The sequence below is a fragment of the Scyliorhinus torazame genome, chromosome 11, assembly GCF_047496885.1.
Source record: "Scyliorhinus torazame isolate Kashiwa2021f chromosome 11, sScyTor2.1, whole genome shotgun sequence".
NCBI lineage: Eukaryota > Metazoa > Chordata > Chondrichthyes > Carcharhiniformes > Scyliorhinidae > Scyliorhinus > Scyliorhinus torazame.
Window position 1 is genome coordinate 181,058,218 of NC_092717.1, and position 280,640 is coordinate 181,338,857.

Genomic DNA, 280,640 nt, shown 5'->3' on the forward strand with positions numbered 1-280,640 from the left:
TGCATCCTGCCAAAGTGAAAAATCTTCAGAAAACATTGAGGCAGCTTAGAGAAAAATACATCAGCTTGCGATGCAGACTCAGACACGTTATCCTTTAGAACACAGGTGCAACCTGCAAGGAGAAGCTGGCGATTCACAGTGTGCCCACACCTTTGTCATTAAGATGAAGGTGAAGCCCACAAGGGCTAAAAGGGATACGCTAAACAATCCCCGTCACAAAGCAATGCATGCTGAAACAATTGAGGGAGAGAGGGAGGAAGACATTAATTGAGATAGTGTCAGAAACATTGTGCATTTAAAAGGGGGCACAACCTACTGGCTGCTCAAAGTGTACCCACAGCTTTGGCTTTAAAATGCAGATAATGGCCTCAAGGGCTAAAAGGTGAACGGTCAACATTGAACAAACACTGTGGATTTTGAGGCTTTGCCTCAATGGCTCAGTTGGTACAGCAGAAGACCGGAGGCGTAAATACACCAAAGTCAACGCTAGCTTGCTGCTTGAATAGCGAATACAATTTATGGGTGCACTTTGAGAAGTAAGTGTGTGATAAACAATGCTTTGGTAGAAACTGTATTGCCAAATGAATAGCTGAATTATAGCTTAACATGTTGTTGTCAAGGCAGAGGAAACATCTTTTCCTGGAGGAAGGCAGTCGACAACACGGTGGTGATGCTGCTGCAATTCCATCTGCGTGCCAGCAGGAGTTCCTTTGAGCAGCAATGCATCCAAAAAGTAGGCACTCACCTGCAAGCAAAGGAAGATTTCTATCACTGAGGCAGGGGTGTCGACTGCTCCCTTCCACTTGTGCTGACTGCAAATTTCCCTCCCAGTTTTTCTAATACGAACCTTCAGGCCCCTCACTGATCATTACCCGGCCACTGTGGTTTTTCATTCCACTGGTGGTACAAGCTGCAGTTGCTTGGTCACGTTGAGTCGATTCGAAAAATCGCTGTGTTGAGGTAGCAGGCATAGCCAAAGCAGAATTGCTCTGCCGTTTTTCGAGTATCTTGGAGACAGAGACTGAAGTGATCCTGGGCAGCCAGAAACATGAAAACACAGCCAAGTTGGGGGAATTGTTGCAAATGTTAGAGAGCTGGATTAGCATGGTGGAGTCAGATAGATGGCCACATTCTTCACATTGATTTTCCCTTTGGGCAAAGCAGCAGGCTCACCGGTCGTTTCATTGCAAGCAGTGGTGAGGCACTTTCAGATGTTTTTCATCTGCCACAACACAGTGATGCCGAATGATTTGCAGAGCTGCTGCAAGCAGGTTGTCTGCATTTCTCTCAGCGGCGGAGATGGGAATATGAAATAAGTGGAAAAGGCGAAGGATTTTTAAATGAAAAGCTGCCCTCTCTGAGGATTGAACTCAGGACCTTCAGACTGACGTGCTGCCTACTGCGCTAAGAAGGCTTCCGCTTGTTGGTGTTTGTTATAACATATACTTTGTTGAGGCATCAGGGAGCCCCCATGCACAATTCTACTGCTGTTACAACATCATTTTGCAGAAAGTGAGGACAATTGGCACACATTTGGTGCCGACCAGGGGGAATTAGCTCAAGTGGCAGAGCGTTAGCTTTGCATGTGAGAGGTAGTGGGATTAATGCCCACATTATCCACTAGATTTTACACAAGAGACAAAACGTCACGACCATCAGTTGTTTCATTCAAACCACAGTTCACACATTTAAATGCATTTTCCTCATGCTGCTGCACAGAGAAGACCAATCATTTGGAGGGCTGCTGCAAGCAAGTTGCCTTCCTTTCTGCCAACAGCAGAGATGGCAACGTGACATCAGAGGTTGGAAATCGTTTGAACACAATGCTGCCCTCCCTGAAGATTATCCTCAGGAACTTCAAATGATGGGATTGATGTGCTGCCTACTGCGATAAGGAGGCATGCACTGAATTGCTCTGCAGACAGCATGACATGTTTTGACATCCTTACAGTCTGCATCCTGCCAAAGTGAAAAATCTTCAGAAAACATTGAGGCAGCTTAGAGAAAAATACATCAGCTTGTGATGCAGACTCAGACACGTTATCCTTTAGAACACAGGCGGAACCTGCAAGGAGAAGCTGGCGATTCACAGTGTGCCCACACCTTTGTAATTCAGATGAAGGTGAAGCCCACAAGGGCTAAAAGGGATACGCTAAACAATCCCCGTCACAAAGCAATGCATGCTGAAACAATTGAGGGATAGAGGGAGGAAGACATTAATTGAGATAGTGTCAGAAACATTGTGCATTTAAAGGGGGGCACAACCTACTGGTTGCTCAAAGTGTACCCACAGCTTTGGCTTTAAAATGCAGATAATGGCCTCAAGGGCTAAAAGGTGAACGGTCAACATTGAACAAACACTGTGGATTTTGAGGCTTTGCCTCAATGGCTCAGTTGGTACAGCAGAAGACCCGAGGCGTTAATACACCAAAGTCAACGCTAGGTCGCTTCTTGAATGGCGAATACAATTTATGGGTGCACTTTTAGAAGTAAGTGTGTGATAAACAATGCTTTGGTAGAAACTGTATTGCCAAATGAATAGCTGAATTATAGCTTAACATGTTGTTGTCAAGGCAGAGGAAACATCTTTTCCTGGAGGAAGGCAGTCGACAACACGGTGGTGATGCTGCTGCAATTCCATCTGCGTGCCAGCAGGAGTTCCTTTGAGCAGCAATGCATCCAAAAAGTAGGCACTCACCTGCAAGCAAAGGAAGATTTCTATCACTGAGGCAGGGGTGTCGACTGCTCCCTTCCACTTGTGCTGACTGCAAATTTCCCTCCCAGTTTTTCTAATACGAACCTTCAGGCCCCTCACTGATCATTACCCGGCCACTGTGGTTTTCCATTCCACTGGTGGTACAAGCTGCAGTTGCTTGGTCACGTTGAGTCGATTCGAAAAATCGCTGTGTTGAGGTAGCAGGCATAGCCAAAGCAGAATTGCTCTGCCGTTTTTCGAGTATCTTGGAGACAGAGACTGAAGTGATCCTGGGCAGCCAGAAACATGAAAACACAGCCAAGTTGGGGGAATTGTTGCAAATGTTAGAGAGCTGGATTAGCATGGTGGAGTCAGATAGATGGCCACATTCTTCACATTGATTTTCCCTTTGGGCAAAGCAGCAGGCTCACCGGTCGTTTCATTGCAAGCAGTGGTGAGGCACTTTCAGATGTTTTTCATCTGCCACAACACAGTGATGCCGAATGATTTGCAGAGCTGCTGCAAGCAGGTTGTCTGCATTTCTCTCAGCGGCGGAGATGGGAATATGAAATAAGTGGAAAAGGCGAAGGATTTTTAAATAAAAATCTGCTCTCTCTGAGGATTGAACTCAGGACCTTCAGACTATGAGACTGACATGCTGCCTTCTGCGCTAAGAAGGCTTCCTTTTGTTGGTGTTTGTTATAATATATACTTTGTTGAGGCATCAGGGAGCCCCCATGCACAATTCTACTGCTGTTACAACATCAATTTGCAGAAAGTGAGGACAATTGGCACACATTTGGTGCCGACCAGGGGGAATTAGCTCAAGTGGCAGAGCGTTAGCTTTGCATTTGAGAGGTAGTGGGATTAATGCCCACATTCTCCACTAGATTTTACACAAGAGACAAAACGTCACGACCATCAGTTGTTTCATTCAAACCACAGTTCACACATTTAAATGCATTTTCCTCATGCTGCTGCACAGAGAAGACCAATCATTTGGAGGGCTGCTGCAAGCAAGTTGCCTTCCTTTCTGCCAACAGCAGAGATGGCAACGTGACATCAGAGGTTGGAAATCGTTTGAACACAATGCTGCCCTCCCTGAAGATTATCCTCAGGAACTTCAAATGATGGGATTGATGTGCTGCCTACTGCGATAAGGAGGCATGCACTGAATTGCTCTGCAGACAGCATGACCAGTTTTGCCATCCTTACAGTCTGCATCCTGCCAAAGTGAAAAATCTTCAGAAAACATTGAGGCAGCTTAGAGAAAAATACATCAGCTTGCGATGCAGACTCAGACACGTTATCCTTTAGAACACAGGTGCAACCTGCAAGGAGAAGCTGGCGATTCACAGTGTGCCCACACCTTTGTCATTAAGATGAAGGTGAAGCCCACAAGGGCTAAAAGGGATACGCTAAACAATCCCCGTCACAAAGCAATGCATGCTGAAACAATTGAGGGAGAGAGGGAGGAAGACATTAATTGAGATAGTGTCAGAAACATTGTGCATTTAAAAGGGGGCACAACCTACTGGCTGCTCAAAGTGTACCCACAGCTTTGGCTTTAAAATGCAGATAATGGCCTCAAGGGCTAAAAGGTGAACGGTCAACATTGAACAAACACTGTGGATTTTGAGGCTTTGCCTCAATGGCTCAGTTGGTACAGCAGAAGACCCGAGGCGTTAATACACCAAAGTCAACGCTAGCTTGCTGCTTGAATAGCGAATACAATTTATGGGTGCACTTTGAGAAGTAAGTGTGTGATAAACAATGCTTTGGTAGAAACTGTATTGCCAAATGAATAGCTGAATTATAGCTTAACATGTTGTTGTCAAGGCAGAGGAAACATCTTTTCCTGGAGGAAGGCAGTCGACAACACGGTGGTGATGCTGCTGCAATTCCATCTGCGTGCCAGCAGGAGTTCCTTTGAGCAGCAATGCATCCAAAAAGTAGGCACTCACCTGCAAGCAAAGGAAGATTTCTATCACTGAGGCAGGGGTGTCGACTGCTCCCTTCCACTTGTGCTGACTGCAAATTTCCCTCCCAGTTTTTCTAATACGAACCTTCAGGCCCCTCACTGATCATTACCCGGCCACTGTGGTTTTCCATTCCACTGGTGGTACAAGCTGCAGTTGCTTGGTCACGTTGAGTCGATTCGAAAAATCGCTGTGTTGAGGTAGCAGGCATAGCCAAAGCAGAATTGCTCTGCCGTTTTTCGAGCATCTTGGAGACAGAGACTGAAGTGATCCTGGGCAGCCAGAAACATGAAAACACAGCCAAGTTGGGAGAATTGTTGCAAATGTTAGAGAGCTGGATTAGCATGGTGGAGTCAGATAGATGGCCACATTCTTCACATTGATTTTCCCTTTGGGCAAAGCATCAGGCTCACCGGTCGTTTCATTGCAAGCAGTGGTGAGGCACTTTCAGATGTTTTTCATCTGCCACAACACAGTGATGCCGAATGATTTGTAGAGCTGCTGCAAGCAGGTTGTCTGCATTTCTATCAGTGGCGGAGATGGGAATATGAAATAAGTGGAAAACGCGAAGGATTTTTTAATAAAAATCTGCCCTTTCTGAGGATTGAACTCACGACCTTCACATTACGAGACTGACACGCTGCCTTCTGCGCTAAGAAGGCTTCCGTTTGTTGGCGTTTGTTATAACATATACTTTGTTGAGGCATCAGGGAGCCCCTCTGCACAATTCTACTGCTGTTACAACATCATTTTGCAGAAAGTGAGGACAATTGGCACACTTTTGGTGCCCACCAGGGGGAATTAGCTCAAGTGGCAGAGCGAACGCTTTGCATGTGGGAGGTAGTGGGATCAATGCCCACATTCTCCACTAGATTTTACACAAGAGACAAAACGTCACGACCATCAGTTGTTTCATTCAAACCACAGTTCACACATTTAAATGCATTTTCCTCATGCTGCTGCACAGAGAAGACCAATCATTTGGAGGACTGCTGCAAGCAACTTGCCTTCCTTTCTGCCAACAGCAGAGATGGCAACGTGACATCAGAGGTTGGAAATCGTTTGAACACAATGCTGCCCTTCCTGAAGATTATCCTCAGGAACTTCAAATGATGGGATTTATGTGCTGCCTACTGCGATAAGGAGGCATGCACTGAATTGCTCTGCAGACAGCATGACCAGTTTTGCCATCCTTACAGTCTGCATCCTGCCAAAGTGAAAAATCTTCAGAAAACATTGAGGCAGCTTAGAGAAAAATACATCAGCTTGCGATGCAGACTCAGACACGTTATCCCTTAGAACACAGGCGCAACCTGCAAGGAGAAGCTGGCGATTCACAGTGTGGCCACACCTTTGTCATTAAGATGAAGGTGAAGCCCACAAGGGCTAAAAGGGATACGCTAAACAATCCCCGTCACAAAGCAATGCATGCTGAAACAATTGAGGGAGAGAGGGAGGAAGACATTAATTGAGATAGTGTCAGAAACATTGTGCATTTAAAAGGAGGCCCAACCTACTGGCTGCTCAAAGTGTACCCACAGCTTTGGCTTTAAAATGCAGATAATGGCCTCAAGGGCTAAAAGGTGAACGGTCAACATTGAACAAACACTGTGGATTTTGAGGCTTTGCCTCAATGGCTCAGTTGGTACAGCAGAAGACCCGAGGCGTTAATACACCAAAGTCAACGCTAGGTCGCTTCTTGAATGGCGAATACAATTTATGGGTGCACTTTTAGAAGTAAGTGTGTGATAAACAATGCTTTGGTAGAAACTGTATTGCCAAATGAATAGCTGAATTATAGCTTAACATGTTGTTGTCAAGGCAGAGGAAACATCTTTTCCTGGAGGAAGGCAGTCGACAACACGGTGGTGATGCTGCTGCAATTCCATCTGCGTGCCAGCAGGAGTTCCTTTGAGCAGCAATGCATCCAAAAAGTAGGCACTCACCTGCAAGCAAAGGAAGATTTCTATCACTGAGGCAGGGGTGTCGACTGCTCCCTTCCACTTGTGCTGACTGCAAATTTCCCTCCCAGTTTTTCTAATACGCACCTTCAGGCCCCTCACTGATCTTACCCGGCCACTGTGGTTTTCCATTCTACTGGTGGTACAAGCTGCAGTTGCTTGGTCACGTTGAGTCGATTCGAAAAATCGCTGTGTTGAGGTAGCAGGCATAGCCAAAGCAGAATTGCTCTGCCGTTTTTCGAGTATCTTGGAGACAGAGACTGAAGTGATCCTGGGCAGCCAGAAACATGAAAACACAGCCAAGTTGGGGGAATTGTTGCAAATGTTAGAGAGCTGGGTTAGCATGGTGGAGTCAGATAGATGGCCACATTCTTCACATTGATTTTCCCTTTGGGCAAAGCATCAGGCTCACCGGTCGTTTCATTGCAAGCAGTGGTGAGGCACTTTCAGATGTTTTTCATCTGCCACAACACAGTGATGCCGAATGATTTGCAGAGCTGCTGCAAGCAGGTTGTCTGCATTTCTCTCAGCGGCGGAGATGGGAATATGAAATAAGTGGAAAAGGCGAGGATTTTTAAATAAAAATCTGCCCTCTCTGAGGATTGAACTCAGGACCTTCAGATTATGAGACTGACGCGCTGCCTACTGCGCTAAGAAGGCTTCTGTTTGTCAGTATTTGTTAAAACATATACTTTGTTGAGGGATCAGGGAGCCCCCATTCACAATTCTACTGCTGTCACAACATCATTTTGCAGAAAGTGAGGACAATTGGCACATATTTGGTGCCGAGCAGGGGGAATTAGCTCAAGTGGCAGAGCGCTAGCTTTGCATGTGGGAGGTAGTGGGATTGATGCCCACATTCTCCACTAGATTTTACTCAAGAGACAAAACGTCACGACCGCCAGTTGTTTCATTCAAACCACAGTTCACACATTTAAATGCATTTTCCTCATGCTGCTGCACAGAGAAGACCAATCATTTGGAGGGCTGCTGCAAGCAAGTTGCCTTCCTTTCTGCCAACAGCAGAGAAGGCAACGTGACATCAGAGGTTGGAAATCGTTTGAACACAATGCTGCCCTCCCTGAAGATTATCCTCAGGAACTTCAAATGATGGGATTGATGTGCTGCCTACTGCGATAAGGAGGCATGCACTGAATTGCTCTGCAGACAGCATGACCATGTTTTGACATCCTTACAGTCTGCATCCTGCCAAAGTGAAAAATCTTCAGAAAACATTGAGGCAGCTTAGAGAAAAATACATCAGCTTGCGATGCAGACTCAGCCACGTTATCCCTTAGAACACAGGCGCAACCTGCAAGGAGAAGCTGGCGATTCACAGTGTGCCCACACCTTTGTCATTAAGATGAAGGTGAAGCCCACAAGGGCTAAAAGGGATACGCTAAACAATCCCCGTCACAAAGCAATGCATGCTGAAACAATTGAGGGAGAGAGGGAGGAAGACATTAATTGAGATAGTGTCAGAAACATTGTGCATTTAAAAGGAGGCACAACCTACTGGCTGCTCAAAGTGTACCCACAGCTTTGGCTTTAAAATGCAGATAATGGCCTCAAGGGCTAAAAGGTGAACGGTCAACATTGAACAAACACTGTGGATTTTGAGGCTTTGCCTCAATGGCTCAGTTGGTGCAGCAGAAGACCCGAGGCGTTAATACACCAAAGTCAACGCTAGGTCGCTTCTTGAATGGCGAATACAATTTATGGGTGCACTTTTAGAAGTAAGTGTGTGATAAACAATGCTTTGGTAGAAACTGTATTGCCAAATGAATAGCTGAATTATAGCTTAACATGTTGTTGTCAAGGCAGAGGAAACATCTTTTCCTGGAGCAAGGCAGTCGACAACACGGTGGTGATGCTGCTGCAATTCCATCTGCGTGCCAGCAGGAGTTCCTTTGAGCAGCAGTGCATCCAAAAAGTAGGCACTCACCTGCAAGCAAAGGAAGATTTCTATCACTGAGGCAGGGGTGTCGACTGCTCCCTTCCACTTGTGCTGACTGCAAATTTCCCTCCCAGTTTTTCTAATACGAACCTTCAGGCCCCTCACTGATCATTACCCGGCCACTGTGGTTTTCCATTCCACTGGTGGTACAAGCTGCAGTTGCTTGGTCACGTTGAGTCGATTCGAAAAATCGCTGTGTTGAGGTAGCAGGCATAGCCAAAGCAGAATTGCTCTGCCGTTTTTCGAGTATCTTGGAGACAGAGACTGAAGTGATCCTGGGCAGCCAGAAACATGAAAACACAGCCAAGTTGGGGGAATTGTTGCAAATGTTAGAGAGCTGGATTAGCATGGTGGAGTCAGATAGATGGCCACATTCTTCACATTGATTTTCCCTTTGGGCAAAGCAGCAGGCTCACCGGTCGTTTCATTGCAAGCAGTGGTGAGGCACTTTCAGATGTTTTTCATCTGCCACAACACAGTGATGCCGAATGATTTGCAGAGCTGCTGCAAGCAGGTTGTCTGCATTTCTCTCAGCGGCGGAGATGGGAATATGAAATAAGTGGAAAAGGCGAAGGATTTTTAAATAAAAATCTGCTCTCTCTGAGGATTGAACTCAGGACCTTCAGACTATGAGACTGACATGCTGCCTTCTGCGCTAAGAAGGCTTCCTTTTGTTGGTGTTTGTTATAATATATACTTTGTTGAGGCATCAGGGAGCCCCCATGCACAATTCTACTGCTGTTACAACATCAATTTGCAGAAAGTGAGGACAATTGGCACACATTTGGTGCCGACCAGGGGGAATTAGCTCAAGTGGCAGAGCGTTAGCTTTGCATTTGAGAGGTAGTGGGATTAATGCCCACATTCTCCACTAGATTTTACACAAGAGACAAAACGTCACGACCATCAGTTGTTTCATTCAAACCACAGTTCACACATTTAAATGCATTTTCCTCATGCTGCTGCACAGAGAAGACCAATCATTTGGAGGGCTGCTGCAAGCAAGTTGCCTTCCTTTCTGCCAACAGCAGAGATGGCAACGTGACATCAGAGGTTGGAAATCGTTTGAACACAATGCTGCCCTCCCTGAAGATTATCCTCAGGAACTTCAAATGATGGGATTGATGTGCTGCCTACTGCGATAAGGAGGCATGCACTGAATTGCTCTGCAGACAGCATGACCAGTTTTGCCATCCTTACAGTCTGCATCCTGCCAAAGTGAAAAATCTTCAGAAAACATTGAGGCAGCTTAGAGAAAAATACATCAGCTTGCGATGCAGACTCAGACACGTTATCCTTTAGAACACAGGTGCAACCTGCAAGGAGAAGCTGGCGATTCACAGTGTGCCCACACCTTTGTCATTAAGATGAAGGTGAAGCCCACAAGGGCTAAAAGGGATACGCTAAACAATCCCCGTCACAAAGCAATGCATGCTGAAACAATTGAGGGAGAGAGGGAGGAAGACATTAATTGAGATAGTGTCAGAAACATTGTGCATTTAAAAGGGGGCACAACCTACTGGCTGCTCAAAGTGTACCCACAGCTTTGGCTTTAAAATGCAGATAATGGCCTCAAGGGCTAAAAGGTGAACGGTCAACATTGAACAAACACTGTGGATTTTGAGGCTTTGCCTCAATGGCTCAGTTGGTACAGCAGAAGACCCGAGGCGTTAATACACCAAAGTCAACGCTAGCTTGCTGCTTGAATAGCGAATACAATTTATGGGTGCACTTTGAGAAGTAAGTGTGTGATAAACAATGCTTTGGTAGAAACTGTATTGCCAAATGAATAGCTGAATTATAGCTTAACATGTTGTTGTCAAGGCAGAGGAAACATCTTTTCCTGGAGGAAGGCAGTCGACAACACGGTGGTGATGCTGCTGCAATTCCATCTGCGTGCCAGCAGGAGTTCCTTTGAGCAGCAATGCATCCAAAAAGTAGGCACTCACCTGCAAGCAAAGGAAGATTTCTATCACTGAGGCAGGGGTGTCGACTGCTCCCTTCCACTTGTGCTGACTGCAAATTTCCCTCCCAGTTTTTCTAATACGAACCTTCAGGCCCCTCACTGATCATTACCCGGCCACTGTGGTTTTCCATTCCACTGGTGGTACAAGCTGCAGTTGCTTGGTCACGTTGAGTCGATTCGAAAAATCGCTGTGTTGAGGTAGCAGGCATAGCCAAAGCAGAATTGCTCTGCCGTTTTTCGAGCATCTTGGAGACAGAGACTGAAGTGATCCTGGGCAGCCAGAAACATGAAAACACAGCCAAGTTGGGAGAATTGTTGCAAATGTTAGAGAGCTGGATTAGCATGGTGGAGTCAGATAGATGGCCACATTCTTCACATTGATTTTCCCTTTGGGCAAAGCATCAGGCTCACCGGTCGTTTCATTGCAAGCAGTGGTGAGGCACTTTCAGATGTTTTTCATCTGCCACAACACAGTGATGCCGAATGATTTGTAGAGCTGCTGCAAGCAGGTTGTCTGCATTTCTATCAGTGGCGGAGATGGGAATATGAAATAAGTGGAAAACGCGAAGGATTTTTTAATAAAAATCTGCCCTTTCTGAGGATTGAACTCACGACCTTCACATTACGAGACTGACACGCTGCCTTCTGCGCTAAGAAGGCTTCCGTTTGTTGGCGTTTGTTATAACATATACTTTGTTGAGGCATCAGGGAGCCCCTCTGCACAATTCTACTGCTGTTACAACATCATTTTGCAGAAAGTGAGGACAATTGGCACACTTTTGGTGCCCACCAGGGGGAATTAGCTCAAGTGGCAGAGCGAACGCTTTGCATGTGGGAGGTAGTGGGATCAATGCCCACATTCTCCACTAGATTTTACACAAGAGACAAAACGTCACGACCATCAGTTGTTTCATTCAAACCACAGTTCACACATTTAAATGCATTTTCCTCATGCTGCTGCACAGAGAAGACCAATCATTTGGAGGACTGCTGCAAGCAACTTGCCTTCCTTTCTGCCAACAGCAGAGATGGCAACGTGACATCAGAGGTTGGAAATCGTTTGAACACAATGCTGCCCTTCCTGAAGATTATCCTCAGGAACTTCAAATGATGGGATTTATGTGCTGCCTACTGCGATAAGGAGGCATGCACTGAATTGCTCTGCAGACAGCATGACCAGTTTTGCCATCCTTACAGTCTGCATCCTGCCAAAGTGAAAAATCTTCAGAAAACATTGAGGCAGCTTAGAGAAAAATACATCAGCTTGCGATGCAGACTCAGACACGTTATCCCTTAGAACACAGGCGCAACCTGCAAGGAGAAGCTGGCGATTCACAGTGTGGCCACACCTTTGTCATTAAGATGAAGGTGAAGCCCACAAGGGCTAAAAGGGATACGCTAAACAATCCCCGTCACAAAGCAATGCATGCTGAAACAATTGAGGGAGAGAGGGAGGAAGACATTAATTGAGATAGTGTCAGAAACATTGTGCATTTAAAAGGAGGCCCAACCTACTGGCTGCTCAAAGTGTACCCACAGCTTTGGCTTTAAAATGCAGATAATGGCCTCAAGGGCTAAAAGGTGAACGGTCAACATTGAACAAACACTGTGGATTTTGAGGCTTTGCCTCAATGGCTCAGTTGGTACAGCAGAAGACCCGAGGCGTTAATACACCAAAGTCAACGCTAGGTCGCTTCTTGAATGGCGAATACAATTTATGGGTGCACTTTTAGAAGTAAGTGTGTGATAAACAATGCTTTGGTAGAAACTGTATTGCCAAATGAATAGCTGAATTATAGCTTAACATGTTGTTGTCAAGGCAGAGGAAACATCTTTTCCTGGAGGAAGGCAGTCGACAACACGGTGGTGATGCTGCTGCAATTCCATCTGCGTGCCAGCAGGAGTTCCTTTGAGCAGCAATGCATCCAAAAAGTAGGCACTCACCTGCAAGCAAAGGAAGATTTCTATCACTGAGGCAGGGGTGTCGACTGCTCCCTTCCACTTGTGCTGACTGCAAATTTCCCTCCCAGTTTTTCTAATACGCACCTTCAGGCCCCTCACTGATCTTACCCGGCCACTGTGGTTTTCCATTCTACTGGTGGTACAAGCTGCAGTTGCTTGGTCACGTTGAGTCGATTCGAAAAATCGCTGTGTTGAGGTAGCAGGCATAGCCAAAGCAGAATTGCTCTGCCGTTTTTCGAGTATCTTGGAGACAGAGACTGAAGTGATCCTGGGCAGCCAGAAACATGAAAACACAGCCAAGTTGGGGGAATTGTTGCAAATGTTAGAGAGCTGGGTTAGCATGGTGGAGTCAGATAGATGGCCACATTCTTCACATTGATTTTCCCTTTGGGCAAAGCATCAGGCTCACCGGTCGTTTCATTGCAAGCAGTGGTGAGGCACTTTCAGATGTTTTTCATCTGCCACAACACAGTGATGCCGAATGATTTGCAGAGCTGCTGCAAGCAGGTTGTCTGCATTTCTCTCAGCGGCGGAGATGGGAATATGAAATAAGTGGAAAAGGCGAGGATTTTTAAATAAAAATCTGCCCTCTCTGAGGATTGAACTCAGGACCTTCAGATTATGAGACTGACGCGCTGCCTACTGCGCTAAGAAGGCTTCTGTTTGTCAGTATTTGTTAAAACATATACTTTGTTGAGGGATCAGGGAGCCCCCATTCACAATTCTACTGCTGTCACAACATCATTTTGCAGAAAGTGAGGACAATTGGCACATATTTGGTGCCGAGCAGGGGGAATTAGCTCAAGTGGCAGAGCGCTAGCTTTGCATGTGGGAGGTAGTGGGATTGATGCCCACATTCTCCACTAGATTTTACTCAAGAGACAAAACGTCACGACCGCCAGTTGTTTCATTCAAACCACAGTTCACACATTTAAATGCATTTTCCTCATGCTGCTGCACAGAGAAGACCAATCATTTGGAGGGCTGCTGCAAGCAAGTTGCCTTCCTTTCTGCCAACAGCAGAGAAGGCAACGTGACATCAGAGGTTGGAAATCGTTTGAACACAATGCTGCCCTCCCTGAAGATTATCCTCAGGAACTTCAAATGATGGGATTGATGTGCTGCCTACTGCGATAAGGAGGCATGCACTGAATTGCTCTGCAGACAGCATGACCATGTTTTGACATCCTTACAGTCTGCATCCTGCCAAAGTGAAAAATCTTCAGAAAACATTGAGGCAGCTTAGAGAAAAATACATCAGCTTGCGATGCAGACTCAGCCACGTTATCCCTTAGAACACAGGCGCAACCTGCAAGGAGAAGCTGGCGATTCACAGTGTGCCCACACCTTTGTCATTAAGATGAAGGTGAAGCCCACAAGGGCTAAAAGGGATACGCTAAACAATCCCCGTCACAAAGCAATGCATGCTGAAACAATTGAGGGAGAGAGGGAGGAAGACATTAATTGAGATAGTGTCAGAAACATTGTGCATTTAAAAGGAGGCACAACCTACTGGCTGCTCAAAGTGTACCCACAGCTTTGGCTTTAAAATGCAGATAATGGCCTCAAGGGCTAAAAGGTGAACGGTCAACATTGAACAAACACTGTGGATTTTGAGGCTTTGCCTCAATGGCTCAGTTGGTGCAGCAGAAGACCCGAGGCGTTAATACACCAAAGTCAACGCTAGGTCGCTTCTTGAATGGCGAATACAATTTATGGGTGCACTTTTAGAAGTAAGTGTGTGATAAACAATGCTTTGGTAGAAACTGTATTGCCAAATGAATAGCTGAATTATAGCTTAACATGTTGTTGTCAAGGCAGAGGAAACATCTTTTCCTGGAGCAAGGCAGTCGACAACACGGTGGTGATGCTGCTGCAATTCCATCTGCGTGCCAGCAGGAGTTCCTTTGAGCAGCAGTGCATCCAAAAAGTAGGCACTCACCTGCAAGCAAAGGAAGATTTCTATCACTGAGGCAGGGGTGTCGACTGCTCCCTTCCACTTGTGCTGACTGCAAATTTCCCTCCCAGTTTTTCTAATACGCACCTTCAGGCCCCTCACTGATCATTACCCGGCCACTGTGGTTTTCCATTCTACTGGTGGTACAAGCTGCAGTTGCTTGGTCACGTTGTGTCGATTCGAAAAATCGCTGTGTTGAGGTAGCAGGCATAGCCAAAGCATAATTGCTCTGCCGTTTTTCGAGTATCTTGGAGACAGAGACTGAAGTGATCCTTGGCAGCCAGAAACATGAAAACACAGCCAAGTTGGGGGAATTGTTGCAAATGTTAGAGAGCTGGATTAGCATGGTGGAGTCAGATAGATGGCCACATTCTTCACATTGATTTTCCCTTTGGGCAAAGCATCAGGCTCCCCGGTCGTTTCATTGCAAGCAGTGGTGAGGCACTTTCAGATGTTTTTCATCTGCCACAACACAGTGATGCCGAATGATTTGCAGAGCTGCTGCAAGCAGGTTGTCTGCATTTCTATCAGCGGCGGAGATGGGAATATGAAATAAGTGGAAAAGGCGAAGGATTTTTTAATAAAAATCTGCCCTCTCTGAGGATTGAACTCAGGACCTTCAGATTATGAGACTGACACGCTGCCTACTGCGCTAAGAAGGCTTCCGTTCGTTGGTGTTTGTTATAACATATACTTTGTTGAGGCATCAGGGAGCCCCCATGCACAATTCGACTGCTGTTACAACATCATTTTGCAGAAAGTGAGGACAATTGGCACACATTTGGTGCCGAGCAGGGGGAATTAGCTCAAGTGGCAGAGCGCTCGCTTTGCATGTGAGAGGCAGTGGGATCAACGCCCACATCCTCCGCGAGATTTTACTCAAGAGACAAAACGTCACGACCACCAGTTGTTTCATTCAAACCACAGTTCACACATTTCAATGCATTTTCCTCATGCTGCTGCACAGAGAAGACCAATCATTTGGAGGGCTGCTGCAAGCAAGTTGCCTTCCTTTCTGCCAACAGCAGAGATGGCAACGTGACATCAGAGGTTGGAAATCGTTTGAACACAATGCTGCCCTCCCTGAAGATTATCCTCAGGAACTTCAAATGATGGGATTGATGTGCTGCCTACTGCGATAAGGAGGCATGCACTGAATTGCTCTGCAGACAGCATGACCAGTTTTGCCATCCTTACAGTCTGCATCCTGCCAAAGTGAAAAATCTTCAGAAAACATTGAGGCAGCTTAGAGAAAAATACATCAGCTTGCGATGCAGACTCAGACACGTTATCCCTTAGAACACAGGCGCAACCTGCAAGGAGAAGCTGGCCATTCACAGTGTGCCCACACCTTTGTCATTAAGATGAAGGTGAAGCCCACAAGGGCTAAAAGGGATACGCTAAACAATCCCCGTCACAAAGCAATGCATGCTGAAACAATTGAGGGAGAGAGGGAGGAAGACATTAATTGAGATAGTGTCAGAAACATTGTGCATTTAAAAGGAGGCCCAACCTACTGGCTGCTCAAAGTGTACCCACAGCTTTGGCTTTAAAATGCAGATAATGGCCTCAAGGGCTAAAAGGTGAACGGTCAACATTGAACAAACACTGTGGATTTTGAGGCTTTGCCTCAATGGCTCAGTTGGTACAGCAGAAGACCGGAGGCGTTAATACACCAAAGTCAACGCTAACTTGCTGCTTGAATAGCGAATACAATTTATGGGTGCACTTTGAGAAGTAAGTGTGTGATAAACTATGCTTTGGTAGAAACTGTATTGCCAAATGAATAGCTGAATTATAGCTTAACATGTTGTTGTCAAGGCAGAGGAAACATCTTTTCCTGGAGGAAGGCAGTCGACAACACGGTGGTGATGCTGCTGCAATTCCATCTGCATGCCAGCAAGAGTTCCTTTGAGCAGCAGTGCATCCAAAAAGTAGGCACTCACCTGCAAGCAAAGAAAGATTTCTATCACTGAGGCAGGGGTGTCGACTGCTCCCTTCCACTTGTGCTGACTGCAAATTTCCCTCCCAGTTTTTCTAATACGAACCTTCAGGCCCCTCACTGATCATTACCCGGCCACTGTGGTTTTTCATTCCACTGGTGGTACAAGCTGCAGTTGCTTGGTCACGTTGAGTCGATTCGAAAAATCGCTGTGTTGAGGTAGCAGGCATAGCCAAAGCAGAATTGCTCTGCCGTTTTTCGAGTATCTTGGAGACAGAGACTGAAGTGATCCTGGGCAGCCAGAAACATGAAAACACAGCCAAGTTGGGGGAATTGTTGCAAATGTTAGAGAGCTGGATTAGCATGGTGGAGTCAGATAGATGGCCACATTCTTCACATTGATTTTCCCTTTGGGCAAAGCAGCAGGCTCACCGGTCGTTTCATTGCAAGCAGTGGTGAGGCACTTTCAGATGTTTTTCATCTGCCACAACACAGTGATGCCGAATGATTTGCAGAGCTGCTGCAAGCAGGTTGTCTGCATTTCTCTCAGCGGCGGAGATGGGAATATGAAATAAGTGGAAAAGGCGAAGGATTTTTAAATGAAAAGCTGCCCTCTCTGAGGATTGAACTCAGGACCTTCAGACTATGAGACTGACGTGCTGCCTACTGCGCTAAGAAGGCTTCCGCTTGTTGGTGTTTGTTATAACATATACTTTGTTGAGGCATCAGGGAGCCCCCATGCACAATTCTACTGCTGTTACAACATCATTTTGCAGAAAGTGAGGACAATTGGCACACATTTGGTGCCGACCAGGGGGAATTAGCTCAAGTGGCAGAGCGTTAGCTTTGCATGTGAGAGGTAGTGGGATTAATGCCCACATTATCCACTAGATTTTACACAAGAGACAAAACGTCACGACCATCAGTTGTTTCATTCAAACCACAGTTCACACATTTAAATGCATTTTCCTCATGCTGCTGCACAGAGAAGACCAATCATTTGGAGGGCTGCTGCAAGCAAGTTGCCTTCCTTTCTGCCAACAGCAGAGATGGCAACGTGACATCAGAGGTTGGAAATCGTTTGAACACAATGCTGCCCTCCCTGAAGATTATCCTCAGGAACTTCAAATGATGGGATTGATGTGCTGCCTACTGCGATAAGGAGGCATGCACTGAATTGCTCTGCAGACAGCATGACATGTTTTGACATCCTTACAGTCTGCATCCTGCCAAAGTGAAAAATCTTCAGAAAACATTGAGGCAGCTTAGAGAAAAATACATCAGCTTGTGATGCAGACTCAGACACGTTATCCTTTAGAACACAGGCGGAACCTGCAAGGAGAAGCTGGCGATTCACAGTGTGCCCACACCTTTGTCATTCAGATGAAGGTGAAGCCCACAAGGGCTAAAAGGGATACGCTAAACAATCCCCGTCACAAAGCAATGCATGCTGAAACAATTGAGGGATAGAGGGAGGAAGACATTAATTGAGATAGTGTCAGAAACATTGTGCATTTAAAGGGGGGCACAACCTACTGGTTGCTCAAAGTGTACCCACAGCTTTGGCTTTAAAATGCAGATAATGGCCTCAAGGGCTAAAAGGTGAACGGTCAACATTGAACAAACACTGTGGATTTTGAGGCTTTGCCTCAATGGCTCAGTTGGTACAGCAGAAGACCCGAGGCGTTAATACACCAAAGACACTAGGTCGCTTCTTGAATGGCGAATACAATTTATGGGTGCACTTTTAGAAGTAAGTGTGTGATAAACAATGCTTTGGTAGAAACTGTATTGCCAAATGAATAGTTGAATTATAGCTTAACATGTTGTTGTCAAGGCAGAGGAAACATCTTTTCCTGGAGGAAGGCAGTCGACAACACGGTGGTGATGCTGCTGCAATTCCATCTGCGTGCCAGCAGGAGTTCCTTTGAGCAGCAATGCATCCAAAAAGTAGGCACTCACCTGCAAGCAAAGGAAGATTTCTATCACTGAGGCAGGGGTGTCGACTGCTCCCTTCCACTTGTGCTGACTGCAAATTTCCCTCCCAGTTTTTCTAATACGAATCTTCAGGCCCCTCACTGATCATTACCCGGCCACTGTGGTTTTCCATTCCGCTGGTGGTACAAGCTGCAGTTGCTTGGTCATGTTGAGTCGATTCGAAAAATCGCTGTGTTGAGGTAGCAGGCATAGCCAAAGCAGAATTGCTCTGCCGTTTTTCGAGTATCTTGGAGACAGAGACTGAAGTGATCCTGGGCAGCCAGAAGCATGAAAACACAGCCAAGTTGGGGGAATTGTTGCAAATGTTAGAGAGCTGGATTAGCATGGTGGAGTCAGATAGATGGCCACATTCTTCACATTGATTTTCCCTTTGGGCAAAGCAGCAGGCTCCCCGGTCGTTTCATTGCAAGCAGTGGTGAGGCACTTTCAGATGTTTTTCAAGTGCCACAACACAGTGATGCCGAATGATTTGCAGAGCTGCTGCAAGCAGGTTGCCTGCATTTCTATCAGCGGCGGAGATGGGAATATGAAATAAGTGGAAAACGCGAAGGATTTTTTAATAAAAATCTGCCCTCTCTGAGGATTGAACTCACTACCTTCAGATTATGAGACTGACACGCTGCCTTCTGCGCTAAGAAGGCTTCCGTTTGTTCGTGTTTGTTATAACATATACTTTGTTGAGGCATCAGGGAGCCCCTCTGCACAATTCTACTGCTGTTACAACATCATTTTCCAGAAAGTTAGGACAATTGGCACACGTTTGGTGCCGACCAGGGGGAATTAGCTCAAGTGGCAGAGCGCTCGCTTTGCATGTGAGAGGTAGTGGGATCAATGCCCACATTCTCCGCTAGATTTTACTCAAGAGACAAAACATCACGACCACCAGTTGTTTCATTCAAACCACAGTTCACACATTTAAATGCGTTTTCCTCATGCTGCTGCACAGAGAAGACCAATCATTTGGAGGACTGTTGCAAGCAAGTTGCCTTCCTTTCTGCCAACAGCAGAGATGGCAACGTGACATCAGAGGTTGGAAATCGTTTGAACACAATGCTGCCCTCCCTGAAGATTATCCTCAGGAACTTCAAATGATGGGATTGATGTGCTGCCTACTGCGATAAGGAGGCATGCACTGAATTGCTCTGCAGACAGCATGACCAGTTTTGCCATCCTTACAGTCTGCATCCTGCCAAAGTGAAAAATCTTCAGAAAACATTGAGGCAGCTTAGAGAAAAATACATCAGCTTGCGATGCAGACTCAGACACGTTATCCCTTAGAACACAGGCGCAACCTGCAAGGAGAAGCTGGCGATTCACAGTGTGGCCACACCTTTGTCATTAAGATGAAGGTGAAGCCCACAAGGGCTAAAAGGGATACGCTAAACAATCCCCGTCACAAAGCAATGCATGCTGAAACAATTGAGGGAGAGAGGGAGGAAGACATTAATTGAGATAGTGTCAGAAACATTGTGCATTTAAAAGGAGGCCCAACCTACTGGCTGCTCAAAGTGTACCCACAGCTTGGGCTTTAAAATGCAGATAATGGCCTCAAGGGCTTAAAGGTGAACGGTCAACATTGAACAAACACTGTGGATTTTGAGGCTTTGCCTCAATGGCTCAGTTGGTACAGCAGAAGACCCGAGGCGTTAATACACCAAAGTCAACGCTAGGTCGCTTCTTGAATGGCGAATACAATTTATGGGTGCACTTTTAGAAGTAAGTGTGTGATAAACAATGCTTTGGTAGAAACTGTATTGCCAAATGAATAGCTGAATTATAGCTTAACATGTTGTTGTCAAGGCAGAGGAAACATCTTTTCCTGGAGGAAGGCAGTCGACAACACGGTGGTGATGCTGCTGCAATTCCATCTGCGTGCCAGCAGGAGTTCCTTTGAGCAGCAATGCATCCAAAAAGTAGGCACTCACCTGCAAGCAAAGGAAGATTTCTATCACTGAGGCAGGGGTGTCGACTGCTCCCTTCCACTTGTTCTGACTGCAAATTTCCCTCCCAGTTTTTCTAATACGAACCTTCAGGCCCCTCACTGATCATTACCCGGCCACTGTGGTTTTCCATTCCGCTGGTGGTACAAGCTGCAGTTGCTTGGTCACGTTGAGTCGATTCGAAAAATCGCTGTGTTGAGGTAGCAGGCATAGCCAAAGCAGAATTGCTTGCCGTTTTTCGAGTATCTTGGAGACAGAGACTGAAATGATCCTGGGCAGCCAGAAACATGAAAACACAGCCAAGTTGGGGGAATTGTTGCAAATGTTAGAGAGCTGGATTAGCATGGTGGAGCCAGATAGATGGCCACATTCTTCACATTGATTTTCCCTTTGGGCAAAGCATCAGGCTCCCCGGTCGTTTCATTGCAAGCAGTGGTGAGGCACTTTCAGATGTTTTTCATCTGCCACAACACAGTGATGCCGAATGATTTGCAGAGCTGCTGCAAGCAGGTTGTCTGCATTTCTATCAGCGGCGGAGATGGGAATATGAAATAAGTGGAAAACGCGAAGGATTTTTTAATAAAAATCTGCCCTCTCTGAGGATTGAACTCAGAACCTTCAGATTATGAGACTGACATGCTGCCTTCTGCGCTAAGAAGGCTTCCGTTTCTTGGTGTTTGTTATAACATATACTTTGTTGAGGCATCAGGGAGCCCCTATGCACAATTCTACTGCTGTTACAACATCATTTTCCAGAAAGTTAGGACAATTGGCACACGTTTGGTGCCGACCAGGGGGAATTAGCTCAAGTGGCAGAGCGCTCGCTTTGCATGTGAGAGGTAGTGGGATCAATGCCCACATTCTCCGCTAGATTTTACTCAAGAGACAAAACGTCACGACCACCAGTTGTTTCATTCAAACCACAGTTCACACATTTCAATGCATTTTCCTCATGCTGCTGCACAGAGAAGACCAATCATTTGGAGGGCTGCTGCAAGCAAGTTGCCTTCCTTTCTGCCAACAGCAGAGATGGCAACGTGACATCAGAGGTTGGAAATCGTTTGAACACAATGCTGCCCTCCCTGAAGATTATCCTCAGGAACTTCAAATGATGGGATTGATGTGCTGCCTACTGCGATAAGGAGGCATGCACTGAATTGCTCTGCAGACAGCATGACCAGTTTTGCCATCCTTACAGTCTGCATCCTGCCAAAGTGAAAAATCTTCAGAAAACATTGAGGCAGCTGAGAGAAAAATACATCAGCTTGCGATGCAGACTCAGACACGTTATCCCTTAGAACACAGGCGCAACCTGCAAGGAGAAGCTGGCGATTCACAGTGTGCCCACACCTTTGTCATTAAGATGAAGGTGAAGCCCACAAGGGCTAAAAGGGATACAGTAAACAATCCCCGTCACAAAGCAATGCATGCTGAAACAATTGAGGGAGAGAGGGAGGAAGACATTAAGTGAGATAATGTCAGAAACATTGTGCATTTAAAAGGAGGCCCAACCTACTGGCTGCTCAAAGTGTACCCACAGCTTTGGCTTTAAAATGCAGATAATGGCCTCAAGGGCTAAAAGGTGAACGGTCAACATTGAACAAACACTGTGGATTTTGAGGCTTTGCCTCAATGGCTCAGTTGGTACAGCAGAAGACCGGAGGCGTTAATACACCAAAGTCAACGCTAGCTTGCTGCTTGAATAGCGAATACAATTTATGGGTGCACTTTGAGAAGTAAGTGTGTGATAAACTATGCTTTGGTAGAAACTGTATTGCCAAATGAATAGCTGAATTATAGCTTAACATGTTGTTGTCAAGGCAGAGGAAACATCTTTTCCTGGAAGAAGGCAGTCGACAACACGGTGGTGATGCTGCTGCAATTCCATCTGCGTGCCAGCAGGAGTTTTTTTTTCAAAAAAATATACTTTATTCATAAAAATTTATCATGAGCATTACAGAAACATTTCAAATTGTCTTGACTGTACATTTCCGGCAGGGTGACATGTTGCCTTGACTTTCTTTCATTCAATTTTGATATTGTCGTACACATATCACTCTTTACATTACAATTCCTTCTTAAATATTTACAGTGGCATGTTTGTTTTATACATTGGAGTGTTGGTTGCCCAGACCGAGGGGCTTTACACTGTTACGCGCCCCTCGGTGTACATTTGCTGGAAAGACTTTACACAGTGGTCTTTCCCCATTGCGCCTTGGCGGCAGCTGCCCCAAGCTTGAGTGCGTCCCTCAGCACGTAGTCCTGGACCTTGGAATGTGCCAGTCTGCAACACTCGGTCGAGGACAATTCTTTGCACTGGAAGATCAGCAAGTTTCGGGCAGACCAAAGAGCGTCTTTTACCGAGTTGATGACCTTCCAGCAGCAGTTGATATTTGTCTCGGTGTGTGTCCCTGGAAACAGTCTGTAGAGCACAGAGTCCTGTGTCACAGAGCTGTTTGGGATAAACCTTGACAAATACCACTGCATCTCTCTCCAGACCTTCTTTGCAAAGGCACATTCCACAAGGAGGTGTGTGACCGTCTCATTTCCCCCACAGCCACTCCGAGGGCAGCGTGCATTGGTGCAGAGCCTTCGGGTTTGCATGAAGAATCTGACAGGGAGGGCCTTTCTCACCACCAGCCAAGCTAGGTCTTGGTGCTTGTTTGAAAGTTCTGGTGATGAGGCGTTCTGCCAGATGACTCTGGCAGTCTGCTCAGGGAACCATCCAACGCCCTCCACGGTCTCCTTTTCCCTGAGGGCCTCGAGGACATTACGTGCTGACCACTGCTTCATTGCCTTGTGGTCAAAGGTGTTTTTCTTCAAAAACTTTTCCACGAAGGACAGGTGGTACGGTACGGTCCAACTACTTGGAGCGTTCCGCGGCAATGAGGCCAGGCCCATCCTTCGTAACACCGGGGACAGGTAGAACCTCAGTATGTAGTGACACTTGGTGTTTGCATACTGGGGGTCCACGCACAGCTTGATGCAACTGGACACAAAGGTGGCCAACAGGATGAGGGAGGCGTTGGGTATGTTCCGCCCTCCCTTCTCCAGAGGTTTGTACATGGTGTCCCTTCGGACACGGTCCATCTTGGATCGCCAGATAAATTTGAAGATGGCCCGGGTGACTGCTGTGGCGTAGGGTCGGGTTATGGGCCAGACCTGCGCCACGTACAGTAGCACCGAGAGTACCTCACACCTGATGACCAGGGTTTTGCCCGCAATGGAGAGGGAGCGTTGCTCCCACCAGCCCAGTTTCTGTCTTACCTTTCCTATGCGCTCCTCCCAGTTTTTGGTGCACACCCCAGCAGCTCCGAACCATATCCCCAGCACCTTCAGGTAATCTGACCTGACAGTGAAGGGGATAAAGGACCGGTCGGCCCAGTTCCCAAAGAACATGGCCTCGACTCCAGAGCAGACCTGACCCGATTGGCGATGACCTTTGCTAGAATTTTGTAGTCCACATTCAACAGTGAAATGGGTCGCCAATTTCGAATTTCTTCCCTTTCCCCCTTCTGCTTGTAGATGAGGGTGATGATGCCTTTCCTCATGGACTCTGACATGCTGCCTTCCAGAAGCATACTCTCGTACACTTCCAGCAGGTCTGGGCCCATCCAGTCCCACAGAGCCGAATACAACTCAACCGGTAAGCCGTCGCTTCCGGGAGTTTTACTCGTCTCGAAGGACTTGGCGGCCTTTGTCAGCTCGTCCAGAGTTAGTGGTTTGTCCAGGTTTTCCAGCTCGCTGTCGCCTATGACCTCCGTGATAGTCGACAGGAAGGTCTGGGAAACAGTGCTATCTGTTGGCTTCAGGTCATACAGTCCGGCATAAAAGGATTGGCTGATCCTCAGGATGTCAGACTGCGATGACTTTTCAGAGCCATCTTCTTCCTTCAGGCTGCTGATCACAGAGGTCTCTCTGTGCACCTTTTGGAAGAAGAAGCGTGAGCACTTTTCGTCCTGCTCCACGGAGCGGACTCTGGAACGGAAGATAACCTTGGAGGCCTCCGAGGTGTAGAGCGAGGCTTGCTGGCTCTTCACCTCTTGGAGATCCTCCTTGACATCCACCCCCATCGACTGCAGCTGGAGCAAATTTTGCATACTTTTCTGGAGCCTGGACATGACCCCTCGTCTCTCTCTCACCTTTTGAACGCCCTTGAGGATGAAAAACCTCTTGATATTCCCCTTGATTGCTTCCCACCAGAGATGTGGGGCCTCAAAGAGGGGTTTCACGGTTCTCCAACCTTTGTAATCCCTCCTGAGTTCCTCGATGTTCTCAGGGGTCAGCAGTTTTACATTTAGCTTCCACGTCCCCCTGCATACCCCCTGGTCTTCCTGCAGGTGGCAGTCGGCCAATAGGAGGCAGTGGTCAGAGAAGAACACCGGCGTTACGTCGGTGGACCTGACCGTGAAAGCTCGGGACACAAAAAAGAAGTCTATCCTGGAGCGGACGGACCCGTCTGGCCGTGACCATGTGTATCTACGCTGCGCGTCGTCTGCAGGGTTGCTGCAGACGTCGAGCAGCTTGGCGTCTTTTACCGTTTCCATCAGGAGTCTGGACGTAGCGTCTAGTTTGCTGTCGGCTTTGCTGGATCGTCCAGCCGCATCGATGATGCAGTTGAAGTCACCACCCAGGATGACCGGCTTGGAGGTGGCCAACAGCAGTGGGAGTTGCTGAAGAACTGCCAGCCGCTCACTTTTTACGGCCGGGGCGTACACATTAATAAGTCTGAGAGGGGTGTTTTTGTATTTCACGTCTGCTACGAGGAGGCGCCCGCCCACCACCTCCTTAACGTCGGAGATGGTGAAGTTGCCTCCCCGCAGCAGAATACCCAGGCCGGAGGAGCGGCAGTCGTTTCCTCCTGACCAGATGGATGGCCCGTGGGACCACCAGCTCGACCAGCGCCTGTAGTTGCTGAGGTGCGGAATTCCGCACTCCTGCAGGAACAGTAGGTCAGCTTTTACATTTGCCAAATAGTTGAGTGTGGCTACACACCGCGAAGTATCTTTGATGCTTCGCACATTTATGGATGCAATTTTTAAACCCATTATAAAAAGATAGATTTACCAGTCTCAAGAGTCCAGAGTCTATACAGTTGGCTGTTCCAGCTGTTGAATGTTCCCCAGCATGCCGGTGGTGCTCGCAAACTTTAGCACAGTTGCAGGGCTGAGAAAACTGTTCTGGTCCGTACTGGCCCCGTGATTTTGATGCAGATGCATTGGGGGGGTGGTGTAGCCCTGGGGTTCGTCGTGGCAGTCAGTAGGTGTTGGGGTTGCAGGCCGGTCTTCACCTGGGTTGTTGCTGCTCGTTGCTATCGGGGGTTGGTCTGTGACCTTGTTTTCTTCCCGGTCGGTGGTCTGGGGGGTCTGTGCCTTCCGTTCCACGTTGGTGCTTTGCCTCTTTATCTGAGGCCGATTCTTGTCCTGTTTTCCCTCATCGGATGAGGTGTCGGCACTAAGTGCGCTGGCTGAGAGGTGTCGCTTTTTGCCACTACCCCTCAGGGGGTTCTTCAGTTTGTTTTTTTGTTTTCTCTTTCGTTTGTCCCTGTTCACGGTTTCCCAGGGCTCTTTATTCTTTGTCCCATCCTCTTCCTCTTCCATTGAGTGTTCCTCATCAGATGGGGCTGGGGTTGGGTTGTCAGGAGGTGCTGGGGCCTCCTCTTTTTGTTGGGGGCCCTTCTGTTGCTTTTCCTCATTCTGAACCGTGGTGTCTTTTTCGGTGGAGGGTGTATGCACCTCCTCTCTGGTCGCCTTTTTGACTCCGCTGCTGATGATCTGTGCATATGTCGCCCCGCGTTTCGGGCAGGCCCTGTAAAGATGGCCGGCCTCCCCACACAGGTTGCAGCACTTGTCTTCCTTGCAGTCCTTATTCATGTGTCCCTCCTGCCTGCAGTTCTTGCAGAAGGTCACACTGCAGTTTGCGGCAACTTGCCCCGTTTTGCCACAGGAGTGGCATACTCATGGCTGTCCCACGTAGTAGAGGTAGCCACGATTTACTCCAATAGCGAAATTGGAGGGGGGATGCAGGATGGCTCCGTTGCTGTCCGTTCTTAGGGTCACCTTGACCTGGTGCTCATTGTCCAGATGCCGAAGGTGTCTTTCACTTGCACGCTGTCACTTTTCAGCTCAGCGTACCTGGCGAGGAACGTGAGCACATCAGACACAGGGACGTGGGGGTTGTACGTGTGCAGTGTAACAACCCGATTTCGCTGTGCCGGTAGCGTAAACAGAGGCTCCGCAGTCAGGATCGACAGGGGACTCTGGTTACCTTTTTCCTTGAAGACATACAAGAATTTGATGCACGCTGCGGCGCTCTTGAAGGTGACATCAAAGAAGCCATTCTTGGGGAAGCTTTGCAAGCAGAAGATTTCTGTTGCTTTAAACCCACAACACTCGAGCAGCACCCGCTTCACGAAGAGTATCCGATCCAAAGGTGACTCTCCTTCCGTTTTCTTCACTGTGAATCGGACAGTGTTTCGCACTCCCCAGCCTGGTGGTCGGGATGCAGCTGCATCCACAGCTCGTTCGTTGGGTGTGAAACTGTATCGGCGTTAGGCCTAAACCAGAGGTTTAGGCCAGCATGTAGATCCACCAATAGCAGCCAAGCTCCAAACGTTTCCTCTTTTACGACTTCAATCCCTCCAAGTTCTCCAATCCACGATCGACATCGAAATCCTCAGCTTCCCTCGATCAAATGAGACTACACTTGATCTTAGCCAAAAGGGTGTCGACTGCTCCCTTCCACTTGTGCTGACTGCAAATTTCCCTCCCAGTTTTTCTAATACGCACCTTCAGGCCCCTCACTGATCATTACCCGGCCACTGTGGTTTTCCATTCTGCTGGTGGTACAAGCTGCAGTTGCTTGGTCACGTTGAGTCGATTCGAAAAATCGCTGTGTTGAGGTAGCAGGCATAGCCAAAGCAGAATTGCTCTGCCGTTTTTCGAGTATCTTGGAGACAGAGACTGAAGTGATCCTGGGCAGCCAGAAACATGAAAACACAGCCAAGTTGGGGGAATTGTTGCAAATGTTAGAGAGCTGGATTAGCATGGTGGAGTCAGATAGATGGCCACATTCTTCACATTAATTTTCCCTTTGGGCAAAGCATCAGGCTCACCGGTCGTTTCATTGCAAGCAGTGGTGAAGCACTTTCAGATGTTTTTCATCTGCCACAACACAGTGATGCCGAATGATTTGCAGAGCTGCTGCAAGCAGGTTGTCTGCATTTCTATTAGCGGCGGAGATGGGAATATGAAATAAGTGGAAAAGGCGAAGGATTTTTAAATAAAAATCTGCCCTCTCTGAGGATCGAACTCAGGACCTTCAGATTATGAGACTGACACGCTGCCTACTGCGCTAAGAAGGCTTCCGTCTGTTTGTGTTTGTTATAACATATACTTTGTTGAGGCATCAGGGAGCCCCCATGCACAATTCTACTGCTGTTACAACATCATTTTGCAGAAAGTGAGGACAATTGGCACACATTTGGTGCCGACTAGGGGGAATTAGCTCAAGTGGCAGAGTGTTAGTTTTGCATGTGAGAGGTAGTGGGATCAATGCCCACATTCTCCACTAGATTTTACACAAGAGACAAAACGTCACGACCATCAGTTGTTTCATTCAAACCACAGTTCACACATTTAAATGCATTTTCCTCATGCTGCTGCACAGAGAAGACCAATCATTTGGAGGGCTGCTGCAAGCAAGTTGCCTTCCTTTCTGCCAACAGCAGAGATGGCAACGTGACATCAGAGGTTGGAAATCGTTTGAACACAATGCTGCCCTCCCTGAAGATCATCCTCAGGAACTTCAAATGATGGGATTGATGTGCTGCCTACTGCGATAAGGAGGCATGCACTGAATTGCTCTGCAGACAGCATGACCAGTTTTGACATCCTTACAGTCTGCATCCTGCCAAAGTGAAAAATCTTCAGAAAACATTGAGGCAGCTTAGAGAAAAATACATCAGCTTGCGATGCAGACTCAGACACGTTATCCTTTAGAACACAGGCACAACCTGCAAGGAGAAGCTGGCGATTCACAGTGTGCCCACACCTTTGTCATTAAGATGAAGGTGAAGCCCACAAGGGCTAAAAGGGATACGCTAAACAATCCCCGTCACAAAGCAATGCATGCTGAAACAATTGAGGGAGAGAGGGAGGAAGACATTAATTGAGATAGTGTCAGAAACATTGTGCATTTAAAAGGAGGCACAACCTACTGGCTGCTCAAAGTGTACCCACAGCTTTGGCTTTAAAATGCAGATAATGGCCTCAAGGGCTAAAAGGTGAACGGTCAACATTGAACAAACACTGTGGATTTTGAGGCTTTGCCTCAATGGCTCAGTTGGTACAGCAGAAGACCCGAGGCGTTAATACACCAAAGTCAACGCTAGGTCGCTTCTTGAATAGCGAATACAATTTATGGGTGCACATTTAGAAGTAAGCGTGTGATAAACAATGCTTTGGTAGAAACTGCATTGCGAAATGAATAGCTGAATTATAGCTTAACATGTTGTTGTCAAGGCAGAGGAAACATCTTTTCCTGGAGGAAGGCAGTCGACAACACGGTGGTGATGCTGCTGCAATTCCATCTGCGTGCCAGCAGTAGTTCCTTTGATCAGCAATGCATCCAAAAAGTAGGCACTCACCTGCAAGCAAAGGAAGATTTCTATCACTGAGGCAGGGGTGTTGACTGCTCCCTTCCACTTGTGCTGACTGCAAATTTCCCTCCCAGTTTTTCTAATATGCACCTTCAGGCCCCTCACTGATCATTACCCGGCCACTGTGGTTTTCCATTCCGCTGGTGGTACAAGCTGCAGTTGCTTGGTCACGTTGAGTCGATTCGAAAAATCGCTGTGTTGAGGTAGCAGGCATAGCCAAAGCAGAATTGCTCTGCCGTTTTTCGAGTATCTTGGAGACAGAGACTGAAGTGATCCTGGGCAGCCAGAAACATGAAAACACAGCCAAGTTGGGGGAATTGTTGCAAATGTTAGAGAGCTGGATTAGCATGGTGGAGCCAGATAGATGGCCACATTCTTCACATTGATTTTCCCTTTGGGCAAAGCATCAGGCTCACCAGTCGTTTCATTGTAAGGCTGGTGAGGCACTTTCAGATGTTTTTCATCTGCCACAACACAGTGATGCCGAATGATTTGCAGAGCGGCTGCAAGCAGGTTGTCTGCATTTCTATCAGCGGCGGAGATGGGAATATGAAATAAGTGGAAAAGGCGAAGGATTTTTTAATAAAAATCTGCCCTCTCTGAGGATTGAACTCAGGACCTTCAGATTATGAGACTGACACGCTGCCTTCTGCGCTAAGAAGGCTTCTGTTTGTTGGTGTTTGTTATAACATATACTTTGTTGAGGCATCAGGGAGCCCCTATGCACAATTCTACTGCTGTTACAACATCATTTTGCAGAAAGTGAGGACAATTGGCACACATTTCGTGCCGACCAGGGGGAATTAGCTCAAGTGGCAGAGCGCTAGCTTTGCATGTGAGAAGTAGTGGGATCAATGCCCACATTCTCCACTAGATTTTACACAAGAGACAAAACGTCACGACCATCAGTTGTTTCATTCAAACCACAGTTCACACATTTAAATGCATTTTCCTCATGCTGCTGCACAGAGAAGACCAATCATTTGGAGGGCTGCTGCAAGCAAGTTGCCTTCCTTTCTGCCAACAGCAGAGATGGCAACGTGACATCAGAGGTTGGAAATCGTTTGAACACAATGCTGCCCTGCCTGAAGATTATACTCAGGAACTTCAAATGATGGGATTGATGTGCTGCCTACTGCGATAAGGAGGCATGCACTGAATTGCTCTGCAGACAGCATGACCAGTTTTACCATCCTTACAGTCTGCATCCTGCCAAAGTGAAAAATCTTCAGAAAACATTGAGGCAGCTTAGAGAAAAATACATCAGCTTGCGATGCAGACTCAGACACGTTATCCTTTAGAACACAGGCGCAACCTGCAAGGAGAAGCTGGCGATTCACAGTGTGCCCACACCTTTGTCATTAAGATGAAGGTGAAGCCCACAAGGGCTAAAAGGGATACGCTAAACAATCCCCGTCACAAAGCAATGCATGCTGAAACAATTGAGGTAGAGAGGGAGGAAGACGTTAATTGAGATAGTGTCAGAAACATTGTGCATTTAAAAGGAGGCCCAACCTACTGGCTGCTCAAAGTGTACCCACAGCTTTGGCTTTAAAATGCAGATAATGGCCTCAAGGGCTAAAAGGTGAACGGTCAACATTGAACAAACACTGTGGATTTTGAGGCTTTGCCTCAATGGCTCAGTTGGTGCAGCAGAAGACCGGAGGCGTTAATACACCAAAGTCAACGCTAGCTTGCTGCTTGAATAGCGAATACAATTTATGGGTGCACTTTGAGAAGTAAGTGTGTGATAAACTATGCTTTGGTAGAAACTGTATTGCCAAATGAATAGCTGAATTATAGCTAACATGTTGTTGTCAAGGCAGAGGAAACATCTTTTCCTGGAGGAAGGCAGTCGACAACACGGTGGTGATGCTGCTGCAATTCCATCTGCGTGCCAGCAGGAGTTCCTTTGAGCAGCAATGCATCCAAAAAGTAGGCACTCACCTGCAAGCAAAGGAAGATTTCTATCACTGAGGCAGGGGTGTCAACTGCTCCCTTCCACTTGTGCTGACTGCAAATTTCCCTCCCAGTTTTTCTAATACGCACCTTCAGGCCCCTCACTGATCATTACCCGGCCACTGTGGTTTTCCATTCTACTGGTGGTACAAGCTGCAGTTGCTTGGTCACGTTGAGTCGATTCGAAAAATTGCTGTGTTGAGGTAGCAGGCATAGCCAAAGCAGAATTGCTCTGCCGTTTTTCGAGTATCTTGGAGACAGAGACTGAAGTGATCCTGGGCAGCCAGAAACATGAAAACACAGCCAAGTTGGGGGAATTGTTGCAAATGTTAGAGAGCTGGATTAGCATGGTGGAGTCAGATAGATGGCCACATTCTTCACATTAATTTTCCCGTTGGGCAAAGCATCAGGCTCACCGGTCGTTTCATTGCAAGCAGTGGTGAGGCACTTTCAGATGTTTTTCATCTGCCACAACACAGTGATGCCGAATGATTTGCAGAGCTGCTGCAAGCAGGTTGTCTGCATTTCTATCAGCGGCGGAGATGGGAATATGAATTAAGTGGAAAAGGCGAAGGATTTTTAAATAAAAATCTGCCCCTCTGAGGATTGAACTCAGGACCTTCAGATTATGAGACTGACACGCTGCCTACTGCGCTAAGAAGGCTTCTGTTTGTTGGTGTTTGTTATAACATATACTTTGTTGAGGCATCAGGGAGCCCCCATGCACAATTCTACTGCTGTCACAACATCATTTTGCAGAAAGTGAGGACAATTGGCACACATTTGGTGCCGAGCAGGGGGAATTAGCTCAAGTGGCAGAGCGCTAGCTTTGCATGTGTGAGGTAGTGGGATTGATGCCCACATTCTCCACTAGATTTTACTCAAGAGACAAAACGTCACGACCACCAGGTGTTTCATTCAAACCACAGTTCACACATTTCAATGCATTTTCCTCATGCTGCTGCACAGAGAAGACCAATCATTTGGAGGGCTGCTGCAAGCAAGTTGCCTTCCTTTCTGCCAACAGCAGAGATGGCAACGTGACATCAGAGGTTGGAAATCGTTTGAACACAATGCTGCCCTCCCTGAAGATTATCCTCAGGAACTTCAAATGATGGGATTGATGTGCTGCCTACTGCGATAAGGAGGCATGCACTGTATTGCTCTGCAGACAGCATGACCATGTTTTGACATCCTTACAGTCTGCATCCTGCCAAAGTGAAAAATCTTCAGAAAACATTGAGGCAGCTTAGAGAAAAATACATCAGCTTGCGATGCAGACTCAGCCACATTATCCCTTAGAACACAGGCGCAACCTGCAAGGAGAAGCTGGCGATTCACAGTGTGCCCACACCTTTGTCATTAAGATGAAGGTGAAGCCCACAAGGGCTAAAAGGGATACGGTAAACAATCCCCGTCACAAAGCAATGCATGCTGAAAGAATTGAGGGAGAGAGGGAGGAAGACATTAATTGAGATAGTGTCAGAAACATTGTGCATTTAAAAGGAGGCACAACCTACTGGCTGCTCAAAGTGGACCCACAGCTTTGGCTTTAAAATGCAGATAATGGCCTCAAGGGCTAAAAGGTGAACGGTCAACATTGAACAAACACTGTGGATTTTGAGGCTTTGCCTCAATGGCTCAGTTGGTACAGCAGAAGACCCGAGGCGTTAATACACCAAAGTCAACGCTAGGTCGCTTCTTGAATGGCGAATACAATTTATGGGTGCACTTTTAGAAGTAAGTGTGTGATAAACAATGCTTTGGTAGAAACTGTATTGCCAAATGAATAGCTGAATTATAGCTTAACATGTTGTTGTCAAGGCAGAGGAAACATCTTTTCCTGGAGGAAGGCAGTCGACAACACGGTGGTGATGCTGCTGCAATTCCATCTGCGTGCCAGCAGGAGTTCCTTTGAGCAGCAATGCATCCAAAAAGTAGGCACTCACCTGCAAGCAAAGGAAGATTTCTATCACTGAGGCAGGGGTGTTGACTGCTCCCTTCCACTTGTGCTGACTGCAAATTTCCCTCCCAGTTTTTCTAATACGCACCTTCAGGCCCCTCACTGATCATTACCCGGCCACTGTGGTTTTCCATTCTACTGGTGGTACAAGCTGCAGTTGCTTGGTCACGTTGAGTCGATTCGAAAAATCGCTGTGTTGAGGTAGCAGGCATAGCCAAAGCAGAATTGCTCTGCCGTTTTTCGAGTATCTTGGAGACAGAGACTGAAGTGATCCTGGGCAGCCAGAAACATGAAAACACAGCCAAGTTGGGGGAATTGTTGCAAATGTTAGAGAGCTGGGTTAGCATGGTGGAGTCAGATAGATGGCCACATTCTTCACATTGATTTTCCCTTTGGGCAAAGCATCAGGCTCACCGGTCGTTTCATTGCAAGCAGTGGTGAGGCACTTTCAGATGTTTTTCATCTGCCACAACACAGTGATGCCGAATGATTTGCAGAGCTGCTGCAAGCAGCTTGTCTGCATTTCTCTCAGCGGCGGAGATGGGAATATGAAATAAGTGGAAAAGGCGAGGATTTTTAAATAAAAATCTGCCCTCTCTGAGGATTGAACTCAGGACCTTCAGATTATGAGACTGACGCGCTGCCTACTGCGCTAAGAAGGCTTCTGTTTGTCAGTATTTGTTAAAACATATACTTTGTTGAGGGATCAGGGAGCCCCCATTCACAATTCTACTGCTGTCACAACATCATTTTGCAGAAAGTGAGGACAATTGGCACATATTTGGTGCCGAGCAGGGGGAATTAGCTCAAGTGGCAGAGCGCTAGCTTTGCATGTGGGAGGTAGTGGGATTGATGCCCACATTCTCCACTAGATTTTACTCAAGAGACAAAACGTCACGACCGCCAGTTGTTTCATTCAAACCACAGTTCACACATTTAAATGCATTTTCCTCATGCTGCTGCACAGAGAAGACCAATCATTTGGAGGGCTGCTGCAAGCAAGTTGCCTTCCTTTCTGCCAACAGCAGAGAAGGCAACGTGACATCAGAGGTTGGAAATCGTTTGAACACAATGCTGCCCTCCCTGAAGATTATCCTCAGGAACTTCAAATGATGGGATTGATGTGCTGCCTACTGCGATAAGGAGGCATGCACTGAATTGCTCTGCAGACAGCATGACCATGTTTTGACATCCTTACAGTCTGCATCCTGCCAAAGTGAAAAATCTTCAGAAAACATTGAGGCAGCTTAGAGAAAAATACATCAGCTTGCGATGCAGACTCAGACACGTTATCCCTTAGAACACAGGCGCAACCTGCAAGGAGAAGCTGGCGATTCACAGTGTGCCCACACCTTTGTCATTAAGATGAAGGTGAAGCCCACAAGGGCTAAAAGGGATACGCTAAACAATCCCCGTCACAAAGCAATGCATGCTGAAACAATTGAGGGAGAGAGGGAGGAAGACATTAATTGAGATAGTGTCAGAAACATTGTGCATTTAAAAGGAGGCACAACCTACTGGCTGCTCAAAGTGTACCCACAGCTTTGGCTTTAAAATGCAGATAATGGCCTCAAGGGCTAAAAGGTGAACGGTCAACATTGAACAAACACTGTGGATTTTGAGGCTTTGCCTCAATGGCTCAGTTGGTGCAGCAGAAGACCCGAGGCGTTAATACACCAAAGTCAACGCTAGGTCGCTTCTTGAATGGCGAATACAATTTATGGGTGCACTTTTAGAAGTAAGTGTGTGATAAACAATGCTTTGGTAGAAACTGTATTGCCAAATGAATAGCTGAATTATAGCTTAACATGTTGTTGTCAAGGCAGAGGAAACATCTTTTCCTGGAGCAAGGCAGTCGACAACACGGTGGTGATGCTGCTGCAATTCCATCTGCGTGCCAGCAGGAGTTCCTTTGAGCAGCAGTGCATCCAAAAAGTAGGCACTCACCTGCAAGCAAAGGAAGATTTCTATCACTGAGGCAGGGGTGTCGACTGCTCCCTTCCACTTGTGCTGACTGCAAATTTCCCTCCCAGTTTTTCTAATACGCACCTTCAGGCCCCTCACTGATCATTACCCGGCCACTGTGGTTTTCCATTCTACTGGTGGTACAAGCTGCAGTTGCTTGGTCACGTTGTGTCGATTCGAAAAATCGCTGTGTTGAGGTAGCAGGCATAGCCAAAGCATAATTGCTCTGCCGTTTTTCGAGTATCTTGGAGACAGAGACTGAAGTGATCCTTGGCAGCCAGAAACATGAAAACACAGCCAAGTTGGGGGAATTGTTGCAAATGTTAGAGAGCTGGATTAGCATGGTGGAGTCAGATAGATGGCCACATTCTTCACATTGATTTTCCCTTTGGGCAAAGCATCAGGCTCCCCGGTCGTTTCATTGCAAGCAGTGGTGAGGCACTTTCAGATGTTTTTCATCTGCCACAACACAGTGATGCCGAATGATTTGCAGAGCTGCTGCAAGCAGGTTGTCTGCATTTCTATCAGCGGCGGAGATGGGAATATGAAATAAGTGGAAAAGGCGAAGGATTTTTTAATAAAAATCTGCCCTCTCTGAGGATTGAACTCAGGACCTTCAGATTATGAGACTGACACGCTGCCTACTGCGCTAAGAAGGCTTCCGTTCGTTGGTGTTTGTTATAACATATACTTTGTTGAGGCATCAGGGAGCCACCATGCACAATTCGACTGCTGTTACAACATCATTTTGCAGAAAGTGAGGACAATTGGCACACATTTGGTGCCGAGCAGGGGGAATTAGCTCAAGTGGCAGAGCGCTAGCTTTGCATTTGGGAGGTAGTGGGATTGATGCCCACATTCTCCACTAGATTTTACTCAAGAGACAAAACGTCACGACCATCAGTTGTTTCATTCAAACCACAGTTCACATATTTAAATGCATTTTCCTCATGCTGCTGCACAGAGAAGACCAATCATTTGGAGGGCTGCTGCAAGCAAGTTGCCTTCCTTTCTGCCAACAGCAGAGATGGCAACGTGACATCAGAGGTTGGAAATCGTTTGAACACAATGCTGCCCTCCCTGAAGATTATCCTCAGGAACTTCAAATGATGGGATTGATGTGCTGCCTACTGCGATAAGGAGGCATGCACTGAATTGCTCTGCAGACAGCATGACATGTTTTGACATCCTTACAGTCTGCATCCTGCCAAAGTGAAAAATCTTCAGAAAACATTGAGGCAGCTTAGAGAAAAATACATCAGCTTGCGATGCAGACTCAGACACGTTATCCTTTAGAACACAGGCGCAACCTGCAAGGAGAAGCTGGCGATTCACAGTGTGCCCACACCTTTGTCATTAAGATGAAGGTGAAGCCCACAAGGGCTAAAAGGGATACGCTAAACAATCCCCGTCACAAAGCAATGCATGCTGAAACAATTGAGGGAGAGAGGGAGGAAGACATTAATTGAGATAGTGTCAGAAACATTGTGCATTTAAAAGGAGGCACAACCTACTGGCTGCTCAAAGTGTACCCACAGCTTTGGCTTTAAAATGCAGATAATGGCCTCAAGGGCTAAAAGGTGAACGGTCAACATTGAACAAACACTGTGGATTTTGAGGCTTTGCCTCAATGGCTCAGTTGGTACAGCAGAAGACCCGAGGCGTTAATACACCAAAGTCAACGCTAGGTCGCTTCTTGAATGGCAAATACAATTTATGGGTGCACTTTTAGAAGTAAGTGTGTGATAAACAATGCTTTGGTAGAAACTGTATTGCCAAATGAATAGCTGAATTATAGCTTAACATGTTGTTGTCAAGGCAGAGGAAACATCTGTTCCTGGAGGAAGGCAGTCGACAACACGGTGGTGATGCTGCTGCAATTCCATCTGCGTGCCAGCAGGAGTCCTTTGAGCAGCAGTGCATCCAAAAAGTAGGCACTCACCTGCAAGCAAAGGAAGATTTCTATCACTGAGGCAGGGGTGTCGACTGCTCCCTTCCACTTGTGCTGACTGCAAATTTCCCTCCCAGTTTTTCTAATACGCACCTTCAGGCCCCTCACTGATCATTACCCGGCCACTGTGGTTTTCCATTCTACTGGTGGAACAAGCTGCAGTTGCTTGGTCACGTTGAGTCGATTCGAAAAATCGCTGTGTTGAGGTAGCAGGCATAGCCAAAGCAAAATTGCTCTGCCGTTTTTCGAGTATCTTGGAGACAGAGACTGAAGTGATCCTGGGCAGCCAGAAACATGAAAACACAGCTTAGTTGGGGGAATTGTTGCAAATGTTAGAGAGCTGGATTAGCATGGTGGAGTTAGATAGATGGCCACATTCTTCACATTAATTTTCCCTTTGGGCAAAGCATCAGGCTCACCGGTCGTTTCATTGCAAGCAGTGGTGAGGCACTTTCAGATGTTTTTCATCTGCCACAACAACGTGATGCCGAATGATTTGCAGAGCTGCTGCAAGCAGGTTGTCTGCATTTCTATCAGCGGCGGAGATGGGAATATGAAATAAGTGGAAAAGGCGAAGGATTTTTAAATAAAAATCAGCCCTCTCTGAGGATTGAACTCAGGACCTTCAGATTATGATACTGACGCGCTGCCTACTGCGCTAAGAAGGCTTCTGCTTGTCAGTATTTGTTATAACATATACTTTGTTGAGGCATCAGGGAGCCCCCATGCACAATTCTACTGCTGTCACAACATCATTTTCCAGAAAGTTAGGACAATTGGCACACGTTTGGTGCCGACCAGGGGGAATTAGCTCAAGTGGCAGAGCGCTCGCTTTGCATGTGAGAGGCAGTGGGATCAACGCCCACATCCTCCGCGAGATTTTACTCAAGAGACAAAACGTCACGACCACCAGTTGTTTCATTCAAACCACAGTTCACACATTTCAATGCATTTTCCTCATGCTGCTGCACAGAGAAGACCAATCATTTGGAGGGCTGCTGCAAGCAAGTTGCCTTCCTTTCTGCCAACAGCAGAGATGGCAACGTGACATCAGAGGTTGGAAATCGTTTGAACACAATGCTGCCCTCCCTGAAGATTATCCTCAGGAACTTCAAATGATGGGATTGATGTGCTGCCTACTGCGATAAGGAGGCATGCACTGAATTGCTCTGCAGACAGCATGACCAGTTTTGCCATCCTTACAGTCTGCATCCTGCCAAAGTGAAAAATCTTCAGAAAACATTGAGGCAGCTGAGAGAAAAATACATCAGCTTGCGATGCAGACTCAGACACGTTATCCCTTAGAACACAGGCGCAACCTGCAAGGAGAAGCTGGCCATTCACAGTGTGCCCACACCTTTGTCATTAAGATGAAGGTGAAGCCCACAAGGGCTAAAAGGGATACGCTAAACAATCCCCGTCACAAAGCAATGCATGCTGAAACAATTGAGGGAGAGAGGGAGGAAGACATTAATTGAGATAGTGTCAGAAACATTGTGCATTTAAAAGGAGGCCCAACCTACTGGCTGCTCAAAGTGTACCCACAGCTTTGGCTTTAAAATGCAGATAATGGCCTCAAGGGCTAAAAGGTGAACGGTCAACATTGAACAAACACTGTGGATTTTGAGGCTTTGCCTCAATGGCTCAGTTGGTACAGCAGAAGACCGGAGGCGTTAATACACCAAAGTCAACGCTAGCTTGCTGCTTGAATAGCGAATACAATTTATGGGTGCACTTTGAGAAGTAAGTGTGTGATAAACTATGCTTTGGTAGAAACTGTATTGCCAAATGAATAGCTGAATTATAGCTTAACATGTTGTTGTCAAGGCAGAGGAAACATCTGTTCCTGGAGGAAGGCAGTCGACAACACGGTGGTGATGCTGCTGCAATTCCATCTGCATGCCAGCAAGAGTTCCTTTGAGCAGCAGTGCATCCAAAAAGTAGGCACTCACCTGCAAGCAAAGAAAGATTTCTATCACTGAGGCAGGGGTGTCGACTGTTCCCTTCCACTTGTGCTTACTGCAAATTTCCCTCCCAGTTTTTCTAATACGCACCTTCAGGCCCCTCACTGATCATTACCCGGCCACTGTGGTTTTCCATTCTGCTGGTGGTACAAGCTGCAGTTGCTTGGTCACGTTGAGTCGATTCGAAAAATCGCTGTGTTGAGGTAGCTGGCATAGCCAAAGCAGAATTGCTCTGCCGTTTTTCGAGTATCTTGGAGACAGAGACTGAAGTGATCCTGGGCAGCCAGAAACATGAAAACACAGCCAAGCTGGGGGAATTGTTGAAAATGTTAGAGAGCTGGATTAGCATGGTGGAGTCAGATAGATGGCCACATTCTTCACATTAATTTTCCCTTTGGGCAAAGCATCAGGCTCACCGGTCGTTTCATTGCAAGCAGTGGTGAGGCACTTTCAGATGTTTTTCATCTGCCACAACACAGTGATGCCGAATGATTTGCAGAGCTGCTGCAAGCAGGTTGTCTGCATTTCTATCAGCGGCGGAGATGGGAATATGAAATAAGTGGAAAAGGCGAAGGATTTTTAAATAAAAATCTGCCCTCTCTGAGGATTGAACTCAGGATCTTCAGATTATGAGACTGACGCACTGCCTACTGCGCTAAGAAGGCTTCTGTGTGTTGATGTTTGTTATAACATACACTTTGTTGAGGCATCAGGGAGCCCCCATGCACAATTCTACTGCTGTTACAACATCATTTTGCAGAAAGTGAGGACAATTGGCACACATTTGGGGCCGACCAGCGGGAATTAGCTCAAGTGGCAGAGCGCTAGCTTTGCATGTGAGAGGTAGTGGGATCAATGCCCACATTCTCCACTAGATTTTACACAAGAGACAAAACATCACGACCATCAGTTGTTTCATTCAAACCACAGTTCACACATTTCAATGCATTTTCCTCATGCTGCTGCACAGAGAAGACCAATCATTTGGAGGGCTGCTGCAAGCAAGTTGCCTTCCTTTCTGCCAACAGCAGAGATGGCAACGTGACATCAGAGGTTGGAAATCGTTTGAACACAATGCTGCCCTCCCTGAAGATTATCCTCAGGAACTTCAAATGATGGGATTGATGTGCTGCCGACTGCGATAAGGAGGCATGCACTGAATTGCTCTGCAGACAGCATGACCAGTTTTGCCATCCTTACAGTCTGCATCCTGCCAAAGTGAAAAATCTTCAGAAAACATTGAGGCAGCTTAGAGAAAAATACATCAGCTTGCGATGCAGACTCAGACACGTTATCCTTTAGAACACAGGTGCAACCTGCAAGGAGAAGCTGGCGATTCACAGTGTGCCCACACCTTTGTCATTAAGATGAAGGTGAAGCCCACAAGGGCTAAAAGGGATACGCTAAACAATCCCCGTCACAAAGCAATGCATGCTGAAACAATTGAGGGAGAGAGGGAGGAAGACATTAATTGAGATAGTGTCAGAAACATTGTGCATTTAAAAGGGGGCACAACCTACTGGCTGCTCAAAGTGTACCCACAGCTTTGGCTTTAAAATGCAGATAATGGCCTCAAGGGCTAAAAGGTGAACGGTCAACATTGAACAAACACTGTGGATTTTGAGGCTTTGCCTCAATGGCTCAGTTGGTACAGCAGAAGACCGGAGGCGTAAATACACCAAAGTCAACGCTAGCTTGCTGCTTGAATAGCGAATACAATTTATGGGTGCACTTTGAGAAGTAAGTGTGTGATAAACAATGCTTTGGTAGAAACTGTATTGCCAAATGAATAGCTGAATTATAGCTTAACATGTTGTTGTCAAGGCAGAGGAAACATCTTTTCCTGGAGGAAGGCAGTCGACAACACGGTGGTGATGCTGCTGCAATTCCATCTGCGTGCCAGCAGGAGTTCCTTTGAGCAGCAATGCATCCAAAAAGTAGGCACTCACCTGCAAGCAAAGGAAGATTTCTATCACTGAGGCAGGGGTGTCGACTGCTCCCTTCCACTTGTGCTGACTGCAAATTTCCCTCCCAGTTTTTCTAATACGAACCTTCAGGCCCCTCACTGATCATTACCCGGCCACTGTGGTTTTTCATTCCACTGGTGGTACAAGCTGCAGTTGCTTGGTCACGTTGAGTCGATTCGAAAAATCGCTGTGTTGAGGTAGCAGGCATAGCCAAAGCAGAATTGCTCTGCCGTTTTTCGAGTATCTTGGAGACAGAGACTGAAGTGATCCTGGGCAGCCAGAAACATGAAAACACAGCCAAGTTGGGGGAATTGTTGCAAATGTTAGAGAGCTGGATTAGCATGGTGGAGTCAGATAGATGGCCACATTCTTCACATTGATTTTCCCTTTGGGCAAAGCAGCAGGCTCACCGGTCGTTTCATTGCAAGCAGTGGTGAGGCACTTTCAGATGTTTTTCATCTGCCACAACACAGTGATGCCGAATGATTTGCAGAGCTGCTGCAAGCAGGTTGTCTGCATTTCTCTCAGCGGCGGAGATGGGAATATGAAATAAGTGGAAAAGGCGAAGGATTTTTAAATGAAAAGCTGCCCTCTCTGAGGATTGAACTCAGGACCTTCAGACTGACGTGCTGCCTACTGCGCTAAGAAGGCTTCCGCTTGTTGGTGTTTGTTATAACATATACTTTGTTGAGGCATCAGGGAGCCCCCATGCACAATTCTACTGCTGTTACAACATCATTTTGCAGAAAGTGAGGACAATTGGCACACATTTGGTGCCGACCAGGGGGAATTAGCTCAAGTGGCAGAGCGTTAGCTTTGCATGTGAGAGGTAGTGGGATTAATGCCCACATTATCCACTAGATTTTACACAAGAGACAAAACGTCACGACCATCAGTTGTTTCATTCAAACCACAGTTCACACATTTAAATGCATTTTCCTCATGCTGCTGCACAGAGAAGACCAATCATTTGGAGGGCTGCTGCAAGCAAGTTGCCTTCCTTTCTGCCAACAGCAGAGATGGCAACGTGACATCAGAGGTTGGAAATCGTTTGAACACAATGCTGCCCTCCCTGAAGATTATCCTCAGGAACTTCAAATGATGGGATTGATGTGCTGCCTACTGCGATAAGGAGGCATGCACTGAATTGCTCTGCAGACAGCATGACATGTTTTGACATCCTTACAGTCTGCATCCTGCCAAAGTGAAAAATCTTCAGAAAACATTGAGGCAGCTTAGAGAAAAATACATCAGCTTGTGATGCAGACTCAGACACGTTATCCTTTAGAACACAGGCGGAACCTGCAAGGAGAAGCTGGCGATTCACAGTGTGCCCACACCTTTGTAATTCAGATGAAGGTGAAGCCCACAAGGGCTAAAAGGGATACGCTAAACAATCCCCGTCACAAAGCAATGCATGCTGAAACAATTGAGGGATAGAGGGAGGAAGACATTAATTGAGATAGTGTCAGAAACATTGTGCATTTAAAGGGGGGCACAACCTACTGGTTGCTCAAAGTGTACCCACAGCTTTGGCTTTAAAATGCAGATAATGGCCTCAAGGGCTAAAAGGTGAACGGTCAACATTGAACAAACACTGTGGATTTTGAGGCTTTGCCTCAATGGCTCAGTTGGTACAGCAGAAGACCCGAGGCGTTAATACACCAAAGTCAACGCTAGGTCGCTTCTTGAATGGCGAATACAATTTATGGGTGCACTTTTAGAAGTAAGTGTGTGATAAACAATGCTTTGGTAGAAACTGTATTGCCAAATGAATAGCTGAATTATAGCTTAACATGTTGTTGTCAAGGCAGAGGAAACATCTTTTCCTGGAGGAAGGCAGTCGACAACACGGTGGTGATGCTGCTGCAATTCCATCTGCGTGCCAGCAGGAGTTCCTTTGAGCAGCAATGCATCCAAAAAGTAGGCACTCACCTGCAAGCAAAGGAAGATTTCTATCACTGAGGCAGGGGTGTCGACTGCTCCCTTCCACTTGTGCTGACTGCAAATTTCCCTCCCAGTTTTTCTAATACGAACCTTCAGGCCCCTCACTGATCATTACCCGGCCACTGTGGTTTTCCATTCCACTGGTGGTACAAGCTGCAGTTGCTTGGTCACGTTGAGTCGATTCGAAAAATCGCTGTGTTGAGGTAGCAGGCATAGCCAAAGCAGAATTGCTCTGCCGTTTTTCGAGTATCTTGGAGACAGAGACTGAAGTGATCCTGGGCAGCCAGAAACATGAAAACACAGCCAAGTTGGGGGAATTGTTGCAAATGTTAGAGAGCTGGATTAGCATGGTGGAGTCAGATAGATGGCCACATTCTTCACATTGATTTTCCCTTTGGGCAAAGCAGCAGGCTCACCGGTCGTTTCATTGCAAGCAGTGGTGAGGCACTTTCAGATGTTTTTCATCTGCCACAACACAGTGATGCCGAATGATTTGCAGAGCTGCTGCAAGCAGGTTGTCTGCATTTCTCTCAGCGGCGGAGATGGGAATATGAAATAAGTGGAAAAGGCGAAGGATTTTTAAATAAAAATCTGCTCTCTCTGAGGATTGAACTCAGAACCTTCAGACTATGAGACTGACATGCTGCCTTCTGCGCTAAGAAGGCTTCCTTTTGTTGGTGTTTGTTATAATATATACTTTGTTGAGGCATCAGGGAGCCCCCATGCACAATTCTACTGCTGTTACAACATCAATTTGCAGAAAGTGAGGACAATTGGCACACATTTGGTGCCGACCAGGGGGAATTAGCTCAAGTGGCAGAGCGTTAGCTTTGCATTTGAGAGGTAGTGGGATTAATGCCCACATTCTCCACTAGATTTTACACAAGAGACAAAACGTCACGACCATCAGTTGTTTCATTCAAACCACAGTTCACACATTTAAATGCATTTTCCTCATGCTGCTGCACAGAGAAGACCAATCATTTGGAGGGCTGCTGCAAGCAAGTTGCCTTCCTTTCTGCCAACAGCAGAGATGGCAACGTGACATCAGAGGTTGGAAATCGTTTGAACACAATGCTGCCCTCCCTGAAGATTATCCTCAGGAACTTCAAATGATGGGATTGATGTGCTGCCTACTGCGATAAGGAGGCATGCACTGAATTGCTCTGCAGACAGCATGACCAGTTTTGCCATCCTTACAGTCTGCATCCTGCCAAAGTGAAAAATCTTCAGAAAACATTGAGGCAGCTTAGAGAAAAATACATCAGCTTGCGATGCAGACTCAGACACGTTATCCTTTAGAACACAGGTGCAACCTGCAAGGAGAAGCTGGCGATTCACAGTGTGCCCACACCTTTGTCATTAAGATGAAGGTGAAGCCCACAAGGGCTAAAAGGGATACGCTAAACAATCCCCGTCACAAAGCAATGCATGCTGAAACAATTGAGGGAGAGAGGGAGGAAGACATTAATTGAGATAGTGTCAGAAACATTGTGCATTTAAAAGGGGGCACAACCTACTGGCTGCTCAAAGTGTACCCACAGCTTTGGCTTTAAAATGCAGATAATGGCCTCAAGGGCTAAAAGGTGAACGGTCAACATTGAACAAACACTGTGGATTTTGAGGCTTTGCCTCAATGGCTCAGTTGGTACAGCAGAAGACCCGAGGCGTTAATACACCAAAGTCAACGCTAGCTTGCTGCTTGAATAGCGAATACAATTTATGGGTGCACTTTGAGAAGTAAGTGTGTGATAAACAATGCTTTGGTAGAAACTGTATTGCCAAATGAATAGCTGAATTATAGCTTAACATGTTGTTGTCAAGGCAGAGGAAACATCTTTTCCTGGAGGAAGGCAGTCGACAACACGGTGGTGATGCTGCTGCAATTCCATCTGCGTGCCAGCAGGAGTTCCTTTGAGCAGCAATGCATCCAAAAAGTAGGCACTCACCTGCAAGCAAAGGAAGATTTCTATCACTGAGGCAGGGGTGTCGACTGCTCCCTTCCACTTGTGCTGACTGCAAATTTCCCTCCCAGTTTTTCTAATACGAACCTTCAGGCCCCTCACTGATCATTACCCGGCCACTGTGGTTTTCCATTCCACTGGTGGTACAAGCTGCAGTTGCTTGGTCACGTTGAGTCGATTCGAAAAATCGCTGTGTTGAGGTAGCAGGCATAGCCAAAGCAGAATTGCTCTGCCGTTTTTCGAGCATCTTGGAGACAGAGACTGAAGTGATCCTGGGCAGCCAGAAACATGAAAACACAGCCAAGTTGGGAGAATTGTTGCAAATGTTAGAGAGCTGGATTAGCATGGTGGAGTCAGATAGATGGCCACATTCTTCACATTGATTTTCCCTTTGGGCAAAGCATCAGGCTCACCGGTCGTTTCATTGCAAGCAGTGGTGAGGCACTTTCAGATGTTTTTCATCTGCCACAACACAGTGATGCCGAATGATTTGTAGAGCTGCTGCAAGCAGGTTGTCTGCATTTCTCTCAGCGGCGGAGATGGGAATATGAAATAAGTGGAAAAGGCGAAGGATTTTTAAATAAAAATCTGCTCTCTCTGAGGATTGAACTCAGGACCTTCAGACTATGAGACTGACATGCTGCCTTCTGCGCTAAGAAGGCTTCCTTTTGTTGGTGTTTGTTATAATATATACTTTGTTGAGGCATCAGGGAGCCCCCATGCACAATTCTACTGCTGTTACAACATCAATTTGCAGAAAGTGAGGACAATTGGCACACATTTGGTGCCGACCAGGGGGAATTAGCTCAAGTGGCAGAGCGTTAGCTTTGCATTTGAGAGGTAGTGGGATTAATGCCCACATTCTCCACTAGATTTTACACAAGAGACAAAACGTCACGACCATCAGTTGTTTCATTCAAACCACAGTTCACACATTTAAATGCATTTTCCTCATGCTGCTGCACAGAGAAGACCAATCATTTGGAGGGCTGCTGCAAGCAAGTTGCCTTCCTTTCTGCCAACAGCAGAGATGGCAACGTGACATCAGAGGTTGGAAATCGTTTGAACACAATGCTGCCCTCCCTGAAGATTATCCTCAGGAACTTCAAATGATGGGATTGATGTGCTGCCTACTGCGATAAGGAGGCATGCACTGAATTGCTCTGCAGACAGCATGACCAGTTTTGCCATCCTTACAGTCTGCATCCTGCCAAAGTGAAAAATCTTCAGAAAACATTGAGGCAGCTTAGAGAAAAATACATCAGCTTGCGATGCAGACTCAGACACGTTATCCTTTAGAACACAGGTGCAACCTGCAAGGAGAAGCTGGCGATTCACAGTGTGCCCACACCTTTGTCATTAAGATGAAGGTGAAGCCCACAAGGGCTAAAAGGGATACGCTAAACAATCCCCGTCACAAAGCAATGCATGCTGAAACAATTGAGGGAGAGAGGGAGGAAGACATTAATTGAGATAGTGTCAGAAACATTGTGCATTTAAAAGGGGGCACAACCTACTGGCTGCTCAAAGTGTACCCACAGCTTTGGCTTTAAAATGCAGATAATGGCCTCAAGGGCTAAAAGGTGAACGGTCAACATTGAACAAACACTGTGGATTTTGAGGCTTTGCCTCAATGGCTCAGTTGGTACAGCAGAAGACCCGAGGCGTTAATACACCAAAGTCAACGCTAGCTTGCTGCTTGAATAGCGAATACAATTTATGGGTGCACTTTGAGAAGTAAGTGTGTGATAAACAATGCTTTGGTAGAAACTGTATTGCCAAATGAATAGCTGAATTATAGCTTAACATGTTGTTGTCAAGGCAGAGGAAACATCTTTTCCTGGAGGAAGGCAGTCGACAACACGGTGGTGATGCTGCTGCAATTCCATCTGCGTGCCAGCAGGAGTTCCTTTGAGCAGCAATGCATCCAAAAAGTAGGCACTCACCTGCAAGCAAAGGAAGATTTCTATCACTGAGGCAGGGGTGTCGACTGCTCCCTTCCACTTGTGCTGACTGCAAATTTCCCTCCCAGTTTTTCTAATACGAACCTTCAGGCCCCTCACTGATCATTACCCGGCCACTGTGGTTTTCCATTCCACTGGTGGTACAAGCTGCAGTTGCTTGGTCACGTTGAGTCGATTCGAAAAATCGCTGTGTTGAGGTAGCAGGCATAGCCAAAGCAGAATTGCTCTGCCGTTTTTCGAGCATCTTGGAGACAGAGACTGAAGTGATCCTGGGCAGCCAGAAACATGAAAACACAGCCAAGTTGGGAGAATTGTTGCAAATGTTAGAGAGCTGGATTAGCATGGTGGAGTCAGATAGATGGCCACATTCTTCACATTGATTTTCCCTTTGGGCAAAGCATCAGGCTCACCGGTCGTTTCATTGCAAGCAGTGGTGAGGCACTTTCAGATGTTTTTCATCTGCCACAACACAGTGATGCCGAATGATTTGTAGAGCTGCTGCAAGCAGGTTGTCTGCATTTCTATCAGTGGCGGAGATGGGAATATGAAATAAGTGGAAAACGCGAAGGATTTTTTAATAAAAATCTGCCCTTTCTGAGGATTGAACTCACGACCTTCACATTACGAGACTGACACGCTGCCTTCTGCGCTAAGAAGGCTTCCGTTTGTTGGCGTTTGTTATAACATATACTTTGTTGAGGCATCAGGGAGCCCCTCTGCACAATTCTACTGCTGTTACAACATCATTTTGCAGAAAGTGAGGACAATTGGCACACTTTTGGTGCCCACCAGGGGGAATTAGCTCAAGTGGCAGAGCGAAAGCTTTGCATGTGGGAGGTAGTGGGATCAATGCCCACATTCTCCACTAGATTTTACACAAGAGACAAAACGTCACGACCATCAGTTGTTTCATTCAAACCACAGTTCACACATTTAAATGCATTTTCCTCATGCTGCTGCACAGAGAAGACCAATCATTTGGAGGACTGCTGCAAGCAACTTGCCTTCCTTTCTGCCAACAGCAGAGATGGCAACGTGACATCAGAGGTTGGAAATCGTTTGAACACAATGCTGCCCTTCCTGAAGATTATCCTCAGGAACTTCAAATGATGGGATTTATGTGCTGCCTACTGCGATAAGGAGGCATGCACTGAATTGCTCTGCAGACAGCATGACCAGTTTTGCCATCCTTACAGTCTGCATCCTGCCAAAGTGAAAAATCTTCAGAAAACATTGAGGCAGCTTAGAGAAAAATACATCAGCTTGCGATGCAGACTCAGACACGTTATCCCTTAGAACACAGGCGCAACCTGCAAGGAGAAGCTGGCGATTCACAGTGTGGCCACACCTTTGTCATTAAGATGAAGGTGAAGCCCACAAGGGCTAAAAGGGATACGCTAAACAATCCCCGTCACAAAGCAATGCATGCTGAAACAATTGAGGGAGAGAGGGAGGAAGACATTAATTGAGATAGTGTCAGAAACATTGTGCATTTAAAAGGAGGCCCAACCTACTGGCTGCTCAAAGTGTACCCACAGCTTTGGCTTTAAAATGCAGATAATGGCCTCAAGGGCTAAAAGGTGAACGGTCAACATTGAACAAACACTGTGGATTTTGAGGCTTTGCCTCAATGGCTCAGTTGGTACAGCAGAAGACCCGAGGCGTTAATACACCAAAGTCAACGCTAGGTCGCTTCTTGAATGGCGAATACAATTTATGGGTGCACTTTTAGAAGTAAGTGTGTGATAAACAATGCTTTGGTAGAAACTGTATTGCCAAATGAATAGCTGAATTATAGCTTAACATGTTGTTGTCAAGGCAGAGGAAACATCTTTTCCTGGAGGAAGGCAGTCGACAACACGGTGGTGATGCTGCTGCAATTCCATCTGCGTGCCAGCAGGAGTTCCTTTGAGCAGCAATGCATCCAAAAAGTAGGCACTCACCTGCAAGCAAAGGAAGATTTCTATCACTGAGGCAGGGGTGTCGACTGCTCCCTTCCACTTGTGCTGACTGCAAATTTCCCTCCCAGTTTTTCTAATACGCACCTTCAGGCCCCTCACTGATCTTACCCGGCCACTGTGGTTTTCCATTCTACTGGTGGTACAAGCTGCAGTTGCTTGGTCACGTTGAGTCGATTCGAAAAATCGCTGTGTTGAGGTAGCAGGCATAGCCAAAGCAGAATTGCTCTGCCGTTTTTCGAGTATCTTGGAGACAGAGACTGAAGTGATCCTGGGCAGCCAGAAACATGAAAACACAGCCAAGTTGGGGGAATTGTTGCAAATGTTAGAGAGCTGGGTTAGCATGGTGGAGTCAGATAGATGGCCACATTCTTCACATTGATTTTCCCTTTGGGCAAAGCATCAGGCTCACCGGTCGTTTCATTGCAAGCAGTGGTGAGGCACTTTCAGATGTTTTTCATCTGCCACAACACAGTGATGCCGAATGATTTGCAGAGCTGCTGCAAGCAGGTTGTCTGCATTTCTCTCAGCGGCGGAGATGGGAATATGAAATAAGTGGAAAAGGCGAGGATTTTTAAATAAAAATCTGCCCTCTCTGAGGATTGAACTCAGGACCTTCAGATTATGAGACTGACGCGCTGCCTACTGCGCTAAGAAGGCTTCTGTTTGTCAGTATTTGTTAAAACATATACTTTGTTGAGGGATCAGGGAGCCCCCATTCACAATTCTACTGCTGTCACAACATCATTTTGCAGAAAGTGAGGACAATTGGCACATATTTGGTGCCGAGCAGGGGGAATTAGCTCAAGTGGCAGAGCGCTAGCTTTGCATGTGGGAGGTAGTGGGATTGATGCCCACATTCTCCACTAGATTTTACTCAAGAGACAAAACGTCACGACCGCCAGTTGTTTCATTCAAACCACAGTTCACACATTTAAATGCATTTTCCTCATGCTGCTGCACAGAGAAGACCAATCATTTGGAGGGCTGCTGCAAGCAAGTTGCCTTCCTTTCTGCCAACAGCAGAGAAGGCAACGTGACATCAGAGGTTGGAAATCGTTTGAACACAATGCTGCCCTCCCTGAAGATTATCCTCAGGAACTTCAAATGATGGGATTGATGTGCTGCCTACTGCGATAAGGAGGCATGCACTGAATTGCTCTGCAGACAGCATGACCATGTTTTGACATCCTTACAGTCTGCATCCTGCCAAAGTGAAAAATCTTCAGAAAACATTGAGGCAGCTTAGAGAAAAATACATCAGCTTGCGATGCAGACTCAGCCACGTTATCCCTTAGAACACAGGCGCAACCTGCAAGGAGAAGCTGGCGATTCACAGTGTGCCCACACCTTTGTCATTAAGATGAAGGTGAAGCCCACAAGGGCTAAAAGGGATACGCTAAACAATCCCCGTCACAAAGCAATGCATGCTGAAACAATTGAGGGAGAGAGGGAGGAAGACATTAATTGAGATAGTGTCAGAAACATTGTGCATTTAAAAGGAGGCACAACCTACTGGCTGCTCAAAGTGTACCCACAGCTTTGGCTTTAAAATGCAGATAATGGCCTCAAGGGCTAAAAGGTGAACGGTCAACATTGAACAAACACTGTGGATTTTGAGGCTTTGCCTCAATGGCTCAGTTGGTGCAGCAGAAGACCCGAGGCGTTAATACACCAAAGTCAACGCTAGGTCGCTTCTTGAATGGCGAATACAATTTATGGGTGCACTTTTAGAAGTAAGTGTGTGATAAACAATGCTTTGGTAGAAACTGTATTGCCAAATGAATAGCTGAATTATAGCTTAACATGTTGTTGTCAAGGCAGAGGAAACATCTTTTCCTGGAGCAAGGCAGTCGACAACACGGTGGTGATGCTGCTGCAATTCCATCTGCGTGCCAGCAGGAGTTCCTTTGAGCAGCAGTGCATCCAAAAAGTAGGCACTCACCTGCAAGCAAAGGAAGATTTCTATCACTGAGGCAGGGGTGTCGACTGCTCCCTTCCACTTGTGCTGACTGCAAATTTCCCTCCCAGTTTTTCTAATACGCACCTTCAGGCCCCTCACTGATCATTACCCGGCCACTGTGGTTTTCCATTCTACTGGTGGTACAAGCTGCAGTTGCTTGGTCACGTTGTGTCGATTCGAAAAATCGCTGTGTTGAGGTAGCAGGCATAGCCAAAGCATAATTGCTCTGCCGTTTTTCGAGTATCTTGGAGACAGAGACTGAAGTGATCCTTGGCAGCCAGAAACATGAAAACACAGCCAAGTTGGGGGAATTGTTGCAAATGTTAGAGAGCTGGATTAGCATGGTGGAGTCAGATAGATGGCCACATTCTTCACATTGATTTTCCCTTTGGGCAAAGCATCAGGCTCCCCGGTCGTTTCATTGCAAGCAGTGGTGAGGCACTTTCAGATGTTTTTCATCTGCCACAACACAGTGATGCCGAATGATTTGCAGAGCTGCTGCAAGCAGGTTGTCTGCATTTCTATCAGCGGCGGAGATGGGAATATGAAATAAGTGGAAAAGGCGAAGGATTTTTTAATAAAAATCTGCCCTCTCTGAGGATTGAACTCAGGACCTTCAGATTATGAGACTGACACGCTGCCTACTGCGCTAAGAAGGCTTCCGTTTGTTGGTGTTTGTTATAACATATACTTTGTTGAGGCATCAGGGAGCCCCCATGCACAATTCGACTGCTGTTACAACATCATTTTGCAGAAAGTGAGGACAATTGGCACACATTTGGTGCCGAGCAGGGGGAATTAGCTCAAGTGGCAGAGCGCTCGCTTTGCATGTGAGAGGCAGTGGGATCAACGCCCACATCCTCCGCGAGATTTTACTCAAGAGACAAAACGTCACGACCACCAGTTGTTTCATTCAAACCACAGTTCACACATTTCAATGCATTTTCCTCATGCTGCTGCACAGAGAAGACCAATCATTTGGAGGGCTGCTGCAAGCAAGTTGCCTTCCTTTCTGCCAACAGCAGAGATGGCAACGTGACATCAGAGGTTGGAAATCGTTTGAACACAATGCTGCCCTCCCTGAAGATTATCCTCAGGAACTTCAAATGATGGGATTGATGTGCTGCCTACTGCGATAAGGAGGCATGCACTGAATTGCTCTGCAGACAGCATGACCAGTTTTGCCATCCTTACAGTCTGCATCCTGCCAAAGTGAAAAATCTTCAGAAAACATTGAGGCAGCTTAGAGAAAAATACATCAGCTTGCGATGCAGACTCAGACACGTTATCCCTTAGAACACAGGCGCAACCTGCAAGGAGAAGCTGGCCATTCACAGTGTGCCCACACCTTTGTCATTAAGATGAAGGTGAAGCCCACAAGGGCTAAAAGGGATACGCTAAACAATCCCCGTCACAAAGCAATGCATGCTGAAACAATTGAGGGAGAGAGGGAGGAAGACATTAATTGAGATAGTGTCAGAAACATTGTGCATTTAAAAGGAGGCCCAACCTACTGGCTGCTCAAAGTGTACCCACAGCTTTGGCTTTAAAATGCAGATAATGGCCTCAAGGGCTAAAAGGTGAACGGTCAACATTGAACAAACACTGTGGATTTTGAGGCTTTGCCTCAATGGCTCAGTTGGTGCAGCAGAAGACCCGAGGCGTTAATACACCAAAGTCAACGCTAGGTCGCTTCTTGAATGGCGAATACAATTTATGGGTGCACTTTTAGAAGTAAGTGTGTGATAAACAATGCTTTGGTAGAAACTGTATTGCCAAATGAATAGCTGAATTATAGCTTAACATGTTGTTGTCAAGGCAGAGGAAACATCTTTTCCTGGAGCAAGGCAGTCGACAACACGGTGGTGATGCTGCTGCAATTCCATCTGCGTGCCAGCAGGAGTTCCTTTGAGCAGCAGTGCATCCAAAAAGTAGGCACTCACCTGCAAGCAAAGGAAGATTTCTATCACTGAGGCAGGGGTGTCGACTGCTCCCTTCCACTTGTGCTGACTGCAAATTTCCCTCCCAGTTTTTCTAATACGCACCTTCAGGCCCCTCACTGATCATTACCCGGCCACTGTGGTTTTCCATTCTACTGGTGGTACAAGCTGCAGTTGCTTGGTCACGTTGTGTCGATTCGAAAAATCGCTGTGTTGAGGTAGCAGGCATAGCCAAAGCATAATTGCTCTGCCGTTTTTCGAGTATCTTGGAGACAGAGACTGAAGTGATCCTTGGCAGCCAGAAACATGAAAACACAGCCAAGTTGGGGGAATTGTTGCAAATGTTAGAGAGCTGGATTAGCATGGTGGAGTCAGATAGATGGCCACATTCTTCACATTGATTTTCCCTTTGGGCAAAGCATCAGGCTCCCCGGTCGTTTCATTGCAAGCAGTGGTGAGGCACTTTCAGATGTTTTTCATCTGCCACAACACAGTGATGCCGAATGATTTGCAGAGCTGCTGCAAGCAGGTTGTCTGCATTTCTATCAGCGGCGGAGATGGGAATATGAAATAAGTGGAAAAGGCGAAGGATTTTTTAATAAAAATCTGCCCTCTCTGAGGATTGAACTCAGGACCTTCAGATTATGAGACTGACACGCTGCCTACTGCGCTAAGAAGGCTTCCGTTTGTTGGTGTTTGTTATAACATATACTTTGTTGAGGCATCAGGGAGCCCCCATGCACAATTCGACTGCTGTTACAACATCATTTTGCAGAAAGTGAGGACAATTGGCACACATTTGGTGCCGAGCAGGGGGAATTAGCTCAAGTGGCAGAGCGCTCGCTTTGCATGTGAGAGGCAGTGGGATCAACGCCCACATCCTCCGCGAGATTTTACTCAAGAGACAAAACGTCACGACCACCAGTTGTTTCATTCAAACCACAGTTCACACATTTCAATGCATTTTCCTCATGCTGCTGCACAGAGAAGACCAATCATTTGGAGGGCTGCTGCAAGCAAGTTGCCTTCCTTTCTGCCAACAGCAGAGATGGCAACGTGACATCAGAGGTTGGAAATCGTTTGAACACAATGCTGCCCTCCCTGAAGATTATCCTCAGGAACTTCAAATGATGGGATTGATGTGCTGCCTACTGCGATAAGGAGGCATGCACTGAATTGCTCTGCAGACAGCATGACCAGTTTTGCCATCCTTACAGTCTGCATCCTGCCAAAGTGAAAAATCTTCAGAAAACATTGAGGCAGCTTAGAGAAAAATACATCAGCTTGCGATGCAGACTCAGACACGTTATCCCTTAGAACACAGGCGCAACCTGCAAGGAGAAGCTGGCCATTCACAGTGTGCCCACACCTTTGTCATTAAGATGAAGGTGAAGCCCACAAGGGCTAAAAGGGATACGCTAAACAATCCCCGTCACAAAGCAATGCATGCTGAAACAATTGAGGGAGAGAGGGAGGAAGACATTAATTGAGATAGTGTCAGAAACATTGTGCATTTAAAAGGAGGCCCAACCTACTGGCTGCTCAAAGTGTACCCACAGCTTTGGCTTTAAAATGCAGATAATGGCCTCAAGGGCTAAAAGGTGAACGGTCAACATTGAACAAACACTGTGGATTTTGAGGCTTTGCCTCAATGGCTCAGTTGGTACAGCAGAAGACCGGAGGCGTTAATACACCAAAGTCAACGCTAACTTGCTGCTTGAATAGCGAATACAATTTATGGGTGCACTTTGAGAAGTAAGTGTGTGATAAACTATGCTTTGGTAGAAACTGTATTGCCAAATGAATAGCTGAATTATAGCTTAACATGTTGTTGTCAAGGCAGAGGAAACATCTTTTCCTGGAGGAAGGCAGTCGACAACACGGTGGTGATGCTGCTGCAATTCCATCTGCATGCCAGCAAGAGTTCCTTTGAGCAGCAGTGCATCCAAAAAGTAGGCACTCACCTGCAAGCAAAGAAAGATTTCTATCACTGAGGCAGGGGTGTCGACTGCTCCCTTCCACTTGTGCTGACTGCAAATTTCCCTCCCAGTTTTTCTAATACGAACCTTCAGGCCCCTCACTGATCATTACCCGGCCACTGTGGTTTTTCATTCCACTGGTGGTACAAGCTGCAGTTGCTTGGTCACGTTGAGTCGATTCGAAAAATCGCTGTGTTGAGGTAGCAGGCATAGCCAAAGCAGAATTGCTCTGCCGTTTTTCGAGTATCTTGGAGACAGAGACTGAAGTGATCCTGGGCAGCCAGAAACATGAAAACACAGCCAAGTTGGGGGAATTGTTGCAAATGTTAGAGAGCTGGATTAGCATGGTGGAGTCAGATAGATGGCCACATTCTTCACATTGATTTTCCCTTTGGGCAAAGCAGCAGGCTCACCGGTCGTTTCATTGCAAGCAGTGGTGAGGCACTTTCAGATGTTTTTCATCTGCCACAACACAGTGATGCCGAATGATTTGCAGAGCTGCTGCAAGCAGGTTGTCTGCATTTCTCTCAGCGGCGGAGATGGGAATATGAAATAAGTGGAAAAGGCGAAGGATTTTTAAATGAAAAGCTGCCCTCTCTGAGGATTGAACTCAGGACCTTCAGACTATGAGACTGACGTGCTGCCTACTGCGCTAAGAAGGCTTCCGCTTGTTGGTGTTTGTTATAACATATACTTTGTTGAGGCATCAGGGAGCCCCCATGCACAATTCTACTGCTGTTACAACATCATTTTGCAGAAAGTGAGGACAATTGGCACACATTTGGTGCCGACCAGGGGGAATTATCTCAAGTGGCAGAGCGTTAGCTTTGCATGTGAGAGGTAGTGGGATTAATGCCCACATTATCCACTAGATTTTACACAAGAGACAAAACGTCACGACCATCAGTTGTTTCATTCAAACCACAGTTCACACATTTAAATGCATTTTCCTCATGCTGCTGCACAGAGAAGACCAATCATTTGGAGGGCTGCTGCAAGCAAGTTGCCTTCCTTTCTGCCAACAGCAGAGATGGCAACGTGACATCAGAGGTTGGAAATCGTTTGAACACAATGCTGCCCTCCCTGAAGATTATCCTCAGGAACTTCAAATGATGGGATTGATGTGCTGCCTACTGCGATAAGGAGGCATGCACTGAATTGCTCTGCAGACAGCATGACATGTTTTGACATCCTTACAGTCTGCATCCTGCCAAAGTGAAAAATCTTCAGAAAACATTGAGGCAGCTTAGAGAAAAATACATCAGCTTGTGATGCAGACTCAGACACGTTATCCTTTAGAACACAGGCGGAACCTGCAAGGAGAAGCTGGCGATTCACAGTGTGCCCACACCTTTGTCATTCAGATGAAGGTGAAGCCCACAAGGGCTAAAAGGGATACGCTAAACAATCCCCGTCACAAAGCAATGCATGCTGAAACAATTGAGGGATAGAGGGAGGAAGACATTAATTGAGATAGTGTCAGAAACATTGTGCATTTAAAGGGGGGCACAACCTACTGGTTGCTCAAAGTGTACCCACAGCTTTGGCTTTAAAATGCAGATAATGGCCTCAAGGGCTAAAAGGTGAACGGTCAACATTGAACAAACACTGTGGATTTTGAGGCTTTGCCTCAATGGCTCAGTTGGTACAGCAGAAGACCCGAGGCGTTAATACACCAAAGACACTAGGTCGCTTCTTGAATGGCGAATACAATTTATGGGTGCACTTTTAGAAGTAAGTGTGTGATAAACAATGCTTTGGTAGAAACTGTATTGCCAAATGAATAGTTGAATTATAGCTTAACATGTTGTTGTCAAGGCAGAGGAAACATCTTTTCCTGGAGGAAGGCAGTCGACAACACGGTGGTGATGCTGCTGCAATTCCATCTGCGTGCCAGCAGGAGTTCCTTTGAGCAGCAATGCATCCAAAAAGTAGGCACTCACCTGCAAGCAAAGGAAGATTTCTATCACTGAGGCAGGGGTGTCGACTGCTCCCTTCCACTTGTGCTGACTGCAAATTTCCCTCCCAGTTTTTCTAATACGAACCTTCAGGCCCCTCACTGATCATTACCCGGCCACTGTGGTTTTCCATTCCACTGGTGGTACAAGCTGCAGTTGCTTGGTCACGTTGAGTCGATTCGAAAAATCGCTGTGTTGAGGTAGCAGGCATAGCCAAAGCAGAATTGCTCTGCCGTTTTTCGAGTATCTTGGAGACAGAGACTGAAGTGATCCTGGGCAGCCAGAAACATGAAAACACAGCCAAGTTGGGGGAATTGTTGCAAATGTTAGAGAGCTGGATTAGCATGGTGGAGTCAGATAGATGGCCACATTCTTCACATTGATTTTCCCTTTGGGCAAGCAGCAGGCTCACCGGTCGTTTCATTGCAAGCAGTGGTGAGGCACTTTCAGATGTTTTTCATCTGCCACAACACAGTGATGCCGAATGATTTGCAGAGCTGCTGCAAGCAGGTTGTCTGCATTTCTCTCAGCGGCGGGGATGGGAATATGAAATAAGTGGAAAAGGCGAAGGATTTTTAAATAAAAATCTGCTCTCTCTGAGGATTGAACTCAGGACCTTCAGACTATGAGACTGACGTGCTGCCTACTGCGCTAAGAAGGCTTCCTTTTGTTGATGTTTGTTATAATATATACTTTGTTGAGGCATCAGGGAGCCCCCATGCACAATTCTACTGCTGTTACAACATCAATTTGCAGAAAGTGAGGACAATTGGCACACATTTGGTGCCGACCAGGGGGAATTAGCTCAAGTGGCAGAGCGTTAGCTTTGCATTTGAGAGGTAGTGGGATTAATGCCCACATTCTCCACTAGATTTTACACAAGAGACAAAACGTCACGACCATCAGTTGTTTCATTCAAACCACAGTTCACACATTTCAATGCATTTTCCTCATGCTGCTGCACAGAGAAGACCAATCATTTGGAGGGCTGCTGCAAGCAAGTTGCCTTCCTTTCTGCCAACAGCAGAGATGGCAACGTGACATCAGAGGTTGGAAATCGTTTGAACACAATGCTGCCCTCCCTGAAGATTATCCTCAGGAACTTCAAATGATGGGATTGATGTGCTGCCTACTGCGATAAGGAGGCATGCACTGAATTGCTCTGCAGACAGCATGACCAGTTTTGCCATCCTTACAGTCTGCATCCTGCCAAAGTGAAAAATCTTCAGAAAACATTGAGGCAGCTTAGAGAAAAATACATCAGCTTGCGATGCAGACTCAGACACGTTATCCTTTAGAACACAGGTGCAACCTGCAAGGAGAAGCTGGCGATTCACAGTGTGCCCACACTTTTGTCATTAAGATGAAGGTGAAGCCCACAAGGGCTAAAAGGGATACGCTAAACAATCCCCGTCACAAAGCAATGCATGCTGAAACAATTGAGGGAGAGAGGGAGGAAGACATTAATTGAGATAGTGTCAGAAACATTGTGCATTTAAAAGGGGGCACAACCTACTGGCTGCTCAAAGTGTACCCACAGCTTTGGCTTTAAAATGCAGATAATGGCCTCAAGGGCTAAAAGGTGAACGGTCAACATTGAACAAACACTGTGGATTTTGAGGCTTTGCCTCAATGGCTCAGTTGGTGCAGCAGAAGACCCGAGGCGTTAATACACCAAAGTCAACGCTAGCTTGCTGCTTGAATAGCGAATACAATTTATGGGTGCACTTTGAGAAGTAAGTGTGTGATAAACAATGCTTTGGTAGAAACTGTATTGCCAAATGAATAGCTGAATTATAGCTTAACATGTTGTTGTCAAGGCAGAGGAAACATCTTTTCCTGGAGGAAGGCAGTCGACAACACGGTGGTGATGCTGCTGCAATTCCATCTGCGTGCCAGCAGGAGTTCCTTTGAGCAGCAATGCATCCAAAAAGTAGGCACTCACCTGCAAGCAAAGGAAGATTTCTATCACTGAGGCAGGGGTGTCGACTGCTCCCTTCCACTTGTGCTGACTGCAAATTTCCCTCCCAGTTTTTCTAATACGAACCTTCAGGCCCCTCACTGATCATTACCCGGCCACTGTGGTTTTCCATTCCACTGGTGGTACAAGCTGCAGTTGCTTGGTCACGTTGAGTCGATTCGAAAAATCGCTGTGTTGAGGTAGCAGGCATAGCCAAAGCAGAATTGCTCTGCCGTTTTTCGAGTATCTTGGAGACAGAGACTGAAGTGATCCTGGGCAGCCAGAAACATTAAAACACAGCCAAGTTGGGAGAATTGTTGCAAATGTTAGAGAGCTGGATTAGCATGGTGGAGTCAGATAGATGGCCACATTCTTCACATTGATTTTCCCTTTGGGCAAAGCATCAGGCTCACCGGTCGTTTCATTGCAAGCAGTGGTGAGGCACTTTCAGATGTTTTTCATCTGCCACAACACAGTGATGCCGAATGATTTGTAGAGCTGCTGCAAGCAGGTTGTCTGCATTTCTATCAGTGGCGGAGATGGGAATATGAAATAAGTGGAAAACGCGAAGGATTTTTTAATAAAAATCTGCCCTTTCTGAAGATTGAACTCACGACCTTCACATTACGAGACTGACACGCTGCCTTCTGCGCTAAGAAGGCTTCCGTTTGTTGGCGTTTGTTATAACATATACTTTGTTGAGGCATCAGGGAGCCCCTCTGCACAATTCTACTGCTGTTACAACATCATTTTGCAGAAAGTGAGGACAATTGGCACACGTTTGGTGCCCACCAGGGGGAATTAGCTCAAGTGGCAGAGCGAACGCTTTGCATGTGGGAGGTAGTGGGATCAATGCCCACATTCTCCACTAGATTTTACACAAGAGACAAAACGTCACGACCATCAGTTGTTTCATTCAAACCACAGTTCACACATTTAAATGCGTTTTCCTCATGCTGCTGCACAGAGAAGACCAATCATTTGGAGGACTGCTGCAAGCAACTTGCCTTCCTTTCTGCCAACAGCAGAGATGGCAACGTGACATCAGAGGTTGGAAATCGTTTGAACACAATGCTGCCCTTCCTGAAGATTATCCTCAGGAACTTCAAATGATGGGATTTATGTGCTGCCTACTGCGATAAGGAGGCATGCACTGAATTGCTCTGCAGACAGCATGACCAGTTTTGCCATCCTTACAGTCTGCATCCTGCCAAAGTGAAAAATCTTCAGAAAACATTGAGGCAGCTTAGAGAAAAATACATCAGCTTGCGATGCAGACTCAGACACGTTATCCCTTAGAACACAGGCGCAACCTGCAAGGAGAAGCTGGCGATTCACAGTGTGGCCACACCTTTGTCATTAAGATGAAGGTGAAGCCCACAAGGGCTAAAAGGGATACGCTAAACAATCCCCGTCACAAAGCAATGCATGCTGAAACAATTGAGGGAGAGAGGGAGGAAGACATTAATTGAGATAGTGTCTGAAACATTGTGCATTTAAAAGGAGGCCCAACCTACTGGCTGCTCAAAGTGTACCCACAGCTTTGGCTTTAAAATGCAGATAATGGCCTCAAGGGCTAAAAGGTGAACGGTCAACATTGAACAAACACTGTGGATTTTGAGGCTTTGCCTCAATGGCTCAGTTGGTACAGCAGAAGATCCGAGGCGTTAATACACCAAAGTCAACGCTAGCTTGCTGCTTGAATAGCGAATACAATTTATGGGTGCACTTTGAGAAGTAAGTGTGTGATAAACTATGCTTTGGTAGAACCTGTATTGCCAAATGAATAGCTGAATTATAGCTTAACATGTTGTTGTCAAGGCAGAGGAAACATCTGTTCCTGGAGGAAGGCAGTCGACAACACGGTGGTGATGCTGCTGCAATTCCATCTGCGTGCCAGCAGGAGTTCCTTTGAGCAGCAGTGCATCCAAAAAGTAGGCACTCACCTGCAAGCAAAGGAAGATTTCTATCACTGAGGCAGGGGTGTCGACTGCTCCCTTCCACTTGTGCTGACTGCAAATTTCCCTCCCAGTTTTTCTAATACGCACCTTCAGGCCCCTCACTAATCATTACCCGGCCACTGTGGTTTTCCATTCTGCTGGTGGTACAAGCTGCAGTTGCTTGGTCACGTTGAGTCGATTCGAAAAATCGCTGTGTTGAGGTAGCAGGCATAGCCAAAGCAGAATTGCTCTGCCGTTTTTCGAGTATCTTGGAGACAGAGACTGAAGTGATCCTGGGCAGCCAGAAACATGAAAACACAGCCAAGCTGGGGGAATTGTTGCAAATGTTAGAGAGCTGGATTAGCATGGTGGAGTCAGATAGATGGCCACATTCTTCACATTAATTTTCCCTTTGGGCAAAACATCAGGCTCACCGGTCGTTTCATTGCAAGCAGTGGTGAGGCACTTTCAGATGTTTTTAACTGCCACAACACAGTGATGCCGAATGATTTGCAGAGCTGCTGCAAGCAGGTTGTCTGCATTTCTCTCAGCGGCGGAGATGGGAATATGAAATAAGTGGAAAAGGCGAAGGATTTTTAAATAAAAATCTGCCCTCTCTGAGGATTGAACTCCCAACCTTTAGATTATGAGACTGACACGCCACCTACTGCGCTAAGAAGGCTTCTGTTTGTTGTTGTTTGTTATAACATATACTTTGTTGAGGCATCAGGGAGCCCCCATGCACAATTCTACTGCTGTTACAACATCATTTTGCAGAAAGTGAGGACAATTGGCACACATTGGGTGCCGACCAGGTGGAATTAGCTCAAGTGGCAGAGCGCTAGCTTTGCATGTGAGAGGTATTGGGATCAATGCTCACATTCTCCACTTGATTTTACACAAGAGACAAAACGTCACGACCATCAGTTGTTTCATTCAAATCACAGTTCACACATTTAAATGCATTTTCCTCATGCTGCTGCACAGAGAAGACCAATCATTTGGAGGGCTGCTGCAAGCAAGTTGCCTTCCTTTCTGCCAACAGCAGAGATGGCAACGTGACATCAGAGGTTGAAAATCGTTTGAACACAATGCTGCCCTGCCTGAAGATTATCCTCAGGAACTTCAAATGATGGGATTGATGTGCTGCCTAGTGCGATAAGGAGGCATGCACTGAATTGCTCTGCAGACAGCATGACCAGTTTTGACATCCTTACAGTCTGCATCCTGCCAAAGTGAAAAATCTTCAGAAAACATTGAGGCAGCTTAGAGAAAAATACATCAGCTTGCGATGCAGACTCAGACACGTTATCCCTTAGAACACAGGCGCAACCTGCAAGGAGAAGCTGGCGATTCACAGTGTGCCCACACCTTTGTCATTAAGATGAAGGTGAAGCCCACAAGGGCTAAAAGGGATACGCTAAACAATCCCCGTCACAAAGCAATGCATGCTGAAACAATTGAGGGAGAGAGGGAGGAAGACATTAATTGAGATAGTGTCAGAAACATTGTGCATTTAAAAGGAGGCACAACCTACTGGCTGCTCAAAGTGTACCCACAGCTTTGGCTTTAAAATGCAGATAATGGCCTCAAGGGCTAAAAGGTGAACGGTCAACATTGAACAAACACTGTGGATTTTGAGGCTTTGCCTCAATGGCTCAGTTGGTACAGCAGAAGACCCGAGGCGTTAATACACCAAAGTCAATGCTAGGTCGCTTCTTGAATGGCGAATACAATTTATGGGTGCACTTTGAGAAGTAAGTGTGTGATAAACAATGCTTTGGTAGAAACTGTATTGCCAAATGAATAGCTGAATTATAGCTTAACATGTTGTTGTCAAGGCAGAGGAAACATCTTTTCCTGGAGGAAGGCAGTCGACAACACGGTGGTGATGCTGCTGCAATTCCATCTGCGTGCCAGCAGGAGTTCCTTTGAGCAGCAACGCATCCAAAAAGTAGGCACTCACCTGCAAGCAAAGGAAGATTTCTGTCACTGAGGCAGGGGTGTCGACTGCTCCCTTCCACTTGTGCTGACTGCAAATTTCCCTCCCAGTTTTTCTAATACGAATCTTCAGGCCCCTCACTGATCATTACCCGGCCACTGTGGTTTTCCATTCCGCTGGTGGTACAAGCTGCAGTTGCTTGGTCACGTTGAGTCGATTCGAAAAATCGCTGTGTTGAGGTAGCAGGCATAGCCAAAGCAGAATTGCTCTGCCGTTTTTCGAGTATCTTGGAGACAGAGACTGAAGTGATCCTGGGCAGCCAGAAACATGAAAACACAGCCAAGTTGGGGGAATTGTTGCAAATGTTAGAGAGCTGGATTAGCATGGTGGAGCCAGATAGATGGCCACATTCTTCACATTGATTTTCCCTTTGGGCAAAGCATCAGGCTCCCCGGTCGTTTCATTGCAAGCAGTGGTGAGGCACTTTCAGATGTTTTTCATTTGCCACAACACAGTGATGCCGAATGATTTGCAGAGCTGCTGCAAGCAGGTTGTCTGCATTTCTCTCAGCGGCGGAGATGGGAATATGAAATAAGTGGAAAACGCGAAGGATTTTTAAATAAAAATCTGCCCTCTCTGAGGATTGAACTCAGGACCTTCAGATTATGAAACTGACACGCTGCCTTCTGCGCTAAGAAGGCTTCCGTTTGTTGGTGTTTGTTATAACATATACTTTGTTGAGGCATCAGGGAGCCCCTATGCACAATTCTACTGCTGTTACAATATCATTTTTCAGAAAGTGAGGACAATTGGCACACATTTGGTACCGACCAGGGGGAATTAGCTCAAGTGGCAGAGCGCTAGCTTTGCATGTGAGAGGTAGTGGGATCAATGCCCACATTCTCCACTAGATTTTACACAATAGACAAAACGTCACGACCATCAGTTGTTTCATTCAAACCACAGTTCACACATTTCAATGCATTTTCCTCATGCTGCTGCACAGAGAAGACCAATCAATTGGAGGGCTGCTGCAAGCAAGTTGCCTTCCTTTCTGCCAACAGCAGAGATGGCAACGTGACATCAGAGGTTGGAAATCGTTTGAACACAATGCTGCCCTGCCTGAAGATTATCCTCAGGAACTTCAAATGATGGGATTGATGTGCTGCCTACTGCGATAAGGAGGTATGCACTGAATTGCTCTGCAGACAGCATGACCAGTTTTGACATCCTTACAGTCCGCATCCTGCCAAAGTGAAAAATCTTCAGAAAACATTGAGGCAGCTTAGAGAAAAATACATCAGCTTGCGATGCAGACTCAGACACGTTATCCTTTAGAACACAGGCGCAACCTGCAAGGAGAAGCTGGCGATTCACAGTGTGCCCACACCTTTGTCATTAAGATGAAGGTGAAGCCCACAAGGGCTAAAAGGGATACGCTAAACAATCCCCGTCACAAAGCAATGCATGCTGAAACAATTGAGGGAGAGAGGGAGGAAGACATTAATTGAGATAGTGTCAGAAACATTGTGCATTTAAAAGGAGGCCCAACCTACTGGCTGCTCAAAGTGTACCCACAGCTTTGGCTTTAAAATGCAGATAATGGCCTCAAGGGCTAAAAGGTGAACGGTCAACATTGAACAAACACTGTGGATTTTGAGGCTTTGCCTCAATGGCTCAGTTGGCACAGCAGAAGACCCGAGGCGTTAATACACCAAAGTCAACGCTAGCTTGCTGCTTGAATAGCGAATACAATTTATGGGTGCACTTTGAGAAGTAAGTGTGTGATAAACAATGCTTTGGTAGAAACTGTATTGCCAAATGAATAGCTGAATTATAGCTTAACATGTTGTTGTCAAGGCAGAGGAAACATCTTTTCCTGGAGGAAGGCAGTCGACAACACGGTGGTGATGCTGCTGCAATTCCATCTGCGTGCCAGCAGGAGTTCCGTTGAGCAGCAGTGCATCCAAAAAGGAGGCACTCACCTGCAAGCAAAGGAAGATTTCTATCACTGAGGCAGGGGTGTCGACTGCTCCCTTCCACTTGTGCTGACTGCAAATTTCCCTCCCAGTTTTTCTAATACGCACCTTCAGGCCCCTCACTGATCATTACCCGGCCACTGTGGTTTTCCATTCTGCTGGTGGTACAAGCTGCAGTTGCTTGGTCACGTTGAGTCGATTCGAAAAATCGCTGTGTTGAGGTAGCAGGCATAGCCAAAGCAGAATTGCTCTGCCGTTTTTCGAGTATCTTGGAGACAGAGACTGAAGTGATCCTGGGCAGCCAGAAACATGAAAACACAGCCAAGCTGGGGGAATTGTTGCAAATGTTAGAGAGCTGGATTAGCATGGTGGAGTCAGATAGATGGCCACATTCTTCACATTAATTTTCCCTTTGGGCAAAGCATCAGGCTCCCCGGTCGTTTCATTGCAAGCAGTGGTGAGGCACTTTCAGATGTTTTTCATCTGCCACAACACAGTGATGCCGAATGATTTGCAGAGCTGCTGCAAGCAGGTTGTCTGCATTTCTATCAGCGGCGGAGATGGGAATATGAAATAAGTGGAAAAGGCGAAGGATTTTTAAATAAGAATCTGCCCTCTCTGAGGATTGAACTCATGACCTTTAGATTATGAGACTGACACGCCACCTACTGCGCTAAGAAGGCTTCTGTTTGTTGTTGTTTGTTATAACATATACTTTGTTGAGGCATCAGGGAGCCCCCATGCACAATTCTACTGCTGTTACAACATCATTTTGCAGAAAGTGAGGACAATTGGCACACATTTGGTGCCGACCAGGGGGAATTAGCTCAAGTGGCAGAGCGCTAGCTTTGCATGTGAGAGGTATTGGGATCAATGCCCACATTCTCCACTAGATTTTACACAAGAGACAAAACGTCACGACCATCAGTTGTTTCATTCAAACCACAGTTCACACATTTAAATGCATTTTCCTCATGCTGCTGCACAGAGAAGACCAATCATTTGGAGGGCTGCTGCAAGCAAGTTGCCTTCCTTTCTGCCAACAGCAGAGATGGCAACGTGACATCAGAGGTTGAAAATCGTTTGAACACAATGCTGCCCTGCCTGAAGATTATCCTCAGGAACTTCAAATGATGGGATTGATGTGCTGCCTAGTGCGATAAGGAGGCATGCACTGAATTGCTCTGCAGACAGCATGACCAGTTTTGACATCCTTACAGTCTGCATCCTGCCAAAGTGAAAAATCTTCAGAAAACATTGAGGCAGCTTAGAGAAAAATACATCAGCTTGCGATGCAGACTCTGACACGTTATCCCTTAGAACACAGGCGCAACCTGCAAGGAGAAGCTGGCCATTCACAGTGTGCGCACACCTTTGTCATTAAGATGAAGGTGAACCCCACAAGGGCTAAAAGGGATACGCTAAACAATCCCCGTCACAAAGCAATGCATGCTGTAACAATTGAGGGAGAGAGGGAGGAAGACATTAATTGAGATAGTGTCAGAAACATTGTGCATTTAAAAGGAGGCACAACCTACTGGCTGCTCAAAGTGTACCCACAGCTTTGGCTTTAAAATGCAGATAATGGCCTCAAGGGCTAAAAGGTGAACGGTCAACATTGAACAAACACTGTGGATTTTGAGGCTTTGCCTCAATGGCTCAGTTGGTACAGCAGAAGACCCGAGGCGTTAATACACCAAAGTCAACGCTAGGTCGCTTCTTGAATGGCGAATACAATTTATGGGTGCACTTTTAGAAGTAAGTGTGTGATAAACAATGCTTTGGTAGAAACTGTATTGCCAAATGAATAGCTGAATTATAGCTTAACATGTTGTTGTCAAGGCAGAGGAAACATCTTTTCCTGGAGGAAGGCAGTCGACAACACGGTGGTGATGCTGCTGCAATTCCATCTGCGTGCCAGCAGGAGTTCCTTTGAGCAGCAACGCATCCAAAAAGTAGGCACTCACCTGCAAGCAAAGGAAGATTTCTATCACTGAGGCAGGGGTGTCGACTGCTCCCTTCCACTTGTGCTGACTGCAAATTTCCCTCCCAGTTTTTCTAATACGAATCTTCAGGTCCCTCACTGATCATTACCCGGCCACTGTGGTTTTCCATTCCGCTGGTGGTACAAGCTGCAGTTGCTTGGTCACGTTGAGTCGATTCGAAAAATCGCTGTGTTGAGGTAGCAGGCATAGCCAAAGCAGAATTGCTCTGCCGTTTTTCGAGTATCTTGGAGACAGAGACTGAAGTGATCCTGGGCAGCCAGAAACATGAAAACACAGCCAAGTTGGGGGAATTGTTGCAAATGTTAGAGAGCTGGATTAGCATGGTGGAGCCAGATAGATGGCCACATTCTTCACATTGATTTTCCCTTTGGGCAAAGCATCAGGCTCCCCGGTCGTTTCATTGCAAGCAGTGGTGAGGCACTTTCAGATGTTTTTCATTTGCCACAACACAGTGATGCCGAATGATTTGCAGAGCTGCTGCAAGCAGGTTGTCTGCATTTCTATCAGCGGCGGAGATGGGAATATGAAATAAGTGGAAAACGCGAAGGATTTGTTAATAAAATTCTGCCCTCTCTGAGGATTGAACTCAGGACCTTCAGATTATGAGACTGACACGCTGCCTTCTGCGCTAAGAAGGCTTCTGTTTGTTGGTGTTTGTTATAACATATACTTTGTTGAGGCATCAGGGAACCCCCATGCACAATTCTACTGCTGTTACAACATCATTTTGCAGAAAGTGAGGACAATTGGCACACATTGGGTGCCGACCAGGGGGAATTAGCTCAAGTGGCAGAGCGTTAGCTTTGCATGTGAGAGGTAGTGGGATCAATGCCCACGTTCTCCACTAGATTTTACACAAGAGACAAAACGTCACGACCATCAGTTGTTTCATTCAAACCACAGTTCACACATTTCAATGCATTTTCCTCATGCTGCTGCACAGAGAAGACCAATCATTTGGAGGGCTGCTGCAAGCAAGTTGTCTTCCTTTCTGCCAACAGCAGAGATGGCAACGTGACATCAGAGGTTGGAAATCGTTTGAACACAATGCTGCCCTCCCTGAAGATTATCCTCAGGAACTTCAAATGATGGGATTGATGTGCTGCCTACTGCGATAAGGAGGCATGCACTGAATTGCTCTGCAGACAGCATGACCATTTTTGCCATCCTTACAGTCTGCATCCTGCCAAAGTGAAAAATCTTCAGAAAACATTGAGGCAGCTTAGAGAAAAATACATCAGCTTGCGATGCAGACTCAGACACGTTATCCCTTAGAACACAGGCGCAACCTGCAAGGAGAAGCTGGCGATTCACAGTGTGCCCACACCTTTGTCATTAAGATGAAGGTGAAGCCCACAAGGGCTAAAAGGGATACGCTAAACAATCCCCGTCACAAAGCAATGCATGCTGAAACAATTGAGGGAGAGAGGGAGGAAGACATTAATTGAGATAGTGTCAGAAACATTGTGCATTTAAAAGGAGGCACAACCTACTGGCTGCTCAAAGTGTACCCACAGCTTTGGCTTTAAAATGCAGATAATGGCCTCAAGGGCTAAAAGGTGAACGGTCAACATTGAACAAACACTGTGGATTTTGAGGCTTTGCCTCAATGGCTCAGTTGGTACAGCAGAAGACCCGAGGCGTTAATACACCAAAGTCAACGCTAGCTTGCTGCTTGAATAGCGAATACAATTTATGGGTGCACTTTGAGAAGTAAGTGTGTGATAAACAATGCTTTGGTAGAAACTGTATTGCCAAATGAATAGCTGAATTATAGCTTAACATGTTGTTGTCAAGGCAGAGGAAACATCTTTTCCTGGAGGAAGGCAGTCGACAACACGGTGGTGATGCTGCTGCAATTCCATCTGCGTGCCAGCAGGAGTTCCTTTGAGCAGCAACGCATCCAAAAAGTAGGCACTCACCTGCAAGCAAAGGAAAATTTCTATGACTGAGGCAGGGGTGTCGACTGCTCCCTTCCACTTGTGCTGACTGCAAATTTCCCTCCCAGTTTTTCTAATACGAATCTTCAGGCCCCTCACTGATCATTACCCGGCCACTGTGGTTTTCCATTCCGCTGGTGGTACAAGCTGCAGTTGCTTGGTCACGTTGAGTCGATTCGAAAAATCGCTGTGTTGAGGTAGCAGGCATAGCCAAAGCAGAATTGCTCTGCCGTTTTTCGAGTATCTTGGAGACAGAGACTGAAGTGATCCTGGGCAGCCAGAAACATGAAAACACAGCCAAGTTGGGGGAATTGTTGCAAATGTTAGAGAGCTGGATTAGCATGGTGGAGCCAGATAGATGGCCACATTCTTCACATTGATTTTCCCTTTGGGCAAAGCATCAGGCTCCCCGGTCGTTTCATTGCAAGCAGTGGTGAGGCACTTTCAGATGTTTTTCATCTGCCACAACACAGTGATGCCGAATGATTTGCAGAGCTGCTGCAAGCAGTTTGTCTGCATTCCTATCAGCGGCGGAGATGGGAATATGAAATAAGTGGAAAACGCGAAGGATTTTTTAATAAAAAGCTGCCCTCTCAGAGGATTGAACTCAGGACCTTCAGATTACGAGACTGACACGCTGCCTACTGCGCTAAGAAGGCTTCTGTTTGTTGGTGTTTGTTATAACATATACTTTGTTGAGGCATCAGGGAGCTCCCATGCACAATTCTACTGCTGTTACAACATCATTTTGCAGAAAGTGAGGACAATTGGCACACATTTGGAGCCGACCAGGGGGAATTAGCTCAAGTGGCAGAGCGCTCGCTTTGCATGTGAGAGTTGTGGGATCGGTGCCCACATTCTCCACTAGATTTTACTCAAGAGACAAAACGTCACGACCATCAGTTGTTTCATTCAAACCACAGTTCACACATTTAAATGCATTTTCCTCATGCTGCTGCACAGAGAAGACCAATCATTTGGAGGGCTGCTGCAAGCAAGTTGCCTTCCTTTCTGCCAACAGCAGAGATGGCAACGTGACATCAGAGGTTGGAAATCGTTTGAACACAATGCTGCCCTCCCTGAAGATTATCCTCAGGAACTTCAAATGATGGGATTGATGTGCTGCCTACTGCGATAAGGAGGCATGCACTGAATTGCTCTGCAGACAGCATGACCATTTTTGCCATCCTTACAGTCTGCATCCTGCCAAAGTGAAAAATCTTCAGAAAACATTGAGGCAGCTTAGAGAAAAATACATCAGCTTGTGATGCAGACTCAGACACGTTATCCTTTAGAACACAGGCGCAACCTGCAAGGAGAAGCTGGCGATTCACAGTGTGCCCACACCTTTGTCATTAAGATGAAGGTGAAGCCCACAAGGGCTAAAAGGGATACGCTAAACAATCCCCGTCACAAAGCAATGCATGCTGAAACAATTGAGGGAGAGAGGGAGGAAGACATTAATTGAGATAGTGTCAGAAACATTGTGCATTTAAAAGGCGGCACAACCTACTGGCTGCTCAAAGTGTACCCACAGCTTTGGCTTTAAAATGCAGATAATGGCCTCAAGGGCTAAAAGGTGAACGGTCAACATTGAACAAACACTGTGGATTTTGAGGCTTTGCCTCAATGGCTCAGTTGGTACAGCAGAAGACCCGAGGCGTTAATACACCAAAGTCAACGCTAGGTCGCTTCTTGAATGGCGAATACAATTTATGGGTGCACTTTTAGAAGTAAGTGTGTGATAAACAATGCTTTGGTAGAAACTGTATTGCCAAATGAATAGCTGAATTATAGCTTAACATGTTGTTGTCAAGGCAGAGGAAACATCTTTTCCTGGAGGAAGGCAGTCGACAACACGGTGGTGATGCTGCTGCAATTCCATCTGCGTGCCAGCAGGAGTTCCTTTGAGCAGCAATGCATCCAAAAAGTCGGCACTCACCTGCAAGCAAAGGAAGATTTCTATCACTGAGGCAGGGGTGTCGACTGCTCCCTTCCACTTGTGCTGACTGCAAATTTCCCTCCCAGTTTTTCTAATACGAACCTTCAGGCCCCTCACTGATCATTACCCGGCCACTGTGGTTTTCCATTCCACTGGTGGTACAAGCTGCAGTTGCTTGGTCACGTTGAGTCGATTCGAAAAATCGCTGTGTTGAGGTAGCAGGCATAGCCAAAGCAGAATTGCTCTGCCGTTTTTCGAGTATCTTGGAGACAGAGACTGAAGTGATCCTGGGCAGCCAGAAACATGAAAACACAGCCAAGTTGGGGGGAATTGTTGCAAATGTTAGAGAGCTGGATTAGCATTGTGGAGTCAGATAGATGGCCACATTCTTCACATTGATTTTCCCTTTGGGCAAAGCAGCAGGCTCACCGGTCGTTTCATTGCAAGCAGTGGTGAGGCACTTTCAGATGTTTTTCATCTGCCACAACACAGTGATGCCGAATGATTTGCAGAGCTGCTGCAAGCAGGTTCTCTGCATTTCTATCAGCGGCGGAGATGGGAATATGAAATAAGTGGAAAAGGCGAAGGATTTTTTAATAAAAATCTGCCTTCTCTGAGGATTGAACTCAGGACCTTCAGATTATGAGACTGACACGCTGCCTACTGCGTTAAGAAGGCTTCCGTTTGTTGGTGTTTGTTATAACATATACTTTGTTGAGGCATCAGGGAGCCCCCATGCACAATTCGACTGCTGTTACAACATCATTTTGCAGAAAGTGAGGACAATTGGCACACATTTGGTGCCGACCAGGGGGAATTAGCTCAAGTGGCAGAGCGCTCGCTTCGCATGTGCGAGGTAGTGGGATCGATGCCCACATTCTCCACTAGATTTTACACAAGAGGCAAAACGTCACGACCATCAGTTGTTTCATTCAAACCACATTTCAATGCATTTTCCTCATGCTGCTGCACAGAGAAGACCAATCATTTGGAGGGCTGCTGCAAGCAAGTTGCCTTCCTTTCTGCCAACAGCAGAGATGGCAACGTGACATCAGAGGTTGGAAATCATTTGAACACAATGCTGCCCTCCCTGAAGATTATCCTCAGGAACTTCAAATGATGGGATTGATGCGCTGCCTACTGCGATAAGGAGGCATGCACTGAATTGCTCTGCAGACAGCATGACATGTTTTGACATCCTTACAGTCTGCATCCTGCCAAAGTGAAAAATCTTCAGAAAACATTGAGGCAGCTTAGAGAAAAATACATCAGCTTGTGATGCAGACTCAGACACGTTATCCTTTAGAACACAGGCGCAACCTGCAAGGAGAAGCTGGCGATTCACAGTGTGCCCACACCTTTGTCATTAAGATGAAGGTGAAGCCCACAAGGGCTAAAAGGGATACGCTAAACAATCCCCGTCACAAAGCAATGCATGCTGAAACAATTGAGGGAGAGAGGGAGGAAGACATTAATTGAGATAGTGTCAGAAACATTGTGCATTTAAAAGGAGGCACAACCTACTGGCTGCTCAAAGTGTACCCACAGCTTTGGCTTTAAAATGCAGATAATGGCCTCAAGGGCTAAAAGGTGAACGGTCAACATTGAACAAACACTGTGGATTTTGAGGCTTTGCCTCAATGGCTCAGTTGGTACAGCAGAAGACCCGAGGCGTTAATACACCAAAGTCAACGCTAGCTTGCTGCTTGAATAGCGAATACAATTTATGGGTGCACTTTGAGAAGTAAGTGTGTGATAAACAATGCTTTGGTAGAAACTGTATTGCCAAATGAATAGCTGAATTATAGCTTAACATGTTGTTGTCAAGGCAGAGGAAACATCTTTTCCTGGAGGAAGGCAGTCGACAACACGGTGGTGATGCTGCTGCAATTCCATCTGCGTGCCAGCAGGAGTTCCTTTGAGCAGCAACGCATCCAAAAAGTAGGCACTCACCTGCAAGCAAAGGAAAATTTCTATGACTGAGGCAGGGGTGTCGACTGCTCCCTTCCACTTGTGCTGACTGCAAATTTCCCTCCCAGTTTTTCTAATACGAATCTTCAGGCCCCTCACTGATCATTACCCGGCCACTGTGGTTTTCCATTCCGCTGGTGGTACAAGCTGCAGTTGCTTGGTCACGTTGAGTCGATTCGAAAAATCGCTGTGTTGAGGTAGCAGGCATAGCCAAAGCAGAATTGCTCTGCCGTTTTTCGAGTATCTTGGAGACAGAGACTGAAGTGATCCTGGGCAGCCAGAAACATGAAAACACAGCCAAGTTGGGGGAATTGTTGCAAATGTTAGAGAGCTGGATTAGCATGGTGGAGCCAGATAGATGGCCACATTCTTCACATTGATTTTCCCTTTGGGCAAAGCATCAGGCTCCCCGGTCGTTTCATTGCAAGCAGTGGTGAGGCACTTTCAGATGTTTTTCATCTGCCACAACACAGTGATGCCGAATGATTTGCAGAGCTGCTGCAAGCAGTTTGTCTGCATTCCTATCAGCGGCGGAGATGGGAATATGAAATAAGTGGAAAAGGCGAAGGATTTTTAAATAAAAATCTGCCCTCTCTGAGGATTGAACTCAGGACCTTCAGATTATGAGACTGACATGCTGCCTTCTGCGCTAAGAAGGCTTCCTTTTGTTGGTGTTTGTTATAATATATACTTTGTTGAGGCATCAGGGAGCCCCCATGCACAATTCTACTGCTGTTACAACATCAATTTGCAGAAAGTGAGGACAATTGGCACACATTTGGTGCCGACCAGGGGGAATTAGCTCAAGTGGCAGAGCGTTAGCTTTGCATTTGAGAGGTAGTGGGATTAATGCCCACATTCTCCACTAGATTTTACACAAGAGACAAAACGTCACGACCATCAGTTGTTTCATTCAAACCACAGTTCACACATTTCAATGCATTTTCCTCATGCTGCTGCACAGAGAAGACCAATCATTTGGAGGGCTGCTGCAAGCAAGTTGCCTTCCTTTCTGCCAACAGCAGAGATGGCAACGTGACATCAGAGGTTGGAAATCGTTTGAACACAATGCTGCCCTCCCTGAAGATTATCCTCAGGAACTTCAAATGATGGGATTGATGTGCTGCCTACTGCGATAAGGAGGCATGCACTGAATTGCTCTGCAGACAGCATGACCAGTTTTGCCATCCTTACAGTCTGCATCCTGCCAAAGTGAAAAATCTTCAGAAAACATTGAGGCAGCTTAGAGAAAAATACATCAGCTTGCGATGCAGACTCAGACACGTTATCCTTTAGAACACAGGTGCAACCTGCAAGGAGAAGCTGGCGATTCACAGTGTGCCCACACCTTTGTCATTAAGATGAAGGTGAAGCCCACAAGGGCTAAAAGGGATACGCTAAACAATCCCCGTCACAAAGCAATGCATGCTGAAACAATTGAGGGAGAGAGGGAGGAAGACATTAATTGAGATAGTGTCAGAAACATTGTGCATTTAAAAGGGGGCACAACCTACTGGCTGCTCAAAGTGTACCCACAGCTTTGGCTTTAAAATGCAGATAATGGCCTCAAGGGCTAAAAGGTGAACGGTCAACATTGAACAAACACTGTGGATTTTGAGGCTTTGCCTCAATGGCTCAGTTGGTACAGCAGAAGACCCGAGGCGTTAATACACCAAAGTCAACGCTAGCTTGCTGCTTGAATAGCGAATACAATTTATGGGTGCACTTTGAGAAGTAAGTGTGTGATAAACAATGCTTTGGTAGAAACTGTATTGCCAAATGAATAGCTGAATTATAGCTTAACATGTTGTTGTCAAGGCAGAGGAAACATCTTTTCCTGGAGGAAGGCAGTCGACAACACGGTGGTGATGCTGCTGCAATTCCATCTGCGTGCCAGCAGGAGTTCCTTTGAGCAGCAATGCATCCAAAAAGTAGGCACTCACCTGCAAGCAAAGGAAGATTTCTATCACTGAGGCAGGGGTGTCGACTGCTCCCTTCCACTTGTGCTGACTGCAAATTTCCCTCCCAGTTTTTCTAATACGAACCTTCAGGCCCCTCACTGATCATTACCCGGCCACTGTGGTTTTCCATTCCACTGGTGGTACAAGCTGCAGTTGCTTGGTCACGTTGAGTCGATTCGAAAAATCGCTGTGTTGAGGTAGCAGGCATAGCCAAAGCAGAATTGCTCTGCCGTTTTTCGAGCATCTTGGAGACAGAGACTGAAGTGATCCTGGGCAGCCAGAAACATGAAAACACAGCCAAGTTGGGAGAATTGTTGCAAATGTTAGAGAGCTGGATTAGCATGGTGGAGTCAGATAGATGGCCACATTCTTCACATTGATTTTCCCTTTGGGCAAAGCATCTGGCTCACCGGTCGTTTCATTGCAAGCAGTGGTGAGGCACTTTCAGATGTTTTTCATCTGCCACAACACAGTGATGCCGAATGATTTGTAGAGCTGCTGCAAGCAGGTTGTCTGCATTTCTATCAGTGGCGGAGATGGGAATATGAAATAAGTGGAAAACGCGAAGGATTTTTTAATAAAAATCTGCCCTTTCTGAGGATTGAACTCACGACCTTCACATTACGAGACTGACACGCTGCCTTCTGCGCTAAGAAGGCTTCCGTTTGTTGGCGTTTGTTATAACATATACTTTGTTGAGGCATCAGGGAGCCCCTCTGCACAATTCTACTGCTGTTACAACATCATTTTGCAGAAAGTGAGGACAATTGGCACACGTTTGGTGCCCACCAGGGGGAATTAGCTCAAGTGGCAGAGCGAACGCTTTGCATGTGGGAGGTAGTGGGATCAATGCCCACATTCTCCACTAGATTTTACACAAGAGACAAAACGTCACGACCATCAGTTGTTTCATTCAAACCACAGTTCACACATTTAAATGCGTTTTCCTCATGCTGCTGCACAGAGAAGACCAATCATTTGGAGGACTGCTGCAAGCAACTTGCCTTCCTTTCTGCCAACAGCAGAGATGGCAACGTGACATCAGAGGTTGGAAATCGTTTGAACACAATGCTGCCCTTCCTGAAGATTATCCTCAGGAACTTCAAATGATGGGATTTATGTGCTGCCTACTGCGATAAGGAGGCATGCACTGAATTGCTCTGCAGACAGCATGACCAGTTTTGCCATCCTTACAGTCTGCATCCTGCCAAAGTGAAAAATCTTCAGAAAACATTGAGGCAGCTTAGAGAAAAATACATCAGCTTGCGATGCAGACTCAGACACGTTATCCCTTAGAACACAGGCGCAACCTGCAAGGAGAAGCTGGCGATTCACAGTGTGGCCACACCTTTGTCATTAAGATGAAGGTGAAGCCCACAAGGGCTAAAAGGGATACGCTAAACAATCCCCGTCACAAAGCAATGCATGCTGAAACAATTGAGGGAGAGAGGGAGGAAGACATTAATTGAGATAGTGTCAGAAACATTGTGCATTTAAAAGGAGGCACAACCTACTGGCTGCTCAAAGTGTACCACAGCTTTGGCTTTAAAATGCAGATAATGGCCTCAAGGGCTAAAAGGTGAACGGTCAACATTGAACAAACACTGTGGATTTTGAGGCTTTGCCTCAATGGCTCAGTTGGTACAGCAGAAGACCCGAGGCGTTAATACACCAAAGTCAACGCTAGGTCGCTTCTTGAATGGCGAATACAATTTATGGGTGCACTTTTAGAAGTAAGTGTGTGATAAACAATGCTTTGGTAGAAACTGTATTGCCAAATGAATAGCTGAATTATAGCTTAACATGTTGTTGTCAAGGCAGAGGAAACATCTTTTCCTGGAGGAAGGCAGTCGACAACACGGTGGTGATGCTGCTGCAATTCCATCTGCGTGCCAGCAGGAGTTCCTTTGAGCAGCAATGCATCCAAAAAGTAGGCACTCACCTGCAAGCAAAGGAAGATTTCTATCACTGAGGCAGGGGTGTCGACTGCTCCCTTCCACTTGTGCTGACTGCAAATTTCCCTCCCAGTTTTTCTAATACGCACCTTCAGGCCCCTCACTGATCATTACCCAGCCACTGTGGTTTTCCATTCTACTGGTGGTACAAGCTGCAGTTGCTTGGTCACGTTGAGTCGATTCGAAAAATCGCTGTGTTGAGGTAGCAGGCATAGCCAAAGCAGAATTGCTCTGCCGTTTTTCGAGTATCTTGGAGACAGAGACTGAAGTGATCCTGGGCAGCCAGAAACATGAAAACACAGCCAAGTTGGGGGAATTGTTGCAAATGTTAGAGAGCTGGGTTAGCATGGTGGAGTCAGATAGATGGCCACATTCTTCACATTGATTTTCCCTTTGGGCAAAGCATCAGGCTCACCGGTCGTTTCATTGCAAGCAGTGGTGAGGCACTTTCAGATGTTTTTCATCTGCCACAACACAGTGATGCCGAATGATTTGCAGAGCTGCTGCAAGCAGGTTGTCTGCATTTCTCTCAGCGGCGGAGATGGGAATATGAAATAAGTGGAAAAGGCGAGGATTTTTAAATAAAAATCTGCCCTCTCTGAGGATTGAACTCAGGACCTTCAGATTATGAGACTGACGCGCTGCCTACTGCGCTAAGAAGGCTTCTGTTTGTCAGTATTTGTTAAAACATATACTTTGTTGAGGGATCAGGGAGCCCCCATTCACAATTCTACTGCTGTCACAACATCATTTTGCAGAAAGTGAGGACAATTGGCACATATTTGGTGCCGAGCAGGGGGAATTAGCTCAAGTGGCAGAGCGCTAGCTTTGCATGTGGGAGGTAGTGGGATTGATGCCCACATTCTCCACTAGATTTTACTCAAGAGACAAAACGTCACGACCGCCAGTTGTTTCATTCAAACCACAGTTCACACATTTAAATGCATTTTCCTCATGCTGCTGCACAGAGAAGACCAATCATTTGGAGGGCTGCTGCAAGCAAGTTGCCTTCCTTTCTGCCAACAGCAGAGAAGGCAACGTGACATCAGAGGTTGGAAATCGTTTGAACACAATGCTGCCCTCCCTGAAGATTATCCTCAGGAACTTCAAATGATGGGATTGATGTGCTGCCTACTGCGATAAGGAGGCATGCACTGAATTGCTCTGCAGACAGCATGACCATGTTTTGACATCCTTACAGTCTGCATCCTGCCAAAGTGAAAAATCTTCAGAAAACATTGAGGCAGCTTAGAGAAAAATACATCAGCTTGCGATGCAGACTCAGCCACGTTATCCCTTAGAACACAGGCGCAACCTGCAAGGAGAAGCTGGCGATTCACAGTGTGCCCACACCTTTGTCATTAAGATGAAGGTGAAGCCCACAAGGGCTAAAAGGGATACGCTAAACAATCCCCGTCACAAAGCAATGCATGCTGAAACAATTGAGGGAGAGAGGGAGGAAGACATTAATTGAGATAGTGTCAGAAACATTGTGCATTTAAAAGGAGGCACAACCTACTGGCTGCTCAAAGTGTACCCACAGCTTTGGCTTTAAAATGCAGATAATGGCCTCAAGGGCTAAAAGGTGAACGGTCAACATTGAACAAACACTGTGGATTTTGAGGCTTTGCCTCAATGGCTCAGTTGGTGCAGCAGAAGACCCGAGGCGTTAATACACCAAAGTCAACGCTAGGTCGCTTCTTGAATGGCGAATACAATTTATGGGTGCACTTTTAGAAGTAAGTGTGTGATAAACAATGCTTTGGTAGAAACTGTATTGCCAAATGAATAGCTGAATTATAGCTTAACATGTTGTTGTCAAGGCAGAGGAAACATCTTTTCCTGGAGCAAGGCAGTCGACAACACGGTGGTGATGCTGCTGCAATTCCATCTGCGTGCCAGCAGGAGTTCCTTTGAGCAGCAGTGCATCCAAAAAGTAGGCACTCACCTGCAAGCAAAGGAAGATTTCTATCACTGAGGCAGGGGTGTCGACTGCTCCCTTCCACTTGTGCTGACTGCAAATTTCCCTCCCAGTTTTTCTAATACGCACCTTCAGGCCCCTCACTGATCATTACCCGGCCACTGTGGTTTTCCATTCTACTGGTGGTACAAGCTGCAGTTGCTTGGTCACGTTGTGTCGATTCGAAAAATCGCTGTGTTGAGGTAGCAGGCATAGCCAAAGCATAATTGCTCTGCCGTTTTTCGAGTATCTTGGAGACAGAGACTGAAGTGATCCTTGGCAGCCAGAAACATGAAAACACAGCCAAGTTGGGGGAATTGTTGCAAATGTTAGAGAGCTGGATTAGCATGGTGGAGTCAGATAGATGGCCACATTCTTCACATTGATTTTCCCTTTGGGCAAAGCATCAGGCTCCCCGGTCGTTTCATTGCAAGCAGTGGTGAGGCACTTTCAGATGTTTTTCATCTGCCACAACACAGTGATGCCGAATGATTTGCAGAGCTGCTGCAAGCAGGTTGTCTGCATTTCTATCAGCGGCGGAGATGGGAATATGAAATAAGTGGAAAAGGCGAAGGATTTTTTAATAAAAATCTGCCCTCTCTGAGGATTGAACTCAGGACCTTCAGATTATGAGACTGACACGCTGCCTACTGCGCTAAGAAGGCTTCCATTCGTTGGTGTTTGTTATAACATATACTTTGTTGAGGCATCAGGGAGCCCCCATGCACAATTCGACTGCTGTTACAACATCATTTTGCAGAAAGTGAGGACAATTGGCACACATTTGGTGCCGAGCAGGGGGAATTAGCTCAAGTGGCAGAGCGCTCGCTTTGCATGTGAGAGGCAGTGGGATCAACGCCCACATCCTCCGCGAGATTTTACTCAAGAGACAAAACGTCACGACCACCAGTTGTTTCATTCAAACCACAGTTCACACATTTCAATGCATTTTCCTCATGCTGCTGCACAGAGAAGACCAATCATTTGGAGGGCTGCTGCAAGCAAGTTGCCTTCCTTTCTGCCAACAGCAGAGATGGCAACGTGACATCAGAGGTTGGAAATCGTTTGAACACAATGCTGCCCTCCCTGAAGATTATCCTCAGGAACTTCAAATGATGGGATTGATGTGCTGCCTACTGCGATAAGGAGGCATGCACTGAATTGCTCTGCAGACAGCATGACCAGTTTTGCCATCCTTACAGTCTGCATCCTGCCAAAGTGAAAAATCTTCAGAAAACATTGAGGCAGCTTAGAGAAAAATACATCAGCTTGCGATGCAGACTCAGACACGTTATCCCTTAGAACACAGGCGCAACCTGCAAGGAGAAGCTGGCCATTCACAGTGTGCCCACACCTTTGTCATTAAGATGAAGGTGAAGCCCACAAGGGCTAAAAGGGATACGCTAAACAATCCCCGTCACAAAGCAATGCATGCTGAAACAATTGAGGGAGAGAGGGAGGAAGACATTAATTGAGATAGTGTCAGAAACATTGTGCATTTAAAAGGAGGCCCAACCTACTGGCTGCTCAAAGTGTACCCACAGCTTTGGCTTTAAAATGCAGATAATGGCCTCAAGGGCTAAAAGGTGAACGGTCAACATTGAACAAACACTGTGGATTTTGAGGCTTTGCCTCAATGGCTCAGTTGGTACAGCAGAAGACCGGAGGCGTTAATACACCAAAGTCAACGCTAACTTGCTGCTTGAATAGCGAATACAATTTATGGGTGCACTTTGAGAAGTAAGTGTGTGATAAACTATGCTTTGGTAGAAACTGTATTGCCAAATGAATAGCTGAATTATAGCTTAACATGTTGTTGTCAAGGCAGAGGAAACATCTGTTCCTGGAGGAAGGCAGTCGACAACACGGTGGTGATGCTGCTGCAATTCCATCTGCATGCCAGCAAGAGTTCCTTTGAGCAGCAGTGCATCCAAAAAGTAGGCACTCACCTGCAAGCAAAGAAAGATTTCTATCACTGAGGCAGGGGTGTCGACTGCTCCCTTCCACTTGTGCTTACTGCAAATTTCCCTCCCAGTTTTTCTAATACGCACCTTCAGGCCCCTCACTGATCATTACCCGGCCACTGTGGTTTTCCATTCTGCTGGTGGTACAAGCTGCAGTTGCTTGGTCACGTTGAGTCGATTCGAAAAATCGCTGTGTTGAGGTAGCTGGCATAGCCAAAGCAGAATTGCTCTGCCGTTTTTCGAGTATCTTGGAGACAGAGACTGAAGTGATCCTGGGCAGCCAGAAACATGAAAACACAGCCAAGCTGGGGGAATTGTTGCAAATGTTAGAGAGCTGGATTAGCATGGTGGAGTCAGATAGATGGCCACATTCTTCACATTAATTTTCCCTTTGGGCAAAGCATCAGGCTCACCGGTCGTTTCATTGCAAGCAGTGGTGAGGCACTTTCGGATGTTTTTCATCTGCCACAACACAGTGATGCCGAATGATTTGCAGAGCTGCTGCAAGCAGGTTGTCTGCATTTCTATCAGCGGCGGAGATGGGAATATGAAATAAGTGGAAAAGGCGAAGGATTTTTAAATAAAAATCTGCCCTCTCTGAGGATTGAACTCAGGATCTTCAGATTATGAGACTGACGCACTGCCTACTGCGCTAAGAAGGCTTCTGTGTGTTGATGTTTGTTATAACATATACTTTGTTGAGGCATCAGGGAGCCCCCATGCACAATTCTACTGCTGTTACAACATCATTTTGCAGAAAGTGAGGACAATTGGCACACATTTGGTGCCGACCAGCGGGAATTAGCTCAAGTGGCAGAGCGCTAGCTTTGCATGTGAGAGGTAGTGGGATCAATGCCCACATTCTCCACTAGATTTTACACAAGAGACAAAACATCACGACCATCAGTTGTTTCATTCAAACCACAGTTCACACATTTCAATGCATTTTCCTCATGCTGCTGCACAGAGAAGACCAATCATTTGGAGGGCTGCTGCAAGCAAGTTGCCTTCCTTTCTGCCAACAGCAGAGATGGCAACGTGACATCAGAGGTTGGAAATCGTTTGAACACAATGCTGCCCTCCCTGAAGATTATCCTCAGGAACTTCAAATGATGGGATTGATGTGCTGCCTACTGCGATAAGGAGGCATGCACTGAATTGCTCTGCAGACAGCATGACCATTTTTGCCATCCTTACAGTCTGCATCCTGCCAAAGTGAAAAATCTTCAGAAAACATTGAGGCAGCTTAGAGAAAAATACATCAGCTTGTGATGCAGACTCAGACACGTTATCCTTTAGAACACAGGCGCAACCTGCAAGGAGAAGCTGGCGATTCACAGTGTGCCCACACCTTTGTCATTAAGATGAAGGTGAAGCCCACAAGGGCTAAAAGGGATACGCTAAACAATCCCCGTCACAAAGCAATGCATGCTGAAACAATTGAGGGAGAGAGGGAGGAAGACATTAATTGAGATAGTGTCAGAAACATTGTGCATTTAAAAGGCGGCACAACCTACTGGCTGCTCAAAGTGTACCCACAGCTTTGGCTTTAAAATGCAGATAATGGCCTCAAGGGCTAAAAGGTGAACGGTCAACATTGAACAAACACTGTGGATTTTGAGGCTTTGCCTCAATGGCTCAGTTGGTACAGCAGAAGACCCGAGGCGTTAATACACCAAAGTCAACGCTAGCTTGCTGCTTGAATAGCGAATACAATTTATGGGTGCACTTTTAGAAGTAAGTGTGTGATAAACAATGCTTTGGTAGAAACTGTATTGCCAAATGAATAGCTGAATTATAGCTTAACATGTTGTTGTCAAGGCAGAGGAAACATCTTTTCCTGGAGGAAGGCAGTCGACAACACGGTGGTGATGCTGCTGCAATTCCATCTGCGTGCCAGCAGGAGTTCCTTTGAGCAGCAATGCATCCAAAAAGTCGGCACTCACCTGCAAGCAAAGGAAGATTTCTATCACTGAGGCAGGGGTGTCGACTGCTCCCTTCCACTTGTGCTGACTGCAAATTTCCCTCCCAGTTTTTCTAATACGAACCTTCAGGCCCCTCACTGATCATTACCCGGCCACTGTGGTTTTCCATTCCACTGGTGGTACAAGCTGCAGTTGCTTGGTCACGTTGAGTCGATTCGAAAAATCGCTGTGTTGAGGTAGCAGGCATAGCCAAAGCAGAATTGCTCTGCCGTTTTTCGAGTATCTTGGAGACAGAGACTGAAGTGATCCTGGGCAGCCAGAAACATGAAAACACAGCCAAGTTGGGGGAATTGTTGCAAATGTTAGAGAGCTGGATTAGCATGGTGGAGTCAGATAGATGGCCACATTCTTCACATTGATTTTCCCTTTGGGCAAAGCAGCAGGCTCACCGGTCGTTTCATTGCAAGCAGTGGTGAGGCACTTTCAGATGTTTTTCATCTGCCACAACACAGTGATGCCGAATGATTTGCAGAGCTGCTGCAAGCAGGTTGTCTGCATTTCTCTCAGCGGCGGAGATGGGAATATGAAATAAGTGGAAAAGGCGAAGGATTTTTAAATGAAAAGCTGCCCTCTCTGAGGATTGAACTCAGGACCTACAGACTATGAGACTGACGTGCTGCCTACTGCGCTAAGAAGGCTTCCGCTTGTTGGTGTTTGTTATAACATATACTTTGTTGAGGCATCAGGGAGCCCCCATGCACAATTCTACTGCTGTTACAACATCATTTTGCAGAAAGTGAGGACAATTGGCACACATTTGGTGCCGACCAGGGGGAATTAGCTCAAGTGGCAGAGCGTTAGCTTTGCATGTGAGAGGTAGTGGGATTAATGCCCACATTATCCACTAGATTTTACACAAGAGACAAAACGTCACGACCATCAGTTGTTTCATTCAAACCACAGTTCACACATTTAAATGCATTTTCCTCATGCTGCTGCACAGAGAAGACCAATCATTTGGAGGGCTGCTGCAAGCAAGTTGCCTTCCTTTCTGCCAACAGCAGAGATGGCAACGTGACATCAGAGGTTGGAAATCGTTTGAACACAATGCTGCCCTCCCTGAAGATTATCCTCAGGAACTTCAAATGATGGGATTGATGTGCTGCCTACTGCGATAAGGAGGCATGCACTGAATTGCTCTGCAGACAGCATGACATGTTTTGACATCCTTACAGTCTGCATCCTGCCAAAGTGAAAAATCTTCAGAAAACATTGAGGCAGCTTAGAGAAAAATACATCAGCTTGTGATGCAGACTCAGACACGTTATCCTTTAGAACACAGGCGGAACCTGCAAGGAGAAGCTGGCGATTCACAGTGTGCCCACACCTTTGTCATTCAGATGAAGGTGAAGCCCACAAGGGCTAAAAGGGATACGCTAAACAATCCCCGTCACAAAGCAATGCATGCTGAAACAATTGAGGGAGAGAGGGAGGAAGACATTAATTGAGATAGTGTCAGAAACATTGTGCATTTAAAAGGGGGCACAACCTACTGGCTGCTCAAAGTGTACCCACAGCTTTGGCTTTAAAATGCAGATAATGGCCTCAAGGGCTAAAAGGTGAACGGTCAACATTGAACAAACACTGTGGATTTTGAGGCTTTGCCTCAATGGCTCAGTTGGTACAGCAGAAGACCCGAGGCGTTAATACACCAAAGTCAACGCTAGCTTGCTGCTTGAATAGCGAATACAATTTATGGGTGCACTTTGAGAAGTAAGTGTGTGATAAACAATGCTTTGGTAGAAACTGTATTGCCAAATGAATAGCTGAATTATAGCTTAACATGTTGTTGTCAAGGCAGAGGAAACATCTTTTCCTGGAGGAAGGCAGTCGACAACACGGTGGTGATGCTGCTGCAATTCCATCTGCGTGCCAGCAGGAGTTCCTTTGAGCAGCAATGCATCCAAAAAGTAGGCACTCACCTGCAAGCAAAGAAAGATTTCTATCACTGAGGCAGGGGTGTCGACTGCTCCCTTCCACTTGTGCTTACTGCAAATTTCCCTCCCAGTTTTTCTAATACGCACCTTCAGGCCCCTCACTGATCATTACCCGGCCACTGTGGTTTTCCATTCTGCTGGTGGTACAAGCTGCAGTTGCTTGGTCACGTTGAGTCGATTCGAAAAATCGCTGTGTTGAGGTAGCTGGCATAGCCAAAGCAGAATTGCTCTGCCGTTTTTCGAGTATCTTGGAGACAGAGACTGAAGTGATCCTGGGCAGCCAGAAACATGAAAACACAGCCAAGCTGGGGGAATTGTTGCAAATGTTAGAGAGCTGGATTAGCATGGTGGAGTCAGATAGATGGCCACATTCTTCACATTAATTTTCCCTTTGGGCAAAGCATCAGGCTCACCGGTCGTTTCATTGCAAGCAGTGGTGAGGCACTTTCGGATGTTTTTCATCTGCCACAACACAGTGATGCCGAATGATTTGCAGAGCTGCTGCAAGCAGGTTGTCTGCATTTCTATCAGCGGCGGAGATGGGAATATGAAATAAGTGGAAAAGGCGAAGGATTTTTAAATAAAAATCTGCCCTCTCTGAGGATTGAACTCAGGATCTTCAGATTATGAGACTGACGCACTGCCTACTGCGCTAAGAAGGCTTCTGTGTGTTGATGTTTGTTATAACATATACTTTGTTGAGGCATCAGGGAGCCCCCATGCACAATTCTACTGCTGTTACAACATCATTTTGCAGAAAGTGAGGACAATTGGCACACATTTGGTGCCGACCAGCGGGAATTAGCTCAAGTGGCAGAGCGCTAGCTTTGCATGTGAGAGGTAGTGGGATCAATGCCCACATTCTCCACTAGATTTTACACAAGAGACAAAACATCACGACCATCAGTTGTTTCATTCAAACCACAGTTCACACATTTCAATGCATTTTCCTCATGCTGCTGCACAGAGAAGACCAATCATTTGGAGGGCTGCTGCAAGCAAGTTGCCTTCCTTTCTGCCAACAGCAGAGATGGCAACGTGACATCAGAGGTTGGAAATCGTTTGAACACAATGCTGCCCTCCCTGAAGATTATCCTCAGGAACTTCAAATGATGGGATTGATGTGCTGCCTACTGCGATAAGGAGGCATGCACTGAATTGCTCTGCAGACAGCATGACCATTTTTGCCATCCTTACAGTCTGCATCCTGCCAAAGTGAAAAATCTTCAGAAAACATTGAGGCAGCTTAGAGAAAAATACATCAGCTTGTGATGCAGACTCAGACACGTTATCCTTTAGAACACAGGCGCAACCTGCAAGGAGAAGCTGGCGATTCACAGTGTGCCCACACCTTTGTCATTAAGATGAAGGTGAAGCCCACAAGGGCTAAAAGGGATACGCTAAACAATCCCCGTCACAAAGCAATGCATGCTGAAACAATTGAGGGAGAGAGGGAGGAAGACATTAATTGAGATAGTGTCAGAAACATTGTGCATTTAAAAGGCGGCACAACCTACTGGCTGCTCAAAGTGTACCCACAGCTTTGGCTTTAAAATGCAGATAATGGCCTCAAGGGCTAAAAGGTGAACGGTCAACATTGAACAAACACTGTGGATTTTGAGGCTTTGCCTCAATGGCTCAGTTGGTACAGCAGAAGACCCGAGGCGTTAATACACCAAAGTCAACGCTAGCTTGCTGCTTGAATAGCGAATACAATTTATGGGTGCACTTTTAGAAGTAAGTGTGTGATAAACAATGCTTTGGTAGAAACTGTATTGCCAAATGAATAGCTGAATTATAGCTTAACATGTTGTTGTCAAGGCAGAGGAAACATCTTTTCCTGGAGGAAGGCAGTCGACAACACGGTGGTGATGCTGCTGCAATTCCATCTGCGTGCCAGCAGGAGTTCCTTTGAGCAGCAATGCATCCAAAAAGTCGGCACTCACCTGCAAGCAAAGGAAGATTTCTATCACTGAGGCAGGGGTGTCGACTGCTCCCTTCCACTTGTGCTGACTGCAAATTTCCCTCCCAGTTTTTCTAATACGAACCTTCAGGCCCCTCACTGATCATTACCCGGCCACTGTGGTTTTCCATTCCACTGGTGGTACAAGCTGCAGTTGCTTGGTCACGTTGAGTCGATTCGAAAAATCGCTGTGTTGAGGTAGCAGGCATAGCCAAAGCAGAATTGCTCTGCCGTTTTTCGAGTATCTTGGAGACAGAGACTGAAGTGATCCTGGGCAGCCAGAAACATGAAAACACAGCCAAGTTGGGGGAATTGTTGCAAATGTTAGAGAGCTGGATTAGCATGGTGGAGTCAGATAGATGGCCACATTCTTCACATTGATTTTCCCTTTGGGCAAAGCAGCAGGCTCACCGGTCGTTTCATTGCAAGCAGTGGTGAGGCACTTTCAGATGTTTTTCATCTGCCACAACACAGTGATGCCGAATGATTTGCAGAGCTGCTGCAAGCAGGTTGTCTGCATTTCTCTCAGCGGCGGAGATGGGAATATGAAATAAGTGGAAAAGGCGAAGGATTTTTAAATGAAAAGCTGCCCTCTCTGAGGATTGAACTCAGGACCTACAGACTATGAGACTGACGTGCTGCCTACTGCGCTAAGAAGGCTTCCGCTTGTTGGTGTTTGTTATAACATATACTTTGTTGAGGCATCAGGGAGCCCCCATGCACAATTCTACTGCTGTTACAACATCATTTTGCAGAAAGTGAGGACAATTGGCACACATTTGGTGCCGACCAGGGGGAATTAGCTCAAGTGGCAGAGCGTTAGCTTTGCATGTGAGAGGTAGTGGGATTAATGCCCACATTATCCACTAGATTTTACACAAGAGACAAAACGTCACGACCATCAGTTGTTTCATTCAAACCACAGTTCACACATTTAAATGCATTTTCCTCATGCTGCTGCACAGAGAAGACCAATCATTTGGAGGGCTGCTGCAAGCAAGTTGCCTTCCTTTCTGCCAACAGCAGAGATGGCAACGTGACATCAGAGGTTGGAAATCGTTTGAACACAATGCTGCCCTCCCTGAAGATTATCCTCAGGAACTTCAAATGATGGGATTGATGTGCTGCCTACTGCGATAAGGAGGCATGCACTGAATTGCTCTGCAGACAGCATGACATGTTTTGACATCCTTACAGTCTGCATCCTGCCAAAGTGAAAAATCTTCAGAAAACATTGAGGCAGCTTAGAGAAAAATACATCAGCTTGTGATGCAGACTCAGACACGTTATCCTTTAGAACACAGGCGGAACCTGCAAGGAGAAGCTGGCGATTCACAGTGTGCCCACACCTTTGTCATTCAGATGAAGGTGAAGCCCACAAGGGCTAAAAGGGATACGCTAAACAATCCCCGTCACAAAGCAATGCATGCTGAAACAATTGAGGGATAGAGGGAGGAAGACATTAATTGAGATAGTGTCAGAAACATTGTGCATTTAAAGGGGGGCACAACCTACTGGTTGCTCAAAGTGTACCCACAGCTTTGGCTTTAAAATGCAGATAATGGCCTCAAGGGCTAAAAGGTGAACGGTCAACATTGAACAAACACTGTGGATTTTGAGGCTTTGCCTCAATGGCTCAGTTGGTACAGCAGAAGACCCGAGGCGTTAATACACCAAAGTCAACGCTAGGTCGCTTCTTGAATGGCGAATACAATTTATGGGTGCACTTTTAGAAGTAAGTGTGTGATAAACAATGCTTTGGTAGAAACTGTATTGCCAAATGAATAGCTGAATTATAGCTTAACATGTTGTTGTCAAGGCAGAGGAAACATCTTTTCCTGGAGGAAGGCAGTCGACAACACGGTGGTGATGCTGCTGCAATTCCATCTGCGTGCCAGCAGGAGTTCCTTTGAGCAGCAATGCATCCAAAAAGTAGGCACTCACCTGCAAGCAAAGGAAGATTTCTATCACTGAGGCAGGGGTGTCGACTGCTCCCTTCCACTTGTGCTGACTGCAAATTTCCCTCCCAGTTTTTCTAATACGAACCTTCAGGCCCCTCACTGATCATTACCCGGCCACTGTGGTTTTCCATTCCACTGGTGGTACAAGCTGCAGTTGCTTGGTCACGTTGAGTCGATTCGAAAAATCGCTGTGTTGAGGTAGCAGGCATAGCCAAAGCAGAATTGCTCTGCCGTTTTTCGAGTATCTTGGAGACAGAGACTGAAGTGATCCTGGGCAGCCAGAAACATGAAAACACAGCCAAGTTGGGGGAATTGTTGCAAATGTTAGAGAGCTGGATTAGCATGGTGGAGTCAGATAGATGGCCACATTCTTCACATTGATTTTCCCTTTGGGCAAGCAGCAGGCTCACCGGTCGTTTCATTGCAAGCAGTGGTGAGGCACTTTCAGATGTTTTTCATCTGCCACAACACAGTGATGCCGAATGATTTGCAGAGCTGCTGCAAGCAGGTTGTCTGCATTTCTCTCAGCGGCGGGGATGGGAATATGAAATAAGTGGAAAAGGCGAAGGATTTTTAAATAAAAATCTGCTCTCTCTGAGGATTGAACTCAGGACCTTCAGACTATGAGACTGACGTGCTGCCTACTGCACTAAGAAGGCTTCCTTTTGTTGATGTTTGTTATAATATATACTTTGTTGAGGCATCAGGGAGCCCCCATGCACAATTCTACTGCTGTTACAACATCAATTTGCAGAAAGTGAGGACAATTGGCACACATTTGGTGCCGACCAGGGGGAATTAGCTCAAGTGGCAGAGCGTTAGCTTTGCATTTGAGAGGTAGTGGGATTAATGCCCACATTCTCCACTAGATTTTACACAAGAGACAAAACGTCACGACCATCAGTTGTTTCATTCAAACCACAGTTCACACATTTCAATGCATTTTCCTCATGCTGCTGCACAGAGAAGACCAATCATTTGGAGGGCTGCTGCAAGCAAGTTGCCTTCCTTTCTGCCAACAGCAGAGATGGCAACGTGACATCAGAGGTTGGAAATCGTTTGAACACAATGCTGCCCTCCCTGAAGATTATCCTCAGGAACTTCAAATGATGGGATTGATGTGCTGCCTACTGCGATAAGGAGGCATGCACTGAATTGCTCTGCAGACAGCATGACCAGTTTTGCCATCCTTACAGTCTGCATCCTGCCAAAGTGAAAAATCTTCAGAAAACATTGAGGCAGCTTAGAGAAAAATACATCAGCTTGCGATGCAGACTCAGACACGTTATCCTTTAGAACACAGGTGCAACCTGCAAGGAGAAGCTGGCGATTCACAGTGTGCCCACACCTTTGTCATTAAGATGAAGGTGAAGCCCACAAGGGCTAAAAGGGATACGCTAAACAATCCCCGTCACAAAGCAATGCATGCTGAAACAATTGAGGGAGAGAGGGAGGAAGACATTAATTGAGATAGTGTCAGAAACATTGTGCATTTAAAAGGGGGCACAACCTACTGGCTGCTCAAAGTGTACCCACAGCTTTGGCTTTAAAATGCAGATAATGGCCTCAAGGGCTAAAAGGTGAACGGTCAACATTGAACAAACACTGTGGATTTTGAGGCTTTGCCTCAATGGCTCAGTTGGTACAGCAGAAGACCCGAGGCGTTAATACACCAAAGTCAACGCTAGCTTGCTGCTTGAATAGCGAATACAATTTATGGGTGCACTTTGAGAAGTAAGTGTGTGATAAACAATGCTTTGGTAGAAACTGTATTGCCAAATGAATAGCTGAATTATAGCTTAACATGTTGTTGTCAAGGCAGAGGAAACATCTTTTCCTGGAGGAAGGCAGTCGACAACACGGTGGTGATGCTGCTGCAATTCCATCTGCGTGCCAGCAGGAGTTCCTTTGAGCAGCAATGCATCCAAAAAGTAGGCACTCACCTGCAAGCAAAGGAAGATTTCTATCACTGAGGCAGGGGTGTCGACTGTTCCCTTCCACTTGTGCTGACTGCAAATTTCCCTCCCAGTTTTTCTAATACGAACCTTCAGGCCCCTCACTGATCATTACCCGGCCACTGTGGTTTTCCATTCCACTGGTGGTACAAGCTGCAGTTGCTTGGTCACGTTGAGTCGATTCGAAAAATCGCTGTGTTGAGGTAGCAGGCATAGCCAAAGCAGAATTGCTCTGCCGTTTTTCGAGTATCTTGGAGACAGAGACTGAAGTGATCCTGGGCAGCCAGAAACATTAAAACACAGCCAAGTTGGGAGAATTGTTGCAAATGTTAGAGAGCTGGATTAGCATGGTGGAGTCAGATAGATGGCCACATTCTTCACATTGATTTTCCCTTTGGGCAAAGCATCAGGCTCACCGGTCGTTTCATTGCAAGCAGTGGTGAGGCACTTTCAGATGTTTTTCATCTGCCACAACACAGTGATGCCGAATGATTTGTAGAGCTGCTGCAAGCAGGTTGTCTGCATTTCTATCAGTGGCGGAGATGGGAATATGAAATAAGTGGAAAACGCGAAGGATTTTTTAATAAAAATCTGCCCTTTCTGAGGATTGAACTCACGACCTTCACATTACGAGACTGACACGCTGCCTTCTGCGCTAAGAAGGCTTCCGCTTGTTGGCGTTTGTTATAACATATACTTTGTTGAGGCATCAGGGAGCCCCTCTGCACAATTCTACTGCTGTTACAACATCATTTTGCAGAAAGTGAGGACAATTGGCACACGTTTGGTGCCCACCAGGGGGAATTAGCTCAAGTGGCAGAGCGAACGCTTTGCATGTGGGAGGTAGTGGTATCAATGCCCACATTCTCCACTAGATTTTACACAAGAGACAAAACGTCACGACCATCAGTTGTTTCATTCAAACCACAGTTCACACATTTAAATGCGTTTTCCTCATGCTGCTGCACAGAGAAGACCAATCATTTGGAGGACTGCTGCAAGCAACTTGCCTTCCTTTCTGCCAACAGCAGAGATGGCAACGTGACATCAGAGGTTGGAAATCGTTTGAACACAATGCTGCCCTTCCTGAAGATTATCCTCAGGAACTTCAAATGATGGGATTTATGTGCTGCCTACTGCGATAAGGAGGCATGCACTGAATTGCTCTGCAGACAGCATGACCAGTTTTGCCATCCTTACAGTCTGCATCCTGCCAAAGTGAAAAATCTTCAGAAAACATTGAGGCAGCTTAGAGAAAAATACATCAGCTTGCGATGCAGACTCAGACACGTTATCCCTTAGAACACAGGCGCAACCTGCAAGGAGAAGCTGGCGATTCACAGTGTGGCCACACCTTTGTCATTAAGATGAAGGTGAAGCCCACAAGGGCTAAAAGGGATACGCTAAACAATCCCCGTCACAAAGCAATGCATGCTGAAACAATTGAGGGAGAGAGGGAGGAAGACATTAATTGAGATAGTGTCTGAAACATTGTGCATTTAAAAGGAGGCCCAACCTACTGGCTGCTCAAAGTGTACCCACAGCTTTGGCTTTAAAATGCAGATAATGGCCTCAAGGGCTAAAAGGTGAACGGTCAACATTGAACAAACACTGTGGATTTTGAGGCTTTGCCTCAATGGCTCAGTTGGTACAGCAGAAGATCCGAGGCGTTAATACACCAAAGTCAACGCTAGCTTGCTGCTTGAATAGCGAATACAATTTATGGGTGCACTTTGAGAAGTAAGTGTGTGATAAACTATGCTTTGGTAGAACCTGTATTGCCAAATGAATAGCTGAATTATAGCTTAACATGTTGTTGTCAAGGCAGAGGAAACATCTGTTCCTGGAGGAAGGCAGTCGACAACACGGTGGTGATGCTGCTGCAATTCCATCTGCGTGCCAGCAGGAGTTCCTTTGAGCAGCAGTGCATCCAAAAAGTAGGCACTCACCTGCAAGCAAAGGAAGATTTCTATCACTGAGGCAGGGGTGTCGACTGCTCCCTTCCACTTGTGCTGACTGCAAATTTCCCTCCCAGTTTTTCTAATACGCACCTTCAGGCCCCTCACTAATCATTACCCGGCCACTGTGGTTTTCCATTCTGCTGGTGGTACAAGCTGCAGTTGCTTGGTCACGTTGAGTCGATTCGAAAAATCGCTGTGTTGAGGTAGCAGGCATAGCCAAAGCAGAATTGCTCTGCCGTTTTTCGAGTATCTTGGAGACAGAGACTGAAGTGATCCTGGGCAGCCAGAAACATGAAAACACAGCCAAGCTGGGGGAATTGTTGCAAATGTTAGAGAGCTGGATTAGCATGGTGGAGTCAGATAGATGGCCACATTCTTCACATTAATTTTCCCTTTGGGCAAAGCATCAGGCTCACCGGTCGTTTCATTGCAAGCAGTGGTGAGGCACTTTCAGATGTTTTTCATCTGCCACAACACAGTGATGCCGAATGATTTGCAGAGCTGCTGCAAGCAGGTTGTCTGCATTTCTCTCAGCGGCGGAGATGGGAATATGAAATAAGTGGAAAAGGCGAAGGATTTTTAAATAAAAATCTGCCCTCTCTGAGGATTGAACTCCCAACCTTTAGATTATGAGACTGACACGCCACCTACTGCGCTAAGAAGGCTTCTGTTTGTTGTTGTTTGTTATAACATATACTTTGTTGAGGCATCAGGGAGCCCCCATGCACAATTCTACTGCTGTTACAACATCATTTTGCAGAAAGTGAGGACAATTGGCACACATTGGGTGCCGACCAGGGGGAATTAGCTCAAGTGGCAGAGCGCTAGCTTTGCATGTGAGAGGTATTGGGATCAATGCTCACATTCTCCACTTGATTTTACACAAGAGACAAAACGTCACGACCATCAGTTGTTTCATTCAAATCACAGTTCACACATTTAAATGCATTTTCCTCATGCTGCTGCACAGAGAAGACCAATCATTTGGAGGGCTGCTGCAAGCAAGTTGCCTTCCTTTCTGCCAACAGCAGAGATGGCAACGTGACATCAGAGGTTGAAAATCGTTTGAACACAATGCTGCCCTGCCTGAAGATTATCCTCAGGAACTTCAAATGATGGGATTGATGTGCTGCCTAGTGCGATAAGGAGGCATGCACTGAATTGCTCTGCAGACAGCATGACCAGTTTTGACATCCTTACAGTCTGCATCCTGCCAAAGTGAAAAATCTTCAGAAAACATTGAGGCAGCTTAGAGAAAAATACATCAGCTTGCGATGCAGACTCAGACACGTTATCCCTTAGAACACAGGCGCAACCTGCAAGGAGAAGCTGGCGATTCACAGTGTGCCCACACCTTTGTCATTAAGATGAAGGTGAAGCCCACAAGGGCTAAAAGGGATACGCTAAACAATCCCCGTCACAAAGCAATGCATGCTGAAACAATTGAGGGAGAGAGGGAGGAAGACATTAATTGAGATAGTGTCAGAAACATTGTGCATTTAAAAGGAGGCACAACCTACTGGCTGCTCAAAGTGTACCCACAGCTTTGGCTTTAAAATGCAGATAATGGCCTCAAGGGCTAAAAGGTGAACGGTCAACATTGAACAAACACTGTGGATTTTGAGGCTTTGCCTCAATGGCTCAGTTGGTACAGCAGAAGACCCGAGGCGTTAATACACCAAAGTCAATGCTAGGTCGCTTCTTGAATGGCGAATACAATTTATGGGTGCACTTTGAGAAGTAAGTGTGTGATAAACAATGCTTTGGTAGAAACTGTATTGCCAAATGAATAGCTGAATTATAGCTTAACATGTTGTTGTCAAGGCAGAGGAAACATCTTTTCCTGGAGGAAGGCAGTCGACAACACGGTGGTGATGCTGCTGCAATTCCATCTGCGTGCCAGCAGGAGTTCCTTTGAGCAGCAACGCATCCAAAAAGTAGGCACTCACCTGCAAGCAAAGGAAGATTTCTGTCACTGAGGCAGGGGTGTCGACTGCTCCCTTCCACTTGTGCTGACTGCAAATTTCCCTCCCAGTTTTTCTAATACGAATCTTCAGGCCCCTCACTGATCATTACCCGGCCACTGTGGTTTTCCATTCCGCTGGTGGTACAAGCTGCAGTTGCTTGGTCACGTTGAGTCGATTCGAAAAATCGCTGTGTTGAGGTAGCAGGCATAGCCAAAGCAGAATTGCTCTGCCGTTTTTCGAGTATCTTGGAGACAGAGACTGAAGTGATCCTGGGCAGCCAGAAACATGAAAACACAGCCAAGTTGGGGGAATTGTTGCAAATGTTAGAGAGCTGGATTAGCATGGTGGAGCCAGATAGATGGCCACATTCTTCACATTGATTTTCCCTTTGGGCAAAGCATCAGGCTCCCCGGTCGTTTCATTGCAAGCAGTGGTGAGGCACTTTCAGATGTTTTTCATTTGCCACAACACAGTGATGCCGAATGATTTGCAGAGCTGCTGCAAGCAGGTTGTCTGCATTTCTCTCAGCGGCGGAGATGGGAATATGAAATAAGTGGAAAACGCGAAGGATTTTTAAATAAAAATCTGCCCTCTCTGAGGATTGAACTCAGGACCTTCAGATTATGAAACTGACACGCTGCCTTCTGCGCTAAGAAGGCTTCCGTTTGTTGGTGTTTGTTATAACATATACTTTGTTGAGGCATCAGGGAGCCCCTATGCACAATTCTACTGCTGTTACAATATCATTTTTCAGAAAGTGAGGACAATTGGCACACATTTGGTACCGACCAGGGGGAATTAGCTCAAGTGGCAGAGCGCTAGCTTTGCATGTGAGAGGTAGTGGGATCAATGCCCACATTCTCCACTAGATTTTACACAATAGACAAAACGTCACGACCATCAGTTGTTTCATTCAAACCACAGTTCACACATTTCAATGCATTTTCCTCATGCTGCTGCACAGAGAAGACCAATCAATTGGAGGGCTGCTGCAAGCAAGTTGCCTTCCTTTCTGCCAACAGCAGAGATGGCAACGTGACATCAGAGGTTGGAAATCGTTTGAACACAATGCTGCCCTGCCTGAAGATTATCCTCAGGAACTTCAAATGATGGGATTGATGTGCTGCCTACTGCGATAAGGAGGTATGCACTGAATTGCTCTGCAGACAGCATGACCAGTTTTGACATCCTTACAGTCTGCATCCTGCCAAAGTGAAAAATCTTCAGAAAACATTGAGGCAGCTTAGAGAAAAATACATCAGCTTGCGATGCAGACTCAGACACGTTATCCTTTAGAACACAGGCGCAACCTGCAAGGAGAAGCTGGCGATTCACAGTGTGCCCACACCTTTGTCATTAAGATGAAGGTGAAGCCCACAAGGGCTAAAAGGGATACGCTAAACAATCCCCGTCACAAAGCAATGCATGCTGAAACAATTGAGGGAGAGAGGGAGGAAGACATTAATTGAGATAGTGTCAGAAACATTGTGCATTTAAAAGGAGGCCCAACCTACTGGCTGCTCAAAGTGTACCCACAGCTTTGGCTTTAAAATGCAGATAATGGCCTCAAGGGCTAAAAGGTGAACGGTCAACATTGAACAAACACTGTGGATTTTGAGGCTTTGCCTCAATGGCTCAGTTGGCACAGCAGAAGACCCGAGGCGTTAATACACCAAAGTCAACGCTAGCTTGCTGCTTGAATAGCGAATACAATTTATGGGTGCACTTTGAGAAGTAAGTGTGTGATAAACAATGCTTTGGTAGAAACTGTATTGCCAAATGAATAGCTGAATTATAGCTTAACATGTTGTTGTCAAGGCAGAGGAAACATCTTTTCCTGGAGGAAGGCAGTCGACAACACGGTGGTGATGCTGCTGCAATTCCATCTGCGTGCCAGCAGGAGTTCCGTTGAGCAGCAGTGCATCCAAAAAGGAGGCACTCACCTGCAAGCAAAGGAAGATTTCTATCACTGAGGCAGGGGTGTCGACTGCTCCCTTCCACTTGTGCTGACTGCAAATTTCCCTCCCAGTTTTTCTAATACGCACCTTCAGGCCCCTCACTGATCATTACCCGGCCACTGTGGTTTTCCATTCTGCTGGTGGTACAAGCTGCAGTTGCTTGGTCACGTTGAGTCGATTCGAAAAATCGCTGTGTTGAGGTAGCAGGCATAGCCAAAGCAGAATTGCTCTGCCGTTTTTCAAGTATCTTGGAGACAGAGACTGAAGTGATCCTGGGCAGCCAGAAACATGAAAACACAGCCAAGTTGGGGGAATTGTTGCAAATGTTAGAGAGCTGGATTAGCATGGTGGAGTCAGATAGATGGCCACATTCTTCACATTAATTTTCCCTTTGGGCAAAGCATCAGGCTCCCCGGTCGTTTCATTGCAAGCAGTGGTGAGGCACTTTCAGATGTTTTTCATCTGCCACAACACAGTGATGCCGAATGATTTGCAGAGCTGCTGCAAGCAGGTTGTCTGCATTTCTATCAGCGGCGGAGATGGGAATATGAAATAAGTGGAAAAGGCGAAGGATTTTTAAATAAGAATCTGCCCTCTCTGAGGATTGAACTCATGACCTTTAGATTATGAGACTGACACGCCACCTACTGCGCTAAGAAGGCTTCTGTTTGTTGTCGTTTGTTATAACATATACTTTGTTGAGGCATCAGGGAGCCCCCATGCACAATTCTACTGCTGTTACAACATCATTTTGCAGAAAGTGAGGACAATTGGCACACATTTGGTGCCGACCAGGGGGAATTAGCTCAAGTGGCAGAGCGCTAGCTTTGCATGTGAGAGGTATTGGGATCAATGCCCACATTCTCCACTAGATTTTACACAAGAGACAAAACGTCACGACCATCAGTTGTTTCATTCAAACCACAGTTCACACATTTAAATGCATTTTCCTCATGCTGCTGCACAGAGAAGACCAATCATTTGGAGGGCTGCTGCAAGCAAGTTGCCTTCCTTTCTGCCAACAGCAGAGATGGCAACGTGACATCAGAGGTTGAAAATCGTTTGAACACAATGCTGCCCTGCCTGAAGATTATCCTCAGGAACTTCAAATGATGGGATTGATGTGCTGCCTAGTGCGATAAGGAGGCATGCACTGAATTGCTCTGCAGACAGCATGACCAGTTTTGACATCCTTACAGTCTGCATCCTGCCAAAGTGAAAAATCTTCAGAAAACATTGAGGCAGCTTTGAGAAAAATACATCAGCTTGCGATGCAGACTCTGACACGTTATCCCTTAGAACACAGGCGCAACCTGCAAGGAGAAGCTGGCCATTCACAGTGTGCGCACACCTTTGTCATTAAGATGAAGGTGAACCCCACAAGGGCTAAAAGGGATACGCTAAACAATCCCCGTCACAAAGCAATGCATGCTGAAACAATTGAGGGAGAGAGGGAGGAAGACATTAATTGAGATAGTGTCAGAAACATTGTGCATTTAAAAGGAGGCACAACCTACTGGCTGCTCAAAGTGTACCCACAGCTTTGGCTTTAAAATGCAGATAATGGCCTCAAGGGCTAAAAGGTGAACGGTCAACATTGAACAAACACTGTGGATTTTGAGGCTTTGCCTCAATGGCTCAGTTGGTACAGCAGAAGACCCGAGGCGTTAATACACCAAAGTCAACGCTAGGTCGCTTCTTGAATGGCGAATACAATTTATGGGTGCACTTTTAGAAGTAAGTGTGTGATAAACAATGCTTTGGTAGAAACTGTATTGCCAAATGAATAGCTGAATTATAGCTTAACATGTTGTTGTCAAGGCAGAGGAAACATCTTTTCCTGGAGGAAGGCAGTCGACAACACGGTGGTGATGCTGCTGCAATTCCATCTGCGTGCCAGCAGGAGTTCCTTTGAGCAGCAACGCATCCAAAAAGTAGGCACTCACCTGCAAGCAAAGGAAGATTTCTATCACTGAGGCAGGGGTGTCGACTGCTCCCTTCCACTTGTGCTGACTGCAAATTTCCCTCCCAGTTTTTCTAATACGAATCTTCAGGTCCCTCACTGATCATTACCCGGCCACTGTGGTTTTCCATTCCGCTGGTGGTACAAGCTGCAGTTGCTTGGTCACGTTGAGTCGATTCGAAAAATCGCTGTGTTGAGGTAGCAGGCATAGCCAAAGCAGAATTGCTCTGCCGTTTTTCGAGTATCTTGGAGACAGAGACTGAAGTGATCCTGGGCAGCCAGAAACATGAAAACACAGCCAAGTTGGGGGAATTGTTGCAAATGTTAGAGAGCTGGATTAGCATGGTGGAGCCAGATAGATGGCCACATTCTTCACATTGATTTTCCCTTTGGGCAAAGCATCAGGCTCCCCGGTCGTTTCATTGCAAGCAGTGGTGAGGCACTTTCAGATGTTTTTCATTTGCCACAACACAGTGATGCCGAATGATTTGCAGAGCTGCTGCAAGCAGGTTGTCTGCATTTCGATCAGCGGCGGAGATGGGAATATGAAATAAGTGGAAAACGCGAAGGATTTTTTAATAAAAATCTGCCCTTTCTGAGGATTGAACTCACGACCTTCACATTACGAGACTGACACGCTGCCTTCTGCGCTAAGAAGGCTTCCGTTTGTTGGCGTTTGTTATAACATATACTTTGTTGAGGCATCAGGGAGCCCCTCTGCACAATTCTACTGCTGTTACAACATCATTTTGCAGAAAGTGAGGACAATTGGCACACGTTTGGTGCCCACCAGGGGGAATTAGCTCAAGTGGCAGAGCGAACGCTTTGCATGTGGGAGGTAGTGGGATCAATGCCCACATTCTCCACTAGATTTTACACAAGAGACAAAACGTCACGACCATCAGTTGTTTCATTCAAACCACAGTTCACACATTTAAATGCGTTTTCCTCATGCTGCTGCACAGAGAAGACCAATCATTTGGAGGACTGCTGCAAGCAACTTGCCTTCCTTTCTGCCAACAGCAGAGATGGCAACGTGACATCAGAGGTTGGAAATCGTTTGAACACAATGCTGCCCTTCCTGAAGATTATCCTCAGGAACTTCAAATGATGGGATTTATGTGCTGCCTACTGCGATAAGGAGGCATGCACTGAATTGCTCTGCAGACAGCATGACCAGTTTTGCCATCCTTACAGTCTGCATCCTGCCAAAGTGAAAAATCTTCAGAAAACATTGAGGCAGCTTAGAGAAAAATACATCAGCTTGCGATGCAGACTCAGACACGTTATCCCTTAGAACACAGGCGCAACCTGCAAGGAGAAGCTGGCGATTCACAGTGTGGCCACACCTTTGTCATTAAGATGAAGGTGAAGCCCACAAGGGCTAAAAGGGATACGCTAAACAATCCCCGTCACAAAGCAATGCATGCTGAAACAATTGAGGGAGAGAGGGAGGAAGACATTAATTGAGATAGTGTCTGAAACATTGTGCATTTAAAAGGAGGCCCAACCTACTGGCTGCTCAAAGTGTACCCACAGCTTTGGCTTTAAAATGCAGATAATGGCCTCAAGGGCTAAAAGGTGAACGGTCAACATTGAACAAACACTGTGGATTTTGAGGCTTTGCCTCAATGGCTCAGTTGGTACAGCAGAAGATCCGAGGCGTTAATACACCAAAGTCAACGCTAGCTTGCTGCTTGAATAGCGAATACAATTTATGGGTGCACTTTGAGAAGTAAGTGTGTGATAAACTATGCTTTGGTAGAACCTGTATTGCCAAATGAATAGCTGAATTATAGCTTAACATGTTGTTGTCAAGGCAGAGGAAACATCTGTTCCTGGAGGAAGGCAGTCGACAACACGGTGGTGATGCTGCTGCAATTCCATCTGCGTGCCAGCAGGAGTTCCTTTGAGCAGCAGTGCATCCAAAAAGTAGGCACTCACCTGCAAGCAAAGGAAGATTTCTATCACTGAGGCAGGGGTGTCGACTGCTCCCTTCCACTTGTGCTGACTGCAAATTTCCCTCCCAGTTTTTCTAATACGCACCTTCAGGCCCCTCACTAATCATTACCCGGCCACTGTGGTTTTCCATTCTGCTGGTGGTACAAGCTGCAGTTGCTTGGTCACGTTGAGTCGATTCGAAAAATCGCTGTGTTGAGGTAGCAGGCATAGCCAAAGCAGAATTGCTCTGCCGTTTTTCGAGTATCTTGGAGACAGAGACTGAAGTGATCCTGGGCATCCAGAAACATGAAAACACAGCCAAGCTGGGGGAATTGTTGCAAATGTTAGAGAGCTGGATTAGCATGGTGGAGTCAGATAGATGGCCACATTCTTCACATTAATTTTCCCTTTGGGCAAAGCATCAGGCTCACCGGTCGTTTCATTGCAAGCAGTGGTGAGGCACTTTCAGATGTTTTTCATCTGCCACAACACAGTGATGCCGAATGATTTGCAGAGCTGCTGCAAGCAGGTTGTCTGCATTTCTCTCAGCGGCGGAGATGGGAATATGAAATAAGTGGAAAACGCGAAGGATTTTTAAATAAAAATCTGCCCTCTCTGAGGATTGAATTCCCAACCTTTAGATTATGAGACTGACACGCCACCTACTGCGCTAAGAAGGCTTCTGTTTGTTGTTGTTTGTTATAACATATACTTTGTTGAGGCATCAGGGAGCCCCCATGCACAATTCTACTGCTGTTACAACATCATTTTGCAGAAAGTGAGGACAATTGGCACACATTGGGTGCCGACCAGGGGGAATTAGCTCAAGTGGCAGAGCGCTAGCTTTGCATGTGAGAGGTATTGGGATCAATGCTCACATTCTCCACTTGATTTTACACAAGAGACAAAACGTCACGACCATCAGTTGTTTCATTCAAATCACAGTTCACACATTTAAATGCATTTTCCTCATGCTGCTGCACAGAGAAGACCAATCATTTGGAGGGCTGCTGCAAGCAAGTTGCCTTCCTTTCTGCCAACAGCAGAGATGGCAACGTGACATCAGAGGTTGAAAATCGTTTGAACACAATGCTGCCCTGCCTGAAGATTATCCTCAGGAACTTCAAATGATGGGATTGATGTGCTGCCTAGTGCGATAAGGAGGCATGCACTGAATTGCTCTGCAGACAGCATGACCAGTTTTGACATCCTTACAGTCTGCATCCTGCCAAAGTGAAAAATCTTCAGAAAACATTGAGGCAGCTTAGAGAAAAATACATCAGCTTGCGATGCAGACTCAGACACGTTATCCCTTAGAACACAGGCGCAACCTGCAAGGAGAAGCTGGCGATTCACAGTGTGCCCACACCTTTGTCATTAAGATGAAGGTGAAGCCCACAAGGGCTAAAAGGGATACGCTAAACAATCCCCGTCACAAAGCAATGCATGCTGAAACAATTGAGGGAGAGAGGGAGGAAGACATTAATTGAGATAGTGTCAGAAACATTGTGCATTTAAAAGGAGGCACAACCTACTGGCTGCTCAAAGTGTACCCACAGCTTTGGCTTTAAAATGCAGATAATGGCCTCAAGGGCTAAAAGGTGAACGGTCAACATTGAACAAACACTGTGGATTTTGAGGCTTTGCCTCAATGGCTCAGTTGGTACAGCAGAAGACCCGAGGCGTTAATACACCAAAGTCAATGCTAGGTCGCTTCTTGAATGGCGAATACAATTTATGGGTGCACTTTGAGAAGTAAGTGTGTGATAAACAATGCTTTGGTAGAAACTGTATTGCCAAATGAATAGCTGAATTATAGCTTAACATGTTGTTGTCAAGGCAGAGGAAACATCTTTTCCTGGAGGAAGGCAGTCGACAACACGGTGGTGATGCTGCTGCAATTCCATCTGCGTGCCAGCAGGAGTTCCTTTGAGCAGCAACGCATCCAAAAAGTAGGCACTCACCTGCAAGCAAAGGAAGATTTCTGTCACTGAGGCAGGGGTGTCGACTGCTCCCTTCCACTTGTGCTGACTGCAAATTTCCCTCCCAGTTTTTCTAATACGAATCTTCAGGCCCCTCACTGATCATTACCCGGCCACTGTGGTTTTCCATTCCGCTGGTGGTACAAGCTGCAGTTGCTTGGTCACGTTGAGTCGATTCGAAAAATCGCTGTGTTGAGGTAGCAGGCATAGCCAAAGCAGAATTGCTCTGCCGTTTTTCGAGTATCTTGGAGACAGAGACTGAAGTGATCCTGGGCAGCCAGAAACATGAAAACACAGCCAAGTTGGGGGAATTGTTGCAAATGTTAGAGAGCTGGATTAGCATGGTGGAGCCAGATAGATGGCCACATTCTTCACATTGATTTTCCCTTTGGGCAAAGCATCAGGCTCCCCGGTCGTTTCATTGCAAGCAGTGGTGAGGCACTTTCAGATGTTTTTCATTTGCCACAACACAGTGATGCCGAATGATTTGCAGAGCTGCTGCAAGCAGGTTGTCTGCATTTCTCTCAGCGGCGGAGATGGGAATATGAAATAAGTGGAAAACGCGAAGGATTTTTAAATAAAAATCTGCCCTCTCTGAGGATTGAACTCAGGACCTTCAGATTATGAAACTGACACGCTGCCTTCTGCGCTAAGAAGGCTTCCGTTCGTTGGTGTTTGTTATAACATATACTTTGTTGAGGCATCAGGGAGCCCCCATGCACAATTCTACTGCTGTTACAACATCATTTTGCAGAAAGTGAGGACAATTGGCACACATTTGGTGCCGACCAGGGGAAATTAGCTCAAGTGGCAGAGCGCTAGCTTTGCATGTGAGAGGTATTGGGATCAATGCCCACATTCTCCACTAGATTTTACACAAGAGACAAAACGTCACGACCATCAGTTGTTTCATTCAAACCACAGTTCACACATTTAAATGCATTTTCCTCATGCTGCTGCACAGAGAAGACCAATCATTTGGAGGGCTGCTGCAAGCAAGTTGCCTTCCTTTCTGCCAACAGCAGAGATGGCAACGTGACATCAGAGGTTGAAAATCGTTTGAACACAATGCTGCCCTGCCTGAAGATTATCCTCAGGAACTTCAAATGATGGGATTGATGTGCTGCCTAGTGCGATAAGGAGGCATGCACTGAATTGCTCTGCAGACAGCATGACCAGTTTTGACATCCTTACAGTCTGCATCCTGCCAAAGTGAAAAATCTTCAGAAAACATTGAGGCAGCTTAGAGAAAAATACATCAGCTTGCGATGCAGACTCTGACACGTTATCCCTTAGAACACAGGCGCAACCTGCAAGGAGAAGCTGGCCATTCACAGTGTGCGCACACCTTTGTCATTAAGATGAAGGTGAACCCCACAAGGGCTAAAAGGGATACGCTAAACAATCCCCGTCACAAAGCAATGCATGCTGAAACAATTGAGGGAGAGAGGGAGGAAGACATTAATTGAGATAGTGTCAGAAACATTGTGCATTTAAAAGGAGGCACAACCTACTGGCTGCTCAAAGTGTACCCACAGCTTTGGCTTTAAAATGCAGATAATGGCCTCAAGGGCTAAAAGGTGAACGGTCAACATTGAACAAACACTGTGGATTTTGAGGCTTTGCCTCAATGGCTCAGTTGGTACAGCAGAAGACCCGAGGCGTTAATACACCAAAGTCAACGCTAGGTCGCTTCTTGAATGGCGAATACAATTTATGGGTGCACTTTTAGAAGTAAGTGTGTGATAAACAATGCTTTGGTAGAAACTGTATTGCCAAATGAATAGCTGAATTATAGCTTAACATGTTGTTGTCAAGGCAGAGGAAACATCTTTTCCTGGAGGAAGGCAGTCGACAACACGGTGGTGATGCTGCTGCAATTCCATCTGCGTGCCAGCAGGAGTTCCTTTGAGCAGCAACGCATCCAAAAAGTAGGCACTCACCTGCAAGCAAAGGAAGATTTCTATCACTGAGGCAGGGGTGTCGACTGCTCCCTTCCACTTGTGCTGACTGCAAATTTCCCTCCCAGTTTTTCTAATACGAATCTTCAGGTCCCTCACTGATCATTACCCGGCCACTGTGGTTTTCCATTCCGCTGGTGGTACAAGCTGCAGTTGCTTGGTCACGTTGAGTCGATTCGAAAAATCGCTGTGTTGAGGTAGCAGGCATAGCCAAAGCAGAATTGCTCTGCCGTTTTTCGAGTATCTTGGAGACAGAGACTGAAGTGATCCTGGGCAGCCAGAAACATGAAAACACAGCCAAGTTGGGGGAATTGTTGCAAATGTTAGAGAGCTGGATTAGCATGGTGGAGCCAGATAGATGGCCACATTCTTCACATTGATTTTCCCTTTGGGCAAAGCATCAGGCTCCCCGGTCGTTTCATTGCAAGCAGTGGTGAGGCACTTTCAGATGTTTTTCATTTGCCACAACACAGTGATGCCGAATGATTTGCAGAGCTGCTGCAAGCAGGTTGTCTGCATTTCGATCAGCGGCGGAGATGGGAATATGAAATAAGTGGAAAACGCGAAGGATTTTTTAATAAAAATCTGCCCTTTCTGAGGATTGAACTCACGACCTTCACATTACGAGACTGACACGCTGCCTTCTGCGCTAAGAAGGCTTCCGTTTGTTGGCGTTTGTTATAACATATACTTTGTTGAGGCATCAGGGAGCCCCTCTGCACAATTCTACTGCTGTTACAACATCATTTTGCAGAAAGTGAGGACAATTGGCACACGTTTGGTGCCCACCAGGGGGAATTAGCTCAAGTGGCAGAGCGAACGCTTTGCATGTGGGAGGTAGTGGGATCAATGCCCACATTCTCCACTAGATTTTACACAAGAGACAAAACGTCACGACCATCAGTTGTTTCATTCAAACCACAGTTCACACATTTAAATGCGTTTTCCTCATGCTGCTGCACAGAGAAGACCAATCATTTGGAGGACTGCTGCAAGCAACTTGCCTTCCTTTCTGCCAACAGCAGAGATGGCAACGTGACATCAGAGGTTGGAAATCGTTTGAACACAATGCTGCCCTTCCTGAAGATTATCCTCAGGAACTTCAAATGATGGGATTTATGTGCTGCCTACTGCGATAAGGAGGCATGCACTGAATTGCTCTGCAGACAGCATGACCAGTTTTGCCATCCTTACAGTCTGCATCCTGCCAAAGTGAAAAATCTTCAGAAAACATTGAGGCAGCTTAGAGAAAAATACATCAGCTTGCGATGCAGACTCAGACACGTTATCCCTTAGAACACAGGCGCAACCTGCAAGGAGAAGCTGGCGATTCACAGTGTGGCCACACCTTTGTCATTAAGATGAAGGTGAAGCCCACAAGGGCTAAAAGGGATACGCTAAACAATCCCCGTCACAAAGCAATGCATGCTGAAACAATTGAGGGAGAGAGGGAGGAAGACATTAATTGAGATAGTGTCTGAAACATTGTGCATTTAAAAGGAGGCCCAACCTACTGGCTGCTCAAAGTGTACCCACAGCTTTGGCTTTAAAATGCAGATAATGGCCTCAAGGGCTAAAAGGTGAACGGTCAACATTGAACAAACACTGTGGATTTTGAGGCTTTGCCTCAATGGCTCAGTTGGTACAGCAGAAGATCCGAGGCGTTAATACACCAAAGTCAACGCTAGCTTGCTGCTTGAATAGCGAATACAATTTATGGGTGCACTTTGAGAAGTAAGTGTGTGATAAACTATGCTTTGGTAGAACCTGTATTGCCAAATGAATAGCTGAATTATAGCTTAACATGTTGTTGTCAAGGCAGAGGAAACATCTGTTCCTGGAGGAAGGCAGTCGACAACACGGTGGTGATGCTGCTGCAATTCCATCTGCGTGCCAGCAGGAGTTCCTTTGAGCAGCAGTGCATCCAAAAAGTAGGCACTCACCTGCAAGCAAAGGAAGATTTCTATCACTGAGGCAGGGGTGTCGACTGCTCCCTTCCACTTGTGCTGACTGCAAATTTCCCTCCCAGTTTTTCTAATACGCACCTTCAGGCCCCTCACTAATCATTACCCGGCCACTGTGGTTTTCCATTCTGCTGGTGGTACAAGCTGCAGTTGCTTGGTCACGTTGAGTCGATTCGAAAAATCGCTGTGTTGAGGTAGCAGGCATAGCCAAAGCAGAATTGCTCTGCCGTTTTTCGAGTATCTTGGAGACAGAGACTGAAGTGATCCTGGGCATCCAGAAACATGAAAACACAGCCAAGCTGGGGGAATTGTTGCAAATGTTAGAGAGCTGGATTAGCATGGTGGAGTCAGATAGATGGCCACATTCTTCACATTAATTTTCCCTTTGGGCAAAGCATCAGGCTCACCGGTCGTTTCATTGCAAGCAGTGGTGAGGCACTTTCAGATGTTTTTCATCTGCCACAACACAGTGATGCCGAATGATTTGCAGAGCTGCTGCAAGCAGGTTGTCTGCATTTCTCTCAGCGGCGGAGATGGGAATATGAAATAAGTGGAAAACGCGAAGGATTTTTAAATAAAAATCTGCCCTCTCTGAGGATTGAATTCCCAACCTTTAGATTATGAGACTGACACGCCACCTACTGCGCTAAGAAGGCTTCTGTTTGTTGTTGTTTGTTATAACATATACTTTGTTGAGGCATCAGGGAGCCCCCATGCACAATTCTACTGCTGTTACAACATCATTTTGCAGAAAGTGAGGACAATTGGCACACATTGGGTGCCGACCAGGGGGAATTAGCTCAAGTGGCAGAGCGCTAGCTTTGCATGTGAGAGGTATTGGGATCAATGCTCACATTCTCCACTTGATTTTACACAAGAGACAAAACGTCACGACCATCAGTTGTTTCATTCAAATCACAGTTCACACATTTAAATGCATTTTCCTCATGCTGCTGCACAGAGAAGACCAATCATTTGGAGGGCTGCTGCAAGCAAGTTGCCTTCCTTTCTGCCAACAGCAGAGATGGCAACGTGACATCAGAGGTTGAAAATCGTTTGAACACAATGCTGCCCTGCCTGAAGATTATCCTCAGGAACTTCAAATGATGGGATTGATGTGCTGCCTAGTGCGATAAGGAGGCATGCACTGAATTGCTCTGCAGACAGCATGACCAGTTTTGACATCCTTACAGTCTGCATCCTGCCAAAGTGAAAAATCTTCAGAAAACATTGAGGCAGCTTAGAGAAAAATACATCAGCTTGCGATGCAGACTCAGACACGTTATCCCTTAGAACACAGGCGCAACCTGCAAGGAGAAGCTGGCGATTCACAGTGTGCCCACACCTTTGTCATTAAGATGAAGGTGAAGCCCACAAGGGCTAAAAGGGATACGCTAAACAATCCCCGTCACAAAGCAATGCATGCTGAAACAATTGAGGGAGAGAGGGAGGAAGACATTAATTGAGATAGTGTCAGAAACATTGTGCATTTAAAAGGAGGCACAACCTACTGGCTGCTCAAAGTGTACCCACAGCTTTGGCTTTAAAATGCAGATAATGGCCTCAAGGGCTAAAAGGTGAACGGTCAACATTGAACAAACACTGTGGATTTTGAGGCTTTGCCTCAATGGCTCAGTTGGTACAGCAGAAGACCCGAGGCGTTAATACACCAAAGTCAATGCTAGGTCGCTTCTTGAATGGCGAATACAATTTATGGGTGCACTTTGAGAAGTAAGTGTGTGATAAACAATGCTTTGGTAGAAACTGTATTGCCAAATGAATAGCTGAATTATAGCTTAACATGTTGTTGTCAAGGCAGAGGAAACATCTTTTCCTGGAGGAAGGCAGTCGACAACACGGTGGTGATGCTGCTGCAATTCCATCTGCGTGCCAGCAGGAGTTCCTTTGAGCAGCAACGCATCCAAAAAGTAGGCACTCACCTGCAAGCAAAGGAAGATTTCTGTCACTGAGGCAGGGGTGTCGACTGCTCCCTTCCACTTGTGCTGACTGCAAATTTCCCTCCCAGTTTTTCTAATACGAATCTTCAGGCCCCTCACTGATCATTACCCGGCCACTGTGGTTTTCCATTCCGCTGGTGGTACAAGCTGCAGTTGCTTGGTCACGTTGAGTCGATTCGAAAAATCGCTGTGTTGAGGTAGCAGGCATAGCCAAAGCAGAATTGCTCTGCCGTTTTTCGAGTATCTTGGAGACAGAGACTGAAGTGATCCTGGGCAGCCAGAAACATGAAAACACAGCCAAGTTGGGGGAATTGTTGCAAATGTTAGAGAGCTGGATTAGCATGGTGGAGCCAGATAGATGGCCACATTCTTCACATTGATTTTCCCTTTGGGCAAAGCATCAGGCTCCCCGGTCGTTTCATTGCAAGCAGTGGTGAGGCACTTTCAGATGTTTTTCATTTGCCACAACACAGTGATGCCGAATGATTTGCAGAGCTGCTGCAAGCAGGTTGTCTGCATTTCTCTCAGCGGCGGAGATGGGAATATGAAATAAGTGGAAAACGCGAAGGATTTTTAAATAAAAATCTGCCCTCTCTGAGGATTGAACTCAGGACCTTCAGATTATGAAACTGACACGCTGCCTTCTGCGCTAAGAAGGCTTCCGTTCGTTGGTGTTTGTTATAACATATACTTTGTTGAGGCATCAGGGAGCCCCCATGCACAATTCTACTGCTGTTACAACATCATTTTGCAGAAAGTGAGGACAATTGGCACACATTTGGTGCCGACCAGGGGAAATTAGCTCAAGTGGCAGAGCGCTAGCTTTGCATGTGAGAGGTATTGGGATCAATGCCCACATTCTCCACTAGATTTTACACAAGAGACAAAACGTCACGACCATCAGTTGTTTCATTCAAACCACAGTTCACACATTTAAATGCATTTTCCTCATGCTGCTGCACAGAGAAGACCAATCATTTGGAGGGCTGCTGCAAGCAAGTTGCCTTCCTTTCTGCCAACAGCAGAGATGGCAACGTGACATCAGAGGTTGAAAATCGTTTGAACACAATGCTGCCCTGCCTGAAGATTATCCTCAGGAACTTCAAATGATGGGATTGATGTGCTGCCTAGTGCGATAAGGAGGCATGCACTGAATTGCTCTGCAGACAGCATGACCAGTTTTGACATCCTTACAGTCTGCATCCTGCCAAAGTGAAAAATCTTCAGAAAACATTGAGGCAGCTTAGAGAAAAATACATCAGCTTGCGATGCAGACTCTGACACGTTATCCCTTAGAACACAGGCGCAACCTGCAAGGAGAAGCTGGCCATTCACAGTGTGCGCACACCTTTGTCATTAAGATGAAGGTGAACCCCACAAGGGCTAAAAGGGATACGCTAAACAATCCCCGTCACAAAGCAATGCATGCTGAAACAATTGAGGGAGAGAGGGAGGAAGACATTAATTGAGATAGTGTCAGAAACATTGTGCATTTAAAAGGAGGCACAACCTACTGGCTGCTCAAAGTGTACCCACAGCTTTGGCTTTAAAATGCAGATAATGGCCTCAAGGGCTAAAAGGTGAACGGTCAACATTGAACAAACACTGTGGATTTTGAGGCTTTGCCTCAATGGCTCAGTTGGTACAGCAGAAGACCCGAGGCGTTAATACACCAAAGTCAACGCTAGGTCGCTTCTTGAATGGCGAATACAATTTATGGGTGCACTTTTAGAAGTAAGTGTGTGATAAACAATGCTTTGGTAGAAACTGTATTGCCAAATGAATAGCTGAATTATAGCTTAACATGTTGTTGTCAAGGCAGAGGAAACATCTTTTCCTGGAGGAAGGCAGTCGACAACACGGTGGTGATGCTGCTGCAATTCCATCTGCGTGCCAGCAGGAGTTCCTTTGAGCAGCAACGCATCCAAAAAGTAGGCACTCACCTGCAAGCAAAGGAAGATTTCTATCACTGAGGCAGGGGTGTCGACTGCTCCCTTCCACTTGTGCTGACTGCAAATTTCCCTCCCAGTTTTTCTAATACGAATCTTCAGGTCCCTCACTGATCATTACCCGGCCACTGTGGTTTTCCATTCCGCTGGTGGTACAAGCTGCAGTTGCTTGGTCACGTTGAGTCGATTCGAAAAATCGCTGTGTTGAGGTAGCAGGCATAGCCAAAGCAGAATTGCTCTGCCGTTTTTCGAGTATCTTGGAGACAGAGACTGAAGTGATCCTGGGCAGCCAGAAACATGAAAACACAGCCAAGTTGGGGGAATTGTTGCAAATGTTAGAGAGCTGGATTAGCATGGTGGAGCCAGATAGATGGCCACATTCTTCACATTGATTTTCCCTTTGGGCAAAGCATCAGGCTCCCCGGTCGTTTCATTGCAAGCAGTGGTGAGGCACTTTCAGATGTTTTTCATTTGCCACAACACAGTGATGCCGAATGATTTGCAGAGCTGCTGCAAGCAGGTTGTCTGCATTTCTATCAGCGGCGGAGATGGGAATATGAAATAAGTGGAAAACGCGAAGGATTTGTTAATAAAATTCTGCCCTCTATGAGGATTGAACTCAGGACCTTCAGATTATGAGACTGACACGCTGCCTTCTGCGCTAAGAAGGCTTCTGTTTGTTGGTGTTTGTTATAACATATACTTTGTTGAGGCATCAGGGAGCCCCCATGCACAATTCTACTGCTGTTACAACATCATTTTGCAGAAAGTGAGGACAATTGGCACACATTGGGTGCCGACCAGGGGGAATTAGCTCAAGTGGCAGAGCGTTAGCTTTGCATGTGAGAGGTAGTGGGATCAATGCCCACGTTCTCCACTAGATTTTACACAAGAGACAAAACGTCACGACCATCAGTTGTTTCATTCAAACCACAGTTCACACATTTCAATGCATTTTCCTCATGCTGCTGCACAGAGAAGACCAATCATTTGGAGGGCTGCTGCAAGCAAGTTGTCTTCCTTTCTGCCAACAGCAGAGATGGCAACGTGACATCAGAGGTTGGAAATCGTTTGAACACAATGCTGCCCTCCCTGAAGATTATCCTCAGGAACTTCAAATGATGGGATTGATGTGCTGCCTACTGCGATAAGGAGGCATGCACTGAATTGCTCTGCAGACAGCATGACCATTTTTGCCATCCTTACAGTCTGCATCCTGCCAAAGTGAAAAATCTTCAGAAAACATTGAGGCAGCTTAGAGAAAAATACATCAGCTTGCGATGCAGACTCAGACACGTTATCCCTTAGAACACAGGCGCAACCTGCAAGGAGAAGCTGGCGATTCACAGTGTGCCCACACCTTTGTCATTAAGATGAAGGTGAAGCCCACAAGGGCTAAAAGGGATACGCTAAACAATCCCCGTCACAAAGCAATGCATGCTGAAACAATTGAGGGAGAGAGGGAGGAAGACATTAATTGAGATAGTGTCAGAAACATTGTGCATTTAAAAGGAGGCACAACCTACTGGCTGCTCAAAGTGTACCCACAGCTTTGGCTTTAAAATGCAGATAATGGCCTCAAGGGCTAAAAGGTGAACGGTCAACATTGAACAAACACTGTGGATTTTGAGGCTTTGCCTCAATGGCTCAGTTGGTACAGCAGAAGACCCGAGGCGTTAATACACCAAAGTCAACGCTAGCTTGCTGCTTGAATAGCGAATACAATTTATGGGTGCACTTTGAGAAGTAAGTGTGTGATAAACAATGCTTTGGTAGAAACTGTATTGCCAAATGAATAGCTGAATTATAGCTTAACATGTTGTTGTCAAGGCAGAGGAAACATCTTTTCCTGGAGGAAGGCAGTCGACAACACGGTGGTGATGCTGCTGCAATTCCATCTGCGTGCCAGCAGGAGTTCCTTTGAGCAGCAACGCATCCAAAAAGTAGGCACTCACCTGCAAGCAAAGGAAAATTTCTATGACTGAGGCAGGGGTGTCGACTGCTCCCTTCCACTTGTGCTGACTGCAAATTTCCCTCCCAGTTTTTCTAATACGAATCTTCAGGCCCCTCACTGATCATTACCCGGCCACTGTGGTTTTCCATTCCGCTGGTGGTACAAGCTGCAGTTGCTTGGTCACGTTGAGTCGATTCGAAAAATCGCTGTGTTGAGGTAGCAGGCATAGCCAAAGCAGAATTGCTCTGCCGTTTTTCGAGTATCTTGGAGACAGAGACTGAAGTGATCCTGGGCAGCCAGAAACATGAAAACACAGCCAAGTTGGGGGAATTGTTGCAAATGTTAGAGAGCTGGATTAGCATGGTGGAGCCAGATAGATGGCCACATTCTTCACATTGATTTTCCCTTTGGGCAAAGCATCAGGCTCCCCGGTCGTTTCATTGCAATCAGTGGTGAGGCACTTTCAGATGTTTTTCATTTGCCACAACACAGTGATGCCGAATGATTTGCAGAGCTGCTGCAAGCAGTTTGTCTGCATTCCTATCAGCGGCGGAGATGGGAATATGAAATAAGTGGAAAACGCGAAGGATTTTTTAATAAAAAGCTGCCCTCTCAGAGGATTGAACTCAGGACCTTCAGATTACGAGACTGACACGCTGCCTACTGCGCTAAGAAGGCTTCTGTTTGTTGGTGTTTGTTATAACATATACTTTGTTGAGGCATCAGGGAGCTCCCATGCACAATTCTACTGCTGTTACAACATCATTTTGCAGAAAGTGAGGACAATTGGCACACATTTGGAGCCGACCAGGGGGAATTAGCTCAAGTGGCAGAGCGCTCGCTTTGCATGTGAGAGTTGTGGGATCGGTGCCCACATTCTCCACTAGATTTTACTCAAGAGACAAAACGTCACGACCATCAGTTGTTTCATTCAAACCACAGTTCACACATTTAAATGCATTTTCCTCATGCTGCTGCACAGAGAAGACCAATCATTTGGAGGGCTGCTGCAAGCAAGTTGCCTTCCTTTCTGCCAACAGCAGAGATGGCAACGTGACATCAGAGGTTGGAAATCGTTTGAACACAATGCTGCCCTCCCTGAAGATTATCCTCAGGAACTTCAAATGATGGGATTGATGTGCTGCCTACTGCGATAAGGAGGCATGCACTGAATTGCTCTGCAGACAGCATGACCATTTTTGCCATCCTTACAGTCTGCATCCTGCCAAAGTGAAAAATCTTCAGAAAACATTGAGGCAGCTTAGAGAAAAATACATCAGCTTGTGATGCAGACTCAGACACGTTATCCTTTAGAACACAGGCGCAACCTGCAAGGAGAAGCTGGCGATTCACAGTGTGCCCACACCTTTGTCATTAAGATGAAGGTGAAGCCCACAAGGGCTAAAAGGGATACGCTAAACAATCCCCGTCACAAAGCAATGCATGCTGAAACAATTGAGGGAGAGAGGGAGGAAGACATTAATTGAGATAGTGTCAGAAACATTGTGCATTTAAAAGGCGGCACAACCTACTGGCTGCTCAAAGTGTACCCACAGCTTTGGCTTTAAAATGCAGATAATGGCCTCAAGGGCTAAAAGGTGAACGGTCAACATTGAACAAACACTGTGGATTTTGAGGCTTTGCCTCAATGGCTCAGTTGGTACAGCAGAAGACCCGAGGCGTTAATACACCAAAGTCAACGCTAGCTTGCTGCTTGAATAGCGAATACAATTTATGGGTGCACTTTGAGAAGTAAGTGTGTGATAAACGATGCTTTGGTAGAAACTGTATTGCCAAATGAATAGCTGAATTATAGCTTAACATGTTGTTGTCAAGGCAGAGGAAACATCTTTTCCTGGAGGAAGGCAGTCGACAACACGGTGGTGATGCTGCTGCAATTCCATCTGCGTGCCAGCAGGAGTTCCTTTGAGCAGCAATGCATCCAAAAAGTAGGCACTCACCTGCAAGCAAAGGAAGATTTCTATCACTGAGGCAGGGGTGTCGACTGCTCCCTTCCACTTGTGCTGACTGCAAATTTCCCTCCCAGTTTTTCTAATACGAACCTTCAGGCCCCTCACTGATCATTACCCGGCCACTGTGGTTTTCCATTCCACTGGTGGTACAAGCTGCAGTTGCTTGGTCACGTTGAGTCGATTCGAAAAATCGCTGTGTTGAGGTAGCAGGCATAGCCAAAGCAGAATTGCTCTGCCTTTTTTCGAGTATCTTGGAGATAGAGACTGAAGTGATCCTGGGCAGCCAGAAACATGAAAACACAGCCAAGTTGGGGGAATTGTTGCAAATGTTAGAGAGCTGGATTAGCATGGTGGAGTCAGATAGATGGCCACATTCTTCACATTGATTTTCCCTTTGGGCAAAGCAGCAGGCTCACCGGTCGTTTCATTGCAAGCAGTGGTGAGGCACTTTCAGATGTTTTTCATCTGCCACAACACAGTGATGCCGAATGATTTGCAGAGCTGCTGCAAGCAGGTTGTCTGCATTTCTATCAGTGGCAGAGATGGGAATATGAAATAAGTGGAAAACGCGAAGGATTTTTTAATAAAAATCTGCCCTCTCTGAGGATTGAGCTCAGGACCTTCAGATTATGAGACTGACACGCTGCCTTCTGCGCTAAGAAGGCTTCCGTTTGTTGGTGTTTGTTATAACATATACTTTGTTGAGGCATCAGGGAGCCCCTCTGCACAATTCTACTGCTGTTACAACATCATTTTGCAGAAAGTGAGGACAATTGGCACACTTTTGGTGCCCACCAGGGGGAATTAGCTCAAGTGGCAGAGCGCTTGCTTTGCATGTGAGAGGTAGTGGGATCAATGCCCACATTCTCCGCTGGATTTTACTCAATAGACAAAACATCACGACCACCAGTTGTTTCATTCAAACCACAGTTCACACATTTAAATGCGTTTTCCTCATGCTGCTGCACAGAGAAGACCAATCATTTGGAGGACTGCTGCAAGCAAGTTGCCTTCCTTTCTGCCAACAGCAGAGATGGCAACGTGACATCAGAGGTTGGAAATCGTTTGAACACAATGCTGCCCTCCCTGAAGATTATCCTCAGGAACTTCAAATGATGGGATTGATGTGCTGCCTACTGCGATAAGGAGGCATGCACTGAATTGCTCTGCAGACAGCATGACCAGTTTTGCCATCCTTACAGTCTGCATCCTGCCAAAGTGAAAAATCTTCAGAAAACATTGAGGCAGCTTAGAGAAAAATACATCAGCTTGCGATGCAGACTCAGACACGTTATCCCTTAGAACACAGGCGCAACCTGCAAGGAGAAGCTGGCGATTCACAGTGTGGCCACACCTTTGTCATTAAGATGAAGGTGAAGCCCACAAGGGCTAAAAGGGATACGCTAAACAATCCCCATCACAAAGCAATGCATGCTGAAACAATTGAGGGAGAGAGGGAGGAAGACATTAATTGAGATAGTGTCAGAAACATTGTGCATTTAAAAGGAGGCCCAACCTACTGGCTGCTCAAAGTGTACCCACAGCTTTGGCTTTAAAATGCAGATAATGGCCTCAAGGGCTAAAAGGTGAACGGTCAACATTGAACAAACACTGTGGATTTTGAGGCTTTGCCTCAATGGCTCAGTTGGTACAGCAGAAGACCCGAGGCGTTAATACACCAAAGTCAACGCTAGCTTGCTGCTTGAATAGCGAATACAATTTATGGGTGCACTTTGAGAAGTAAGTGTGTGATAAACTATGCTTTGGTAGAAACTGTATTGCCAAATGAATAGCTGAATTATAGCTTAACATGTTGTTGTCAAGGCAGAGGAAACATCTGTTCCTGGAGGAAGGCAATCGACAACACGGTGGTGATGCTGCTGCAATTCCATCTGCGTGCCAGCAGGAGTTCCTTTGAGCAGCAGTGCATCCAAAAAGTAGGCACTCACCTGCAAGCAAAGGAAGATTTCTATCACTGAGGCAGGGGTGTCGACTGCTCCCTTCCACTTGTGCTGACTGCAAATTTCCCTCCCAGTTTTTCTAATACGCACCTTCAGGCCCCTCACTGATCATTACCCGGCCACGGTGGTTTTCCATTCTGCTGGTGGTCCAAGCTGCAGTTGCTTGGTCACGTTGAGTCGATTCGAAAAATCGCTGTGTTGAGGTAGCAGGCATAGCCAAAGCAGAATTGCTCTGCCTTTTTTCGAGTATCTTGGAGACAGAGACTGAAGTGATCCTGGGCAGCCAGAAACATGAAAACACAGCCAAGTTGGGGGAATTGTTGCAAATGTTAGAGAGCTGGATTAGCATGGTGGAGTCAGATAGATGGCCACATTCTTCACATTGATTTTCCCTTTGGGCAAATCAGCAGGCTCACCGGTCGTTTCATTGCAAGCAGTGGTGAGGCACTTTCAGATGTTTTTCATCTGCCACAGCACAGTGATGCCGAATGATTTGCAGAGCTGCTGCAAGCAGGTTGTCTGCATTTCTCTCAGCGGCGGAGATGGGAATATGAAATAAGTGGAAAAGGCGAAGGATTTTTTAATAAAAATCTGCCCTCTCTGAGGATTGAACTCAGGACCTTCAGACTTTCAGACTGACATGCTGCCTACTGCGCTAAGAAGGCTTCTGTTCGTTGGTGTTTGTTATAACATATACTTTGTTGAGGCATCAGGGAGCTCCCATGCACAATTCTACTGCTGTTACAACATCATTTTCCAGAAAGTTAGGACAATTGGCACACGTTTGGTGCCCACCAGGGGGAATTAGCTCAAGTGGCAGAGCGCTCGCTTTGCATGTGAGAGGTAGTGGGATCAATGCCCACATTCTCCGCTGGATTTTACTCAATAGACAAAACATCACGACCACCAGTTGTTTCATTCAAACCACAGTTCACACATTTAAATGCGTTTTCCTCATGCTGCTGCACAGAGAAGACCAATCATTTGGAGGGCTGCTGCAAGCAAGTTGCCTTCCTTTCTGCCAACAGCAGAGATGGCAACGTGACATCAGAGATTGGAAATCGTTTGAACACAATGCTGCCCTCCCTGAAGATTATCCTCAGGAACTTCAAATGATGGGATTGATGTGCTGCCTACTGCGATAAGGAGGCATGCACTGAATTGCTCTGCAGACAGCATGACATGTTTTGACATCCTTACAGTCTGCATCCTGCCAAAGTGAAAAATCTTCAGAAAACATTGAGGCAGCTTAGAGAAAAATACATCAGCTTGTGATGCAGACTCAGACACGTTATCCCTTAGAACACAGGCGCAACCTGCAAGGAGAAGCTGGCGATTCACAGTGTGCCCACACCTTTGTCATTCAGATGAAGGTGAAGCCCACAAGGGCTAAAAGGGATACGCTAAACAATCCCCGTCACAAAGCAATGCATGCTGAAACAATTGAGGGATAGAGGGAGGAAGACATTAATTGAGATAGTGTCAGAAACATTGTGCATTTAAAAGGGGGCACAACCTACTGGCTGCTCAAAGTGTACCCACAGCTTTGGCTTTAAAATGCAGATAATGGCCTCAAGGGCTAAAAGGTGAACGGTCAACATTGAACAAACACTGTGGATTTTGAGGCTTTGCCTCAATGGCTCAGTTGGTACAGCAGAAGACCCGAGGCGTTAATACACCAAAGTCAACGCTAGGTCGCCTCTTGAATGGCGAATACAATTTATGGGTGCACTTTTAGAAGTAAGTGTGTGATAAACAATGCTTTGGTAGAAACTGTATTGCCAAATGAATAGCTGAATTATAGCTTAACATGTTGTTGTCAAGGCAGAGGAAACATCTTTTCCTGGAGGAAGGCAGTCGACAACACGGTGGTGATGCTGCTGCAATTCCATCTGCGTGCCAGCAGGAGTTCCTTTGAGCAGCAATGCATCCAAAAAGTAGGCACTCACCTGCAAGCAAAGGAAGATTTCTATCACTGAGGCAGGGGTGTCGACTGCTCCCTTCCACTTGTGCTGACTGCAAATTTCCCTCCCAGTTTTTCTAATACGAACCTTCAGGCCCCTCACTGATCATTACCCGGCCACTGTGGTTTTCCATTCCACTGGTGGTACAAGCTGCAGTTGCTTGGTCACGTTGAGTCGATTCGAAAAATCGCTGTGTTGAGGTAGCAGGCATAGCCAAAGCAGAATTGCTCTGCCGTTTTTCGAGTATCTTGGAGACAGAGACTGAAGTGATCCTGGGCAGCCAGAAACATGAAAACACAGCCAAGTTGGGGGAATTGTTGCAAATGTTAGAGAGCTGGATTAGCATGGTGGAGTCAGATAGATGGCCACATTCTTCACATTGATTTTCCCTTTGGGCAAAGCAGCAGGCTCACCGGTCGTTTCATTGCAAGCAGTGGTGAGGCACTTTCAGATGTTTTTCATCTGCCACAACACAGTGATGCCGAATGATTTGCAGAGCTGCTGCAAGCAGGTTGTCTGCATTTCTATCACTGGCGGAGATGGGAATATGAAATAAGTTGAAAACGCGAAGGATTTTTAAATAAAAATCTGCCCTCTCTGAGGATTGAACTCACGACCTTCACATTATGAGACTGACACCCTGCCTTCTGCGCTAAGAAGGCTTCCGTTTGTTGGTGTTTGTTATAACATATACTTTGTTGAGGCATCAGGGAGCCCCTCTGCACAATTCTACTGCTGTTACAACATCATTTTCCAGAAAGTTAGGACAATTGGCACACGTTTGGTGCCCACCAGGGGGAATTAGCTCAAGTGGCAGAGCGCTCGCTTTGCATGTGAGAGGTAGTGGGATCAACGCCCACATTCTCCGCTGGATTTTACTCAATAGACAAAACATCACGACCACCAGTTGTTTCATTCAAACCACAGTTCACACATTTAAATGCGTTTTCCTCATGCTGCTGCACAGAGAAGACCAATCATTTGGAGGGCTGCTGCAAGCAAGTTGCCTTCCTTTCTGCCAACAGCAGAGATGGCAACGTGACATCAGAGATTGGAAATCGTTTGAACACAATGCTGCCCTCCCTGAAGATTATCCTCAGGAACTTCAAATGATGGGATTGATGTGCTGCCTACTGCGATAAGGAGGCATGTACTGAATTGCTCTGCAGACAGCATGACATGTTTTGCCATCCTTACAGTCTGCATCCTGCCAAAGTGAAAAATCTTCAGAAAACATTGAGGCAGCTTAGAGAAAAATACATCAGCTTGTGATGCAGACTCAGACACGTTATCCCTTAGAACACAGGCGCAACCTGCAAGGAGAAGCTGGCGATTCACAGTGTGCCCACACCTTTGTCATTCAGATGAAGGTGAAGCCCACAAGGGCTAAAAGGGATACGCTAAACAATCCCCGTCACAAAGCAATGCATGCTGAAACAATTGAGGGATAGAGGGAGGAAGACATTAATTGAGATAGTGTCAGAAACATTGTGCATTTAAAAGGGGGCACAACCTACTGGCTGCTCAAAGTGTACCCACAGCTTTGGCTTTAAAATGCAGATAATGGCCTCAAGGGCTAAAAGGTGAACGGTCAACATTGAACAAACACTGTGGATTTTGAGGCTTTGCCTCAATGGCTCAGTTGGTACAGCAGAAGACCCGAGGCGTTAATACACCAAAGTCAACGCTAGGTCGCCTCTTGAATGGCGAATACAATTTATGGGTGCACTTTTAGAAGTAAGTGTGTGATAAACAATGCTTTGGTAGAAACTGTATTGCCAAATGAATAGCTGAATTATAGCTTAACATGTTGTTGTCAAGGCAGAGGAAACATCTTTTCCTGGAGGAAGGCAGTCGACAACACGGTGGTGATGCTGCTGCAATTCCATCTGCGTGCCAGCAGGAGTTCCTTTGAGCAGCAATGCATCCAAAAAGTAGGCACTCACCTGCAAGCAAAGGAAGATTTCTATCACTGAGGCAGGGGTGTCGACTGCTCCCTTCCACTTGTGCTGACTGCAAATTTCCCTCCCAGTTTTTCTAATACGAACCTTCAGGCCCCTCACTGATCATTACCCGGCCACTGTGGTTTTCCATTCCACTGGTGGTACAAGCTGCAGTTGCTTGGTCACGTTGAGTCGATTCGAAAAATCGCTGTGTTGAGGTAGCAGGCATAGCCAAAGCAGAATTGCTCTGCCGTTTTTCGAGTATCTTGGAGACAGAGACTGAAGTGATCCTGGGCAGCCAGAAACATGAAAACACAGCCAAGTTGGGGGAATTGTTGCAAATGTTAGAGAGCTGGATTAGCATGGTGGAGTCAGATAGATGGCCACATTCTTCACATTGATTTTCCCTTTGGGCAAAGCAGCAGGCTCACCGGTCGTTTCATTGCAAGCAGTGGTGAGGCACTTTCAGATGTTTTTCATCTGCCACAACACAGTGATGCCGAATGATTTGCAGAGCTGCTGCAAGCAGGTTGTCTGCATTTCTATCACTGGCGGAGATGGGAATATGAAATAAGTTGAAAACGCGAAGGATTTTTAAATAAAAATCTGCCCTCTCTGAGGATTGAACTCACGACCTTCACATTATGAGACTGACACCCTGCCTTCTGCGCTAAGAAGGCTTCCGTTTGTTGGCGTTTGTTATAACATATACTTTGTTGAGGCATCAGGGAGCCCCGATGCACAATTCTACTGCTGTTACAACATCATTTTCCAGAAAGTTAGGACAATTGGCACACGTTGGGTGCCCACCAGGGGGAATTAGCTCAAGTGGCAGAGCGCTCGCTTTGCATGTGAGAGGTAGTGGGATCAATGCCCACATTCTCCGCTGGATTTTACTCAATAGACAAAACATCACGACCACCAGTTGTTTCATTCAAACCACAGTTCACACATTTAAATGCGTTTTCCTCATGCTGCTGCACAGAGAAGACCAATCATTTGGAGGGCTGCTGCAAGCAAGTTGCCTTCCTTTCTGCCAACAGCAGAGATGGCAACGTGACATCAGAGATTGGAAATCGTTTGAACACAATGCTGCCCTCCCTGAAGATTATCCTCAGGAACTTCAAATGATGGGATTGATGTGCTGCCTACTGCGATAAGGAGGCATGCACTGAATTGCTCTGCAGACAGCATGACATGTTTTGACATCCTTACAGTCTGCATCCTGCCAAAGTGAAAAATCTTCAGAAAACATTGAGGCAGCTTAGAGAAAAATACATCAGCTTGTGATGCAGACTCAGACACGTTATCCCTTAGAACACAGGCGCAACCTGCAAGGAGAAGCTGGCGATTCACAGTGTGCCCACACCTTTGTCATTCAGATGAAGGTGAAGCCCACAAGGGCTAAAAGGGATACGCTAAACAATCCCCGTCACAAAGCAATGCATGCTGAAACAATTGAGGGATAGAGGGAGGAAGACATTAATTGAGATAGTGTCAGAAACATTGTGCATTTAAAAGGGGGCACAACCTACTGGCTGCTCAAAGTGTACCCACAGCTTTGGCTTTAAAATGCAGATAATGGCCTCAAGGGCTAAAAGGTGAACGGTCAACATTGAACAAACACTGTGGATTTTGAGGCTTTGCCTCAATGGCTCAGTTGGTACAGCAGAAGACCCGAGGCGTTAATACACCAAAGTCAACGCTAGGTCGCCTCTTGAATGGCGAATACAATTTATGGGTGCACTTTTAGAAGTAAGTGTGTGATAAACAATGCTTTGGTAGAAACTGTATTGCCAAATGAATAGCTGAATTATAGCTTAACATGTTGTTGTCAAGGCAGAGGAAACATCTTTTCCTGGAGGAAGGCAGTCGACAACACGGTGGTGATGCTGCTGCAATTCCATCTGCGTGCCAGCAGGAGTTCCTTTGAGCAGCAATGCATCCAAAAAGTAGGCACTCACCTGCAAGCAAAGGAAGATTTCTATCACTGAGGCAGGGGTGTCGACTGCTCCCTTCCACTTGTGCTGACTGCAAATTTCCCTCCCAGTTTTTCTAATACGAACCTTCAGGCCCCTCACTGATCATTACCCGGCCACTGTGGTTTTCCATTCCACTGGTGGTACAAGCTGCAGTTGCTTGGTCACGTTGAGTCGATTCGAAAAATCGCTGTGTTGAGGTAGCAGGCATAGCCAAAGCAGAATTGCTCTGCCGTTTTTCGAGTATCTTGGAGACAGAGACTGAAGTGATCCTGGGCAGCCAGAAACATGAAAACACAGCCAAGTTGGGGGAATTGTTGCAAATGTTAGAGAGCTGGATTAGCATGGTGGAGTCAGATAGATGGCCACATTCTTCACATTGATTTTCCCTTTGGGCAAAGCAGCAGGCTCACCGGTCGTTTCATTGCAAGCAGTGGTGAGGCACTTTCAGATGTTTTTCATCTGCCACAACACAGTGATGCCGAATGATTTGCAGAGCTGCTGCAAGCAGGTTGTCTGCATTTCTATCACTGGCGGAGATGGGAATATGAAATAAGTTGAAAACGCGAAGGATTTTTAAATAAAAATCTGCCCTCTCTGAGGATTGAACTCACGACCTTCACATTATGAGACTGACACCCTGCCTTCTGCGCTAAGAAGGCTTCCGTTTGTTGGTGTTTGTTATAACATATACTTTGTTGAGGCATCAGGGAGCCCCTCTGCACAATTCTACTGCTGTTACAACATCATTTTCCAGAAAGTTAGGACAATTGGCACACGTTGGGTGCCCACCAGGGGGAATTAGCTCAAGTGGCAGAGCGCTCGCTTTGCATGTGAGAGGTAGTGGGATCAATGCCCACATTCTCCGCTGGATTTTACTCAATAGACAAAACATCACGACCACCAGTTGTTTCATTCAAACCACAGTTCACACATTTAAATGCGTTTTCCTCATGCTGCTGCACAGAGAAGACCAATCATTTGGAGGGCTGCTGCAAGCAAGTTGCCTTCCTTTCTGCCAACAGCAGAGATGGCAACGTGACATCAGAGATTGGAAATCGTTTGAACACAATGCTGCCCTCCCTGAAGATTATCCTCAGGAACTTCAAATGATGGGATTGATGTGCTGCCTACTGCGATAAGGAGGCATGCACTGAATTGCTCTGCAGACAGCATGACATGTTTTGACATCCTTACAGTCTGCATCCTGCCAAAGTGAAAAATCTTCAGAAAACATTGAGGCAGCTTAGAGAAAAATACATCAGCTTGTGATGCAGACTCAGACACGTTATCCCTTAGAACACAGGCGCAACCTGCAAGGAGAAGCTGGCGATTCACAGTGTGCCCACACCTTTGTCATTCAGATGAAGGTGAAGCCGCCAAGGGCTAAAAGGGATACGCTAAACAATCCCCGTCACAAAGCAATGCATGCTGAAACAATTGAGGGATAGAGGGAGGAAGACATTAATTGAGATAGTGTCAGAAACATTGTGCATTTAAAAGGGGGCACAACCTACTGGCTGCTCAAAGTGTACCCACAGCTTTGGCTTTAAAATGCAGATAATGGCCTCAAGGGCTAAAAGGTGAACGGTCAACATTGAACAAACACTGTGGATTTTGAGGCTTTGCCTCAATGGCTCAGTTGGTACAGCAGAAGACCCGAGGCGTTAATACACCAAAGTCAACGCTAGGTCGCTTCTTGAATGGCGAATACAATTTATGGGTGCACTTTTAGAAGTAAGTGTGTGATAAACAATGCTTTGGTAGAAACTGTATTGCCAAATGAATAGCTGAATTATAGCTTAACATGTTGTTGTCAAGGCAGAGGAAACATCTTTTCCTGGAGGAAGGCAGTCGACAACACGGTGGTGATGCTGCTGCAATTCCATCTGCGTGCCAGCAGGAGTTCCTTTGAGCAGCAGTGCATCCAAAAAGTAGGCACTCACCTGCAAGCAAAGGAAGATTTCTATCACTGAGGCAGTGTTGATCTCCAAATTTCTTTCTCTGTCAGTCTGGCCTCAATAAAAGTTGAGACGGATTCGCACGTAAACAGAAGTTATTTATTTAGCTTGCAAGCTTAATCATCTTACAGAAATGTAAGAGACATCCAGCCTCTTTCATTCCAGAAAACGACTGAACTAACAGACAAAGGGATCTCTGCAAAATCAGTTCAAATGGTATCAAGTTTCACATACTCGACGGACATAGGTCAGCCTATGTCCCTCCTGACCTGTTCGATCTATTCTGATTGGCTCACTTCCAATCCCTTTCTCTGGCCCCTATCAATGAAGCATCACCCTCATAGACACACCTCTTCCTGCTTTTTCCATGCGGTCTCAAATTCCTTTGTCCCTAACTGCAAAAATCAAAGTGGCTTATTTCTACATTACATTAACTAGTAACTCTAAAGTAACTATTTTATATCACATTCGTCATTCCCTCCTTTTATCATTCCATGATAACCGAACTATCCAATCTATAGCTACGGTTCCTCATCTAAAAAGATTTGTCGCTGCATTTCCAATTCCTGTCTTAGCCCCCCTTCATCTGCTTCACCCTCATGGATTTTAACAGTTAAATTTTTTTTCTCGGTGATTGGGGCGGTGATCTGATCCAGTGCACCCAGCATTCTACCCATCACACATTTAAGGATGGCCAGGCCCACAAAGATGCAGCCGATAGCTACCACTAGATACATGGCCATATTTATCAACCAGTCCTTCCATCCTCCAAATCCCCAGTTACCCCAAGAGTCAGGATCCTGCATCCCGTCCAAGTGATCCCGTATGCGATCCATAAATTTAGTAATGTTAGCAGTCAAGTCCTGAATCCCCATAATACACTTGCCCTGTACTATGGCGCATACCCCACCCTCACGGGCCAGAAGATAGTCAAGAGCATACCGGTTGCGTAAGGACCTCCCAGTAGCCCAGTTTATCCAATTTTGAAATGCCCATTCGGGCCGCCCAGCAATGCAGAAAGCCCTATTCCCAACAGTGATATGAGAGACATTCGCCCAGCCACAAAGGAGCTGGAGGCCAGCGTTCAATGGAACGCAAGTGGTGCTATAACAAACGCATTGGCCAGACGCCTGGGTGATATGGCACCTCCTGTCCGTACAGGTGGGAAACAGACATGTTATATTTGTGTCCACCTCTACCAGCAAACAGCCGTACCCTTCACTGCTGAAGCAATTCTCGTACGACCGGGAATCCCTATTGGGAGTGAAGTGGCTAGGTATGTACGCCCTCCACCGTCGCAGCCTATCGTACTGTGAATGGGAATTATCCCGAGGGAGGGGAAGGCAAATAGCCGGTGGTGCTGAATCCGGATCGTAAGGAAGAGTGACTTGCTCGGGCAATGGCTCGGAACGCTGACAATGAACCACCGTTTGGGGAGTGCCCCAAAGCGGTGAAACAGAAAATAACCTAGACACCGCTGCGGGGTTTGGGTAGCAGACAACCCGTCCCTGGCCATACAGACGGTGGTAAATCTGGTAGAAGAGATTCATACTACCCGGGTTTTCCTCAGTTTGGCCTTTAATTAACTTAAGTGCATCTCCCGGTAACCTACGTTCTAGCTGTACTTCCCTTCTCACACGCCCCGTCCTCTCTCTAGTCCCTTTCTCTTTCTCATGGTCTCTTCCTACACTCTTCTGACAGCCTGATGTTACCTTTATTGTACCACTTTTAACACATCCAAAATCAAATTTACATGTATTCCAAAAACAAGGCAATGTCCATATAATGTTCCCTTCCCATCGCCGGGGCCGGTGCAGCTGCTTCATGACTCCCGCATTCTCCTTAACTTTGATGACCTTCCATGAGTCGATACCATGTCCTCGTATATGGGGGCAGTGAAGAACATCACCTTTGCATAGGTGATGTATCCTTGTAGATTGGTTGGGGCTACACAGATACATAATATTCCCCTTTTCCATGTCCATCGCCAATAACACGCCAAGCGAAGTGAGGCCAAATATCAGACAGACGATGCGTAGCCACTCCATCATGCTCCACACCTGTAAAATAGCACTGGAGAAGGGAGGCAGGTTAGTATCCGACCTTTTACAGTAGTGGAGATGGGCTCAATTTACAGTGATGTAGGTGGACCCAAGCACTTCGCCCCTCCACTTTAACTGCTGTGGGGGTGGTAAGGAGAACTTGGAAGGGCCCGTCCCATCGCGGCTCCGACCCCTTCCTAGTCCAATTTTTGACCATTACATAACTACCGGGCTGGACTGAAAGTGAGCTAGGTACTGGGCAATGGCTCGTGAGCCGCGCGGACTTGGCCATGGAGTTCCTTGAGCACTTGCGTAAGGGCTAGAACATAGGTGGTCATTTCCTCAGTCATCTGATGAAACTGAACCCGTCTGGGAACCTGCAGGCTCCAGGGAGTTCTAAGAGGCCTGCCATAGAGAATCTCGGCGGGAGAGAGCCGGGCCAGTCCCGCAGGTGTAACCCGCAGCTGGAAGAGGGCAACGGGGAGCAACTTAAGCCATGTCAGTCCCGTGTCTGCTCTTAATTTAGCCAATTTAGTTTTGAGGGTCTGATTGTGTCTTTCAACCACCCCGGCTGCCTGTGGTCTGTAAGCACAGTGTAACTGCTGGCGTATGCCCAACTGGGAGCAAAACTCCTTGTTAATTTGTCCAATAAAATGAGGCCCATTATCAGAACTTAACTGAGCTGGTATACCGTACCGGGGAATGATTTCCCTCATCAAGACTTTAACCACAGTAGCAGCTTTACTATAGATAGTCGGATACGCCTCAACCCATCTGCTGAACACATCCACAATGACCAAAACATATTTATAACATTGACACCTTTCCAACTCAATGTAATCCATTTGGAGCGTCTCAAAGGGACCACTGGGCAACGGGGTTTGCCCCTTCCCACAAGGGATACCTTTTCTGGTGTTATATTGCTGACAAATCAAACACCGATTACTGATACTTTGGGCCAACCCCTGCATTTTAGGGTGCCACCAAGTGTCCAGCAACAAATCACTAGTCCCCCGAGCCCCACAATGAGTTGCAAAGTGTACACATTCGATGACCCATAAAGCCAGTACATCAGACATACAAGTCTGATGTGCAGGCGTGGTCCATAAAGAGGAAACAGAATCATATGTACAACCTAACCGTTTCCACATTTGTTTATCACTCTCAGGAGCGTCCTCCTGTAACCTTATGACGTCTTGGATGGTTGGCATTGGCTTGTCAGAAGCAGACACATTCATAGTAGATCGTTTAGTCTGACTTAACATTTTAGGCACCATCACTTGCTGAATTTGTGCGGCTGTGCGCGCTGCACAATCTGCTCGTTCATTACCAACGTCAACTGGGGTTGTACCATTCGTGTGGGCAGCACATTTAATAACGGAAATCTGCGCTGGCAGAAGGAGGGCCTGCAGTAGGTCATTAACTAATCCCCGGTGGGATATTTGACCACACATAATCATGTCAGGTTGTTCTGACGAAATGTCACTCAAATCGCCCCTTATTGTGGTAGTTTCCTGAATCAAGGCTAAACAGTCGTGGCCAGGTGCGTCTTCATGGACAGGGGGACCACTAAGAAAACAGGCTGGATTGATAGTGGTACAGTATTTAAATGTCAGACGTGGATTGTTCAAAAGGTATATCTCATACCTATTCTGACGAGCTGCGGTAAGATGCTGACCATTCGCCCCATATCCCTGGCATGGTACTGGTCATGGACCTGACGTGTAATATGAGGGCTTACCGAAGCTGACTGTGGCCATAAATGTGGTGATATTGTAACAAAATCGGCTGTACCTTCTTTTCCCGTGACTGTGGCTGTAACCTTGACTGGCCATTCGGTCTCAAGTAATGGCCAGTATTTGTCCTCCAACTCCCTGTTTCGTCCAGTTCTGTCATAGGCCAGGGTAACGTGATGCAGTGATAGTGGCTGTTCAATGTCTAACGTCCACCACTGGGGGGTGATAGAAATATAGCACTGTTGTCTCATCCTCCTCTTCGCTGATCCACCCACCCAAAGTCACTATATTGGAGCTCCTGCTGGTAAACTACCATTTCTGCCGCTTGTTGGGATCGCAGATCATCCTTTTTCATTACATACTCAGTCTTAACCTTTGTAACTGAGCCTCCTTCTTGGCCTACACCCTCCTTCCAGTAAAATCTGACTGCCCTTGCCATCTGGGAAGGGTCGTTCTCTGTCCAATTCATGTTATTACATTTCACAGCAGTAACCACAGAAGGTGGTAGGCAATGCATTAACATAGCACAGTATTGAGGGGAATTCTGACCATTTTGATACAGCAAATCGCCTGACTGCCCCCGGTAGATTTCATTAAAACGCCCCAGACATTCCTATGGCTCATCAATCTTCCTAGGTTTTAGGTCTAAGATAACAGAAAGATTTATGGGCCTTTGAAATGTGCTATTCAACGCATTCAAGATCTGTGTCCTTCTTTTCTCTATTTGCTCTCTTTTTTTTTTTAAACTTAAAAATGTTTGAAAATTCAAATTGAATTACTGCAACTTGCAAGCTTAGCTCTGATCTCAACTCAGAACTAAATTTACAATTTGCTTAACACAAACTTGTATAACATTTACAACTTAATTATTTCTTTATCTTAACAATTTTTTCTTTTAACAAGTTTTTTTTTCTGTTACATACACATAAGTATTAGCAAAATCAACTATCATAAGTATTAGCAAAATCAATTATCATCTTCAGATTGACACTTTTTAAAATGGTGTCCATGATCTTCTTTAAGTTTCTATTAATCTCCAGATAAAATGACATAAACCTTATTTCAAGTAAGTAAAATTTAAGATTCTGGCAATTTCAATCAATTGCTTTCGAAAATAATAACTTTTATCAAAGAGGTGGAGAAACCCACTGGTTTCCTTTAATTAATTCAAAACGTAACTTTGCTGGTGTTCACTGACTCAAAGGAAAGGTATCCGATTACACTGCAGACTGTTATCTCAAGGCCTGAGTGAGAAGCACTGTCTGTTTTCAACTCCGCCTGCTGCTGTTAACCCTTTGAGAGACTTCTGCTTCAACCTCACAATCTCAACTAGACCTCGGAACTTTACAGTCCAAGGAGACAATTTTAGCTTAATCAACTATATATTTAAAACACTCACACATAGAGTTGAACCATCTTCAGATTTAAAAACAGTTATACTGGACTGAACCCCCATCTATTGAAGTCCCATCAGCCCCTGAACCCATATAATAGACTGAACCTTTATTATTTAAAGTCCCATCAGCCTCTGAACCCTAATAATAGACTGAACCTTTATTATTTAAGTCACATCAGCCTCTGAACCCCGATAATAGACTGAACCTTTATTATTTAAAGTCCCATCAGCCCAAAACCCTAACCCAAGCCGAAACAACAATATGAAATCCCATCAATTAAAGTGCTAATCCCCAGACTGACCTGTGATTTCGTCGAGGCGGTCTTTCTGTGCCAACCGCGAGTGACCAGACTAATCAGACGATAAGAAGAGGGGAACAATCAATGCTGGTCGTTTTCCATTTCTACATTGAGGGCCCTTTGTTCCCGTCCTCCTGTTCATAATCAGTCTAATTCTGATTTCGCAGTTGGAACAGGATCGCCCAGAGAAATCCCGGGTTTCGGCACCAAATGTTGATCTCCAAATTTCTTTCTCTGTCAGTCTGGCCTCAATAAAAGTTGAGACGGATTTGCACGTAAACAGAAGTTATTTATTTAGCTTGCAAGCTTAATCATCTTACAGAAATGTAAGAGACATCCAGCCTCTTTCATTCCAGAAAACGACTGAACTAACAGACAAAGGGATCTCTGCAAAATCAGTTCAAATGGTATCAAGTTTCACATACTCGACGGACATAGGTCAGCCTATGTCCCTCCTGACCTGTTCGATCTATTCTGATTGGCTCACTTCCAATCCCTTTCTCTGGCCCCTATCAATGAAGCATCACCCTCATAGACACACCTCTTCCTGCTTTTTCCATGCGGTCTCAAATTCCTTTGTCCCTAACTGCAAAAATCAAAGTGGCTTATTTCTACATTACATTAACTAGTAACTCTAAAGTAACTATTTTATATCACATTCGTCAGCAGGGGTGTCGACTGCTCCCTTCCACTTGTGCTGACTGCAAATTTCCCTCCCAGTTTTTCTAATACGCACCTTCAGGCCCCTCACTGATCATTACCCGGCCACTGCGGTTTTCCATTCTGCTGGTGGTCCAAGCTGCAGTTGCTTGGTCACGTTGAGTCGATTCGAAAAATCGCTGTGTTGAGGTAGCAGGCATAGCCAAAGCAGAATTGCTCTGCCATTTTTCGAGTATCTTGGAGACAGAGACTGAAGTGATCCTGGGCAGCCAGAAACATGAAAACACAGCCAAGCTGGGGGAATTGTTGCAAATGTTAGAGAGCTGGATTAGCATGGTGGAGTCAGATAGATGGCCACATTCTTCACATTGATTTTCCCTTTGGGCAAAGCATCAGGCTCACCGGTCGTTTCTTTGCAAGCAGTGGTGAGGCACTTTCAGATGTTTTTCATCTGCCACAACACAGTGATGCCGAATGATTTGCAGAGCTGCTGCAAGCAGGTTGTCTGCATTTCTATCAGCGGCGGAGATGGGAATATGAAATAAGTGGAAAAGGCGAAGGATTTTTAAATAAAAATATGCCCTCTCTGAGGATTGAACTCAGGACCTTCAGATTATGAGACTGACGCGCTGCCTACGGCGCTAAGAAGGCTTTCGTGCATTGGTGTTTGTTATTACATATACTTTGTTGAGGCATCAGGGAGCCCCCATGCACAATTCTACTGCTGTTACAACATCATTTTGCAGAAAGTGAGGACAATTGGCACACATTTGGTGCCGACCAGCGGGAATTAGCTCATGTGGCAGAGCGCTAGCTTTGCATGTGAGAGGTAGTGGGATCAATGCCCACATTCTCCACTAGATTTTACACAAGAGACAAAACGTCACGACCATCAGTTGTTTCATTCAAACCACAGTTCACACATTTCAATGCATTTTCCTCATGCTGCTGCACAGAGAAGACCAATCATTTGGAGGGCTGCTGCAAGCAAGTTGCCTTCCTTTCTGCCAACAGCAGAGATGGCAACGTGACATCAGAGGTTGGAAATCGTTTGAACACAATGCTGCCCTCCCTGAAGATTATCCTCAGGAACTTCAAATGATGGGATTGATGTGCAGCCTACTGCGATCAGGAGGCATGCACTGAATTGCTCTGCAGACAGCATGACCATTTTTGCAATCCTTACAGTCTGCATCCTGCCAAAGTGAAAAATCTTCAGAAAACATTGAGGCAGCTTAGAGAAAAATACATCAGCTTGCGATGCAGACTCAGACACGTTATCCCTTAGAACACAGGCGCAACCTGCAAGGAGAAGCTGGCGATTCACAGTGTGGCCACACCTTTGTCATTAAGATGAAGGTGAAGCCCACAAGGGCTCAAAGGGATACGCTAAACAATCCCCGTCACAAAGCAATGCATGCTGAAACAATTGAGGGAGAGAGGGAGGAAGACATTAATTGAGATAGTGTCAGAAACATTGTGCATTTAAAAGGAGGCCCAACCTACTGGCTGCTCAAAGTGTACCCACAGCTTTGGCTTTAAAATGCAGATAATGGCCTCAAGGGCTAAAAGGTGAACGGTCAACATTGAACAAACACTGTGGATTTTGAGGCTTTGCCTCAATGGCTCAGTTGGTACAGCAGAAGACCGGAGGCGTTAATACACCAAAGTCAACGCTAGCTTGCTGCTTGAATAGCGAATACAATTTATGGGTGCACTTTGAGAAGTAAGTGTGTGATAAACTATGCTTTGGTAGAAACTGTATTGCCAAATGAATAGCTGAATTATAGCTTAACATGTTGTTGTCAAGGCAGAGGAAACATCTTTTCCTGGAGGAAGGCAGTCGACAACACGGTGGTGATGCTGCTGCAATTCCATCTGCGTGCCAGCAGGAGTTCCTTTGAGCAGCAGTGCATCCAAAAAGTCGGCACTCACCTGCAAGCAAAGGAAGATTTCTATCACTGAGGCAGGGGTGTCGACTGCTCCCTTCCACTTGTGCTGACTGCAAATTTCCCTCCCAGTTTTTCTAATACGCACCTTCAGGCCCCTCACTGATCATTACCCGGCCACTGTCGTTTTCCATTCTGCTGGTGGTACAAGCTGCAGTTGCTTGGTCACGTTGAGTCGATTCGAAAAATCGCTGTGTTGAGGTAGCAGGCATAGCCAAAGCAGAATTGCTCTGCCATTTTTCGAGTATCTTGGAGACAGAGACTGAAGTGATCCTGGGCAGCCAGAAACATGAAAACACAGCCAAGTTGGGGGAATTGTTGCAAATGTTAGAGAGCTGGATTAGCATGGTGGAGTCAGATAGATGGCCACATTCTTCACATTAATTTTCCCTTTGGGCAAAGCATCAGGCTCACCGGTCGTTTCATTGCAAGCAGTGGTGAGGCACTTTCAGATGTTTTTCATCTGCCACAACACAGTGATGCCGAATGATTTGCAGAGCTGCTGCAAGCAGGTTGTCTGCATTTCTCTCAGCGGCGGAGATGGGAATATGAAATAAGTGGAAAAGGCGAAGGATTTTTTAATAAAAATCTGCTCTCTCAGAGGATTGAACTCAGGACCTTCAGATTATGAGACTGACGCGCTGCCTACTGCGCTAAGAAGGCTTCTATTTGTTGGCGTTTGTTATAACATATACTTTGTTGAGGCATCAGGGAGCCCCCATGCACAATTCTACTGCTGTTACAACATCATTTTGCAGAAAGTGAGGACAATTGGCGCACATTTGGTGCCGACTAGGGGGTATTAGCTCAAGTGGCAGAGCGCTTGCATTGCATGTGAGAGGTAGTGGGATCAATGCCCACATTCTCCACTAGATTTTACACAAGAGACAAAACGTCACGACCATCAGTTGTTTCATTCAAACCACAGTTCACACATTTAAATGCAGTTTCCTCATGCTGCTGCACAGAGAAGACCAATCATTTGGAGGGCTGCTGCAAGCAATTTGCCTTCCTTTCTGCCAACAGCAGAGATGGCAACGTGACATCAGAGGTTGGAAATCGTTTGAACACAATGCTGCCCTCCCTGAAGATTATCCTCGGGAACTTCAAATGATGGGATTGATGTGCTGCCTACTGCGATAAGGAGGCATGCACTGAATTGCTCTGCAGACAGCATGACCAGTTTTGCCATCCTTACAGTCTGCATCCTGCCAAAGTGAAAAATCTTCAGAAAACATTGAGGCAGCTTAGAGAAAAATACATCAGCTTGCGATGCAGACTCAGACACGTTATCCTTTAGAACACAGGCGCAACCTGCAAGGAGAAGCTGGCGATTCACAGTGTGCCCACACCTTTGTCATTAAGATGAAGGTGAAGCCCACAAGGGCTAAAAGGGATACGCTAAACAATCCCCGTCACAAAGCAATGCATGCTGAAACAATTGAGGGAGAGAGGGAGGAAGACATGAATTGAGATAGTGTCAGAAACATTGTGCATTTAAAAGGAGGCACAACCTACTGGCTGCTCAAAGTGTACCCACAGCTTTGGCTTTAAAATGCAGATAATGGCCTCAAGGGCTAAAAGGTGAACGGTCAACATTGAACAAACACTGTGGATTTTGAGGCTTTGCCTCAATGGCTCAGTTGGTACAGCAGAAGACCCGAGGCGTTAATACACCAAAGTCAACGCTGGGTCGCTACTTGAATGGCGAATACAATTTATGGGTGCACTTTTAGAAGTAAGTGTGTGATAAACAATGCTTTGGTAGAAACTGCATTGCCAAATGAATAGCTGAATTATAGCTTAACATGTTGTTGTCAAGGCAGAGGAAACATCTTTTCCTGGAGGAAGGCAGTCGACAACACGGTGGTGATGCTGCTGCAATTCCATCTGCGTGCCAGCAGGAGTTCCTTTGAGCAGCAATGCATCCAAAAAGTAGGCACTCACCTGCAAGCAAAGGAAGATTTCTATCACTGAGGCAGGGGTGTCGACTGCTCCCTTCCACTTGTGCTGACTGCAAATTTCCCTCCCAGTTTTTCTAATACGAATCTTCAGGCCCCTCACTGATCATTACCCGGCCACTGTGGTTTTCCATTCCGCTGGTGGTACAAGCTGCAGTTGCTTGGTCACGTTGAGTCGATTCGAAAAATCGCTGTGTTGAGGTAGCAGGCATAGCCAAAGCAGAATTGCTCTGCCGTTTTTCGAGTATCTTGGAGACAGAGACTGAAGTGATCCTGGGCAGCCAGAAACATGAAAACACAGCCAAGTTGGGGGAATTGTTGCAAATGTTAGAGAGCTGGATTAGCATGGTGGAGCCAGATAGATGGCCACATTCTTCACATTGATTTTCCCTTTGGGCAAAGCATCAGGCTCCCCGGTCGTTTCATTGCAAGCAGTGGTGAGGCACTTTCAGATGTTTTTCATCTGCCACAACACAGTGATGCCGAATGATTTGCAGAGCTGCTGCAAGCAGGTTGTCTGCATTTCTATCAGCGGCGGAGATGGGAATATGAAATAAGTGGAAAAGGCGAAGGATTTTTAAATAAAAATCTGCCCTCTCTGAGGATTGAACTCCGAACCTTCAGATTATGAGACTGACACGCTTCCTTCTGCGCTAAGAAGGCTTCCATTTGTTGGTGGTTGTTATAACATATACTTTGTTGAGGCATCAGGGAGCCCCTATGCACAATTCTACTGCTGTTACAACATCATTTTCCAGAAAGTTAGGACAATTGGCACACATTTGGCGTCGACCAGGGGGAATTAGCTCAAGTGGCAGAGCGCTCGCTTTGCATGTGAGAGGTAGTGGGATCAATGCCCACATTCTCCGCTAGATTTTACTCAAGAGACAAAACTTCACGACCACCAGTTGTTTCATTCAAACCACAGTTCACACATTTCAATGCATTTTCCTCATGCTGCTGCACAGAGAAGACCAATCATTTGGAGGGCTGCTGCAAGCAAGTTGCCTTCCTTTCTGCCAACAGCAGAGATGGCAACGTGACATCAGAGGTTGGAAATCGTTTGAACACAATGCTGCCCTCCCTGAAGATTATCCTCAGGAACTTCAAATGATGGGATTGATGTGCTGCCTACTGCGATAAGGAGGCATGCACTGAATTGCTCTGCAGACAGCATGACCAGTTTTGCCATCCTTACAGTCTGCATCCTGCCAAAGTGAAAAATCTTCAGAAAACATTGAGGCAGCTGAGAGAAAAATACATCAGCTTGCGATGCAGACTCAGACACGTTATCCCTTAGAACACAGGCGCAACCTGCAAGGAGAAGCTGGCGATTCACAGTGTGCCCACACCTTTGTCATTAAGATGAAGGTGAAGCCCACAAGGGCTAAAAGGGATACGCTAAACAATCCCCGTCACAAAGCAATGCATGCTGAAACAATTGAGGGAGAGAGGGAGGAAGACATTAATTGAGATAGTGTCAGAAACATTGTGCATTTAAAAGGAGGCCCAACCTACTGGCTGCTCAAAGTGTACCCACAGCTTTGGCTTTAAAATGCAGATAATGGCCTCAAGGGCTAAAAGGTGAACGGTCAACATTGAACAAACACTGTGGATTTTGAGGCTTTGCCTCAATGGCTCAGTTGGTACAGCAGAAGACCGGAGGCGTTAATACACCAAAGTCAACGCTAGCTTGCTGCTTGAATAGCGAATACAATTTATGGGTGCACTTTGAGAAGTAAGTGTGTGATAAACTATGCTTTGGTAGAAACTGTATTGCCAAATGAATAGCTGAATTATAGCTTAACATGTTGTTGTCAAGGCAGAGGAAACATCTTTTCCTGGAAGAAGGCAGTCGACAACACGGTGGTGATGCTGCTGCAATTCCATCTGCGTGCCAGCAGGAGTTTTTTTTTCACAAAAATATACTTTATTCATAAAAAGTTATCATGAGCATTACAGAAACATTTCAAATTGTCTTGACTGTACATTTCCGGCAGGGTGACATGTTGCCTTGACTTTCTTTCATTCAATTTTGATATTGTCGTACACATATCACTCTTTACATTACAATTCCTTCTTCAATATTTACAGTGGCATGTTTGTTTTATACATTGGAGTGTTGGTTGCCCAGACCGAGGGGCTTTACACTGTTACGTGCCCCTCGGTGTACATTTGCTGGAAAGACTTTACACAGTGGTCTTTCCCCATTGCGCCTTGGCGGCAGCTGCCCCAAGCTTGAGTGCGTCCCTCAGCACGTAGTCCTGGACCTTGGAATGTGCCAGTCTGCAACACTCGGTCGAGGACAATTCTTTGCACTGGAAGATCAGCAAGTTTCGGGCAGACCAAAGAGCGTCTTTTACCGAGTTGATGACCTTCCAGCAGCAGTTGATATTTGTCTCGGTGTGTGTCCCTGGAAACAGTCCGTAGAGCACAGAGTCCTGTGTCACAGATCTGTTTGGGATAAACCTTGACAAATACCACTGCATCTCTCTCCAGACCTTCTTTGCAAAGGCACATTCCACAAGGAGGTGTGTGACCGTCTCATTTCCCCCACAGCCACTCCGAGGGCAGCGTGCATTGGTGCAGAGCCTTCGGGTGTGCATGAAGAATCTGACAGGGAGGGCCTTTCTCACCACCAGCCAAGCTAGGTCTTGGTGCTTGTTTGAAAGTTCTGGTGATGAGGCGTTCTGCCAGATGACTCTGGCAGTCTGCTCAGGGAACCATCCAACGTCCTCCACGGTCTCCTTTTCCCTGAGGGCCTCGAGGACATTACGTGCTGACCACTGCTTCATTGCCTTGTGGTCAAAGGTGTTTTTCTTCAAAACCTTTTCCACGAAGGACAGGTGGTACAGTACGGTCCAACTACTTGGAGCGTTCCGCGGCAATGAGGCCAGGCCCATCCTTCGTATCACCGGGGACAGGTAGAACCTCAGTATGTAGTGACACTTGGTGTTTGCATACTGGGGGTCCACGCACAGCTTGATGCAGCTGGACACAAAGGTGGCCAACAGGATGAGGGAGGCGTTGGGTATGTTCCGCCCTCCCTTCTCCAGAGGTTTGTACATGGTGTCCCTTCGGACACGGTCCATCTTGGATCGCCAGATAAATTTGAAGATGGCCCGGGTGACTGCTGTGGCGTAGGGTCGGGTTATGGGCCAGACCTGCGCCACGTACAGTAGCACCGAGAGTACCTCACACCTGATGACCAGGGTTTTGCCCGCAATGGAGAGGGAGCGTTGCTCCCACCAGCCCAGTTTCTGTCTTACCTTTCCTATGCGCTCCTCCCAGTTTTTGGTGCACACCCCAGCAGCTCCGAACCATATCCCCAGCACCTTCAGGTAATCTGACCTGACAGTGAAGGGGATAAAGGACCGGTCGGCCCAGTTCCCAAAGAACATGGCCTCGACTCCAGAGCAGACCTGACCCGATTGGCGATGACCTTTGCTAGAATTTTGTAGTCCACATTCAACAGTGAAATGGGTCGCCAATTTCGAATTTCTTCCCTTTCCCCCTTCTGCTTGTAGATGAGGGTGATGATGCCTTTCCTCATGGACTCTGACATGCTGCCTTCCAGAAGCATACTCTCGTACACTTCCAGCAGGTCTGGGCCCATCCAGTCCCACAGAGCCGAATACAACTCAACCGGTAAGCCGTCGCTTCTGGGAGTTTTACTCGTCTCAAAGGACTTGGCGGCCTTTGTCAGCTCGTCCAGAGTTAGTGGTTTGTCCAGGTTTTCCAGCTCGCTGTCGCCTATGACCTCCGTGATAATCGACAGGAAGGTCTGGGAAACAGTGCTATCTGTTGGCTTCAGGTCATACAGTCCGGCATAAAAGGATTGGCTGATCCTCAGGATGTCAGACTGCGATGACTTTTCAGAGCCATCTTCTTCCTTCAGGCTGCTGATCACAGAGGTCTCTCTGTGCACCTTTTGGAAGAAGAAGCGTGAGCACTTTTCGTCCTGCTCCACGGAGCGGACTCTGGAACGGAAGATAACCTTGGAGGCCTCCGAGGTGTAGAGCGAGGCTTGCTGGCTCTTCACCTCTTGGAGATCCTCCTTGACATCCACCCCCATCGACTGCAGCTGGAGCAAATTTTGCATACTTTTCTGGAGCCTGGACATGACCCCTCGTCTCTCTCTCACCTTTTGAACGCCCTTGAGGATGAAAAACCTCTTGATATTCCCCTTGATTGCTTCCCACCAGAGATGTGGGGCCTCAAAGAGGGGTTTCACGGTTCTCCAACCTTTGTAATCCCTCCTGAGTTCCTCGATGTTCTCAGGGGTCAGCAGTTTTACATTTAGCTTCCACGTCCCCCTGCATACCCCCTGGTCTTCCTGCAGGTGGCAGTCGGCCAATAGGAGGCAGTGGTCAGAGAAGAACACCGGCGTTACGTCGGTGGACCTGACCGTGAAAGCTCGGGACACAAAAAAGAAGTCTATCCTGGAGCGGACGGACCCGTCTGGCCGTGACCATGTGTATCTACGCTGCGCGCCGTCTGCAGGGTTGCTGCAGACGTCGAGCAGCTTGGCGTCTTTTACCGCTTCCATCAGGAGTCTGGACGTAGCGTCTAGTTTGCTGTCGGCTTTGCTGGATCGTCCAGCCGCATCGATGATGCAGTTGAAGTCACCACCCAGGATGACCGGCTTGGAGGTGGCCAACAGCAGTGGGAGTTGCTGGAGAACTGCCAGCCGCTCACTTTTTACGGCCGGGGCGTACACATTAATAAGTCTGAGCGGGGTGTTTTTGTATTTCACGTCTGCTACGAGGAGGCGCCCGCCCACCACCTCCTTAACGTCGGAGATGGTGAAGTTGCCTCCCCGCAGCAGAATACCCAGGCCGGAGGAGCGGCAGTCGTTTCCTCCTGACCAGATGGATGGCCCGTGGGACCACCAGCTCGACCAGCGCCTGTAGTTGCTGAGGTGCGGAATTCCGCACTCCTGCAGGAACAGTAGGTCAGCTTTTACATTTGCCAAATAGTTGAGTGTGGCTACACACCGCGAAGTATCTTTGATGCTTCGCACATTTATGGATGCAATTTTTAAACCCATTATAAAAAGATAGATTTACCAGTCTCAAGAGTCCAGAGTCTATACAGTTGGCTGTTCCAGCTGTTGAATGTTCCCCAGCATGCCGGTGGTGCTCGCAAACTTTAGCACAGTTGCAGGGCTGAGAAAACTGTTCTGGTCCGTACTGGCCCCGTGATTTTGATGCAGATGCATTGGGGGGGTGATGTAGCCCTGGGGTTCGTCGTGGCAGTCAGTAGGTGTTGGGGTTGCAGGCCGGTCTTCACCTGGGTTGTTGCTGCTCGTTGCTATCGGGGGTTGGTCTGTGACCTTGTTTTCTTCCCGGTCGGTGGTCTGGGGGGTCTGTGCCTTCCGTTCCACGTTGGTGCTTTGCCTCTTTATCTGAGGCCGATTCTTGTCCTGTTTTCCCTCATCGGATGAGGTGTCGGCACTAAGTGCGCTGGCTGAGAGGTGTCGCTTTTTGCCACTACCCCTCAGGGGGTTCTTCAGTTTGTTTTTTTGTTTTCTCTTTCGTTTGTCCCTGTTCACGGTTTCCCAGGGCTCTTTATTCTTTGTCCCATCCTCTTCCTCTTCCATTGAGTGTTCCTCATCAGATGGGGCTGGGGTTGGGTTGTCAGGAGGTGCTGGGGCCTCCTCTTTTTGTTGGGGGCCCTTCTGTTGCTTTTCCTCATTCTGAACCGTGGTGTCTTTTTCGGTGGAGGGTGTATGCACCTCCTCTCTGGTCGCCTTTTTGACACCGCTGCTGATGATCTGTGCATATGTCGCCCCGCGTTTCGGGCAGGCCCTGTAAAGATGGCCGGCCTCCCCACACAGGTTGCAGCACTTGTCTTCCTTGCAGTCCTTAGTCATGTGTCCCTCCTGCCTGCAGTTCTTGCAGAAGGTCACACTGCAGTTTGTGGCAACATGCCCCGTTTTGCCACAGGTGTGGCATACTCGTGGCTGTCCCACGTAGTAGAGGTAGCCACGATTTACTCCAATAGCGAAATTGGAGGGGGGATGCAGGATGGCTCCGTTGCTGTCCGTTCTTAGGGTCACCTTGACCTGGTGCTCACTTGTCCAGATGCCGAAGGTGTCTTTCACTTGCACGCTGTCACTTTTCAGCTCAGCGTACCTGGCGAGGAACGTGAGCACATCAGACACAGGGACGTGGGGGTTGTACGTGTGCAGTGTAACAACCCGATTTCGCTGTGCCGGTAGCGTAAACAGAGGCTCCGCAGTCAGGATCGACAGGGGACTCTGGTTACCTTTTTCCTTGAAGACGTTCAAGAATTTGATGCACGCTGCGACGCTCTTGAAGGTGACATCAAAGAAGCCATTCTTGGGGAAGCTTTGCAAGCAGAAGATTTCTGTTGCTTTAAACCCACAACACTCGAGCAGCACCCGCTTCACGAAGAGTATCCGATCCAAAGGTGACTCTCCTTCCGTTTTCTTCACTGTGAATCGGACAGTGTTTCGCACTCCCCAGCCTGGTGGTCGGGATGCAGCTGCATCCACAGCTCGTTCGTTGGGTGTGAAACAGTATCGGCGTTAGGCCTAAACCAGAGGTTTAGGCCAGCATGTAGATCCACCAATAGCAGCCAAGCTCCAAACGTTTCCTCTTTTACGACTTCAATCCCTCCAAGTTCTCCAATCCACGATCGACATCGAAATCCTCAGCTTCCCTCGATCAAATGAGACTACACTTGATCTTAGCCAAAAGGGTGTCGACTGCTCCCTCACTGATCATTACCTTCAGGCCCCTCACTGATCATTACCCGGCCACTGTGGTTTTCCATTCCGCTGGTGGTACAAGCTGCAGTTGCTTGGTCACGTTGAGTCGATTCGAAAAATCGCTGTGTTGAGGTAGCAGGCATAGCCAAAGCAGAATTGCTCTGCCGTTTTTCGAGTATCTTGGAGACAGAGACTGAAGTGATCCTGGGCAGCCAGAAACATGAAAACACAGCCAAGTTGGGGGAATTGTTGCAAATGTTAGAGAGCTGGATTAGCATGGTGGAGTCAGATAGATGGCCACATTCTTCACATTAATTTTCCCTTTGGGCAAAGCATCAGGCTCACCGGTCGTTTCATTGCAAGCAGTGGTGAGGCACTTTCAGATGTTTTTCATCTGCCACAACACAGTGATGCCGAATGATTTGCAGAGCTGCTGCAAGCAGGTTGTCTGCATTTCTATCACTGGCGGAGATGGGAATATGAAATAAGTGGAAAAGGCGAAGGATTTTTAAATAAAAATCTGCCCTCTCTGAGGATTGAACTCAGGACCTTCAGATTATGAGACTGACGCGCTGCCTACTGCGCTAAGAAGGCTTCTGTTTGTTGGTGTTTGTTATAACATATACTTTGTTGAGGCATCAGGGAGCCCCCATTCACAATTCTACTGCTGTTACAACATCATTTTGCAGAAAGTGAGGACAATTGGCACACATTTGGTGCCGACTCGGGGGAATTAGCTCAAGTGGCAGAGCGTTAGCTTTGCATGTGAGAGGTAGTGGGATCAATGCCCACATTCTCCACTAGATTTTACACAAGAGACAAAACGTCACGACCATCAGTTGTTTCATTCAAACCACAGTTCACAAATTTAAATGCATTTTCCTCATGCTGCTGCACAGAGAAGACCAATCATTTGGAGGGCTGCTGCAAGCAAGTTGCCTTCCTTTCTGCCAACAGCAGAGATGGCAAAGTGACATCAGAGGTTGGAAATCGTTTGAACACAATGCTGCCCTCCCTGAAGATTATCCTCAGGAACTTCAAATGATGGGATTGATGTGCTGCCTACTGCGATAAGGAGGCATGCACTGAATTGCTCTGCAGACAGCATGACCAGTTTTGCCATCCTTACAGTCTGCATCCTGCCAAAGTGAAAAATCTTCAGAAAACATTGAGGCAGCTTAGAGAAAAATACATCAGCTTGCGATGCAGACTCAGACACGTTATCCTTTAGATCACAGGCGCAACCTGCAAGGAGAAGCTGGCGATTCACAGTGTCATTAAGATGAAGGTGAAGCCCACAAGGGCTAAAAGGGATACGCTAAACAATCGCCGTCACAAAGCAATGCATGCTGAAACAATTGAGGGAGAGAGGGAGGAAGACATTAATTGAGATAGTGTCAGAAACATTGTGCATTTAAAAGGAGGCCCAACCTACTGGCTGCTCAAAGTGTACCCACAGCTTTGGCTTTAAAATGCAGATAATGGCCTCAAGGGCTAAAAGGTGAACGGTCAACATTGAACAAACACTGTGGATTTTGAGGCTTTGCCTCAATGGCTCAGTTGGTACAGCAGAAGACCCGAGGCGTTAATACACCAAAGTCAACGCTAGGTCGCTTCTTGAATGGCGAATACAATTTATGGGTGCACATTTAGAAGTAAGCGTGTGATAAACAATGCTTTGGTAGAAACTACATTGCCAAATGAATAGCTGAATTATAGCTTAACATGTTGTTGTCAAGGCAGAGGAAACATCTTTTCCTGGAGGAAGGCAGTCGACAACACGGTGGTGATGCTGCTGCAATTCCATCTGCGTGCCAGCAGTAGTTCCTTTGAGCAGCAATGCATCCAAAAAGTAGGCACTCACCTGCAAGCAAAGGAAGATTTCTATCACTGAGGCAGGGGTGTCGACTGCTCCCTTCCACTTGTGCTGACTGCAAATTTCCCTCCCAGTTTTTCTAATACGAATCTTCAGGCCCCTCACTGATCATTACCCGGCCACTGTGGTTTTCCATTCCGCTGGTGGTACAAGCTGCAGTTGCTTGGTCACGTTGAGTCGATTCGAAAAATCGCTGTGTTGAGGTAGCAGGCATAGCCAAAGCAGAATTGCTCTGCCGTTTTTCGAGTATCTTGGAGACAGAGACTGAAGTGATCCTGGGCAGCCAGAAACATGAAAACACAGCCAAGTTGGGGGAATTGTTGCAAATGTTAGAGAGCTGGATTAGCATGGTGGAGCCAGATAGATGGCCACATTCTTCACATTGATTTTCCCTTTGGGCAAAGCATCAGGCTCCCCGGTCGTTTCATTGCAAGCAGTGGTGAGGCACTTTCAGATGTTTTTCATCTGCCACAACACAGTGATGCCGAATGATTTGCAGAGCTGCTGCAAGCAGGTTGTCTGCATTTCTATCAGCGGCGGAGATGGGAATATGAAATAAGTGGAAAACGCGAAGGATTTTTTAATAAAAATCTGCACTCTCTGAGGATTGAACTCAGGACCTTCAGATTATGAGACTGACACGCTGCCTTCTGCGCTAAGAAGGCTTCCGTTTGTTGGCGTTTGTTATAACATATACTTTGTTGAGGCATCAGGGAGCCCCAATGCACAATTCTACTGCTGTTACAACATCATTTTCCAGAAAGTTAGGACAATTGGCACACGTTTGGTGCCGACCAGGGGGAATTAGCTCAAGTGGCAGAGCGCTCGCTTTGCATGTGAGAGGTAGTGGGATCAATGCCCACATTCTCCGCGAGATTTTACTCAACAGACAAAACGTCACGACCACCAGTTGTTTCATTCAAACCACAGTTCACACATTTAAATGCATTTTCCTCATGCTGCTGCACAGAGAAGACCAATCATTTGGAGGGCCGCTGCAAGCAAGTTGCCTTCCTTTCTGCCAACAGCAGAGATGGCAACGTGACATCAGAGGTTGGAAATCGTTTGAACACAATGCTGCCCTCCCTGAAGATTATCCTCAGGAACTTCAAATGATGGGATTGATGTGCTGCCTACTGCGATAAGGAGGCATGCACTGAATTGCTCTGCAGACAGCATGACAAGTTTTGCCATCCTTACAGTCTGCATCCTGCCAAAGTGAAAAATCTTCAGAAAACATTGAGGCAGCTTAGAGAAAAATACATCAGCTTGCGATGCAGACTCAGACACGTTATCCCTTAGAACACAGGCGCAACCTGCAAGGAGAAGCTGGCGTTCACAGTGTGCCCACACCTTTGTCATTAAGATGAAGGTGAAGCCCACAAGGGCTAAAAGGGATACGCTAAACAATCCCCGTCACAAAGCAATGCATGCTGAAACAATTGAGGGAGAGAGGGAGGAAGACATTAATTGAGATAGTGTCAGAAACATTGTGCATTTAAAAGGAGGCACAACCTACTGGCTGCTCAAATTGTACCTACAGCTTTGGCTTTAAAATGCAGATAATGGCCTCAAGGGCTAAAAGGTGAACGGTCAACATTGAACAAACACTGTGGATTTTGAGGCTTTGCCTCAATGGCTCAGTTGGTACAGCAGAAGACCCGAGGCGTTAATACACCAAAGTCAACGCTAGGTCGCTTCTTGAATGGCGAATACAATTTATGGGTGCACTTTTAGAAGTAAGTGTGTGATAAACAATGCTTTGGTAGAAACTGTATTGCCAAATGAATAGCTGAATTATAGCTTGACATGTTGTTGTCAAGGCAGAGGAAACATCTTTTCCTGGAGGAAGGCAGTCGACAACACGGTGGTGATGCTGCTGCAATTCCATCTGCGTGCCAGCAGGAGTTCCTTTGAGCAGCAGTGCATCCAAAAAGTAGGCACTCACCTGCAAGCAAAGGAAGATTTCTATCACTGAGGCAGGGGTGTCGACTGCTCCCTTCCACTTGTGCTGACTGCAAATTTCCCTCCCAGTTTTTCTAATACGCACCTTCAGGCCCCTCACTGATCATTACCCGGCCACTGTGGTTTTCCATTCTACTGGTGGTACAAGCTGCAGTTGCTTGGTCACGTTGAGTCGATTCGAAAAATCGCTGTGTTGAGGTAGCAGGCATAGCCAAAGCAGAATTGCTCTGCCGTTTTTCGAGTATCTTGGAGACAGAGACTGAAGTGATCCTGGGCAGCCAGAAACATGAAAACACAGCCAAGTTGGGGGAATTGTTGCAAATGTTAGAGAGCTGGATTAGCATGGTGGAGTTAGATAGATGGCCACATTCTTCACATTAATTTTCCCTTTGGGCAAAGCATCAGGCTCACCGGTCGTTTCATTGCAAGCAGTGGTGAGGCACTTTCAGACGTTTTTCATCTGCCACAACACAGTGATGCCGAATGATTTGCAGAGCTGCTGCAAGCAGGTTGTCTGCATTTCTATCAGCGGCGGAGATGGGAATATGAAATAAGTGGAAAAGGCGAAGGATTTTTAAATAAAAATCTGCCCTCTCTGAGGATTGAACTCAGGACCTTCAGATTATGAGACTGACGCGCTGCCTACTGCGCTAAGAAGGCTTCTGCGTGCCAGTCTTTGTTATAACATATACTTTGTTGAGGCATCAGGGAGCCCCCATGCACAATTCTACTGCTGTCACAACATCATTTTGCAGAAAGTGAGGACAATTGGCACACATTTGGTGCCGACCAGGGGGAATTAGCTCAAGTGGCAGAGCGCTAGCTTTGCATGTGGGAGGTAGTGGGATTGATGCCCAAATTCTCCACTAGATTTTACTCAAGAGACAAAACGTCACGACCACCAGTTGTTTCATTCAAACCACAGTTCACACATTTCAATGCACTTTCCTCATGCTGCTGCACAGAGAAGACCAATCATTTGGAGGGCTGCTGCAAGCAAGTTGCCTTCCTTTCTGCCAACAGCAGAGATGGCAACGTGACATCAGAGGTTGGAAATCGTTTGAACACAATGCTGCCCTCCCTGAAGATTATCCTCAGGAACTTCAAATGATGGGATTGATGTGCTGCCTACTGCGATAAGGAGGCATGCACTGAATTGCTCTGCAGACAGCATGACCATGTTTTGACACCCTTACAGTCTGCATCCTGCCAAAGTGAAAAATCTTCAGTAAACATTGAGGCAGCTTAGAGAAAAAAACATCAGCTTGCGATGCAGACTCAGCCACGTTATCCCTTAGAACACAGGCGCAACCTGCAAGGAGAAGCTGGCGATTCACAGTGTGCCCACACCTTTGTCATTAAGATGAAGGTGAAGCCCACAAGGGCTAAAAGGGATACGCTAAACAATCCCCGTCACAAAGCAATGCATGCTGAAACAATTGAGGGTGAGAGGGAGGAAGACATTAATTGAGATAGTGTCAGGAACATTGTGCATTTAAAAGGAGGCACAACCTACTGGCTGCTCAAAGTGGACCCACAGCTTTGGCTTTAAAATGCAGATAATGGCCTCAAGGGCTAAAAGGTGAACGGTCAACATTGAACAAACACTGTGGATTTTGAGGCTTTGCCTCAATGGCTCAGTTGGTACAGCAGAAGACCCGAGGCGTTAATACACCAAAGTCAACGCTAGGTCGCTTCTTGAATGGCGAATACAATTTATGGGTGCACTTTTAGAAGTAAGTGTGTGATAAACAATGCTTTGGTAGAAACTGTATTGCCAAATGAATAGCTGAATTATAGCTTAACATGTTGTTGTCAAGGCAGAGGAAACATCTTTTCCTGGAGGAAGGCAGTCGACAACACGGTGGTGATGCTGCTGCAATTCCATCTGCGTGCCAGCAGGAGTTCCTTTGAGCAGCAGTGCATCCAAAAAGTAGGCACTCACCTGCAAGCAAAGGAAGATTTCTATCACTGAGGCAGGGGTGTCGACTGCTCCCTTCCACTTGTGCTGACTGCAAATTTCCCTCCCAGTTTTTCTAATACGCACCTTCAGGCCCCTCACTGATCATTACCCGGCCACTGTGGTTTTCCATTCTACTGGTGGTACAAGCTGCAGTTGCTTGGTCACGTTGAGTCGATTCGAAAAATCGCTGTGTTGAGGTAGCAGGCATAGCCAAAGCAGAATTGCTCTGCCGTTTTTCGAGTATCTTGGAGACAGAGACTGAAGTGATCCTGGGCAGCCAGAAACATGAAAACACAGCCAAGTTGGGGGAATTGTTGCAAATGTTAGAGAGCTGGATTAGCATGGTGGAGTCAGATAGATGGCCACATTCTTCACATTAATTTTCCCTTTGGGCAAAGCATCAGGCTCCCCCGTCGTTTCATTGCAAGCAGTGGTGAGGCACTTTCAGATGTTTTTCATCTGCCACAACACAGTGATGCCAAATGATTTGCAGAGCTGCTGCAAGCAGGTTGCCTGCATTTCTATCAGCGGCGGAGATGGGAATATGAAATAAGTGGAAAAGGCGAAGGAGTTTTTAATAAAAATCTGCCCTCTCTGAGGATTGACCTCAGGACCTTCAGATTATGAGACTGACACGCTGCCTACTGCGCTAAGAAGGCTTCCGTTTGTTGGTGTTGGTTATAACATATACTTTGTTGAGGCATCAGGGAGCCCCCATGCACAATTCTACTGCTGTTACAACATCATTTTCCAGAAAGTGAGGACAATTGGCACACATTTGGTGCCGACCAGGGGGAATTAGCTCAAGTGGCAGAGCGCTCGCTTTGCATGTGAGAGGTAGTGGGATCGGTGCCCACATTCTCCACTAGATTTTACTCAAGAGACAAAACGTCACGACCACCAGTTGTTTCATTCAAACCACAGTTCACACATTTAAATGCATTTTCCTCATGCTGCTGCACAGAGAAGACCAATCATTTGGAGGGCTGCTGCAAGCAAGTTGCCTTCCTTTCTGCCAACAGCAGAGATGGCAACGTGACATCAGAGGTTGGAAATCGTTTGAACACAATGCTGCCCTCCCTGAAGATTATCCTCAGGAACTTCAAATGATGGGATTGATGTGCTGCCTACTGCGATAAGGAGGCATGCACTGAATTGCTCTGCAGACAGCATGACCATGTTTTGACATCCTTACAGTCTGCATCCTGCCAAAGTGAAAAATCTTCAGAAAACATTGAGGCAGCTTAGAGAAAAATACATCAGCTTGCGATGCAGACTCAGCCACGTTATCCCTTAGAACACAGGCGCAACCTGAAAGGAGAAGCTGGCGATTCACAGTGTGCCCACACCTTTGTCATTAAGATGAAGGTGAAGCCCACAAGGGCTAAAAGGGATACGGTAAACAATCCCCGTCACAAAGCAATGCATGCTGAAACAATTGAGGGAGAGAGGGAGGAAGACATTAATTGAGATAGTGTCAGAAACATTGTGCATTTAAAAGGAGGCCCAACCTACTGGCTGCTCAAAGTGTACCCACAGCTTTGGCTTTAAAATGCAGATAATGGCCTCAAGGGCTAAAAGGTGAACGGTCAACATTGAACAAACACTGTGGATTTTGAGGCTTTGCCTCAATGGCTCAGTTGGTACAGCAGAAGACCGGAGGCGTTAATACACCAAAGTCAACGCTAGCTTGCTGCTTGAATAGCGAATACAATTTATGGGTGCACTTTGAGAAGTAAGTGTGTGATAAACTATGCTTTGGTAGAAACTGTATTGCCAAATGAATAGCTGAATTATAGCTTAACATGTTGTTGTCAAGGCAGAGGAAACATCTTTTCCTGGAGGAAGGCATTCGACAACACGGTGGTGATGCTGCTGCAATTCCATCTGCGTGCCAGCAGGAGTTCCTTTGAGCAGCAGTGCATCCAAAAAGTCGGCACTCACCTGCAAGCAAAGGAAGATTTCTATCACTGAGGCAGGGGTGTCGACTGCTCCCTTCCACTTGTGCTGACTGCAAATTTCCCTCCCAGTTTTTCTAATACGCACCTTCAGGCCCCTCACTGATCATTACCCGGCCACTGTCGTTTTCCATTCTGCTGGTGGTACAAGCTGCAGTTGCTTGGTCACGTTGAGTCGATTCGAAAAATCGCTGTGTTGAGGTAGCAGGCATAGCCAAAGCAGAATTGCTCTGCCATTTTTCGAGTATCTTGGAGACAGAGACTGAAGTGATCCTGGGCAGCCAGAAACATGAAAACACAGCCAAGTTGGGGGAATTGTTGCAAATGTTAGAGAGCTGGATTAGCATGGTGGAGTCAGATAGATGGCCACATTCTTCACATTAATTTTCCCTTTGGGCAAAGCATCAGGCTCACCGGTCGTTTCATTGCAAGCAGTGGTGAGGCACTTTCAGATGTTTTTCATCTGCCACAACACAGTGATGCCGAATGATTTGCAGAGCTGCTGCAAGCAGGTTGTCTGCATTTCTCTCAGCGGCGGAGATGGGAATATGAAATAAGTGGAAAAGGCGAAGGATTTTTAAATAAAAATCTGCCCTCTCAGAGGATTGAACTCAGGACCTTCAGATTATAAGACTGACGCGCTACCTACTGCGCTAAGAAGGCTTCTATTTGTTGGCGTTTGTTATAACATATACTTTGTTGAGGCATCAGGGAGCCCCCATGCACAATTCTACTGCTGTTACAACATCATTTTGCAGAAAGTGAGGACAATTGGCGCACATTTGGTGCCGACTAGGGGGTATTAGCTCAAGTGGCAGAGCGCTTGCATTGCATGTGAGAGGTAGTGGGATCAATGCCCACATTCTCCACTAGATTTTACACAAGAGACAAAACGTCACGACCATCAGTTGTTTCATTCAAACCACAGTTCACACATTTAAATGCAGTTTCCTCATGCTGCTGCACAGAGAAGACCAATCATTTGGAGGGCTGCTGCAAGCAATTTGCCTTCCTTTCTGCCAACAGCAGAGATGGCAACGTGACATCAGAGGTTGGAAATCGTTTGAACACAATGCTGCCCTCCCTGAAGATTATCCTCGGGAACTTCAAATGATGGGATTGATGTGCTGCCTACTGCGATAAGGAGGCATGCACTGAATTGCTCTGCAGACAGCATGACCAGTTTTGCCATCCTTACAGTCTGCATCCTGCCAAAGTGAAAAATCTTCAGAAAACATTGAGGCAGCTTAGAGAAAAATACATCAGCTTGCGATGCAGACTCAGACACGTTATCCTTTAGAACACAGGCGCAACCTGCAAGGAGAAGCTGGCGATTCACAGTGTGCCCACACCTTTGTCATTAAGATGAAGGTGAAGCCCACAAGGGCTAAAAGGGATACGCTAAACAATCCCCGTCACAAAGCAATGCATGCTGAAACAATTGAGGGAGAGAGGGAGGAAGACATGAATTGAGATAGTGTCAGAAACATTGTGCATTTAAAAGGAGGCACAACCTACTGGCTGCTCAAAGTGTACCCACAGCTTTGGCTTTAAAATGCAGATAATGGCCTCAAGGGCTAAAAGGTGAACGGTCAACATTGAACAAACACTGTGGATTTTGAGGCTTTGCCTCAATGGCTCAGTTGGTACAGCAGAAGACCCGAGGCGTTAATACACCAAAGTCAACGCTGGGTCGCTACTTGAATGGCGAATACAATTTATGGGTGCACTTTTAGAAGTAAGTGTGTGATAAACAATGCTTTGGTAGAAACTGCATTGCCAAATGAATAGCTGAATTATAGCTTAACATGTTGTTGTCAAGGCAGAGGAAACATCTTTTCCTGGAGGAAGGCAGTCGACAACACGGTGGTGATGCTGCTGCAATTCCATCTGCGTGCCAGCAGGAGTTCCTTTGAGCAGCAATGCATCCAAAAAGTAGGCACTCACCTGCAAGCAAAGGAAGATTTCTATCACTGAGGCAGGGGTGTCGACTGCTCCCTTCCACTTGTGCTGACTGCAAATTTCCCTCCCAGTTTTTCTAATACGAATCTTCAGGCCCCTCACTGATCATTACCCGGCCACTGTGGTTTTCCATTCCGCTGGTGGTACAAGCTGCAGTTGCTTGGTCACGTTGAGTCGATTCGAAAAATCGCTGTGTTGAGGTAGCAGGCATAGCCAAAGCAGAATTGCTCTGCCGTTTTTCGAGTATCTTGGAGACAGAGACTGAAGTGATCCTGGGCAGCCAGAAACATGAAAACACAGCCAAGTTGGGGGAATTGTTGCAAATGTTAGAGAGCTGGATTAGCATGGTGGAGCCAGATAGATGGCCACATTCTTCACATTGATTTTCCCTTTGGGCAAAGCATCAGGCTCCCCGGTCGTTTCATTGCAAGCAGTGGTGAGGCACTTTCAGATGTTTTTCATCTGCCACAACACAGTGATGCCGAATGATTTGCAGAGCTGCTGCAAGCAGGTTGTCTGCATTTCTATCAGCGGCGGAGATGGGAATATGAAATAAGTGGAAAACGCGAAGGATTTTTTAATAAAAATCTGCCCTCTCTGAGGATTGAACTCCGAACCTCCAGATTATGAGACTGACACGCTTCCTTCTGCGCTAAGAAGGCTTCCATTTGTTGGTGGTTGTTATAACATATACTTTGTTGAGGCATCAGGGAGCCCCTATGCACAATTCTACTGCTGTTACAACATCATTTTCCAGAAAGTTAGGACAATTGGCACACATTTGGCGTCGAACAGGGGGAATTAGCTCAAGTGGCAGAGCGCTCGCTTTGCATGTGAGAGGTAGTGGGATCAATGCCCACATTCTCCGTTAGATTTTACTCAAGAGACAAAACTTCACGACCACCAGTTGTTTCATTCAAACCACAGTTCACACATTTCAATGCATTTTCCTCATGCTGCTGCACAGAGAAGACCAATCATTTGGAGGGCTGCTGCAAGCAAGTTGCCTTCCTTTCTGCCAACAGCAGAGATGGCAACGTGACATCAGAGGTTGGAAATCGTTTGAACACAATGCTGCCCTCCCTGAAGATTATCCTCAGGAACTTCAAATGATGGGATTGATGTGCTGCCTACTGCGATAAGGAGGCATGCACTGAATTGCTCTGCAGACAGCATGACCAGTTTTGCCATCCTTACAGTCTGCATCCTGCCAAAGTGAAAAATCTTCAGAAAACATTGAGGCAGCTGAGAGAAAAATACATCAGCTTGCGATGCAGACTCAGACACGTTATCCCTTAGAACACAGGCGCAACCTGCAAGGAGAAGCTGGCGATTCACAGTGTGCCCACACCTTTGTCATTAAGATGAAGGTGAAGCCCACAAGGGCTAAAAGGGATACGCTAAACAATCCCCGTCACAAAGCAATGCATGCTGAAACAATTGAGGGAGAGAGGGAGGAAGACATTAATTGAGATAGTGTCAGAAACATTGTGCATTTAAAAGGAGGCCCAACCTACTGGCTGCTCAAAGTGTACCCACAGCTTTGGCTTTAAAATGCAGATAATGGCCTCAAGGGCTAAAAGGTGAACGGTCAACATTGAACAAACACTGTGGATTTTGAGGCTTTGCCTCAATGGCTCAGTTGGTACAGCAGAAGACCGGAGGCGTTAATACACCAAAGTCAACGCTAGCTTGCTGCTTGAATAGCGAATACAATTTATGGGTGCACTTTGAGAAGTAAGTGTGTGATAAACTATGCTTTGGTAGAAACTGTATTGCCAAATGAATAGCTGAATTATAGCTTAACATGTTGTTGTCAAGGCAGAGGAAACATCTTTTCCTGGAAGAAGGCAGTCGACAACACGGTGGTGATGCTGCTGCAATTCCATCTGCGTGCCAGCAGGATTTTATTTTTCACAAAAATATACTTTATTCATAAAAAGTTATCATGAGCATTACAGAAACATTTCAAATTGTCTTGACTGTACATTTCCGGCAGGGTGACATGTTGCCTTGACTTTCTTTCATTCAATTTTGATATTGTCGTACACATATCACTCTTTACATTACAATTCCTTCTTAAATATTTACAGTGGCATGTTTGTTTTATACATTGGAGTGTTGGTTGCCCAGACCGAGGGGCTTTACACTGTTACGTGCCCCTCGGTGTACATTTGCTGGAAAGACTTTACACAGTGGTCTTTCCCCATTGCGCCTTGGCGGCAGCTGCCCCAAGCTTGAGTGCGTCCCTCAGCACGTAGTCCTGGACCTTGGAATGTGCCAGTCTGCAACACTCGGTCGAGGACAATTCTTTGCACTGGAAGATCAGCAAGTTTCGGGCAGACCAAAGAGCGTCTTTTACCGAGTTGATGACCTTCCAGCAGCAGTTGATATTTGTCTCGGTGTGTGTCCCTGGAAACAGTCCGTAGAGCACAGAGTCCTGTGTCACAGATCTGTTTGGGATAAACCTTGACAAATACCACTGCATCTCTCTCCAGACCTTCTTTGCAAAGGCACATTCCACAAGGAGGTGTGTGACCGTCTCATTTCCCCCACAGCCACTCCGAGGGCAGCGTGCATTGGTGCAGAGCCTTCGGGTGTGCATGAAGAATCTGACAGGGAGGGCCTTTCTCACCACCAGCCAAGCTAGGTCTTGGTGCTTGTTTGAAAGTTCTGGTGATGAGGCGTTCTGCCAGATGACTCTGGCAGTCTGCTCAGGGAACCATCCAACGTCCTCCACGGTCTCCTTTTCCCTGAGGGCCTCGAGGACATTACGTGCTGACCACTGCTTCATTGCCTTGTGGTCAAAGGTGTTTTTCTTCAAAACCTTTTCCACGAAGGACAGGTGGTACAGTACGGTCCAACTACTTGGAGCGTTCCGCGGCAATGAGGCCAGGCCCATCCTTCGTATCACCGGGGTAGAACCTCAGTATGTAGTGACACTTGGTGTTTGCATACTGGGGGTCCACGCACAGCTTGATGCAGCTGGACACAAAGGTGGCCAACAGGATGAGGGAGGCGTTGGGTATGTTCCGCCCTCCCTTCTCCAGAGGTTTGTACATGGTGTCCCTTCGGACACGGTCCATCTTGGATCGCCAGATAAATTTGAAGATGGCCCGGGTGACTGCTGTGGCGTAGGGTCGGGTTATGGGCCAGACCTGCGCCACGTACAGTAGCACCGAGAGTACCTCACACCTGATGACCAGGTTTTTGCCCGCAATGGAGAGGGAGCGTTGCTCCCACCAGCCCAGTTTCTGTCTTACCTTTCCTATGCGCTCCTCCCAGTTTTTGGTGCACACCCCAGCAGCTCCGAACCATATCCCCAGCACCTTCAGGTAATCTGACCTGACAGTGAAGGGGATAAAGGACCGGTCGGCCCAGTTCCCAAAGAACATGGCCTCGACTCCAGAGCAGACCTGACCCGATTGGCGATGACCTTTGCTAGAATTTTGTAGTCCACATTCAACAGTGAAATGGGTCGCCAATTTCGAATTTCTTCCCTTTCCCCCTTCTGCTTGTAGATGAGGGTGATGATGCCTTTCCTCATGGACTCTGACATGCTGCCTTCCAGAAGCATACTCTCGTACACTTCCAGCAGGTCTGGGCCCATCCAGTCCCACAGAGCCGAATACAACTCAACCGGTAAGCCGTCGCTTCTGGGAGTTTTACTCGTCTCAAAGGACTTGGCGGCCTTTGTCAGCTCGTCCAGAGTTAGTGGTTTGTCCAGGTTTTCCAGCTCGCTGTCGCCTATGACCTCCGTGATAATCGACAGGAAGGTCTGGGAAACAGTGCTATCTGTTGGCTTCAGGTCATACAGTCCGGCATAAAAGGATTGGCTGATCCTCAGGATGTCAGACTGCGATGACTTTTCAGAGCCATCTTCTTCCTTCAGGCTGCTGATCACAGAGGTCTCTCTGTGCACCTTTTGGAAGAAGAAGCGTGAGCACTTTTCGTCCTGCTCCACGGAGCGGACTCTGGAACGGAAGATAACCTTGGAGGCCTCCGAGGTGTAGAGCGAGGCTTGCTGGCTCTTCACCTCTTGGAGATCCTCCTTGACATCCACCCCCATCGACTGCAGCTGGAGCAAATTTTGCATACTTTTCTGGAGCCTGGACATGACCCCTCGTCTCTCTCTCACCTTTTGAACGCCCTTGAGGATGAAAAACCTCTTGATATTCCCCTTGATTGCTTCCCACCAGAGATGTGGGGCCTCAAAGAGGGGTTTCACGGTTCTCCAACCTTTGTAATCCCTCCTGAGTTCCTCGATGTTCTCAGGGGTCAGCAGTTTTACATTTAGCTTCCACGTCCCCCTGCATACCCCCTGGTCTTCCTGCAGGTGGCAGTCGGCCAATAGGAGGCAGTGGTCAGAGAAGAACACCGGCGTTACGTCGGTGGACCTGACCGTGAAAGCTCGGGACACAAAAAAGAAGTCTATCCTGGAGCGGACGGACCCGTCTGGCCGTGACCATGTGTATCTACGCTGCGCGCCGTCTGCAGGGTTGCTGCAGACGTCGAGCAGCTTGGCGTCTTTTACCGCTTCCATCAGGAGTCTGGACGTAGCGTCTAGTTTGCTGTCGGCTTTGCTGGATCGTCCAGCCGCATCGATGATGCAGTTGAAGTCACCACCCAGGATGACCGGCTTGGAGGTGGCCAACAGCAGTGGGAGTTGCTGGAGAACTGCCAGCCGCTCACTTTTTACGGCCGGGGCGTACACATTAATAAGTCTGAGCGGGGTGTTTTTGTATTTCACGTCTGCTACGAGGAGGCGCCCGCCCACCACCTCCTTAACGTCGGAGATGGTGAAGTTGCCTCCCCGCAGCAGAATACCCAGGCCGGAGGAGCGGCAGTCGTTTCCTCCTGACCAGATGGATGGCCCGTGGGACCACCAGCTCGACCAGCGCCTGTAGTTGCTGAGGTGCGGAATTCCGCACTCCTGCAGGAACAGTAGGTCAGCTTTTACATTTGCCAAATAGTTGAGTGTGGCTACACACCGCGAAGTATCTTTGATGCTTCGCACATTTATGGATGCAATTTTTAAACCCATTATAAAAAGATAGATTTACCAGTCTCAAGAGTCCAGAGTCTATACAGTTGGCTGTTCCAGCTGTTGAATGTTCCCCAGCATGCCGGTGGTGCTCGCAAACTTTAGCACAGTTGCAGGGCTGAGAAAACTGTTCTGGTCCGTACTGGCCCCGTGATTTTGATGCAGATGCATTGGGGGTTGGTGTAGCCCTGGGGTTCGTCGTGGCAGTCAGTAGGTGTTGGGGTTGCAGGCCGGTCTTCACCTGGGTTGTTGCTGCTCGTTGCTATTGGGGGTTGGTCTGTGACCTTGTTTTCTTCCCGGTCGGTGGTCTGGGGGGTCTGTGCCTTCCGTTCCACGTTGGTGCTTTGCCTCTTTATCTGAGGCCGATTCTTGTCCTGTTTTCCCTCATCGGATGAGGTGTCGGCACTAAGTGCGCCGGCTGAGAGGTGTCGCTTTTTGCCACTACCCCTCAGGGGGTTCTTCAGTTTGTTTTTTTGTTTTCTCTTTCGTTTGTCCCTGTTCACGGTTTCCCAGGGCTCTTTATTCTTTGTCCCATCCTCTTCCTCTTCCATTGAGTGTTCCTCATCAGATGGGGCTGGGGTTGGGTTGTCAGGAGGTGCTGGGGCCTCCTCTTTTTGTTGGGGGCCCTTCTGTTGCTTTTCCTCATTCTGAACCGTGGTGTCTTTTTCGGTGGAGGGTGTATGCACCTCCTCTCTGGTCGCCTTTTTGACACCGCTGCTGATGATCTGTGCATATGTCGCCCCGCGTTTCGGGCAGGCCCTGTAAAGATGGCCGGCCTCCCCACACAGGTTGCAGCACTTGTCTTCCTTGCAGTCCTTAGTCATGTGTCCCTCCTGCCTGCAGTTCTTGCAGAAGGTCACACTGCAGTTTGTGGCAACATGCCCCGTTTTGCCACAGGTGTGGCATACTCGTGGCTGTCCCACGTAGTAGAGGTAGCCACGATTTACTCCAATAGCGAAATTGGAGGGGGGATGCAGGATGGCTCCGTTGCTGTCCGTTCTTAGGGTCACCTTGACCTGGTGCTCACTTGTCCAGATGCCGAAGGTGTCTTTCACTTGCACGCTGTCACTTTTCAGCTCAGCGTACCTGGCGAGGAACGTGAGCACATCAGACACAGGGACGTGGGGGTTGTACGTGTGCAGTGTAACAACCCGATTTCGCTGTGCCGGTAGCGTAAACAGAGGCTCCGCAGTCAGGATCGACAGGGGACTCTGGTTACCTTTTTCCTTGAAGACGTTCAAGAATTTGATGCACGCTGCGACGCTCTTGAAGGTGACATCAAAGAAGCCATTCTTGGGGAAGCTTTGCAAGCAGAAGATTTCTGTTGCTTTAAACCCACAACACTCGAGCAGCACCCGCTTCACGAAGAGTATCCGATCCAAAGGTGACTCTCCTTCCGTTTTCTTCACTGTGAATCGGACAGTGTTTCGCACTCCCCAGCCTGGTGGTCGGGATGCAGCTGCATCCACAGCTCGTTCGTTGGGTGTGAAACTGTATCGGCGTTAGGCCTAAACCAGAGGTTTAGGCCAGCATGTAGATCCACCAATAGCAGCCAAGCTCCAAACGTTTCCTCTTTTACGACTTCAATCCCTCCAAGTTCTCCAATCCACGATCGACATCGAAATCCTCAGCTTCCCTCGATCAAATGAGACTACACTTGATCTTAGCCAAAAGGGTGTCGACTGCTCCCTCACTGATCATTACCTTCAGGCCCCTCACTGATCATTACCCGGCCACTGTGGTTTTCCATTCCGCTGGTGGTACAAGCTGCAGTTGCTTGGTCACGTTGAGTCGATTCGAAAAATCGCTGTGTTGAGGTAGCAGGCATAGCCAAAGCAGAATTGCTCTGCCGTTTTTCGAGTATCTTGGAGACAGAGACTGAAGTGATCCTGGGCAGCCAGAAACATGAAAACACAGCCAAGTTGGGGGAATTGTTGCAAATGTTAGAGAGCTGGATTAGCATGGTGGAGTCAGATAGATGGCCACATTCTTCACATTAATTTTCCCTTTGGGCAAAGCATCAGGCTCACCGGTCGTTTCATTGCAAGCAGTGGTGAGGCACTTTCAGATGTTTTTCATCTGCCACAACACAGTGATGCCGAATGATTTGCAGAGCTGCTGCAAGCAGGTTGTCTGCATTTCTATCAGCGGCGGAGATGGGAATATGAAATAAGTGGAAAAGGCGAAGGATTTTTAAATAAAAATCTGCCCTCTCTGAGGATTGAACTCAGGACCTTCAGATTATGAGACTGACGCGTTGCCTACTGCGCTAAGAAGGCTTCTGTTTGTTGGTGTTTGTTATAACATATACTTTGTTGAGGCATCAGGGAGCCCCCATGCACAATTCTACTGCTGTTACAACATCATTTTGCAGAAAGTGAGGACAATTGGCACACATTTGGTGCCGACTCGGGGGAATTAGCTCAAGTGGCAGAGCGTTAGCTTTGCATGTGAGAGGTAGTGGGATCAATGCCCACATTCTCCACTAGATTTTACACAAGAGACAAAACGTCACGACCATCAGTTGTTTCATTCAAACCACAGTTCACAAATTTAAATGCATTTTCCTCATGCTGCTGCACAGAGAAGACCAATCATTTGGAGGGCTGCTGCAAGCAAGTTGCCTTCCTTTCTGCCAACAGCAGAGATGGCAAAGTGACATCAGAGGTTGGAAATCGTTTGAACACAATGCTGCCCTCCCTGAAGATTATCCTCAGGAACTTCAAATGATGGGATTGATGTGCTGCCTACTGCGATAAGGAGGCATGCACTGAATTGCTCTGCAGACAGCATGACCAGTTTTGCCATCCTTACAGTCTGCATCCTGCCAAAGTGAAAAATCTTCAGAAAACATTGAGGCAGCTTAGAGAAAAATACATCAGCTTGCGATGCAGACTCAGACACGTTATCCTTTAGATCACAGGCGCAACCTGCAAGGAGAAGCTGGCGATTCACAGTGTCATTAAGATGAAGGTGAAGCCCACAAGGGCTAAAAGGGATACGCTAAACAATCGCCGTCACAAAGCAATGCATGCTGAAACAATTGAGGGAGAGAGGGAGGAAGACATTAATTGAGATAGTGTCAGAAACATTGTGCATTTAAAAGGAGGCCCAACCTACTGGCTGCTCAAAGTGTACCCACAGCTTTGGCTTTAAAATGCAGATAATGGCCTCAAGGGCTAAAAGGTGAACGGTCAACATTGAACAAACACTGTGGATTTTGAGGCTTTGCCTCAATGGCTCAGTTGGTACAGCAGAAGACCCGAGGCGTTAATACACCAAAGTCAACGCTAGGTCGCTTCTTGAATGGCGAATACAATTTATGGGTGCACATTTAGAAGTAAGCGTGTGATAAACAATGCTTTGGTAGAAACTACATTGCCAAATGAATAGCTGAATTATAGCTTAACATGTTGTTGTCAAGGCAGAGGAAACATCTTTTCCTGGAGGAAGGCAGTCGACAACACGGTGGTGATGCTGCTGCAATTCCATCTGCGTGCCAGCAGTAGTTCCTTTGAGCAGCAATGCATCCAAAAAGTAGGCACTCACCTGCAAGCAAAGGAAGATTTCTATCACTGAGGCAGGGGTGTCGACTGCTCCCTTCCACTTGTGCTGACTGCAAATTTCCCTCCCAGTTTTTCTAATACGAATCTTCAGGCCCCTCACTGATCATTACCCGGCCACTGTGGTTTTCCATTCCGCTGGTGGTACAAGCTGCAGTTGCTTGGTCACGTTGAGTCGATTCGAAAAATCGCTGTGTTGAGGTAGCAGGCATAGCCAAAGCAGAATTGCTCTGCCGTTTTTCGAGTATCTTGGAGACAGAGACTGAAGTGATCCTGGGCAGCCAGAAACATGAAAACACAGCCAAGTTGGGGGAATTGTTGCAAATGTTAGAGAGCTGGATTAGCATGGTGGAGCCAGATAGATGGCCACATTCTTCACATTGATTTTCCCTTTGGGCAAAGCATCAGGCTCCCCGGTCGTTTCATTGCAAGCAGTGGTGAGGCACTTTCAGATGTTTTTCATCTGCCACAACACAGTGATGCCGAATGATTTGCAGAGCTGCTGCAAGCAGGTTGTCTGCATTTCTATCAGCGGCGGAGATGGGAATATGAAATAAGTGGAAAACGCGAAGGATTTTTTAATAAAAATCTGCACTCTCTGAGGATTGAATTCAGGACCTTCAGATTATGAGACTGACACGCTGCCTTCTGCGCTAAGAAGGCTTCCGTTTGTTGGTGTTTGTTATAACATATACTTTGTTGAGGCATCAGGGAGCCCCAATGCACAATTCTACTGCTGTTACAACATCATTTTCCAGAAAGTTAGGACAATTGGCACACGTTTGGTGCCGACCAGGGGGAATTAGCTCAAGTGGCAGAGCGCTCGCTTTGCATGTGAGAGGTAGTGGGATCAATGCCCACATTCTCCGCGAGATTTTACTCAACAGACAAAACGTCACGACCACCAGTTGTTTCATTCAAACCACAGTTCACACATTTAAATGCATTTTCCTCATGCTGCTGCACAGAGAAGACCAATCATTTGGAGGGCCGCTGCAAGCAAGTTGCCTTCCTTTCTGCCAACAGCAGAGATGGCAACGTGACATCAGAGGTTGGAAATCGTTTGAACGCAATGCTGCCCTCCCTGAAGATTATCCTCAGGAACTTCAAATGATGGGATTGATGTGCTGCCTACTGCGATAAGGAGGCATGCACTGAATTGCTCTGCAGACAGCATGACCAGTTTTGCCATCCTTACAGTCTGCATCCTGCCAAAGTGAAAAATCTTCAGAAAACATTGAGGCAGCTTAGAGAAAAATACATCAGCTTGCGATGCAGACTCAGACACGTTATCCTTTAGAACACAGGCGCAACCTGCAAGGAGAAGCTGGCGATTCACATTGTGCCCACACCTTTGTCATTAAGATGAAGGTGAAGCCCACAAGGGCTAAAAGGGATACGCTAAACAATCCCCGTCACAAAGCAATGCATGCTGAAACAATTGAGGGAGAGAGGGAGGAAGACATTAATTGAGATAGTGTCAGAAACATTGTGCATTTAAAAGGAGGCCCAACCTACTGGCTGCTCAAAGTGTACCCACAGCTTTGGCTTTAAAATGCAGATAATGGCCTCAAGGGCTAAAAGGTGAACGGTCAACATTGAACAAACACTGTGGATTTCGAGGCTTAGCCTCAATGGCTCAGTTGGTACAGCAGAAGACCCGAGGCGTTAATACACCAAAGTCAACGCTAGGTCGCTTCTTGAATGGCGAATACAATTTATGGGTGCACTTTTAGAAGTAAGTGTGTGATAAACAATGCTTTGGTAGAAACTGTATTGCCAAATGAATAGCTGAATTATAGCTTAACATGTTGTTGTCAAGGCAGAGGAAACATCTTTTCCTGGAGGAAGGCAGTCGACAACACGGTGGTGATGCTGCTGCAATTCCATCTGCGTGCCAGCAGGAGTTCCTTTGAGCAGCAGTGCATCCAAAAAGTAGGCACTCACCTGCAAGCAAAGGAAGATTTCTATCACTGAGGCAGGGGTGTCGACTGCTCCCTTCCACTTGTGCTGACTGCAAATTTCCCTCCCAGTTTTTCTAATACGCACCTTCAGGCCCCTCACTGATCATTACCCGGCCACTGTGGTTTTCCATTCTGCTGGTGGTACAAGCTGCAGTTGCTTGGTCACGTTGAGTCGATTCGAAAAATCGCTGTGTTGAGGTAGCAGGCATAGCCAAAGAAGAATTGCTGTGCCGTTTTTCGAGTATCTTGGAGACAGAGACTGAAGTGATCCTGGGCAGCCAGAAACATGAAAACACAGCCAAGTTGGGGGAATTGTTGCAAATGTTAGAGAGCTGGATTAGCATGGTGGAGTCAGATAGATGGCCACATTCTTCACATTAATTTTCCCTTTGGGCAAAGCATCAGGCTCACCGGTCGTTTCATTGCAAGCAGTGGTGAGGCACTTTCAGATGTTTTTCATCTGCCACAACACAGTGATGCCGAATGATTTGCAGAGCTGCTGCAAGCAGGTTGTCTGCATTTCTATCAGCGGCGGAGATGGGAATATGAAATAAGTGGAAAAGGCGAAGGATTTTTAAATAAAAATCTGCCCTCTCTGAGGATTGAACTCAGGACCTTCAGATTATGAGACTGACGCGCTGCCTACTGCGCGAAGAAGGCTTCTGTTTGTTGGTGTTTGTTATAACATATACTTTGTTGAGGCATCAGGGAGCCCCCATGCACAATTCTACTGCTGTTACAACATCATTTTGCAGAAAGTGAGGACAATTGGCACACATTTGGTGCCGACTCGGGGGAATTAGCTCAAGTGGCAGAGCGTTAGCTTTGCATGTGAGAGGTAGTGGGATCAATGCCCACATTCTCCACTAGATTTTACACAAGAGACAAAACGTCACGACCATCAGTTGTTTCATTCAAACCACAGTTCACAAATTTAAATACATTTTCCTCATGCTGCTGCACAGAGAAGACCAATCATTTGGAGGGCTGCTGCAAGCAAGTTGCCTTCCTTTCTGCCAACAGCAGAGATGGCAAAGTGACATCAGAGGTTGGAAATCGTTTGAACACAATGCTGCCCTCCCTGAAGATTATCCTCAGGAACTTCAAATGATGGGATTGATGTGCTGCCTACTGCGATAAGGAGGCATGCACTGAATTGCTCTGCAGACAGCATGACCAGTTTTGCCATCCTTACAGTCTGCATCCTGCCAAAGTGAAAAATCTTCAGAAAACATTGAGGCAGCTTAGAGAAAAATACATCAGCTTGCGATGCAGACTCAGACACGTTATCCCTTAGAACACAGGCGCAACCTGCAAGGAGAAGCTGGCCATTCACAGTGTGCCCACACCTTTGTCATTAAGATGAAGGTGAAGCCCACAAGGGCTAAAAGGGATACGCCAAACAATCCCCGTCACTAAGCAATGCATGCTGAAACAATTGAGGGAGAGAGGGAGGAAGACATTAATTGAGATAGTGTCAGAAACATTGTGCATTTAAAAGGAGGCACAACCTACTGGCTGCTCAAAGTGTACCCACAGCTTTGGCTTTAAAATGCAGATAATGGCCTCAAGGGCTAAAAGGTGAACGGTCAACATTGAACAAACACTGTGGATTTTGAGGCTTTGCCTCAATGGCTCAGTTGGTACAGCAGAAGACCGGAGGCGTTAATACACCAAAGTCAACGCTAGCTTGCTGCTTGAATAGCGAATACAATTTATGGGTGCACTTTGAGAAGTAAGTGTGTGATAAACTATGCTTTGGTAGAAACTGTATTGCCAAATGAATAGCTGAATTATAGCTTAACATGTTGCTGTCAAGGCAGAGGAAACATCTTTTCCTGGAGGAAGGCAGTCGACAACACGGTGGTGATGCTGCTGCAATTCCATCTGCGTGCCAGCAGGAGTTCCTTTGAGCAGCAGTGCATCCAAAAAGTAGGCACTCACCTGCAAGCAAAGGAAGATTTCTATCACTGAGGCAGGGGTGTCGACTGCTCCCTTCCACTTGTGCTGACTGCAAATTTCCCTCCCAGTTTTTCTAATACGCACCTTCAGGCCCCTCACTGATCATTACCCGGCCACTGTGGTTTTCCATTCTGCTGGTGGTACAAGCTGCAGTTGCTTGGTCACGTTGAGTCGATTTGAAAAATCGCTGTGTTGAGGTAGCAGGCACAGCCAAAGCAGAATTGCTCTGCCGTTTTTCGAGTATCTTGGAGACAGAGACTGACGTGATCCTGGGCAGCCAGAAACATGAAAACACAGCCAAGTTGGGGGAATTGTTGCAAATGTTAGAGAGCTGGATTAGCATGGTGGAGTCAGATAGATGGCCACATTCTTCACATTAATTTTCCCTTTGGGCAATGCATCAGGCTCACCGGTCGTTTCATTGCAAGCAGTGGAGAGGCACTTTCAGATGCTTTTCATCTGCCACAACACAGTGATGCCGAATGATTTGCAGAGCTGCTGCAAGCAGGTTGTCTGCATTTCTATCAGCGGCGGAGATGGGAATATGAAATAAGTGGAAAAGGCGAAGGATTTTTAAATAAAAATCTGCCCTCTCTGAGGATTGAACTCAGGACCTTCAGATTATGAGACTGACGCGCTGCCTACTGCGCGAAGTAGGCTTCTGTTTGTTGGTGTTTGTTATAACATATACTTTGTTGAGGCATCAGGGAGCCCCCATGCACAATTCTACTGCTGTTACAACATCATTTTGCAGAAAGTGAGGACAATTGGCACACATTTGGTGCCGACCAGGGGGAATTAGCTCAAGTGGCAGAGCGCTCGCTACGCATGTGAGAGGTAGTGGGATCGATGCCCACATTCTCCACTAGATTTTACACAAGAGGCAAAACGTCACGACCATCAGTTGTTTCATTCAAACCACAGTTCACACATTTAAATGCATTTTCCTCATGCTGCTGCACAGAGAAGACCAATCATTTGGAGGGCTGCTGCAAGCAAGTTGCCTTCCTTTCTGCCAACAGCAGAGATGGCAACGTGACATCAGAGGTTGGAAATCGTTTGAACACAATGCTGCCCTGCCTGAAGATTATCCTCAGGAACTTCAAATGATGGGATTGATGTGCTGCCTACTGCGATAAGGAGGCATGCACTGAATTGCTCTGCAGACAGCATGACCAGTTTTGCCATCCTTACAGTCTGCATCCTGCCAAAGTGAAAAATCTTCAGAAAACATTGAGGCAGCTTAGAGAAAAATACATCAGCTTGCGATGCAGACTCAGACACGTTATCCTTTAGAACACAGGCGCAACCTGCAAGGAGAAGCTGGCGATTCACAGTGTGCCCACACCTTTGTCATTAAGATGAAGGTGAAGCCCACAAGGGCTAAAAGGGATACGCTAAACAATCCCCGTCACAAAGCAATGCATGCTGAAACAATTGAGGGAGAGAGGGAGGAAGACATTAATTGAGATAGTGTCAGAAACATTGTGCATTTAAAAGGAGGCCCAACCTACTGGCTGCTCAAAGTGTACCCACAGCTTTGGCTTTAAAATGCAGATAATGGCCTCAAGGGCTAAAAGGTGAACGGTCAACATTGAACAAACACTGTGGATTTTGAGGCTTAGCCTCAATGGCTCAGTTGGTACAGCAGAAGACCCGAGGCGTTAATACACCAAAGTCAACGCTAGGTCGCTTCTTGAATGGCGAATACAATTTATGGGTGCACTTTTAGAAGTAAGTGTGTGATAAACAATGCTTTGGTAGAAACTGTATTGCCAAATGAATAGCTGAATTATAGCTTAACATGTTGTTGTCAAGGCAGAGGAAACATCTTTTCCTGGAGGAAGGCAGTCGACAACACGGTGGTGATGCTGCTGCAATTCCATCTGCGTGCCAGCAGGAGTTCCTTTGAGCAGCAGTGCATCCAAAAAGTAGGCACTCACCTGCAAGCAAAGGAAGATTTCTATCACTGAGGCAGGGGTGTCGACTGCTCCCTTCCACTTGTGCTGACTGCAAATTTCCCTCCCAGTTTTTCTAATACGCACCTTCAGGCCCCTCACTGATCATTACCCGGCCACTGTGGTTTTCCATTCTGCTGGTGGTACAAGCTGCAGTTGCTTGGTCACGTTGAGTCGATTCGAAAAATCGCTGTGTTGAGGTAGCAGGCATAGCCAAAGAAGAATTGCTCTGCCGTTTTTCGAGTATCTTGGAGACAGAGACTGAAGTGATCCTGGGCAGCCAGAAACATGAAAACACAGCCAAGTTGGGGGAATTGTTGCAAATGTTAGAGAGCTGGATTAGCATGGTGGAGTCAGATAGATGGCCACATTCTTCACATTAATTTTCCCTTTGGGCAAAGCATCAGGCTCACCGGTCGTTTCATTGCAAGCAGTGGTGAGGCACTTTCAGATGTTTTTCATCTGCCACAACACAGTGATGCCGAATGATTTGCAGAGCTGCTGCAAGCAGGTTGTCTGCATTTCTATCAGCGGCGGAGATGGGAATATGAAATAAGTGGAAAACGCGAAGGATTTTTAAATAAAAATCTGCCCTCTCTGAGGATTGAACTCAGGACCTTCAGATTATGAGACTGACGCGCTGCCTACTGCGCTAAGAAGGCTTCTGTTTGTTGGTGTTTGTTATAACATATACTTTGTTGAGGCATCAGGGAGCCCCCATGCACAATTCTACTGCTGTTACAACATCATTTTGCAGAAAGTGAGGACAATTGGCACACATTTGGTGCCGACTCGGGGGAATTAGCTCAAGTGGCAGAGCGTTAGCTTTGCATGTGAGAGGTAGTGGGATCAATGCCCACATTCTCCACTAGATTTTACACAAGAGACAAAACGTCACGACCATCAGTTGTTTCATTCAAACCACAGTTCACAAATTTAAATACATTTTCCTCATGCTGCTGCACAGAGAAGACCAATCATTTGGAGGGCTGCTGCAAGCAAGTTGCCTTCCTTTCTGCCAACAGCAGAGATGGCAAAGTGACATCAGAGGTTGGAAATCGTTTGAACACAATGCTGCCCTCCCTGAAGATTATCCTCAGGAACTTCAAATGATGGGATTGATGTGCTGCCTACTGCGATAAGGAGGCATGCACTGAATTGCTCTGCAGACAGCATGACCAGTTTTGCCATCCTTACAGTCTGCATCCTGCCAAAGTGAAAAATCTTCAGAAAACATTGAGGCAGCTTAGAGAAAAATACATCAGCTTGCGATGCAGACTCAGACACGTTATCCCTTAGAACACAGGCGCAACCTGCAAGGAGAAGCTGGCCATTCACAGTGTGCCCACACCTTTGTCATTAAGATGAAGGTGAAGCCCACAAGGGCTAAAAGGGATACGCTAAACAATCCCCGTCACAAAGCAATGCATGCTGAAACAATTGAGGGAGAGAGGGAGGAAGACATTAATTGAGATAGTGTCAGAAACATTGTGCATTTAAAAGGAGGCACAACCTACTGGCTGCTCAAAGTGTACCCACAGCTTTGGCTTTAAAATGCAGATAATGGCCTCAAGGGCTAAAAGGTGAACGGTCAACATTGAACAAACACTGTGGATTTTGAGGCTTTGCCTCAATGGCTCAGTTGGTACAGCAGAAGACCGGAGGCGTTAATACACCAAAGTCAACGCTAGCTTGCTGCTTGAATAGCGAATACAATTTATGGGTGCACTTTGAGAAGTAAGTGTGTGATAAACTATGCTTTGGTAGAAACTGTATTGCCAAATGAATAGCTGAATTATAGCTTAACATGTTGCTGTCAAGGCAGAGGAAACATCTTTTCCTGGAGGAAGGCAGTCGACAACACGGTGGTGATGCTGCTGCAATTCCATCTGCGTGCCAGCAGGAGTTCCTTTGAGCAGCAGTGCATCCAAAAAGTAGGCACTCACCTGCAAGCAAAGGAAGATTTCTATCACTGAGGCAGGGGTGTCGACTGCTCCCTTCCACTTGTGCTGACTGCAAATTTCCCTCCCAGTTTTTCTAATACGCACCTTCAGGCCCCTCACTGATCATTACCCGGCCACTGTGGTTTTCCATTCTGCTGGTGGTACAAGCTGCAGTTGCTTGGTCACGTTGAGTCGATTTGAAAAATCGCTGTGTTGAGGTAGCAGGCACAGCCAAAGCAGAATTGCTCTGCCGTTTTTCGAGTATCTTGGAGACAGAGACTGACGTGATCCTGGGCAGCCAGAAACATGAAAACACAGCCAAGTTGGGGGAATTGTTGCAAATGTTAGAGAGCTGGATTAGCATGGTGGAGTCAGATAGATGGCCACATTCTTCACATTAATTTTCCCTTTGGGCAATGCATCAGGCTCACCGGTCGTTTCATTGCAAGCAGTGGAGAGGCACTTTCAGATGCTTTTCATCTGCCACAACACAGTGATGCCGAATGATTTGCAGAGCTGCTGCAAGCAGGTTGTCTGCATTTCTATCAGCGGCGGAGATGGGAATATGAAATAAGTGGAAAAGGCGAAGGATTTTTAAATAAAAATCTGCCCTCTCTGAGGATTGAACTCAGGACCTTCAGATTATGAGACTGACGCGCTGCCTACTGCGCGAAGTAGGCTTCTGTTTGTTGGTGTTTGTTATAACATATACTTTGTTGAGGCATCAGGGAGCCCCCATGCACAATTCTACTGCTGTTACAACATCATTTTGCAGAAAGTGAGGACAATTGGCACACATTTGGTGCCGACCAGGGGGAATTAGCTCAAGTGGCAGAGCGCTCGCTACGCATGTGAGAGGTAGTGGGATCGATGCCCACATTCTCCACTAGATTTTACTCAAGAGGCAAAACGTCACGACCATCAGTTGTTTCATTCAAACCACAGTTCACACATTTCAATGCACTTTCCTCATGCTGCTGCACAGAGAAGACCAATCATTTGGAGGGCTGCTGCAAGCAAGTTGCCTTCCTTTCTGCCAACAGCAGAGATGGCAACGTGACATCAGAGGTTGGAAATCGTTTGAACACAATGCTGCCCTCCCTGAAGATTATCCTCAGGAACTTCAAATGATGGGATTGATGTGCTGCCTACTGCGATAAGGAGGCATGCACTGAATTGCTCTGCAGACAGCATGACCATGTTTTGACACCCTTACAGTCTGCATCCTGCCAAAGTGAAAAATCTTCAGAAAACATTGAGGCAGCTGAGAGAAAAATACATCAGCTTGCGATGCAGACTCAGACACGTTATCCCTTAGAACACAGGCGCAACCTGCAAGGAGAAGCTGGCCATTCACAGTGTGCCCACACCTTTGTCATTAAGATGAAGGTGAAGCCCACAAGGGCTAAAAGGGATACGCTAAACAATCCCCGTCACAAAGCAATGCATGCTGAAACAATTGAGGGAGAGAGGGAGGAAGACATTAATTGAGATAGTGTCAGAAACATTGTGCATTTAAAAGGAGGCCCAACCTACTGGCTGCTCAAAGTGTACCCACAGCTTTGGCTTTAAAATGCAGGTAATGGCCTCAAGGGCTAAAAGGTGAACGGTCAACATTGAACAAACACTGGATTTTGAGGCTTTGCCTCAATGGCTCAGTTGGTACAGCAGAAGACCGGAGGCGTTAATACACCAAAGTCAACGCTAGCTTGCTGCTTGAATAGCGAATACAATTTATGGGTGCACTTTGAGAAGTAAGTGTGTGATAAACTATGCTTTGGAAGAAACTGTATTGCCAAATGAATAGCTGAATTATAGCTTAACATGTTGCTGTCAAGGCAGAGGAAACATCTTTTCCTGGAGGAAGGCAGTCGACAACACGGTGGTGATGCTGCTGCAATTCCATCTGCTTGCCAGCAGGAGTTCCTTTGAGCAGCAGTGCATCCAAAAAGTAGGCACTCACCTGCAAGCAAAGGAAGATTTCTATCACTGAGGCAGGGGTGTCGACTGCTCCCTTCCACTTGTGCTGACTGCAAATTTCCCTCCCAGTTTTTCTAATACGCACCTTCAGGCCCCTCACTGATCATTACCCGGCCACTGTGGTTTTCCATTCTGCTGGTGGTACAAGCTGCAGTTGCTTGGTCACGTTGAGTCGATTTGAAAAATCGCTGTGTTGAGGTAGCAGGCACAGCCAAAGCAGAATTGCTCTGCCGTTTTTCGAGTATCTTGGAGACAGAGACTGACGTGATCCTGGGCAGCCAGAAACATGAAAACACAGCCAAGTTGGGGGAATTGTTGCAAATGTTAGAGAGCTGGATTAGCATGGTGGAGTCAGATAGATGGCCACATTCTTCACATTAATTTTCCCTTTGGGCAAAGCATCAGGCTCACCGGTCGTTTCATTGCAAGCAGTGGAGAGGCACTTTCAGATGCTTTTCATCTGCCACAACACAGTGATGCCGAATGATTTGCAGAGCTGCTGCAAGCAGGTTGTCTGCATTTCTATCAGCGGCGGAGATGGGAATATGAAATAAGTGGAAAAGGCGAAGGATTTTTAAATAAAAATCTGCCCTCTCTGAGGATTGAACTCAGGACCTTCAGATTATGAGACTGACGCGCTGCCTACTGCGCGAAGTAGGCTTCTGTTTGTTGGTGTTTGTTATAACATATACTTTGTTGAGGCATCAGGGAGCCCCCATGCACAATTCTACTGCTGTTACAACATCATTTTGCAGAAAGTGAGGACAATTGGCACACATTTGGTGCCGACCAGGGGGAATTAGCTCAAGTGGCAGAGCGCTAGCTACGCATGTGAGAGGTAGTGGGATCGATGCCCACATTCTCCACTAGATTTTACACAAAAGGCAAAACGTCACGACCATCAGTTGTTTCATTCAAACCACAGTTCACACATTTAAATGCATTTTCCTCATGCTGCTGCACAGAGAAGACCAATCATTTGGAGGGCTGCTGCAAGCAAGTTGCCTTCCTTTCTGCCAACAGCAGAGATGGCAACGTGACATCAGAGGTTGGAAATCGTTTGAACACAATGCTGCCCTGCCTGAAGATTATCCTCAGGAACTTCAAATGATGGGATTGATGTGCTGCCTACTGCGATAAGGAGGCATGCACTGAATTGCTCTGCAGACAGCATGACCAGTTTTGCCATCCTTACAGTCTGCATCCTGCCAAAGTGAAAAATCTTCAGAAAACAGTGAGGCAGCTTCGAGAAAAATACATCAGCTTGCGATGCAGACTCAGACACGTTATCCCTTAGAACACAGGCGCAACCTGCAAGGAGAAGCTGGCGATTCACAGTGTGCCCACACCTTTGTCATTAAGATGAAGGTGAAGCCCACAAGGGCTAAAAGGGATACGCTAAACAATCCCCGTCACAAAGCAATGCATGCTGAAACAATTGAGGGAGAGAGGGAGGAAGACATTAATTGAGATAGTGTCAGAAACATTGTGCATTTAAAAGGAGGCACAACCTACTGGCTGCTCAAAGTGTACCCACAGCTTTGGCTTTAAAATGCAGATAATGGCCTCAAGGGCTAAAAGGTGAACGGTCAACATTGAACAAACACTGTGGATTTTGAGGCTTTGCCTCAATGGCTCAGTTGGTACAGCAGAAGACCCGAGGCGTTAATACACCAAAGTCAACGCTAGGTCGCTTCTTGAATGGCGAATACAATTTATGGGTGCACTTTTAGAAGTAAGTGTGTGATAAACAATGCTTTGGTAGAAACTGTATTGCCAAATGAATAGCTGAATTATAGCTTAACATGTTGTTGTCAAGGCAGAGGAAACATCTTTTCCTGGAGGAAGGCAGTCGACAACACGGTGGTGATGCTGCTGCAATTCCATCTGCGTGCCAGCAGGAGTTCCTTTGAGCAGCAATGCTTCCAAAAAGTAGGCACTCACCTGCAAGCAAAGGAAGATTTCTATCACTGAGGCAGGGGTGTCGACTGCTCCCTTCCACTTGTGCTGACTGCAAATTTCCCTCCCAGTTTTTCTAATACGCACCTTCAGGCCCCTCATTGATCATTACCTGGCCACTGTGGTTTTCCATTCTGCTGGTGGTACAAGCTGCAGTTGCTTGATCACGTTGAGTCGATTCGAAAAATCGCTGTGTTGAGGAAGCAGGCATAGCCAAAGCAGAATTGCTCTGCCGTTTTTCGAGTATCTTGGAGACAGAGACTGAAGTGATCCTGGGCAGCCAGAAACATGAAAACACAGCCAAGTTGGGGGAATTGTTGCAAATGTTAGAGAGCTGGATTAGCATGGTGGAGTCAGATAGATGGCCACATTCTTCACATTAATTTTCCCTTTGGGCAAAGCATCAGGCTCACCGGTCGTTTCATTGCAAGCAGTGGTGAGGCACTTTCAGATGTTTTTCATCTGCCACAACACAGTGATGCCGAATGATTTGCAGAGCTGCTGCAAGCAGGTTGTCTGCATTTCTATCAGCGGCGGAGATGGGAATATGAAATAAGTGGAAAACGCGAAGGATTTTTAATAAAAATCTGCCCTCTCTGAGGATTGAACTCAGGACCTTCAGATTATGAGACTGACACGCTGCCTTCTGCGCTAAGAAGGCTTCCGTTTGTTGGTGTTTGTTATAACATATACTTTGTTGAGGCATCAGGGAGCCCCTATGCACAATTCTACTGCTGTTACAACATCATTTTCCAGAAAGTTAGGACAATTGGCACACGTTTGGTGCCGACCAGGGGGAATTAGCTCAAGTGGCAGAGTGCTCGCTTTGCATGTGAGAGGTAGTGGGATCAATGCCCACATTCTCCGCGAGATTTTACTCAAGAGACAAAACGTCACGACCACCAGTTGTTTCATTCAAACCACAGTTCACACATTTCAATGCATTTTCCTCATGCTGCTGCACAGAGAAGACCAATCATTTGGAGGGCTGCTGCAAGCAAGTTGCCTTCCTTTCTGCCAACAGCAGAGATGGCAACGTGACATCAGAGGTTGGAAATCGTTTGAACACAATGCTGCCCTCCCTGAAGATTGTCCTCAGGAACTTCAAATGATGGGATTGATGTGCTGCCTACTGCGATAAGGAGGCATGCACTGAATTGCTCTGCAGACAGCATGACCAGTTTTGCCATCCTTACAGTCTGCATCCTGCCAAAGTGAAAAATCTTCAGAAAACATTGAGGCAGCTTAGAGAAAAATACATCAGCTTGCGATGCAGACTCAGACACGTTATCCCTTAGAACACAGGCGCAACCTGCAAGGAGAAGCTGGCGATTCACAGTGTGCCCACACCTTTGTCATTAAGATGAAGGTGAAGCCCACAAGGGCTAAAAGGGATACGCTAAACAATCCCCGTCACAAAGCAATGCATGCTGAAACAATTGAGGGAGAGAGGGAGGAAGACATTAATTGAGATAGTGTCAGAAACATTGTGCATTTAAAAGGAGGCACAACCTACTGGCTGCTCAAAGTGTACCCACAGCTTTGGCTTTAAAATGCAGATAATGGCCTCAAGGGCTAAAAGGTGAACGGTCAACATTGAACAAACACTGTGGATTTTGAGGCTTTGCCTCAATGGCTCAGTTGGTACAGCAGAAGACCCGAGGCGTTAATACACCAAAGTCAACGCTAGCTTGCTGCTTGAATAGCGAATACAATTTATGGGTGCACTTTGAGAAGTAAGTGTGTGATAAACTATGCTTTGGTAGAAACTGTATTGCCAAATGAATAGCTGAATTATAGCTTAACATGTTGTTGTCAAGGCAGAGGAAACATCTTTTCCTGGAGGAAGGCAGTCGACAACACGGTGGTGATGCTGCTGCAATTCCATCTGCGTGCCAGCAGGAGTTCCTTTGAGCAGCAGTACATCCAAAAAGTAGGCACTCACCTGCAAGCAAAGGAAGATTTCTATCACTGAGGCAGGGGTGTCGACTGCTCCCTTCCACTTGTGCTGACTGCAAATTTCCCTCCCAGTTTTTCCAATACGAACCTTCAGGCCCCTCACTGATCATTACCCGGCCACTGTGGTTTTCCATTCCGCTGGTGGTACAAGCTGCAGTTGCTTGGTCACGTTGAGTCGATTCGAAAAATCGCTGTGTTGAGGTAGCAGGCATAGCCAAAGCAGAATTGCTCTGCCGTTTTTCGAGTATCTTGGAGACAGAGACTGAAGTGATCCTGGGCAGCCAGAAACATGAAAACACAGCCAAGTTGGGGGAATTGTTGCAAATGTTAGAGAGCTGGATTAGCATGGTGGAGCCAGATAGATGGCCACATTCTTCACATTGATTTTCCCTTTGGGCAAAGCATCAGGCTCCCCCGTTGTTTCATTGCAAGCAGTGGTGAGGCACTTTCAGATGTTTTTCATCTGCCACAACACAGTGATGCCGAATGATTTGCAGAGCTGCTGCAAGCAGGTTGTCTGCATTTCTATCAGCGGCGGAGATGGGAATATGAAATAAGTGGAAAACGCGAAGGATTTTTAAATAAAAATCTGCCCTCTCTGAGGATTGAACTCAGGACCTTCAGATTATGAGACGGACACGCTGCCTTCTGCGCTAAGAAGGCTTCCGTTTGTTGGTGTTTGTTATAACATATACTTTGTTGAGGCATCAGGGAGCCCCTCTCCACAATTCTACTGCTGTTACAACATCATTTTGCAGAAAGTGAGGACAATTGGCACACATTGGGTGCCGACCAGGGGGAATTAGCTCAAGTGGCAGAGCGCTAGCTTTGCATGTGAGAGGTAGTGGGATCAATGCCCACATTCTCCGCGAGATTTTACTCAAGAGACAAAACGTCACGACCACCAGTTGTTTCATTCAAACCACAGTTCACACATTTCAATGCATTTTCCTCATGCTGCTGCACAGAGAAGACCAATCATTTGGAGGGCTGCTGCAAGCAAGTTGCCTTCCTTTCTGCCAACAGCAGAGATGGCAACGTGACATCAGAGGTTGGAAATCGTTTGAACACAATGCTGCCCTCCCTGAAGATTATCCTCAGGAACTTCAAATGATGGGATTGGTGCTGCCTACTGCGATAAGGAGGCATGCACTGAATTGCTCTGCAGACAGCATGACCATTTTTGCCATCCTTACAGTCTGCATCCTGCCAAAGTGAAAGATCTTCAGAAAACATTGAGGCAGCTTAGAGAAAAATACATCAGCTTGCGATGCAGACTCAGACACGTTATCCCTTAGAACACAGGCGCAACCTGCAAGGAGAAGCTGGCGGTTCACAGTGTGCCCACACCTTTGTCATTAAGATGAAGGTGAAGCCCACAAGGGCTAAAAGGGATACGCTAAACAATCCCCGTCACAAAGCAATGCATGCTGAAACAATTGAGGGAGAGAGGGAGGAAGACATTAATTGAGATAGTGTCAGAAACATTGTGCATTTAAAAGGAGGCACAACCTACTGGCTGCTCAAAGTGTACCCACAGCTTTGGCTTTAAAATGCAGATAATGGCCTCAAGGGCTAAAAGGTGAACGGTCAACATTGAACAAACACTGTGGATTTTGAGGCTTTGCCTCAATGGCTCAGTTGGTACAGCAGAAGACCCGAGGCGTTAATACACCAAAGTCAACGCTAGGTCGCTTCTTGAATGGCGAATACAATTTATGGGTGCACTTTTAGAAGTAAGTGTGTGATAAACAATGCTTTGGTAGAAACTGTATTGCCAAATGAATAGCTGAATTATAGCTTAACATGTTGTTGTCAAGGCAGAGGAAACATCTTTTCCTGGAGGAAGGCAGTCGACAACACGGTGGTGATGCTGCTGCAATTCCATCTGCGTGCCAGCAGGAGTTTTTTTTTCAAAAAAATATACTTTATTCATAAAAAATTATCATGAGCATTCCAGAAACATTTCAAATTGTCTTGACTGTACATTTTCGGCAGGGTGACATGTTGCCTTGACTTTCTTTCATTCAATTTTGATATTGTCGTACACATATCACTCTTTACATTACAATTCCTTCTTAAATATTTACAGTGGCATGTTTGTTTTATACATTGGAGTGTTGGTTGCCCAGACCGAGGGGCTTTACACTGTTACGCGCCCCTCGGTGTACATTTGCTGGAAAGACTTTACACAGTGGTCTTTCCCCATTGCGCCTTGGCGGCAGCTGCCCCAAGCTTGAGTGCGTCCCTCAGCACGTAGTCCTGGACCTTGGAATGTGCCAGTCTGCAACACTCGGTCGAGGACAATTCTTTGCACTGGAAGATCAGCAAGTTTCGGGCAGACCAAAGAGCGTCTTTTACCGAGTTGATGACCTTCCAGCAGCAGTTGATATTTGTCTCGGTGTGTGTCCCTGGAAACAGTCCGTAGAGCACAGAGTCCTGTGTCACAGATCTGTTTGGGATAAACCTTGACAAATACCACTGCATCTCTCTCCAGACCTTCTTTGCAAAGGCACATTCCACAAGGAGGTGTGTGACCGTCTCATTTCCCCCACAGCCACTCCGAGGGCAGCGTGCCTTGGTGCAGAGCCTTCGGGTGTGCATGAAGAATCTGACAGGGAGGGCCTTTCTCACCACCAGCCAAGCTAGGTCTTGGTGCTTGTTTGAAAGTTCTGGTGATGAGGCGTTCTGCCAGATGACTCTGGCAGTCTGCTCAGGGAACCATCCAACGTCCTCCACGGTCTCCTTTTCCCTGAGGGCCTCGAGGACATTACGTGCTGACCACTGCTTCATTGCCTTGTGGTCAAAGGTGTTTTTCTTCAAAAACGTTTCCACGAAGGACAGGTGGTACGGTACGGTCCAACTACTTGGAGCGTTCCGCGGCAATGAGGCCAGGCCCATCCTTCGTAACACCGGGGACAGGTAGAACCTCAGTATGTAGTGACACTTGGTGTTTGCATACTGGGGGTCCACGCACAGCTTGATGCAGCTGGACACAAAGGTGGCCAACAGGATGAGGGAGGCGTTGGGTACGTTCCGCCCTCCCTTCTCCAGAGGTTTGTACATGGTGTCCCTTCGGACACGGTCCATCTTGGATCGCCAGATAAATTTGAAGATGGCCCGGGTGACTGCTGTGGCGTAGGGTCGGGTTATGGGCCAGACCTGCGCCACGTACAGTAGCACCGAGAGTACCTCACACCTGATGACCAGGGTTTTGCCCGCAATGGAGAGGGAGCGTTGCTCCCACCAGCCCAGTTTCTGTCTTACCTTTCCTATGCGCTCCTCCCAGTTTTTGGTGCACACCCCAGCAGCTCCGAACCATATCCCCAGCACCTGCAGGTAATCTGACCTGACAGTGAAGGGGACAAAGGACCGGTCGGCCCAGTTCCCAAAGAACATGGCCTCGCTCTTGCCACGGTTTACCTTGGCTCCCGAGGCCAGTTCAAACTGGTCGCAGGTGGTCAAGAGCCTGCGCACAGACGCAGGATCAGAGCAGAAGACGGCAACGTCGTCCATGTACAGGGAGGCCTTGACTTGCATGCCTCCACTGCCTGGGATCGTCACTCCTCTTATGCCCGGATCCCTCCTGATGGACTCGGCAAAAGGTTCTATGCAGCACACAAAAAGGGCAGAGGAGAGAGGGCAGCCCTGCCTGACTCCAGATTTGATCTGGAACTTTTCTGATTCCCACCCATTGATTGAGACTGCGCTATAGATGTTTGTGTAGAGCAGTTTGATCCAATTGCGAATTCCCTCCCCAAACCCCATTTTGGAGAGCACATCCATCATGTAGGTGCGTGATATTCTGTCAAAAGCCTTCTCCTGGTCAAGGCTGATGAGGCAAGTGTCCACCCCCCTGTCCTGCACGTAGGCGATCGTATCCCTGAGTAGCGCGAGGCTATCAGAGATCTTTCTGCCGGGTACAGCACAGGTCTGGTCAGGGTGGATCACCGACTCCAGAGCAGACCTGACCCGATTGGCGATGACCTTTGCTAGAATTTTGTAGTCCACATTCAACAGTGAAATGGGTCGCCAATTTCGAATTTCTTCCCTTTCCCCCTTCTGCTTGTAGATGAGGGTGATGATGCCTTTCCTCATGGACTCTGACATGCTGCCTTCCAGAAGCATACTCTCGTACACTTCCAGCAGGTCTGGGCCCATCCAGTCCCACAGAGCCGAATACAACTCAACCGGTAAGCCGTCGCTTCCGGGAGTTTTACTCGTCTCGAAGGACTTGGCGGCCTTTGTCAGCTCGTCCAGAGTTAGTGGTTTGTCCAGGTTTTCCAGCTCGCTGTCGCCTATGACCTCCGTGATAGTCGACAGGAAGGTCTGGGAAACAGTGCTATCTGTTGGCTTCAGGTCATACAGTCCGGCATAAAAGGATTGGCTGATCCTCAGGATGTCAGACTGCGATGACTTTTCAGAGCCATCTTCTTCCTTCAGGCTGCTGATCACAGAGGTCTCTCTGTGCACCTTTTGGAAGAAGAAGCGTGAGCTCTTTTCGTCCTGCTCCACGGAGCGGACTCTGGAACGGAAGATAACCTTGGAGGCCTCCGAGGTGTAGAGCGAGGCTTGCTGGCTCTTCACCTCTTGGAGATCCTCCTTGACATCCACCCCCATCGACTGCAGCTGGAGCAAATTTTGCATACTTTTCTGGAGCCTGGACATGACCCCTCATCTCTCTCTCACCTATTGAACGCCCTTGAGGATGAAAAACCTCTTGATATTCCCCTTGATTGCTTCCCACCAGAGATGTGGGGCCTCAAAGAGGGGTTTCACGGTTCTCCAACCTTTGTAATCCCTCCTGAGTTCCTCGATGTTCTCAGGGGTCAGCAGTTTTACATTTAGCTTCCACGTCCCCCTGCATACCCCCTGGTCTTCCTGCAGGTGGCAGTCGGCCAGTAGGAGGCAGTGGTCAGAGAAGAACACCGGCGTTACGTCGGTGGACCTGACCGTGAAAGCTCGGGACACAAAAAAGAAGTCTATCCTGGAGCGGACGGACCCGTCTGGCCGTGACCTTGTGTATCTACGCTGCGCGCCGTCTGCAGGGTTGCTGCAGACGTCGAGCAGCTTGGCGTCTTTTACCGTTTCCATCAGGAGTCTGGACGTAGCGTCTAGTTTGCTGTCGGCTTTGCTGGATCGTCCAGCCGCATCGATGATGCAGTTGAAGTCACCACCCAGGATGACCGGCTTGGAGGTGGCCAACAGCAGTGGGAGTTGCGAAAGAACTGCCAGCCGCTCACTTTTTACGGCCGGGGCGTACACATTAATAAGTCTGAGAGGGGTGTTTTTGTATTTCACGTCTGCTACGAGGAGGCGCCCGCCCACCACCTCCTTAACGTCGGAGATGGTGAAGTTGCCTCCCCGCAGCAGAATACCCAGGCCGGAGGAGCGGCAGTCGTTTCCTCCGGACCAGATGGATGGCCCGTGGGACCACCAGCTCGACCAGCGCCTGTAGTTGCTGAGGTGCGGAATTCCGCACTCCTGCAGGAACAGTAGGTCAGCTTTTACATTTGCCAAATAGTTGAGTGTGGCTACACACCGCAAAGTATCTTTGATGCTTCGAACATTTATGGATGCAATTTTTAAACCCATTATAAAAAGATAGATTTACCAGTCTCAAGAGTCCAGAGTCCATACAGTTGGCTGTTCCAGCTGTTGAATGTTCCCCAGCATGCCGGTGGTGCTCGCAAACTTTAGCACAGTTGCAGGGCTGAGAAAACTGTTCTGGTCCGTACTGGCCCCGTGATTTTGATGCAGATGCATTGGGGGGGTGGTGTAGCCCTGGGGTTCGTCGTGGCAGTCAGTAGGTGTTGGGGTTGCAGGCCGGTCTTCACCTGGGTTGTTGCTGCTCGTTGCTATCGGGGGTTGGTCTGTGACCTTGTTTTCTTCCCGGTCGGTGGTCTGGGGGGTCTGTGCCTTCCGTTCCACGTTGGTGCTTTGCCTCTTTATCTGAGGCCGATTCTTGTCCTGTTTTCCCTCATCGGATGAGGTGTCGGCACTAAGTGCGCTGGCTGAGAGGTGTCGCTTTTTGCCACTACCCCTCAGGGGGTTCTTCAGTTTGTTTTTTTGTTTTCTCTTTCGTTTGTCCCTGTTCACGGTTTCCCAGGGCTCTTTATTCTTTGTCCCATCCTCTTCCTCTTCCATTGAGTGTTCCTCATCAGATGGGGCTGGGGTTGGGTTGTCAGGAGGTGCTGGGGCCTCCTCTTTTTGTTGGGGGCCCTTCTGTTGCTTTTCCTCATTCTGAACCGTGGTGTCTTTTTCGGTGGAGGGTGTATGCACCTCCTCTCTGGTCGCCTTTTTGACTCCGCTGCTGATGATCTGTGCATATGTCGCCCCGCGTTTCGGGCAGGCCCTGTAAAGATGGCCGGCCTCCCCACACAGGTTGCAGCACTTGTCTTCCTTGCAGTCCTTAGTCATGTGTCCCTCCTGCCTGCAGTTCTTGCAGAAGGTCACACTGCAGTTTGTGGCAACATGCCCCGTTTTGCCACAGGTGTGGCATACTCGTGGCTGTCCCACGTAGTAGAGGTAGCCACGATTTACTCCAATAGCGAAATTGGAGGGGGGATGCAGGATGGCTCCGTTGCTGTCCGTTCTTAGGGTCACCTTGACCTGGTGCTCACTTGTCCAGATGCCGAAGGTGTCTTTCACTTGCACGCTGTCACTTTTCAGCTCAGCGTACCTGGCGAGGAACGTGAGCACATCAGACACAGGGACGTGGGGGTTGTACGTGTGCAGTGTAACAACCCGATTTCGCTGTGCCGGTAGCGTAAACAGAGGCTCCGCAGTCAGGATCGACAGGGGACTCTGGTTACCTTTTCCTTGAAGACGTTCAAGAATTTGATGCACGCTGCGACGCTCTTGAAGGTGACATCAAAGAAGCCATTCTTGGGGAAGTTTTGCAAGCAGAAGATTTCTGTTGCTTTAAACACACAACACTCGAGCAGCACCCGCTTCACGAAGAGTATCCGATCCAAAGGTGACTCTCCTTCCGTTTTCTTCACTGTGAATCGGACAGTGTTTCGCACTCCCCAGCCTGGTGGTCGGGATGCAGCTGCATCCATAGCTCGTTCGTTGGGTGTGAAACTGTATCGGCGTTAGGCCTAAACCAGAGGTTTAGGCCAGCATGTAGATCCACCAATAGCAGCCAAGCTCCAAACGTTTCCTCTTTTACGACTTCAATCCCTCCAAGTTCTCCAATCCACGATCGATATCGAAATCCTCAGCTTCCCTCGATCAAATGAGACTACACTTGATCTTAGCCAAAAGGGTGTCGACTGCTCCCTTCCACTTGTGCTGACTGCAAATTTCCCTCCCAGTTTTTCTAATACGAATCTTCAGGCCCCTCACTGATCATTACCCGGCCACTGTGGTTTTCCATTCTACTGGTGGTACAAGCTGCAGTTGCTTGGTCACGTTGAGTCGATTCGAAAAATCGCTGTGTTGAGGTAGCAGGCATAGCCAAAGCAGAATTGCTCTGCCGTTTTTCGAGTATCTTGGAGACAGAGACTGAAGTGATCCTGGGCAGCCAGAAACATGAAAACACAGCCAAGTTGGGGGAATTGTTGCAAATGTTAGAGAGCTGGATTAGCATGGTGGAGTCAGATAGATGGCCACATTCTTCACATTAATTTTCCCTTTGGACAAAGCATCAGGCTCACCGGTCGTTTCATTGCAAGCAGTGGTGAGGCACTTTCAGATGTTTTTCATCTGCCACAACACAGTGATGCCGAATGATTTGCAGAGCTGCTGCAAGCAGGTTGTCTGCATTTCTATCAGCGGCGGAGATGGGAATATGAATTAAGTGGAAAAGGCGAAGGATTTTTAAATAAAAATCTGCCCTCTCTGAGGATTGAACTCAGGACCTTCAGATTATGAGACTGACACGCTGCCTACTGCGCTAAGAAGGCTTCTGTTTGTTGGTGTTTGTTATAACATATACTTTGTTGAGGCATCAGGGAGCCCCCATGCACAATTCTACTGCTGTTACAACATCATTTTGCAGAAAGTGAGGACAATTGGCACACATTTGGTGCCGACCAGGGGGAATTAGCTCAAGTTGCAGAGCGTTAGCTTTGCATGTGAGAGGTAGTGGGATCGATGCCCACATTCTCCACTAGATTTTACACAAAAGACAAAACGTCACGACCATCAGTTGTTTCATTCAAACCACAGTTCACACATTTCAATGCATTTTCCTCATGCTGCTGCACAGAGAAGACGAATCATTTGGAGGGCTGCTGCAAGCAAGTTGCCTTCCTTTCTGCCAACAGCAGAGATGGCAACGTGACATCAGAGGTTGGAAATCGTTTGAACACAATGCTGCCCTGCCTGAAGATTATCCTCAGGAACTTCAAATGATGGGATTGATGTGCTGCCTACTGCGATAAGGAGGCATGCACTGAATTGCTCTGCAGACAGCATGACCAGTTTTGCCATCCTTACAGTCTGCATCCTGCCAAAGTGAAAAATCTTCAGAAAACATTGAGGCAGCTTAGAGAAAAATACATCAGCTTGCGATGCAGACTCAGACAAGTTATCCTTTAGAACACAGGCGCAACCTGCAAGGAGAAGCTGGCGATTCACAGTGTGCCCACACCTTTGTCATTAAGATGAAGGTGAAGCCCACAAGGGCTAAAAGGGTACGCGAAACAATCCCCGTCACAAAGCAATGCATGCTGAAACAATTGAGGGAGAGAGGGAGGAAGACATTAATTGAGATAGTGTCAGAAACATTGTGCATTTAAAAGGAGGCACAACCTACTGGCTGCTCAAAGTGTACCCACAGCATTGGCTTTAAAATGCAGATAACGGCCTCAAGGGCTAAAAGGTGAACGGTCAACATTGAACAAACACTGTGGATTTTGAGGCTTTGCCTCAATGGCTCAGTTGGTACAGCAGAAGACCCGAGGCGTTAATACACCAAAGTCAATGCTAGGTCGCTTCTTGAATGGCGAATACAATTTATGGGTGCACTTTTAGAAGTAAGTGTGTGATAAACAATGCTTTGGTAGAAACTGTATTGCCAAATGAATAGCTGAATTATAGCTTAACATGTTGTTGTCAAGGCAGAGGAAACATCTTTTCCTGGAGGAAGGCAGTCGACAACACGGTGGTGATGCTGCTGCAATTCCATCTGCGTGCCAGCAGGAGTTCCTTTGAGCAGCAACGCATCCAAAAAGTAGGCACTCACCTGCAAGCAAAGGAAGATTTCTCTCACTGAGGCAGGGCTGTCGACTGCTCCCTTCCACTTGTGCTGACTGCAAATTTCCCTCCCAGTTTTTCTAATACGCACCTTCAGGCCCCTCACTGATCATTACCCGGCCACTGTGGTTTTCCATTCCGCTGGTGGTACAAGCTGCAGTTGCTTGGTCACGTTGAGTCGATTCGAAAAATCGCTGTGTTGAGGTAGCAGGCATAGCCAAAGCAGAATTGCTCTGCCGTTTTTCGAGTATCTTGGAGACAGAGACTGAAGTGATCCTGGGCAGCCAGAAACATGAAAACACAGCCAAGTTGGGGGAATTGTTGCAAATGTTAGAGAGCTGGATTAGCATGGTGGAGCCAGATAGGTGGCCACATTCTTCACATTGATTTTCCCTTTGGGCAAAGCATCAGGCTCCCCGGTCGTTTCATTGCAAGCAGTGGTGAGGCACTTTCAGATGTTTTTCATCTGCCACAACACAGTGATGCCGAATGATTTGCAGAGCTGCTGCAAGCAGGTTGTCTGCATTTCTCTCAGCGGCGGAGATGGGAATATGAAATAAGTGGAAAAGGCGAAGGATTTTTTAATAAAAAACTGCCCTCTCTGAGGATTGAACTCAGTACCTTCAGATTATGAGACTGACGCGCTGCCTACTGCGCTAAGAAGGCTCCTGCTTGCTGGTGTTTGTTATAACATATGCTTTGTTGAGGCATCAGGGAGCCCCCATGCACAATTCTACTGCTGTTACAACATCATTTTGCAGAAAGTGAGGACAATTGGCACACATTTGGTGCCGACCAGGGGGAATTAGCTCAAGTGGCAGAGCGCTCGCTTCGCAGGTGAGAGGTAGTGGGATCGATGCCCACATTCTCCACTAGATTTTACACAAGAGACAAAACGTCACGACCGTCAGTTGTTTCATTCAAACCACAGTTCACACATTTCAATGCATTTTCCTCATGCTGCTGCACAGAGAAGACCAATCATTTGGAGGGCTGCTGCAAGCAAGTTGCCTTCCTTTCTGCCAACAGCAGAGATGGCAACGTGACATCAGAGGTTGGAAATCGTTTGAACACAATGCTGCCCTGCCTGAAGATTATCCTCAGGAACTTCAAATGATGGGATTGATGTGCTGCCTACTGCGATAAGGAGGCATGCACTGAATTGCTCTGCAGACAGCATGACCAGTTTTGCCATCCTTACAGTCTGCATCCTGCCAAAGTGAAAAATCTTCAGAAAACATTGAGGCAGCTTAGAGAAAAATACATCAGCTTGCGATGCAGACTCAGACACGTTATCCTTTAGAACACAGGCGCAACCTGCAAGGAGAAGCTGGCGATTCACAGTGTGCCCACACCTTTGTCATTAAGATGAAGGTGAAGCCCACAAGGGCTAAAAGGGATACGCTAAACAATTCCCGTCACAAAGCAATGCATGCTGAAACAATTGAGGGAGAGAGGGAGGAAGACATTAATTGAGATAGTGTCAGAAACATTGTGCATTTAAAAGGAGGCACATCCTACTGGCTGCTCAAAGTGTACCCACAGCATTGGCTTTAAAATGCAGATAATGGCCTCAAGGGCTAAAAGGTGAACGGTCAACATTGAACAAACACTGTGGATTTTGAGGCTTTGCCTCAATGGCTCAGTTGGTACAGCAGAAGACCCGAGGCGTTAATACACCAAAGTCAACGCTAGGTCGCTTCTTGAATGGCGAATACAATTTATGGGTGCACTTTTAGAGGTAAGTGTGTGATAAACAATGCTTTGGTAGAAACTGTATTGCCAAATGAATAGCTGAATTATAGCTTAACATGTTGTTGTCAAGGCAGAGGAAATATCTTTTCCTAGAGGAAGGCAGTCGACAACACGGTGGTGATGCTGCTGCAATTCCATCTGCGTGCCAGCAGGAGTTCCTTTGAGCAGCAACGCATGCAAAAAGTAGGCACTCACCTGCAAGCAAAGGAAGATTTCTTTCACTGAGGCAGGGGTGTCGACTGCTCCCTTCCACTTGTGCTGACTGCAAATTTCCCTCCCAGTTTTTCTAATACGAATCTTCAGGCCCCTCACTGATCATTACCCGGCCACTGTGGTTTTCCATTCCGCTGGTGGTACAAGCTGCAGTTGCTTGGTCACGTTGAGTCGATTCGAAAAATCGCTGTGTTGAGGTAGCAGGCATAGCCAAAGCAGAATTGCTCTGCCGTTTTTCGAGTATCTTGGAGACAGAGACTGAAGTGATCCTGGGCAGCCAGAAACATGAAAACACAGCCAAGTTGGGGGAATTGTTGCAAATGTTAGAGAGCTGGATTAGCATGGTGGAGCCAGATAGATGGCCACATTCTTCACATTGATTTTCCCTTTGGGCAAAGCATCAGGCTCCCCGGTCGTTTCATTGCAAGCAGTGGTGAGGCACTTTCAGATGTTTTTCATCTGCCACAACACAGTGATGCCGAATGATTTGCAGAGCTGCTGCAAGCAGGTTGTCTGCATTTCTATCAGCGGCGGAGATGGGAATATGAAATAAGTGGAAAAGGCGAAGGATTTTTTAATAAAAATCTGCCCTCTCTGAGGATTGAACTCAGGACCATAAGATTATGAGACTGACACGCTGCCTTCAGCTCTAAGAAGGCTTCCGTTTGTTGGTGTTTGTTATAACATATACTTTGTTGAGGCATCAGGGAGCCCCGATGCACAATTCCACTGCTGTTACAACATCATTTTGCAGAAAGTGAGGACAATTGGCACACGTTTGGTGACGACCAGGGGGAATTAGCTCAAGTGGCAGAGCGCTCGCTTTGCATGTGAGAGGTAGTGGGATCAATGCCCACATTCTCCGCGAGAATTTACTCAAGAGACAAAACGTCACGACCACCAGTTGTTTCATTCAAACCACAGTTCACGCATTTAAATGCATTTTCCTCATGCTGCTGCACAGAGAAGACCAATCATTTGGAGGGCTGCTGCAAGCAAGTTGCCTTCCTTTCTGCCAACAGCAGAGATGGCAACGTGACATCAGAGGTTGGAAATCGTTTGAACACAATGCTGCCCTGCCTGAAGATTATCCTCAGGAACTTCGAATGATGGGATTGACGTGCTGCCTACTGCGATAAGGAGGCATGCACTGAATTGCTCTGCAGACAGCATGACCAGTTTTGCCATCCTTACAGTCTGCATCCTGCCAAAGTGAAAAATCTGCAGAAAACATTGAGGCAGCTTAGAGAAAAATACATCAGCTTGCGATGCAGACTCAGACACGTTATCCTTTAGAACACAGGCGCAACCTGCAAGGAGAAGCTGGCGATTCACAGTGTGCCCACACCTTTGTCATTAAGATGAAGGTGAAGCCCACAAGGGCTAAAAGGGATACGCTAAACAATCCCCATCACAAAGCAATGCATGCTGAAACAATTGAGGGAGAGAGGGAGGAAGACATTAATTGAGATAGTGTCAGAAACATTGTGCATTTAAAAGGAGGCACAACCTACTGGCTGCTCAAAGTGTACCCACAGCATTGGCTTTAAAATGCAGATAATGGCCTCAAGGGCTAAAAGGTGAACGGTCAACATTGAACAAACACTGTGGATTTTGAGGCTTTGCCTCAATGGCTCAGTTGGTACAGCAGAAGACCCGAGGCGTTAATACACCAAAGTCAACGCTAGGTCGCTTCTTGAATGGCGAATACAATTTATGGGTGCACTTTTAGAGGTAAGTGTGTGATAAACAATGCTTTGGTAGAAACTGTATTGCCAAATGAATAGCTGAATTATAGCTTAACATGTTGTTGTCAAGGCAGAGGAAATATCTTTTCCTGGAGGAAGGCAGTCGACAACACGGTGGTGATGCTGCTGCAATTCCATCTGCGTGCCAGCAGGAGTTCCTTTGAGCAGCAACGCATCCAAAAAGTAGGCACTCACCTGCAAGCAAAGGAAGATTTCTATCACTGAGGCAGGGGTGTCGACTGCTCCCTTCCACTTGTGCTGACTGCAAATTTCCCTCCCAGTTTTTCTAATACGAATCTTCAGGCCCCTCACTGATCATTACCCGGCCACTGTGGTTTTCCATTCCGCTGGTGATACAAGCTGCAGTTGCTTGGTCACGTTGAGTCGATTCGAAAAATCGCTGTGTTGAGGTAGCAGGCATAGCCAAAGCAGAATTGCTCTGCCGTTTTTCGAGTATCTTGGAGACAGAGACTGAAGTGATCCTGGGCAGCCAGAAACATGAAAACACAGCCAAGTTGGGGGAATTGTTGCAAATGTTAGAGAGCTGGATTAGCATGGTGGAGCCAGATAGGTGGCCACATTCTTCACATTGATTTTCCCTTTGGGCAAAGCATCAGGCTCCCCGGTCGTTTCATTGCAAGCAGTGGTGAGGCACTTTCAGATGTTTTTCATCTGCCACAACACAGTGATGCCGAATGATTTGCAGAGCTGCTGCAAGCAGGTTGTCTGCATTTCTATCAGCGGCGGAGATGGGAATATGAAATAAGTGGAAAAGGCGATGGATTTTTTAATAAAAATCTGCCCTCTCTGAGGATTGAACTCAGGACCACCAGATTATGAGACTGACACGCTGCCTTCTGCTCTAAGAAGGCTTCCGTTTTTGGTGTTTGTTATAACATATACTTTGTTGAGGCATCAGGGAGCCCCGATGCACAATTCTACTGCTGTTACAACATCATTTTCCAGAAAGTTAGGACAATTGGCACACGTTTGGTGCCGACCAGGGGGAATTAGCTCAAGTGGCAGAGCGCTCGCTTTGCATGTGAGAGGTAGTGGGATCAATGCCCACATTCTCCGCGAGAATTTACTCAAGAGACAAAACGTCACGACCACCAGTTGTTTCATTCAAACCACAGTTCACACATTTAAATGCATTTTCCTCATGCTGCTGCACAGAGAAGACCAATCATTTGGAGGGCTGCTGCAAGCAAGTTGCCTTCCTTTCTGCCAACAGCAGAGATGGCAACGTGACATCAGAGGTTGGAAATCGTTTGAACACAATGCTGCCCTGCCTGAAGATTATCCTCAGGAACTTCAAATGATGGGATTGATGTGCTGCCTACTGTGATAAGGAGGCATGCACTGAATTGCTCTGCAGACAGCATGACCAGTTTTGCCATCCTTACAGTCTGCATCCTGCCAAAGTGAAAAATCTTCAGAAAACATTGAGGCAGCTTAGAGAAAAATACATCAGCTTGCGATGCAGACTCAGACACGTTATCCTTTAGAACACAGGCGCAACCTGCAAGGAGAAGCTGGCGATTCACAGTGTGCCCACACCTTTGTCATTAAGATGAAGGTGAAGCCCACAAGGGCTAAAAGGGATACGCTAAACAATCCCCGTCACAAAGCAATGCATGCTGAAACAATTGAGGGAGAGAGGGAGGAAGACATTAATTGAGATAGTGTCAGAAACATTGTGCATTTAAAAGGAGGCACAACCTACTGGCTGCTCAAAGTGTACCCACAGCATTGGCTTTAAAATGCAGATAATGGCCTCAAGGGCTAAAAGGTGAACGGTCAACATTGAACAAACACTGTGGATTTTGAGGCTTTGCCTCAATGGCTCAGTTGGTACAGCAGAAGACCCGAGGCGTTAATACACCAAAGTCAACGCTAGGTCGCTTCTTGAATGGCGAATACAATTTATGGGTGCACTTTTAGAGGTAAGTGTGTGATAAACAATGCTTTGGTAGAAACTGTATTGCCAAATGAATAGCTGAATTATAGCTTAACATGTTGTTGTCAAGGCAGAGGAAATATCTTTTCCTGGAGGAAGGCAGTCGACAACACGGTGGTGATGCTGCTGCAATTCCATCTGCGTGCCAGCAGGAGTTCCTTTGAGCAGTAACGCATCCAAAAAGTAGGCACTCACCTGCAAGCAAAGGAAGATTTCTATCACTGAGGCAGGGGTGTCGACCGCTCCCTTCCACTTGTGCTGACTGCAAATTTCCCTCCCAGTTTTTCTAATACGAATCTTCAGGCCCCTCACTGATCATTACCCGGCCACTGTGGTTTTCCATTCCGCTGGTGGTACAAGCTGCAGTTGCTTGGTCACGTTGAGTCGATTCGAAAAATCGCTGTGTTGAGGTAGCAGGCATAGCCAAAGCAGAATTGCTCTGCCGTTTTTCGAGTATCTTGGAGACAGAGACTGAAGTGATCCTGGGCAGCCAGAAACATGAAAACACAGCCAAGTTGGGGGAATTGTTGCAAATGTTAGAGAGCTGGATTAGCATGGTGGAGCCAGATAGATGGCCACATTCTTCACATTGATTTTCCCTTTGGGCAAAGCATCAGGCTCCCCGGTCGTTTCATTGCAAGCAGTGGTGAGGCACTTTCAGATGTTTTTCATCTGCCACAACACAGTGATGCCGAATGATTTGCAGAGCTGCTGCAAGCAGGTTGTCTGCATTTCTATCAGCGGCGGAGATGGGAATATGAAATAAGTGGAAAAGGCGAAGGATTTTTTAATATAAATCTGCCCTCTCTGAGGATTGAACTCAGGACCACCCGATTATGAGACTGACACGCTGCCTTCTGCTCTAAGAAGGCTTCCGTTTTTGGTGTTTGTTATAACATATACTTTGTTGAGGCATCAGGGAGCCCCGATGCACAATTCTACTGCTGTTACAACATCATTTTCCAGAAAGTTAGGACAATTGGCACACGTTTGGTGCCGACCAGGGGGAATTAGCTCAAGTGGCAGAGCGCTCGCTTTGCATGTGAGAGGTAGTGGGATCGATGCCCACATTCTCCACTAGATTTTACACAAGAGACAAAACGTCACGACCATCAGTTGTTTCATTCAAACCACAGTTCACACATTTCAATGCATTTTCCTCATGCTGCTGCACAGAGAAGACCAATCATTTGGAGGGCTGCTGCAAGCAAGTTGCCTTCCTTTCTGCCAACAGCAGAGATGGCAACGTGACATCAGAGGTTGGAAATCGTTTGAACACAATGCTGCCCTCCCTGAAGATTATCCTCAGGAACTACAAATGATGGGATTGATGTGCTGCCTACTGCGATAAAGAGGCATGCACTGAATTGCTCTGCAGACAGCATGACCAGTTTTGCCATCCTTACAGTCTGCATCCTGCCAAAGTGAAAAATCTTCAGAAAACATTGAGGCAGCTTAGAGAAAAATACATCAGCTTGCGATGCAGACTCAGACACGTTATCCTTTAGAACACAGGCGCAACCTGCAAGGAGAAGCTGGCGATTCACAGTGTGCCCACACCTTTGTCATTAAGATGAAGGTGAAGCCCACAAGGGCTAAAAGGGATACGCTAAACAATCCCCGTCACAAAGCAATGCATGCTGAAACAATTGAGGGAGAGAGGGAGGAAGATTTTAATTGAGATAGTGTCAGAAACATTGTGCATTTAAAAGGAGGCACAACCTACTGGCTGCTCAAAGTGTACCCACAGCTTTGGCTTTAAAATGCAGATAATGGCCTCAAGGGCTAAAAGGTGAACGGTCAACATTGAACAAACACTGTGGATTTTGAGGCTTTGCCTCAATGGCTCAGTTGGTACAGCAGAAGACCCGAGGCGTTAATACACCAAAGTCAATGCTAGGTCGCTTCTTGAATGGCGAATACAATTTATGGGTGCACTTTTAGAAGTAAGTGCGTGATAAACAATGCTTTGGTAGAAACTGTATTGCCAAATGAATAGCTGAATTATAGCTTAACATGTTGTTGTCAAGGCAGAGGAAACATCTTTTCCTGGAGGAAGGCAGTCGACAACACGGTGGTGATGCTGCTGCAATTCCATCTGCGTGCCAGCAGGGGTTCCTTTGAGCAGCAGTGCATCCAAAAAGTAGGCACTCACCTGCAAGCAAAGGAAGATTTCTATCACTGAGGCAGGGGTGTCGACTGCTCCCTTCCACTTGTGCTGACTGCAAACTTCCCTCCCTGTTTTTCCAATACGAACCTTCAGGCCCCTCACTGATCATTACCCGGCCACTGTGGTTTTCCATTCCGCTGGTGGTACAAGCTGCAGTTGCTTGGTCACGTTGAGTCGATTCGAAAAATCGCTGTGTTGAGGTAGCAGGCATAGCCAAAGCAGAATTGCTCTGCCGTTTTTCGAGTATCTTGGAGACAGTGACTGAAGTGATCCTGGGCAGCCAGAAACATGAAAACACAGCCAAGTTGGGGGAATTGTTGCAAATGTTAGAGAGCTGGATTAGCATGGTGGAGTCAGATAGATGGCCACATTCTTCACATTGATTTTCCCTTTGGGCAAATCATCAGGGTCCCCCGTCGTTTCATTGCAAGCAGTGGTGAGGCACTTTCAGATGTTTTTCATCTGCCACAACACAGTGATGCCGAATGATTTGCAGAGCTGCTGCAAGCAGGTTGTCTGCATTTCTATCAGCGGCGGAGATAGGAATATGAAATAAGTGGAAAACGCGAAGGATTTTTAAATAAAAATCTGCCCTCTCTGAGGATTGAACTCAGGACCTTCAGATTATGAGACTGACACGCTGCCTTCTGCGCTAAGAAGGCTTCCGTTTGTTGGTGTTTGTTATAACATATACTTTGTTGAGGCATCAGGGAGCCCCCATGCACAATTCGACTGCTGTTACAACATCATTTTGCAGAAAGTGAGGACAATTGGCACACATTTGGTGCCGACCAGGGGGAATTAGCTCAAGTGGCAGAGCGCTCGCTTCGCAGGTGAGAGGTAGTGGGATCGATGCCCACATTCTCCACTAGATTTTACACAAGAGACAAAACGTCACGACCATCAGTTGTTTCATTCAAACCACAGTTCACACATTTCAATGCATTTTCCTCATGCTGCTTCACAGAGAAGACCAATCATTTGGAGGGCTGCTGCAAGCAAGTTGCCTTCCTTTCTGCCAACAGCAGAGATGGCAACGTGACATCAGAGGTTGGAAATCGTTTGAACACAATGCTGCCCTCCCTGAAGATTATCCTCAGGAACTACAAATGATGGGATTGATGTGCTGCCTACTGCGATAAGGAGGCATGCACTGAATTGCTCTGCAGACAGCATGACCAGTTTTGCCATCCTTACAGTCTGCATCCTGCCAAAGTGAAAAATCTTCAGAAAACATTGAGGCAGCTTAGAGAAAAATACATCAGCTTGCGATGCAGACTCAGACACGTTATCCTTTAGAACACAGGCGCAACCTGCAAGGAGAAGCTGGCGATTCACAGTGTGCCCACACCTTTGTCATTAAGATGAAGGTGAAGCCCACAAGGGCTAAAAGGGATACGCTAAATAATCCCCGTCACAAAGCAATGCATGCTGAAACAATTGAGGGAGAGAGGGAGGAAGACATTAATTGAGATAGTGTCAGAAACATTGTGCATTTAAAAGGAGGCACAACCTACTGGCTGCTCAAAGTGTACCCACAGCTTTGGCTTTAAAATGCAGATAATGGCCTCAAGGGCTAAAAGGTGAACGGTCAACATTGAACAAACACTGTGGATTTTGAGGCTTTGCCTCAATGGCTCAGTTGGTACAGCAGAAGACCCGAGGCGTTAATACACCAAAGTCAACGCTAGGTCGCTTCTTGAATGGCGAATACAATTTATGGGTGCACTTTTAGAAGTAAGTGCGTGATAAACAATGCTTTGGTAGAAACTGTATTGCCAAATGAATAGCTGAATTATAGCTTAACATGTTGTTGTCAAGGCAGAGGAAACATCTTTTCCTGGAGGAAGGCAGTCGACAACACGGTGGTGATGCTGCTGCAATTCCATCTGCGTGCCAGCAGGAGTTCCTTTGAGCAGCAATGCATCCAAAAAGTAGGCACTCACCTGCAAGCAAAGGAAGATTTCTATCACTGAGGCAGGGGTGTCGACTGCTCCCTTCCACTTGTGCTGACTGCAAATTTCCCTCCCTGTTTTTCCAATACGAACCTTCAGGCCCCTCACTGATCATTACCCGGCCACTGTGGTTTTCCATTCCGCTGGTGGTACAAGCTGCAGTTGCTTGGTCACGTTGAGTCGATTCGAAAAATCGCTGTGTTGAGGTAGCAGGCATAGCCAAAGCAGAATTGCTCTGCCGTTTTTCGAGTATCTTGGAGACAGTGACTGAAGTGATCCTGGGCAGCCAGAAACATGAAAACACAGCCAAGTTGGGGGAATTGTTGCAAATGTTAGAGAGCTGGATTAGCATGGTGGAGCCAGATAGATGGCCACATTCTTCACATTAATTTTCCCTTTGGGCAAAGCATCAGGCTCACCGGTCGTTTCATTGCAAGCAGTGGTGAGGCACTTTCAGATGTTTTTCATCTGCCACAACACAGTGATGCCGAATGATTTGCAGAGCTGCTGCAAGCAGGTTGTCTGCATTTCTATCAGCGGCGGAGATGGGAATATGAAATAAGTGGAAAACGCGAAGGATTTTTTAATAAAAATCTGCCCTCTCTGAGGATTGAACTCAGGACCTTCAGATTATGAGACTGACACGCTGCCTTCTGCGCTAAGAAGGCTTCCGTTTGTTGGTGTTTGTTATAACATATACTTTGTTGAGGCATCAGGGAGCCCCTATGCACAATTCTACTGCTGTTGCAACATCATTTTGCAGAAAGTTAGGACAATTGGCACACGTTTGGTGCCGACCAGGGGGAATTAGCTCAAGTTGCAGAGCGCTCGCTTTGCATGTGAGAGGTAGTGGGATCAATGCCCACATTCTCCGCGAGAATTTACTCAAGAGACAAAACGTCACGACCACCAGTTGTTTCATTCAAACCACAGTTCACACATTTAAATGCATTTTCCTCATGCTGCTGCACAGAGAAGACCAATCATTTGGAGGGCTGCTGCAAGCAAGTTGCCTTCCTTTCTGCCAACAGCAGAGATGGCAACGTGACATCAGAGGTTGGAAATCGTTTGAACACAATGCTGCCCTGCCTGAAGATTATCCTCAGGAACTTCAAATGATGGGATTGATGTGCTGCCTACTGCGATAAGGAGGCATGCACTGAATTGCTCTGCAGACAGCATGACCAGTTTTGCCATCCTTACAGTCTGCATCCTGCCAAAGTGAAAAATCTTCAGAAAACATTGAGGCAGCTTTGAGAAAAATACATCAGCTTGCGATGCAGACTCAGACACGTTATCCTTTAGAACACAGGCGCAACCTGCAAGGAGAAGCTGGCGATTCACAGTGTGCCCACACCTTTGTCATTAAGATGAAGGTGAAGCCCACAAGGGCTAAAAGGGATACGCTAAACAATCCCCGTCACAAAGCAATGCATGCTGAAACAATTGAGGGAGAGAGGGAGGAAGACATTAATTGAGATAGTGTCAGAAACATTGTGCATTTAAAAGGAGGCACAACCTACTGGCTGCTCAAAGTGTACCCACAGCATTGGCTTTAAAATGCAGATAATGGCCTCAAGGGCTAAAAGGTGAACGGTCAACATTGAACAAACACTGTGGATTTTGAGGCTTTGCCTCAATGGCTCAGTTGGTACAGCAGAAGACCCGAGGCGTTAATACACCAAAGTCAACGCTAGGTCGCTTCTTGAATGGCGAATACAATTTATGGGTGCACTTTTAGAGGTAAGTGTGTGATAAACAATGCTTTGGTAGAAACTGTATTGCCAAATGAATAGCTGAATTATAGCTTAACATGTTGTTGTCAAGGCAGAGGAAATATCTTTTCCTGGAGGAAGGCAGTCGACAACACGGTGGTGATGCTGCTGCAATTCCATCTGCGTGCCAGCAGGAGTTCCTTTGAGCAGCAACGCATCCAAAAAGTAGGCACTCACCTGCAAGCAAAGGAAGATTTCTATCACTGAGGCAGGGGTGTCGACTGCTCCCTTCCACTTGTGCTGACTGCAAATTTCCCTCCCAGTTTTTCTAATACGAATCTTCAGGCCCCTCACTGATCATTACCCGGCCACTGTGGTTTTCCATTCCGCTGGTGGTACAAGCTGCAGTTGCTTGGTCACGTTGAGTCGATTCGAAAAATCGCTGTGTTGAGGTAGCAGGCATAGCCAAAGCAGAATTGCTCTGCCGTTTTTCGAGTATCTTGGAGACAGAGACTGAAGTGATCCTGGGCAGCCAGAAACATGAAAACACAGCCAAGTTGGGGGAATTGTTGCAAATGTTAGAGAGCTGGATTAGCATGGTGGAGCCAGATAGATGGCCACATTCTTCACATTGATTTTCCCTTTGGGCAAAGCATCAGGCTCCCCGGTCGTTTCATTGCAAGCAGTGGTGAGGCACTTTCAGATGTTTTTCATCTGCCACAACACAGTGATGCCGAATGATTTGCAGAGCTGCTGCAAGCAGGTTGTCTGCATTTCTATCAGCGGCGGAGATGGGAATATGAAATAAGTGGAAAAGGCGAAGGATTTTTTAATAAAAATCTGCCCTCTCTGAGGATTGAACTCAGGACCACCAGATTATGAGACTGACACGCTGCCTTCTGCTCTAAGAAGGCTTCCGTTTTTGGTGTTTGTTATAACATATACTTTGTTGAGGCATCAGGGAGCCCCGATGCACAATTCTACTGCTGTTACAACATCATTTTCCAGAAAGTTAGGACAATTGGCACACGTTTGGTGCCGACCAGGGGGAATTAGCTCAAGTGGCAGAGCGCTTGCTTTGCATGTGAGAGGTAGTGGGATCAATGCCCACATTCTCCGCGAGAATTTATTCAAGAGACAAAACGTCACGACCACCAGTTGTTTCATTCAAACCACAGTTCACACATTTAAATGCATTTTCCTCATGCTGCTGCACAGAGAAGACCAATCATTTGGAGGGCTGCTGCAAGCAAGTTGCCTTCCTTTCTGCCAACAGCAGAGATGGCAACGTGACATCAGAGGTTGGAAATCGTTTGAACACAATGCTGCCCTGCCTGAAGATTATCCTCAGGAACTTCAAATGATGGGATTGATGTGCTGCCTACTGTGATAAGGAGGCATGCACTGAATTGCTCTGCAGACAGCATGACCAGTTTTGCCATCCTTACAGTCTGCATCCTGCCAAAGTGAAAAATCTTCAGAAAACATTGAGGCAGCTTAGAGAAAAATACATCAGCTTGCGATGCAGACTCAGACACGTTATCCTTTAGAACACAGGCGCAACCTGCAAGGAGAAGCTGGCGATTCACAGTGTGCCCACACCTTTGTCATTAAGATGAAGGTGAAGCCCACAAGGGCTAAAAGGGATACGCTAAACAATCCCCGTCACAAAGCAATGCATGCTGAAACAATTGAGGGAGAGAGGGAGGAAGACATTAATTGAGATAGTGTCAGAAACATTGTGCATTTAAAAGGAGGCACAACCTACTGGCTGCTCAAAGTGTACCCACAGCATTGGCTTTAAAATGCAGATAATGGCCTCAAGGGCTAAAAGGTGAACGGTCAACATTGAACAAACACTGTGGATTTTGAGGCTTTGCCTCAATGGCTCAGTTGGTACAGCAGAAGACCCGAGGCGTTAATACACCAAAGTCAACGCTAGGTCGCTTCTTGAATGGCGAATACAATTTATGGGTGCACTTTTAGAGGTAAGTGTGTGATAAACAATGCTTTGGTAGAAACTGTATTGCCAAATGAATAGCTGAATTATAGCTTAACATGTTGTTGTCAAGGCAGAGGAAATATCTTTTCCTGGAGGAAGGCAGTCGACAACACGGTGGTGATGCTGCTGCAATTCCATCTGCGTGCCAGCAGGAGTTCCTTTGAGCAGCAACGCATCCAAAAAGTAGGCACTCACCTGCAAGCAAAGGAAGATTTCTATCACTGAGGCAGGGGTGTCGACTGCTCCCTTCCACTTGTGCTGACTGCAAATTTCCCTCCCAGTTTTTCTAATACGAATCTTCAGGCCCCTCACTGATCATTACCCGGCCACTGTGGTTTTCCATTCCGCTGGTGGTACAAGCTGCAGTTGCTTGGTCACGTTGAGTCGATTCGAAAAATCGCTGTGTTGAGGTAGCAGGCATAGCCAAAGCAGAATTGCTCTGCCGTTTTTCGAGTATCTTGGAGACAGAGACTGAAGTGATCCTGGGCAGCCAGAAACATGAAAACACAGCCAAGTTGGGGGAATTGTTGCAAATGTTAGAGAGCTGGATTAGCATGGTGGAGCCAGATAGATGGCCACATTCTTCACATTGATTTTCCCTTTGGGCAAAGCATCAGGCTCCCCGGTCGTTTCATTGCAAGCAGTGGTGAGGCACTTTCAGATGTTTTTCATCTGCCACAACACAGTGATGCCGAATGATTTGCAGAGCTGCTGCAAGCAGGTTGTCTGCATTTCTATCAGCGGCGGAGATGGGAATATGAAATAAGTGGAAAAGGCGAAGGATTTTTTAATAAAAATCTGCCCTCTCTGAGGATTGAACTCAGGACCACCAGATTATGAGACTGACACGCTGCCTTCTGCTCTAAGAAGGCTTCCGTTTTTGGTGTTTGTTATAACATATACTTTGTTGAGGCATCAGGGAGCCCCGATGCACAATTCTACTGCTGTTACAACATCATTTTCCAGAGAGTTAGGACAATTGGCACACGTTTGGTGCCGACCAGGGGGAATTAGCTCAAGTGGCAGAGCGCTCGCTTTGCATGTGAGAGGTAGTGGGATCGATGCCCACATTCTCCACTAGATTTTACACAAGAGACAAAACGTCACGACCATCAGTTGTTTCATTCAAACCACAGTTCACACATTTCAATGCATTTTCCTCATGCTGCTGCACAGAGAAGACCAATCATTTGGAGGGCTGCTGCAAGCAAGTTGCCTTCCTTTCTGCCAACAGCAGAGATGGCAACGTGACATCAGAGGTTGGAAATCGTTTGAACACAATGCTGCCCTCCCTGAAGATTATCCTCAGGAACTACAAATGATGGGATTGATGTGCTGCCTACTGCAATAAGGAGGCATGCACTGAATTGCTCTGCAGACAGCATGACCAGTTTTGCCATCCTTACAGTCTGCATCCTGCCAAAGTGAAAAATCTTCAGAAAACATTGAGGCAGCTTAGAGAAAAATACATCAGCTTGCGATGCAGACTCAGACACGTTATCCTTTAGAACACAGGCGCAACCTGCAAGGAGAAGCTGGCGATTCACAGTGTGCCCACACCTTTGTCATTAAGATGAAGGTGAAGCCCACAAGGGCTAAAAGGGATACGCTAAACAATCCCCGTCACAAAGCAATGCATGCTGAAACAATTGAGGGAGAGAGGGAGGAAGATTTTAATTGAGATAGTGTCAGAAACATTGTGCATTTAAAAGGAGGCACAACCTACTGGCTGCTCAAAGTGTACCCACAGCTTTGGCTTTAAAATGCAGATAATGGCCTCAAGGGCTAAAAGGTGAACGGTCAACATTGAACAAACACTGTGGATTTTGAGGCTTTGCCTCAATGGCTCAGTTGGTACAGCAGAAGACCCGAGGCGTTAATACACCAAAGTCAACGCTAGGTCGCTTCTTGAATGGCGAATACAATTTATGGGTGCACTTTTAGAAGTAAGTGCGTGATAAACAATGCTTTGGTAGAAACTGTATTGCCAAATGAATAGCTGAATTATAGCTTAACATGTTGTTGTCAAGGCAGAGGAAACATCTTTTCCTGGAGGAAGGCAGTCGACAACACGGTGGTGATGCTGCTGCAATTCCATCTGCGTGCCAGCAGGGGTTCCTTTGAGCAGCAATGCATCCAAAAAGTAGGCACTCACCTGCAAGCAAAGGAAGATTTCTATCACTGAGGCAGGGGTGTCGACTGCTCCCTTCCACTTGTGCTGACTGCAAACTTCCCTCCCTGTTTTTCCAATACGAACCTTCAGGCCCCTCACTGATCATTACCCGGCCACTGTGGTTTTCCATTCCGCTGGTGGTACAAGCTGCAGTTGCTTGGTCACGTTGAGTCGATTCGAAAAATCGCTGTGTTGAGGTGGCAGGCATAGCCAAAGCAGAATTGCTCTGCCGTTTTTCGAGTATCTTGGAGACAGTGACTGAAGTGATCCTGGGCAGCCAGAAACATGAAAACACAGCCAAGTTTGGGGAATTGTTGCAAATGTTAGAGAGCTGGATTAGCATGGTGGAGTCAGATAGATGGCCACATTCTTCACATTGATTTTCCCTTTGGGCAAATCATCAGGGTCCCCCGTCGTTTCATTGCAAGCAGTGGTGAGGCACTTTCAGATGTTTTTCATCTGCCACAACACAGTGATGCCGAATGATTTGCAGAGCTGCTGCAAGCAGGTTGTCTGCATTTCTATCAGCGGCGGAGATAGGAATATGAAATAAGTGGAAAACGCGAAGGATTTTTTAATAAAAATCTGCCCTCTCTGAGGATTGAACTCAGGACCTTCAGATTATGAGACTGACACGCTGCCTTCTGCGCTAAGAAAGCTTCCGTTTGTTGGTGTTTGTTATAACATATACTTTGTTGAGGCATCAGGGAGCCCCGATGCACAATTCGACTGCTGTTACAACATCATTTTGCAGAAAGTGTGGACAATTGGCACACATTTGGTGCCGACCAGGGGGAATTAGCTCAAGTGGCAGAGCGCTCGCTTCGCATGTGAGAGGTAGTGGGATCGATGCCCACATTCTCCACTAGATTTTACACAAGAGACAAAACGTCACGACCATCAGTTGTTTCATTCAAACCACAGTTCACACATTTCAATGCATTTTCCTCATGCTGCTTCACAGAGAAGACCAATCATTTGGAGGGCTGCTGCAAGCAAGTTGCCTTCCTTTCTGCCAACAGCAGAGATGGCAACGTGACATCAGAGGTTGGAAATCGTTTGAACACAATGCTGCCCTCCCTGAAGATTATCCTCAGGAACTACAAATGATGGGATTGATGTGCTGCCTACTGCGATAAGGAGGCATGCACTGAATTGCTCTGCAGACAGCATGACCAGTTTTGCCATCCTTACAGTCTGCATCCTGCCAAAGTGAAAAATCTTCAGAAAACATTGAGGCAGCTTAGAGAAAAATACATCAGCTTGCGATGCAGACTCAGACACGTTATCCTTTAGAACACAGGCGCAACCTGCAAGGAGAAGCTGGCGATTCACAGTGTGCCCACACCTTTGTCATTAAGATGAAGGTGAAGCCCACAAGGGCTAAAAGGGATACGCTAAATAATCCCCGTCACAAAGCAATGCATGCTGAAACAATTGAGGGAGAGAGGGAGGAAGACATTAATTGAGATAGTGTCAGAAACATTGTGCATTTAAAAGGAGGCACAACCTACTGGCTGCTCAAAGTGTACCCACAGCTTTGGCTTTAAAATGCAGATAATGGCCTCAAGGGCTAAAAGGTGAACGGTCAACATTGAACAAACACTGTGGATTTTGAGGCTTTGCCTCAATGGCTCAGTTGGTACAGCAGAAGACCCGAGGCGTTAATACACCAAAGTCAACGCTAGGTCGCTTCTTGAATGGCGAATACAATTTATGGGTGCACTTTTAGAAGTAAGTGCGTGATAAACAATGCTTTGGTAGAAACTGTATTGCCAAATGAATAGCTGAATTATAGCTTAACATGTTGTTGTCAAGGCAGAGGAAACATCTTTTCCTGGAGGAAGGCAGTCGACAACACGGTGGTGATGCTGCTGCAATTCCATCTGCGTGCCAGCAGGAGTTCCTTTGAGCAGCAATGCATCCAAAAAGTAGGCACTCACCTGCAAGCAAAGGAAGATTTCTATCACTGAGGCAGGGGTGTCGACTGCTCCCTTCCACTTGTGCTGACTGCAAATTTCCCTCCCTGTTTTTCCAATACGAACCTTCAGGCCCCTCACTGATCATTACCCGGCCACTGTGGTTTTCCATTCCGCTGGTGGTACAAGCTGCAGTTGCTTGGTCACGTTGAGTCGATTCGAAAAATCGCTGTGTTGTGGTAGCAGGCATAGCCAAAGCAGAATTGCTCTGCCGTTTTTCGAGTATCTTGGAGACAGTGACTGAAGTGATCCTGCGCAGCCAGAAACATGAAAACACAGCCAAGTTGGGGGAATTGTTGCAAATGTTAGAGAGCTGGATTAGCATGGTGGAGTCAGATAGATGGCCACATTCTTCACATTGATTTTCCCTTTGGGCAAAGCATCAGGCTCCCCGGTCGTTTCATTGCAAGCAGTGGTGAGGCACTTTCAGATGTTTTTCATCTGCCACAACACAGTGATGCCGAATGATTTGCAGAGCTGCTGCAAGCAGGTTGTCTGCATTTCTATCAGCGGCGGAGATGGGAATATGAAATAAGTGGAAAACGCGAAGGATTTTTTAATAAAAATCTGCCCTCTCTGAGGATTGAACTCAGGACCTTCAGATTATGAGACTGACACGCTGCCTTCTGCTCTAAGAAGGCTTCCGTTCGTTGTTGTTTGTTATAACATATACTTTGTTGAGGCATCAGGGAGCCCCTATGCACAATTCTACTGCTGTTGCAACATCATTTTCCAGAAAGTTAGGACAATTGGCACACGTTTGGTGCCGACCAGGGGGAATTAGCTCAAGTGGCAGAGCGCTCGCTTTGCATGTGAGAGGTAGTGGGATCAATGCCCACATTCTCCGTGAGAATTTACTCAAGAGACAAAACGTCACGACCACCAGTTGTTTCATTCAAACCACAGTTCACACATTTAAATGCATTTTCCTCATGCTGCTGCACAGAGAAGACCAATCATTTGGAGGGCTGCTGCAAGCAAGTTGCCTTCCTTTCTGCCAACAGCAGAGATGGCAACGTGACATCAGAGGTTGTAAATCGTTTGAACACAATGCTGCCCTGCCTGAAGATTATCCTCAGGAACTTCAAATGATGGGATTGATGTGCTGCCTACTGTGATAAGGAGGCATGCACTGAATTGCTCTGCAGACAGCATGACCAGTTTTGCCATCCTTACAGTCTGCATCCTGCCAAAGTGAAAAATCTTCAGAAAACATTGAGGCAGCTTAGAGAAAAATACATCAGCTTGCGATGCAGACTCAGACACGTTATCCTTTAGAACACAGGCGCAACCTGCAAGGAGAAGCTGGCGATTCACAGTGTGCCCACACCTTTGTCATTAAGATGAAGGTGAAGCCCACAAGGGCTAAAAGGGATACGCTAAACAATCCCCGTCACAAAGCAATGCATGCTGAAACAATTGAGGGAGAGAGGGAGGAAGACATTAATTGAGATAGTGTCAGAAACATTGTGCATTTAAAAGGAGGCACAACCTACTGGCTGCTCAAAGTGTACCCACAGCATTGGCTTTAAAATGCAGATAATGGCCTCAAGGGCTAAAAGGTGAACGGTCAACATTGAACAAACACTGTGGATTTTGAGGCTTTGCCTCAATGGCTCAGTTGGTACAGCAGAAGACCCGAGGCGTTAATACACCAAAGTCAACGCTAGGTCGCTTCTTGAATGGCGAATACAATTTATGGGTGCACTTTTAGAGGTAAGTGTGTGATAAACAATGCTTTGGTAGAAACTGTATTGCCAAATGAATAGCTGAATTATAGCTTAACATGTTGTTGTCAAGGCAGAGGAAATATCTTTTCCTGGAGGAAGGCAGTCGACAACACGGTGGTGATGCTGCTGCAATTCCATCTGCGTGCCAGCAGGAGTTCCTTTGAGCAGCAACGCATCCAAAAAGTAGGCACTCACCTGCAAGCAAAGGAAGATTTCTATCACTGAGGCAGGGGTGTCGACTGCTCCCTTCCACTTGTGCTGACTGCAAATTTCCCTCCCAGTTTTTGTAATACGAATCTTCAGGCCCCTCACTGATCATTACCCGGCCACTGTGGTTTTCCATTCCGCTGGTGGTACAAGCTGCAGTTGCTTGGTCACGTTGAGTCGATTCGAAAAATCGCTGTGTTGAGGTAGCAGGCATAGCCAAAGCAGAATTGCTCTGCCGTTTTTCGAGTGTCTTGGAGACAGAGACTGAAGTGATCCTGGGCAGCCAGAAACATGAAAACACAGCCAAGTTGGGGGAATTGTTGCAAATGTTAGAGAGCTGGATTAGCATGGTGGAGCCAGATAGATGGCCACATTCTTCACATTGATTTTCCCTTTGGGCAAAGCATCAGGCTCCCCGGTCGTTACATTGCAAGCAGTGGTGAGGCACTTTCAGATGTTTTTCATCTGCCACAACACAGTGATGCCGAATGATTTGCAGAGCTGCTGCAAGCAGGTTGTCTGCATTTCTATCAGCGGCGGAGATGGGAATATGAAATAAGTGGAAAAGGCGAAGGATTTTTTAATAAAAATCTGCCCTCTCTGAGGATTGAACTCAGGACCACCAGATTATGAGACTGACACGCTGCCTTCTGCTCTAAGAAGGCTTCCGTTTTTGGTGTTTGTTATAACATATACTTTGTTGAGGCATCAGGGAGCCCCGATGCACAATTCTACTGCTGTTACAACATCATTTTCCAGAAAGTTAGGACAATTGGCACACGTTTGGTGCCGACCAGGGGGAAATAGCTCAAGTGGCAGAGCGCTCGCTTTGCATGTGAGAGGTAGTGGGATCGATGCCCACATTCTCCACTAGATTTTACACAAGAGACAAAACGTCACGACCATCAGTTGTTTCATTCAAACCACAGTTCACACATTTCAATGCATTTTCCTCATGCTGCTGCACAGAGAAGACCAATCATTTGGAGGGCTGCTGCAAGCAAGTTGCCTTCCTTTCTGCCAACAGCAGAGATGGCAACGTGACATCAGAGGTTGGAAATCGTTTGAACACAATGCTGCCCTCCCTGAAGATTATCCTCAGGAACTACAAATGATGGGATTGATGTGCTGCCTACTGCGATAAGGAGGCATGCACTGAATTGCTCTGCAGACAGCATGACCAGTTTTGCCATCCTTACAGTCTGCATCCTGCCAAAGTGAAAAATCTTCAGAAAACATTGAGGCAGCTTAGAGAAAAATACATCAGCTTGCGATGCAGACTCAGACACGTTATCCTTTAGAACACAGGCGCAACCTGCAAGGAGAAGCTGGCGATTCACAGTGTGCCCACACCTTTGTCATTAAGATGAAGGTGAAGCCCACAAGGGCTAAAAGGGATACGCTAAACAATCCCCGTCACAAAGCAATGCATGCTGAAACAATTGAGGGAGAGAGGGAGGAAGATTTTAATTGAGATAGTGTCAGAAACATTGTGCATTTAAAAGGAGGCACAACCTACTGGCTGCTCAAAGTGTACCCACAGCTTTGGCTTTAAAATGCAGATAATGGCCTCAAGGGCTAAAAGGTGAACGGTCAACATTGAACAAACACTGTGGATTTTGAGGCTTTGCCTCAATGGCTCAGTTGGTACAGCAGAAGACCCGAGGCGTTAATACACCAAAGTCAACGCTAGGTCGCTTCTTGAATGGCGAATACAATTTATGGGTGCACTTTTAGAAGTAAGTGCGTGATAAACAATGCTTTGGTAGAAACTGTATTGCCAAATGAATAGCTGAATTATAGCTTAACATGTTGTTGTCAAGGCAGAGGAAATATCTTTTCCTGGAGGAAGGCAGTCGACAACACGGTGGTGATGCTGCTGCAATTCCATCTGCGTGCCAGCAGGAGTTCCTTTGAGCAGCAACGCATCCAAAAAGTAGGCACTCACCTGCAAGCAAAGGAAGATTTCTATCACTGAGGCAGGGGTGTCGACTGCTCCCTTCCACTTGTGCTGACTGCAAATTTCCCTCCCAGTTTTTGTAATACGAATCTTCAGGCCCCTCACTGATCATTACCCGGCCACTGTGGTTTTCCATTCCGCTGGTGGTACAAGCTGCAGTTGCTTGGTCACGTTGAGTCGATTCGAAAAATCGCTGTGTTGAGGTAGCAGGCATAGCCAAAGCAGAATTGCTCTGCCGTTTTTCGAGTGTATTGGAGACAGAGACTGAAGTGATCCTGGGCAGCCAGAAACATGAAAACACAGCCAAGTTGGGGGAATTGTTGCAAATGCTAGAGAGCTGGATTAGCATGGTGGAGCCAGATAGATGGCCACATTCTTCACATTGATTTTCCCTTTGGGCAAAGCATCAGGCTCCCCGGTCGTTACATTGCAAGCAGTGGTGAGGCACTTTCAGATGTTTTTCATCTGCCACAACACAGTGATGCCGAATGATTTGCAGAGCTGCTGCAAGCAGGTTGTCTGCATTTCTATCAGCGGCGGAGATGGGAATATGAAATAAGTGGAAAAGGCGAAGGATTTTTTAATAAAAATCTGCCCTCTCTGAGGATTGAACTCAGGACCACCAGATTATGAGACTGACACGCTGCCTTCTGCTCTAAGAAGGCTTCCGTTTTTGGTGTTTGTTATAACATATACTTTGTTGAGGCATCAGGGAGCCCCGATGCACAATTCTACTACTGTTACAACATCATTTTCCAGAAAGTTAGGACAATTGGCACACGTTTGGTGCCGACCGGGGGGAATTAGCTCAAGTGGCAGAGCGCTCGCTTTGCATGTGAGAGGTAGTGGGATCGATGCCCACATTCTCCACTAGATTTTACACAAGAGACAAAACGTCACGACCATCAGTTGTTTCATTCAAACCACAGTTCACACATTTAAATGCATTTTCCTCATGCTGCTGCACAGAGAAGACCAATCATTTGGAGGGCTGCTGCAAGCAAGTTGCCTTCCTTTCTGCCAACAGCAGAGATGGCAACGTGACATCAGAGGTTGGAAATCGTTTGAACACAATGCTGCCCTCCCTGAAGATTATCCTCAGGAACTACAAATGATGGGATTGATGTGCTGCCTACTGCGATAAGGAGGCATGCACTGAATTGCTCTGCAGACAGCATGACCAGTTTTGCCATCCTTACAGTCTGCATCCTGCCAAAGTGAAAAATCTTCAGAAAACATTGAGGCAGCTTAGAGAAAAATACATCAGCTTGCGATGCAGACTCAGACACGTTATCCTTTAGAACACAGGCGCAACCTGCAAGGAGAAGCTGGCGATTCACAGTGTGCCCACACCTTTGTCATTAAGATGAAGGTGAAGCCCACAAGGGCTAAAAGGGATACGCTAAACAATCCCCGTCACAAAGCAATGCATGCTGAAACAATTGAGGGAGAGAGGGAGGAAGATTTTAATTGAGATAGTGTCAGAAACATTGTGCATTTAAAAGGAGGCACAACCTACTGGCTGCTGAAAGTGTACCCACAGCTTTGGCTTTAAAATGCAGATAATGGCCTCAAGGGCTAAAAGGTGAACGGTCAACATTGAACAAACACTGTGGATTTTGAGGCTTTGCCTCAATGGCTCAGTTGGTACAGCAGAAGACCCGAGGCGTTAATACACCAAAGTCAACGCTAGGTCGCTTCTTGAATGGCGAATACAATTTATGGGTGCACTTTTAGAAGTAAGTGCGTGATAAACAATGCTTTGGTAGAAACTGTATTGCCAAATGAATAGCTGAATTATAGCTTAACATGTTGTTGTCAAGGCAGAGGAAACATCTTTTCCTGGAGGAAGGCAGTCGACAACACGGTGGTGATGCTGCTGCAATTCCATCTGCGTGCCAGCAGGGGTTCCTTTGAGCAGCAGTGCATCCAAAAAGTAGGCACTCACCTGCAAGCAAAGGAAGATTTCTATCACTGAGGCAGGGGTGTCGACTGCTCCCTTCCACTTGTGCTGACTGCAAACTTCCCTCCCTGTTTTTCCAATACGAACCTTCAGGCCCCTCACTGATCATTACCCGGCCACTGTGGTTTTCCATTCCGCTGGTGGTACAAGCTGCAGTTGCTTGGTCACGTTGAGTCGATTCGAAAAATCGCTGTGTTGAGGTAGCAGGCATAGCCAAAGCAGAATTGCTCTGCCGTTTTTCGAGTATCTTGGAGACAGTGACTGAAGTGATCCTGGGCAGCCAGAAACATGAAAACACAGCCAAGTTGGGGGAATTGTTGCAAATGTTAGAGAGCTGGATTAGCATGGTGGAGTCAGATAGATGGCCACATTCTTCACATTGATTTTCCCTTTGGGCAAATCATCAGGGTCCCCCGTCGTTTCATTGCAAGCAGTGGTGAGGCACTTTCAGATGTTTTTCATCTGCCACAACACAGTGATGCCGAATGATTTGCAGAGCTGCTGCAAGCAGGTTGTCTGCATTTCTATCAGCGGCGGAGATAGGAATATGAAATAAGTGGAAAACGCGAAGGACTTTTTAATAAAAATCTGCCCTCTCTGAGGATTGAACTCAGGACCTTCAGATTATGAGACTGACACGCTGCCTTCTGCGCTAAGAAGGCTTCCGTTTGTTGGTGTTTGTTATAACATATACTTTGTTGAGGCATCAGGGAGCCCCCATGCACAATTCGACTGCTGTTACAACATCATTTTGCAGAAAGTGAGGACAATTGGCACACATTTGGTGCCGACCAGGGGGAATTAGCTCAAGTGGCAGAGCGCTCGCTTCGCATGTGAGAGGTAGTGGGATCGATGCCCACATTCTCCACTAGATTTTACACAAGAGACAAAACGTCACGACCATCAGTTGTTTCATTCAAACCACAGTTCACACATTTCAATGCATTTTCCTCATGCTGCTTCACAGAGAAGACCAATCATTTGGAGGGCTGCTGCAAGCAAGTTGCCTTCCTTTCTGCCAACAGCAGAGATGGCAACGTGACATCAGAGGTTGGAAATCGTTTGAACACAATGCTGCCCTCCCTGAAGATTATCCTCAGGAACTACAAATGATGGGATTGATGTGCTGCCTACTGCGATAAGGAGGCATGCACTGAATTGCTCTGCAGACAGCATGACCAGTTTTGCCATCCTTACAGTCTGCATCCTGCCAAAGTGAAAAATCTTCAGAAAACATTGAGGCAGCTTAGAGAAAAATACATCAGCTTGCGATGCAGACTCAGACACGTTATCCTTTAGAACACAGGCACAACCTGCAAGGAGAAGCTGGCGATTCACAGTGTGCCCACACCTTTGTCATTAAGATGAAGGTGAAGCCCACAAGGGCTAAAAGGGATACGCTAAATAATCCCCGTCACAAAGCAATGCATGCTGAAACAATTGAGGGAGAGAGGGAGGAAGACATTAATTGAGATAGTGTCAGAAACATTGTGCATTTAAAAGGAGGCACAACCTACTGGCTGCTCAAAGTGTACCCACAGCTTTGGCTTTAAAATGCAGATAATGGCCTCAAGGGCTAAAAGGTGAACGGTCAACATTGAACAAACACTGTGGATTTTGAGGCTTTGCCTCAATGGCTCAGTTGGTACAGCAGAAGACCCGAGGCGTTAATACACCAAAGTCAACGCTAGGTCGCTTCTTGAATGGCGAATACAATTTATGGGTGCACTTTTAGAAGTAAGTGCGTGATAAACAATGCTTTGGTAGAAACTGTATTGCCAAATGAATAGCTGAATTATAGCTTAACATGTTGTTGTCAAGGCAGAGGAAACATCTTTTCCTGGAGGAAGGCAGTCGACAACACGGTGGTGATGCTGCTGCAATTCCATCTGCGTGCCAGCAGGAGTTCCTTTGAGCAGCAATGCATCCAAAAAGTAGGCACTCACCTGCAAGCAAAGGAAGATTTCTATCACTGAGGCAGGGGTGTCGACTGCTCCCTTCCACTTGTGCTGACTGCAAATTTCCCTCCCTGTTTTTCCAATACGAACCTTCAGGCCCCTCACTGATCATTACCCGGCCACTGTGGTTTTCCATTCCGCTGGTGGTACAAGCTGCAGTTGCTTGGTCACGTTGAGTCGATTCGAAAAATCGCTGTGTTGAGGTAGCAGGCATAGCCAAAGCAGAATTGCTCTGCCGTTTTTCGAGTATCTTGGAGACAGTGACTGAAGTGATCCTGGGCAGCCAGAAACATGAAAACACAGCCAAGTTGGGGGAATTGTTGCAAATGTTAGAGAGCTGGATTAGCATGGTGGAGCCAGATAGATGGCCACATTCTTCACATTAATTTTCCCTTTGGGCAAAGCATCAGGCTCACCGGTCGTTTCATTGCAAGCAGTGGTGAGGCACTTTCAGATGTTTTTCATCTGCCACAACACAGTGATGCCGAATGATTTGCAGAGCTGCTGCAAGCAGGTTGTCTGCATTTCTATCAGCGGCGGAGATGGGAATATGAAATAAGTGGAAAACGCGAAGGATTTTTTAATAAAAATCTGCCCTCTCTGAGGATTGAACTCAGGACCTTCAGTTTATGAGACTGACGCGCTGCCAACTGCGCTAAGAAGGCTTCGGTTTGTTGGTGTTTGTTATAACATATACTTTGTTGAGGCGTCAGGGAGCCCCCATGCACAATTCTACTGCTGTTACAACATCATTTTGCAGAAAGTGAGGACAATTGGCACACATTTGGTGCAGACCAGGGGGAATTAGCTCAAGTTGCAGAGCGTTAGCTTTGCATGTGAGAGGTAGTGGGATCAATGCCCACAATCTCCACTAGATTTTACACTAGAGACAAAACGTCACGACCATCAGTTGTTTCATTCAAACCACAGTTCACACATTTCAATGCATTTTCCTCATGCTGCTGCACAGAGAAGACCAATCATTTGGAGGGCTGCTGCAAGCAAGTTGCCTTCCTTTCTGCCAACAGCAGAGATGGCAACGTGACATCAGAGGTTGGAAATCGTTTGAACACAATGCTGCCCTCCCTGAAGATTATCCTCAGGAACTACAAATGATGGGATTGATGTGCTGCCTACTGCGATAAGGAGGCATGCACTGAATTGCTCTGCAGACAGCATGACCAGTTTTGCCATCCTTACAGTCTGCATCCTGCCAAAGTGAAAAATCTTCAGAAAACATTGAGGCAGCTTAGAGAAAAATACATCAGCTTGCGATGCAGACTCAGACACGTTATCCTTTAGAACACAGGCGCAACCTGCAAGGAGAAGCTGGCGATTCACAGTGTGCCCACACCTTTGTCATTAAGATGAAGGTGAAGCCCACAAGGGCTAAAAGGGATACGCTAAACAATCCCCGTCACAAAGCAATGCATGCTGAAACAATTGAGGGAGAGAGGGAGGAAGACATTAATTGAGATAGTGTCAGAAACATTGTGCATTTAAAAGGAGGCACAACCTACTGGCTGCTCAAAGTGTACCCACAGCTTTGGCTTTAAAATGCAGATAATGGCCTCAAGGGCTAAAAGGTGAACGGTCAACATTGAACAAACACTGTGGATTTTGAGGCTTTGCCTCAATGGCTCAGTTGGTACAGCAGAAGACCCGAGGCGTTAATACACCAAAGTCAACGCTAGGTCGCTTCTTGAATGGCGAATACAATTTATGGGTGCACTTTGAGAAGTAAGTGCGTGATAAACAATGCTTTGGTAGAAACTGTTTTGCCAAATGAATAGCTGAATTATAGCTTAACATGTTGTTGTCAAGGCAGAGGAAACATCTTTTCCTGGAGGAAGGCAGTCGACAACACGGTGGTGATGCTGCTGCAATTCCATCTGCGTGCCAGCAGGAGTTCCTTTGAGCAGCAATGCATCCAAGAAGTAGGCACTCACCTGCAAGCAAAGGAAGATTTCTATCACTGAGGCAGGGGTGTCGACTGCTCCCTTCCACTTGTGCTGACTGCAAACTTCCCTCCCTGTTTTTCCAATACGAACCTTCAGGCCCCTCACTGATCATTACCCGGCCACTGTGGTTTTCCATTCCGCTGGTGGTACAAGCTGCAGTTGCTTGGTCACGTTGAGTCGATTCGAAAAATCGCTGTGTTGAGGTAGCAGGCATAGCCAAAGCAGAATTGCTCTGACGTTTTTCGAGTATCTTGGAGACAGTGACTGAAGTGATCCTGGGCAGCCAGAAACATGAAAACACAGCCAAGTTGGGGGAATTGTTGCAAATGTTAGAGAGCTGGATTAGCATGGTGGAGTCAGATAGATGGCCACATTCTTCACATTGATTTTCCCTTTGGGCAAAGCATCAGGCTCCCCCGTCGTTTCATTGCAAGCAGTGGTGAGGCACTTTCAGATGTTTTTCATCTGCCACAACACAGTGATGCCGAATGATTTGCAGAGCTGCTGCAAGCAGGTTGTCTGCATTTCTATCAGCGGCGGAGATAGGAATATGAAATAAGTGGAAAACGCGAAGGATTTTTTAATAATAATCTGCCCTCTCTGAGGATTGAACTCAGGACCTTCAGATTATGAGACTGACACGCTGCCTTCTGCGCTAAGAAGGCTTCCGTTTGTTGGTGTTTGTTATAACATATACTTTGTTGAGGCATCAGGGAGCCCCCATGCACAATTCGACTGTTGTTACAACATCATTTTGCAGAAAGTGAGGACAATTGGCACACATTTGGTGCCGACCAGGGGGAATTAGCTCAAGTGGCAGAGCGCTCGCTTCGCAGGTGAGAGGTAGTGGGATCGATGCCCACATTCTCCACTAGATTTTACACAAGAGACAAAACGTCACGACCATCAGTTGTTTCATTCAAACCACAGTTCACACATTTCAATGCATTTTCCTCATGCTGCTTCACAGAGAAGACCAATCATTTGGAGGGCTGCTGCAAGCAAGTTGCCTTCCTTTCTGCCAACAGCAGAGATGGCAACGTGACATCAGAGGTTGGAAATCGTTTGGACACAATGCTGCCCTCCCTGAAGATTATCCTCAGGAACTACAAATGATGGGATTGATGTGCTGCCTACTGCGATAAGGAGGCATGCACTGAATTGCTCTGCAGACAGCATGACCAGTTTTGCCATCCTTACAGTCTGCATCCTGCCAAAGTGAAAAATCTTCAGAAAACATTGAGGCAGCTTAGAGAAAAATACATCAGCATGCGATGCAGACTCAGACACGTTATCCCTTAGAACACAGGCGCAACCTGCAAGGAGAAGCTGGCGATTCACAGTGTGCCCACACCTTTGTCATTAAGATGAAGGTGAAGCCCACAAGGGCTAAAAGGGATACGCTAAACAATCCCCGTCACAAAGCAATGCATGCTGAAACAATTGAGGGAGAGAGGGAGGAAGACATTAATTGAGATAGTGTCAGAAACATTGTGCATTTAAAAGGAGGCACAACCTACTGGCTGCTCAAAGTGTACCCACAGCATTGGCTTTAAAATGCAGATAATGGCCTCAAGGGCTAAAAGGTGAACGGTCAACATTGAACAAACACTGTGGATTTTGAGGCTTTGCCTCAATGGCTCAGTTGGTACAGCAGAAGACCCGAGGCGTTAATACACCAAAGTCAACGCTAGGTCGCTTCTTGAATGGCGAATACAATTTATGGGTGCACTTTTAGAGGTAAGTGTGTGATAAACAATGCTTTGGTAGAAACTGTATTGCCAAATGAATAGCTGAATTATAGCTTAACATGTTGTTGTCAAGGCAGAGGAAATATCTTTTCCTGGAGGAAGGCAGTCGACAACACGGTGGTGATGCTGCTGCAATTCCATCTGCGTGCCAGCAGGAGTTCCTTTGAGCAGCAGTGCATCCAAAAAGTAGGCACTCACCTGCAAGCAAAGGAAGATTTCTATCACTGAGGCAGGGGTGTCGACTGCTCCCTTCCACTTGTGCTGACTGCAAATTTCCCTCCCAGTTTTTCGAATACGAATCTTCAGGCCCCTCACTGATCATTACCCGGCCACTGTGGTTTTCCATTCCGCTGGTGGTTCAAGCTGCAGTTGCTTGGTCACGTTGAGTCGATTCGAAAAATCGCTGTGTTGAGGTAGCAGGCATAGCCAAAGCAGAATTGCTCTGCCGTTTTTCGAGTATCTTGGAGACAGAGACTGAAGTGATCCTGGGCAGCCAGAAACATGAAAACACAGCCAAGTTGGGGGAATTGTTGCAAATGTTAGAGAGCTGGATTAGCATGGTGGAGCCAGATAGATGGCCACATTCTTCACATTGATTTTCCCTTTGGGCAAAGCATCAGGCTCCCCGGTCGTTTCATTGCAAGCAGTGGTGAGGCACTTTCAGATGATTTTCATCTGCCACAACACAGTGATGCCGAATGATTTGCAGAGCTGCTGCAAGCAGGTTGTCTGCATTTCTATCAGCGGCGGAGATGGGAATATGAAATAAGTGGAAAACGCGAAGGATTTTTAAATAAAAATCTGCCCTCTCTGAGGATTGAACTCAGTAATTTCAGATTGTGAGACTGACGCGCTGCCTACTGCGCTAAGAAGGCTTCGGTTTGTTGGTGTTTGTTATATCATATACTTTGTTGAGGCATCAGGGAGCCCCCATGCACAATTCGACTGCTGTTACAACATCATTTTGCAGAAAGTGAGGACAATTGGCACACATTTGGTGCCGACCAGGGGGAATTAGCTCAAGTTGCAGAGCGTTAGCTTTGCATGTGAGAGGTAGTGGGATCAATGCCCACAGTCTCCACTAGATTTTACACTAGAGACAAAACGTCACGACCACCAGTTGTTTCATTCAAACCACAGTTCACACATTTAAATGCATTTTCCTCATGCTGCTGCACAGAGAAGACCAATCATTTGGAGGGCTGCTGCAAGCAAGTTGCCTTCCTTTCTGCCAACAGCAGAGATGGCAACGTGACATCAGAGGTTGGAAATCGTTTGAACACAATGCTGCCCTCCCTGAAGATTATCCTCAGGAACGTCAAATGATGGGATTGATGTGCTGCCTACTGCGATAAGGAGGCATGCACTGAATTGCTCTGCAGACAGCATGACCATTTTTGCCATCCTTACAGTCTGCATCCTGCCAAAGTGAAAAATCTTCAGAAAACATTGAGGCAGCTTAGAGAAAAATACATCAGCTTGCGATGCAGACTCAGACACGTTATCCCTTAGAACACAGGCGCAACCTGCAAGGAGAAGCTGGCGATTCACAGTGTGCCCACACCTTTGTCATTAAGATGAAGGTGAAGCCCACAAGGGCTAAAAGGGATACGCTAAACAATCCCCGTCACAAAGCAATGCATGCTGAAACAATTGAGGGAGAGAGGGAGGAAGACATTAATTGAGATAGTGTCAGAAACATTGTGCATTTAAAAGGAGGCACAACCTACTGGCTGCTCAAAGTGTACCCACAGCTTTGGCTTTAAAATGCAGATAATGACCTCAAGGGCTAAAAGGTGAACGGTCAACATTGAACAAACACTGTGGATTTTGAGGCTTTGCCTCAATGGCTCAGTTGGTACAGCAGAAGACCGGAGGCGTTAATACACCAAAGTCAACGCTAGCTTGCTGCTTGAATAGCGAATACAATTTATGGGTGCACTTTGAGAAGTAAGTGTGTGATAAACTATGCTTTGGTAGAAACTGTATTGCCAAATGAATAGCTGAATTATAGCTTAACATGTTGTTGTCAAGGCAGAGGAAACATCTTTTCCTGGAGGAAGGCAGTCGACAACACGGTGGTGATGCTGCTGCAATTCCATCTGCGTGCCAGCAGGAGTTCCTTTGAGCAGCAGTGCATCCAAAAAGTAGGCACTCACCTGCAAGCAAAGGAAGATTTCTATCACTGAGGCAGGGGTGTCGACTGCTCCCTTCCACTTGTGCTGACTGCAAATTTCCCTCCCAGTTTTTCTAATACGCACCTTCAGGCCCCTCACTGATCATTACCCGGCCACTGTGGTTTTCCATTCTGCTGGTGGTACAAGCTGCAGTTGCTTGGTCACGTTGAGTCGATTCGAAAAATCGCTGTGTTGAGGTAGCAGGCATAGCCAAAGCAGAATTGCTCTGCCGTTTTTCGAGTATCTTGGAGACAGAGACTGAAGTGATCCTGGGCAGCCAGAAACATGAAAACACAGCCAAGTTGGGGGAATTGTTGCAAATGTTAGAGAGCTGGATTAGCATGGTGGAGTCAGATAGATGGCCACATTCTTCACATTAATTTTCCCTTTGGGCAAAGCATCAGGCTCACCGGTCGTTTCATTGCAAGCAGTGGTGAGGCACTTTCAGATGTTTTTCATCTGCCACAACACAGTGATGCCGAATGATTTGCAGAGCTGCTGCAAGCAGGTTGTCTGCATTTCTCTCAGCGGCGGAGATGGGAATATGAAATAAGTGGAAAAGGCGAAGGATTTTTAAATAAAAATCAGCCCTCTCTGAGGATTGAACTCAGGACCTTCAGATTATGAGACTGACACGCTGCCTTCTGCGCTAAGAAGGCTTCCGTTTGTTGATGTTTGTTATAACATATACTTTGTTGAGGCATCAGGGAGCCCCCATGCACAATTCGACTGTTGTTACAACATCATTTTGCAGAAAGTGAGGACAATTGGCACACATTTGGTGCCGACCAGGGGGAATTAGCTCAAGTGGCAGAGCGCTCGCTTCGCAGGTGAGAGGTAGTGGGATCGATGCCCACATTCTCCACTAGATTTTACACAAGAGACAAAACGTCACGACCATCAGTTGTTTCATTCAAACCACAGTTCACACATTTCAATGCATTTTCCTCATGCTGCTTCACAGAGAAGACCAATCATTTGGAGGGCTGCTGCAAGCAAGTTGCCTTCCTTTCTGCCAACAGCAGAGATGGCAACGTGACATCAGAGGTTGGAAATCGTTTGAACACAATGCTGCCCTCCCTGAAGATTATCCTCAGGAACTACAAATGATGGGATTGATGTGCTGCCTACTGCGATAAGGAGGCATGCACTGAATTGCTCTGCAGACAGCATGACCAGTTTTGCCATCCTTACAGTCTGCATCCTGCCAAAGTGAAAAATCTTCAGAAAACATTGAGGCAGCTTAGAGAAAAATACATCAGCATGCGATGCAGACTCAGACACGTTATCCCTTAGAACACAGGCGCAACCTGCAAGGAGAAGCTGGCGATTCACAGTGTGCCCACACCTTTGTCATTAAGATGAAGGTGAAGCCCACAAGGGCTAAAAGGGATACGCTAAACAATCCCCGTCACAAAGCAATGCATGCTGAAACAATTGAGGGAGAGAGGGAGGAAGACATTAATTGAGATAGTGTCAGAAACATTGTGCATTTAAAAGGAGGCACAACCTACTGGCTGCTCAAAGTGTACCCACAGCATTGGCTTTAAAATGCAGATAATGGCCTCAAGGGCTAAAAGGTGAACGGTCAACATTGAACAAACACTGTGGATTTTGAGGCTTTGCCTCAATGGCTCAGTTGGTACAGCAGAAGACCCGAGGCGTTAATACACCAAAGTCAACGCTAGGTCGCTTCTTGAATGGCGAATACAATTTATGGGTGCACTTTTAGAGGTAAGTGTGTGATAAACAATGCTTTGGTAGAAACTGTATTGCCAAATGAATAGCTGAATTATAGCTTAACATGTTGTTGTCAAGGCAGAGGAAATATCTTTTCCTGGAGGAAGGCAGTCGACAACACGGTGGTGATGCTGCTGCAATTCCATCTGCGTGCCAGCAGGAGTTCCTTTGAGCAGCAACGCATCCAAAAAGTAGGCACTCACCTGCAAGCAAAGGAAGATTTCTATCACTGAGGCAGGGGTGTCGACTGCTCCCTTCCACTTGTGCTGACTGCAAATTTCCCTCCCAGTTTTTCTAATACGAATCTTCAGGCCCCTCACTGATCATTACCCGGCCACTGTGGTTTTCCATTCCGCTGGTGGTACAAGCTGCAGTTGCTTGGTCACGTTGAGTCGATTCGAAAAATCGCTGTGTTGAGGTAGCAGGCATAGCCAAAGCAGAATTGCTCTGCCGTTTTTCGAGTATCTTGGAGACAGAGACTGAAGTGATCCTGGGCAGCCAGAAACATGAAAACACAGCCAAGTTGGGGGAATTGTTGCAAATGTTAGAGAGCTGGATTAGCATGGTGGAGCCAGATAGATGGCCACATTCTTCACATTGATTTTCCCTTTGGGCAAAGCATCAGGCTCCCCGGTCGTTTCATTGCAAGCAGTGGTGAGGCACTTTCAGATGTTTTTCATCTGCCACAACACAGTGATGCCGAATGATTTGCAGAGCTGCTGCAAGCAGGTTGTCTGCATTTCTATCAGCGGCGGAGATGGGAATATGAAATAAGTGGAAAACGCGAAGGATTTTTTAATAAAAATCTGCCCTCTCTGAGGATTGAACTCAGGACCATCAGATTATGAGACTGACACGCTGCCTTCTGCTCTAAGAAGGCTTCCGTTTGTTGGTGTTTGTTATAACATATACTTTGTTGAGGCATCAGGGAGCCCCGATGCACAATTCTACTGCTGTTACAACATCATTTTGCAGAAAGTTAGGACAATTGGCACACGTTTGGTGCCGACCAGGGGGAATTAGCTCAAGTGGCAGAGCGCTCGCTTTGCATGTGAGAGGTAGTGGGATCAATGCCCACATTCTCCGCGAGAATTTACTCAAGAGACAAAACGTCACGACCACCAGTTGTTTCATTCAAACCACAGTTCACACATTTAAATGCATTTTCCTCATGCTGCTGCACAGAGAAGACCAATCATTTGGAGGGCTGCTGCAAGCAAGTTGCCTTCCTTTCTGCCAACAGCAGAGATGGCAACGTGACATCAGAGGTTGGAAATCGTTTGAACACAATGCTGCCCTGCCTGAAGATTATCCTCAGGAACTTCAAATGATGGGATTGATGTGCTGCCTACTGCGATAAGGAGGCATGCACTGAATTGCTCTGCAGACAGCATGACCATTTTTGCCATCCTTACAGTCTGCATCCTGCCAAAGTGAAAAATCTTCAGAAAACATTGAGGCAGCTTAGAGAAAAATACATCAGCTTGCGATGCAGACTCAGACACGTTATCCCTTAGAACACAGGCGCAACCTGCAAGGAGAAGCTGGCGATTCACAGTGTGCCCACACCTTTGTCATTAAGATGAAGGTGAAGCCCACAAGGGCTAAAAGGGATACGCTAAACAATCCCCGTCACAAAGCAATGAATGCTGAAACAATTGAGGGAGAGAGGGAGGAAGACATTAATTGAGATAGTGTCAGAAACATTGTGCATTTAAAAGGAGGCACAACCTACTGGCTGCTCAAAGTGTACCCACAGCTTTGGCTTTAAAATGCAGATAATGGCCTCAAGGGCTAAAAGGTGAACGGTCAACATTGAACAAACACTGTGGATTTTGAGGCTTTGCCTCAATGGCTCAGTTGGTACAGCAGAAGACCCGAGGCGTTAATACACCAAAGTCAACGCTAGGTCGCTTCTTGAATGGCGAATACAATTTATGGGTGCACTTTGAGAAGTAAGTGCGTGATAAACAATGCTTTGGTAGAAACTGTATTGCCAAATGAATAGCTGAATTATAGCTTAACATGTTGTTGTCAAGGCAGAGGAAACATCTTTTCCTGGAGGAAGGCAGTCGACAACACGGTGGTGATGCTGCTGCAATTCCATCTGCGTGCCAGCAGGAGTTCCTTTGAGCAGCAATGCATCCAAAAAGTAGGCACTCACCTGCAAGCAAAGGAAGATTTCTATCACTGAGGCAGGGGTGTCGACTGCTCCCTTCCACTTGTGCTGACTGCAAACTTCCCTCCCTGTTTTTCCAATACGAACCTTCAGGCCCCTCACTGATCATTACCCGGCCACTGTGGTTTTCCATTCCGCTGGTGGTACAAGCTGCAGTTGCTTGGTCACGTTGAGTCGATTCGAAAAATCGCTGTGTTGAGGTAGCAGGCATAGCCAAAGCAGAATTGCTCTGACGTTTTTCGAGTATCTTGGAGACAGTGACTGAAGTGATCCTGGGCAGCCAGAAACATGAAAACACAGCCAAGTTGGGGGAATTGTTGCAAATGTTAGAGAGCTGGATTAGCATGGTGGAGTCAGATAGATGGCCACATTCTTCACATTGATTTTCCCTTTGGGCAAAGCATCAGGCTCCCCCGTCGTTTCATTGCAAGCAGTGGTGAGGCACTTTCAGATGTTTTTCATCTGCCACAACACAGTGATGCCGAATGATTTGCAGAGCTGCTGCAAGCAGGTTGTCTGCATTTCTATCAGCGGCGGAGATAGGAATATGAAATAAGTGGAAAACGCGAAGGATTTTTTAATAAAAATCTGCCCTCTCTGAGGATTGAACTCAGGACCTTCAGATTATGAGACTGACACGCTGCCTTCTGCGCTAAGAAGGCTTCCGTTTGTTGGTGTTTGTTATAACATATACTTTGTTGAGGCATCAGGGAGCCCCCATGCACAATTCGACTGTTGTTACAACATCATTTTGCAGAAAGTGAGGACAATTGGCACACATTTGGTGCCGACCAGGGGGAATTAGCTCAAGTGGCAGAGCGCTCGCTTCGCAGGTGAGAGGTAGTGGGATCGATGCCCACATTCTCCACTAGATTTTACACAAGAGACAAAACGTCACGACCATCAGTTGTTTCATTCAAACCACAGTTCACACATTTCAATGCATTTTCCTCATGCTGCTTCACAGAGAAGACCAATCATTTGGAGGGCTGCTGCAAGCAAGTTGCCTTCCTTTCTGCCAACAGCAGAGATGGCAACGTGACATCAGAGGTTGGAAATCGTTTGAACACAATGCTGCCCTCCCTGAAGATTATCCTCAGGAACTACAAATGATGGGATTGATGTGCTGCCTACTGCGATAAGGAGGCATGCACTGAATTGCTCTGCAGACAGCATGACCAGTTTTGCCATCCTTACAGTCTGCATCCTGCCAAAGTGAAAAATCTTCAGAAAACATTGAGGCAGCTTAGAGAAAAATACATCAGCATGCGATGCAGACTCAGACACGTTATCCCTTAGAACACAGGCGCAACCTGCAAGGAGAAGCTGGCGATTCACAGTGTGCCCACACCTTTGTCATTAAGATGAAGGTGAAGCCCACAAGGGCTAAAAGGGATACGCTAAACAATCCCCGTCACAAAGCAATGCATGCTGAAACAATTGAGGGAGAGAGGGAGGAAGACATTAATTGAGATAGTGTCAGAAACATTGTGCATTTAAAAGGAGGCACAACCTACTGGCTGCTCAAAGTGTACCCACAGCATTGGCTTTAAAATGCAGATAATGGCCTCAAGGGCTAAAAGGTGAACGGTCAACATTGAACAAACACTGTGGATTTTGAGGCTTTGCCTCAATGGCTCAGTTGGTACAGCAGAAGACCCGAGGCGTTAATACACCAAAGTCAACGCTAGGTCGCTTCTTGAATGGCGAATACAATTTATGGGTGCACTTTTAGAGGTAAGTGTGTGATAAACAATGCTTTGGTAGAAACTGTATTGCCAAATGAATAGCTGAATTATAGCTTAACATGTTGTTGTCAAGGCAGAGGAAATATCTTTTCCTGGAGGAAGGCAGTCGACAACACGGTGGTGATGCTGCTGCAATTCCATCTGCGTGCCAGCAGGAGTTCCTTTGAGCAGCAACGCATCCAAAAAGTAGGCACTCACCTGCAAGCAAAGGAAGATTTCTATCACTGAGGCAGGGGTGTCGACTGCTCCCTTCCACTTGTGCTGACTGCAAATTTCCCTCCCAGTTTTTCTAATACGAATCTTCAGGCCCCTCACTGATCATTACCCGGCCACTGTGGTTTTCCATTCCGCTGGTGGTACAAGCTGCAGTTGCTTGGTCACGTTGAGTCGATTCGAAAAATCGCTGTGTTGAGGTAGCAGGCATAGCCAAAGCAGAATTGCTCTGCCGTTTTTCGAGTATCTTGGAGACAGAGACTGAAGTGATCCTGGGCAGCCAGAAACATGAAAACACAGCCAAGTTGGGGGAATTGTTGCAAATGTTAGAGAGCTGGATTAGCATGGTGGAGCCAGATAGATGGCCACATTCTTCACATTGATTTTCCCTTTGGGCAAAGCATCAGGCTCCCCGGTCGTTTCATTGCAAGCAGTGGTGAGGCACTTTCAGATGTTTTTCATCTGCCACAACACAGTGATGCCGAATGATTTGCAGAGCTGCTGCAAGCAGGTTGTCTGCATTTCTATCAGCGGCGGAGATGGGAATATGAAATAAGTGGAAAACGCGAAGGATTTTTTAATAAAAATCTGCCCTCTCTGAGGATTGAACTCAGGACCTTCAGATTATGAGACTGACACGCTGCCTTCTGCTCTAAGAAGGCTTCCATTTGTTGGTGTTTGTTATAACATATACTTTGTTGAGGCATCAGGGAGCCCCCATGCACAATTCTACTGCTGTTACAACATCATTTTGCAGAAAGTTAGGACAATTGGCACACGTTTGGTGCCGACCAGGGGGAATTAGCTCAAGTGGCAGAGCGCTCGCTTTGCATGTGAGAGGTAGTGGGATCAATGCCCACATTCTCCGCGAGAATTTACTCAAGAGACAAAACGTCACGACCACCAGTTGTTTCATTCAAACCACAGTTCACACATTTAAATGCATTTTCCTCATGCTGCTGCACAGAGAAGACCAATCATTTGGAGGGCTGCTGCAAGCAAGTTGCCTTCCTTTCTGCCAACAGCAGAGATGGCAACGTGACATCAGAGGTTGGAAATCGTTTGAACACAATGCTGCCCTCCCTGAAGATTATCCTCAGGAACTTCAAATGATGGGATTGATGTGCTGCCTACTGCGATAAGGAGGCATGCACTGAATTGCTCTGCAGACAGCATGACCAGTTTTGCCATCCTTACAGTCTGCATCCTGCCAAAGTGAAAAATCTTCAGAAAACATTGAGGCAGCTTAGAGAAAAATACATCAGCTTGCGATGCAGACTCAGACACGTTATCCCTTAGAACACAGGCGCAACCTGCAAGGAGAAGCTGGCGATTCACAGTGTGCCCACACCTTTGTCATTAAGATGAAGGTGAAGCCCACAAGGGCTAAAAGGGATACGCTAAACAATCCCCGTCACAAAGCAATGCATGCTGAAACAATTGAGGGAGAGAGGGAGGAAGACATTAATTGAGATAGTGTCAGAAACATTGTGCATTTAAAAGGAGGCCCAACCTACTGGCTGCTCAAAGTGTACCCACAGCTTTGGCTTTAAAATGCAGATAATGGCCTCAAGGGCTAAAAGGTGAACGGTCAACATTGAACAAACACTGTGGATTTTGAGGCTTTGCCTCAATGGCTCAGTTGGTACAGCAGAAGACCCGAGGCGTTAATACACCAAAGTCAACGCTAGCTTGCTGCTTGAATAGCGAATACAATTTATGGGTGCACTTTGAGAAGTAAGTGTGTGATAAACTATGCTTTGGTAGAAACTGTATTGCCAAATGAATAGCTGAATTATAGCTTAACATGTTGTTGTCAAGGCAGAGGAAACATCTTTTCCTGGAGGAAGGCAGTCGACAACACGGTGGTGATGCTTCTGCAATTCCATCTGCGTGCCAGCAGGAGTTCCTTTGAGCAGCAGTGCATCCAAAAAGTAGGCACTCACCTGCAAGCAAAGGAAGATTTCTATCACTGAGGCAGGGGTGTCGACTGCTCCCTTCCACTTGTGCTGACTGCAAATTTCCCTCCCAGTTTTTCTAATACGCACCTTCAGGCCCCTCACTGATCATTACCCGGCCACTGTGGTTTTCCATTCTGCTGGTGGTACAAGCTGCAGTTGCTTGGTCACGTTGAGTCGATTCGAAAAATCGCTGTGTTGAGGTAGGAGGCATAGCCAAAGCAGAATTGCTCTGCCGTTTTTCGAGTATCTTGGAGACAGAGACTGAAGTGATCCTGGGCAGCCAGAAACATGAAAACACAGCCAAGTTGGGGGAATTGTTGCAAATGTTAGAGAGCTGGATTAGCATGGTGGAGTCAGATAGATGGCCACATTCTTCACATTAATTTTCCCTTTGGGCAAAGCATCAGGCTCACCGGTCGTTTCATTGCAAGCAGTGGTGAGGCACTTTCAGATGTTTTTCATCTGCCACAACACAGTGATGCCGAATGATTTGCAGAGCTGCTGCAAGCAGGTTGTCTGCATTTCTCTCAGCGGCGGAGATGGGAATATGAAATAAGTGGAAAAGGCGAAGGATTTTTAAATAAAAATCTGCCCTCTCTGAGGATTGAACTCAGGACCTTCAGATTATGAGACTGACGCACTGCCTACTGCGCTAAGAAGGCTTCGGTTTGCTGGTGTTTGTTATAACATATACTTTGTTGAAGCATCAGGGAGCCCCCATGCACAATTCAACTGCTGTTACAACATCATTTTGCAGAAAGTGAGGACAATTGGCACACATTTGGTGCCGACCAGGGGGAATTAGCTCAAGTGGCAGAGCGCTCGCTTCGCATGTGAGAGGTAGTGGGATCGATGCCCACATTCTCCACTAGATTTTACACAAGAGACAAAACGTCACGACCATCAGTTGTTTCATTCAAACCACAGTTCACACATTTCAATGCATTTTCCTCATGCTGCTTCACAGAGAAGACCAATCATTTGGAGGGCTGCTGCAAGCAAGTTGCCTTCCTTTCTGCCAACAGCAGAGATGGCAACGTGACATCAGAGGTTGGAAATCGTTTGAACACAATGCTGCCCTCCCTGAAGATTATCCTCAGGAACTACAAATGATGGGATTGATGTGCTGCCTACTGCGATAAGGAGGCATGCACTGAATTGCTCTGCAGACAGCATGACCAGTTTTGCCATCCTTACAGTCTGCATCCTGCCAAAGTGAAAAATCTTCAGAAAACATTGAGGCAGCTTAGAGAAAAATACATCAGCTTGCGATGCAGACTCAGACACGTTATCCTTTAGAACACAGGCGCAACCTGCAAGGAGAAGCTGGCGATTCACAGTGTGCCCACACCTTTGTCATTAAGATGAAGGTGAAGCCCACAAGGGCTAAAAGGGATACGCTAAATAATCCCCGTCACAAAGCAATGCATGCTGAAACAATTGAGGGAGAGAGGGAGGAAGACATTAATTGAGATAGTGTCAGAAACATTGTGCATTTAAAAGGAGGCACAACCTACTGGCTGCTCAAAGTGTACCCACAGCTTTGGCTTTAAAATGCAGATAATGGCCTCAAGGGCTAAAAGGTGACGGTCAACATTGAACAAACACTGTGGATTTTGAGGCTTTGCCTCAATGGCTCAGTTGGTACAGCAGAAGACCCGAGGCGTTAATACACCAAAGTCAACGCTAGGTCGCTTCTTGAATGGCGAATACAATTTATGGGTGCACTTTTAGAAGTAAGTGCGTGATAAACAATGCTTTGGTAGAAACTGTATTGCCAAATGAATAGCTGAATTATAGCTTAACATGTTGTTGTCAAGGCAGAGGAAACATCTTTTCCTGGAGGAAGGCAGTCGACAACACGGTGGTGATGCTGCTGCAATTCTATCTGCGTGCCAGCAGGAGTTCCTTTGAGCAGCAATGCATCCAAAAAGTAGGCACTCACCTGCAAGCAAAGGAAGATTTCTATCACTGAGGCAGGGGTGTCGACTGCTCCCTTCCACTTGTGCTGACTGCAAATTTCCCTCCCTGTTTTTCCAATACGAACCTTCAGGCCCCTCACTGATCATTACCCGGCCACTGTGGTTTTCCATTCCGCTGGTGGTACAAGCTGCAGTTGCTTGGTCACGTTGAGTCGATTCGAAAAATCGCTGTGTTGAGGTAGCAGGCATAGCCAAAGCAGAATTGCTCTGCCGTTTTTCGAGTATCTTGGAGACAGAGACTGAAGTGATCCTGGGCAGCCAGAAACATGAAAACACAGCCAAGTTGGGGGAATTGTTGCAAATGTTAGAGAGCTGGATTAGCATGGTGGAGTCAGATAGATGGCCACATTCTTCACATTGATTTTCCCTTTGGGCAAAGCATCAGGCTCCCCCGTCGTTTCATTGCAAGCAGTGGTGAGGCACTTTCAGATGTTTTTCATCTGCCACAACACAGTGATGCCGAATGATTTGCAGAGCTGCTGCAAGCAGGTTGTCTGCATTTCTATCAGCGGCGGAGATGGGAATATGAAATAAGTGGAAAACGCGAAGGATTTTTTAATAAAAATCTGCCCTCTCTGAGGATTGAACTCAGGACCTTCAGATTATGAGATTGACACGCTGCCTTCTGCGCTAAGAAGGCTTCCGTTTGTTGGTGTTTGTTATAACATATACTTTGTTGAGGCATCAGGGAGCCCCCATGCACAATTCGACTGTTGTTACAACATCATTTTCCAGAAAGTTAGGACAATTGGCACACATTTGGTGCCGACCAAGGGGAATTAGCTCAAGTGGCAGAGCGCTCGCTTTGCATGTGAGAGGTAGTGGGATCAATGCCCACATTCTCCGCGAGATTTTACTCAAGAGACAAAACGTCACGACCACCAGTTGTTTCATTCAAACCACAGTTCACACATTTAAATGCATTTTCCTCATGCTGCTGCACAGAGAAGACCAATCATTTGGAGGGCTGCTGCAAGCAAGTTGCCTTCCTTTCTGCCAACAGCAGAGATGGCAACGTGACATCAGAGGTTGGAAATCGTTTGAACACAATGCTGCCCTGCCTGAAGATTATCCTCAGGAACTTCAAATGATGGGATTGATGTGCTGCCTACTGCGATAAGGAGGCATGCACTGAATTGCTCTGCAGACAGCATGACCATTTTTGCCATCCTTACAGTCTGCATCCTGCCAAAGTGAAAAATCTTCAGAAAACATTGAGGCAGCTTAGAGAAAAATACATCAGTATGCGATGCAGACTCAGACACGTTATCCCTTAGAACACAGGCGCAACCTGCAAGGAGAAGCTGGCGATTCACAGTGTGCCCACACCTTTGTCATTAAGATGAAGGTGAAGCCCACAAGGGCTAAAAGGGATACGCTAAACAATCCCCGTCACAAAGCAATGCATGCTGAAACAATTGAGGGAGAGAGGGAGGAAGACATTAATTGAGATAGTGTCAGAAACATTGTGCATTTAAAAGGAGGCCCAACCTACTGGCTGCTCAAAGTGTACCCACAGCTTTGGCTTTAAAATGCAGATAATGGCCTCAAGGGCTAAAAGGTGAACGGTCAACATTGAACAAACACTGTGGATTTTGAGGCTTTGCCTCAATGGCTCAGTTGGTACAGCAGAAGACCGGAGGCGTTAATACACCAAAGTCAACACTAGGTCGATGCTTGAATAGCGAATACAATTTATGGGTGCACTTTGAGAAGTAAGTGTGTGATAAACTATGCTTTGGTAGAAACTGTATTGCCAAATGAATAGCTGAATTATAGCTTAACATGTTGTTGTCAAGGCAGAGGAGACATCTTTTCCTGGAGGAAGGCACTCGACAACACGGTGGTGATGCTGCTGCAATTCCATCTGCGTGCCAGCAGGAGTTCCTTTGAGCAGCAGTGCATCCAAAAAGTAGGCACTCACCTGCAAGCAAAGGAAGATTTCTATCACTGAGGCAGGGGTGTCGACTGCTCCCTTCCACTTGTGCTGACTGCAAATTTCCCTCCCAGTTTTTCTAATACGCACCTTCAGGCCCCTCACTGATCATTACCCGGCCACTGTGGTTTTCCATTCTGCTGGTGGTACAAGCTGCAGTTGCTTGGTCACGTTGAGTCGATTCGAAAAATCGCTGTGTTGAGGTAGCAGGCATAGCCAAAGCAGAATTGCTCTGCCGTTTTTCGAGTATCTTGGAGACAGAGACTGAAGTGATCCTGGGCAGCCAGAAACATGAAAACATAGCCAAGTTGGGGGAATTGTTGCAAATGTTAGAGAGCTGGATTAGCATGGTGGAGTCAGATAGATGGCCACATTCTTCACATTAATTTTCCCTTTGGGCAAAGCATCAGGCTCACCGGTCGTTTCATTGCAAGCAGTGGTGAGGCACTTTCAGATGTTTTTCATCTGCCACAACACAGTGATGCCGAATGATTTGCAGAGCTGCTGCAAGCAGGTTGTCTGCATTTCTATCAGCGGCGGAGATGGGAATATGAAATAAGTGGAAAACGCGAAGGATTTTTTAATAAAAATCTGCCCTCTCTGAGGATTGAACTCAGGACCTTCAGATTATGAGACTGACGCGCTGCCTACTGCGCTAAGAAGGCATTGGTTTGTTGGTGTTTGTTATAACATATACTTTGTTGAGGCATCAGGGAGCCCCCATGCACAATTCTACTGCTGTTACAACATCATTTTGCAGAAAGTGAGGACAATTGGCACACATTTGGTGCCGACCAGGGGGAATTTGCTCAAGTTGCAGAGCGTTAGCTTTGCATGTGAGAGGTAGTGGGATCAATGCCCACAGCCTCCACTAGATTTTACACTAGAGACAAAACGTCACGACCATCAGTTGTTTCATTCAAACCACAGTTCACACATTTCAATGCATTTTCCTCATGCTGCTGCACAGAGAAGACCAATCATTTGGAGGGCTGCTGCAAGCAAGTTGCCTTCCTTTCTGCCAACAGCAGAGATGGCAACGTGACATCAGAGGTTGGAAATCGTTTGAACACAATGCTGCCCTGCCTGAAGATTATCCTCAGGAACTTCAAATGATGGGATTGATGTGCTGCCTACTGCGATAAGGAGGCATGCACGGAATTGCTCTGCAGACAGCATGACCAGTTTTGCCATCCTTACAGTCTGCATCCTGCCAAAGTGAAAAATCTTCAGAAAACATTGAGGCAGCTTAGAGAAAAATACATCAGCTTGCGATGCAGACTCAGACACGTTATCCTTTAGAACACAGGCGCAACCTGCAAGGAGAAGCTGGCGATTCACAGTGTGCCCACACCTTTGTCATTAAGATGAAGGTGAAGCCCACAAGGGCTAAAAGGGATACGCTAAACAATCCCCGTCACAAAGCAATGCATGCTGAAACAATTGAGGGAGAGAGGGAGGAAGACATTAATTGAGATAGTGTCAGAAACATTGTGCATTTAAAAGGAGGCACAACCTACTGGCTGCTCAATGTGTACCCACAGCATTGGCTTTAAAATGCAGATAACGGCCTCAAGGGCTAAAAGGTGAACGGTCAACATTGAACAAACACTGTGGATTTTGAGGCTTTGCCTCAATGGCTCAGTTGGTACAGCAGAAGACCCGAGGCGTTAATACACCAAAGTCAACGCTAGGTCGCTTCTTGAATGGCGAATACAATTTATGGGTGCACTTTTAGAAGTAAGTGTGTGATAAACAATGCTTTGGTAGAAACTGTATTGCCAAATGAATAGCTGAATTATAGCTTAACATGTTGTTGTCAAGGCAGAGGAAACATCTTTTCCTGGAGGAAGGCAGTCGACAACACGGTGGTGGTGCTGCTGCAATTCCATCTGCGTGCCAGCAGGAGTTCCTTTGAGCAGCAACGCATCCAGAAAGTAGGCACTCACCTGCAAGCAAAGGAAGATTTCTATCACTGAGGCAGGGGTGTCGACTGCTCCCTTCCACTTGTGCTGACTGCAAATTTCCCTCCCAGTTTTTCTAATACGCACCTTCAGGCCCCTCACTGATCATTACCCGGCCACTGTGGTTTTCCATTCCGCTGGTGGTACAAGCTGCAGTTGCTTGGTCACGTTGAGTCGATTCGAAAAATCGCTGTGTTGAGGTAGCAGGCATAGCCAAAGCAGAATTGCTCTGCCGTTTTTCGAGTATCTTGGAGACAGAGACTGAAGTGATCCTGGGCAGCCAGAAACATGAAAACACAGCCAAGTTGGGGGAATTGTTGCAAATGTTAGAGAGCTGGATTAGCATGGTGGAGCCAGATAGATGGCCACATTCTTCACATTGATTTTCCCTTTGGGCAAAGCATCAGGCTCCCCGGTCGTTTCATTGCAAGCAGTGGTGAGGCACTTTCAGATGTTTTTCATCTGCCACAACACAGTGATGCCGAATGATTTGCAGAGCTGCTGCAAGCAGGTTGTCTGCATTTCTATCAGCGGCGGAGATGGGAATATGAAATAAGTGGAAAAGGCGAAGGATTTTTAAATAAAAATCTGCCCTCTCTGAGGATTGAACTCAGGACCTTCAGATTATGAGACTGACGCACTGCCTACTGCGCTAAGAAGGCTTCTGTTTGCTGGTGTTTGTTATAACATATACTTTGTTGAGGCATCAGGGAGCCCCCATGCACAATTCGACTGCTGTTACAACATCATTTTGCAGAAAGTGAGGACAATTGGCTCACATTTGGTGCCGACCAGGGGGAATTAGCTCAAGTGGCAGAGCGCTCGCTTCGCATGTGAGAGGTAGTGGGATCGATGCCCACATTCTCCACTAGATTTTACACTAGAGACAAAACATCACGACCATCAGTTGTTTCATTCAAACCACAGTTCACACATTTCAATGCATTTTCCTCATGCTGCTGCACAGAGAAGACCAATCATTTGGAGGGCTGCTGCAAGCAAGTTGCCTTCCTTTCTGCCAACAGCAGAGATGGCAACGTGACATCAGAGGTTGGAAATCGTTTGAACACAATGCTGCCCTCCCTGAAGATTATCCTCAGGAACTACAAATGATGGGATTGATGTGCTGCCTACTGCGATAAGGAGGCATGCACTGAATTGCTCTGCAGACAGCATGACCAGTTTTGCCATCCTTTCAGTCTGCATCCTGCCAAAGTGAAAAATCTTCAGAAAACATTGAGGCAGCTTAGAGAAAAATACATCAGCATGCGATGCAGACTCAGACACGTTATCCCTTAGAACACAGGCGCAACCTGCAAGGAGAAGCTGGCGATTCACAGTGTGCCCACACCTTTGTCATTAAGATGAAGGTGAAGCCCACAAGGGCTAAAAGGGATACGCTAAACAATCCCCGTCACAAAGCAATGCATGCTGAAACAATTGAGGGAGAGAGGGAGGAAGACATTAATTGAGATAGTGTCAGAAACATTGTGCATTTAAAAGGAGGCCCAACCTACTGGCTGCTCAAAGTGTACCCACAGCTTTGGCTTTAAAATGCAGATAATGGCCTCAAGGGCTAAAAGGTGAACGGTCAACATTGAACAAACACTGTGGATTTTGAGGCTTTGCCTCAATGGCTCAGTTGGTACAGCAGAAGACCGGAGGCGTTAATACACCAAAGTCAACACTAGGTCGATGCTTGAATAGCGAATACAATTTATGGGTGCACTTTGAGAAGTAAGTGTGTGATAAACTATGCTTTGGTAGAAACTGTATTGCCAAATGAATAGCTGAATTATAGCTTAACATGTTGTTGTCAAGGCAGAGGAGACATCTTTTCCTGGAGGAAGGCACTCGACAACACGGTGGTGATGCTGCTGCAATTCCATCTGCGTGCCAGCAGGAGTTCCTTTGAGCAGCAGTGCATCCAAAAAGTAGGCACTCACCTGCAAGCAAAGGAAGATTTCTATCAATGAGGCAGGGGTGTCGACTGCTCCCTTCCACTTGTGCTGACTGCAAATTTCCCTCCCAGTTTTTCTAATACGCACCTTCAGGCCCCTCACTGATCATTACCCGGCCACTGTGGTTTTCCATTCTGCTGGTGGTACAAGCTGCAGTTGCTTGGTCACGTTGAGTCGATTCGAAAAATCGCTGTGTTGAGGTAGCAGGCATAGCCAAAGCAGAATTGCTCTGCCGTTTTTCGAGTATCTTGGAGACAGAGACTGAAGTGATCCTGGGCAGCCAGAAACATGAAAACATAGCCAAGTTGGGGGAATTGTTGCAAATGTTAGAGAGCTGGATTAGCATGGTGGAGTCAGATAGATGGCCACATTCTTCACATTAATTTTCCCTTTGGGCAAAGCATCAGGCTCACCGGTCGTTTCATTGCAAGCAGTGGTGAGGCACTTTCAGATGTTTTTCATCTGCCACAACACAGTGATGCCGAATGATTTGCAGAGCTGCTGCAAGCAGGTTGTCTGCATTTCTATCAGCGGCGGAGATGGGAATATGAAATAAGTGGAAAACGCGAAGGATTTTTTAATAAAAATCTGCCCTCTCTGAGGATTGAACTCAGGACCTTCAGATTATGAGACTGACGCGCTGCCTACTGCGCTAAGAAGACTTTGGTTTGTTGGTGTTTGTTATAACATATACTTTGTTGAGGCATCAGGGAGCCCCCATGCACAATTCTACTGCTGTTACAACATCATTTTGCAGAAAGTGAGGACAATTGGCACACATTTGGTGCCGACCAGGGGGAATTTGCTCAAGTTGCAGAGCGTTAGCTTTGCATGTGAGAGGTAGTGGGATCAATGCCCACAGCCTCCACTAGATTTTACACTAGAGACAAAACGTCACGACCATCAGTTGTTTCATTCAAACCACAGTTCACACATTTCAATGCATTTTCCTCATGCTGCTGCACAGAGAAGACCAATCATTTGGAGGGCTGCTGCAAGCAAGTTGCCTTCCTTTCTGCCAACAGCAGAGATGGCAACGTGACATCAGAGGTTGGAAATCGTTTGAACACAATGCTGCCCTGCCTGAAGATTATCCTCAGGAACTTCAAATGATGGGATTGATGTGCTGCCTACTGCGATAAGGAGGCATGCACGGAATTGCTCTGCAGACAGCATGACCAGTTTTGCCATCCTTACAGTCTGCATCCTGCCAAAGTGAAAAATCTTCAGAAAACATTGAGGCAGCTTAGAGAAAAATACATCAGCTTGCGATGCAGACTCAGACACGTTATCCTTTAGAACACAGGCGCAACCTGCAAGGAGAAGCTGGCGATTCACAGTGTGCCCACACCTTTGTCATTAAGATGAAGGTGAAGCCCACAAGGGCTAAAAGGGATACGCTAAACAATCCCCGTCACAAAGCAATGCATGCTGAAACAATTGAGGGAGAGAGGGAGGAAGACATTAATTGAGATAGTGTCAGAAACATTGTGCATTTAAAAGGAGGCACAACCTACTGGCTGCTCAATGTGTACCCACAGCATTGGCTTTAAAATGCAGATAACGGCCTCAAGGGCTAAAAGGTGAACGGTCAACATTGAACAAACACTGTGGATTTTGAGGCTTTGCCTCAATGGCTCAGTTGGTACAGCAGAAGACCCGAGGCGTTAATACACCAAAGTCAACGCTAGGTCGCTTCTTGAATGGCGAATACAATTTATGGGTGCACTTTTAGAAGTAAGTGTGTGATAAACAATGCTTTGGTAGAAACTGTATTGCCAAATGAATAGCTGAATTATAGCTTAACATGTTGTTGTCAAGGCAGAGGAAACATCTTTTCCTGGAGGAAGGCAGTCGACAACACGGTGGTGATGCTGCTGCAATTCCATCTGCGTGCCAGCAGGAGTTCCTTTGAGCAGCAACGCATCCAGAAAGTAGGCACTCACCTGCAAGCAAAGGAAGATTTCTATCACTGAGGCAGGGGTGTCGACTGCTCCCTTCCACTTGTGCTGACTGCAAATTTCCCTCCCAGTTTTTCTAATACGCACCTTCAGGCCCCTCACTGATCATTACCCGGCCACTGTGGTTTTCCATTCCGCTGGTGGTACAAGCTGCAGTTGCTTGGTCACGTTGAGTCGATTCGAAAAATCGCTGTGTTGAGGTAGCAGGCATAGCCAAAGCAGAATTGCTCTGCCGTTTTTCGAGTATCTTGGAGACAGAGACTGAAGTGATCCTGGGCAGCCAGAAACATGAAAACACAGCCAAGTTGGGGGAATTGTTGCAAATGTTAGAGAGCTGGATTAGCATGGTGGAGCCAGATAGATGGCCACATTCTTCACATTGATTTTCCCTTTGGGCAAAGCATCAGGCTCCCCGGTCGTTTCATTGCAAGCAGTGGTGAGGCACTTTCAGATGTTTTTCATCTGCCACAACACAGTGATGCCGAATGATTTGCAGAGCTGCTGCAAGCAGGTTGTCTGCATTTCTATCAGCGGCGGAGATGGGAATATGAAATAAGTGGAAAAGGCGAAGGATTTTTAAATAAAAATCTGCCCTCTCTGAGGATTGAACTCAGGACCTTCAGATTATGAGACTGACGCACTGCCTACTGCGCTAAGAAGGCTTCTGTTTGCTGGTGTTTGTTATAACATATACTTTGTTGAGGCATCAGGGAGCCCCCATGCACAATTCGACTGCTGTTACAACATCATTTTGCAGAAAGTGAGGACAATTGGCTCACATTTGGTGCCGACCAGGGGGAATTAGCTCAAGTGGCAGAGCGCTCGCTTCGCATGTGAGAGGTAGTGGGATCGATGCCCACATTCTCCACTAGATTTTACACTAGAGACAAAACATCACGACCATCAGTTGTTTCATTCAAACCACAGTTCACACATTTCAATGCATTTTCCTCATGCTGCTGCACAGAGAAGACCAATCATTTGGAGGGCTGCTGCAAGCAAGTTGCCTTCCTTTCTGCCAACAGCAGAGATGGCAACGTGACATCAGAGGTTGGAAATCGTTTGAACACAATGCTGCCCTCCCTGAAGATTATCCTCAGGAACTACAAATGATGGGATTGATGTGCTGCCTACTGCGATAAGGAGGCATGCACTGAATTGCTCTGCAGACAGCATGACCAGTTTTGCCATCCTTACAGTCTGCATCCTGCCAAAGTGAAAAATCTTCAGAAAACATTGAGGCAGCTTAGAGAAAAATACATCAGCTTGCGATGCAGACTCAGACACGTTATCCTTTAGAACACAGGCGCAACCTGCAAGGAGAAGCTGGCGATTCACAGTGTGCCCACACCTTTGTCATTAAGATGAAGGTGAAGCCCACAAGGGCTAAAAGGGATACGCTAAACAATCCCCGTCACAAAGCAATGCATGCTGAAACAATTGAGGGAGAGAGGGAGGAAGACATTAATTGAGATAGTGTCAGAAACATTGTGCATTTAAAAGGAGGCACAACCTACTGGCTGCTCAAAGTGTACCCACAGCTTTGGCTTTAAAATGCAGATAATGGCCTCAAGGGCTAAAAGGTGAACGGTTAACATTGAACAAACACTGTGGATTTTGAGGCTTTGCCTCAATGGCTCAGTTGGTACAGCAGAAGACCCGAGGCGTTTATACACCAAAGTCAACGCTAGGTCGCTTCTTGAATGGCGAATACAATTTATGGGTGCACTTTTAGAAGTAAGTGCGTGATAAACAATGCTTTGGTAGAAACTGTATTGCCAAATGAATAGCTGAATTATAGCTTAACATGTTGTTGTCAAGGCAGAGGAAACATCTTTTCCTGGAGGAAGGCAGTCGACAACACGGTGGTGATGCTGCTGCAATTCCATCTGCGTGCCAGCAGGAGTTCCTTTGAGCAGCAATGCATCCAAAAAGTAGGCACTCACCTGCAAGCAAAGGAAGATTTCTATCACTGAGGCAGGGGTGTCGACTGCTCCCTTCCACTTGTGCTGACTGCAAACTTCCCTCCCTGTTTTTCCAATACGAACCTTCAGGCCCCTCACTGATCATTACCCGGCCACTGTGGTTTTCCATTCCGCTGGTGGTACAAGCTGCAGTTGCTTGGTCACGTTGAGTCGATTCGAAAAATCGCTGTGTTGAGGTAGCAGGCATAGCCAAAGCAGAATTGCTCTGCCGTTTTTCGAGTATCTTGGAGACAGTGACTGAAGTGATCCTGGGCAGCCAGAAACATGAAAACACAGCCAAGTTGGGGGAATTGTTGCAAATGTTAGAGAGCTGGATTAGCATGGTGGAGTCAGATAGATGGCCACATTCTTCACATTGATTTTCCCTTTGGGCAAAGCATCAGGCTCCCCCGTCGTTTCATTGCAAGCAGTGGTGAGGCACTTTCAGATGTTTTTCATCTGCCACAACACAGTGATGCCGAATGATTTGCAGAGCTGCTGCAAGCAGGTTGTCTGCATTTCTATCAGCGGCGGAGATAGGAATATGAAATAAGTGGAAAACGCGAAGGATTTTTTAATAAAAATCTGCCCTCTCTGAGGATTGAACTCAGGACCTTCAGATTATGAGACTGACACGCTGCCGTCTGCGCTAAGAAGGCTTCGGTTTGCTGGTGTTTGTTATAACATATACTTTGTTGAGGCATCAGGGAGCCCCCATGCACAATTGGACTGTTGTTACAACATCATTTTGCAGAAAGTGAGGACAATTGGCACACATTTGGTGCCGACCAGGGGGAATTAGCTCAAGTGGCAGAGCGCTCACTTCGCAGGTGAGAGGTAGTGGGATCGATGCCCACATTCTCCACTAGATTTTACACAAGAGACAAAACGTCACGACCATCAGTTGTTTCATTCAAACCACAGTTCACACATTTCAATGCATTTTCCTCATGCTGCTTCACAGAGAAGACCAATCATTTGGAGGGCTGCTGCAAGCAAGTTGCCTTCCTTTCTGCCAACAGCAGAGATGGCAACGTGACATCAGAGGTTGGAAATCGTTTGAACACAATGCTGCCCTCCCTGAAGATTATCCTCAGGAACTACAAATGATGGGATTGATGTGCTGCCTACTGCGATAAGGAGGCATGCACTGAATTGCTCTGCAGACAGCATGACCAGTTTTGCCATCCTTACAGTCTGCATCCTGCCAAAGTGAAAAATCTTCAGAAAACATTGAGGCAGCTTAGAGAAAAATACATCAGCATGCGATGCAGACTCAGACACGTTATCCCTTAGAACACAGGCGCAACCTGCAAGGAGAAGCTGGCGATTCACAGTGTGCCCACACCTTTGTCATTAAGATGAAGGTGAAGCCCACAAGGGCTAAAAGGGATACGCTAAACAATCCCCGTCACAAAGCAATGCATGCTGAAACAATTGAGGGAGAGAGGGAGGAAGACATTAATTGAGATAGTGTCAGAAACATTGTGCATTTAAAAGGAGGCCCAACCTACTGGCTGCTCAAAGTGTACCCACAGCTTTGGCTTTAAAATGCAGATAATGGCCTCAAGGGCTAAAAGGTGAACGGTCAACATTGAACAAACACTGTGGATTTTGAGGCTTTGCCTCAATGGCTCAGTTGGTACAGCAGAAGACCGGAGGCGTTAATACACCAAAGTCAACGCTAGCTTGCTGCTTGAATAGCGAATACAATTTATGGGTGCACTTTGAGAAGTAAGTGTGTGATAAACTATGCTTTGGTAGAAACTGTATTGCCAAATGAATAGCTGAATTATAGCTTAACATGTTGTTGTCAAGGCAGAGGAAACATCTTTTCCTGGAGGAAGGCAGTCGACAACACGGTGGTGATGCTGCTGCAATTCCATCTGCGTGCCAGCAGGAGTTCCTTTGAGCAGCAGTGCATCCAAAAAGTAGGCACTCACCTGCAAGCAAAGGAAGATTTCTATCACTGAGGCAGGGGTGTCGACTGCTCCCTTCCACTTGTGCTGACTGCAAATTTCATAGAACATAGAACATAGAAAATACAGCACAGAACAGGCCCTTCGGCCCACGATGTTGTGCCGAACCTTTGTCCGAGATTAATCATAGATTATCATTGAATTTACAGTGCAGAAGGAGGCCATTCGGCCCTTTGAGTCTGCACCGGCTCTTGGAAAGAGCACCCTACCCAAACTCAACACCTCCCTCCCAGTTTTTCTAATACGCACCTTCAGGCCCATCACTGATCATTACCCGGCCACTGTGGTTTTCCATTCTGCTGGTGGTACAAGCTGCAGTTGCTTGGTCACGTTGAGTCGATTCGAAAAATCGCTGTGTTGAGGTAGCAGGCATAGCCAAAGCAGAATTGCTCTGCCGTTTTTCGAGTATCTTGGAGACAGAGACTGAAGTGATCCTGGGCAGCCAGAAACATGAAAACACAGCCAAGTTGGGGGAATTGTTGCAAATGTTAGAGAGCTGGATTAGCATGGTGGAGTCAGATAGATGGCCACATTCTTCACATTAATTTTCCCTTTGGGCAAAGCATCAGGCTCACCGGTCGTTTCATTGCAAGCAGTGGTGAGGCACTTTCAGACGTTTTTCATCTGCCACAACACAGTGATGCCGAATGATTTGCAGAGCTGCTGCAAGCAGGTTGTCTGCATTTCTATCAGCGGCGGAGATGGGAATATGAAATAAGTGGAAAACGCGAAGGATTTTTTAATAAAAATCTGCCCTCTCTGAGGATTGAACTCAGGACCTTCAGATTATGAGACTGACGCGCTGCCTACTGCGCTAAGAAGGCTTCTGTTTGTTGGTGTTTGTTATAACATATACTTTGTTGAGGCATCAGGGAGCCCCCATGCACAATTCTCCTGCTGTTACAACATCATTTTGCAGAAAGTGAGGACAATTGGCACACATTTGGTGCCGACCAGGGGGAATTAGCTCAAGTTGCAGAGCGTTAGCTTTGCATGTGAGAGGTAGTGGGATCAATGCCCACATTCTCCACTAGATTATACACTGGAGACAAAACGTCACGACCATCAGTTGTTTCATTCAAACCACAGTTCACACATTTAAATGCATTTTCCTCATGCTGCTGCACAGAGAAGACCAATCATTTGGAGGGCTGCTGCAAGCAAGTTGCCTTCCTTTCTGCCAACAGCAGAGATGGCAACGTGACATCAGAGGTTGGAAATCGTTTGAACACAATGCTGCCCTGCCTGAAGATTATCCTCAGGAACTTCAAATGATGGGATTGATGTGCTGCCTACTGCGATAAGGAGGCATGCACTGAATTGCTCTGCAGACAGCATGACCAGTTTTGCCATCCTTACAGTCTGCATCCTGCCAAAGTGAAAAATCTTCAGAAAACATTGAGGCAGCTTAGAGAAAAATACATCAGCTTGCGATGCAGACTCAGACACGTTATCCTTTAGAACACAGGCGCAACCTGCAAGGAGAAGCTGGCGATTCACAGTGTGCCCACACCTTTGTCATTAAGATGAAGGTGAAGCCCACAAGGGCTAAAAGGGATACGCTAAACAATCCCCGTCACAAAGCAATGCATGCTGAAACAATTGAGGGAGAGAGGGAGGAAGACATTAATTGAGATAGTGTCAGAAACATTGTGCATTTAAAAGGAGGCACAACCTACTGGCTGCTCAAAGTGTACCCACAGCATTGGCTTTAAAATGCAGATAACGGCCTCAAGGGCAAAAGGTGAACGGTCAACATTGAACAAACACTGTGGATTTTGAGGCTTTGCCTCAATGGCTCAGTTGGTACAGCAGAAGCCCCGAGGCGTTAATACACCAAAGTCAACGCTAGGTCGCTTCTTGAATGGCGAATACAATTTATGGGTGCACTTTTAGAAGTAAGTGTGTGATAAACTATGCTTTGGTAGAAACTGTATTGCCAAATGAATAGCTGAATTATAGCTTAACATGTTGTTGTCAAGGCAGAGGAAACATCTTTTCCTGGAGGAAGGCAGTCGACAACACGGTGGTGATGCTGCTGCAATTCCATCTGCGTGCCAGCAGGAGTTCCTTTGAGCAGCAACGCATCCAAAAAGTAGGCACTCACCTGCAAGCAAAGGAAGATTTCTATCACTGAGGCAGGGGTGTCGACTGCTCCCTTCCACTTGTGCTGACTGCAAATTTCCCTCCCAGTTTTTCTAATACGCACCTTCAGGCCCCTCACTGATCATTACCCGGCCACTGTGGTTTTCCATTCCGCTGGTGGTACAAGCTGCAGTTGCTTGGTCACGTTGAGTCGATTCGAAAAATCGCTGTGTTGAGGTAGCAGGCATAGCCAAAGCAGAATTGCTCTGCCGTTTTTCGAGTATCTTGGAGACAGAGACTGAAGTGATCCTGGGCAGCCAGAAACATGAAAACACAGCCAAGTTGGGGGAATTGTTGCAAATGTTAGAGAGCTGGATTAGCATGGTGGAGCCAGATAGATGGCCACATTCTTCACATTGATTTTCCCTTTGGGCAAAGCATCAGGCTCCCCGGTCGTTTCATTGCAAGCAGTGGTGAGGCACTTTCAGATGTTTTTCATCTGCCACAACACAGTGATGCCGAATGATTTGCAGAGCTGCTGCAAGCAGGTTGTCTGCATTTCTATCAGCGGCGGAGATGGGAATATGAAATAAGTGGAAAAGGCGAAGGATTTTTTAATAAAAATCTGCCCTCTCTGAGGATTGAACTCAGGACCATAAGATTATAAGACTGACACGCTGCCTTCTGCTCTAAGAAGGCTTCCGTTTGTTGGTGTTTGTTATAACATATACTTTGTTGAGGCATCAGGGAGCCCCGATGCACAATTCTACTGCTGTTACAACATCATTTTGCAGAAAGTTAGGACAATTGGCACACGTTTGGTGCCGACCAGGGGGAATTAGCTCAAGTGGCAGAGCGCTCGCTTCGCATGTGAGAGGTAGTGGGATCGATGCCCACATTCTCCACTAGATTTTACACTAGAGACAAAACATCACGACCATCAGTTGTTTCATTCAAACCACAGTTCACACATTTCAATGCATTTTCCTCATGCTGCTGCACAGAGAAGACCAATCATTTGGAGGGCTGCTGCAAGCAAGTTGCCTTCCTTTCTGCCAACAGCAGAGATGGCAACGTGACATCAGAGGTTGGAAATCGTTTGAACACAATGCTGCCCTCCCTGAAGATTATCCTCAGGAACTTCAAATGATGGGATTGATGTGCTGCCTACTGCGATAAGGAGGCATGCACTGAATTGCTCTGCAGACAGCATGACCAGTTTTGCCATCCTTACAGTCTGCATCCTGCCAAAGTGAAAAATCTTCAGAAAACATTGAGGCAGCTTAGAGAAAAATACATCAGCTTGCGATGCAGACTCAGACACGTTATCCCTTAGAACACAGGCGCAACCTGCAAGGAGAAGCTGGCGATTCACAGTGTGCCCACACCTTTGTCATTAAGATGAAGGTGAAGCCCACAAGGGCTAAAAGGGATACGCTAAACAATCCCCGTCACAAAGCAATGCATGCTGAAACAATTGAGGGAGAGAGGGAGGAAGACATTAATTGAGATAGTGTCAGAAACATTGTGCATTTAAAAGGAGGCCCAACCTACTGGCTGCTCAAAGTGTACCCACAGCTTTGGCTTTAAAATGCAGATAATGGCCTCAAGGGCTAAAAGGTGAACGGTCAACATTGAACAAACACTGTGGATTTTGAGGCTTTGCCTCAATGGCTCAGTTGGTACAGCAGAAGACCCGAGGCGTTAATACACCAAAGTCAACGCTAGCTTGCTGCTTGAATAGCGAATACAATTTATGGGTGCACTTTGAGAAGTAAGTGTGTGATAAACTATGCTTTGGTAGAAACTGTATTGCCAAATGAATAGCTGAATTATAGCTTAACATGTTGTTGTCAAGGCAGAGGAAACATATTTTCCTGGAGGAAGGCAGTCGACAACACGGTGGTGATGCTTCTGCAATTCCATCTGCGTGCCAGCAGGAGTTCCTTTGAGCAGCAGTGCATCCAAAAAGTAGGCACTCACCTGCAAGCAAAGGAAGATTTCTATCACTGAGGCAGGGGTGTCGACTGCTCCCTTCCACTTGTGCTGACTGCAAACTTCCCTCCCTGTTTTTCCAATACGAACCTTCAGGCCCCTCACTGATCATTACCCGGCCACTGTGGTTTTCCATTCCGCTGGTGGTACAAGCTGCAGTTGCTTGGTCACGTTGAGTCGATTCGAAAAATCGCTGTGTTGAGGTAGCAGGCATAGCCAAAGCAGAATTGCTCTGCCGTTTTTCGAGTATCTTGGAGACAGTGACTGAAGTGATCCTGGGCAGCCAGAAACATGAAAACACAGCCAAGTTGGGGGAATTGTTGCAAATGTTAGAGAGCTGGATTAGCATGGTGGAGTCAGATAGATGGCCACATTCTTCACATTGATTTTCCCTTTGGGCAAAGCATCAGGCTCCCCCGTCGTTTCATTGCAAGCAGTGGTGAGGCACTTTCAGATGTTTTTCATCTGCCACAACACAGTGATGCCGAATGATTTGCAGAGCTGCTGCAAGCAGGTTGTCTGCATTTCTATCAGCGGCGGAGATAGGAATATGAAATAAGTGGAAAACGCGAAGGATTTTTTAATAAAAATCTGCCCTCTCTGAGGATTGAACTCAGGACCTTCAGATTATGAGACTGACACGCTGCCGTCTGCGCTAAGAAGGCTTCGGTTTGCTGGTGTTTGTTATAACATATACTTTGTTGAGGCATCAGGGAGCCCCCATGCACAATTGGACTGTTGTTACAACATCATTTTGCAGAAAGTGAGGACAATTGGCACACATTTGGTGCCGACCAGGGGGAATTAGCTCAAGTGGCAGAGCGCTCACTTCGCAGGTGAGAGGTAGTGGGATCGATGCCCACATTCTCCACTAGATTTTACACAAGAGACAAAACGTCACGACCATCAGTTGTTTCATTCAAACCACAGTTCACACATTTCAATGCATTTTCCTCATGCTGCTTCACAGAGAAGACCAATCATTTGGAGGGCTGCTGCAAGCAAGTTGCCTTCCTTTCTGCCAACAGCAGAGATGGCAACGTGACATCAGAGGTTGGAAATCGTTTGAACACAATGCTGCCCTCCCTGAAGATTATCCTCAGGAACTACAAATGATGGGATTGATGTGCTGCCTACTGCGATAAGGAGGCATGCACTGAATTGCTCTGCAGACAGCATGACCAGTTTTGCCATCCTTACAGTCTGCATCCTGCCAAAGTGAAAAATCTTCAGAAAACATTGAGGCAGCTTAGAGAAAAATACATCAGCATGCGATGCAGACTCAGACACGTTATCCCTTAGAACACAGGCGCAACCTGCAAGGAGAAGCTGGCGATTCACAGTGTGCCCACACCTTTGTCATTAAGATGAAGGTGAAGCCCACAAGGGCTAAAAGGGATACGCTAAACAATCCCCGTCACAAAGCAATGCATGCTGAAACAATTGAGGGAGAGAGGGAGGAAGACATTAATTGAGATAGTGTCAGAAACATTGTGCATTTAAAAGGAGGCCCAACCTACTGGCTGCTCAAAGTGTACCCACAGCTTTGGCTTTAAAATGCAGATAATGGCCTCAAGGGCTAAAAGGTGAACGGTCAACATTGAACAAACACTGTGGATTTTGAGGCTTTGCCTCAATGGCTCAGTTGGTACAGCAGAAGACCGGAGGCGTTAATACACCAAAGTCAACGCTAGCTTGCTGCTTGAATAGCGAATACAATTTATGGGTGCACTTTGAGAAGTAAGTGTGTGATAAACTATGCTTTGGTAGAAACTGTATTGCCAAATGAATAGCTGAATTATAGCTTAACATGTTGTTGTCAAGGCAGAGGAAACATCTTTTCCTGGAGGAAGGCAGTCGACAACACGGTGGTGATGCTGCTGCAATTCCATCTGCGTGCCAGCAGGAGTTCCTTTGAGCAGCAGTGCATCCAAAAAGTAGGCACTCACCTGCAAGCAAAGGAAGATTTCTATCACTGAGGCAGGGGTGTCGACTGCTCCCTTCCACTTGTGCTGACTGCAAATTTCATAGAACATAGAACATAGAAAATACAGCACAGAACAGGCCCTTCGGCCCACGATGTTGTGCCGAACCTTTGTCCGAGATTAATCATAGATTATCATTGAATTTACAGTGCAGAAGGAGGCCATTCGGCCCTTTGAGTCTGCACCGGCTCTTGGAAAGAGCACCCTACCCAAACTCAACACCTCCCTCCCAGTTTTTCTAATACGCACCTTCAGGCCCATCACTGATCATTACCCGGCCACTGTGGTTTTCCATTCTGCTGGTGGTACAAGCTGCAGTTGCTTGGTCACGTTGAGTCGATTCGAAAAATCGCTGTGTTGAGGTAGCAGGCATAGCCAAAGCAGAATTGCTCTGCCGTTTTTCGAGTATCTTGGAGACAGAGACTGAAGTGATCCTGGGCAGCCAGAAACATGAAAACACAGCCAAGTTGGGGGAATTGTTGCAAATGTTAGAGAGCTGGATTAGCATGGTGGAGTCAGATAGATGGCCACATTCTTCACATTAATTTTCCCTTTGGGCAAAGCATCAGGCTCACCGGTCGTTTCATTGCAAGCAGTGGTGAGGCACTTTCAGACGTTTTTCATCTGCCACAACACAGTGATGCCGAATGATTTGCAGAGCTGCTGCAAGCAGGTTGTCTGCATTTCTATCAGCGGCGGAGATGGGAATATGAAATAAGTGGAAAACGCGAAGGATTTTTTAATAAAAATCTGCCCTCTCTGAGGATTGAACTCAGGACCTTCAGATTATGAGACTGACGCGCTGCCTACTGCGCTAAGAAGGCTTCTGTTTGTTGGTGTTTGTTATAACATATACTTTGTTGAGGCATCAGGGAGCCCCCATGCACAATTCTCCTGCTGTTACAACATCATTTTGCAGAAAGTGAGGACAATTGGCACACATTTGGTGCCGACCAGGGGGAATTAGCTCAAGTTGCAGAGCGTTAGCTTTGCATGTGAGAGGTAGTGGGATCAATGCCCACATTCTCCACTAGATTATACACTGGAGACAAAACGTCACGACCATCAGTTGTTTCATTCAAACCACAGTTCACACATTTAAATGCATTTTCCTCATGCTGCTGCACAGAGAAGACCAATCATTTGGAGGGCTGCTGCAAGCAAGTTGCCTTCCTTTCTGCCAACAGCAGAGATGGCAACGTGACATCAGAGGTTGGAAATCGTTTGAACACAATGCTGCCCTGCCTGAAGATTATCCTCAGGAACTTCAAATGATGGGATTGATGTGCTGCCTACTGCGATAAGGAGGCATGCACTGAATTGCTCTGCAGACAGCATGACCAGTTTTGCCATCCTTACAGTCTGCATCCTGCCAAAGTGAAAAATCTTCAGAAAACATTGAGGCAGCTTAGAGAAAAATACATCAGCTTGCGATGCAGACTCAGACACGTTATCCTTTAGAACACAGGCGCAACCTGCAAGGAGAAGCTGGCGATTCACAGTGTGCCCACACCTTTGTCATTAAGATGAAGGTGAAGCCCACAAGGGCTAAAAGGGATACGCTAAACAATCCCCGTCACAAAGCAATGCATGCTGAAACAATTGAGGGAGAGAGGGAGGAAGACATTAATTGAGATAGTGTCAGAAACATTGTGCATTTAAAAGGAGGCACAACCTACTGGCTGCTCAAAGTGTACCCACAGCATTGGCTTTAAAATGCAGATAACGGCCTCAAGGGCAAAAGGTGAACGGTCAACATTGAACAAACACTGTGGATTTTGAGGCTTTGCCTCAATGGCTCAGTTGGTCCAGCAGAAGCCCCGAGGCGTTAATACACCAAAGTCAACGCTAGGTCGCTTCTTGAATGGCGAATACAATTTATGGGTGCACTTTTAGAAGTAAGTGTGTGATAAACTATGCTTTGGTAGAAACTGTATTGCCAAATGAATAGCTGAATTATAGCTTAACATGTTGTTGTCAAGGCAGAGGAAACATCTTTTCCTGGAGGAAGGCAGTCGACAACACGGTGGTGATGCTGCTGCAATTCCATCTGCGTGCCAGCAGGAGTTCCTTTGAGCAGCAACGCATCCAAAAAGTAGGCACTCACCTGCAAGCAAAGGAAGATTTCTATCACTGAGGCAGGGGTGTCGACTGCTCCCTTCCACTTGTGCTGACTGCAAATTTCCCTCCCAGTTTTTCTAATACGCACCTTCAGGCCCCTCACTGATCATTACCCGGCCACTGTGGTTTTCCATTCCGCTGGTGGTACAAGCTGCAGTTGCTTGGTCACGTTGAGTCGATTCGAAAAATCGCTGTGTTGAGGTAGCAGGCATAGCCAAAGCAGAATTGCTCTGCCGTTTTTCGAGTATCTTGGAGACAGAGACTGAAGTGATCCTGGGCAGCCAGAAACATGAAAACACAGCCAAGTTGGGGGAATTGTTGCAAATGTTAGAGAGCTGGATTAGCATGGTGGAGCCAGATAGATGGCCACATTCTTCACATTGATTTTCCCTTTGGGCAAAGCATCAGGCTCCCCGGTCGTTTCATTGCAAGCAGTGGTGAGGCACTTTCAGATGTTTTTCATCTGCCACAACACAGTGATGCCGAATGATTTGCAGAGCTGCTGCAAGCAGGTTGTCTGCATTTCTATCAGCGGCGGAGATGGGAATATGAAATAAGTGGAAAAGGCGAAGGATTTTTTAATAAAAATCTGCCCTCTCTGAGGATTGAACTCAGGACCATAAGATTATAAGACTGACACGCTGCCTTCTGCTCTAAGAAGGCTTCCGTTTGTTGGTGTTTGTTATAACATATACTTTGTTGAGGCATCAGGGAGCCCCGATGCACAATTCTACTGCTGTTACAACATCATTTTGCAGAAAGTTAGGACAATTGGCACACGTTTGGTGCCGACCAGGGGGAATTAGCTCAAGTGGCAGAGCGCTCGCTTTGCATGTGAGAGGTAGTGGGATCAATGCCCACATTCTCCGCGAGAATTTACTCAAGAGACAAAACGTCACGACCACCAGTTGTTTCATTCAAACCACAGTTCACACATTTAAATGCATTTTCCTCATGCTGCTGCACAGAGAAGACCAATCATTTGGAGGGCTGCTGCAAGCAAGTTGCCTTCCTTTCTGCCAACAGCAGAGATGGCAACGTGACATCAGAGGTTGGAAATCGTTTGAACACAATGCTGCCCTCCCTGAAGATTATCCTCAGGAACTTCAAATGATGGGATTGATGTGCTGCCTACTGCGATAAGGAGGCATGCACTGAATTGCTCTGCAGACAGCATGACCAGTTTTGCCATCCTTACAGTCTGCATCCTGCCAAAGTGAAAAATCTTCAGAAAACATTGAGGCAGCTTAGAGAAAAATACATCAGCTTGCGATGCAGACTCAGACACGTTATCCCTTAGAACACAGGCGCAACCTGCAAGGAGAAGCTGGCGATTCACAGTGTGCCCACACCTTTGTCATTAAGATGAAGGTGAAGCCCACAAGGGCTAAAAGGGATACGCTAAACAATCCCCGTCACAAAGCAATGCATGCTGAAACAATTGAGGGAGAGAGGGAGGAAGACATTAATTGAGATAGTGTCAGAAACATTGTGCATTTAAAAGGAGGCCCAACCTACTGGCTGCTCAAAGTGTACCCACAGCTTTGGCTTTAAAATGCAGATAATGGCCTCAAGGGCTAAAAGGTGAACGGTCAACATTGAACAAACACTGTGGATTTTGAGGCTTTGCCTCAATGGCTCAGTTGGTACAGCAGAAGACCCGAGGCGTTAATACACCAAAGTCAACGCTAGCTTGCTGCTTGAATAGCGAATACAATTTATGGGTGCACTTTGAGAAGTAAGTGTGTGATAAACTATGCTTTGGTAGAAACTGTATTGCCAAATGAATAGCTGAATTATAGCTTAACATGTTGTTGTCAAGGCAGAGGAAACATCTTTTCCTGGAGGAAGGCAGTCGACAACACGGTGGTGATGCTTCTGCAATTCCATCTGCGTGCCAGCAGGAGTTCCTTTGAGCAGCAGTGCATCCAAAAAGTAGGCACTCACCTGCAAGCAAAGGAAGATTTCTATCACTGAGGCAGGGGTGTCGACTGCTCCCTTCCACTTGTGCTGACTGCAAATTTCCCTCCCAGTTTTTCTAATACGCACCTTCAGGCCCCTCACTGATCATTACCCGGCCACTGTGGTTTTCCATTCTGCTGGTTGTACAAGCTGCAGTTGCTTGGTCACGTTGAGTCGATTCGAAAAATCGCTGTGTTGAGGTAGCAGGCATAGCCAAAGCAGAATTGCTCTGCCGTTTTTCGAGTATCTTGGAGACAGAGACTGAAGTGATCCTGGGCAGCCAGAAACATGAAAACACAGCCAAGTTGGGGGAATTGTTGCAAATGTTAGAGAGCTGGATTAGCATGGTGGAGTCAGATAGATGGCCACATTCTTCACATTAATTTTCCCTTTGGGCAAAGCATCAGGCTCACCGGTCGTTTCATTGCAAGCAGTGGTGAGGCACTTTCAGATGTTTTTCATCTGCCACAACACAGTGATGCCGAATGATTTGCAGAGCTGCTGCAAGCAGGTTGTCTGCATTTCTCTCAGCGGCGGAGATGGGAATATGAAATAAGTGGAAAAGGCGAAGGATTTTTAAATAAAAATCTGCCCTCTCTGAGGATTGAACTCAGGACCATAAGATTATGAGACTGACACGCTGCCTTCTGGGCTAAGAAGGCTTCCGTTTGTTGGTGTTTGTTATAACATATACTTTGTTGAGGCATCAGGGAGCCCCGATGCACAATTCTACTGCTGTTACAACATCATTTTGCAGAAAGTTAGGACAATTGGCACACGTTTGGTGCCGACCAGGGGGAATTAGCTCAAGTGGCAGAGCGCTCGCTTTGCATGTGAGAGGTAGTGGGATCAATGCCCACATTCTCCGCGAGAATTTACTCAAGAGACAAAACGTCACGACCACCAGTTGTTTCATTCAAACCACAGTTCACACATTTAAATGCATTTTCCTCATGCTGCTGCACAGAGAAGACCAATCATTTGGAGGGCTGCTGCAAGCAAGTTGCCTTCCTTTCTGCCAACAGCAGAGATGGCAACGTGACATCAGAGGTTGGAAATCGTTTGAACACAATGCTGCCCTCCCTGAAGATTATCCTCAGGAACTTCAAATGATGGGATTGATGTGCTGCCTACTGCGATAAGGAGGCATGCACTGAATTGCTCTGCAGACAGCATGACCAGTTTTGCCATCCTTACAGTCTGCATCCTGCCAAAGTGAAAAATCTTCAGAAAACATTGAGGCAGCTTAGAGAAAAATACATCATCTTGCGATGCAGACTCAGACACGTTATCCCTTAGAACACAGGCGCAACCTGCAAGGAGAAGCTGGCGATTCACAGTGTGCCCACACCTTTGTCATTAAGATGAAGGTGAAGCCCACAAGGGCTAAAAGGGATACGCTAAACAATCCCCGTCACAAAGCAATGCATGCTGAAACAATTGAGGGAGAGAGGGAGGAAGACATTAATTGAGATAGTGTCAGAAACATTGTGCATTTAAAAGGAGGCCCAACCTACTGGCTGCTCAAAGTGTACCCACAGCTTTGGCTTTAAAATGCAGATAATGGCCTCAAGGGCTAAAAGGTGAACGGTCAACATTGAACAAACACTGTGGATTTTGAGGCTTTGCCTCAATGGCTCAGTTGGTACAGCAGAAGACCCGAGGCGTTAATACACCAAAGTCAACGCTAGCTTGCTGCTTGAATAGCGAATACAATTTATGGGTGCACTTTGAGAAGTAAGTGTGTGATAAACTATGCTTTGGTAGAAACTGTATTGCCAAATGAATAGCTGAATTATAGCTTAACATGTTGTTGTCAAGGCAGAGGAAACATCTTTTCCTGGAGGAAGGCAGTCGACAACACGGTGGTGATGCTTCTGCAATTCCATCTGCGTGCCAGCAGGAGTTCCTTTGAGCAGCAGTGCATCCAAAAAGTAGGCACTCACCTGCAAGCAAAGGAAGATTTCTATCACTGAGGCAGGGGTGTCGACTGCTCCCTTCCACTTGTGCTGACTGCAAATTTCCCTCCCAGTTTTTCTAATACGCACCTTCAGGCCCCTCACTGATCATTACCCGGCCACTGTGGTTTTCCATTCTGCTGGTGGTACAAGCTGCAGTTGCTTGGTCACGTTGAGTCGATTCGAAAAATCGCTGTGTTGAGGTAGCAGGCATAGCCAAAGCAGAATTGCTCTGCCGTTTTTCGAGTATCTTGGAGACAGAGACTGAAGTGATCCTGGGCAGCCAGAAACATGAAAACACAGCCAAGTTGGGGGAATTGTTGCAAATGTTAGAGAGCTGGATTAGCATGGTGGAGTCAGATAGATGGCCACATTCTTCACATTAATTTTCCCTTTGGGCAAAGCATCAGGCTCACCGGTCGTTTCATTGCAAGCAGTGGTGAGGCACTTTCAGATGTTTTTCATCTGCCACAACACAGTGATGCCGAATGATTTGCAGAGCTGCTGCAAGCAGGTTGTCTGCATTTCTCTCAGCGGCGGAGATGGGAATATGAAATAAGTGGAAAAGGCGAAGGATTTTTAAATAAAAATCTGCCCTCTCTGAGGATTGAACTCAGGACCTTCAGATTATGAGACTTACGCACTGCCTACTGCGCTAAGAAGGCTTCTGTTTGCTGGTATTTGTTATAACATATACTTTGTTGAGGCATCAGGGAGCCCCCATGCACAATTCGACTGCTGTTACAACATCATTTTGCAGAAAGTGAGGACAATTGGCACACGTTTGGTGCTGACCAGGGGGAATTAGCTCAAGTGGCAGAGCGCTCGCTTTGCATGTGAGAGGTAGTGGGATCGATGCCCACATTCTCCACTAGATTTTACACAAGAGACAAAACGTCACGACCATCAGTTGTTTCATTCAAACCACAGTTCACACATTTCAATGCATTTTCCTCATGCTGCTGCACAGAGAAGACCAATCATTTGGAGGGCTGCTGCAAGCAAGTTGCCTTCCTTTCTGCCAACAGCAGAGATGGCAACGTGACATCAGAGGTTGGAAATCGTTTGAACACAATGCTGCCCTGCCTGAAGATTATCCTCAGGAACTTCAAATGATGGGATTGATGTGCTGCCTACTGCGATAAGGAGGCATGCACTGAATTGCTCTGCAGACAGCATGACCATTTTTGCCATCCTTACAGTCTGCATCCTGCCAAAGTGAAAAATCTTCAGAAAACATTGAGGCAGCTCAGAGAAAAATACATCAGCATGCGATGCAGACTCAGACACGTTATCCCTTAGAACACAGGCGCAACCTGCAAGGAGAAGCTGGCGATTCACAGTGTGCCCACACCTTTGTCATTAAGATGAAGGTGAAGCCCACAAGGGCTAAAAGGGATACGCTAAACAATCCCCGTCACAAAGCAATGCATGCTGAAACAATTGAGGGAGAGAGGGAGGAAGACATTAATTGAGATAGTGTCAGAAACATTGTGCATTTAAAAGGAGGCACAACCTACTGGCTGCTCAAAGTGTACCCACAGCTTTGGCTTTAAAATGCAGATAATGGCCTCAAGGGCTAAAAGGTGAACGGTCAACATTGAACAAACACTGTGGATTTTGAGGCTTTGCCTCAATGGCTCAGTTGGTACAGCAGAAGACCCGAGGCGTTAATACACCAAAGTCAACACTAGGTCGATGCTTGAATAGCGAATACAATTTATGGGTGCACTTTGAGAAGTAAGTGTGTGATAAACTATGCTTTGGTAGAAACTGTATTGCCAAATGAATAGCTGAATTATAGCTTAACATGTTGTTGTCAAGGCAGAGGAGACATCTTTTCCTGGAGGAAGGCAGTCGACAACACGGTGGTGATGCTGCTGCAATTCCATCTGCGTGCCAGCAGGAGTTCCTTTGAGCAGCAGTGCATCCAAAAAGTAGGCACTCACCTGCAAGCAAAGGAAGATTTCTATCACTGAGGCAGGGGTGTCGACTGCTCCCTTCCACTTGTGCTGACTGCAAATTTCCCTCCCAGTTTTTCTAATACGCACCTTCAGGCCCCTCACTGATCATTACCCGGCCACTGTGGTTTTCCATTCTGCTGGTGGTACAAGCTGCAGTTGCTTGGTCACGTTGAGTCGATTCGAAAAATCGCTGTGTTGAGGTAGCAGGCATAGCCAAAGCAGAATTGCTCTGCCGTTTTTCGAGTATCTTGGAGACAGAGACTGAAGTGATCCTGGGCAGCCAGAAACATGAAAACACAGCCAAGTTGGGGGAATTGTTGCAAATGTTAGAGAGCTGGATTAGCATGGTGGAGTCAGATAGATGGCCACATTCTTCACATTAATTTTCCCTTTGGGCAAAGCATCAGGCTCACCGGTCGTTTCATTGCAAGCAGTGGTGAGGCACTTTCAGATGTTTTTCATCTGCCACAACACAGTGATGCCGAATGATTTGCAGAGCTGCTGCAAGCAGGTTGTCTGCATTTCTATCAGCGGCGGAGATGGGAATATGAAATAAGTGGAAAACGCGAAGGATTTTTTAATAAAAATCTGCCCTCTCTGAGGATTGAACTCAGGTCCTTCAGATTATGAGACTGACGCGCTGCCTACTGCGCTAAGAAGGCTTTGGTTTGTTGGTGTTTGTTATAACATATATTTTGTTGAGGCATCAGGGAGCCCCCATGCACAATTCTACTGCTGTTACAACATCATTTTGCAGAAAGTGAGGACAATTGGCACACATTTGGTGCCGACCAGGGGGAATTAGCTCAAGTTGCAGAGCGTTAGCTTTGCATGTGAGAGGTAGTGGGATCAATGCCCACAGTCTCCACTAGATTTTACACTAGAGACAAAACGTCACGACCATCAGTTGTTTCATTCAAACCACAGTTCACACATTTCAATGCATTTTCCTCATGCTGCTGCACAGAGAAGACCAATCATTTGGAGGGCTGCTGCAAGCAAGTTGCCTTCCTTTCTGCCAACAGCAGAGATGGCAACGTGACATCAGAGGTTGGAAATCGTTTGAACACAATGCTGCCCTGCCTGAAGATTATCCTCAGGAACTTCAAATGATGGGATTGATGTGCTGCCTACTGCGATAAGGAGGCATGCACGGAATTGCTCTGCAGACAGCATGACCAGTTTTGCCATCCTTACAGTCTGCATCCTGCCAAAGTGAAAAATCTTCAGAAAACATTGAGGCAGCTTAGAGAAAAATACATCAGCTTGCGATGCAGACTCAGACACGTTATCCTTTAGAACACAGGCGCAACCTGCAAGGAGAAGCTGGCGATTCACAGTGTGCCCACACCTTTGTCATTAAGATGAAGGTGAAGCCCACAAGGGCTAAAAGGGATACGCTAAACAATCCCCATCACAAAGCAATGCATGCTGAAACAATTGAGGGAGAGAGGGAGGAAGACATTAATTGAGATAGTGTCAGAAACATTGTGCATTTAAAAGGAGGCACAACCTACTGGCTGCTCAAAGTGTACCCACAGCATTGGCTTTAAAATGCAGATAACGGCCTCAAGGGCTAAAAGGTGAACGGTCAACATTGAACAAACACTGTGGATTTTGAGGCTTTGCCTCAATGGCTCAGTTGGTACAGCAGAAGACCCGAGGCGTTAATACACCAAAGTCAACGCTAGGTCGCTTCTTGAATGGCGAATACAATTTATGGGTGCACTTTTAGAAGTAAGTGTGTGATAAACAATGCTTTGGTAGAAACTGTATTGCCAAATGAATAGCTGAATTATAGCTTAACATGTTGTTGTCAAGGCAGAGGAAACATCTTTTCCTGGAGGAAGGCAGTCGACAACACGGTGGTGATGCTGCTGCAATTCCATCTGCGTGCCAGCAGGAGTTCCTTTGAGCAGCAACGCATCCAGAAAGTAGGCACTCACCTGCAAGCAAAGGAAGATTTCTATCACTGAGGCAGGGGTGTCGACTGCTCCCTTCCACTTGTGCTGACTGCAAATTTCCCTCCCAGTTTTTCTAATACGCACCTTCAGGCCCCTCACTGATCATTACCCGGCCACTGTGGTTTTCCATTCCGCTGGTGGTACAAGCTGCAGTTGCTTGGTCACGTTGAGTCGATTCGAAAAATCGCTGTGTTGAGGTAGCAGGCATAGCCAAAGCAGAATTGCTCTGCCGTTTTTCGAGTATCTTGGAGACAGAGACTGAAGTGATCCTGGGCAGCCAGAAACATGAAAACACAGCCAAGTTGGGGGAATTGTTGCAAATGTTAGAGAGCTGGATTAGCATGGTGGAGCCAGATAGATGGCCACATTCTTCACATTGATTTTCCCTTTGGGCAAAGCATCAGGCTCCCCGGTCGTTTCATTGCAAGCAGTGGTGAGGCACTTTCAGATGTTTTTCATCTGCCACAACACAGTGATGCCGAATGATTTGCAGAGCTGCTGCAAGCAGGTTGTCTGCATTTCTCTCAGCGGCGGAGATGGGAATATGAAATAAGTGGAAAAGGCGAAGGATTTTTAAATAAAAATCTGCCCTCTCTGAGGATTGAACTCAGGACCTTCAGATTATGAGACTGACGCACTGCCTACTGCGCTAAGAAGGCTTACGTTTGCTGGTGTTTGTTATAACATATACTTTGTTGAGGCATCAGGGAGCCCCCATGCACAATTCGACTGCTGTTACAACATCATTGTGCAGAAAGTGAGGACAATTGGCACACGTTTGGTGCCGACCAGGGGGAATTAGCTCAAGTGGCAGTGCGCTCGCTTCGCATGTGAGAGGTAGTGGGATCGATGCCCACATTCTCCACTAGATTTTACACAAGATACAAAACGTCACGACCATCAGTTGTTTCATTCAAACCACAGTTCACACATTTCAATGCATTTTCCTCATGCTGCTGCACAGAGAAGACCAATCATTTGGAGGGCTGCTGCAAGCAAGTTGCCTTCCTTTCTGCCAACAGCAGAGATGGCAACGTGACATCAGAGGTTGGAAATCGTTTGAACACAATGCTGCCCTCCCTGAAGATTATCCTCAGGAACTACAAATGATGGGATTGATGTGCTGCCTACTGCGATAAGGAGGCATGCACTGAATTGCTCTGCAGACAGCATGACCAGTTTTGCCATCCTTACAGTCTGCATCCTGCCAAAGTGAAAAATCTTCAGAAAACATTGAGGCAGCTTAGAGAAAAATACATCAGCTTGCGATGCAGACTCAGACACGTTATCCTTTAGAACACAGGCGCAACCTGCAAGGAGAAGCTGGCGATTCACAGTGTGCCCACACCTTTGTCATTCAGATGAAGGTGAAGCCCACAAGGGCTAAAAGGGATACGCTAAACAATCCCCGTCACAAAGCAATGCATGCTGAAACAATTGAGGGAGAGAGGGAGGAAGGCATTAATTGAGATAGTGTCAGAAACATTGTGCATTTAAAAGGAGGCACAACCTACTGGCTGCTCAAAGTGTACCCACAGCTTTGGCTTTAAAATGCAGATAATGGCCTCAAGGGCTAAAAGGTGAACGGTCAACATTGAACAAACACTGTGGATTTTGAGGCTTTGCCTCAATGGCTCAGTTGGTACAGCAGAAGACCCGAGGCGTTAATACACCAAAGTCAACGCTAGGTCGCTTCTTGAATGGCGAATACAATTTATGGGTGCACTTTTAGAAGTAAGTGCGTGATAAACAATGCTTTGGTAGAAACTGTATTGCCAAATGAATAGCTGAATTATAGCTTAACATGTTGTTGTCAAGGCAGAGGAAACATCTTTTCCTGGAGGAAGGCAGTCGACAACACGGTGGTGATGCTGCTGCAATTCCATCTGCGTGCCAGCAGGAGTTCCTTTGAGCAGCAATGCATCCAAAAAGTAGGCACTCACCTGCAAGCAAAGGAAGATTTCTATCACTGAGGCAGGGGTGTCGACTGCTCCCTTCCACTTGTGCTGACTGCAAACTTCCCTCCCTGTTTTTCCAATACGAACCTTCAGGCCCCTCACTGATCATTACCCGGCCACTGTGGTTTTCCATTCCGCTGGTGGTACAAGCTGCAGTTGCTTGGTCACGTTGAGTCGATTCGAAAAATCGCTGTGTTGAGGTAGCAGGCATAGCCAAAGCAGAATTGCTCTGCCGTTTTTCGAGTATCTTGGAGACAGTGACTGAAGTGATCCTGGGCAGCCAGAAACATGAAAACACAGCCAAGTTGGGGGAATTGTTGCAAATGTTAGAGAGCTGGATTAGCATGGTGGAGTCAGATAGATGGCCACATTCTTCACATTGATTTTCCCTTTGGGCAAAGCATCAGGCTCCCCCGTCGTTTCATTGCAAGCAGTGGTGAGGCACTTTCAGATGTTTTTCATCTGCCACAACACAGTGATGCCGAATGATTTGCAGAGCTGCTGCAAGCAGGTTGTCTGCATTTCTATCAGCGGCGGAGATAGGAATATGAAATAAGTGGAAAACGCGAAGGATTTTTTAATAAAAATCTGCCCTCTCTGAGGATTGAACTCAGGACCTTCAGATTATGAGACTGACACGCTGCCTTCTGCGCTAAGAAGGCTTCCGTTTGTTGGTGTTTGTTATAACATATACTTTGTTGAGGCATCAGGGAGCCCCCATGCACAATTGGACTGTTGTTACAACATCATTTTGCAGAAAGTGAGGACAATTGGCACACATTTGGTGCCGACCAGGGGGAATTAGCTCAAGTGGCAGAGCGCTCGCTTCGCAGGTGAGAGGTAGTGGGATCGATGCCCACATTCTCCACTAGATTTTACACAAGAGACAAAACGTCACGACCATCAGTTGTTTCATTCAAACCACAGTTCACACATTTCAATGCATTTTCCTCATGCTGCTTCACAGAGAAGACCAATCATTTGGAGGGCTGCTGCAAGCAAGTTGCCTTCCTTTCTGCCAACAGCAGAGATGGCAACGTGACATCAGAGGTTGGAAATCGTTTGAACACAATGCTGCCCTGCCTGAAGATTATCCTCAGGAACTTCAAATGATGGGATTGATGTGCTGCCTACTGCGATAAGGAGGCATGCACTGAATTGCTCTGCAGACAGCATGACCAGTTTTGCCATCCTTACAGTCTGCATCCTGCCAAAGTGAAAAATCTTCAGAAAACATTGAGGCAGCTTAGAGAAAAATACATCAGCTTGCGATGCAGACTCAGACACGTTATCCTTTAGAACACAGGCGCAACCTGCAAGGAGAAGCTGGCGATTCACAGTGTGCCCACACCTTTGTCATTAAGATGAAGGTGAAGCCCACAAGGGCTAAAAGGGATACGCTAAACAATCCCCGTCACAAAGCAATGCATGCTGAAACAATTGAGGGAGAGAGGGAGGAAGACATTAATTGAGATAGTGTCAGAAACATTGTGCATTTAAAAGGAGGCACAACCTACTGGCTGCTCAAAGTGTACCCACAGCTTTGGCTTTAAAATGCAGATAATGGCCTCAAGGGCTAAAAGGTCAACGGTCAACATGGAACAAACACTGTGGATTTTGAGGCTTTGCCTCAATGGCTCAGTTGGTACAGCAGAAGACCCGAGGCGTTAATACACCAAAGTCAACGCTAGGTCGCTTCTTGAATGGCGAATACAATTTATGGGTGCACTTTTAGAAGTAAGTGCGTGATAAACAATGCTTTGGTAGAAACTGTATTGCCAAATGAATAGCTGAATTATAGCTTAACATGTTGTTGTCAAGGCAGAGGAAACATCTTTTCCTGGAGGAAGGCAGTCGACAACACAGTGGTGATGCTGCTGCAATTCCATCTGCGTGCCAGCAGGAGTTCCTTTGAGCAGCAATGCATCCAAAAAGTACGCACTCACCTGCAAGCAAAGGAAGATTTCTATCACTGAGGCAGGGGTGTCGACTGCTCCCTTCCACTTGTGCTGACTGCAAATTTCCCTCCCTGTTTTTCCAATACGAACCTTCAGGCCCCTCACTGATCATTACCCGGCCACTGTGGTTTTCCATTCCGCTGGTGGTACAAGCTGCAGTTGCTTGGTCACGTTGAGTCGATTCGAAAAATCGCTGTGTTGAGGTAGCAGGCATAGCCAAAGCAGAATTGCTCTGCCGTTTTTCGAGTATCTTGGAGACAGTGACTGAAGTGATCCTGGGCAGCCAGAAACATGAAAACACAGCCAAGTTGGGGGAATTGTTGCAAATGTTAGAGAGCTGGATTAGCATGGTGGAGCCAGATAGATGGCCACATTCTTCACATTGATTTTCCCTTTGGGCAAAGCATCAGGCTCCCCCGTCGTTTCATTGCAAGCAGTGGTGAGGCACTTTCAGATGTTTTTCATCTGCCACAACACAGTGATGCCGAATGATTTGCAGAGCTGCTGCAAGCAGGTTGTCTGCATTTCTATCAGCGGCGGAGATGGGAATATGAAATAAGTGGAAAACGCGAAGGATTTTTTAATAAAAATCTGCCCTCTCTGAGGATTGAACTCAGGACCTTCAGATTATGAGACTGACACGCTGCCTTCTGCGCTAAGAAGGCTTCCGTTTGTTGGTGTTTGTTATAACATATACTTTGTTGAGGCATCAGGGAGCCCCTATGCACAATTCTACTGCTGTTACAACATCATTTTCCAGAAAGTTAGGACAGTTGGCACACGTTTGGTGCCGACCAGGGGGAATTAGCTCAAGTGGCAGAGCGCTCGCTTTGCATGTGAGAGGTAGTGGGATCAATGCCCACATTCTCCGCGAGATTTTACTCAAGAGACAAAACGTCACGACCACCAGTTGTTTCATTCAAACCACAGTTCACACATTTAAATGCATTTTCCTCATGCTGCTGCACAGAGAAGACCAATCATTTGGAGGGCTGCTGCAAGCAAGTTGCCTTCCTTTCTGCCAACAGCAGAGATGGCAACGTGACATCAGAGGTTGGAAATCGTTTGAACACAATGCTGCCCTGCCTGAAGATTATCCTCAGGAACTTCAAATGATGGGATTGATGTGCTGCCTACTGCGATAAGGAGGCATGCACTGAATTGCTCTGCAGACAGCATGACCAGTTTTGCCATCCTTACAGTCTGCATCCTGCCAAAGTGAAAAATCTTCAGAAAACATTGAGGCAGCTTAGAGAAAAATACATCAGCTTGCGATGCAGACTCAGACACGTTATCCCTTAGAACACAGGCGCAACCTGCAAGGAGAAGCTGGCGATTCACAGTGTGCCCACACCTTTGTCATTAAGATGAAGGTGAAGCCCACAAGGGCTAAAAGAGATACGCTAAACAATCCCCGTCACAAAGCAATGCATGCTGAAACAATTGAGGGAGAGAGGGAGGAAGACATTAATTGAGATAGTGTCAGAAACATTGTGCATTTAAAAGGAGGCACAACCTACTGGCTGCTCAAAGTGTACCCACAGCTTTGGCTTTAAAATGCAGATAAAGGCCTCAAGGGCTAAAAGGTGAACGGTCAACATTGAACAAACACTGTGGATTTTGAGGCTTTGCCTCAATGGCTCAGTTGGTACAGCAGAAGACCGGAGGCGTTAATACACCAAAGTCAACGCTAGCTTGCTGCTTGAATAGCGAATACAATTTATGGGTGCACTTTGAGAAGTAAGTGTGTGATAAACTATGCTTTGGTAGAAACTGTATTGCCAAATGAATAGCTGAATTATAGCTTAACATGTTGTTGTCAAGGCAGAGGAAACATCTTTTCCTGGAGGAAGGCAGTCGACAACACGGTGGTGATGCTGCTGCAATTCCATCTGCGTGCCAGCAGGAGTTCCTTTGAGCAGCAGTGCATCCAAAAAGTAGGCACTCACCTGCAAGCAAAGGAAGATTTCTATCACTGAGGCAGGGGTGTCGACTGCTCCCTTCCACTTGTGCTGACTGCAAATTTCATAGAACATAGAACATAGAAAATACAGCACAGAACAGGCCCTTCGGCCCACGATGTTGTGCCGAACCTTTGTCCGAGATTAATCATAGATTATCATTGAATTTACAGTGCAGAAGGAGGCCATTCGGCCCTTTGAGTCTGCACCGGCTCTTGGAAAGAGCACCCTACCCAAACTCAACACCTCCCTCCCAGTTTTTCTAATACGCACCTTCAGGCCCATCACTGATCATTACCCGGCCACTGTGGTTTTCCATTCTGCTGGTGGTACAAGCTGCAGTTGCTTGGTCACGTTGAGTCGATTCGAAAAATCGCTGTGTTGAGGTAGCAGGCATAGCCAAAGCAGAATTGCTCTGCCGTTTTTCGAGTATCTTGGAGACAGAGACTGAAGTGATCCTGGGCAGCCAGAAACATGAAAACACAGCCAAGTTGGGGGAATTGTTGCAAATGTTAGAGAGCTGGATTAGCATGGTGGAGTCAGATAGATGGCCACATTCTTCACATTAATTTTCCCTTTGGGCAAAGCATCAGGCTCACCGGTCGTTTCATTGCAAGCAGTGGTGAGGCACTTTCAGACGTTTTTCATCTGCCACAACACAGTGATGCCGAATGATTTGCAGAGCTGCTGCAAGCAGGTTGTCTGCATTTCTATCAGCGGCGGAGATGGGAATATGAAATAAGTGGAAAACGCGAAGAATTTTTTAATAAAAATCTGCCCTCTCTGAGGATTGAACTCAGGACCTTCAGATTATGAGACTGACGCGCTGCCTACTGCGCTAAGAAGGCTTCTGTTTGTTGGTGTTTGTTATAACATATACTTTGTTGAGGCATCAGGGAGCCCCCATGCACAATTCTCCTGCTGTTACAACATCATTTTGCAGAAAGTGAGGACAATTGGCACACATTTGGTGCCGACCAGGGGGAATTAGCTCAAGTTGCAGAGCGTTAGCTTTGCATGTGAGAGGTAGTGGGATCAATGCCCACATTCTCCACTAGATTATACACTGGAGACAAAACGTCACGACCATCAGTTGTTTCATTCAAACCACAGTTCACACATTTAAATGCATTTTCCTCATGCTGCTGCACAGAGAAGACCAATCATTTGGAGGGCTGCTGCAAGCAAGTTGCCTTCCTTTCTGCCAACAGCAGAGATGGCAACGTGACATCAGAGGTTGGAAATCGTTTGAACACAATGCTGCCCTGCCTGAAGATTATCCTCAGGAACTTCAAATGATGGGATTGATGTGCTGCCTACTGCGATAAGGAGGCATGCACTGAATTGCTCTGCAGACAGCATGACCAGTTTTGCCATCCTTACAGTCTGCATCCTGCCAAAGTGAAAAATCTTCAGAAAACATTGAGGCAGCTTAGAGAAAAATACATCAGCTTGCGATGCAGACTCAGACACGTTATCCTTTAGAACACAGGCGCAACCTGCAAGGAGAAGCTGGCGATTCACAGTGTGCCCACACCTTTGTCATTAAGATGAAGGTGAAGCCCACAAGGGCTAAAAGGGATACGCTAAACAATCCCCGTCACAAAGCAATGCATGCTGAAACAATTGAGGGAGAGAGGGAGGAAGACATTAATTGAGATAGTGTCAGAAACATTGTGCATTTAAAAGGAGGCACAACCTACTGGCTGCTCAAAGTGTACCCACAGCATTGGCTTTAAAATGCAGATAACGGCCTCAAGGGCAAAAGGTGAACGGTCAACATTGAACAAACACTGTGGATTTTGAGGCTTTGCCTCAATGGCTCAGTTGGTACAGCAGAAGCCCCGAGGCGTTAATACACCAAAGTCAACGCTAGGTCGCTTCTTGAATGGCGAATACAATTTATGGGTGCACTTTTAGAAGTAAGTGTGTGATAAACTATGCTTTGGTAGAAACTGTATTGCCAAATGAATAGCTGAATTATAGCTTAACATGTTGTTGTCAAGGCAGAGGAAACATCTTTTCCTGGAGGAAGGCAGTCGACAACACGGTGGTGATGCTGCTGCAATTCCATCTGCGTGCCAGCAGGAGTTCCTTTGAGCAGCAACGCATCCAAAAAGTAGGCACTCACCTGCAAGCAAAGGAAGATTTCTATCACTGAGGCAGGGGTGTCGACTGCTCCCTTCCACTTGTGCTGACTGCAAATTTCCCTCCCAGTTTTTCTAATACGCACCTTCAGGCCCCTCACTGATCATTACCCGGCCACTGTGGTTTTCCATTCCGCTGGTGGTACAAGCTGCAGTTGCTTGGTCACGTTGAGTCGATTCGAAAAATCGCTGTGTTGAGGTAGCAGGCATAGCCAAAGCAGAATTGCTCTGCCGTTTTTCGAGTATCTTGGAGACAGAGACTGAAGTGATCCTGGGCAGCCAGAAACATGAAAACACAGCCAAGTTGGGGGAATTGTTGCAAATGTTAGAGAGCTGGATTAGCATGGTGGAGCCAGATAGATGGCCACATTCTTCACATTGATTTTCCCTTTGGGCAAAGCATCAGGCTCCCCGGTCGTTTCATTGCAAGCAGTGGTGAGGCACTTTCAGATGTTTTTCATCTGCCACAACACAGTGATGCCGAATGATTTGCAGAGCTGCTGCAAGCAGGTTGTCTGCATTTCTATCAGCGGCGGAGATGGGAATATGAAATAAGTGGAAAAGGCGAAGGATTTTTTAATAAAAATCTGCCCTCTCTGAGGATTGAACTCAGGACCATAAGATTATAAGACTGACACGCTGCCTTCTGCTCTAAGAAGGCTTCCGTTTGTTGGTGTTTGTTATAACATATACTTTGTTGAGGCATCAGGGAGCCCCGATGCACAATTCTACTGCTGTTACAACATCATTTTGCAGAAAGTTAGGACAATTGGCACACGTTTGGTGCCGACCAGGGGGAATTAGCTCAAGTGGCAGAGCGCTCGCTTCGCATGTGAGAGGTAGTGGGATCGATGCCCACATTCTCCACTAGATTTTACACTAGAGACAAAACATCACGACCATCAGTTGTTTCATTCAAACCACAGTTCACACATTTAAATGCATTTTCCTCATGCTGCTGCACAGAGAAGACCAATCATTTGGAGGGCTGCTGCAAGCAAGTTGCCTTCCTTTCTGCCAACAGCAGAGATGGCAACGTGACATCAGAGGTTGGAAATCGTTTGAACACAATGCTGCCCTCCCTGAAGATTATCCTCAGGAACTTCAAATGATGGGATTGATGTGCTGCCTACTGCGATAAGGAGGCATGCACTGAATTGCTCTGCAGACAGCATGACCAGTTTTGCCATCCTTACAGTCTGCATCCTGCCAAAGTGAAAAATCTTCAGAAAACATTGAGGCAGCTTAGAGAAAAATACATCAGCTTGCGATGCAGACTCAGACACGTTATCCCTTAGAACACAGGCGCAACCTGCAAGGAGAAGCTGGCGATTCACAGTGTGCCCACACCTTTGTCATTAAGATGAAGGTGAAGCCCACAAGGGCTAAAAGGGATACGCTAAACAATCCCCGTCACAAAGCAATGCATGCTGAAACAATTGAGGGAGAGAGGGAGGAAGACATTAATTGAGATAGTGTCAGAAACATTGTGCATTTAAAAGGAGGCCCAACCTACTGGCTGCTCAAAGTGTACCCACAGCTTTGGCTTTAAAATGCAGATAATGGCCTCAAGGGCTAAAAGGTGAACGGTCAACATTGAACAAACACTGTGGATTTTGAGGCTTTGCCTCAATGGCTCAGTTGGTACAGCAGAAGACCCGAGGCGTTAATACACCAAAGTCAACGCTAGCTTGCTGCTTGAATAGCGAATACAATTTATGGGTGCACTTTGAGAAGTAAGTGTGTGATAAACTATGCTTTGGTAGAAACTGTATTGCCAAATGAATAGCTGAATTATAGCTTAACATGTTGTTGTCAAGGCAGAGGAAACATCTTTTCCTGGAGGAAGGCAGTCGACAACACGGTGGTGATGCTTCTGCAATTCCATCTGCGTGCCAGCAGGAGTTCCTTTGAGCAGCAGTGCATCCAAAAAGTAGGCACTCACCTGCAAGCAAAGGAAGATTTCTATCACTGAGGCAGGGGTGTCGACTGCTCCCTTCCACTTGTGCTGACTGCAAACTTCCCTCCCTGTTTTTCCAATACGAACCTTCAGGCCCCTCACTGATCATTACCCGGCCACTGTGGTTTTCCATTCCGCTGGTGGTACAAGCTGCAGTTGCTTGGTCACGTTGAGTCGATTCGAAAAATCGCTGTGTTGAGGTAGCAGGCATAGCCAAAGCAGAATTGCTCTGCCGTTTTTCGAGTATCTTGGAGACAGTGACTGAAGTGATCCTGGGCAGCCAGAAACATGAAAACACAGCCAAGTTGGGGGAATTGTTGCAAATGTTAGAGAGCTGGATTAGCATGGTGGAGTCAGATAGATGGCCACATTCTTCACATTGATTTTCCCTTTGGGCAAAGCATCAGGCTCCCCCGTCGTTTCATTGCAAGCAGTGGTGAGGCACTTTCAGATGTTTTTCATCTGCCACAACACAGTGATGCCGAATGATTTGCAGAGCTGCTGCAAGCAGGTTGTCTGCATTTCTATCAGCGGCGGAGATAGGAATATGAAATAAGTGGAAAACGCGAAGGATTTTTTAATAAAAATCTGCCCTCTCTGAGGATTGAACTCAGGACCTTCAGATTATGAGACTGACACGCTGCCGTCTGCGCTAAGAAGGCTTCGGTTTGCTGGTGTTTGTTATAACATATACTTTGTTGAGGCATCAGGGAGCCCCCATGCACAATTGGACTGTTGTTACAACATCATTTTGCAGAAAGTGAGGACAATTGGCACACATTTGGTGCCGACCAGGGGGAATTAGCTCAAGTGGCAGAGCGCTCACTTCGCAGGTGAGAGGTAGTGGGATCGATGCCCACATTCTCCACTAGATTTTACACAAGAGACAAAACGTCACGACCATCAGTTGTTTCATTCAAACCACAGTTCACACATTTCAATGCATTTTCCTCATGCTGCTTCACAGAGAAGACCAATCATTTGGAGGGCTGCTGCAAGCAAGTTGCCTTCCTTTCTGCCAACAGCAGAGATGGCAACGTGACATCAGAGGTTGGAAATCGTTTGAACACAATGCTGCCCTCCCTGAAGATTATCCTCAGGAACTACAAATGATGGGATTGATGTGCTGCCTACTGCGATAAGGAGGCATGCACTGAATTGCTCTGCAGACAGCATGACCAGTTTTGCCATCCTTACAGTCTGCATCCTGCCAAAGTGAAAAATCTTCAGAAAACATTGAGGCAGCTTAGAGAAAAATACATCAGCATGCGATGCAGACTCAGACACGTTATCCCTTAGAACACAGGCGCAACCTGCAAGGAGAAGCTGGCGATTCACAGTGTGCCCACACCTTTGTCATTAAGATGAAGGTGAAGCCCACAAGGGCTAAAAGGGATACGCTAAACAATCCCCGTCACAAAGCAATGCATGCTGAAACAATTGAGGGAGAGAGGGAGGAAGACATTAATTGAGATAGTGTCAGAAACATTGTGCATTTAAAAGGAGGCCCAACCTACTGGCTGCTCAAAGTGTACCCACAGCTTTGGCTTTAAAATGCAGATAATGGCCTCAAGGGCTAAAAGGTGAACGGTCAACATTGAACAAACACTGTGGATTTTGAGGCTTTGCCTCAATGGCTCAGTTGGTACAGCAGAAGACCGGAGGCGTTAATACACCAAAGTCAACGCTAGCTTGCTGCTTGAATAGCGAATACAATTTATGGGTGCACTTTGAGAAGTAAGTGTGTGATAAACTATGCTTTGGTAGAAACTGTATTGCCAAATGAATAGCTGAATTATAGCTTAACATGTTGTTGTCAAGGCAGAGGAAACATCTTTTCCTGGAGGAAGGCAGTCGACAACACGGTGGTGATGCTGCTGCAATTCCATCTGCGTGCCAGCAGGAGTTCCTTTGAGCAGCAGTGCATCCAAAAAGTAGGCACTCACCTGCAAGCAAAGGAAGATTTCTATCACTGAGGCAGGGGTGTCGACTGCTCCCTTCCACTTGTGCTGACTGCAAATTTCATAGAACATAGAACATAGAAAATACAGCACAGAACAGGCCCTTCGGCCCACGATGTTGTGCCGAACCTTTGTCCGAGATTAATCATAGATTATCATTGAATTTACAGTGCAGAAGGAGGCCATTCGGCCCTTTGAGTCTGCACCGGCTCTTGGAAAGAGCACCCTACCCAAACTCAACACCTCCCTCCCAGTTTTTCTAATACGCACCTTCAGGCCCATCACTGATCATTACCCGGCCACTGTGGTTTTCCATTCTGCTGGTGGTACAAGCTGCAGTTGCTTGGTCACGTTGAGTCGATTCGAAAAATCGCTGTGTTGAGGTAGCAGGCATAGCCAAAGCAGAATTGCTCTGCCGTTTTTCGAGTATCTTGGAGACAGAGACTGAAGTGATCCTGGGCAGCCAGAAACATGAAAACACAGCCAAGTTGGGGGAATTGTTGCAAATGTTAGAGAGCTGGATTAGCATGGTGGAGTCAGATAGATGGCCACATTCTTCACATTAATTTTCCCTTTGGGCAAAGCATCAGGCTCACCGGTCGTTTCATTGCAAGCAGTGGTGAGGCACTTTCAGACGTTTTTCATCTGCCACAACACAGTGATGCCGAATGATTTGCAGAGCTGCTGCAAGCAGGTTGTCTGCATTTCTATCAGCGGCGGAGATGGGAATATGAAATAAGTGGAAAACGCGAAGGATTTTTTAATAAAAATCTGCCCTCTCTGAGGATTGAACTCAGGACCTTCAGATTATGAGACTGACGCGCTGCCTACTGCGCTAAGAAGGCTTCTGTTTGTTGGTGTTTGTTATAACATATACTTTGTTGAGGCATCAGGGAGCCACCATGCACAATTCTCCTGCTGTTACAACATCATTTTGCAGAAAGTGAGGACAATTGGCACACATTTGGTGCCGACCAGGGGGAATTAGCTCAAGTTGCAGAGCGTTAGCTTTGCATGTGAGAGGTAGTGGGATCAATGCCCACATTCTCCACTAGATTATACACTGGAGACAAAACGTCACGACCATCAGTTGTTTCATTCAAACCACAGTTCACACATTTAAATGCATTTTCCTCATGCTGCTGCACAGAGAAGACCAATCATTTGGAGGGCTGCTGCAAGCAAGTTGCCTTCCTTTCTGCCAACAGCAGAGATGGCAACGTGACATCAGAGGTTGGAAATCGTTTGAACACAATGCTGCCCTGCCTGAAGATTATCCTCAGGAACTTCAAATGATGGGATTGATGTGCTGCCTACTGCGATAAGGAGGCATGCACTGAATTGCTCTGCAGACAGCATGACCAGTTTTGCCATCCTTACAGTCTGCATCCTGCCAAAGTGAAAAATCTTCAGAAAACATTGAGGCAGCTTAGAGAAAAATACATCAGCTTGCGATGCAGACTCAGACACGTTATCCTTTAGAACACAGGCGCAACCTGCAAGGAGAAGCTGGCGATTCACAGTGTGCCCACACCTTTGTCATTAAGATGAAGGTGAAGCCCACAAGGGCTAAAAGGGATACGCTAAACAATCCCCGTCACAAAGCAATGCATGCTGAAACAATTGAGGGAGAGAGGGAGGAAGACATTAATTGAGATAGTGTCAGAAACATTGTGCATTTAAAAGGAGGCACAACCTACTGGCTGCTCAAAGTGTACCCACAGCATTGGCTTTAAAATGCAGATAACGGCCTCAAGGGCAAAAGGTGAACGGTCAACATTGAACAAACACTGTGGATTTTGAGGCTTTGCCTCAATGGCTCAGTTGGTACAGCAGAAGCCCCGAGGCGTTAATACACCAAAGTCAACGCTAGGTCGCTTCTTGAATGGCGAATACAATTTATGGGTGCACTTTTAGAAGTAAGTGTGTGATAAACTATGCTTTGGTAGAAACTGTATTGCCAAATGAATAGCTGAATTATAGCTTAACATGTTGTTGTCAAGGCAGAGGAAACATCTTTTCCTGGAGGAAGGCAGTCGACAACACGGTGGTGATGCTGCTGCAATTCCATCTGCGTGCCAGCAGGAGTTCCTTTGAGCAGCAACGCATCCAAAAAGTAGGCACTCACCTGCAAGCAAAGGAAGATTTCTATCACTGAGGCAGGGGTGTCGACTGCTCCCTTCCACTTGTGCTGACTGCAAATTTCCCTCCCAGTTTTTCTAATACGCACCTTCAGGCCCCTCACTGATCATTACCCGGCCACTGTGGTTTTCCATTCCGCTGGTGGTACAAGCTGCAGTTGCTTGGTCACGTTGAGTCGATTCGAAAAATCGCTGTGTTGAGGTAGCAGGCATAGCCAAAGCAGAATTGCTCTGCCGTTTTTCGAGTATCTTGGAGACAGAGACTGAAGTGATCCTGGGCAGCCAGAAACATGAAAACACAGCCAAGTTGGGGGAATTGTTGCAAATGTTAGAGAGCTGGATTAGCATGGTGGAGCCAGATAGATGGCCACATTCTTCACATTGATTTTCCCTTTGGGCAAAGCATCAGGCTCCCCGGTCGTTTCATTGCAAGCAGTGGTGAGGCACTTTCAGATGTTTTTCATCTGCCACAACACAGTGATGCCGAATGATTTGCAGAGCTGCTGCAAGCAGGTTGTCTGCATTTCTATCAGCGGCGGAGATGGGAATATGAAATAAGTGGAAAAGGCGAAGGATTTTTTAATAAAAATCTGCCCTCTCTGAGGATTGAACTCAGGACCATAAGATTATAAGACTGACACGCTGCCTTCTGCTCTAAGAAGGCTTCCGTTTGTTGGTGTTTGTTATAACATATACTTTGTTGAGGCATCAGGGAGCCCCGATGCACAATTCTACTGCTGTTACAACATCATTTTGCAGAAAGTTAGGACAATTGGCACACATTTGGTGCCGACCAGGGGGAATTAGCTCAAGTGGCAGAGCGCTCGCTTTGCATGTGAGAGGTAGTGGGATCAATGCCCACATTCTCCGCGAGAATTTACTCAAGAGACAAAACGTCACGACCACCAGTTGTTTCATTCAAACCACAGTTCACACATTTAAATGCATTTTCCTCATGCTGCTGCACAGAGAAGACCAATCATTTGGAGGGCTGCTGCAAGCAAGTTGCCTTCCTTTCTGCCAACAGCAGAGATGGCAACGTGACATCAGAGGTTGGAAATCGTTTGAACACAATGCTGCCCTCCCTGAAGATTATCCTCAGGAACTTCAAATGATGGGATTGATGTGCTGCCTACTGCGATAAGGAGGCATGCACTGAATTGCTCTGCAGACAGCATGACCAGTTTTGCCATCCTTACAGTCTGCATCCTGCCAAAGTGAAAAATCTTCAGAAAACATTGAGGCAGCTTAGAGAAAAATACATCAGCTTGCGATGCAGACTCAGACACGTTATCCCTTAGAACACAGGCGCAACCTGCAAGGAGAAGCTGGCGATTCACAGTGTGCCCACACCTTTGTCATTAAGATGAAGGTGAAGCCCACAAGGGCTAAAAGGGATACGCTAAACAATCCCCGTCACAAAGCAATGCATGCTGAAACAATTGAGGGAGAGAGGGAGGAAGACATTAATTGAGATAGTGTCAGAAACATTGTGCATTTAAAAGGAGGCCCAACCTACTGGCTGCTCAAAGTGTACCCACAGCTTTGGCTTTAAAATGCAGATAATGGCCTCAAGGGCTAAAAGGTGAACGGTCAACATTGAACAAACACTGTGGATTTTGAGGCTTTGCCTCAATGGCTCAGTTGGTACAGCAGAAGACCCGAGGCGTTAATACACCAAAGTCAACGCTAGCTTGCTGCTTGAATAGCGAATACAATTTATGGGTGCACTTTGAGAAGTAAGTGTGTGATAAACTATGCTTTGGTAGAAACTGTATTGCCAAATGAATAGCTGAATTATAGCTTAACATGTTGTTGTCAAGGCAGAGGAAACATCTTTTCCTGGAGGAAGGCAGTCGACAACACGGTGGTGATGCTTCTGCAATTCCATCTGCGTGCCAGCAGGAGTTCCTTTGAGCAGCAGTGCATCCAAAAAGTAGGCACTCACCTGCAAGCAAAGGAAGATTTCTATCACTGAGGCAGGGGTGTCGACTGCTCCCTTCCACTTGTGCTGACTGCAAATTTCCCTCCCAGTTTTTCTAATACGCACCTTCAGGCCCCTCACTGATCATTACCCGGCCACTGTGGTTTTCCATTCTGCTGGTTGTACAAGCTGCAGTTGCTTGGTCACGTTGAGTCGATTCGAAAAATCGCTGTGTTGAGGTAGCAGGCATAGCCAAAGCAGAATTGCTCTGCCGTTTTTCGAGTATCTTGGAGACAGAGACTGAAGTGATCCTGGGCAGCCAGAAACATGAAAACACAGCCAAGTTGGGGGAATTGTTGCAAATGTTAGAGAGCTGGATTAGCATGGTGGAGTCAGATAGATGGCCACATTCTTCACATTAATTTTCCCTTTGGGCAAAGCATCAGGCTCACCGGTCGTTTCATTGCAAGCAGTGGTGAGGCACTTTCAGATGTTTTTCATCTGCCACAACACAGTGATGCCGAATGATTTGCAGAGCTGCTGCAAGCAGGTTGTCTGCATTTCTCTCAGCGGCGGAGATGGGAATATGAAATAAGTGGAAAAGGCGAAGGATTTTTAAATAAAAATCTGCCCTCTCTGAGGATTGAACTCAGGACCATAAGATTATGAGACTGACACGCTGCCTTCTGGGCTAAGAAGGCTTCCGTTTGTTGGTGTTTGTTATAACATATACTTTGTTGAGGCATCAGGGAGCCCCGATGCACAATTCTACTGCTGTTACAACATCATTTTGCAGAAAGTTAGGACAATTGGCACACGTTTGGTGCCGACCAGGGGGAATTAGCTCAAGTGGCAGAGCGCTCGCTTTGCATGTGAGAGGTAGTGGGATCAATGCCCACATTCTCCGCGAGAATTTACTCAAGAGACAAAACGTCACGACCACCAGTTGTTTCATTCAAACCACAGTTCACACATTTAAATGCATTTTCCTCATGCTGCTGCACAGAGAAGACCAATCATTTGGAGGGCTGCTGCAAGCAAGTTGCCTTCCTTTCTGCCAACAGCAGAGATGGCAACGTGACATCAGAGGTTGGAAATCGTTTGAACACAATGCTGCCCTCCCTGAAGATTATCCTCAGGAACTTCAAATGATGGGATTGATGTGCTGCCTACTGCGATAAGGAGGCATGCACTGAATTGCTCTGCAGACAGCATGACCAGTTTTGCCATCCTTACAGTCTGCATCCTGCCAAAGTGAAAAATCTTCAGAAAACATTGAGGCAGCTTAGAGAAAAATACATCATCTTGCGATGCAGACTCAGACACGTTATCCCTTAGAACACAGGCGCAACCTGCAAGGAGAAGCTGGCGATTCACAGTGTGCCCACACCTTTGTCATTAAGATGAAGGTGAAGCCCACAAGGGCTAAAAGGGATACGCTAAACAATCCCCGTCACAAAGCAATGCATGCTGAAACAATTGAGGGAGAGAGGGAGGAAGACATTAATTGAGATAGTGTCAGAAACATTGTGCATTTAAAAGGAGGCCCAACCTACTGGCTGCTCAAAGTGTACCCACAGCTTTGGCTTTAAAATGCAGATAATGGCCTCAAGGGCTAAAAGGTGAACGGTCAACATTGAACAAACACTGTGGATTTTGAGGCTTTGCCTCAATGGCTCAGTTGGTACAGCAGAAGACCCGAGGCGTTAATACACCAAAGTCAACGCTAGCTTGCTGCTTGAATAGCGAATACAATTTATGGGTGCACTTTGAGAAGTAAGTGTGTGATAAACTATGCTTTGGTAGAAACTGTATTGCCAAATGAATAGCTGAACTATAGCTTAACATGTTGTTGTCAAGGCAGAGGAAACATCTTTTCCTGGAGGAAGGCAGTCGACAACACGGTGGTGATGCTTCTGCAATTCCATCTGCGTGCCAGCAGGAGTTCCTTTGAGCAGCAGTGCATCCAAAAAGTAGGCACTCACCTGCAAGCAAAGGAAGATTTCTATCACTGAGGCAGGGGTGTCGACTGCTCCCTTCCACTTGTGCTGACTGCAAATTTCCCTCCCAGTTTTTCTAATACGCACCTTCAGGCCCCTCACTGATCATTACCCGGCCACTGTGGTTTTCCATTCTGCTGGTGGTACAAGCTGCAGTTGCTTGGTCACGTTGAGTCGATTCGAAAAATCGCTGTGTTGAGGTAGCAGGCATAGCCAAAGCAGAATTGCTCTGCCGTTTTTCGAGTATCTTGGAGACAGAGACTGAAGTGATCCTGGGCAGCCAGAAACATGAAAACACAGCCAAGTTGGGGGAATTGTTGCAAATGTTAGAGAGCTGGATTAGCATGGTGGAGTCAGATAGATGGCCACATTCTTCACATTAATTTTCCCTTTGGGCAAAGCATCAGGCTCACCGGTCGTTTCATTGCAAGCAGTGGTGAGGCACTTTCAGATGTTTTTCATCTGCCACAACACAGTGATGCCGAATGATTTGCAGAGCTGCTGCAAGCAGGTTGTCTGCATTTCTCTCAGCGGCGGAGATGGGAATATGAAATAAGTGGAAAAGGCGAAGGATTTTTAAATAAAAATCTGCCCTCTCTGAGGATTGAACTCAGGACCTTCAGATTATGAGACTTACGCACTGCCTACTGCGCTAAGAAGGCTTCTGTTTGCTGGTATTTGTTATAACATATACTTTGTTGAGGCATCAGGGAGCCCCCATGCACAATTCGACTGCTGTTACAACATCATTTTGCAGAAAGTGAGGACAATTGGCACACGTTTGGTGCTGACCAGGGGGAATTAGCTCAAGTGGCAGAGCGCTCGCTTTGCATGTGAGAGGTAGTGGGATCGATGCCCACATTCTCCACTAGATTTTACACAAGAGACAAAACGTCACGACCATCAGTTGTTTCATTCAAACCACAGTTCACACATTTCAATGCATTTTCCTCATGCTGCTGCACAGAGAAGACCAATCATTTGGAGGGCTGCTGCAAGCAAGTTGCCTTCCTTTCTGCCAACAGCAGAGATGGCAACGTGACATCAGAGGTTGGAAATCGTTTGAACACAATGCTGCCCTGCCTGAAGATTATCCTCAGGAACTTCAAATGATGGGATTGATGTGCTGCCTACTGCGATAAGGAGGCATGCACTGAATTGCTCTGCAGACAGCATGACCATTTTTGCCATCCTTACAGTCTGCATCCTGCCAAAGTGAAAAATCTTCAGAAAACATTGAGGCAGCTTAGAGAAAAATACATCAGCATGCGATGCAGACTCAGACACGTTATCCCTTAGAACACAGGCGCAACCTGCAAGGAGAAGCTGGCGATTCACAGTGTGCCCACACCTTTGTCATTAAGATGAAGGTGAAGCCCACAAGGGCTAAAAGGGATACGCTAAACAATCCCCGTCACAAAGCAATGCATGCTGAAACAATTGAGGGAGAGAGGGAGGAAGACATTAATTGAGATAGTGTCAGAAACATTGTGCATTTAAAAGGAGGCACAACCTACTGGCTGCTCAAAGTGTACCCACAGCTTTGGCTTTAAAATGCAGATAATGGCCTCAAGGGCTAAAAGGTGAACGGTCAACATTGAACAAACACTGTGGATTTTGAGGCTTTGCCTCAATGGCTCAGTTGGTACAGCAGAAGACCCGAGGCGTTAATACACCAAAGTCAACACTAGGTCGATGCTTGAATAGCGAATACAATTTATGGGTGCACTTTGAGAAGTAAGTGTGTGATAAACTATGCTTTGGTAGAAACTGTATTGCCAAATGAATAGCTGAATTATAGCTTAACATGTTGTTGTCAAGGCAGAGGAGACATCTTTTCCTGGAGGAAGGCAGTCGACAACACGGTGGTGATGCTGCTGCAATTCCATCTGCGTGCCAGCAGGAGTTCCTTTGAGCAGCAGTGCATCCAAAAAGTAGGCACTCACCTGCAAGCAAAGGAAGATTTCTATCACTGAGGCAGGGGTGTCGACTGCTCCCTTCCACTTGTGCTGACTGCAAATTTCCCTCCCAGTTTTTCTAATACGCACCTTCAGGCCCCTCACTGATCATTACCCGGCCACTGTGGTTTTCCATTCTGCTGGTGGTACAAGCTGCAGTTGCTTGGTCACGTTGAGTCGATTCGAAAAATCGCTGTGTTGAGGTAGCAGGCATAGCCAAAGCAGAATTGCTCTGCCGTTTTTCGAGTATCTTGGAGACAGAGACTGAAGTGATCCTGGGCAGCCAGAAACATGAAAACACAGCCAAGTTGGGGGAATTGTTGCAAATGTTAGAGAGCTGGATTAGCATGGTGGAGTCAGATAGATGGCCACATTCTTCACATTAATTTTCCCTTTGGGCAAAGCATCAGGCTCACCGGTCGTTTCATTGCAAGCAGTGGTGAGGCACTTTCAGATGTTTTTCATCTGCCACAACACAGTGATGCCGAATGATTTGCAGAGCTGCTGCAAGCAGGTTGTCTGCATTTCTATCAGCGGCGGAGATGGGAATATGAAATAAGTGGAAAACGCGAAGGATTTTTTAATAAAAATCTGCCCTCTCTGAGGATTGAACTCAGGTCCTTCAGATTATGAGACTGACGCGCTGCCTACTGCGCTAAGAAGGCTTTGGTTTGTTGGTGTTTGTTATAACATATATTTTGTTGAGGCATCAGGGAGCCCCCATGCACAATTCTACTGCTGTTACAACATCATTTTGCAGAAAGTGAGGACAATTGGCACACATTTGGTGCCGACCAGGGGGAATTAGCTCAAGTTGCAGAGCGTTAGCTTTGCATGTGAGAGGTAGTGGGATCAATGCCCACAGTCTCCACTAGATTTTACACTAGAGACAAAACGTCACGACCATCAGTTGTTTCATTCAAACCACAGTTCACACATTTCAATGCATTTTCCTCATGCTGCTGCACAGAGAAGACCAATCATTTGGAGGGCTGCTGCAAGCAAGTTGCCTTCCTTTCTGCCAACAGCAGAGATGGCAACGTGACATCAGAGGTTGGAAATCGTTTGAACACAATGCTGCCCTGCCTGAAGATTATCCTCAGGAACTTCAAATGATGGGATTGATGTGCTGCCTACTGCGATAAGGAGGCATGCACGGAATTGCTCTGCAGACAGCATGACCAGTTTTGCCATCCTTACAGTCTGCATCCTGCCAAAGTGAAAAATCTTCAGAAAACATTGAGGCAGCTTAGAGAAAAATACATCAGCTTGCGATGCAGACTCAGACACGTTATCCTTTAGAACACAGGCGCAACCTGCAAGGAGAAGCTGGCGATTCACAGTGTGCCCACACCTTTGTCATTAAGATGAAGGTGAAGCCCACAAGGGCTAAAAGGGATACGCTAAACAATCCCCATCACAAAGCAATGCATGCTGAAACAATTGAGGGAGAGAGGGAGGAAGACATTAATTGAGATAGTGTCAGAAACATTGTGCATTTAAAAGGAGGCACAACCTACTGGCTGCTCAAAGTGTACCCACAGCATTGGCTTTAAAATGCAGATAACGGCCTCAAGGGCTAAAAGGTGAACGGTCAACATTGAACAAACACTGTGGATTTTGAGGCTTTGCCTCAATGGCTCAGTTGGTACAGCAGAAGACCCGAGGCGTTAATACACCAAAGTCAACGCTAGGTCGCTTCTTGAATGGCGAATACAATTTATGGGTGCACTTTTAGAAGTAAGTGTGTGATAAACAATGCTTTGGTAGAAACTGTATTGCCAAATGAATAGCTGAATTATAGCTTAACATGTTGTTGTCAAGGCAGAGGAAACATCTTTTCCTGGAGGAAGGCAGTCGACAACACGGTGGTGATGCTGCTGCAATTCCATCTGCGTGCCAGCAGGAGTTCCTTTGAGCAGCAACGCATCCAGAAAGTAGGCACTCACCTGCAAGCAAAGGAAGATTTCTATCACTGAGGCAGGGGTGTCGACTGCTCCCTTCCACTTGTGCTGACTGCAAATTTCCCTCCCAGTTTTTCTAATACGCACCTTCAGGCCCCTCACTGATCATTACCCGGCCACTGTGGTTTTCCATTCCGCTGGTGGTACAAGCTGCAGTTGCTTGGTCACGTTGAGTCGATTCGAAAAATCGCTGTGTTGAGGTAGCAGGCATAGCCAAAGCAGAATTGCTCTGCCGTTTTTCGAGTATCTTGGAGACAGAGACTGAAGTGATCCTGGGCAGCCAGAAACATGAAAACACAGCCAAGTTGGGGGAATTGTTGCAAATGTTAGAGAGCTGGATTAGCATGGTGGAGCCAGATAGATGGCCACATTCTTCACATTGATTTTCCCTTTGGGCAAAGCATCAGGCTCCCCGGTCGTTTCATTGCAAGCAGTGGTGAGGCACTTTCAGATGTTTTTCATCTGCCACAACACAGTGATGCCGAATGATTTGCAGAGCTGCTGCAAGCAGGTTGTCTGCATTTCTCTCAGCGGCGGAGATGGGAATATGAAATAAGTGGAAAAGGCGAAGGATTTTTAAATAAAAATCTGCCCTCTCTGAGGATTGAACTCAGGACCTTCAGATTATGAGACTGACGCACTGCCTACTGCGCTAAGAAGGCTTACGTTTGCTGGTGTTTGTTATAACATATACTTTGTTGAGGCATCAGGGAGCCCCCATGCACAATTCGACTGCTGTTACAACATCATTGTGCAGAAAGTGAGGACAATTGGCACACGTTTGGTGCCGACCAGGGGGAATTAGCTCAAGTGGCAGTGCGCTCGCTTCGCATGTGAGAGGTAGTGGGATCGATGCCCACATTCTCCACTAGATTTTACACAAGATACAAAACGTCACGACCATCAGTTGTTTCATTCAAACCACAGTTCACACATTTCAATGCATTTTCCTCATGCTGCTGCACAGAGAAGACCAATCATTTGGAGGGCTGCTGCAAGCAAGTTGCCTTCCTTTCTGCCAACAGCAGAGATGGCAACGTGACATCAGAGGTTGGAAATCGTTTGAACACAATGCTGCCCTCCCTGAAGATTATCCTCAGGAACTACAAATGATGGGATTGATGTGCTGCCTACTGCGATAAGGAGGCATGCACTGAATTGCTCTGCAGACAGCATGACCAGTTTTGCCATCCTTACAGTCTGCATCCTGCCAAAGTGAAAAATCTTCAGAAAACATTGAGGCAGCTTAGAGAAAAATACATCAGCTTGCGATGCAGACTCAGACACGTTATCCTTTAGAACACAGGCGCAACCTGCAAGGAGAAGCTGGCGATTCACAGTGTGCCCACACCTTTGTCATTCAGATGAAGGTGAAGCCCACAAGGGCTAAAAGGGATACGCTAAACAATCCCCGTCACAAAGCAATGCATGCTGAAACAATTGAGGGAGAGAGGGAGGAAGGCATTAATTGAGATAGTGTCAGAAACATTGTGCATTTAAAAGGAGGCACAACCTACTGGCTGCTCAAAGTGTACCCACAGCTTTGGCTTTAAAATGCAGATAATGGCCTCAAGGGCTAAAAGGTGAACGGTCAACATTGAACAAACACTGTGGATTTTGAGGCTTTGCCTCAATGGCTCAGTTGGTACAGCAGAAGACCCGAGGCGTTAATACACCAAAGTCAACGCTAGGTCGCTTCTTGAATGGCGAATACAATTTATGGGTGCACTTTTAGAAGTAAGTGCGTGATAAACAATGCTTTGGTAGAAACTGTATTGCCAAATGAATAGCTGAATTATAGCTTAACATGTTGTTGTCAAGGCAGAGGAAACATCTTTTCCTGGAGGAAGGCAGTCGACAACACGGTGGTGATGCTGCTGCAATTCCATCTGCGTGCCAGCAGGAGTTCCTTTGAGCAGCAATGCATCCAAAAAGTAGGCACTCACCTGCAAGCAAAGGAAGATTTCTATCACTGAGGCAGGGGTGTCGACTGCTCCCTTCCACTTGTGCTGACTGCAAACTTCCCTCCCTGTTTTTCCAATACGAACCTTCAGGCCCCTCACTGATCATTACCCGGCCACTGTGGTTTTCCATTCCGCTGGTGGTACAAGCTGCAGTTGCTTGGTCACGTTGAGTCGATTCGAAAAATCGCTGTGTTGAGGTAGCAGGCATAGCCAAAGCAGAATTGCTCTGCCGTTTTTCGAGTATCTTGGAGACAGTGACTGAAGTGATCCTGGGCAGCCAGAAACATGAAAACACAGCCAAGTTGGGGGAATTGTTGCAAATGTTAGAGAGCTGGATTAGCATGGTGGAGTCAGATAGATGGCCACATTCTTCACATTGATTTTCCCTTTGGGCAAAGCATCAGGCTCCCCCGTCGTTTCATTGCAAGCAGTGGTGAGGCACTTTCAGATGTTTTTCATCTGCCACAACACAGTGATGCCGAATGATTTGCAGAGCTGCTGCAAGCAGGTTGTCTGCATTTCTATCAGCGGCGGAGATAGGAATATGAAATAAGTGGAAAACGCGAAGGATTTTTTAATAAAAATCTGCCCTCTCTGAGGATTGAACTCAGGACCTTCAGATTATGAGACTGACACGCTGCCTTCTGCGCTAAGAAGGCTTCCGTTTGTTGGTGTTTGTTATAACATATACTTTGTTGAGGCATCAGGGAGCCCCCATGCACAATTGGACTGTTGTTACAACATCATTTTGCAGAAAGTGAGGACAATTGGCACACATTTGGTGCCGACCAGGGGGAATTAGCTCAAGTGGCAGAGCGCTCGCTTCGCAGGTGAGAGGTAGTGGGATCGATGCCCACATTCTCCACTAGATTTTACACAAGAGACAAAACGTCACGACCATCAGTTGTTTCATTCAAACCACAGTTCACACATTTCAATGCATTTTCCTCATGCTGCTTCACAGAGAAGACCAATCATTTGGAGGGCTGCTGCAAGCAAGTTGCCTTCCTTTCTGCCAACAGCAGAGATGGCAACGTGACATCAGAGGTTGGAAATCGTTTGAACACAATGCTGCCCTGCCTGAAGATTATCCTCAGGAACTTCAAATGATGGGATTGATGTGCTGCCTACTGCGATAAGGAGGCATGCACTGAATTGCTCTGCAGACAGCATGACCAGTTTTGCCATCCTTACAGTCTGCATCCTGCCAAAGTGAAAAATCTTCAGAAAACATTGAGGCAGCTTAGAGAAAAATACATCAGCTTGCGATGCAGACTCAGACACGTTATCCTTTAGAACACAGGCGCAACCTGCAAGGAGAAGCTGGCGATTCACAGTGTGCCCACACCTTTGTCATTAAGATGAAGGTGAAGCCCACAAGGGCTAAAAGGGATACGCTAAACAATCCCCGTCACAAAGCAATGCATGCTGAAACAATTGAGGGAGAGAGGGAGGAAGACATTAATTGAGATAGTGTCAGAAACATTGTGCATTTAAAAGGAGGCACAACCTACTGGCTGCTCAAAGTGTACCCACAGCTTTGGCTTTAAAATGCAGATAATGGCCTCAAGGGCTAAAAGGTCAACGGTCAACATGGAACAAACACTGTGGATTTTGAGGCTTTGCCTCAATGGCTCAGTTGGTACAGCAGAAGACCCGAGGCGTTAATACACCAAAGTCAACGCTAGGTCGCTTCTTGAATGGCGAATACAATTTATGGGTGCACTTTTAGAAGTAAGTGCGTGATAAACAATGCTTTGGTAGAAACTGTATTGCCAAATGAATAGCTGAATTATAGCTTAACATGTTGTTGTCAAGGCAGAGGAAACATCTTTTCCTGGAGGAAGGCAGTCGACAACACAGTGGTGATGCTGCTGCAATTCCATCTGCGTGCCAGCAGGAGTTCCTTTGAGCAGCAATGCATCCAAAAAGTACGCACTCACCTGCAAGCAAAGGAAGATTTCTATCACTGAGGCAGGGGTGTCGACTGCTCCCTTCCACTTGTGCTGACTGCAAATTTCCCTCCCTGTTTTTCCAATACGAACCTTCAGGCCCCTCACTGATCATTACCCGGCCACTGTGGTTTTCCATTCCGCTGGTGGTACAAGCTGCAGTTGCTTGGTCACGTTGAGTCGATTCGAAAAATCGCTGTGTTGAGGTAGCAGGCATAGCCAAAGCAGAATTGCTCTGCCGTTTTTCGAGTATCTTGGAGACAGTGACTGAAGTGATCCTGGGCAGCCAGAAACATGAAAACACAGCCAAGTTGGGGGAATTGTTGCAAATGTTAGAGAGCTGGATTAGCATGGTGGAGCCAGATAGATGGCCACATTCTTCACATTGATTTTCCCTTTGGGCAAAGCATCAGGCTCCCCCGTCGTTTCATTGCAAGCAGTGGTGAGGCACTTTCAGATGTTTTTCATCTGCCACAACACAGTGATGCCGAATGATTTGCAGAGCTGCTGCAAGCAGGTTGTCTGCATTTCTATCAGCGGCGGAGATGGGAATATGAAATAAGTGGAAAACGCGAAGGATTTTTTAATAAAAATCTGCCCTCTCTGAGGATTGAACTCAGGACCTTCAGATTATGAGACTGACACGCTGCCTTCTGCGCTAAGAAGGCTTCCGTTTGTTGGTGTTTGTTATAACATATACTTTGTTGAGGCATCAGGGAGCCCCTATGCACAATTCTACTGCTGTTACAACATCATTTTCCAGAAAGTTAGGACAGTTGGCACACGTTTGGTGCCGACCAGGGGGAATTAGCTCAAGTGGCAGAGCGCTCGCTTTGCATGTGAGAGGTAGTGGGATCAATGCCCACATTCTCCGCGAGATTTTACTCAAGAGACAAAACGTCACGACCACCAGTTGTTTCATTCAAACCACAGTTCACACATTTAAATGCATTTTCCTCATGCTGCTGCACAGAGAAGACCAATCATTTGGAGGGCTGCTGCAAGCAAGTTGCCTTCCTTTCTGCCAACAGCAGAGATGGCAACGTGACATCAGAGGTTGGAAATCGTTTGAACACAATGCTGCCCTGCCTGAAGATTATCCTCAGGAACTTCAAATGATGGGATTGATGTGCTGCCTACTGCGATAAGGAGGCATGCACTGAATTGCTCTGCAGACAGCATGACCAGTTTTGCCATCCTTACAGTCTGCATCCTGCCAAAGTGAAAAATCTTCAGAAAACATTGAGGCAGCTTAGAGAAAAATACATCAGCTTGCGATGCAGACTCAGACACGTTATCCCTTAGAACACAGGCGCAACCTGCAAGGAGAAGCTGGCGATTCACAGTGTGCCCACACCTTTGTCATTAAGATGAAGGTGAAGCCCACAAGGGCTAAAAGAGATACGCTAAACAATCCCCGTCACAAAGCAATGCATGCTGAAACAATTGAGGGAGAGAGGGAGGAAGACATTAATTGAGATAGTGTCAGAAACATTGTGCATTTAAAAGGAGGCACAACCTACTGGCTGCTCAAAGTGTACCCACAGCTTTGGCTTTAAAATGCAGATAAAGGCCTCAAGGGCTAAAAGGTGAACGGTCAACATTGAACAAACACTGTGGATTTTGAGGCTTTGCCTCAATGGCTCAGTTGGTACAGCAGAAGACCGGAGGCGTTAATACACCAAAGTCAACGCTAGCTTGCTGCTTGAATAGCGAATACAATTTATGGGTGCACTTTGAGAAGTAAGTGTGTGATAAACTATGCTTTGGTAGAAACTGTATTGCCAAATGAATAGCTGAATTATAGCTTAACATGTTGTTGTCAAGGCAGAGGAAACATCTTTTCCTGGAGGAAGGCAGTCGACAACACGGTGGTGATGCTGCTGCAATTCCATCTGCGTGCCAGCAGGAGTTCCTTTGAGCAGCAGTGCATCCAAAAAGTAGGCACTCACCTGCAAGCAAAGGAAGATTTCTATCACTGAGGCAGGGGTGTCGACTGCTCCCTTCCACTTGTGCTGACTGCAAATTTCCCTCCCAGTTTTTCTAATACGCACCTTCAGGCCCATCACTGATCATTACCCGGCCACTGTGGTTTTCCATTCTGCTGGTGGTACAAGCGGCAGTTGCTTGGTCACGTTGAGTCGATTCGAAAAATCGCTGTGTTGAGGTAGCAGGCATAGCCAAAGCAGAATTGCTCTGCCGTTTTTCGAGTATCTTGGAGACAGAGACTGAAGTGATCCTGGGCAGCCAGAAACATGAAAACACAGCCAAGTTGGGGGAATTGTTGCAAATGTTAGAGAGCTGGATTAGCATGGTGGAGCCAGATAGATGGCCACATTCTTCACATTGATTTTCCCTTTGGGCAAAGCATCAGGCTCCCCGGTCGTTTCATTGCAAGCAGTGGTGAGGCACTTTCAGATGTTTTGCATCTGCCACAACACAGTGATGCCGAATGATTTGCAGAGCTGCTGCAAGCAGGTTGTCTGCATTTCTATCAGCGGCGGAGATGGGAATATGAAATAAGTGGAAAAGGCGAAGGATTTTTTAATAAAAATCTGCCCTCTCTGAGGATTGAACTCAGGACCATAAGATTATAAGACTGACACGCTGCCTTCTGCTCTAAGAAGGCTTCCGTTTGTTGGTGTTTGTTATAACATATACTTTGTTGAGGCATCAGGGAGCCCCGATGCACAATTCTACTGCTGTTACAACATCATTTTGCAGAAAGTTAGGACAATTGGCACACGTTTGGTGCCGACCAGGGGGAATTAGCTCAAGTGGCAGAGCGCTCGCTTTGCATGTGAGAGGTAGTGGGATCAATGCCCACATTCTCCGCGAGAATTTACTCAAGAGACAAAACGTCACGACCACCAGTTGTTTCATTCAAACCACAGTTCACACATTTAAATGCATTTTCCTCATGCTGCTGCACAGAGAAGACCAATCATTTGGAGGGCTGCTGCAAGCAAGTTGCCTTCCTTTCTGCCAACAGCAGAGATGGCAACGTGACATCAGAGGTTGGAAATCGTTTGAACACAATGCTGCCCTCCCTGAAGATTATCCTCAGGAACTTCAAATGATGGGATTGATGTGCTGCCTACTGCGATAAGGAGGCATGCACTGAATTGCTCTGCAGACAGCATGACCAGTTTTGCCATCCTTACAGTCTGCATCCTGCCAAAGTGAAAAATCTTCAGAAAACATTGAGGCAGCTTAGAGAAAAATACATCAGCTTGCGATGCAGACTCAGACACGTTATCCCTTAGAACACAGGCGCAACCTGCAAGGAGAAGCTGGCGATTCACAGTGTGCCCACACCTTTGTCATTAAGATGAAGGTGAAGCCCACAAGGGCTAACAGGGATACGCTAAACAATCCAAGTCACAAAGCAATGCATGCTGAAACAATTGAGGAAGAGAGGGAGGAAGACATTAATTGAGATAGTGTCAGAAACATTGTGCATTTATAAGGAGGCCCAACCTACTGGCTGCTCAAAGTGTACCCACAGCTTTGGCTTTAAAATGCAGATAATGGCCTCAAGGGCTAAAAGGTGAACGGTCAACATTGAACAAACACTGTGGATTTTGAGGCTTTGCCTCAATGGCTCAGTTGGTACAGCAGAAGACCGGAGGCGTTAATACACCAAAGTCAACGCTAGCTTGCTGCTTGAATAGCGAATACAATTTATGGGTGCACTTTGAGAAGTAAGTGTGTGATAAACTATGCTTTGGTAGAAACTGTATTGCCAAATGAATAGCTGAATTATAGCTTAACATGTTGTTGTCAAGGCAGAGGAAACATCTTTTCCTGGAGGAAGGCAGTCGACAACACGGTGGTGATGCTGCTGAAATTCCATCTGCGTGCCAGCAGGAGTTCCTTTGAGCAGCAGTGCATCCAAAAAGTAGGCACTCACCTGCAAGCAAAGGAAGATTTCTATCACTGAGGCAGGGGTGTCGACTGCTCCCTTCCACTTGTGCTGACTGCAAATTTCCCTCCCAGTTTTTCTAATACGCACCTTCAGGCCCCTCACTCATCATTACCCGGCCACTGTGGTTTTCCATTCTGCTGGTGGTACAAGCTGCAGTTGCTTGGTCACGTTGAGTCAATTCGAAAAATCGCTGTGTTGAGGTAGCAGGCATAGCCAAAACAGAATTGCTCTGCCGTTTTTCGAGTATCTTGGAGACAGAGACTGAAGTGATCCTGGGCAGCCAGAAACATGAAAACACAGCCAAGTTGGGGGAATTGTTGCAAATGTTAGAGAGCTGGATTAGCATGGTGGAGTCAGATAGATGGCCACATTCTTCACATTAATTTTCCCTTTGGGCAAAGCATCAGGCTCACCGGTCGTTTCATTGCAAGCAGTGGTGAGGCACTTTCAGATGTTTTTCATCTGCCACAACACAGTGATGCCGAATGATTTGCAGAGCTGCTGCAAGCAGGTTGTCTGCATTTCTATCAGCGGTGGAGATGGGAATATGAAATAAGTGGAAAAGGCGAAGGATTTTTTAATAAAAATCTGCCCTCTCTGAGGATTGAACTCAGGACCTTCAGATTATGAGACTGACGCGCTGCCTACTGCGTTAAGAAGGCTTCTGTTTGCTGGTGTTTGTCATAACATATACTTTGTTGAGGCATC

General features: G+C 46.6%; 87 non-coding genes across 87 annotated transcripts; all 87 read right to left on the reverse strand.

Annotated features, from left to right (window-relative positions):
• Positions 1-7,222: 7,222 nt before the first annotated feature.
• On the reverse strand, positions 7,223-7,295 carry trnam-cau (transfer RNA methionine (anticodon CAU)). The gene has a single exon. It is a non-coding gene; the product is annotated as a tRNA-Met (tRNA).
• A 5,809-nt stretch (positions 7,296-13,104) lies between these two features.
• trnam-cau (transfer RNA methionine (anticodon CAU)) lies at positions 13,105-13,177 on the reverse strand. The gene has a single exon. It is a non-coding gene; the product is annotated as a tRNA-Met (tRNA).
• A 1,889-nt stretch (positions 13,178-15,066) lies between these two features.
• On the reverse strand, positions 15,067-15,139 carry trnam-cau (transfer RNA methionine (anticodon CAU)). Its single transcript has one exon. It is a non-coding gene; the product is annotated as a tRNA-Met (tRNA).
• A 1,888-nt stretch (positions 15,140-17,027) lies between these two features.
• On the reverse strand, positions 17,028-17,100 carry trnam-cau (transfer RNA methionine (anticodon CAU)). The gene has a single exon. It is a non-coding gene; the product is annotated as a tRNA-Met (tRNA).
• A 3,845-nt stretch (positions 17,101-20,945) lies between these two features.
• trnam-cau (transfer RNA methionine (anticodon CAU)) lies at positions 20,946-21,018 on the reverse strand. The gene has a single exon. It is a non-coding gene; the product is annotated as a tRNA-Met (tRNA).
• Positions 21,019-27,647: 6,629 nt separating this feature from the next.
• Positions 27,648-27,720, reverse strand: trnam-cau (transfer RNA methionine (anticodon CAU)). Its single transcript has one exon. It is a non-coding gene; the product is annotated as a tRNA-Met (tRNA).
• A 1,887-nt stretch (positions 27,721-29,607) lies between these two features.
• On the reverse strand, positions 29,608-29,680 carry trnam-cau (transfer RNA methionine (anticodon CAU)). Its single transcript has one exon. It is a non-coding gene; the product is annotated as a tRNA-Met (tRNA).
• Positions 29,681-31,567: 1,887 nt separating this feature from the next.
• Positions 31,568-31,639, reverse strand: trnam-cau (transfer RNA methionine (anticodon CAU)). Its single transcript has one exon. It is a non-coding gene; the product is annotated as a tRNA-Met (tRNA).
• Positions 31,640-33,527: 1,888 nt separating this feature from the next.
• trnam-cau (transfer RNA methionine (anticodon CAU)) lies at positions 33,528-33,600 on the reverse strand. Its single transcript has one exon. It is a non-coding gene; the product is annotated as a tRNA-Met (tRNA).
• A 1,889-nt stretch (positions 33,601-35,489) lies between these two features.
• Positions 35,490-35,562, reverse strand: trnam-cau (transfer RNA methionine (anticodon CAU)). Its single transcript has one exon. It is a non-coding gene; the product is annotated as a tRNA-Met (tRNA).
• Positions 35,563-37,449: 1,887 nt separating this feature from the next.
• On the reverse strand, positions 37,450-37,522 carry trnam-cau (transfer RNA methionine (anticodon CAU)). The gene has a single exon. It is a non-coding gene; the product is annotated as a tRNA-Met (tRNA).
• Positions 37,523-39,410: 1,888 nt separating this feature from the next.
• trnam-cau (transfer RNA methionine (anticodon CAU)) lies at positions 39,411-39,483 on the reverse strand. Its single transcript has one exon. It is a non-coding gene; the product is annotated as a tRNA-Met (tRNA).
• A 9,722-nt stretch (positions 39,484-49,205) lies between these two features.
• Positions 49,206-49,278, reverse strand: trnam-cau (transfer RNA methionine (anticodon CAU)). Its single transcript has one exon. It is a non-coding gene; the product is annotated as a tRNA-Met (tRNA).
• A 1,889-nt stretch (positions 49,279-51,167) lies between these two features.
• trnam-cau (transfer RNA methionine (anticodon CAU)) lies at positions 51,168-51,240 on the reverse strand. Its single transcript has one exon. It is a non-coding gene; the product is annotated as a tRNA-Met (tRNA).
• A 1,888-nt stretch (positions 51,241-53,128) lies between these two features.
• trnam-cau (transfer RNA methionine (anticodon CAU)) lies at positions 53,129-53,201 on the reverse strand. Its single transcript has one exon. It is a non-coding gene; the product is annotated as a tRNA-Met (tRNA).
• A 1,888-nt stretch (positions 53,202-55,089) lies between these two features.
• On the reverse strand, positions 55,090-55,162 carry trnam-cau (transfer RNA methionine (anticodon CAU)). The gene has a single exon. It is a non-coding gene; the product is annotated as a tRNA-Met (tRNA).
• A 7,766-nt stretch (positions 55,163-62,928) lies between these two features.
• trnam-cau (transfer RNA methionine (anticodon CAU)) lies at positions 62,929-63,001 on the reverse strand. Its single transcript has one exon. It is a non-coding gene; the product is annotated as a tRNA-Met (tRNA).
• A 3,849-nt stretch (positions 63,002-66,850) lies between these two features.
• trnam-cau (transfer RNA methionine (anticodon CAU)) lies at positions 66,851-66,923 on the reverse strand. Its single transcript has one exon. It is a non-coding gene; the product is annotated as a tRNA-Met (tRNA).
• A 1,888-nt stretch (positions 66,924-68,811) lies between these two features.
• Positions 68,812-68,884, reverse strand: trnat-cgu (transfer RNA threonine (anticodon CGU)). The gene has a single exon. It is a non-coding gene; the product is annotated as a tRNA-Thr (tRNA).
• A 1,888-nt stretch (positions 68,885-70,772) lies between these two features.
• Positions 70,773-70,845, reverse strand: trnam-cau (transfer RNA methionine (anticodon CAU)). Its single transcript has one exon. It is a non-coding gene; the product is annotated as a tRNA-Met (tRNA).
• A 1,879-nt stretch (positions 70,846-72,724) lies between these two features.
• trnam-cau (transfer RNA methionine (anticodon CAU)) lies at positions 72,725-72,797 on the reverse strand. Its single transcript has one exon. It is a non-coding gene; the product is annotated as a tRNA-Met (tRNA).
• Positions 72,798-76,644: 3,847 nt separating this feature from the next.
• On the reverse strand, positions 76,645-76,717 carry trnam-cau (transfer RNA methionine (anticodon CAU)). Its single transcript has one exon. It is a non-coding gene; the product is annotated as a tRNA-Met (tRNA).
• A 1,889-nt stretch (positions 76,718-78,606) lies between these two features.
• trnam-cau (transfer RNA methionine (anticodon CAU)) lies at positions 78,607-78,679 on the reverse strand. The gene has a single exon. It is a non-coding gene; the product is annotated as a tRNA-Met (tRNA).
• A 1,888-nt stretch (positions 78,680-80,567) lies between these two features.
• trnam-cau (transfer RNA methionine (anticodon CAU)) lies at positions 80,568-80,640 on the reverse strand. Its single transcript has one exon. It is a non-coding gene; the product is annotated as a tRNA-Met (tRNA).
• Positions 80,641-84,489: 3,849 nt separating this feature from the next.
• Positions 84,490-84,562, reverse strand: trnam-cau (transfer RNA methionine (anticodon CAU)). The gene has a single exon. It is a non-coding gene; the product is annotated as a tRNA-Met (tRNA).
• Positions 84,563-88,410: 3,848 nt separating this feature from the next.
• Positions 88,411-88,483, reverse strand: trnam-cau (transfer RNA methionine (anticodon CAU)). The gene has a single exon. It is a non-coding gene; the product is annotated as a tRNA-Met (tRNA).
• Positions 88,484-94,293: 5,810 nt separating this feature from the next.
• trnam-cau (transfer RNA methionine (anticodon CAU)) lies at positions 94,294-94,366 on the reverse strand. The gene has a single exon. It is a non-coding gene; the product is annotated as a tRNA-Met (tRNA).
• Positions 94,367-102,137: 7,771 nt separating this feature from the next.
• trnam-cau (transfer RNA methionine (anticodon CAU)) lies at positions 102,138-102,210 on the reverse strand. The gene has a single exon. It is a non-coding gene; the product is annotated as a tRNA-Met (tRNA).
• Positions 102,211-108,020: 5,810 nt separating this feature from the next.
• trnam-cau (transfer RNA methionine (anticodon CAU)) lies at positions 108,021-108,093 on the reverse strand. The gene has a single exon. It is a non-coding gene; the product is annotated as a tRNA-Met (tRNA).
• Positions 108,094-109,981: 1,888 nt separating this feature from the next.
• On the reverse strand, positions 109,982-110,054 carry trnam-cau (transfer RNA methionine (anticodon CAU)). Its single transcript has one exon. It is a non-coding gene; the product is annotated as a tRNA-Met (tRNA).
• Positions 110,055-111,942: 1,888 nt separating this feature from the next.
• On the reverse strand, positions 111,943-112,015 carry trnat-cgu (transfer RNA threonine (anticodon CGU)). Its single transcript has one exon. It is a non-coding gene; the product is annotated as a tRNA-Thr (tRNA).
• Positions 112,016-113,902: 1,887 nt separating this feature from the next.
• On the reverse strand, positions 113,903-113,975 carry trnam-cau (transfer RNA methionine (anticodon CAU)). The gene has a single exon. It is a non-coding gene; the product is annotated as a tRNA-Met (tRNA).
• A 1,888-nt stretch (positions 113,976-115,863) lies between these two features.
• On the reverse strand, positions 115,864-115,936 carry trnaf-gaa (transfer RNA phenylalanine (anticodon GAA)). The gene has a single exon. It is a non-coding gene; the product is annotated as a tRNA-Phe (tRNA).
• A 13,893-nt stretch (positions 115,937-129,829) lies between these two features.
• On the reverse strand, positions 129,830-129,902 carry trnam-cau (transfer RNA methionine (anticodon CAU)). The gene has a single exon. It is a non-coding gene; the product is annotated as a tRNA-Met (tRNA).
• A 1,888-nt stretch (positions 129,903-131,790) lies between these two features.
• On the reverse strand, positions 131,791-131,863 carry trnam-cau (transfer RNA methionine (anticodon CAU)). The gene has a single exon. It is a non-coding gene; the product is annotated as a tRNA-Met (tRNA).
• A 1,888-nt stretch (positions 131,864-133,751) lies between these two features.
• trnam-cau (transfer RNA methionine (anticodon CAU)) lies at positions 133,752-133,824 on the reverse strand. Its single transcript has one exon. It is a non-coding gene; the product is annotated as a tRNA-Met (tRNA).
• A 6,594-nt stretch (positions 133,825-140,418) lies between these two features.
• Positions 140,419-140,491, reverse strand: trnam-cau (transfer RNA methionine (anticodon CAU)). The gene has a single exon. It is a non-coding gene; the product is annotated as a tRNA-Met (tRNA).
• A 1,874-nt stretch (positions 140,492-142,365) lies between these two features.
• Positions 142,366-142,438, reverse strand: trnam-cau (transfer RNA methionine (anticodon CAU)). Its single transcript has one exon. It is a non-coding gene; the product is annotated as a tRNA-Met (tRNA).
• A 1,887-nt stretch (positions 142,439-144,325) lies between these two features.
• trnam-cau (transfer RNA methionine (anticodon CAU)) lies at positions 144,326-144,398 on the reverse strand. The gene has a single exon. It is a non-coding gene; the product is annotated as a tRNA-Met (tRNA).
• Positions 144,399-146,287: 1,889 nt separating this feature from the next.
• trnam-cau (transfer RNA methionine (anticodon CAU)) lies at positions 146,288-146,360 on the reverse strand. Its single transcript has one exon. It is a non-coding gene; the product is annotated as a tRNA-Met (tRNA).
• A 1,889-nt stretch (positions 146,361-148,249) lies between these two features.
• trnai-uau (transfer RNA isoleucine (anticodon UAU)) lies at positions 148,250-148,322 on the reverse strand. The gene has a single exon. It is a non-coding gene; the product is annotated as a tRNA-Ile (tRNA).
• An 8,549-nt stretch (positions 148,323-156,871) lies between these two features.
• On the reverse strand, positions 156,872-156,944 carry trnam-cau (transfer RNA methionine (anticodon CAU)). Its single transcript has one exon. It is a non-coding gene; the product is annotated as a tRNA-Met (tRNA).
• A 3,835-nt stretch (positions 156,945-160,779) lies between these two features.
• On the reverse strand, positions 160,780-160,852 carry trnam-cau (transfer RNA methionine (anticodon CAU)). The gene has a single exon. It is a non-coding gene; the product is annotated as a tRNA-Met (tRNA).
• A 1,888-nt stretch (positions 160,853-162,740) lies between these two features.
• Positions 162,741-162,813, reverse strand: trnam-cau (transfer RNA methionine (anticodon CAU)). Its single transcript has one exon. It is a non-coding gene; the product is annotated as a tRNA-Met (tRNA).
• Positions 162,814-164,701: 1,888 nt separating this feature from the next.
• Positions 164,702-164,774, reverse strand: trnam-cau (transfer RNA methionine (anticodon CAU)). The gene has a single exon. It is a non-coding gene; the product is annotated as a tRNA-Met (tRNA).
• Positions 164,775-166,662: 1,888 nt separating this feature from the next.
• Positions 166,663-166,735, reverse strand: trnam-cau (transfer RNA methionine (anticodon CAU)). Its single transcript has one exon. It is a non-coding gene; the product is annotated as a tRNA-Met (tRNA).
• A 1,887-nt stretch (positions 166,736-168,622) lies between these two features.
• On the reverse strand, positions 168,623-168,695 carry trnam-cau (transfer RNA methionine (anticodon CAU)). The gene has a single exon. It is a non-coding gene; the product is annotated as a tRNA-Met (tRNA).
• Positions 168,696-170,582: 1,887 nt separating this feature from the next.
• On the reverse strand, positions 170,583-170,655 carry trnam-cau (transfer RNA methionine (anticodon CAU)). Its single transcript has one exon. It is a non-coding gene; the product is annotated as a tRNA-Met (tRNA).
• Positions 170,656-172,543: 1,888 nt separating this feature from the next.
• Positions 172,544-172,616, reverse strand: trnam-cau (transfer RNA methionine (anticodon CAU)). Its single transcript has one exon. It is a non-coding gene; the product is annotated as a tRNA-Met (tRNA).
• A 7,174-nt stretch (positions 172,617-179,790) lies between these two features.
• Positions 179,791-179,863, reverse strand: trnam-cau (transfer RNA methionine (anticodon CAU)). Its single transcript has one exon. It is a non-coding gene; the product is annotated as a tRNA-Met (tRNA).
• A 1,887-nt stretch (positions 179,864-181,750) lies between these two features.
• On the reverse strand, positions 181,751-181,823 carry trnam-cau (transfer RNA methionine (anticodon CAU)). The gene has a single exon. It is a non-coding gene; the product is annotated as a tRNA-Met (tRNA).
• Positions 181,824-189,592: 7,769 nt separating this feature from the next.
• Positions 189,593-189,665, reverse strand: trnam-cau (transfer RNA methionine (anticodon CAU)). The gene has a single exon. It is a non-coding gene; the product is annotated as a tRNA-Met (tRNA).
• A 1,888-nt stretch (positions 189,666-191,553) lies between these two features.
• Positions 191,554-191,626, reverse strand: trnam-cau (transfer RNA methionine (anticodon CAU)). The gene has a single exon. It is a non-coding gene; the product is annotated as a tRNA-Met (tRNA).
• Positions 191,627-197,434: 5,808 nt separating this feature from the next.
• trnam-cau (transfer RNA methionine (anticodon CAU)) lies at positions 197,435-197,507 on the reverse strand. Its single transcript has one exon. It is a non-coding gene; the product is annotated as a tRNA-Met (tRNA).
• A 1,888-nt stretch (positions 197,508-199,395) lies between these two features.
• On the reverse strand, positions 199,396-199,468 carry trnam-cau (transfer RNA methionine (anticodon CAU)). Its single transcript has one exon. It is a non-coding gene; the product is annotated as a tRNA-Met (tRNA).
• Positions 199,469-205,276: 5,808 nt separating this feature from the next.
• On the reverse strand, positions 205,277-205,349 carry trnam-cau (transfer RNA methionine (anticodon CAU)). Its single transcript has one exon. It is a non-coding gene; the product is annotated as a tRNA-Met (tRNA).
• A 1,888-nt stretch (positions 205,350-207,237) lies between these two features.
• trnam-cau (transfer RNA methionine (anticodon CAU)) lies at positions 207,238-207,310 on the reverse strand. Its single transcript has one exon. It is a non-coding gene; the product is annotated as a tRNA-Met (tRNA).
• Positions 207,311-209,198: 1,888 nt separating this feature from the next.
• trnam-cau (transfer RNA methionine (anticodon CAU)) lies at positions 209,199-209,271 on the reverse strand. The gene has a single exon. It is a non-coding gene; the product is annotated as a tRNA-Met (tRNA).
• Positions 209,272-211,159: 1,888 nt separating this feature from the next.
• Positions 211,160-211,232, reverse strand: trnav-cac (transfer RNA valine (anticodon CAC)). The gene has a single exon. It is a non-coding gene; the product is annotated as a tRNA-Val (tRNA).
• A 1,888-nt stretch (positions 211,233-213,120) lies between these two features.
• trnam-cau (transfer RNA methionine (anticodon CAU)) lies at positions 213,121-213,193 on the reverse strand. Its single transcript has one exon. It is a non-coding gene; the product is annotated as a tRNA-Met (tRNA).
• A 1,888-nt stretch (positions 213,194-215,081) lies between these two features.
• trnam-cau (transfer RNA methionine (anticodon CAU)) lies at positions 215,082-215,154 on the reverse strand. The gene has a single exon. It is a non-coding gene; the product is annotated as a tRNA-Met (tRNA).
• Positions 215,155-217,042: 1,888 nt separating this feature from the next.
• trnam-cau (transfer RNA methionine (anticodon CAU)) lies at positions 217,043-217,115 on the reverse strand. Its single transcript has one exon. It is a non-coding gene; the product is annotated as a tRNA-Met (tRNA).
• A 1,888-nt stretch (positions 217,116-219,003) lies between these two features.
• On the reverse strand, positions 219,004-219,076 carry trnam-cau (transfer RNA methionine (anticodon CAU)). Its single transcript has one exon. It is a non-coding gene; the product is annotated as a tRNA-Met (tRNA).
• Positions 219,077-220,964: 1,888 nt separating this feature from the next.
• Positions 220,965-221,037, reverse strand: trnam-cau (transfer RNA methionine (anticodon CAU)). Its single transcript has one exon. It is a non-coding gene; the product is annotated as a tRNA-Met (tRNA).
• A 1,887-nt stretch (positions 221,038-222,924) lies between these two features.
• trnam-cau (transfer RNA methionine (anticodon CAU)) lies at positions 222,925-222,997 on the reverse strand. The gene has a single exon. It is a non-coding gene; the product is annotated as a tRNA-Met (tRNA).
• Positions 222,998-224,885: 1,888 nt separating this feature from the next.
• trnam-cau (transfer RNA methionine (anticodon CAU)) lies at positions 224,886-224,958 on the reverse strand. Its single transcript has one exon. It is a non-coding gene; the product is annotated as a tRNA-Met (tRNA).
• A 1,888-nt stretch (positions 224,959-226,846) lies between these two features.
• trnam-cau (transfer RNA methionine (anticodon CAU)) lies at positions 226,847-226,919 on the reverse strand. Its single transcript has one exon. It is a non-coding gene; the product is annotated as a tRNA-Met (tRNA).
• Positions 226,920-228,807: 1,888 nt separating this feature from the next.
• Positions 228,808-228,880, reverse strand: trnam-cau (transfer RNA methionine (anticodon CAU)). Its single transcript has one exon. It is a non-coding gene; the product is annotated as a tRNA-Met (tRNA).
• A 1,888-nt stretch (positions 228,881-230,768) lies between these two features.
• trnam-cau (transfer RNA methionine (anticodon CAU)) lies at positions 230,769-230,841 on the reverse strand. The gene has a single exon. It is a non-coding gene; the product is annotated as a tRNA-Met (tRNA).
• A 1,888-nt stretch (positions 230,842-232,729) lies between these two features.
• Positions 232,730-232,802, reverse strand: trnam-cau (transfer RNA methionine (anticodon CAU)). Its single transcript has one exon. It is a non-coding gene; the product is annotated as a tRNA-Met (tRNA).
• A 2,071-nt stretch (positions 232,803-234,873) lies between these two features.
• Positions 234,874-234,946, reverse strand: trnam-cau (transfer RNA methionine (anticodon CAU)). The gene has a single exon. It is a non-coding gene; the product is annotated as a tRNA-Met (tRNA).
• Positions 234,947-238,794: 3,848 nt separating this feature from the next.
• Positions 238,795-238,867, reverse strand: trnam-cau (transfer RNA methionine (anticodon CAU)). Its single transcript has one exon. It is a non-coding gene; the product is annotated as a tRNA-Met (tRNA).
• A 2,071-nt stretch (positions 238,868-240,938) lies between these two features.
• On the reverse strand, positions 240,939-241,011 carry trnam-cau (transfer RNA methionine (anticodon CAU)). Its single transcript has one exon. It is a non-coding gene; the product is annotated as a tRNA-Met (tRNA).
• A 5,809-nt stretch (positions 241,012-246,820) lies between these two features.
• trnam-cau (transfer RNA methionine (anticodon CAU)) lies at positions 246,821-246,893 on the reverse strand. The gene has a single exon. It is a non-coding gene; the product is annotated as a tRNA-Met (tRNA).
• A 1,888-nt stretch (positions 246,894-248,781) lies between these two features.
• Positions 248,782-248,854, reverse strand: trnam-cau (transfer RNA methionine (anticodon CAU)). The gene has a single exon. It is a non-coding gene; the product is annotated as a tRNA-Met (tRNA).
• A 1,888-nt stretch (positions 248,855-250,742) lies between these two features.
• trnam-cau (transfer RNA methionine (anticodon CAU)) lies at positions 250,743-250,815 on the reverse strand. Its single transcript has one exon. It is a non-coding gene; the product is annotated as a tRNA-Met (tRNA).
• A 1,888-nt stretch (positions 250,816-252,703) lies between these two features.
• Positions 252,704-252,776, reverse strand: trnam-cau (transfer RNA methionine (anticodon CAU)). Its single transcript has one exon. It is a non-coding gene; the product is annotated as a tRNA-Met (tRNA).
• Positions 252,777-254,664: 1,888 nt separating this feature from the next.
• On the reverse strand, positions 254,665-254,737 carry trnam-cau (transfer RNA methionine (anticodon CAU)). The gene has a single exon. It is a non-coding gene; the product is annotated as a tRNA-Met (tRNA).
• Positions 254,738-256,808: 2,071 nt separating this feature from the next.
• Positions 256,809-256,881, reverse strand: trnam-cau (transfer RNA methionine (anticodon CAU)). The gene has a single exon. It is a non-coding gene; the product is annotated as a tRNA-Met (tRNA).
• A 3,848-nt stretch (positions 256,882-260,729) lies between these two features.
• On the reverse strand, positions 260,730-260,802 carry trnam-cau (transfer RNA methionine (anticodon CAU)). The gene has a single exon. It is a non-coding gene; the product is annotated as a tRNA-Met (tRNA).
• A 2,071-nt stretch (positions 260,803-262,873) lies between these two features.
• trnam-cau (transfer RNA methionine (anticodon CAU)) lies at positions 262,874-262,946 on the reverse strand. The gene has a single exon. It is a non-coding gene; the product is annotated as a tRNA-Met (tRNA).
• A 5,809-nt stretch (positions 262,947-268,755) lies between these two features.
• On the reverse strand, positions 268,756-268,828 carry trnam-cau (transfer RNA methionine (anticodon CAU)). The gene has a single exon. It is a non-coding gene; the product is annotated as a tRNA-Met (tRNA).
• A 1,888-nt stretch (positions 268,829-270,716) lies between these two features.
• On the reverse strand, positions 270,717-270,789 carry trnam-cau (transfer RNA methionine (anticodon CAU)). Its single transcript has one exon. It is a non-coding gene; the product is annotated as a tRNA-Met (tRNA).
• Positions 270,790-272,677: 1,888 nt separating this feature from the next.
• On the reverse strand, positions 272,678-272,750 carry trnam-cau (transfer RNA methionine (anticodon CAU)). Its single transcript has one exon. It is a non-coding gene; the product is annotated as a tRNA-Met (tRNA).
• Positions 272,751-274,638: 1,888 nt separating this feature from the next.
• Positions 274,639-274,711, reverse strand: trnam-cau (transfer RNA methionine (anticodon CAU)). The gene has a single exon. It is a non-coding gene; the product is annotated as a tRNA-Met (tRNA).
• Positions 274,712-276,599: 1,888 nt separating this feature from the next.
• trnam-cau (transfer RNA methionine (anticodon CAU)) lies at positions 276,600-276,672 on the reverse strand. The gene has a single exon. It is a non-coding gene; the product is annotated as a tRNA-Met (tRNA).
• A 3,849-nt stretch (positions 276,673-280,521) lies between these two features.
• Positions 280,522-280,594, reverse strand: trnam-cau (transfer RNA methionine (anticodon CAU)). The gene has a single exon. It is a non-coding gene; the product is annotated as a tRNA-Met (tRNA).
• Positions 280,595-280,640: the final 46 nt, after the last annotated feature.